The 286,840-nt window shown below is 43.8% G+C and overlaps 8 protein-coding genes, 1 long non-coding RNA gene, 1 other non-coding gene and 3 pseudogenes across 20 annotated transcripts in view; 6 read left to right on the top strand and 7 right to left on the bottom strand.

Moving 5' to 3' along the window:
- Positions 1-7,684, bottom strand: part of COPA (COPI coat complex subunit alpha) — a 49,177-nt gene extending 41,493 nt beyond the window's left edge. The window contains exons 1-4 of the mRNA XM_003937945.4: positions 7,530-7,684; positions 4,537-4,650; positions 4,265-4,338; positions 138-218 (exon numbers count right to left, since the gene is read on the bottom strand). Coding sequence (XP_003937994.2) covers positions 138-218; positions 4,265-4,338; positions 4,537-4,650; positions 7,530-7,569 — 309 coding nt within the window. The 5' untranslated portion in view covers positions 7,570-7,684. The remainder of the gene's footprint in view (positions 1-137; positions 219-4,264; positions 4,339-4,536; positions 4,651-7,529) is intronic.
- Positions 7,685-7,725: 41 nt separating this feature from the next.
- On the top strand, positions 7,726-23,750 carry NCSTN (nicastrin). The gene is made up of 17 exons (XM_003937928.4): positions 7,726-7,880; positions 9,109-9,213; positions 13,630-13,753; positions 14,177-14,298; positions 14,735-14,880; positions 15,990-16,140; positions 16,467-16,576; positions 16,825-16,977; positions 17,657-17,761; positions 17,930-18,007; positions 18,912-19,084; positions 20,469-20,571; positions 20,677-20,772; positions 21,080-21,167; positions 21,402-21,556; positions 21,843-22,055; positions 22,946-23,750. The coding sequence occupies exons 1-17, from the start codon at positions 7,796-7,798 to the stop codon at positions 23,066-23,068; spliced, it is 2,130 nt and encodes a 709-aa protein (XP_003937977.1). The 5' UTR covers positions 7,726-7,795; the 3' UTR covers positions 23,069-23,750.
- An 8,648-nt stretch (positions 23,751-32,398) lies between these two features.
- NHLH1 (nescient helix-loop-helix 1) lies at positions 32,399-38,123 on the top strand. Its single transcript, XM_003937940.3, has 2 exons — positions 32,399-32,666; positions 35,837-38,123. Exon 2 carries the CDS (start codon positions 36,009-36,011, stop codon positions 36,408-36,410), a length of 402 nt encoding a protein of 133 aa, XP_003937989.3. The 5' UTR covers positions 32,399-32,666; positions 35,837-36,008; the 3' UTR covers positions 36,411-38,123.
- A 13,304-nt stretch (positions 38,124-51,427) lies between these two features.
- LOC120360304 (U4 spliceosomal RNA) lies at positions 51,428-51,569 on the bottom strand. Its single transcript, XR_005576859.1, has one exon. It is a non-coding gene; the product is annotated as a U4 spliceosomal RNA (small nuclear RNA).
- An 8,574-nt stretch (positions 51,570-60,143) lies between these two features.
- On the top strand, positions 60,144-90,702 carry VANGL2 (VANGL planar cell polarity protein 2). Its single transcript, XM_039459810.2, has 8 exons — positions 60,144-60,446; positions 78,206-78,466; positions 78,629-78,749; positions 81,148-81,755; positions 82,550-82,686; positions 83,184-83,319; positions 86,152-86,383; positions 87,209-90,702. Exons 2-8 carry the CDS (start codon positions 78,396-78,398, stop codon positions 87,467-87,469), a joined length of 1,566 nt encoding a protein of 521 aa, XP_039315744.1. The 5' UTR covers positions 60,144-60,446; positions 78,206-78,395; the 3' UTR covers positions 87,470-90,702.
- LOC141582172 (uncharacterized) lies at positions 67,599-75,709 on the bottom strand (annotated as a pseudogene).
- Positions 90,703-103,799: 13,097 nt separating the features above from the next.
- On the top strand, positions 103,800-104,464 carry LOC101039422 (myosin light polypeptide 6-like). The gene has a single exon (XM_003937951.4). The coding sequence runs from the start codon at positions 103,837-103,839 to the stop codon at positions 104,290-104,292; it is 456 nt and encodes a 151-aa protein (XP_003938000.2). The 5' UTR covers positions 103,800-103,836; the 3' UTR covers positions 104,293-104,464.
- Positions 104,465-137,863: 33,399 nt separating this feature from the next.
- On the bottom strand, positions 137,864-163,383 carry SLAMF6 (SLAM family member 6). Of its 7 annotated transcripts, none has more exons than XM_074390233.1 (8): positions 163,002-163,363; positions 149,392-149,724; positions 144,209-144,472; positions 143,626-143,772; positions 143,286-143,324; positions 142,184-142,266; positions 139,942-140,010; positions 137,864-139,587 (listed from the first exon to the last, which is right to left on the bottom strand). In XM_074390233.1, exons 1-8 carry the CDS (start codon positions 163,105-163,107, stop codon positions 139,540-139,542), a joined length of 1,089 nt encoding a protein of 362 aa, XP_074246334.1. In that variant the 5' UTR covers positions 163,108-163,363; the 3' UTR covers positions 137,864-139,539. The 7 variants fall into 7 exon arrangements, with proteins under 7 accessions (XP_074246334.1, XP_074246338.1, XP_074246337.1 ...); XM_074390237.1 differs by having other exon boundaries at positions 142,184-142,263; positions 143,659-143,772; positions 163,002-163,361; XM_074390236.1 differs by having other exon boundaries at positions 143,659-143,772; positions 163,002-163,358.
- Positions 163,384-171,108: 7,725 nt separating this feature from the next.
- Positions 171,109-209,314, bottom strand: LOC120360166 (SLAM family member 5). Of its 3 annotated transcripts, XM_074390225.1 has the most exons (7): positions 209,185-209,314; positions 195,396-195,737; positions 184,269-184,520; positions 183,753-183,872; positions 181,486-181,583; positions 180,492-180,554; positions 171,109-178,823 (listed from the first exon to the last, which is right to left on the bottom strand). In XM_074390225.1, the coding sequence occupies exons 1-7, from the start codon at positions 209,228-209,230 to the stop codon at positions 178,758-178,760; spliced, it is 987 nt and encodes a 328-aa protein (XP_074246326.1). In that variant the 5' UTR covers positions 209,231-209,314; the 3' UTR covers positions 171,109-178,757. The 3 variants fall into 3 exon arrangements, with proteins under 3 accessions (XP_074246326.1, XP_074246327.1, XP_074246325.1); XM_074390226.1 differs by lacking the exon at positions 181,486-181,583 and having other exon boundaries at positions 178,736-178,823; XM_074390224.1 differs by lacking the exon at positions 171,109-178,823 and having other exon boundaries at positions 179,676-180,554.
- Positions 209,315-214,317: 5,003 nt separating this feature from the next.
- Positions 214,318-214,966, bottom strand: LOC101040722 (ras-related protein Rap-1A pseudogene; annotated as a pseudogene).
- A 9,688-nt stretch (positions 214,967-224,654) lies between these two features.
- On the bottom strand, positions 224,655-262,755 carry SLAMF1 (signaling lymphocytic activation molecule family member 1). Of its 3 annotated transcripts, none has more exons than XM_074390230.1 (7): positions 262,511-262,755; positions 252,529-252,867; positions 250,264-250,548; positions 240,303-240,395; positions 236,833-236,906; positions 229,791-229,883; positions 224,655-228,079 (listed from the first exon to the last, which is right to left on the bottom strand). In XM_074390230.1, the coding sequence occupies exons 2-7, from the start codon at positions 252,857-252,859 to the stop codon at positions 228,029-228,031; spliced, it is 927 nt and encodes a 308-aa protein (XP_074246331.1). In that variant the 5' UTR covers positions 252,860-252,867; positions 262,511-262,755; the 3' UTR covers positions 224,655-228,028. The 3 variants fall into 3 exon arrangements, 2 of the variants coding, with proteins under 2 accessions (XP_074246331.1, XP_003938005.1); XM_003937956.3 differs by having other exon boundaries at positions 224,658-228,079; positions 262,105-262,755; XR_012515184.1 differs by lacking the exon at positions 224,655-228,079 and having other exon boundaries at positions 229,790-229,883; positions 236,685-236,906; positions 262,105-262,755.
- LOC141582316 (uncharacterized) lies at positions 262,300-265,653 on the top strand. The gene is made up of 3 exons (XR_012515185.1): positions 262,300-262,571; positions 262,709-262,803; positions 265,149-265,653. It is a non-coding gene; the product is annotated as an uncharacterized LOC141582316 (long non-coding RNA).
- Positions 265,654-284,368: 18,715 nt separating this feature from the next.
- LOC120360190 (protein SET-like) lies at positions 284,369-285,883 on the top strand (annotated as a pseudogene).
- The last annotated feature ends 957 nt before the right edge of the window (positions 285,884-286,840 follow it).

Below are 286,840 nucleotides of genomic sequence, written 5' to 3'. Positions count from 1 at the left end.
CAATACTACACATACCCTAGAAGAGCCACTCCAAAAACATAACTCTGTTATCAAAACATGGGTTCTCAAGGATCAAATAAAGATTACTATGGGGAAATTAAGAATACTCCAAAACTAGCACCAATGTGGCTACTTACATGATGAAAAAATGTGGTGCGAATATAATCTAAGTGCCCAAGCAATGTGAAAAGGCAGCGCCGAAGCTTGTAATTCCAAACCTGCAATGACAGAAATCAAACTGAGAAACAGATATATAAAGTTACTGAGCCTCCGAAAGGCTGATTTTTCTGAGCCTTTCAGAGGCTTAGTACCTTTACAGAAATATAAATATGGATTTATATATATATTTGTATTTTGGCATTTCTAAATAGGCAGGAACCTTGGTGGGAAGCCTTGTTTAAGATTTGAGGAAAAAAGAACAAGAATGAAAATACAGATCAAATAAACAACGTGGGGTTGGGGTAGGATTAGGGAAAAGCTAGAGATAATATTGAAAAGTTTTCCTTTATTTGGGAAGAAACCATCTGTATTTAGTAACAGGAGATATTTATCCAGGTTTTGATTTGAAACTCTTTTTTCTACCGCCTAATTGTGCTCTCAGCTTCAGTACAGACCCCTTAAGTGCTTTACCCATCACTTTTAAAAAGTAGGGCAGGCTGGTCATGATGGCTCATGCCTGTAATCCCAGCATTTTCAGAGGCTGAGGTGGGTGGATCACAAGGTCAGGAGTTCAAGACCAGCCTGACCAACATAGTGAAACCCCCTATCTACTAAAAATAAAAAAAATTAGCTGGGTATGGTGGTGTGTATCTGTAGTCCCAGCTATTCAGGAGGCTGAGGCAGGAGAATTTGCTTGAACCCAGGAGGTGGAGGTTGCAATGAGCCGAGATAGTGCCATTGCACTCAAGCTTGGGCAACAGAGCGAGACTTCAACTCAAAAAAAAAAAAAAAACAAAAAACAAAATTAGCCAGGCATGATCCCAGCTACTTGGGAAGCTGAGGCAGCAGGATCACTTGAACCTGGGAGGCAGAGGTTGCAGTGAGCTGGGATCACAACACTGGCAACACTCCAGCTTGGGCGACAAAGCAAGACTCAGTAACTCCCGCAAACCCCTCAAAAAAGTAAGACAGATAGAAACCATGACTCTAAGGGAAACAGTAATAGTAGGGCATCAGCATCTTAGACTCCTAACTTGACAGCAAATGATGCCCATACATTTGTGGTCTGTATTTATCTGTCAAGCAAACAGACTTTAACTTATTACATGGAAAATACTACATTGCTCAGTAAGGCTGAGCTAAGCAGACAGACAATATCATATTCAGATGTGAAGCTGAGTCAACTACCAAAGTGCTAGGCATCAACTGACACAACTGAAGACAAGAAAACCAGCATCATAAATATAAAATAGCTTATCTTCCTCATTCAGAAAATACCCTAGAAAGTACAAAAATAAGAGACCAGATACATTTTTAATTTTAATTTTTTAAAATTTCTTTTTAATATTTGTTTATAGTCAATCTGGGCCAGCTTGTTACCATTCTAATTTTTAACTTTTCTTTAGTAAATCATAAAAATATTATTTCCTGTAACAAATTCAGAAAATCCAAAAGTATGATCTTTCAAACAAGAAAGCTGAGTTCCTTAAAGGCAGGGTTCTTGTCTATCATGCTCAACACTATACCCTTACCACCCAATACAGGGCCTGATACGAGTTAAGTGCTCAGCAAGCATTATGCAAGGAAACAAGAACATGGAGAGCCGAATTCTTCCCATAACTTACCTCTATTCAATCAGCTATATATAAATATACATGTACACAGTAGAGTTTTACACAAAAATTAGACCATACCATAAACACTATTCTTTAACTGACTTCTTTCCCCTTATGGAATTCAGTATTTTAAACTTTGATATTTCTGGCTTCAAAATGTCTTCACTCCTTTAATGGCCTATGTCAAACTCCAAAACTGTAAATCCTTAAAGACTTACAGGAGTTTTAGACCAATACTCTGACCATTTGCTGGGCTCCCTGTCTTACCCTTTGTAAATGAGGATTATATTAATACTGCATTTATCTGGATATAGCAAGCAATATGATGGTCCACAGATGATTACTTTTCTAGATAATCCCCCCTTTTATGAAAAAATGTTCAAGTTTATTAGTCATCAGAGAAACGTAAATTAAAACCACTGAATGGTAGCACTACACACCTACCAGCTAATAAAGAAGTCCTTTATTTTAGTAACAGCTTTATTGAGATACAGCTCAAATACCATACAATTTACTTATCTAAAGTATAAAATTCAACAGATTTTTCTATATTCACAGTTGTGCAATCATCAATTTTGGAACATTTTTATTCATTCCCTTAAGAAACTCATACCCAATAGCCATCACTCTTCATTTCCTCCCAACCCCTCCAACCCTAGACAATCACTAATCTACTTCTGTCTCTATAGATTTGCCTATTCTGGACATTTCATAAGTGGAAGATAATTTCTTTTCCAAAATGTTAGTTATTTTGGGAAAACTTTTTTTTAAATAACACCCCATTTTCCCTTTTTAAACAGATTATAAGAAACCCAAGTTAACTACTCTTGATACTCAATGTTCATCACTATAAATAACAAATACTAAAATATTACAACGAGGTGATATCCTTATGGGCTTTTGAGATCTATCGGGTGGTTTGAGTTCTGACTGCCCCAGAATGCAGTGCCTAAAAACTAGAAAACAGAAAGAAATGTCCTTCCTATAATTCTAATAGCTCTTTTCTCTGCAGGCAGCTGTCACACTCTTCACTCCTGTCACCTAAGTTCTGCAGTATAATCACAGTATATAACTTCTTGAAGTAGCTTATTAAAAAGACTTTCCCTTTTTATGAAGTAAATTTCACTGGTTTGGTTTGATACGTAGACTTAATGAAAACAGCTAAAGGAAGTAAATAGAGGAAATTTTGATTTATTTTTACAGTTTGCTAGTCTCTAGCACTAACCTTTGCCATTATCGCAGGCAGTCGTCTTCAAAGAATTGCCTACATTCTGTCTGCTTTCACACTAATGCCTTCCAAATCAAGCAATTCAAAGGTTATTTCTCAGTCTTGATCTTATTCTAAATGCTTTCTCTTTCCCAAAATTCTCTTCTTCTTTGACATCCAAGAGGCTTCTTCTCCCTCTTGGTTCATCTCCAACCCCTCGAATCACTGTTTCCCATACTAACTGTACTTCCTCTCTCTCTTAAATGATGATTTGTCTCCTTATTCAACCTACTCCTGGAGCAGTATCTTCCACCGCTTCTCCTTTGGCTCTTCCCTTCATCATGCCAACTCCCAAACATATTTCTAGCACAGACACCTCAACTACACTGTCCCCTGGGTCCCTCCCACTCATCAGAGATGAGATGGAATTCATTACCCATTCTCTTTCATTCCAGAAAACTATCTCCTCTTGGTTTTCCTTTCCTAGTTAATGACACCCCTTTACCCAGTGACCTAAACTAGAAGCCTGACAGTCATCTCATTTATTTCTCCTTATTCGCCCTCCAACATCGTCCAACAGACTTACTGATTCATTTCCTTAAATTCTCATATCCATCTCCTTCTCTCCATTTCAAACGCGACTATCTAAGCCCAGGTTTTCTAACTGGTATCTTTTCCTCCAGTCTTGCCCAAATCATCCTATCTTTTCTTTATTTACCACCAAGTAATCATTTTAAAAACATATACATCTGATATCACTCCTGTATTTAAGTTCCTTAAATGGCTCCTTCTTATCTGCATGAGTACTGCAAACAGGTACTCCATGATCTGGCCACTCTCATCTTCTGCCCCTTCTCGTATCATTTCTCCAGGTCTTCTCCATATAAAACTAGTAAGAGTTGCCCTGTATCTAGCTGTGCCATGCCTTTTGTCTTTGCACCTGGACTGTTCTTTCCTATTTCACTTTGAATATCTCCCTATTCTATCACTCACCAAACTATACAGGCTATTACTTGGATATATGTTTATCTCCTCTATTAGAAGAAAAGGTCCTTGAAAACAGACACCATTTCTTATTTATTTTTTGAATTCCAAAAAAAGAAAACAGTGTCTAGTACACAGTAACCATTCAATATGTTTGCTGGGTAAGTTCTCTGGATAATGTTGTCAAAAGCCTGAGCTCTGTATGAATGAACTTTCCTGTCTTTCAGTCCCTTCCATAATTCCCAAACCTTCCCACATGCTCTGTCCTTTATTCTCAGTCATGACAGACCCTCTGTACCTTAATCTTATAGTCATCTCCTCCGGAGACAAACAGTGGCTGCTGCTTATGGAAGTCAATGCCTCGCACTGGACCTGGTGGAAAAGGAAGGCAATGTGTGTTAGAGAAAGCTACCCTTTCTAATCTCTAAGGTGATTCCTATACAGGATTTTTCAGTTCTATCACTTCCACATTCTTTAAGCATAGAGGAATACATGCTAAACAAGGCTTAAAATACCCCCGGATATGATAAATATTTATACTCTTTTAACTTCCTCCTAGAAATATCTTACCATCATGTTCATCAAACTTGTCAATGAGAGTACACATCCGATAGTCCCATAATTGGATGACCCCATTATGTAAACTAGTCAAGATCCAAGGTCTTTTGGGGTGAAAGCTGAGCCCTGAAAAAAAACAGAAAATAATATAATAAGCTAACTAAGCCCATGATGTCATCTTCTGTCAATTCTGATAAGAAAAAGAGCAAGGTTAATCCTAGGTTCATTCATTCATTCAACATGCCTGATGATTTTTTATTGGATGCCAGATACCATGCATTTTATGTTTGGTGCTAGGTTTTTGTTACGTTCCTTTAAATATTGCTGGGCTTTGCTCTAGGATGCAATTAAGTTAACTGGAATCAGTTGATCCTTTCAAGGCTGCTTTTAGGTTTTATTACAGGAGGGCTACAGCAGCCTTTATTCTAGGCCTAATCTAGAACCAATATTAAAGCAATACCCATCTGAGGTATCTATTCGAAGCACTGTAATTTTAGGAAGTCTTTCCATTCTGGTCAGTAGGAACAAAAACTAGTCCCAGACCTGTGTGAGCTCTGGGGATTGCTTTGCCTTTTTCTTACCAGTGGTTCTTTTTCAGGTTTTGAATAGTTTTCTCACATGCAGATCAGTACTCAGACAAAGCCTGAGAGGATATTCTGCAGATCTCCAGTGCTCTCTCTGTGCAGAACCCTCTTCTCCAGTATTTTGCCCAGCAAAATCTAGCCATCTTTGCTTCCCCACACTCTAAACTTTTGTCTCCTCAAAAGACCTAGTGTACCTATCTATCATTAAAAAAAAAAAAAAAAAAAAAAAAAGACCAGGGGATTCCCCTCTTCATTGAAGCCTGAAAACTTTCTAGGCAGTAATAGGACTCCCCTTGTTTATTTCCCTTCTCTCAAGAATCATTTTCCTGCACTGACTGTTGCCCGATGTCTGTGGGGAATGTATGAACCTTTCTTTCATATATTTTGTTCAGTTATATAGTTAAGGTGGGAAGGTAAATCTGGTCCTTGTTATTCTATCATGAGTGGAAATGGAAGTCCCCAGGGGTAACAACTACTAACGGGTTGGAGTGTATCCTTTCTGATTTTTAATGCAGTTACTCATAAACATAGGCCTTAGCATTTTATGAAAGTGGGGATCACATCATGATGTTGTTCTGCAAACTTCTTTCTCACTTAACTATATAACGTGGATCTCTTTAAAGTACATATAAACACAACCTCACTCTTTTTAACTACAATGGACAAAACTACTACATTTATTCTAAAACAATTTAACTTTTTTCTCCCAATTTTTGACTATCAAAAGAGCCTACTGAAGATAATTCTACACATAATCTAGCCTGTTTGCATTATTATTGCTCTAGGCTGAAGACCAGTGAGATTGCTCAGGAATAGAACATGTGCACTTAACATTTTAGTACATGTAAATGTACTAAATGTAAAAACACTGTAGCAATATGCAGTCTCATTAAGTTTATGGAGGTGCCCATTTTGCACACAGGCTATTATCAGTTATTTGTTGTTTTGTTTGCTTTATAAATCTAAGACCCTCCCCCCAAAAACATAACCTCACTTTTTTTTTGCATTTCTTTCATTACTAGTGAGGTGGGACTATTTTCATTATTTATTGAACATTTACACTTTCTTTTCTGCATAGTCTATTTTTCCATTAGGTTGTTCTTTTTCTTTTTTTTTTTCCATTATGATATATAAGTACACTCAACAATGGATGTTTGCCTTCAAATATAACATCTTTGTTTTTTCTTCTCTCCTGCCCAGCAAGAAATTAGGAGCAAGAAAGAAAACTGAAAGATTACGAAGACCAATTTCAACTCTCCAGGTCTCAGAAATTCTTAGTGGTACCCACCTTTCAAGATCAAGTTTCTCAAGAGACTCAAGAAACTGCTCAGAATCTATTCACACATTCATAACAGCCTCCAGTTTTTAAGCTACTGAGTCTACACCAGGCACTGTAATAAACACACTCCATACTTTCTCATTTTAATTCTCTCTATAAAAGACTATTTTACAGATGAGGAAATAGAGACTTAGAGACCTTAAATAAATCACTCAAGTCATACAGCTTGTTAGTGGATGTCTCAGGATTCCAAAGCAAGCCCATCTGACTTCAAAGACCAAGTTCCCAACCACTTTGTTATGCTGCATCTTACTAAATATTCTAACCTATTTTTTCTAGGTATCAGGAGACCTTACTTGTCTGCTTTTCCCATTCTAACATTCTGAGGCTAATACTGCTATCTCGAAGTCATTTGCCCTCCACCCCCAACGACCCATGCTCGAGCTCTAGAGTTGCCATACTTAGCAAATAAAAATACGAGATGCCCAGATAAATTTGAACTTCTGGTAGACAACGACAGGCTAAAAAAAACTATTCACTGTTTCCCTGAAATTCAAATTTAACTTGGCATCCTGCATTGTATCTGGCAACCCTATTAAGCTGGGACTTTATTGGGTTTATAAGCCTTAAGGTACTATTTCCGGGTGGGAAATAAAGGCGAATGGAGGCACTGATGTTGAGATGGTGCAGCCAAGGCCTCCTTGAGTGAGGGAGCCACTACTCGTCTCCAGAAAAGCTACTGACTGATTCGGGTGTGAGTAACAGAGATCGAGACTCAATCCCCAGGGCCACTCCATGTAACACAGCCATCAAAAAGCCAACAGGTCACAGAGCCTTTGGAGCAGAACAATGCAAGTCGGGAGCACAGCCAAGACAGAGAGAAGAAAGAAGAGGGAGGGGGCCTAAGGAATCCCCTGCACTGTGGGAGCCAAGTTTTAGGTAAATCGAGGCCCAAGGACACACCGAAGAAGAGAGGACTGGAGAACCGCCCGCCAGGCCCAACCTCTCTCCCACCCTCCGTCTTCCTCCAGGTCCGTCTGATGGGCCCAATTCAGGCAGCACGTCTACCCGTTTTCTCTTTCCCTGTGTCAGCGCCGCCCCTGACATCCAGCCTCCATGTTCCCCCTTTTCTTCTCCGCTACCTTTGACCCGCGCGCTCTTGGTCTCGAATTTGGTTAGCATCTCTCAGGTCTCCGACTCCGACGTCTTAATCCGAGGCCGGACACACCCGGCTGCCCTTCGGACGCCTCCACGTCAGCGACCCTCTGCTGCGGTTTCCGGAAGCTCTTGGAAACGCGAATATCCGGTCTCTGGGGCTCCGGGCCACAGAGACGGTGTCAGTGGTAGCCTAGAGAGGCCGCTACCCTACAGGAGCCGAACGGGGGCTTCCGCTCAGCTGAGAGGCAAGATGGCCACGGCAGGGGGTGTCTCTGGGGCTGACCCGGGAAGTCGGAGTCTCCTTCGCCTTCTGTCTTTCTGCGTCCTACTAGCAGGTGAGGCCTCCCCGCCCGTGAGCTCCGTTCTCTAAGGGGAACTCTCCGGATCGGCCCTGCCGCGAGCACCACTGTCTCCCTTCTGGTTCCCGCTGCCCCTCTGTCCCCCGACCCTGTAAATTCTCTTTCTCTTTCGTTCCCACGACAGAAGTTCCCCCTTTGCCTGGACCTGAAGGTCCCTTCTTCCCCACAGCACGTCAAGTCGCTTCACTCCCTTTTCCAGGCCTCTTCCCGGACTCCCAGCCCGACCCTCTCCCACTTTATCCAGATGCCTCGTTTTCCCCCAGCCACCCAACCCACAGTCGAAAGGAACAGGTGTGAAAGTTAGCTTTCTTCCCCGCGTTTAGACTTTTTGAGATGAAAGCAGTCTTGTTCTGTGGGTGCTGTGCGGCGCTTAAAAGGTAGATTCCTTATTTCTTCCTCTACTGATGACACCATAAATCTGTGTCCCTCTGCCTTGCCTGTTTGTTATTGTTGTTTTTTAAATCAGTAAAGTAAAAGTAAGGTAGACTATGGCTACTCTTAACTGTCAAGACCGAGAAGTAAAGATTCAAGGAACTTTTGGCATTTATAATGTTCTTAAATGTTTGCTTATATGCGTTTATTTACTAATATATGGCTTTCTAGTGGGTCACGCCCTAAAAATGCAAAATGTCTGTATAAAACTATGACTATGCTTCCCAAATTCACATTGTTTTTAAAGACCCTCAAAGGAGAAACTATAGCTGCCACACACTGTGGGCACACAAATGACCTACTGATGTTAAATTAACTGACAGGTGTATGTCATAAGGTTTCTCCCAATTCTGGTCACACTCTTGGAAAAATGTCTCAGAAAGTTTTCATAGCCCAGCACCTTTGTATTAACCGATTAGTAATGCACATACAGGATACACAAGCAGCAGTGTTATCAACCATGCAACCAGAATCTGGCAAATAATGTAAGGTCAAACATCTTTCCTTTGACCAAGTTTTCTCTCTTTTAGTGTCACTGTCAATGGCACTACATGGACTTTGTAATAACCCTTGAGACACATATCTGGGTGTCATGTCTAGCATATATCTGTTACAATAATTTGCCCAAGAAGTAAGAAGAATAGACATTAATCTCATTTTAGGAAGTATGATATTGAATGGTTTACTCATGACATACATCTGGCTAATGACGTGATAGAAGCCAGTACTTGTGTCTCTCAATTTTTTCTAACACTTTTTATCTTCCAATCAGGTTTGTGCAGGGGAAACTCAGTGGAGAGGAAGATATATATCCCCTTAAATAAAACAGCTCCCTGTGTTCGCCTGCTTAACGCCACTCATCAGATTGGCTGCCAGTGTGAGTTGAGACTGGGACTCATGTTTGTGGACATTAATATTTGTCTGTGCCCTAGATACTAAGTAACATCCATGTCCTGCTTAGGAGTTTTGACACTCAAATTGGACTGTGTGAGTAGGCAGTGATAGAGAACCATCTGTCAAGCTAGGCAAGGTAATTAATAAGAACTAACATGTAGTAAATGCTGCATACCAAACTTTTTACATGTGTATCTCATATAACCCCCACCACAACCCCATAAAGTAGGTCTGACTGTTATTGTCACTTTACAAATGATGAAAGACTTAAGTCGAGTAACTTTTCCAAGATCATACTGGTAATAAGTGATGAAGCCAGGACCTGGTGGCCCAAGCACTAAGCTGGGATGCTTTTTTTTTTTTTGAGATAGAGTTTCGCTTTTGTCTTCCATGCTGGAGTGCAATGGTGCAATCTCGGTTCACTGCGACCTCTGCCTTCCAGATTCAAATGATTCTCCTGCCTCAGCCTCCCAAGTAGCTGGGATTACATGCACCTACCATCACGCCCAGCTAATTTTTGTATTTTTAGTGGAGATTGGGTTTTACCATGTTGGCCAGGATGGTCTCGAATTCCTGGCCTCAAGTGATCTACCCATCTCGGCCACCCAAAGTGCTGGGATTACAGGCATGAGCCACCATGCTTGGCCAAGCCCGGACTCTTAACTACCCTATTATGCTGTTTTTTAAGGTGAAAAAAGTCTCATATTCTATGGTGTCCAGTGATTACTTGCACTCTGAACTTTTTGGAACCAAAATGGGCTTCTTAAAGGCAATGAACTGGTTGAAGAGAAAGTACTGAAAATGCAAGATAAGCTGGGTGCAATGGCTCATGCCTATAATCCTAGCACTTTGGGAGGCCAAGGCGATGGATCACTCGAGGTCAGGAGTTCAAGACCAGCCTGCCCAGCATGTTGAAACCCCCTTGTTTCCACTAAAAATACAACAAGTAGCCGGCTGAAGTAGAGTGCCTGTATAGTCCCAGCTTCTCGGGAGGCAGAGGCAGGAGAATCGCTTGAGCCCAGGAGGCAGTGGTTGCAATGAGCCAAGATTGTGCCACTGCACTCCAGCCTGGGTGACAGAGTGAGACACTGTCTCAAAAAAAAAAAAAAACCGAAAAAAAAAACAAAGAAAAAGAAAATGCCAAATAATTGCAAGAGGAATTAGTGAAGCATTCTATTTATCTTTTTTTAAAACTTTTTTTTCCTTAAATTCAGCTGACAGTGAGACCATTTATTTTTATGCTTTGTAAGTGTGTTCCAAAAGAGGGTGCCATGACACTATGGCTCTAAAAACTATAAGAACCATAGGGCAGGAAAAGTAGTCATCTAAAGGCTAACCTGCTATCTTCAGATTTTGTTTTCCATGAACAGTAGCTCTGTCAGAATGTAGTTTTGCAGATAAGCAGGAAACGGGGCCTGATATTGGCTTCTTCATCTTCAAATTAATCACCTCTGAATTTCAGTTTACCCCTGGAATAGTGGTTGGAATACTTGCATAAGGCTGAAAGTAAAATACTTCTTAATGGATGTTTATTGATGATGCTAAGTAAATAGTGTGGTCTCAGAAGTGCTGTATAATTTCCTGAAACCTTCCACTTTGGTAAGGGAAAACTGAGACACTGAGAAGTGAAGGACTGGCTCATAGTAGCAGTTACTACTTTTCCTGAGCTATAGTATAATTATTCCATGTCCCTGCTATACAAAGCACTGGGAGTAGGTTAAATGGTTCCAAACAGCCCCAAATAAACTTTCTGTTGGAGTTAGTTTCTTTCTTTCTTTCTTTCTTTCTCTCTCTCTTTTTTTTTTTTTTTTTTTTTTTTTTTGAGATGGAGTCTTGCCCTGTTTCCTAGACTGGAGTACAGTGGTGCAATATCAGCTCACTGCAACCTGTGGCTGCTGGGTTCGAGCGACTCTCCTGACAGCCTCCTGAGTAGTTGGGGTTACAGGTGTGCACCACCACACCTGGCTAAATTTTTGTATCTTTGGTAGAGATGGGGTTTCACCATGTTGGCCAGGCCGGTCTCAAACTCCTGACCTTGTGACCCACCTGCTTTGGCCTCCCAAAGTGCCAGGATTATAGGTGTGAGCCACCATGTCTGGCCCCTGGACTTAGTTTCTGAACTGGTTTGAGGGTGGAAGAGAGCTAGGTCCAGGGTGGGCTGAGATCAGACTGCTGGTCTTGCTGGAACCTCACTATAAGTACAGAAGGCCAGGACCCCATCCTCTTGTAACTGGGCTCTAAGAAAACTCCTTTGGGAATGACTCATTCTGCTTTATGTTCTTAAAACAGCTCTGTGGGAAGCAAAGCCTCTACAGGTAAAGCCAAGTGCCAGTACTTGGAAACAAGAGGGGAGGGGCTGGACTCTGGCCACTTCCTCATTAAGATCTTGTTTTCTTTTCAACCTACTTATTTCTAAGTTTTACTTCATTATATCTGTCTTTCCTGAGCAGGCTACGCCCTTTTTAATTAGGGTAGCGAACAGGATAAAACTAAGGAGAAAGAGTGATACCCAGATTTGTTTTCTGGTTATAATGCTCTGCTTCTCTTGGACCCTTTAAAGCTCTCAAAGGGAGTTATAAATAGGTTTCTTTTCCCTCCCTCCCTCCTTCTTTCCTTTCTTCCTTCTTTCATCTATCCCCCCAGTATGAGATGAATAGAGGTAGAAAACCTCCTCATTGAAGGCCCAGAGAAAATAAGCAAGTTATTTAAGACTACACTGTTAGGCCGGACATGGTGGCTCACGCCTGTAATCCAAGCACTTTGATGGCCAAGGTGGGCGGATCACCTGAGGTTGGGAGTTCAAGACCAGCCTGACCAACATCAGCCTGACCAACATGGTGAAACCCTGTCTTAAAAAAAAAAAAAAAAAAAAAAAAAAAAAAAAAGACTACACTGCCACTAGTTAGAACCCAGATTTGAATCCAGGTTTTTTTCAGTCCAGTATCATAATTTGTTTTCTTCCTGTCCTCCCTGGAGTTGAAGTTCTTTGTTTTGTTTTGTTTTGTTTTTTTTGTGACAGAGTCTCACTGTGTCACCCAGGTTGGAGTGCAGTGGCACAATCTCAGCTCACTGCAGCCTCTACCTCCCAGGTTCAAGCAATTCTCCTGCCTCAGCCTCCCAAGTACCTGGCATTACAGGCCCATGCCATCACACCTGGCTAATTTTTGTATTTTTAGTAGAGACGGGATTTCACTATGTTGGTCAGGCTGATCTCAAACTCCTGACCTCAAGTGATCCACCCACTTCAGCCTCCCAAAGTACTGGGATTGTAGGCATGAGCCACCGCACCTGGCCAAGGTTATATGTTTTTTAGTTGCCACACTACCTGTTCCTTTTCCCATATTTTAAATGCTATGGCAAGGGCCAGGCGTAGTGGCTCACTTCTGTAATCCCAGCACTTTGGGAGGCCGAGGCGGGCATTTAAAACTCTAAAGTGATTCTGATACACAGCCAGAGCTGAGAACTACTGGTCTAAAATAATTTATGAATTAACACATCCAGTTTTCTGTCGGGAGAAGACTCACAGGGAGACCCTAGGATATCCCTATACAGATCACTAGGGACTTAAGGGGTATTACCTAATGCCTTGAATTACATAGAATTCAAAGTATTCTGGACTCTGGGTCATCTACCTCTAATACAGTGCTTCCCAATCTTTATCATGTATGAGACACATAGAAAATGTTATTTGTATGGCATCCTGGCACTTAGAGAAATGGGTGATACTTTCAGGGCATCCTGGGGTAAATGATACGTATGCCTCTGGCCGCAGGTGACTTTGGAAACCCTGGGTTTCCAAGAATGAGGAGAACCAATGTCAGAACATCTCTAATCCATTCAAGGCCTATCAGTTGGGAAGCTCTGTTTTAGAGACCTCAGAGTTCTTGCTTAACCTCATCTAAAACCCGGCCAGAAGCAAGTCAGTCATTCTCAAAAAGGGCAAAAGGATTAACAATTGAAGAAGGGTCCTGAGGCCAAGGGCATCTACGCATGCGTTTTTCAAAGGAGGATTCAAAGCTAAAACCCTGAGCTATAGATTTAGAGTATCTCTGAGCTAGGGATTGGGTAGCATTTTCTGGGGAAAATAGAGGTTTGAAAACTTTGGTGTCTATCTTATGTATACAGCTAAATAAGGTTGAGGGCAGAGAGCAAGAAAATGAAGCTCACAGAACCTTTCTGGCATATAATGAGTCCTCTTGTGCTCTTTTATATTCCATTTCCTCCTGATAACCTTCAGATGGAGCTGGGGCAACAGCTTTTCAGTTCAAATCTAGAGGTGCCTGTGTTCCCCCTAAATATGTCGTGACATCTTTAAAGAGAAAATATATGCAGAATCAGTGAGGCAAAGTCAGAATTGTCAACCATGGGAGCTTTAATTTGACTCATTCTGTCCTGGCAGCTTCAATTAGTGGAGACACAGGGGTTATCCACGTCGTAGAGAAAGAAGAGGACCTGCAGTGGGTATTGACTGATGGCCCTAACCCCCCTTACATGGTTCTGCTGGAGAGCAAGCTTTTTACCAGGTAAGAACTAGACGTATCTGCTGGGAAAACATCCACAGAGGGCAAAGTTCAGTGAACAGTCCTCCCACTTATTAGTGAAAACATCCCTTGGCTGCCCTGGTCTGGTCAGGGGCGAGGGTGGGATAGTCTTCAGAAGGAAGGTTGTACTGTCAAAAATAATCTTGAGCTCAGGGCTTAATTTCATCTACCTTGTTTCTGAGTAATTCTGGGCACCCCTCTCCTTCCTCCCTGGGGTCCTTACTCACTAGAGCTCTACTTTTAGAGCAGACCATAGTCCAGAGTCAGAAGTTAGTGACTGAAAGGAAGTACTAGGGAAACAGTCTAGTGCCCCTAGTTCCCCATTTGTTTCCATCCTGGAGGGCAGGATGTCAGGCTGTCTGATACCTTCCTGAGTTCCTGCATGGAATTCCTTTCGTATTCCAGGAATTTAATGGAGAAGCTGAAGGGAAGAACCAGTCGAATTGCTGGTCTTGCAGTGTCCTTGACCAAGCCCAGTCCAGCTTCAGGCTTCTCTCCTAGTGTGCAGTGCCCAAATGACGGGTTTGGTAAGTGTCCCAAAGGGTCAGGAGAGCCTGCTGTCACCTAGGGCTCATTGTTGCTTTGGTTTTATGTCTTTGTGAGGGATGTGTGTGTGTCTGTGTCTGTGTGTAGTGTCAGTAACTGACTTGCAAACAGGAGGTAGTGTTTGTCTTGCTGCTCATCGCCTCCCTCTCCTGCTTTCCCTTCCTTTGCCTTACCTGGCATCATCCCTTTTTGTCACATGTTCACATCCCTAATCTGACAGCCTAAGACTCCCTGTTACCATTGCCTCTCTATTTTAGTGTGGATGGTGATAGACTTCATGCCTGCTTCTTTATGTCACCACCTCCTTTTGAACCTTTAGTCCCAACTCTAAGATATCCTAACCTTCCTCGCACACCTGGTTCCTGAGTACTTGGTGTCCCCGTAACCAGTCTCCCAATCCCCCATCCTTCCCTTCAGGTGTTTACTCCAACTCCTATGGGCCAGAGTTTGCTCACTGTGGAGAAATACAGTGGAACTCACTGGGCAATGGTTTGGCTTATGAAGACTTTAGTTTCCCCATCTTTCTTCTTGAAGATGAAAATGAAACCAAGGTCATCAAGCAGGTAATGACTATGCCAGCTCCTAGTAATTCCAGTTAGAAAGAAGATTATTTTTCTAGCCAGGCGTGGTGGTGTGCTCATGTAGTTCCGGCTACTCAGGAGGCTGAGAAAGGAGGATCGCTTGAGCCCAGGAGGCAGAGATTTCAGTGAGCTGAGGTGGCACCACTGCACTCCAGCCTGGGTGACAGAGCGAGACCCTGTCTCAAAAGAAAGAGAGAGAGAGAGAGAAAGAAGAGAGAGGGAGGGAGGGAGGGAGGGAAGGGAAGGCAGGTGGGCAGGCAGGTGGGTGGAGGGGAGGGGAGGGAAGGGAGAAAGGAAGGAAAGAGAAGGGAGGGAGGGAAGGAAAAGAAAAGAAAAGGAAGAAAGGGGATGATTTTCTAGGCTCTCCTGTTCAGAGGGAGGCTCATTCTGCTAGTGCACCTGCTGAAAGACGGTTACTCCAAAGAGAACCCAGACATTGATTTTTCTCACGTTCTTTTCCCACGTTTCGCTCTGGCCTGATAGCACAGCATTAAAGCCTTTTAGACTAGAAGAAAACATAAAGAATATCTGAAAGAATCATATGAAACAAGGTACACAGCCCAGGTTAAGAGCCACTCAGTATCATAAAAAGAGCATTGGACTAGCGATTTATTCAATTTGGTGATTTCGGATGTTCTTTTTAGCTCTGATGTGCCCTAATTCTGGTCTAGTATTTCCACTTTGATTCACAGAGTAGTTAAGAGATTTGTCCAAAGGTGCATGGTGAGCTGATGTCCAAGCTGTGTCGTATCTGATTTTCTGTCTCTAGTTTGGTGCTCTCTGTATCAGATCACATTGAATCTTTTCAGTGGCTGAAGCTTCACACTGGGCCAGGCCATCTGAAGTGGGATAATTTCATCTGCTCCAACTAAACCAGAGAGTCTGCAACCCTTTGTACCTCTTGATAAGTTTTTCCTCTTTGACCTTATAGATCCTATGGTTGTACCAGGGTAACCATAGCTCAGGGACAAATGTCTCCGAAAAGGGTGTGGCTCCATCCTAAAAGGATGGAACTGGACCCTCCTGTTTCTGGGATGTAAGGGAGGGCCTCCACAGCTAGCTGTCTCCGTGAGGTCCATCTCTCCTTTCAGTGCTACCAAGATCACAACCTGAGTCAGAATGGCTCAGCACCAACCTTCCCGCTGTGTGCCATGCAGCTCTTCTCACACATGCACGCTGTCATCAGCACTGCCACCTGCATGCGGCGCAGCTCCATCCAAAGCACCTTCAGCATCAACCCAGGTAGGGCAGATCCAAACCGTGAGGGTATTGGAATGAGGGGCAGAGGGAAAGTGGAACCAGGCCAGGGAATGTTGTAGAGACTATAACAGGAAAGGAGTAGACACCATGAAGGAGCTGTGCGTGGGAGAACTAGAAACAATTCTGGAAAACGTAGGCAGCTTGTTTCTAAAGTGGATGGTGGCAGAAAAGCCAACCTGGGACTGTTGTAAGTGGAGAAAATGACTTAGAGTTGATGGGGCACTGGTCAGAGACATTTTCCGGTGTTGCCTTTATAGCTACCCTCTCCTTTAGCCTTGTTGATCTCTCATTGTTTGTGCCCTGCTTAGAAATCGTCTGTGACCCCCTGTCTGATTACAATGTGTGGAGCATGCTAAAGCCTATCAATACAACTGGGACATTAAAGCCGGATGACAGGGTTGTGGTCGCTGCCACCCGGGTGAGTACTGGTTTCTGATCAGGATGGGCAGGGCTGGCACAAAAAGAACTGGCAGGCCCCTCTCTGGCATATCAGATTTCAAAGTTGCTAAATTGGGAAGCGTCAAATGGGGAGGAATCTGGGCTGTGGGACTCCTGGGTTGTCTGCATTGCCGCAGGACAGGTAAATTCTCTTGACTGGAGCAGGAAAAGAGGTTTGGGGCCAGTTTTAAAGTACATATCCCCTGACTTTTCTTCTTTGGTACCTAGCTGGATAGTCGTTCCTTCTTCTGGAATGTGGCCCCAGGGGCCGAAAGCGCGGTGGCTTCCTTCGTCACGCAGCTGGCTGCTGCTGAAGCTTTGCAAAAGGCACCTGATGTGACCACCCTGCCCCGCAATGTCATGTTTGTCTTCTTTCAAGGGGTAAGGGCTTTTTGGCTGGCGTGCAATGGCAGGGAAGAAAGAGGATGGTAAAGATGGGGGCAGCTACTGGCTGGAGAAGACCTCAGCACTTGACCTAGGTTGTTAATCAGCACAGAGCTTCTGGATGTGTCTACGTGTGTCTCCCCTTTAGATTCCTCCATTTTAGGAAGCTTAGATTCCTTCTTTTTAGGAAGCTTTTACATCCTGAATTGGTGTATAACCAGTCCCCTGTTTCCCCCACTGATAAGATCTATTGAGTGGCCTTTTACTTTTATTCTCTGGACTCCTTTACTGCTGTCTCCATCCAGGAGCCCTGAGGCTACTGACTCTCCTCACTAGGACCCCTAAAATTAGGGAACAGCATCTGTGGCAGAGTCACTGGAGGTGGGGGACTCTTAAGAAGCAGACACAGTAGCTGATGTTTGTCTTAGGCCTTTACTAAGACTACTTTCCCCATTTCTGGGCTTGAGAAGTCTTGTGATATGTACATATGAGGGATCACCCCAGCTGGGAGGCGGGGCCAAGAGGAACAGAAAGTCGTATGACTGTAAGCTGACTAGCAGTTGAGGTGAACTGAGACAGTAGTCGTCTTGCCTATAGCTTTGATGATCTAGCCTTCTTCAAGGCTTTCTTAAACCTTGGAATCTGTATTCCCCTCCCACCTACCTCCATCTCTCAGGAAACTTTTGACTACATTGGCAGCTCAAGGATGGTCTACGATATGGAGAAGGGCAAGTTTCCTGTGCAGTTAGAGAACGTTGACTCATTTGTGGAGCTGGGACAGGTATGCAGCATATCCCCCTGGCCCTTCCTTTTTACTTACAGCTTCCTCCTTTGTTGTTCTGTGGTCTCAACTGCAGAAACCACCACCTCTTCCCTTGACTTCTATCTCCTAGGTATGGGCCAGAACAGGAAACTGATTCTAAGTGTTGTTTCTTCATCCTCCTCGCAGGTGGCCTTAAGAACTTCACTAGAGCTTTGGATGCACACAGATCCCATGTCTCAGAAAAATGAGTCTGTTCGGAGCCAGGTAACCTGAGCATCTCTCCTCATTTCCTGTTCCTACAGCTCAGAATCCAGACCCCAACCCCTGCCCTGTTTCCACCAACCCCTGCCCTGTTTCCACTAACCCCCAGGGCCTGTGAGACAGGGTAAGAGACAGGATTGGATTGGGTGTTGGCCAAAGGATGAACACCACAGCTGTTGTTGCTGCTGGGAAGAATCAGGAGCTCAGTGGCATCCCATTGGTTCCCTGGACTGGGTAGTTCTCTGATCATTTGTTGCCTAGCAGACTACCACTGCCCATTAAGGATAGGTGAGTGACTAGCTCCCTTCTTGCCTTGCTGCCCCATGGATCCAGTTGTCAAGGCTGCTCTGCCCAAGTCCTGGCTGTGTCACAGTCCCTACCCAAGTTTGCCCTCCACTTTCCTCACTGCTTGTTCAAAATGTTCCCTTCCCTCTAGGTCCACCGTTAGGTCTGCTTTTCTCCAGGTGGTCCTCTTTCTGCAATTCCAGCCTTCAGTGTCATCCCTGCTCTGGATTCCTGTAGCATTTAAATAATTGGTTATCTGTTTGGCATTCAGCACACAGTTTTCTATTATTATTTGCCCCCTCCAGTTCTGCACAATAAATAATAAGTGAAGCATCCACCAAAGATAAAGCAGAGTCTTGAATACAGTACAATTTTCCTATAAATATGAAAAAGAAGTCCTCTTCTTTATGCCTCAGTTTTCTAACTCTAAAAAGAATGGCGGAAGCTACAGGAAATTCAGAGAACCTTGGTCCCAGAAGGCTGGAGGGATAAAAGTCTATTAGAGATAGGGTAGCTCCCCCAAGCTGGGGACCCGAAGTATAGAGCATTTCAGGCCTAAAAGAGACCTCTCGCTTCCCATCCCCCAGCCTCCCATCAGTCAGTCTGCCTCGTTCCCCCGCAGGTGGAGGATCTCCTGAACACATTGGAGAAGAGTGGTGCTGGCGTCCCTGCTGTCATCCTCAGGAGGCCAAATCAGTCCCAGCCTCTCCCACCATCTTCCCTGCAGCGATTTCTTCGAGCTCGAAACATCTCTGGTGTTGTTCTGGCTGACCACTCTCGTGCCTTCAATAACAAGTAAGAATCGCTTGGCCCTGCCCCCTCTTCATTCTGGAAGAGTCTGTTCTGCAGTCTGGGAGGAAGGTCACTGTCCTCCACATTCCCACCCTACCTCCTCCAAAACCTCAAGTCCATCTGTAGTCTTTGCTCAGTGGCCTTTTCACATCCGGCCCAAAACCCTTATTTGTTTGACTGGAAATTCATCTTAGAAACTCTTCCTCACCCTTAATCCTTTCCTATCACAATACTCAGTTATGGGTTCCACTGCTCCCAAGCTCTCCAGGGTCCTGAGTTCCTCAGGGCTGCCAGCAGAGGGCATCATCTCAAACCAAGCATGGGAAGGGTGGTGGGGGCTCTTTGGCTGGAGTAGAGAAAGCAGTCCTCTTAAACCCACCCAGAGGTGCCAGAAACAGTATTCATACTCCGTGAAATGTACCATGTTCTTGCCATGTGATAGGTATCCATGGTTCAGTGTGACAGTAAAAGAGTCTCCCATAGCTGATGGGGCTCCAGATACACAAAGTAAGGCCCTGTTAGTCACCTCTTTCTTGGTCCAGTTTATCCTTAAACTGCTCCTAACCTGAAGCCTTAGGTAACAGGGGACTTCTTACTCAGGCTGGATTGCCAAGCTTCCCTGGGGTAAAATGAGTTTCAGAGTGAAAATGCTTGAGCTCTGTTTCTGACCCCAGCCAAGTAGTACTTTCCCCTTCATTTAGGGGAGTGACAGCCCGAGCACTTAGGGTCAGCCGTCTTCTCCAAAGCTTTCTTTGTATCACTTCGGGGGTGAGTGAGGATTCATCATTTGAACACATTTTGGATTTGATTATATGGCTGACTTGACTTCGTGTGGGACAGGGATTTATCAATGGTAAAGACTGTGGAGCTCTGTTATTCCCTCTTTTAAGATCTATCTCCTTGGGGCTCCATAAGGATCATCGTGGTGATTTTATCAATGTATTCATATATATCTATGAGCAGACCTGATGCTAAGACCTGCTAATCACCCCCTGCTCCCAGCCACCCTAAATAGAAGTGTTCATTGGAACAGTTATGTAATTGATCTGATGATATATGGCAGAGTTCTCTGAAAGTCATCTTAACCATCCCCCACGTCTCCAGCCCCAGTGATATAGAAGAGTCTCTCCTGTTCTTAAAGATCCGAGCTCATTTACCTTTTCTACTTGTCTGTTAGGAAAGTCTTTAATTTTCACTAGCCACTTCACCCTCACTCCTATCTCCCTGTTCTCCACACCTTCAATATGGGATCCTGATTTTCTCTCATCCCTTTTTTCTGGATGATGAAAAATGAGATACCAAGTTCCTGCATAAGAGGTATTTGAGGGAGGAAAAGGGCAGAGCCCTGGCTAAATGTAGCCAAGGCTCATGCCAGCTTTCCTGGCAGATACTACCAGAGTATTTACGACACTGCTGAGAACATTAATGTGAGCTATCCCGAATGGCTGAGCCCTGAAGAGGACCTGAACTTTGTAACAGACACTGCCAAGGTAGCACTGAACCAGGCTGGGTGGGAGCCTGGGGCACACAGTGAAGGTGCTAGCGTTTGAGGATAGGAGAGGTGGGCCATTCAGCCCCCTCCTCACCTACCACAGGCCCTGGCAGATGTGGCCACAGTGCTGGGACGTGCTCTGTATGAGCTTGCAGGAGGAACCAACTTCAGCGACACAGTTCAGGCTGATCCCCAAACGGTAAGCAGATGGGCCCCGGCTCCTCCTGTCTGTTTACACAGCAAGATGCCCCTATCCTTTATGTCCCTTGTCTAATGTCCCAAACCTTGGAATTCCACATGCCTGTTGATGCCAGTGAGAATGCCTGATGCCCCAGAGAGCTCTTGGGTGGGGCTCATCTGCATCTTGTGAGCCAGCCACTGTCTCCCAACTCCAGTCTATCTAGCCAGTCTGGTTCCTGCCCCATGACTGGGTCTCCACTGATAATTTCTTTCTGTGGGCTCACTTCAGGTCACAGAGTTTTCTCTTTGCACTGTTCTGATCCTAGGTTACTCGCCTGCTCTATGGGTTTCTGATTAGAGCCAACAACTCATGGTTCCAGTCTATCCTCAGGCAGGACCTAAGGTCCTACTTGGGTAAGCATCTGGTGTGGGAATGGGACTCTTAGCTGAGGGAAACGATAGAGAAAAAGTCATTTTGGTTTAACTCTTCCTTTTTTTCTTTTTTTTCTCTCTGTTTTCCTTTCTCTCTTCTCATATTTGATGGATCCTTTTCCCTTGCCCTCCTTTCTGGCTGCTGCCAATCTTGGGCTTTTCCTGTTTCACCCACCGTCCACACCAAATCTTCCCTTCCCTTTGGTCTGCGATCAGGTGACGGGCCTCTTCAACATTACATCGCTGTCTCTAGCCCCACCAACACCACTTACATCGTACAGTATGCCTTGGCAAATTTGACTGGCACAGTGGTCAACCTCACCCGAGAGCAGTGCCAGGATCCAAGTAAAGTCCCAAGTGAAAACAAGGATGTGAGTGGTGGTGGGTGTCGGAGGTACCCTGGGGCCCCTTTCTCTTGGGAAAGTTGGACGTTCTTCTCGGCCCAGTTAGACCCAGGGGATTGGGATGGAGAGGTGGAGAGATGCAGTCCTGAGAAATGGAGTGTTGAAGAGCTTGGTGAAAATGGACCATCTAATGGGTACAGGGACAGCAGCCAGTTAGCTCACTTGGTTAGAGCATGGCACTGATAGAGAGTAAAGGGAACGAGGGAGAAGGGGATCACCCTAGCCCTGTGTTGTGGCCCATCTTCCTGTGCAGCTGTATGAGTACTCATGGGTCCAGGGCCCTTTGAATTCCAATGAGACGGACCGACTCCCCCGGTGCGTGCGTTCCACTGCACGATTAGCCAGGGCCTTGTCTCCTGCCTTCGAACTGAGTCAGTGGAGCTCTACTGAATACTCTACATGGACTGAGAGCCGCTGGAAAGATATCCGTGCCCGAATATTTCTCATTGCCAGCAAAGAGCTTGAGGTGAGATGGGGCAGGAGGGGAGGTCGCAGGGATCTGTCTGACTTCTTTATCTGGTTTCTTGTCTCATGTGCCCCCTTCCAATTCCCATTTGCCCTAGATTTGTAGCAAAAGCCTACTGCAAATCTGTCCCTGGTCAGCCAGCATGTTCCCTTAGGAGGCCTTTTTGTGTGTGTGAGATGGAGTTTTACTCTTGTTGCCCAAGCTGGAGTGCAGTGGCGCAATCTTGGCTCACTGCAACCTCCGCCTCCCCAGTTCAAGCAATTCTCTTGCCTCAGTCTCCGAGTAGCTGGGATTACAGACATGTGTCACTGTGCCCGGCTAATTTTTTTTTATTTTTAGTAGAGATGGGTTTCACCGTGTTGGTCAGGCTAGTCTCAAACTCCTGACCTCAGGTGATCCACCCGCCGTGGCCTCCCACAGTGCTGGGATTACAGGTATGAGCCGCCGCACCTGACAGGAGGCCTTTCTTCACAGAGAGTTTGAAGATGTGTTTATTCTGGAGAGTCCCTGTGGATCCCAGAACTCCTCCACAGTTTCCACTCCCATCTGATATTCCCCATCTGGCACAGCTGGGATGAGTCAGTCTGATGTACTGAGCTCTTGTCATAAGTCAGTAATGTAAATGCCGCAAGAGAACCAAAGCCATGGGCCCTGCTTTAAAAATGCCCATAATCTAAGTAATACAAGACAGAAGCAAGAACTTTACTTCTCTTCTCAAATGCGGAGACAAAGTCTGTAGGCTGGAGAGATATTGCCCATGATTGGTCCATACTTGGTGCTTAGGGCCAGCATCTGAATTCCCATGGCTCCCGACCCCAAACAGTTACCCGGAAAACTGCACTGAGTTCTGAAAATGCCTTCCTCCTTTCTTGCCCTCCCTCCCCCTACAGTTCATCACCCTGATAGTGGGCTTCGGCATCCTCACCTTCTCTCTCATCGTCACCTACTGCATCAATGCCAAAGCTGATGTCCTTTTCATTGCTCCCCGGGAGCCAGGAGCCGTGTCATACTGAGAGGACCCCAGCTTTTCCTGCCAGCTCAGCAGTTCACTTCCTCGAGCATCTGTCCCACTGGGACACAACCACTAGTTTTGTCACTGGAGCCTCCCTGGGCCTGTCTCAGACTGGGATTAACATAAAAGAATGGAACTATCCAAAAGACACAGGGAGAGAGAAATAAGTTGCCTCCCTTCCTCCACTCCCCTTTCCCTTCTCCCCCTCTCCATTTCCTCCTCTTCCCTACTCGTGCCAGATTTTGGGGATTACAAATAGAAGCTTCTTGCTCCTGTTTAACTCCCTAGTTACCCACCCTAAGTTGCCCTTCAGGATCCTTCTACTTTTCCTATCCTGCCCTGTGCCTCTTTCTGCTCCTCACCCCCACCCCTGTACCCAGCCACCTTCGTGACCAGGAAGGACGTAAAAGGTTGAATGTCAGGATCAAGCTACATGGAACCCTTGAGGAGGATGACAGGGGCATCTCTGGGCTGAGCCTGCTGTCTGCTTCCCACCGTCTTTCTCTGGGCCCTCAGATGGCACATTAGGGTGGGCCTGCTGCGGGTGGGTATCCCACCTCCAGCCCACAGTGCTCAGTTGTACTTTTTATTAAGCTGTAATATCTATTTTTGTTTTTGTCTTTTTCTTTTATTCTTTTTTGTAAATATATATATAATGAGTTTCATTAAAATAGATGATCCCACATGACTTGTACTGCTGCCTTTATTCTTCCCAGGCCACCTTGTTCAGTGAGCCTGGACTGGAAGTCATGAAGTTATCTTTGATGCTGTCGTCTTATATCATCTTGGGCTCCAGAGGACCCAAGGAATAAGGCTCTGTCAAAAACAGTTGGAAGTCCTTTCAAATTGGAGAGCCCTGGTTCCCCTCTTGTAAGAACAATGTTAACATAGTTTCTTCTCACTTTGTAATGAACAGGTATTTCTTTATTCACTCTGAGACACTGGCTGGGGTACAGAGATGAAGACAATATAACCCTAACCCTTGAGTAGCTCACAGTTGGGGTGACAGAAGAGACGGACATTCTCACAACTACATTCTCACAAATACAGAGACATTTCCTCCCTCTGTAAAATGTAATCCAGTGTCATAAGTGGAATAATCACAATATATCCCAAATGCTCTGGTAGCAATTCAGGACCATATCAGGGGGTGACATTCAAGTGATGCTGTAAAGCGTTCACCAGGTGTGGAAGCACAGAAGCAAGAATAGGTGTGAGTCACGTTTGGGAGACGGTAAGTTCAGCATGCCTGAGCCACAAGGATCAGCAGGAGGCGAGGCTGGGCTAAATCCCGAAGTTCTTGGCTGGCATGCTAAGGGGTTTGGGCTTTCTGTTAATGGCGGGCCCTTTGGAGACCAAAACAAGTTTGGACTGCTTTACAAAACGAACCTCACCTCTGTAGAGATGCTCAAATTCCTTGAGTCTTCACAGAGGCAAAATTCTGGAGTATAACAGCACTGCTGAATGATCGTGGGCAGTGGCTGAGTCAGCCGGCGGGGAAAGAGAACCTGCAGGAGTAGAAGCCTAAACCCAGCCTTCACTCCACTGCTGGCCAGGAGGCTGCCTCGGACATGTGCCTGAATACCAGCAGTGATGGAAAGGGACTGGCTGGCCATATTCACAGGGTCTCAGGCACCCCTCTTCGTTCCCTGATTAGACCATTTACCTTTTCAAATCATGCTGAGAAGAGGTGATTTTTCTCCAGGTTTCTCTCCAAGTTCCCCAGGGGAAAGGGAGGGATGTTTGGGCTTCTGAGAGATGAAATATACCCTGCTACTTCTCCCCCACCCCAACCCTCCCAGTTTGAGCTGGAGAGGCTGTGTGGTGCTGGCGGGAGTCTAGCACAGCTGCCACCATCGACTGGGCTGGGCTCCACACCTCCCTCGGCCAACAGGTCTCCCAGCGGACAGAGCAGTAAACTCTCTCATCCTGCTGGCAGCTTCAGGAAGCAGAGAAGTGGCTGGGTACCAATGACGGGGCTGAACAGGGAAATAGGGTTGTGCAGAATCCAGAGATCAAGGGGTAAGTAAGAAGTTAAAAGATGCAGGACCGTCACTATTTCAATCTCGGCCTAAGGAAGCATCCTGAGCACAAGCTTGTCTGCCACCTTCCAAGCTCCCTTACTTCCAGCCTCCTAAAAAACCAACTTGGTTTTTTCCATGGCTCATGGAGAGGCCAGGCTCCACAGAAGGCGCATAGCCACCCAAAGCACTGGGCTTTCGAACACCCTCCCTTTCTGAGACCGTGGTTCTGGCTTCTTCCCGGGTATCTCCTATGCCCTGAAGACCATGTGTGACTGGCTGGCAGCATCTAATGGGCCATGTAGTTCTCAGTGCCTTAGCCTCTGCCTCTCCCTTCATCTGGGCCTTGCCTACCCTGTGCCTTCTGAAATGTATCATTTTCCAGCGCCTTTCCTTTCCCTGAGGGATTTCCTCCCTCCCTACTCTTGCCAGTTGCTAGCTGACACTGCACCTTCTCTTCCTTCCAGCGCATGCCAGCAGTTGAGTAGCTGACCACTCCTGCCCCAGGACCCAGCCTGCCTCTGCCTATTGTGATACCTTGTCCCTCAAAATGAAGACTTTCCTACCAGCTGGTGTTTCTTGCCCAGCTTATTTGAGTGAAGGGGTTTTCTGTCTTTGTCTTTCCTGCCTCTGGGTCACTGCTCTCAAAGGCACATCCTGGGATGTGTGGTGTTCTGTACTGTGTCACCCTTTTTCAGTAGGACTTCTGTATCTTCAAGGGACCTTAGAAATCATCTGTATAGTCTTAACTCATTTGATTGAAGAGGGACCAAGCCCAGAGGAGTGATGTGGTTTGCCCAAGGTCACATAGCAAATGAGAGACAGAACTGGGATTAGAACCTTCTGTACATCTGCAGGAGCAGCCACAGCAGTAATAAGCATTTATTGAGTATGGTCTGGGCAGGGCACCGTGCCCCAGCATGGATAAAGGGGAAGAGACAGAGCACCTTCCCTTGGAGACTTAGGACCCAGAGTCTAGATGGCAGGACGAGACATAAGATAAATAACAGGCAAGGCGGTATAGGCCCCATGCAAAATCAATGCTATAAACAGGTTCTACCGAGAAGTTCAGAGGAGGAAGGGTTTGTTTCAGCCACGCGAGGCCAATGTGGAGGAACTTGACGTCGTGGGAAGAGCTCAGGACCAGGGTTCTGGTCTGCCACTAATGGTCTTTGTGACCTTGGGAGGGGCATTTCCTCCCTCTGTAAAATGTGAAGTTAGACAAGGGGCTGCTCTCAGGCACCGCCTGGATCTGTCAGTTTCTTTCTTTGAAGAGAGAGCCGGAGTGGAAGCCTCTTCCTTCTTCCCTTCGTCTGAAAACTCGGAGCAGGGAACATTTGAGAGGCTGATCAATTCCTGAACTCTCAAATGTAGCAGGAGAATCAACTCTAGGAAGAAAGGACCGAGGGGCACTATCGCCCTCTAACCCAGGGACAGCAAGAATATGGGGAGATTGTGGCATAACACCATAGAAAAGACCCTGTCACTCACCATCCCATTCCCCGTAAAAGCTTGGCAGGAATTGAAGTTAAATTGGGGAAGCAGAGACCCCTGGAAGATTGGGGTCCCAATGGGCGTCAGGTAGGATTTTTATTCCTTCCTGAATTCAAACTTCAAAGCTAGAAGACCTCTCCCACGCCTGTTACGGAGAAGGGCAGCTGTTGCCCCTGTCCCCAACCAGGGGAAACTTGGAGCAGGAGTGGAGGGGTCATCTCAGGAGGCCTAAGGAGAAGCCATTAGTCTGAGATGATGCAATTGTGAGTAAATGTTACAGCCTCTGGCTCAGGCTGGTTGGATGCTCAGGGGCTGGGGGCTAGGACCCTAGAGTCCCTACTATCTCCCGAGCTCACAACTGAGAAGGAGTTAGAGAAACTGAAAAAAGAAAGAAAAAAATGAAATAAGAGAGGGCATCCAGAAAAGGATAAGCTAGCGAAAGGAAGCGAAGGAAGCAGGGGGTTCCTGGAAGGGCTGAAGGTGGAAAGGGAGGCTCAAAGCTGTGCTGAGAGGGAACAGAGCCTAAGGGGAGAAAGGCCAGGCGGGCGTGGCCAGGAGGGGAGTAAGCCCAGAGCTGGTGGTGACAGATGGGTGGACACAAAGAAGAGAGCTTCAGGGAAGACAGATGGATGGGGGAGGGAAGAGAAGGTTGGGGGGTTGGGGGGAGCCCAGTGGTTGGAGGCCGTAATGAGATTGGAGATGGGCTCTGAGCTGAGGAGAGGTGAGTGGAGAGGAAAGAAGAAAGGAGAGGCCGCCTTAGGAGACAAAGGCAGTGCGGCCTAGAGGGCCTGGGACGAGAGGCCTCGGCTGGGCGCTGAGAAGGGGGGCTTCCAGCCGGGCTGGCAGCAGAGAGAGTGACAGATTGTGTAGTGAGCCAGAGTGGAGACCCGCTGTCACCTTCCAGAGGCACAGAGAGGTGGAGACAGAGAAAGACAGACTGACAGTGACCATGTGGAAAACACAGGGAGAGAAGCTAAGACGGAGGAAGACATCCAAGACCAAGACCTGCGGCCCCTTCCCAGAAATGACAGCTTTGCCCGGGAGGGGCACGCTCTGCTCCCGTGACCCAAAACACTGCCACTGTTACAGAATAACACCCTAGCCACAGGCCACTCCCGGGAAGGGTCAGGCAGTGTGGCACAGTGAGGGTTAATGCCGTCTGCTCTCCCTGCCAGCCGCTTGCCTGGTTGGGTCCCCAGGGCTCCCCACATATGTCACCCCCTCTCCTGCCAAACCCACTGCTTCCCAGCTCCTCCAGGCCCTCCCCCCCACCCTCAAGGACAAGGCCCAGGCCCCTGTGTCTTCTTACACACCAACCTCCCTCCCCTCCACCAACGATCTACCTCTCAGGATATGGGGAGAGATTTGTGAATCACGATCTGAAAAAGTGAATGCCTATAAAATGTAAAATAGCAGAACCCTCATTCTATTGTATCAGGTGTTGCCTCATTCTTGGATTATCTCAGATAAAAGCCAGTGGAGATTTTTAAACAACAAAAATAAAGTAAAATCACAACAAACTATAAAGCCATAATCATCCTCCTCATACCCGGGCCTTGCTCCTTTTGCCCTCCTTGTGGCAAAGTCCCCCACAAAACTCTGAGAGTTCTCCCTTCCCCTGGGGCCTGAGGCCAGACAACCTGGGTTGGCCTCAAAACTCTCCCCAGCCTCCATAATCATAATGCCTCAGATATATGTGTGTATGGAGCTTCTTGCCACCTTTAAACCACCATAGGAAGTTGGGATGAGCACTTTACAGTTTACCCAGCCCTTTCCCATGCGTGAGTTCACCTGGGTGTCACCACTGCTCTGACAAAATAAGACTCGGTCAAGGTTACATGACTTATCCAAGGTCACCAGGACTTAGACCCACATCTAACGGCTCCCAAATTTAGTAGAGGTAGTTCTTCCCACCATTTCAGGCCTTCATATCCTCTCTGTCACAATTGTGTTCTTTTTTAGCTACTCCCCTAAGGAGCAAAAGCTGAAATCCTAAGTGAAAACTGGGTCAGGGGGCCCCAGAGTCCAGGATCCTGGGATGCCAGATGCAGAGGAGGAGGAGGAGAGGTCCCCAGAGCACTCTCTTACCCTCCTCTCCCATGGAACCTCAGCTTGAGCTGGGACAGGTTCAGTGGGGGTGCTTCAGGGATGGAGGCTGCAGATCTTAAGTGAGCAAAAGGGCCTGAAAGGAGAGAGCCCCGCAACAGGGGTCTGGCACCTTCCTGCATTCTCTGTGCCACCTCCAAGGTTCCTTTCTGCTTCAAGGGTCTCTCCAAGTTCTGCTTTTGTTTTCCTCAATGTCTTACTTTTTGGGGTTCTGGCCTCCCTGTTTCAGTACAGTCCTTTATTTCCTTCCTTCAGTTTATCACCTTTCCCACCTTGTCTCTTTGTCTCTGGTATTTTTTGTTTCCTTCCAACTGTCTGTTCTCTGCTTCCCTCATGCCCATGTGGACCCACCCTGCCTTGGGACCTTCCTCAGGACTGTGTCTCATGGTGTCAGTATTTCTCTGTCTCTAAATAGTTGTGTTTCCTCCATATCTGTGTTCATCAGTCTGTGTCTCCCTAGCAGCCTCCCCTATTTTTTTTTTTTTAAGATGGAGTCTTGCCATTGTCACTCAGGCTGGAGTGCAATGGTGTGATTTCGGCTCATTGCAACCTCTGCCTCCTGGGTTCAAGCAATTCTCCTGCCTCGGCCTCCTAAGAAGCTGGGATTACAGGCACATGCCACCACTCCCAGCTAATTTTTTTTTTTTTTTTTTTGAGTCAGAGTTTCGCTCTTGTTACCCAGGCTGGAGTGCAATGGCGCGATCTCGGCTCACCGCAACCTCCGCCTCCTGGGTTCAGGCGATTCTCCTGCCTCAGCCTCCTGAGTAGCTGGGATTACAGGCACGCGCTACCATGCCCAGCTAATTTTTTGTATTTTCAGTAGAGACGGGGTTTCACCATGTTGACCAGGATGGTCTCGATCTCTTGACCTCATGATCCACCTGCCTCGGCTTCCCAAAGTGCTGGCATTACAGGTGTGAGCCACCACGCCCGGCCTAATTTTTATATTTTTAGTAGAGATGGAGTTTCACCATGTTGGCCAGGCTGGTCTTGAACTCCTGACCTCAGGTGATTCACCTGCCTTGGCCTCCCAAAGTGCTGAGATAACAGGCGTGAGCCACTGCAGCTGGCTGCAGTGTCCTCTTTTTAAACCTCTCCTCGTGCCGGGCGCGGTGGCTCAAGCCTGTAATCCCAGCACTTTGGGAGGCAGAGGCGGGCGGATCACGAGGTCAAGAGATCGAGACCATCCTGGTCAACATGGTGAAACCCCGTCTCTACTAAAAATACAAAAAATTAGCTGGGCATGGTGGCGCGTGCCTGTCATCCCAGCTACTCAGGAGGCTGAGGCAGGAGAATCGCCTGAACCCGGGAGGCGGAGGTTGCGGTGAGCCGAGATGGTGCCATTGCACTCCAGCCTGGGTAACAAGAGCGAAACTCCGTCTCAAAAAAAAAAATAAAAAAAAATAAAAAAATAAAATAAACCTCTCCTCAAGTCTCTATCTCTCCCATAGCTTGGGTCTCCAAGTCTTCCACAAAGCCTTGATACCCTGGCAACCTTTTCTATTCTCCCGTTTTTTAAAAAATTATTTCTGCCTCCTCTGTCTCGATCTCCCCATGAGACTTTGTCTTCCGATTTCCCTATGTCTTCCCTATGTCTGTCACCCAATGACTCTGGTTTCTCATTTGTTTCTCTCTGAGTCTCAGTATCTTCCCGTGTCTTTCTCGTCGTTCCCCTCTGCTTCCCCTCTGTTCATCTCCCCTTCTTTCTGTATCTCTCATCTCTCCCATGGCATTCTCTCCTGAGTCTCTTGGTCTCCCAGTTTCTTGGATGGGGTGGAGGGCAGGAGAGTGGAGGAGGTAGAATTGTTGTTGCTGGGGGCTCATTAGGCGGAGATTGGTTTTTAATCAGCACCATGGCAATGATGATGCAAGAACTGAGATGCCACCTGATCCCCTGCCCCCGCCACAGCCCCCCTCCTCAAGCCTCCTTTCCCCTCCAGCTCAGCCCATCTGCTGGCGCCTGGGCACCTGTCTGGGCCTGCCCAGGTGGGAGTTGGCACCTCCCAGACTCAGGGATGGGGGCAGGTGGGGGAGCTTGGGGAGGAATTATGGGACTTCCCTTGGGGAATGCTTCCCCCTGGAGAAAGCCCAGAAAAGGTTGACCAGCAACAGGGAAATGGCAAATCCCTCCAGCCTGAAGGTGGGATGGGCTCCTACTATAAGCTCTAGGCCTGAGATACATATATATATATGTATATATGTATGTATTATCCCTTATTTCCATGGCAACCTAAGAAGCAGGTATAATCACCCCCATTTTACAGAAAAAGAGGCCAAGGCTCAAGAGGATGTTTCTTGTCCAAGGTCACACAGCTGACGGAGCCTTTTTCACCGTATGGCACTGCCTCTAGAGTCCTCTCTAGCTGTGGTTCATATGGATACTCACAAAGGCTCAACGACGACATCCAACAGCTGAGAAGGGAGAGAACTTCAGATCCCGAAACCCTCCGTGCACTTCCTCTCTACGCACCCTGGTCCCTGCGTGGCCCCTCCTCATTCCTGCCACTCGGCAACACGCACGCAGACGCACACGCACGCAGACGCACACGCGCACGCGCACACACGCACGCACGCAGACGCACACGCACAGACGCGCATACACGCACACACACGCATGCAGACGCACATGCACAGACGCACACACACGCGCACACACGCAGATGCACACGCACGCAGACGCACACGCGCACACGCACACATGCACGCACAGACGCACACGCACAGACGCACGCACACACGCACATACACGGGAGGCTGCTGAGCGATTGATGGGAACTTAATCAGTGTCCATTCGCATATGATTTTGTATCTGAGTGTCTTATTGCTGATTTGATGCCCTCTACACTCAGAGCTGCCTAGGCTGCCCAGCCCTCCTCTCCCCGTGTCCTTCCAATCCTGGTTCTTCCTGTCTTGGCCCTCCTCCGAGACTCCTCTCCTTTTAGCCTTTACCTCTTTTTTCCTAGGAGCCCGCTAATTCCCGGTGGGGCCAGCCTAGAAAAACTCCCTGTGGGGTCTGTGTCCCAAATCTGATCCTGCTCCTCCCCTTGGTGATGGGTTAGGTAGGAAGATAGATAGGGGAGAGGGTGTGGGGTGATTGAGTCCCAGTGTGATGAGGGTAGGGGCCTGAACAGTTGCTATGGACAGACTGGCAAGCAGTGGGTACCAGCTTTATGAAGGGTAAGAGCTTGAGGGCCAGGGCCCTAGGGTCCTCGTCTGCATTTTAGTGCTGTCCTCTTGCTCTTGTCTTGGTTTCCCTGTTAATATCTTGAAGAGTCTTCCTCCCAGAAAAACAGGAGACACAGGGAAGGGGCTGTTCAAATCACACTGGGACTCAGCATGGGGCCATGGCACTTAACCATGGCTCGCTGGGAGCCTCTGCCCTGCTGCCTCTGGTGTGGGAGACTGAGGGGGTTCATCTGTGGTCCTACCCTGGCTCTCGCCCCAGCCCCACCCCTTCCCCAGCTCTCCATTTCTTGCTTATGAAATATGCATGGAGAACAGATGTCCCTGCTCCCCCCACTCCCCGCCCCCCCCAGGGCCAGCCCCCGCCCCCAGTTCCCGGGGGGGTTCCCAGATCCCTCTGCCAATGGCTGCCTGGCCTGGCTGTTTAATATTGATGAGGGGGGGTGGGCCTGGGCCAGCCAATGGAGAGCTGGGGGTGTGTGTGCGTATCTCCATATATATACATAGGGCTGGGCCAGCTCAGGTGTGTATGTGTCTGTGGGTGTGTGTGTGAGTGTGGCTGGCCCCAGTACCTGGCCAAGCCCACCGCCTCCACCTGGGCCCTACACGCCCACCATGTGTGCCCCTCTTATCTACCCTGGAGCCTGTACAGCTATGCCACACTGCTCCTGAGAGCTCTAGAAAGCTGGTCACTAACTTTGCAGACGGATGAGCCCTGAGCACCCAGAGGAGACTGGGGCTGTCAATGCTGCCCCTTGTCCTGCCGGCTTGGATGCCCTGACAGGGTCCTTCTAGGTAAAGGGGAAAGCACGGGTGGGGAGGGATGGGCGCGTCCCTCCCATTCTCTGGCTCAAGCCCCTTCCTAGAGCCTCCCTCTAGTTCTCTGTCTCTCGTGTGCTGTGTCTCTCTCCGTCTCCGCATGCCCCTCTTCTCCACTCCTTCCCTTCCACTCTTTGTGCCTATCTATCCTCAGTCGGGTTAGGGCGGGCAGAAGTGGGGTGGGAAGTTCTGTCTTGGATGCTTGGAACTGCCACTCCCCTGATCCTTGGACCCTAGAACTTTGAGACCCGAAGTGGATTTGGGGGTGAGGACTTGATGGATAAATAGAAGCTGCTGCCGGGACTGGAACTGGGGAGGACAGTGGCGCCAGGTGGAGATGAAACAGGGTCCAGCTGGGGAGCACAGAGAGGGGAAAGGAAGGGCATGGCAAAGTGAGCAAGGATGAAGGAACACAGGGGCCAGGCAGAGAGGATTAGCCTGTGATAGATGTGATAAATGTGCTGAGAACCCGGCAGCTGAACTCCTGCTTCCAATCCCAGAATTGGGGTGGGGAGTTGGGGGCACTAAACGTGTACTGGGAGGTGCTGACTTTGGGGCCTCCCACACTGTTGCCATCCCCCCCATAGTTCCTTTGAACCCCAGAATATGGAATGTGTTCTCAATTTCAGCACTCACCACCTTCTGTTTCGTGTTAAGATTATGTCTGTACCTGTCATCAGATGTGGATGACTTTGCATCCCTCCAGAGCTTCAGAGCTGTTCATTGGCTTGACTTGAACCTGCCTTCTGTGTGGTGGGGTGGGGCAAAGCCGGGGAGGATCCTGACCCCTCTAAGAGGATCTATCAGTCAGGAAAGCCAGGGCTGGGGAGAAAGGGGGGATAGTGACTGTGCAGTGCTTCTGTTTCTAATCATTAGTAAGTTGCGCTGATGGTGAGTGGCCCACTCTGCCCCTTTAACACTCCACACAAGCAAATCCCTTTCCCCAGCTTTTCCCAGGCCATGTTTGTGCTGCCTTGCCCTGATCTCCCCTGGTCATAGGACAAGCAAACCTTAGCTAAGTCCCATAAGGGTAGCCCCAGAAATCTGTCTGTGTCCTCCTCTGCAGGCCATGTCTGAACCTACCTTGGGCTATAGGAGAGTATGGGGAAGAAAGTTATGTTTCCTTTCCCCAGTCTTCCTTGCAGAGCCTCCGAAAGGGCCAGGGAATGGCAAGGGCTGGAAATTTTGAGGACAGAGGTGGAGGAAGGGGCTGGTTGTGCACAGGGCGTCGGTGGGGGGAAGAAATATCTTCCTCTGGTTCTAGTGGACAGGATCTGATATCTACAATCGTTCTGCTGGGGAGGTTTGGGGGACCGGGAGGGCAGCTGTGCAGAGCTCCATATGTCCTAGTCTACTCTACAATGGGCAATCTGTGTGTTTATCCACTCCTCCACCCCAGGCGGCAAGGGTGGAGAGGGGCCCTGAGAGGGAGGGTACCACATGCAAGGCTTGTTATTTTCCTCTCACAATTGGGAAGTGAAAGAGTCATAGCTAACTTCTCTTGGAGCCGTGGTTGCTGTCTTGTCAGCTTTTTCCTCCTTTTATTTATTTATTTAGGTAAAAAAAAAAAACATGAAATTTATAATCTTAACCATTTTTAAGTGTACACTTAAGTAGTGTTCGGTATATTCACATTGCTGTGAAACAGATATCCAGAACTTTTTCATCTTGTGAATGTATAATTCTATACCCGCTAAACAACTCTGTTTACCCCCTTTCTCCAGCCCTCGGCAACCACCATTCTACTTTCCATTTCTATGAATTAGATGACTTTAAATACCTCATATAAGTGAAGCTATACAGTATTTGTGTTATTGTTACTGGTTTACTTCACTTGTCATCATATCCTCAAGGTTCATTCATGCCGTAGCATGTGACAGAACTTTATTTTTAGGGCTGAATAATATTCCCCGGTATGTATATACTACATTTTGTTTATCTGTGGTCCATTGATGGACATTTGGGTTACCTCTACCTCTTGGCTATTGTGGATAGTGCCGCTATGAACATGAGTGTGCAAATATCTCTTTGACACCCTACTTTTTTTGTATATATACCTACAGGTAGGATTCCTGGAGCATATAGTAGTTCAATTTTTTTATTTTTTGAGAAGCATTTATACTGTTTTCCATAGTGGCTGCATCACTTTGCAATCCCAGTAAGGCATAAGGGTTCCAGTTTCTCCACATCCTCGCCAAGATTTATTTATTTTTTGGTTTGGTTTTGTTTGTTTTTATAATAGCCATCCTAATGGATATGAAGTGATATTTCATAATGGTTTTGATTTGCATGTTAATGTTCAACATTTTTTCATATGCTTGTTGATTATTTGCATATCATTTTGGAGAAATGTGTATTCTGGTCCTTCCCCCATTTTTTTCCTTTAAAACATTGTTATTTATATAAATGTATGGGGTACAACTGCAATTTTGTTACACGCATAGATTGCATAATGGTCAAGTCAGGGCTCTCAGGATGTCCATCACCTGAATACCACACATCGTACCCATTCTGTAATTTCTCATCTTTCACCTGCCTCCCAAAACCTTCTTTGCCCATTTTTAAATTGGGTTATTTGATTTTTGTTGTTGTTGTGTTATAGGATTTATTTATATGTTCTGAATATCAACCCCTTATCCGGTGTATAATTTGCAAATATTTTCTTCCATTCCGTAGATTGCCTTTTCACTCTATTGATTATGTTCTGTAATAAATTCATGTCTGATGTGGTCTCATTTTTTCTGCTTTTGCTTTTTGTTGCCTGTGCTTTTGATGTCATATCCAAGACATCACTGCTGAGTCCAATGTCATGAAGCTTTCCCTTTGTGTTTTCTTCTAGGAGTTTTATGGTTTAGGTCTTCAATCCTTTGCTCAGTTTTAACCTGCCCGGCGTGTCCTTCTCATCACTTTTGTTACTCATTTTCTCTTCGCTTCTTGCTACCTTTGCTCCTCCCCTTCTTTCACCCTGTCCACCTGCCTCTCTGTCTCTCAGCCTCTCCCCACCCCTGGCCCCCAGCCGTGTCTGCGGTTCTTCCCCACACTCACAGTTCCTTACCCTCCCAGCCCATCTGAAACCCCTTTCCTATCTCTGAGCTGTGCACTCCCTCCTGCCTCTGCTGCTACCAGTTCTGTCTTTGCTTTTTCAGGCTTCAGACTGGAACCCTGACCATGGAACCCTGAAGCGGCAGTGACTTCTAAAGCTCAGTGGCAGACCCCACGACCCCAGGCCCTTCCTCCCCCTCCCGTAACCAGCTTTCAAGCTCCCAGAGGGAGGGGTGGGGAGGGGATCCTGATCTCGCCGGGCAGGAGGCTTCCATCATGATGCTCAACTCAGATACCATGGAGCTGGACCTGCCGCCCACCCACTCGGAGACTGAGTCGGGCTTCAGCGACTGTGGGGGCGGGGCGGGCCCTGACGGGGCCGGGCCTGGGGGTCCGGGAGGGGGCCAGGCCCGAGGCCCAGAGCCGGGAGAGCCTGGCCGGAAAGACCTACAGCACCTGAGCCGGGAGGAGCGCCGGCGCCGGCGCCGCGCCACAGCCAAGTACCGCACGGCCCACGCCACGCGGGAGCGCATCCGCGTGGAAGCCTTCAACCTGGCCTTTGCCGAGCTGCGCAAGCTGCTGCCCACGCTGCCCCCCGACAAGAAGCTCTCCAAGATTGAGATCCTGCGCCTTGCCATCTGCTACATCTCCTACCTGAACCACGTGCTGGATGTCTGAACTCGGCCTGTCTCCCACCTTCCCAGGCCTCTCTGGAGCCTCTTTTCACCGCTAACCGCTTAGAATGGCCGCCTCCTCCCCGAGCCCTCGTACCTTGGCATGGAGTCCCAAAGGCCCTGGGCCCAGGCAGAGAGCCCAGCGGCTGGTCGAGAGGGCATCTTTCTTTCACTGACCCAGGCACCTCGAGGGCTGTTCTCCTGGGTTCCTTCCCGGGTTTATTGCTGGGGCCCAGCTGTGCAGAATTGTTCGCTAGTGTGGTTGGTATGGAATCCTTGCTGGCTTTACTAAGCCGGCCGCCCTTGGAGTCTACCCCCAAGCTCTCTCACGGAATGCTGCCCCTTCTACCCCTATGTCCAGATTTCCAGCGACCGCAGACCCCAGCTGTGTATCCCATCGGTTCTACCTTCTCCTGTCCCTGGTGGGGATGGGCTGTCAGAACTGCAAGGGAGGAAGGTTGGGGTTAGAGTGGGGAGTGGGCTTCTTCCTCCAAGATCTCAGTCTCTCAGTGATTGGCAGAGGGGTGGGGCCCTGGGGAGGCAGAGTTGGTGCCCGGACTCCTATGAGAGGCATCTCAGTCGCTGGGAATTACGGCAAAGCTCTTCTTGTGGCTGTCGGTCGTGTTCCTGTGGCTTAGCACATACAGACCTCAGATCTTCCTTGGTAGTGAGTGCCTTGCCCTCTCTGAGCTATTTGGCCACTTCCCTGCCCGCTGACTCCTACTATCCCAATTTTCTCCTTTCCTGTGTGTCACTAGAGAACGGAAAACTTAGATCCTGGATTAGGGGATGACATCCCACACAGCCCAGAGTACTTGCAGAGGGCTGAGGCAACGAGTGGGCCACGTCTCATTTCTGCTTCCTCCATCTCAGCCCACCCTGAAAATGTGCAGCAGGCTCACTGTTCCTCCCCCAGATACAAGGAGCGCCCAGTTGTTGCCCTCTGGGAATGTTCAGTTCTCCTGGCCCTAGGACCTACTTATTACATTTTTTTTCCTCTTTCCTTGAGCTGCCTTTGGCAAGGGAAGAGACCCCCCAACTCTGTGCTCCCACTCCATATTGCTGATCCCCGACCTGCACACCATAGCCCAGGGTCAGCAGTAGCATGAAGGGCCTTAGAACCTGCATAAAAGAAATGAACTCACTGAATTTCTGTGCACCTCCTCCCTCGAACCAAACTCTTAGTTCTACAAGTATATTTATTTATGTATGTATTTATTTATTTATTCATCTATTTATTTACTTATTTATTTATTTATAAATATTGCTATTTATTGCTGAGTTGTGCACTTTGGGGTAGAGTGAGGGGCTCCCAGCAGCTCTAGCCGGGCCTCTCTTGCTTCCTCCCTGCTTCCTTCTCCCCTTTTCTTCCTCCTCCTTCAACTCCTGGTATGTGTGAGCGTGCCCTTTGCTTGCCATACCCTATCTTTTCCCCAGATCCACCTGTCCTGACACTCTAGCCCTCTGGAATAGTGCTCCTCCCCCAGCTCTGGGGCTCCTGGATGTCCTTCCTCAACTCCCTCCACCCCTAGACAATCCCACCCGGTCCCATCTGCCTCTTTTCTCTCCCCGGCCTGCCCTGTGACCCTTGCTTCTTCCTGATGCTCCCAAGAGCAGGCCCCAGGAGTCTGTGTCCTGTGTCCATGTGTGGTTCCTTCCAGTTTCATTCCCAATTTCATACAGAAAGAAAAATTAAAGTGACCTCGTTCTAGCACCAGGTATGGTTGTGGTTCATTCAGCTGGGTTAGGAAGTGGCCTGCAGGTTATGGTAGGGTGGGCTTTGAGGGTCCTACGCTTTCTAGACTCTTCTGAAGGGGTCATGAGAACTCTGGGGAACAAATGAAGACAGAGAGAAGAAGAGGTGACAGGGAAGAGAGGCGCAGGGGAGAGCATAACATCCAGGTCCAAGATGTCCCCACCAAAATCTGGGTGCCAGATACCCCCATCTTGGCACTCCTTTAGTGAGACCGACTTCTCTGATGTGGTGCTTCGGCTCCTGCTCCCTGTGGCCTGAGAAGGAGCTGAATATGCCAGTAGAACCCAAGTTAAACATGTGTCTGTGGGTTCACGCTGCTGGGAAGAGCTATGGTATGAAACTGAGATATTGCCTTCCCCTTTATTGTCTCCAGGCTGGGACAAAATTCCTTGCAATCTCAGTTCTTGGCCTGTTTTGTGTTCCACAGACTCAGGATACTGGGGAAAACAGAAGGCAGGCCTGAGACGGAAAGAATATGGACAGGGATAAGAGTGCTGAAGGGTCCCTCAAAAGAATTTATAGATGGGGACACTAAAGCTCAGAGAAGGTCAGGGTCTTACCGAAGGTCACACAGTTAATTGGGGGCACAACTAAGGTCCAAATTCAGGTTCTTTGTACCATTTTCTGCCAACTCCCCTCTGCCTCCTAAAATGACCCAGCCTGATAGTCTTCTTTTGGAACCCGTATTTTCACAGGTGCATTGATAAACAAGAGAGGATTTAAGGTTGTATGGCAAAGAAACCAGAAGGTCTGGAGACCAGTTTTTAGAAGGAATAGTTGAAAAACGGAGGATATGTGCCTTGATAAGAGTTGACTTATGGGGTAATATGATACCCATCTTTAAATATTGAAAGAAGAATAAAAAATGGATATTCTGTGGGGCGATAGGAGGCAGAACAAAACCAGTGAGTAGAACTTACAGGAAAGCAAATTTTAATCGCAAGAAAAGTTTTACAGCACCTGGAGCTGTCCAGTAATGGCACTGACTGCCTCAAGAGGAGAACTCCAAATAGAGAAGCTGGAGAATCAACCACATGCAGAGAAATCACAGAGCACATTCCTGCCTCAGATGGAACACTGGCTAGGTTCACTGGAAGATCCTTTCCAAACTTAAGGTCATACGAGAAGGCTAAAGGCAAACAGCAGGAGGCAAACGCAGAGGCACCTTTCAGTCTCTGAGGGGTTTCTTTTTTCTTTGTATTTTTTTGAGACAGAGTCTTGCTCTGTTGCCCAGGCTGGAGTGCAGTGGCGGGATCTTGGTTCACCGCAGCCTCTACCTCCCGATACAAGCCATTCTCGTGGCTCAGCCCCCCGAGTAGCTGGAACTATGGGTGCCTGCCACCAAGCCCGGCTAATTTTTGTATTTTTAGTAGAGATGGGGTTTCACCATGCTGGTCAGACTGGTCTTGAACTCCTGGCCTGAAGTGATCCTCCCGCCTTGGCCCCCCAAAATGCTGGGATTACAGGCATTAGCCACCATGCCCAGCTATGGGTTTTCATCTTCGATGAACAAAGAATGATATAAGCAGCAAGAGGGGCTTGAGTCAGACTTAGGGATGGGCTTCCATACAGGTCGGTCTTCACATCTTCCCCTCCCCATGTGAGTTAAATTAAATGTGCTCTGCCCAGAGCCTGGCAAAAAGGAGGGCTGAACTGAGATCAGGGAGAATTTCCAGATTCCAAAGGGCGAGAGTTGGACGGGAACACAAAAATCGCGGAATCCAACAGCTTTTCTTCAAGGGCAGGTAAACTACTGTCCAGACAGGTGATGTGACTCACCCATGACGATAGCCTGGGTTTCGAAGCCAAGTCTTCCATTCCTGGCGCCGAGAGCTTTGCGCCTGTCTGTGCTCAGCAGCTGCAGTCCTCTGGTGCCCTGCCTCCCTCTCTTGTCTCTTTGCCTAGGCTGGAGAGCAGAGGTGGTTAGGGGGCCCTTCCCCTCAGGGATCCCTGAGGGCCTGGGGGTGGTGAGAGGGGGAAGCTGCAGCTGTTCTACTGCTAGCTCCGAATTTCTTCAGATAATCAATTGGCCTCGCTGCCGCTCTTAGCTCTTGGAGCTCTTCTCCTCTGGGCAGGACAGGAGGAGGTGGAGAGTGGGAGGAGGAGGGAGCAGGGGAGCGGGCACTGGGGGAGGAGGGAGAGGACAGGGAGATGGAAGTCCTTGGGCTGAGGGGAACGTGAAAGCTTTGGGGCTAGCAGATAGGGAGGATGGCGAAAAGGGATTGTTAGAAGAGGATCTGCTCTGTGTCCCTAATTCCACATCCCTCTAAACCCAAGTAGCAGGTGGTGGGGTAGGAGAGGTGCAGTTTGGGGAACCCCAGGAGAACGGGACTCTTGCACCTCACCCCTGCTTTCCTCCTGTAGCCCCTTGCCAAGTATCCTATGCATGGCCATAGCTCCCCCAGCTGTCCATGTCCTCTTCCAGCCCTAGTGACCACAGGTGCCTGACCTTCCGGTCCTGTCTTCCTCAATGCCCCCATCTGCCTTGTAACTCAGCAAACCCTACCACCAGTGACAGCAGAAGGCAAGGCCCAGGGGCTGGCGGAGGGCGCCTAAAACATCTCACACACACACACACACACGCAAATACCTCCCCCCCCACACACACACACTTTGTCATTGGCTGCCAGGCATATGGCTCCTTTGTGCCCCACACAATGGCAGCCCTGTCTGTGCCCCTTCCCAAGTCCGGGCACAGTGTAGGGAGCGCTCTGCTCCCTCCCTCCACCCGCCTCCCTTCCCTCCACCCCAGCGCAGGGCCTGCCTTCTCTGCCTTTGCTGCTGCTTACTCTGGAAAGCCCTTTTCACCACCCACTTCCTTTATCTTTCTGCTTTATCCTTGTGTTCTTTCCTGAGCTTTTGACCTCTCACTGGGTGAGGATTATGGGCAGAAGAAGGAGGCTCAGCACTGGGAAGTCAGCGCAGGGAGAAGGGAGGAAGCAGAGATGCGCCTGTACGGCTGACAGGGGAGGGGAAGAAGGGAGGCCGTGGTGGCAGCGCAGCTACACCAGGCTAGAGGGGAGGAAGCCCGCTCCCGGCAGCCAGAGGGTCCGCCCCCCTGCTCTGTCTCTCCCTTTCCCCTTTGTGCCACAGGGAGCGAACTGCACGCAAGCCCTCCCTGAGTGACAGCTTTTTCACAGGAAAGCAGGAAAGTCTACAAGCCCCACGGGGTGTGATGAGGATCAAATGAGATCCTCGCGAAGGTGTTCAGCACCATAAATGCTCATTAGATGCAATCTCAGGGGCAGTAAGTAGCAGGGGCAACTGTGCTGTTGTACAGTTTGTGCATGGTACAAGGTGCCAGGCTAAAGGCAGTGTAGGGGACTGAGAGCCAACTCCACTTCTATCAGCCGAGCCGCGCAGCAGGACGCACGCAGCCCCTGAGAGCTGGCCCTGGAATCGAGCCCCTCGTGTGGGCTCCTGAGCATTGGTCAGGGGTCCAGATGAAAACTCCAGAATCCTGACCCCCTTGGGAACCAGGACAGAATGGAAAGGGACAAGAGGCTATGGGGGATGCCTCTCCCTGAGGGGGAAATCCTGAGCTCCGTCTTCTCTGAGCAAATAGATAGTCTATGAAATCTACTAAATGAAGGATGGAGAAACTGCAGCTGAGGAGAAGGGGGCTGAAGAAGCAGAAACAAAATGGAGACATGGGTCAGGGGTGTGATCAGAGCAATGTGTTGGTCTGAGGACCCTTCTCTGGGTCCCCCCTCCATCCCCTCCCTGCAGCAAGTTGAAGTTCGATTTGGTTATTGCTTGTTGAACACTGCCCCCTAGTGGCTACTAGCAGAAACGTTTTCCCTCTTCCTGTCCCCGGCTAGGAGCTACTACTGAGAACCCGAAAAGAGAAGAAATGGCGTGACTGGGGACAAAGGACTAAGGAATTACAATTCTGCAATCTGGAATTCTCTACTTGAGATTTCTGGAAGGTGAAGGAGGCTTGAGGGTTGACCACAGATAAACAGAGTTTAGAATTCATAGGTGGTTCATTTACATATATGTATACACACATACCCCTCCCGGGTTCAAGTGGTTCCCCTACCTCAGCCTCCTGAGTAGCTGGGATTGCAGGCATGCACCACCATGCTAGCTAATTTTGTATTTTTAGTAGAGACGGGGTTTCTCCCATGTTGGTCAGGTTGGTCTCGAACTCTCAACCTCAGGTGATCAGCCCACCTCCACCTCCCAAAGTGCTGGGATTACAGGCGTGAGCCACCTCGCCCAGCCTCATTTACATATATTATGGTCTACCATTTGCAGATTGATTTTTTTCTGGTTTGTGCCTGTCTCATTTATTGTGTGTCTGTGCTGTGTGCATGTTCTGTATCCGGGGATGCTTACCTAATTCTGTAGTTTTTGAACACGTCTATATCTGTTTGCTTGTTTTTTTGCTCTCTTTTTAATGTAGGAGTCTGAGTGACAGCTGTCAGGTACAGAGCAAGGATAGGAAGCCGTCTAATTTCCTCTCTCCTAGAAGCCCTTTCTCCCCTTGAAGTTTTACCTTTTGTCTCCCAGCTCCATGAGCCATAATCTATGGCTATTTATAGGTTCCAGGTTTTTTTCTGGCTCCTGCCCCTCTTTGGACACCACAAGCTCAGAGCCTTGATCTGCTCTAACCTGGGACTCTCAGGCCTTCCAAGCAGGGCCTCCGGTGTGGTTCCCAGGTGAGAATCTCTGCTGTCTACCTCCCTTTTATCCTTTCTGGCATTAAACTCTCCAGCCTCCCTGGTTTATAAGCTTGCAGCTGCCTCTTTCATTGGTTGATTCCGATTCATTCAGTGCAACATGCATTGATGAAGCAGCCAAAGTGTGCCAGGCACTGTTCTGATTCTGAAGTAGGCTCAGGCCTCCCCCACCATCTACTTGGAAGAGAGTGTGGGAGACAGACATGTAAACATATCAATTTCCCAACGAATAGTAGTGCAAGGAAGTGAGTGATGACCTCAAAGAGGGTGCTGGTGAGGAAGGCAGCCGATAAAATCCTAGCTGGATTTTGAAGACTATGAGATGTGTACAGTGAATTCTGTGGTGTGCCGCCAAGACCCCCCTTACAGATTTCCTCTTTCACTGGACAAGCCACTCACTTCTCTAGCTGTGGAAGTGTTGACTCACAGCTGAGTCCCTCTTCAGGAATTGCCTTTGAAGGAGGAAAGCCACCTTGCTTGAGGGGCTGCTCTCTCTCTAGGGCAGGCAATGCCTGGTTGATGTGGGGTTACAAAGCTATCCCAACTTGAGAGCCCTCATGGGTTGGACAGACACCTCTGCTGCCATTGCATTGCTGTTCAGTTTCTCTCTCTGCTTAATGCAGCGTCCCTCACACCTCACAGGTGTTCCCAAGAACACTCCTGTTGACATGCTCCTGTATACAGTCTCAGAGTTCAGGAATCTGCTTCCCAGGGAACCCCACCTAAGATGTAAAGGTATTGTAGGTATGAAGGCATGGAGCCCTGAGAGGCCCTGGTGAGCAAGGGCACACTATAAGCAGTGTGGTATTGTTGGGACATAAAGTTCGAAGGGCTGGTGGGACAGGGGAGTGACAGAGAATGGTCTGGATCTGGAGAGGCAAGCAGGGCCAGGTCAAGAGAAGCCATGTCTGTTATGCTAGGGAGAGTGTGCTTTTCCACACAGCGATGGGAAACCAATGAACGTTCTCTAGTGGGGTAAACACCATTATCAGATGTACCTTTTCGAAATATCACTTTTAGAACATTTTTTCTTTCTAAAGACAGAGTCTCACTCTGTTACCCAGGCTAGAGTGCAGTGACATGATCTCAGCTCACTGCAACCTCCACCTCTGGGTTCAAGTGATTCTCCTGCCTCAGCCTCCAGAGTAACTGAGATTATAGGTGTGTACCACCATGCCCAGTTAATTTTTTTTGGGTGGGGGAGGGATGGAGGACAGAGTCTCGCTCTGTCGCCAGACTGGAGTGCAGTGGTGAGATCTCGGCTCACTGCAATCTCTGCCTGTAGGCACTGTTCTGGATTCTGAAATACAGGCTCAGGCAATTGATTTCCCTGCCTCAGACTCCTGAGAAGTTAGAGCTAATTTTTAATATTTTAGTAGAGGCAGGATTCACCGTGTTGGCCAGGATGGTCTTGATCTCCTGACCTTGTGATCCACCTGCCTCAGCCTCCCAAAGTGCTGGGATTACAGGCGTGAGCCACAACATCTGGCTACTTTTAGGACATTTCTGAAGATAGCTGAGTGAACGTAAGCTCTGTGCAGGGAGCAGTTTTAAAAGGCTATTGCCAAGTCAGCTGCATGAAGATGAGGGTCTGTATTTAGGTAGTGGCAATGGGAATGGGGAAGGGAAGACAGATTTAAGAAAGCTATTTCAATGGTAAGTTCAACAGGATGTCGTGATTTATTAAATGTGGCAGGCTGCAGGAGAACTCCGGGGTTTCTGGCCTGGGAGCCTGGGTGCACCGTGGTGACACTTTCCAAAGTAGAGCACATCAGAGGAGGAACTTTGTGGAGAATTGTGGTGGAGATGGTGGCAGTAAAGGTGGTACAATACGGACAAACTGAATGAGAGCCACCTCAGAGCCTTCCCATGGCGCTCCCAGAAGGAAGTTGGCTTTCTGAGTTTGTAAAGTTGTACTTCTTACTAGGACGTCTCCCAGAATCTCCAGCTCCACATATCACAAAGCGGCCACCTTATCTTCTCCCTTCCTCAACCCCCCTCCTCTCCTGGCATCCTCCCGGCAAAACATGGCACCATCAGCATTCAGCTGCCCTGACTGCGGCTACACGTGGTTCCCTCTAGTCTCGCCTCGAATCCATCATCAGTGGCTATTCCTTTTACCTCCTAAACGTGACTTCTGCTTTTCTATCAGTTCTACCAGTGCTTTCCTTCACCTGGACTACTGTGGTGGCCTAGCTGGTCTCCCTGCCTTTCAGCTTCCTCCCCTTAGCTCCACCCTCAGGTTGCCCTCGGATTTAGCCACCCAAAATGCAAACTGAACCAGGATGCTTTTTTTTTTTTTTTTGAGATGGAGTCTTACTCTTTTGCCCAGGCTGGAGTGCAGGGGCATGATCTCGGCTCACTGCAACTTCTGCCTCCCGGGTTCAAGAGATTTTCCTGCCTCAGCCTCCTGACTAGCTGGGATTGCAGGTGCCTGCCACCATGCCCGGCTAATTTTTGTATTTTTAATAGAGACGGGGTTTCACCGTTTTGGCCAGGCTGGTGTTGAACTCCTGACCTCATGATCCACCCGTCTCGGCCTCCCAAAGTGCTGGGATTATAGTCGTGAGCCACTGCACCTGGCCACCAGGACACTTCTATACCATCCTTTTAATGATTCCCCATTATTTCCAGGATAAAACTCAAGGTCTTCAACATGGTGTGAAAGTCCCTTGACAGTGCAGCACCTGCCAGTCTGCCCGGCCCCACTGGTCATTCTGTCCTTTGTATTTTTTGCTCTAGCGATTCGAAGGCACTGAAAGCTCTCTGGCACAGTCCTTCTTACTCCCTACTGCTGTGCCTTTGCTCCCGGGGTTCCTCTTCCTGTACTTCACCTAAGGGTGAATATACTTCCTATTCATCCTTAAAGACAATGCAGGTGTCCTCACCTTCAGAAAAGTGCCCCAACTTGGTATGTCTCTCCTATAGCCCCAGCCTGGCTCCTTGAGTGCCATCTGGTCTTTCTATTCATATCTCTATTATGGCACTCACCACATTGAATTTTACTGAAATCATCTATCTGCTAGTACGTGAGTTTCAGTGTGACCTGGAGTGAGTTACTTCAAATCTCTGAACATGTTTTCTTGGTTTGTTTTTTGTTTTGAGACAGAGTCTCCTTCTATCACCCAGGCTGAAGCGCAGTGGCCCAATCCCAGCTTACTTCAACCTTTGCCTCCCCGGTTTAAGCAATTCTTGTGCCTCAACCTCCCAAGTAGCTGGGATTACAGGCGCGCGCCATGACACTGGCTAATTTTTGTATTTTTAGTAGAGGTGGGGTTTTGCCATGTTGGCCAGGCTGGTCTCAAATGCCTGACCTCGAGTGATCCACCCACCTTGGCCTCCCAAAGTGCTGGGATTACAGGCGTGAGTCACTGAGCTAGGCTCCTCTCAACATGTTTTCTTGTTAGAGGTATCATTAAAGCTCTTAGCCAAGTGTGAGTGCATGGCAGAGCTCAGTAAGCGGTGGCTACATTAAGCAATGCTTTAGCTCCCACTGCAAGTTGCTGAGTTATCTCAACATCTGCTTGTTACCATTCGCCTTGAGGATACGGGTCTATTCCACTCCATTTGACATTTCAGATGAAGTTCCTATACGTTACTTCTCTCCAGAAGCTGTCCCTTTTCACTTCACTGGAAGCCATAGGACTACTCATTTTTAAACATGTTTTAAAAATTACCAAGGTAATATATGTCTATTGTGACAAATTCAAGTGTCACGGTATGTAGCGTTCAAAAACTGTATGACTGCTACTTGGCAATCAAACAGCCCTCGCTCAAAGTCATCCCTATTCACTCCATTAACTAGTTTGTATCTTTCCAGACTTTTCAGCTTACAAATATATATAAACACATAGATGCATGAATTTGAAATTACATTGTACGTTTACTGTTAGGTTTCTTTTTAGCTGAATATGTGCTGCTACTTATTTTTCCTTTAACGATACATTATAAACATCTTTCTATATCTACACCTATAGACTATTTCACTTTTTTTGTTGTTTTGTTTTGAGACAGTCTCCCTCTGTCACCCAGGCTGGAGTGCAGTGCCCAAATCTCAGCTTACTGCAATCTTTGCCTCCTGGGTTCAAGCAATTCTCGTGCCTCAGCCTCCTGAGTAGCTGGGAGTACAGGTGGGTACCATCATGTCTGGACTTGATGTGCATCTAGACGCCTGCCCTCTGTCACCCTGGCTGGAGTGCAATGGCACGATCTCGGCTCACTGCAACCTCTGCCTCCTGGGCTCAAGCGATTCTCCTGCCTCAGCTTCCTGAGTAGCTGCGATTACAGGCACTCGCCACCACACCTGGCTAATTTTAGTATTTTTAGTAGAGATGGGGTTTCACCATCTTGGCCAGGCTGGTCTTGAACTCCTGACCTTGTGATACACCCGTCTCAGCCTCCCAAAGTGCTGGGATTATAGCTGTGAGCCGCCACCATGCCCAGCCCTAACTTCACTTTTTAAACTTCTGCATAGGATATATGTGTATAACTCATCGAGCTTTTCTCCTGCTGATGGCTTCAATCTTTCATTATTAGCAGTGCTGCAGTGCACATCATGCTTATATTTGTGCATTTATGTGAGCATTTTTTTTTTTTTTTGAGAACAAGTTTCACTCTGTCACCCAGGCTGGAGTGCGGTGCTGTGATCTCGGCTCACTGAAACCTCCACCTCCCAGGTTCAAGTGATTCTCCTGCCTCAGTCTCCCAAGAAGCTGGGATTCCAGGAGCATACCAAAACGCCCAGCTAATTTTTGTATTTTTAGCAGAGGTATGGTTTCACCATGTTGGGTAGGCTGGTCTCGAATTCCTAACTTTAGCCTCCCAAAGTGCTGGGATTACAGGTGTGAGCCACCGCCCCCGGCCTATATGCACATTTTTTGAAGGTAGATTCCTAGAAATAAAACTACTGGATTAAAGAGAATGTACAGTTTGCATTTTGATAGATACTTCCAATTGCCCTTCAGTAAGGCTTTATCAATCCACACTATTTCTGATCACATGTAAGAGTCTACATTTCTCCCTGCCTGTTATTTATTTATTTATTTACTTTTGAGATGGAGTCTCGCTCTGTTGCCCAGTACAATGGTGCAATCTCCGCTCATGGCAACCCTCCACCTCCTGGGTTCAAGCCATTTTCCTGCCTCAGCCACCCGAGTAGCTGGGATTACAGGCATGCGCCACCATGCCCAGCTAATTTTTGTATTTTTAGTAGAGACAGAATTTCACCATATTGGTCAGGCTGGTCTCGAAGTCCTGACCTCGTGATCTGTCCACCTTGGCCTCCCACAGTGCTGGGATTACAGGCGTGAGCCACTGCACCCGGCCTCTCCCTATCCTTTATAACAATGAACATCATCTTTTTTTTTTTTTTTTTTTTTTTTTTTTGCCAGTTTGATGGGCAAAAAGAAATACCAAATTTTTCTTTAGTTAGAATTTTCCTGTTATTTTAGGTTGACAATAATTTCACGTACTTATTAGATATTTGTATTTCTTCTGTGAATTTTCTGTTTATATCCTGGGCCTATTTAAAATTTGCTTTCATCCTTTTAAACATTTAAGCAATATATATATTTTTAAAACTACAATTTATTTTAGGTAAAATAAAAGTGTTTTTTTCCCCATTTGTTTTCAGAGGTGGGATCTCACTCTGTTGTCCAGGCTGGGGTGCAGTGGTGCTCTCCTAGCTCACTGCAGCCCAAACTCCTGGGCTCAAGTGATCTTCCTGCTACAGCCTCCTGAGTAGCTGGAGCTACAGATGAGAGCCACCACGCCCAGCTAAGTGTGTGTGTGTGTGTGTGTGTGTGTGTGTCTGTGTGTCTGTGTGTCTGTGTGTGTGTATGTAGATGAGGTCTCCTTTGTTGCCTAGGCTGGTCTTGAACTTCTGGCCTCAAGCAATCCTTCCACCTCAGCCTTTCAAAGGGATGGGATGGATGGCAGGCATGAGCCACTGCATCTGGCCAAAAATGCCTTTACTCTTTACAAGACTGAACTACTACAAGCAATTACATTCTTCCATTTTATTATTTATTTATTAGATGAAGTCTCACTCTGTCACCCAGGCTGGAGTGCAGTGGCGCCGTCTCAGCTCACTGCAAGCTCTGCCTTCCAGGTTCAAGTGATTCTTCTGCCTCAGCCTCTTTGGTAGCTGAGATTATAGGTACGTGCCACCATGCCTGGGTAATTTTTGTATTTTTAGTAGAGATATGGTTTTACTTGATATTATCCAAATTGTAAATCTTGCTGCTTGGGTAAAGTGATGTAAAGTGATAGCTATTATTTTTCCATTTTCTGTTGGATTATTTGGAATTTTAATTGATTCTAGGATCTCTAGAATCACAAAACCGCAGGATCCGTAGGTTTATATACATGCAGAAAATTTTTATTTAGTCTAATATATAATCTTGTCTTCCATGACTTCTGTATTTTGGGCTTTGTCTTTCCCTGCTCCAAAATTTTTATTTGTTCTCTTTTCATATTTATATTATTGTTCTTTTTTCATATTGATATTATTAGTTTTTTGTGGGTAGTATTTTACCTTTAACACTTTAATGTATCTGCATGTTATTAGATTAAGAAATGAGGTAAGAATTCAACTTTTCTTTTTCCAAATAACTATTCAATTGTCCCAATACCATTTATTGAACAATCCATCTTTTCTTGACTAAAAGAATAGTTTTATTTTTCCCTTTGCAATAGTTTTATGCATTATTTTTTTCTTTCTTTGATTTTCAGAGTTACTTATGTAATCTGAATACAAGTTTTTAGAAAATCAATATGTGATTTGCAAATGTTTTCCTCTAATCTGTAACTCGTCTTTTCACCTCCTTTTTTTTTTTTTTTGAGACGGAGTTTTGCTCTTGTTACCCAGGCTGGAGTGCAATGGCGCGATCTCGGCTCACCGCAACCTCCGCCTCCTGGGTTCAGGCAATTCTCCTGCCTCAGCCTCCTGAGTAGCTGGGATTACAGGCACGTGCCACCATGCCCAGCTAATTTTTTGCACCTTTAGTAGAGACGGGGTTTCACCACATTGATCAGGATGGTCTTGGTCTCTTGACCTCGTGATCCACCCGCCTCGGCCTCTCAAAGTGCTGGGATTACAGGCTTGAGCCACCACGCCCGGCCTCTCACCTCTTAAAAGTGTCTTTTGAAAGAGGAAGTTCTTAATTTTGGGGGAAGTCCCGTTTATCATTTTACTTCTTTTATGGATAATGTTCTTGGTGTTAGAAATCTTTGTCTCACCCAAGGTCACAAGGATTTTCTCCCTGTTTTTGTCAGAAGTTTTATAGTTTTAGGTTTTATATTTCATTTTATGATCAATTTTGAGTTAAGTTTTGTGTATAATGCGAAGTATGAATTGAAGTTCTTTTTTTTAATTTGCATGTAGGTATTCAACCGTTCTTTATTGAAAGGTCTATTGCATTGTTCTTGTACCTTTGTGAAAAATCAATTGACCATATGTATGTGAGTCCATTGATGAATTTCTCAGTCTGTTCAACGGATTTATTTCTCTGTCTTGATGCCTGTACTACACTGCCTTGCTTACTGTAGCTTTATAAAAAATTTTGACCTTCTATAACAAGTTTTTTGAATGTATTCTTTTTTTCAAAGTTGTTTTGGCTATTCCAGGTCTTTGGCATTTCCATATGATGCTTAGACTCAAATTGTCAATTTTTTTTCTGAGATGGAGTCTCTCACTGTCACCAGGCTGAAGTGCAATGGCACAATCTCGGCTCACTGCAACCTCTGCCTCCCGGGTTCAAGCAATTCTCCCTCAGCCTCCCGAAAAAAATTCTGCTGTTGGAGGGAATGTTCTATAGTCAATTGAGTCAAATTAGTTGATACCTAGTTGGTCAAATCTTTTATATCTTTACTGATTTTCTATTTGTTCTATCTATTATTAAGGTTGAGTATTGATATTACTGATTATCATTGTCGGTTTGCCAATTTCTCCTTCTAGTTCTGTTGGTTTTGGCTTCATGTTATACACACACACACACACACACACACACTTATATACACACACATACACACACACAGAGAAAGAGAGAGAGAGCTAGAGACAGAGACAGAGATAAAGAGAGAGTCTTACTCTGTTATCCAGGCCAGAGTGCAGTGGCACAATCATGGTTTACTGCAGCCTCTACCTCCCCAGGCTCAGGTGATCCATCTCAGCCTCCCAGGTAGCTGGGACTACAGGACTGAGCCGCCATGCCCTGCTAATGTTTTGTATTTGTATTTGTATTTATTACGATTATTTTTTCTTTTGAGACTGAGTCTCACTCTGTCACCCGTGCTGGAGCGCAGTCGCATGATCTCAGCTCACTGAAACCTCCGCTTCCCAGGTTCAAGTGATTTTTATGTCTCACCCTCCACCTCCCGAGTAGCTGGGACTACAGGTGTGTGCCACCACAACCGGCTAATTTTTGTATTTTCAGTAGAGACGGGGTTCCACCATGTGGCCCAGGCTGCTCTCAAACTCCTGGGCTCAGGTGATCCACCCACCTTGGCCTCCCAAAAGTGCTGGGATTATAGGTGTAAGCTACTGTGACTGACCCAGAGTTTTCTGTTTTTAAAATTCAGTCTCCGTAGAGACTGTCAAAAATTGTCAATGCTGACTATGTTGCAAGTCATCATGGTAGGGTGTTGGAAAAAGTTTTCAATTAGAAATAGTTGTGCCTCAGATAAACCTCATTGGCTGTGGTACTTGCCACTGTGCAAAGCTGCTTCATGTACTTCGAATCTCTGTTATTAGGTACATAAATGTTTAGAATTATTATGTCTTCTTGATGAATTGACCTCTTTATCATTATGAAATGATTCTTTTTATCCCTGGCAATATTCTTTGCTTTGAAATCTATGTTATTAGTGTAGCCATTCCAACTTTATTTTGATTAGTATTAGCATGGTACATTTTTCCATCCCTTTACCTTTAACCTATTTGTGTCTATATTTAAAAGGTTTTCTTTTAGGCAGTATACAGTTAGATATTACTTTTATAATGGAATCTGACAAATTATGCTTTTTAATTGGAGTATATATATTTATTCTGAGACTGAGTCACCCAGGCTGGAGTGCAGTGGTGCAATCTTGGCTTACTGCAACCTCCGCCTCCCAGGTTCAAGTGAGTCTCCTGCCTCAGTGTTCTGAGTAGCTGGGATTACAGGTACACCCCACCATGCCTGATTAATTTTTGTATTTTTAGTAGAGACAGGGTTTCACCATGTTGGCCAGGCTGGTCTTGAATTCCCGATCTCAACTGATCTGCCCTCCTTGGCTTCCCAAAGTGCTGGGATTACAGGCATGAGCCACAGTGCCTGGCTTTTAATTGGAGTATTTAGACCATTTATGTTTTTTTTTTTTTTTTTTTTTTTTTTTGAGACAGAGTGTCGCTCTTGTTACCCAGGCTGGAGTGCAATGGCACGATCTCGGCTCACCGCAACCTCCGCCTCCTGGGTTCAGGCAATTCTCCTGCCTCAGCCTCCTGAGTAGCTGGGATTACAGGCATGTGCCACCATGCCCAGCTAATTTTTTGTATTTTTAGTAGAGACGGGGTTTCACCACGTTGACCAGGATGGTCTCGATCTCTCGACCTCGTGATCCACCCGCCTCGGCCTCCCAAAGTGCTGGGATTACAGGCTTGAGCCACCGCGCCCGGCTAGACCATTTATGTTTAATGGAATTATTGATATAGCCTGGTTTAAATTTTTTCGTGTTATTTGTTATCTATTTGTACCATCTATCTTTTGTTTCTTCTTGCCTCTTTTTCTTAGGAGCATAAGTAACTGAAATTCAAAATAGTGAATATGGCCAGGCATGGTGGTTCATACCTGTAATACTAACACTTTGGGAGGCTAAGGCAGGTGAATCAGTTGAGGTCAGGAGTTGGAGATCAGCCTGGGCAACATGGCAAAACCCTGTCTCTCCAAAAAATACAAAAGTTAGCTGGGCATGGTGGCAGGTCCCAATTACTCGGGAGGCTGTGGTGGGAGGACCACCTGAGCCTGGGGAGGTTGAGGCTGCAGTGAGCTGAGATCATTCTACTGCACTCCAGCCTGGGCAACAGAGCAAGACCCTGTCTCAAAAAAAAAAAAAAAAGAAAGAAAGAAAAAAAAAAAAAAAAGACAAAATAGCGAATATGGTGGGAGAGATTTGGAGAAATATTTGGGATTTTATAGAAAAGAGATTAAGTCAAACTGATGATGTCAGGAATGACTTAAGAAAATATTTGAATTGAACCTTGAAATATTTTAGATATGAGTGATAGGGCAAGGAAGGTGCTCCATATAGAGGGAATAGGATGAAGAACGGGATTCGGGGCAGGAAATCATGTGTTTGGGCTACGGAATAATAGATTGTCCAGATGGCCTGAGAAAGAGTGACAGGAGAGATGCAGGAAGTACTTATGTTATTAACAGCTTCCTACGGATGTCCCTACCCTGATAGCCCACAGACACCTGAGATAGCTCTCAACCCAACACTTTATCTTCCCTTTACACCTGCTCTCTCAGCAGCCCCTAATTTTATGTGTGGCATCACCATCTTCCTTAATATCCATACCAGAAGCCTCTGAGTCATTTTAAATGCCTCTTTGTTCCTCAACCCTATTCATCCCACCTGCAGGTCATCTTTCAAATTTGAGCTTTCTTTCTTTCTTTCTTTCTTTTCAAGATAGAGTTTTGCTCTTGTTGCCCAGGCTGGAGTGCAATGGCGCAATCTTGGCTCACTGCAACCTCCGCCTCCCAGGTTTAAGCGATTCTCCTGCCTCAGCCTCCCAAGTAGCCGGGATTATAGGCATGCACCACCATGTCTGGCTAATTTTGTATTTTTAGTAGAGACAGGGTTTTACTATGTTGGCCAGGCTGGCTGGTCTCGAACTTCTGACCTTGGGTGATCCACCCACCTCGGCCTCCCAAAGTGCTGGAATTACAGGCATCAGCCACCATGCCTGGCAACGAGCTTTCTTTTCTATCCTTATCTATCCCCATAGTCTTGGAGCCAGGCTCAACTCCCCTCCCCTCCTCTGCCCTCTAAACTATTTCGTTAGCCTTCTTACTGATTTTGCTACTTCTAGATTCTTTTCTTTTTAAACCATGCCACACATAGCCCTCTGTATGCCCTCAGAATGGATGCGAAGCTCTGTGTGTGTACATATGTACATTTTCCTGGGGAGAGCTTGTCGCTTTCATTGAAGTCTCAAAAGTCCACAAAAGGCTAGGAGTCACTACCCTGTAACTTTATTTCAGATGAAAGCACGCTCAGTTAATGTGGTGCAGTTGACAGCCTACTGAACAGTAAGTCGGGAGACCTGTGTTATAGTTCTTGGTGCTGCCACTAATTAGCCGTCTGATTTGGGGCAAAGAGGCAACTACTTTGCACCTGTTTCCTCATCTGTAAAATTCAGAGTCTCTTCCAACCTCAAAATGCTGTTATTGAGAAATCACCGTACAATCGTTATTAAGAAATTACCATATAAAGTCATAGATGCTAAAACAAAGGTATGCAGAGCTTTGAGGGCACAAAGGAGGTTCTCTGGGTGTGGCGTCATCCAGCTTTGCTTGGGAAAGTTGGTAAGGAGTTGCAGAGGAGGCCACACTTGAGTCTTGAAGGATGAACAGAACTTTCCAGGCAGGAAGAAGGAGGAAGACATTTTAGGAAAAGGAAACTGTGAGAAGGCAGAGAAGTAATACAGCCGCAAGTTGGCAGAACGATGAGTAGATGGGTATAGTTTGGATGTATGTGTGCTGAAAGTGTGGGCTTTAAATGCACAGGGAGCGCTAGGAGATAAGCCTGGAGAAGGGGAGTAAGCTGGAGTCTGAAGGTTCTTATATATGGTGCCAAAAAGTTTTGACTTCATCTTGCAGACAGTGGGAAGCCGTGGATTGTTTTAGATAAGAGAGTGACAGGCTGATTTCCCTTTCATAAAAATCACATTGGCGGCTGGGAGCGGTGGCTCACACCTGTAATCCCAGCACTTTGGGAGGCCGAGGCAGGTAGATCACCTGAGGTCAGGAGTTTGAGACCAATCTGACCAATATGGTGAAACTCCATCTTTACTAAAAATATGAAAATTAGCCAGGCATGATGGCGTGCACCTCCCTACCACTACTCCGGAGACTGAGACAGGAGAATTGTTTGAACCAGGAGGCGGAGGTTGCAGTGAGCTGAGATTGCGCCACTGCACTCCAGCCTGGGTGACAAAGCAATACTCCATCTCAAAACAAAAAAATCACATTGGCTGAGGGAGGAAGATGGATTGGAAGCGAATGAGACATGTTTGGAAATGATAAAGGTCTGAATAAGCCAAGGGGATAGCAGTGGAAGGAAGATAATGTTATTCCTTTTAAACCTATTACGTTTAAGATACCCAAGGAATATCCAAGTTAAAATGTATGGTAGGAAGTTAGAAATTTGAGTCTGATGCTCACAAGATAGACCTGGATTTAGCAGCATTCATAAGTGAGCACTGACCGAAGCCGCAGGAGTGAATGACATTGCTTTGGAAAAGCATGTGGAGTGGGGAGTAAGGGGGCCAAAGGCTGAATTCTGGGAAATAACAGTATTTGAAGTCAGGAGGAGAAAACACACTGGAAGGGCTGGGTGCGGTGGCTTATGCCTGTAATTCCAACACTTTGGGAGGCCGAGGCAGGCGGATCACTTGAAGTCAGGAGTTCAAGACTAGCCTGGCAAACACGGTGAAATCCTATCTCTACTAAAAAAAAAATACAAAAAATTAGCTGGGCATGGTGGTGGGCACCTGTAATCCCAACTACATGGGAGGCTGAGGCAGGAAAATCTCTTGAACCTGGGCAGCGGAGGTTGCAGTGAGCTGAGATCACGCCATTGCACCCTCTAGCATCAGCGACAGAGCAAGACACCGTCTCAAAAGCAAAACAAACAAGAAAACCCACACACATTGAAAGGACGGCTGGGGTGCAAGGAGCTGAGGAGTGAAGAGAGATATTGGTGAAGAATCTAGTCTTTTAAGAAGGTTGAATGAGAAAGAAAAAGAAGCGAAGGGTAAAGAAAGAGGAGGCTGCTGAGTGGAGGAAGAGATTTCATTTTATTATGTCTGCTGGGCAAAGTTCAGGGAAGAGGTCGAAGTTAGTTACAGGAGAGACTGGGAATAATGGGTGGAGGTGGGAAAGGACAGGATACAGTGCACACCGGCAGGGACTAGTCCTAGGCAAGGGAGGTAGACAGCATTTGCTCTTCCAAAAAGGAAGAAGGAAATCAGAAAGAGTTTACTTCAGTGCTTCTCACATTAGAATCACTGAGGTAACTTAAAAAAAAAAAAATGCCAATAGCTGGGTCACACCTCAGATGTTTCTGGATTAATTAGTCTGGGATGGTCCTGGGCACTGATGTGTTTTCAAAGCTTCCCAGGTGATTAAAATCTGCAGTCAAAGTTCACAACCACGGGTTTAATTGTAGGTAACATTTTAGATTCATGATAATGGGATTGGATTTGAGGAAACTCACACTTAATAAAGGTTGGATGAATAGGGAGTGGTCAAGGTTTCACAGATGAGGAAGGGAGGAAAAGGAGGAAGCTAGAAGGGAAGGCAGCTAGAGCTAACTTAGTGAATTTCATGTACCAGAGATATAGAAATGAATGAGGCATGGTCCTTGTTCTTAGAGATCAGGGTCTTACATGAGAGACACCTCACCACAAGCCTATGACATAGTAAAGTGCGTTTGTGAGCTATTATTATTATTATTATTATTATTATTATTATTTTTATTTTTACTAAAAGTGATGGGGGTAACCCTCCACCCCCAAAACCCAGGTATTTCACAATATAGACTGGGTCCGGAAATCCTTTTGTAAGCATCAAGAGTAGCCTTTCTGGGAAGGTGGAGGCTGGAGAAAGATCTCTGACTATTCTGGGAGATGAACTTGTACCCAGGCTCACAGCAGGGCTGGAAGAAGATGGTGATTGTGACCCTGCATGTGGGTTCATTACTGCAGTCGCGTGTACCTGGGAGGGAGGTGGCTGAAATTGCTAACTGCTCACCTGGAAACACTTTGACAGCCATCCTGCTAGTGTGTTAAGCTTCTGTGAGTAAGGTACCAAGGATTTCCTTCTTTGTGCAGCGTTATAAAAAGGCCCTACTTGGCCAGGCACAGTGGCTCGCACCTGTAATCCCAGCACTTTGGGAGGCCGAGGCGGGAGGATCACCTGAAGTTGGGAGTTTGAGACCAGCCTGACCAACCTCGAGAAATCCCGTCTCTACTATAAATACAAAAGGTAGCCAGGCATGGTGGCACATGCCTTGCAATCCCAGCTACTCAGGAGGCTGAGGCAGGAGAATCACCGGAACCCGGGAGGCGGAGGTTGCAGTGAGCCAAGTTCACACCATTGCATTCCAGCCTGGGCAACAAGAGCGAAATTCCGCCTCAAGAAAAAAGAAAAAGAAAAGAAAAGGCCCTATTTTTCATCAGAACAGAAAACCTAACTTTTGCTACTGTGGTCTGGGCCTGACCTCCCGGGACAGCTTCATCCACACGGGAAGTACGTAGGTGCTTCTCTATAGCCTGGACCTTCCCTCAGGGAGAGTCTACTGTCACTTCTTGAGCTCCTGGAATCTTCCCCAGGAGAGCCCAACTCCCAGGGCTCCTGGGAAACCTCCGATCTGACCCTCCCACCCCCACCTCCACCTAGTGAGCTGGTGAGGAGTTCAAAGGCTTTAACAGAGGGCTCTGGCCTTTAGCTACAGACCTCGTTCCCCAAGCAAGGGCCCTGAAAGAATGAGAAGTGTCGTAGGCACAGAACAGAGACGAGAAGCTCGGCTGGGGATTGACTGTGGCACTGTGGGTGTGTGGAGGGTTTTCCTTCTGTTACCTCATTAGACACTTTTTATATAAACAGGAATTGAGGCTTGAAGAAATTAAGAAACTCGACTATGTCCTCAAGGACAGGAGCTGTACAAAGTCCAATCTGTTCCATTCTTCTGTCCCTCAGGCTCCTGGCTCCCTCTGTTATTATAGGTTGGCCCCTTTGGAAAAATCACAGTTGAATGTCATTTCAGTGCTCTCCTTCCTTCTAAAGAATTAAGCTAGGTCTCTTAGACCATAGGGCACATGAGCCTCGTAGCTGGGTCTCTGTTTCTTCACTCAGTGCCTTGACATGTGAAATCCTGATGAGATTCTATCCTGGGGTGAAGGTAGAAGGTAGTAAAGAGAATTACCGAATGGGACAGACCACACCAATAAAATTTATTGTTGAACTCAGTAATCCAGTGTTTTCATTGCAGAGATGTAACTGACAGCCCCCAACCTCACCCTCAGAGAGGAGAAAGGAGGGACCAAGCATATTCCAGCCTGATGCCTGTTAATCCAGAATTCTCGTCTGCTAACATCCTGACTTAGGTTTCAGGCTTTCAGTGGGGCCAGTTTACGGAATTACCTGTAATTCTGGCATCTGGCTTTCAGCGGGGCCAGTTTATGTAATTATCCGTAAACTGGCCCCCCTTTTTCCAGTTCTTTGGAGCCCTTTGAGGTCTGTGAAACAGGCTAGCAGCATGTGAACATAACTCACACTAAATCTGCCTGGGAGTCAGATGGTGCCATGGCAGCCCCGACACTGTGTCAAATTACACACTAGCTGCCCAGCACTGGGCTGTGCTTTCGGGCAGGGCTGGGGACACCCATGTCCTCTCTGATTAACCTTCTGCCAGCTCTCCTGCCACTTTCTCATACACCTGACAGTGATCACTGCCAGGAGCCCCAGTGCAGCCCAGGGCCTGCACGTGACAGGCACAAGGTGAATGAGTGCCTGGACGCATGCAGGGACTTGGGTACCTGAAATGATGATTCTGCATTTTTCATGTTGTCTTCGTGCTGAGTCACTTGCTTACCTATACTACTGGAGGAGGAGATGAGAAAAGGCCGAGTTTGGGCAGAGGAGAAAGTGTGTTTTACTGTTCTGCGTCTTTGAACAACGCAGCAAAGGTGGCTCTCTCCTCATCTTTGGACAGTTTGGAATGAACCATCAAAAGGGGTGAGATTAGGTCTCAGGAAAAAAATTTTCATCAGGGAGGAGCAAAAATTCCAACAAGTGAGGAACAGAGGCTGGGAGTCTCCTTCTCTGGGATTCCTAAATCACCGGGTGAGAGCAGGTGCCAGGACTGGAAACTGATGGAGGCTGAGATGTTGAAAAGGCCTTGGCCTGCTTAGGAAGAAGTATGTGAAGATGCTTTTGAAGTGATACTACTCTAAGTGGCGGGTTGCACGGCAGTAACACTAATGATAATTGAATGCTGCTTTCATTTACTTCAGGAAGAACATGGACTTCCCACAGCCCAGGCTTTTACAGCGGGAGGTCGCTCTTGTGGGGTCAGATATACTACAACTCTAACTGGTTTCTTGGCATACTGGGAGGCAGAAATGCCCCAAACCTGCCGGGTATTTTGTGAGACCCTACAATCTGTGTGACCTTCAGCTCGAAAGTATCTGAAACTCCTGGGATGGACAGCCTGCCTGCTTGGGGTTGGGGATGCAACCGGCCAAGGCATTTTTCCTCTTGAAGGTTTTCTGGGAGAAGGTCCCCTCTCCTCCGCCATCCAAACTCCCAGGAGCCCTCGCCGTCTCCTCCTCCCCTTCTCCCCCAGGGCAGGGTTCCCTTTGTAATTAATCCCAACACTCAAACCAGAGGGGAGGAAAAACGTGTTAATGAGGGAGCGTCCCAGACTGGGGCGGTCGCTGCTCGCAGCTAGAACTTCAAGTAATTAAATTATTTTTGGAAGGAGGGGATATGGTGGGGACGGTGTCAGGGAAATCCCCGTATGCATGGGAAGAAGCGTGCGTCCCTCGCCACTAATTAAAATCAGGAATGACCCTCCCTTCTCGCACCCCTAGGGGGGGAAAAAAATCAATCTTCCCACATTCCAGATTCCTCTGGATTTCGGGTAGCCGGGTCTGTGGCCCTAAAGAAGAGAACATGGCCAGCCCCGGGGGTCTGCGGGGCTTCGTCTCCGACAGGAGGGGTCGAAAGACAGCCCCAGGAGGCACTGCGGGCTGGGCCAAGGCCAAGAATCGAGGCGTTCCCCGGCCACCGTTCGGGACCCGGGTGGCAGCCCCGCCGCGGATTCCCAGGACCGGGGAGGGCCGCCGGGCATCTGGAGGCGCAGGGCCGGGGGAGCGGCGACTCCGGGAAGAGCGGGGCCGCAGACAATGGACGCGGCGGTAGGAGGGGCGGCGGCTGCGGGAACAGCCGGGAGGCGGCACCCGGGAGCTCGCGCTCCCCCGCCCCCTGCACCCCCCACCCTCGTCCCCTCCCCCTCCGCCCCCTCCCCCCTCCGCCGCCGGCTCCCGATCTGATTCCTGATCCCTGATTCCTTGATCCTTGGTCCCGCCATGGGAGCCTGAGCGCCCCCTATTCCCCCCTGGCCCCCAGCCCCCGGGGCCTTGAGGGGGAAGAGGCAGCGGTCTGGGACGGAGCCGGGGGTGACCAGACTCAAGAGCCCCCCCAACACCTCTCATCGCCCGCGCCGCCTGTCCGGGAGCGCCGAGTTCGGAGCGACCCGGAGCGCTGCGGATACAAAGGCGACGGGCCGAGCGGGGCGCCCGCGGAGCCCACCCGGCAGCTCGCAGCGGCGGGTGAGTGCCGGGCCGCGGGGGCGCGGGCAAAGTTTGGAAAAAAAAAAAAAAAAAAGAAGGAAAGGAAGAGAGAGAAAAAAGAAACGGAAAAGGAGGAAAATCATGCAAAGGGCCAGGGGGTGCCCGACCCCAGAGCGAGCAGGGTGGCTTATGGGGGAGGGGGGCTGGGCTCCGGGCAACCCCCTTCCGGTCCGCTTCCCCACGGCGCAGCGGAGTGTACCCCCAACTTTGGGGAGGGGAAGGGGCTCGTGGAGAGGGGGCGGAGCCCAGGCCTGGAGAGCCGGGGACTTTCCTGGGCCCGGGTGGGGGCCTTAATGATCCCCAGGGGAGCGGGTTGAAGCCTGAGACTGGGAGCTTGTGTTGGAGGTGGGGGGGAGAGGCGTGGAAGGATCGGAGTCTGGAGGTATTGGAAGCCAAGGGTGTTTTGGCGTGCATACACCCCTCAGGACCGTGGGGAGGGACGGAGGCAGGTATGAGTTTAGGGTGTAGAGTGGAGTCAGCGGGGCGGGCTGCGCAGAGTAGACAGGGTGTGTTGTACAGCTCGAGGATGGGGCTGGCGGTGGCAGACTGCGTGTGTATAGGGGTCGAGGCGACAGGCGGTGGCATCCCTCTCCCCACTCATATTTACCCATTTAGGGGACTGTGGGCTCTGCGTTAGTGAGTTTTGAAGCGTTGGTGGAGGATCCGTGTGGATGATTCTTTGTTTTGGTGTGTGTGCGCGCCTTGACGTGCTGCAGGTTCCTGCAGGTGGGCCCCTGGCTTAGATGTGTAGGTGTGTTTCTGTGCTTGAGTGTGTGTGCAGCCAGGAAGCGGCTGGCCATGCATCTGCGGTGTGTTTGGATATGTGTTTGTATGTACACTTAGGGGAAGGCGTGTATGTCTATGTGTGTGTACTGGGAGAGGGGTTTATGGGAAAGAGGTGTGTAGGTACCGAGGAAGGTGGATGTGTAAGAGCAGAATGGAGTGTATGTGGATAGGTGTGTGTGCACCTGTGTACTGGGAAGGGGTGTGAGTGAATCTGTGTTCTCTTGTGTGTAAACTCGTGTTGTTGGGTAGGTGTCAGTGTGTGTCTACCTGCCTTAGCTGATATGTGTGTTTCTGAGTGTGTGTCGGGGTACCCCTTGTCTCTGCAGGCAGATCTTCCTGGCAAAAATCCCAAAAGGAAGGCTGTCTGCAGGATTTTGAGACTTCTTGGATGGCCTGGCCTGGGTTCAGGGGTAGTGCCTTAAATATCTCAGACCTACGGGTGGGAGGGAATGGGTTGTCTTACGAAGTGCCTGTTTTGGGGGGATGGGGTTTTCAGGAAGAGGGCGTGTGTTGTGGGGAATAGGGAACAAGGGATCTACTTGTAGTCCTAGAGGAATTTGGAAGATTGGCGGGGTCGGGGAGAAGAATAAGAGGAACTTCCTCCCCCATCATCATAGGCTGGGTTCCAGCACTTGGAGAAGCTACGTTCTTGGATTCCCAGCCTTAGTTAAAAGCCTCAGGCCACTGTTCTCTTGGAAAGCTGGCTCAGAGTTTGGTGCTTCGGTGCCTTCTAACTCAGCCCTGACTCCAGATCCTAAAGTTCCTGAGGAGTCTTGGGATTTTGGTGAGGGATGGAAACAAGAGGAGGAAGCGTGTCTGGAAGGGAGAGACCTGGTGGGGAACAGCTTGGGTTCCCTGTCCATAGGGTTGAGAAGGTGGCATAGGGTGTTTTTTCAGGAGTTTCTGCAAGTGAGGCTGGGTGGTTTATCACATAGTTTCCCTCTTCCCTGGTGAGAAGCATGACTGAGATGGAGCTGTGGGTGTGGCGCCAGGGCTGAGTGTCTGTGTGTGGGGAGAAAGGCAGGTCCCCATCGCCGGCTATACTCCTCATCTCAGGCTATACTCATCATCACCATAGTGTGGTGGGAAGTCAGTGTCTATCCAGAAAGCGAATGTCTCTTTCCACAGCTCTCTTCTTTCCCTGTCTTCTCTCTTCCTTTCCCTTCTGGGGTGTAGGGAAGGGGTTGCTCACCTCCTTCTTTAGGATGCTAGCCTTCCCCCATTGCACACTCCTGCAGTTGTCTTTTTGCTGCCAGTGGCTGGGTTGAGGCACCCAGTTTTAAGAACTGAGGTGAGATTGTACATGCCCATTAGGGTCCCTGGGCAATTGCAGTTGGAATGTTAGAGTCTCTAATGGGCATGTGCAGTTGAAATGTTCCTCTTTGGTCCCCAGGGCTCCCTGCCTTCCCTAAGGCCTAGAGATAAGAGTAGTGGGAGGTTAGAGAATGTTTGGACCAGGAAGGGGGCACAGTAGGAAAAGACCCTTCTTTTTTTTTAATGGATCATTCCCCCAAACCCCACACCTGTCTGATCAGGCTCCCAGAGCTAGCAAGGCTCTTGCATCCAAGATGGTGTGCCCTGGCCCTCTGGGGTACCTTGTTTGCTCTGTATACACTCATCACATGCATGATATATTATACTGGTGGGGACTGTCTTCCAAAGAGGAGGAATTGCGGTCAGATAATAGGAAATGCCATTTCTAAAAGTACTTCCGGATTGGGAGTCAGTGGCCACCTTGGCCCCTCCTCGCCCATTGTCTTGCTCTTGGCTTCTATTTCCTTTAGTTCTTCCGGGGCAGGCCTCTCTGGTGTATTTGCCTCTTCCCCTGATCCTTGTAGGTCTGATCCCCCTTCCCTGGGCCTAGAGCAGGACAGTCTTATCTGCTCATCTGGTTTCTAGGTCCTTCCAGTTAGCAGGGAGGGAACGTGGCTAATAGAAGCTTTGGTGGGGAAAAGGAAGAGATCTTCTGATTCCCTCTGAGTTTTAGGGACTCCAGTCTTATTCTTTCCCTTGAATGTTCCTCACACTGTGAGGCCAGAGAAAGGAGTCAGAGTTGGTTGGAATTAGTACTTAACAGTGGTGTGATCTCGGCAAGTAATAAGCCCCATTCCCTAGCCTTTTAGGCACCTCTTAGCAGACACATCCTCCAAGCCTAGACTGAACCCTTCCACAAGGAATCCCTGGTTTCCCCCCAAGTAGACTTCTTCCCTCGTTTGCTTTTAAATTCTGGCTTTGCCACTTTCTAATTCTGTGACATCAGACAAAACTGGTAGCTTTTTGAAGCCTCACCTGTAAAATGGAATTAGTAATAGGCCCTATCTCTTGAGTTTATGTGGATTAAATGAAATAATAGAGCATGTTGCACAGTGGCTGGCACATAGTAAATGTTAGCTGTAGGGTTCGGATTCTGAGGGATGATTGTCGTTTGTTTTTTTGTTTTAAGACGGAGTCTCGCTTTGTTGCCCAGGCTGGAGTGCAGTGACGCGATCTTGGCTCACTGCAACCTCCACCTCCTGGGTTCAAGCAATTATCCTGCCTCAGCCTCCTGAGTAGCTGGGATTACATGTGCCTGCCACCATGCCCAGTTAATTTTTGTATTTTTAGTAGAGACGGGGTTTCACCACATTGGCCAGGCAGTTCTCAAACTCCTGACCTTGTGATCCACCTGCCTCTGCCTCCCAAAGTGTTATGATTACAGGCGTAAGCCACTGCATCCGGTCAGGGTCGGACAGGAGAACTAGGCTTTGGTTCTGTTCTTCCTCTGGCCGACCACATTAGGCACTCTCTCCTGTCTGTCAGGCGCTGTGTGAAGTGCAGGGAATGGAGGGGGGAATAAGATGTTTTTCCAGGGGAGACATGCGGAAACGTGTTGATTCACTGCAGCCCAGTGAGTGCTGTCTGGAGGCGTGTTCAGGAGGCCACTGGAGCATAGAGGAAGGGTGCTTGGCCCTGGCCTGAGGTGCCAGGGAAGGTTCCTGGAGGAGATGCCCCCTTAGCTGGATTTTTAAAAAATTGACGTGAAATTCACATAATAGGAAATAAACCATTTTAAAGTGAACAGTGGATTTAGTACGTTCACAGTGCTGTGCAACAACCATCTCTGTCTAGTCCCAAAACATCTGCACCGTCCCGAAAGAAAACCCGTACGCATGAAGACAGTTGCTCCCCATTTCCCCTAATCCCAGCCCCTGGCAACCACCAGGCTGCATCTGTCTCTATGGAGGTGCCTATTCTAGGTATTTCGTACAAATGGAATCATAGAGGGTGTGACCTTTTGAATCTGGCTTTCTTCACTTAGCATAACGTGTTCCGGGTTAATTCACATGGTAGCATGTAGCATGTATTAGTACTTCATTCCCTTTTATATTCTTCTCTGTGTGGATAGACTTTAGCTGGTTAAAGGATGAGCGAGGCCAGCCGTGAGGGTCTGGGGAGAGCACTGCTGGTGGAGGCTGAGTGTGAGCAAAAGGTGCACAGGGTGTTTGGTGTTCCTGCACCTTGAAGTGTGAAGTGGGGATTCGGCTTCAGTGTCTCTGTCTGTAAAACAAAGTTTATCATCCCTTTTCTGCTTTTCCTCTGGGGTTGGTAGGGTTGGAGGTATCAGGGGAGAAGAGAGGCTAGGGTATTGCTGCCTCTTCTCAGGGTCTGGGCTGGGGATAGGGCTTTTAAAACTTGCTCTTTCCTGGGCAGCTGCCCCCTATATGCATCAACTCTCATCCCCAGGGGAAGCCATTTCCCTGTTCACTTGGCATCAGCTTCCCCTCTCTCTGAATTGACCTGAAATTGCCCCTTTTAACCTCCACAGGTGGGCAACCCTGTGCATGATGAGATTTTGGCAGCAGAAGTGAAGGAAAGGCCTGGGAGTGAGTCCTACTCTGTACCCTGCGGCGACCCGCCCCTTCTTTATTTTGTCTCTTGGTGATATGGCTGGGGCAGCCTTCTCTCACCTTCTCTGTCGAGATCTGGATAAAACTGCGGTGGGCCAGGGAGAGCTTTTGCATTCCGTACTCTACCCTGCTTGGTACAGAGCAGGAGGCAGGGGCCCTCTATGGTAGGGCCCTTTGGAAATGAGGTTTTGCTGTGCTTTGTCGGATGCCCCTGGCAAGGTTGGTAATTGCAGACATGACAGCTGGGAACTGGTTTGGGAGAAGCAGACTTGGAATCAGCAGAGCTGAGGATATCCTGGCAATCAGGGTAGGGCAGAGAAAGGGGAGAGTGGGAAGAATCTGGGGGCTGGGTAGGGTAGGAGGCTTGGGGGCCCCTTCCCCTGCCACTCCACACACAGCTGGGCCTAGAGCCTAGAGGAGAGTGGGAGGTGACTGGAAGCCAGATCTGCCTCACTGTAAGGGAGGAAGGAGGAAGGAGAGGAGGAAAGGTGGGGATCCATGGGCCTCTGAAGAATGCAGGGAGAGGAGGAAGAGGCGTTTTGGTTGCTCTCTCAGGCAATACCTGGATTACCTGGATGTGGTCTAATTGCCAGCAGGGCCAACCCTGCGCCTAAAGGTGCTTCCGTCTTATTCTGCAGTCTTTCTCCTTACAGTGAGGCTATGGGAGCAGGAAGTGGAGGGGATTGGCTGTGCACCCAGTAAAGAAGAAAAGGTGGCACTTTTTTTGAGCATCTATTCTAATGTGCCAGTCTGTAATATTCTGTATACATTATTTTGCTGAAAACTCTTAACCTTCTGAAGCAGGCACTATTATCTCCATTTTATAGTTAAGAAAACTGAGGTTTGGAAAAGGGGAGCGACTCACCTGAGATTACACAGCTCGTGAAAGGCTCTGCCAGGTCTCTCTGACTTACGCGCTCTTCCTTTTCCCAAAATCTCTTCACCTTCCTCTACTCTCATTTCAGTTAGGTCTGATTGCTCATTATTGCCTTTACTCTTGAGCTTGAGTCATTCCCTCCTGTTTTCTGAAAAGCAGACATGAGTCCAATGTCAGCCTGAGGAGTAGAGAAGCCTACCCTCGAGGTGGGAGTCAGAGAACGATCCCATCTCCAGGAGGAGCACCTTGGTGTCATGAGCCTCGGGCGGGGCTGGCATCTGAGCAGAAACCTCTCCTGGGGGGGCTCTCTTTCTCCTGCTGGACCAAGATTTTGGGTGGGGGGTGGCGGAAGGGAGTGACTGTAGGCTTTGGCCACCATGGCCTGTGGGGTCTTGGGAGGAGCCTGGTCCTTATTGTCTGTAGGGTTTTCTCACAGCCCCTAACAATGTCTTTCAGACCCCTGTTTTCACCAGAGCGTTCTTGGCTCCTTTTGCCTTGTCAGAGAGAGAGAGGGTGTGTTTATGTGTGGGTCTAGCAAGGGGGTCTTTGTTTTTTTTTTGCTTGTTGCCCAGGCTGGATGCAATGGCACGATCTTGGCTCACTACAACCTCTACTTCCCTGCCCCAGCTTCCCAAGTAGCTGGGATTACAGACATGTGCCACCATGCCTGGCTAAGTTTGTATTTTTAGCAGAGGTGGGGTTTCACCATGTTGGTCAGGCTGGTCTTGAACTCCTGACCTCAGGTGATCCACCTGCCTGGGCCTCCCAAAGTGCTGGGATTACAGGTATAAGCCATCATGCCTGGTCCAGGGGCTATGGTTTCTTAGGGTAAGTAGGGTTTAGATAGGAACAGGTGCTGAGCCCGGGCTGTGAATGCAGTCACTTAAAAAACAACAGAGTGTGAACAAAAACATGCATTTTTGTCTCCTGCTTTACTTCAGGGAGGAGGTGGCAGATATAGGGGATGGGGGAGTTGAGAATTCTCAGAAAAGAGTGAGACTCTGGTGGGGCGGTGGTCAAAATGGTGGAGGCTGTCGGGTACTTGGGCCTTTCAGCTGGCTCTGCTTTTCTAGATAAGAACCGGCCAAGTTGCCAGGTCCAAGGCCCTGGGCTGAGGCAAGAGGAGGCTCTCAGGATGGGGATACCCAGCCCTGCCACCCTCACCCCCAGTCTCATTGCATCTCACACCCTGAAGCCCACTCTGCTGCTTTCCCACAATCCAGCCTTCGCTGACGGTGTCCCCATATGTTCTTCCTCCACACTCTGTCCTCACAGCTCAGCGCTCCCCATCCACAGCAAGCCCAAGGTTGGCTAACTTTCCCTTCCCAACTAGCTGCTTTCGACTTCTTTACATCCCAGGGCAGGGGCTGGGTGAGCAGGCTTGGAAGGTCTTTTAGGGCCAGGGGCAGTTGGGGCCTACCTCTGGCAGCAGGCTGTGAAGAGGGGGGCATTTGCTTTTTTGTTTTGTTTTGTTTTTGTTTTTTTAAATAAATTCTTTTAATTGCACATTTGTGCCTTAGGTTAACTGTGGGGTGAGAAACCTCCTCTTCACTTGCGGTCCCAGCTATCTGCATACAATCTGGTGTTGTGGTCTAGCTGTTGACGAGGGGCAGAGGTGGGTGCGGAGCTGGCCCCTGAGTGCACCGACATCTTCAGGGCAGGGAGCTCAGACCTTGGTTGTACTTGAACTGCTTCAGGACCTCACTGAAGCCCTCACACAGGGACAGGCCACTCTGAGTGGTGGAACAGTCCAGGAACTGCCTGATCTCATAGGCTCAGGGCCCCATCTGCAGGGTTTGGGAGGCAGCATGGGTGGGGGCCTGCTGGGCAGCAGGCTGGGCTGGCTCCGAGCTCCCCCCGCTGAAGGCTCTGGTCAGGGCGCTGCCCATGACATGTCCCACAGCTGAGCCCACGGCTACCCCTGCGGCCATGGATGCCATCTGAGCCATGAGGCCTGGCTGGCCCGAAGGGGCGGGAGCCGGGGCTGCTGCCGGGGGTGGTGGGTGCATGGGCGGGTTGGCAGAGGGCACGGCGGGGCGGCTGACTGGTCGGGCGTCCGCGTTGCGGCTTCCCTGAGGCGTGTGGGACCCAGGCGATCTAGAGACGGTGGCTGTGGCAGCGGTTCTCTTTTGTTTTGTTTTGTTTTTTGAGAAGGAGTCTTGCTCTGTCGCCAGGCTGGAGTGCAGTGGCGAGATCTCAGCTCACTGCAACCTCCGATCTCCTAGGTTCAAGCTATTCCCCTGCCTCAGCCTCCTGAGTAGCTGGGGCTACAGGCACGTGCCACCACTCTCAGCTAATATTTTATGTTTTAGTAGAGACGGGGTTTCACCATGTTGGCCAGGATGGTCTCGATCTCCTGACCTCATGATCCACCTGCCTCTGCCTCCCAAAGTGCTGATTTCAGGCATGAGCCACTATGCCTGGCCTAAGGGGGGCCTTTGTTTTTGGAGTGCACAGGACGCTGGCTTATGGGTCAGCACAGCTCACCCACCTCCCATGGTCCACCCTCTCTCTGAAGACGCCTCAAGCTGCCTGCTTTCCTTCCTGCTTCTTCCACAGCTCATCTGGTGGGCAGTAAGGGCCAGTTCTCTGCCTAGGCCAAGGGAGGAAGCAGCTAAAAGCCTGGTGGTGGAAATTATGGGGCCCACCCGTTGGTAAAAATTAAATGGAGCATCCAGAAGCCCCGGTTACTTTCCCACCAGCTGAGTGTCCCGTCTCCCCTCTGGGCCCTACCTGGGACAGATGCCAGGGGGATTAGTCACCCTGCCTCCTGCAGCCTTTCCACCTCCAGTGTTCTCTTCAAGACTGACTAGGAATGGGTGTGGGGAAGGCTACGGAATGGGGTGCTATGGGACATGTATGTGCACACGGGTGTGCTGTGTTGGGGGGCAGGGACCTTCTGGGAGCTGGGATGGGGGTGGGGGTGCTGGACAGACAGCAGAGCAGGTCTCTACAGAACCTGCCTAGCCAGGGTGGGTGGAGCTGGGTGGGGCTGGCAGGAGCAATTCCAGGTTTCAGAGGGGGAATGGAGTGTGTGTGTGTGTGTGTGTGTGTGTGTGTGTGTGTGTGTGTGTCTGTCGGTATTTCCATGTATCTGTGGATTTAGAGGTCCCCAGCCTCACCCCCGTCCTTAGACTGAAGGAAATTAAGGAAGTAGGTGGAGAGGGGCTTGGCTCTGGCCTCCCCAACTGCTTTTGAATTAGAATGCAAGCTCAGGTATCCGGGCCAGGAGCCCAGTCTGTGGGCTTTTCCCCTGCGGTGCACCTTGCACTGGGGTCTGGGGGTGAGAAGCTGCTCTGGAAGCCTAGATGCCTGCATGACCCAAGCATGGCCGGGGTCCCGCCCCTCCTCTGCCTCTCAGCCCAGGGAGGAGAAGAATCCTGCTCCCACCCTGGGGCTATGAGATGGTGAGCTCATGTCTGGGGCTGTCCTGGGAGAACGCCTGCTTAACAGGGCGGGGGTGGGGCACCTGGTGCCAGCTCCTGGGCTCCCTGGTCTGCCCCTCCCACCCCTTGGCCCACTGAGATCCAGCTGTTCTCTCTGGCCTCCTGAGCAGCACTGTCACCCAAGGACACCCTTCTTCACGTTATAGGAATGAGGGGCCGGATAAAATCTCTATCCCATTTCTGGTCCAGGGCTGGAGCTGGTCGTTGCCCACTCTGGACCTTAGTCCTTTTGGTGAGAGTGAAAGCCCAGCCTCTCCGACGGATGGCTCGCCCACAGCCCAAGGCCGTATGGAGATGAAGGAACACCAAGGTTCTTAGGAGCGGCAGATGAGTGGGTGCACGAACCACCACTTTGGGAGGTAGAGGTTCTTTGGTCCTGGCTGTGTTAGCTGAAGCCTGTCTAGTCTCTGTCTCTGGTGAGAAGAGGGGACTGGGCGGAGTCAGCACATCTCTCCTGTCATGGTCCTCCTGCAGTTGTGGCTACTCAAAGAACCAGCATCTAGAGCAGTCTCCTGGTGATTTTGGAGGAGCACCCCTCAAAATCAGTGTTAGTACGATTTTCCAACAAGGAGAGGAGGCCGGAAATGGGCTGCTGTAGAAGTACCTGCCATGGGCTAGTCACCGTTTTTCTCTGGGTCCCGTTTTTTTTTTTTTTGAGATGGAGTTTCACTCGTTACCCAGGCTGGAGTGCAATGGCCAGATCTCGGCTCAACGCAACCTCCGCCTCCTGGGTTCAGGCAATTCTGCTGCCTCAGCCTCCTGAGTAGCTGGGATTACAGGCACGTGCCACCATGCCCAGCTAGTTTTTTGTATTTTTAGTAGAGACAGGGTATCACCATGTTGACCAGGATGGTCTTGATCTCTTGACCTTGTGATCCACCCGCCTCGGCCTCCCAAAGTGCTGGGATTACAGGCTTGAGCCACCGCACCCGGCCCATGGGTCCCGCTTTTTTATCTGTAAAATTTGGGGTTGCCCCTCTAAGGCCCCTTTCAGCTTGGTGCTGGAACCTGCCGAGAAGAGTGTGGTTTGGTCAGCTGTGTCCCCCTGACGGGGAAAGGGGCAGGGACGTCAGGGGAATGACATGGGCATAGTCAGAGGTTTGGGACCTTCCTCTCCTCTGTGGAAGCCGTGTTGGGCGTCTGCATTTTCAACCCACACTCATCAATTTCAGCCCTGCACCAGGGCCTGACAGCGATGCCTGGGTTAAGCACATCTGTGAAACTCAGGAGAGGAGCATGACAAGGAGGAAAACCGAGCAAGGCTCTGAAGTGGGACAGCTGTCTCCAGCCCCTGCTCTGCCCTGCACTGGCTGTAGGCCTTGGCGAGATGCTCTGGCTGCACAGCCAGCCAGCCCCTGGGATCCTGAGCTGGGAGGTTGGACCCTGGGCTTAGTTCTTGCCACCTCCATGGCCAAAGGTGGCCGTCCGGCACTTTGAGTGGAACCTATCTTGATATCCTTGGATCTTGGGACTATGGTTGGCAATGATTAGGGAGCCAGGCAGCTGGGGGTGCCCACATGTACACCCCAGCCCACGGGCTACGGTGGAAAAGGGTTGTAGAGCATATGCAGTAAGACCCAGGCTCCCGTGTAGGAATCAGAGACCTTTAGTGGGTGGGGGCCCACAGAGGACTCTTCAGGCAGGGTCTGATGCGGTACTCAGGCCCTTCCCTAGTCCCTGACTGTGGAGAGGAAAATGGCCCTGTCAGAGATCTCTGCTCCTGTGAGGAGAACCTGAGGTTCCTTGTCCTCTTTCCCATCATCTTCCCATCTGGGTGGAAGTCTTTTAAAAAACAAACCCAAGTGCCCTCCGCAGCTCGGCTGGCCGGGTGCTTCCAGCCCTGTCCTCAGTGGAGTGGAGGAACAAAAGGTGCCCTTTTTAGGTGAGTGTTTGTGCTCTGTCCCCGGCCCCCTTTTCTCCTGTGGCTGAGTCCCAGCCCCATCTTCATCTGTGCTCTGTCTCATTACCCCACCCCAGGTGTAAAGTAGCTGGGACTGGGCTGCGGAGTGGGCCCGGGCCAGAGCAGTGGCAGAAGGTGGCACCCACAGCCGCCTGCATCTGGTCATCGGTCCTCAGCACGCGCCACACATGGGGGTGCTGGCGTCTGTGTTCAACACCTTGTCCACTTGAGCTGCCTCCTTTGAGTGAGAAATGGGAAAGGGTTAGTCCTTCTTGGTCTGTGTTTTGGCCAACACCTACTCCCCTTAAACACACACACACACACACACACACACACTCTCTCTCTCTCTCTCTCTCTCTCTCTCTTGCACACTACTCTAGGGCCCTGCTCCCTCTGCCTGTTGCCAGGTTCTGAGTGTATTTTTTCCAGAGGCCTCCAATTGTTTCCTGGAGAAACCTGATCCTGGAGCTCAGACAAAAGCTGGGGCCGCCAGAGGAGAAACCTCATTCTCTCCCTCTCTGTCCCTATCGCCCCCACCTCCATAACCCCCTCCCTTTGGATGCTGGGTATGGGTTCCAGGACCCGGCTGCCATCACCTAGGCAACAGGGGGCTTTTGTTGCCATGGTGATCAATGTGGGAGAAGCTGGGCAGCCAGGACAAAAGCCCCCACATTGCACCTCCCCCCCCACACCCAACTCCCCCCAATCCCCTTGGGATGATACTGAGACACATTCCATTAATTTTATTTCTGAAAGGCCTCTGGAGGGGAAAAGGGTCTCCTTTTTGTGACGGGCTCTGTCTTCTCTCCCTCTCTCCTCCCTGGCCTCCTTTTAACCCCAGATAATCCATGGTTAGTTTGAGCAGGGGACTGAGTGCATGTATTTGTGTCTTGGGAAGTGAGGGGCAAGGTGAAAGGCAGTGGGGCACGTTCCTTTAAAACAGCCTCCCCTTTCCCCAGACTGGGGCAGCTGCCTGTCCTGCACGGAGTCCGGACTTCCCTCCCCGCCTCATCATCCCTCTTGACGTTTCCACTTGTTGATCTCATCCAGCGATCCCCTCCCCCCATCTCTTCCCTGGGAACGCTGCCCACCCGGGAGACCCTCCAAACCCCTGATTCCTGAGACTGATTAAATGAGGGGAACTTCTTCCCTTCTCTTTACTCCCCTCCCCTTTCTCCTCCCAGGCCCCCCCCCAGCAGTGCTTGGATTAGTTCCCTGGGGTACTTGAAGACACAGCAGGCAAAGGTCTCAGAAATTGGGTTCATTTTTGGCCCCTGTGTTTGGTAGGGAGGAGAGAAGTGTGTTTTGGTGCTTTTTGGGCACTCTGACTTGGGTTGGCAGGCCAGGGGAGCAGGGTTTGTGTTGAGTCTTTAGTAAGTAGCAGGGGAGGAAGATGGGAGCACTACGCTGGGCAGCTGAGAACTAAAGGATGGGAGGGGACTGGTACCCTTGACTGGTTTGAAATTTATCTATAGGGGAAAGGCAATGGCATCAGTTTACCTCCTGGGTGTGTTTGAAGTGGTGCTTCTGGTTGGGGTGTGTGTGTGTGTGTGTGCGCGCGCGCGCGCGTGCGCGAATGTGTGTGAGACTTCTTTATTTAGTCGTACTAACAGCAGGGTTTATTTATACCACCTCCTCCCTAGTCTCAGAGGAAGTGTCTGGGGATTGGAGTATGAGTGATCCTGGAGCTAAAACTTATTAATCGCTTAACTAATTACTAGCTAAACCATTTATAAAAGCAATTCTCTCACCCTCGTGATCCTTACAACTACCCCACAAAAAAGACATCGGCTTCCCTGTTTTACTAATGAGCTTACCAGGCTGTAAGCACAGATGCGTTAGTAACTTGCACATGGTCACACAGCTAGTCTGTGAAGAGTTAGGTTTCGAACCCAGATCGTGGTTCTTCTGGCCGCTGGCTTTGGCAGATGGTGGGTATGCAGGAGGATGAGGAGAGGGACAGCCTGGGATTCAGTGTGTGGGTCTAGATGCTGGGCTGTGGCGGCTGTTTACTTCCCCATCCCCTTCTCTACCGCCATCTCACTCTGTGACCCATTTGTTGTCTTTGAGCCTCCTGACAAAATTTGGTTTTTAAGAGGAGGACTAGAAAGAATGGGCTGGCTTTGGGAGGCTGGGGCGGGTGGATCACGAGGTCAAGAGATTGAGACCATCCTGTCCAACATGGTAAAACCCCGTCTCTACTAAAAATACAAAAAATTAGCTGGGCGTGGTGGCGTGCACCTGTAGTCCCAGCTACTTGGGAGGCTGAGGCCGGAGAATTGCTTGAACCTGGGAGGCGGAGGTTGCAGTGAGCCAAGGTCGTGCCACTGCACTCCAGCCTGACACCTGGTGACGGAGTAAGACTCTGTCTCAAAAAAAAAAAAAAAAGAAAGAATAGGCTGGAACCACATCAAGAGAAATGCAGGTGAGATGTCTAACTATATGGAGGAATAGGCCAGTAGAATAGGCCCTCAGGGGAGCGGGTAGATGAACCCAACATGTGTTTTTCAGACAGGGGGATAAATAAGGGTCGTTTTTCTTGCAAAGGTTTGTGGAAAGGCTTATGGTTGGGTTAAGGTATTATGTCTCTGTCATCTAAGTGTGTCCTTATCACACATGTGCTTTGACATGGGGATACTGACAAATATAACTAATCCTATGGAGGATTGCCTCTATAGAACTCTGTTAAGAGGATGAATGAATAGATTTCACGTTGATTTCATCTCCCTACAGTTGTTATAGTTTCCCTGAGAGCCAGAGAGGCATATAGTCATGGTTGTTTTGGTCAGTGATGGGCTGCATATATGATGGTGGTCCCATAAAATTATACTATTGTATCTTTACTGTACGTGTTCTATGTTTAGATACACAAGTACTTACCGGTGTGTTACAGTTGGCTACAGTGCTCAGTACAGTAACATGCTGCACAGATTTGTAGCCTGGGAGCAATAGGCTATACCATATAGGATATGTATGTAGTAGGCAATACCGTCAAGGCTTGTGCAGGTGTTCGCAGGTTGCAGTTGCCTAATGACACAGTTCTCAGAGAGTATTCCTGTGGCTAAGCGAGGCATGGCTGTCTTCATTTACTAGGTTGCTATCAGTTCCTTGCTCTGCGCCCATGGGAGGGGAGATGGGTATAAATATGTATCAATCATATTGCTTATTCTCAAATTACGAATGGTTTAGAGTAGTTGGAATAGAGGTAACTATACAAAGCAAAATCCATTTTAGTTCTTTTTTTTTTTTTTTTTTTTTAGACGAAGTCTTGCTCTGTTGCCCAGGCTGGAGTACAGTGGCGTGACCTCGGCTCACTCCAAACTCTGCCTCCCAGGTTCAAGCAATTCTCTGCTTCAGCCTCCCAAGTAGCAGGGATTACAGATGCCTGAAACCACACCTGGCTAATTTTTGTATTTTTAGTAGAGACAGGGTTTCACCATCTTGGCCAGGCTGATCTTGAACTCCTGATCTCGTGATCCACCCACCTCGGCCTCCCAAAGTGAAAGTGCTGGGATTACAGGCATGAGCTACCATGTCCAACCCCGTTTTTTTTTTTTTTTTTTTTTTTTTTTGAGACGGAGTTTCGCTCTTGTTACCCAGGCTGGAGTGCAATGGCGCGATCTCGGCTCACCGCAACCTCCGTCTCCTGGGTTCAAGCAATTCTCCTGCCTCAGCCTCCTGAGTAGCTGGGACTACAGGCACGCGCCACCATACCCAGCTAATTTTTTTTGTATTTTTAGTAGAGACGGGGTTTCACCATGTTGACCGGGATGGTCTCGATCTCTTGACCTTGTGATCCACCCGCCTCGGCCTCCCAAAGTGCTGGGATTACAGGCTTGAGCCACCGCGCCCGGCCCCCATTTTAGTTTTTAACGTAATCAGCCTCTCAGCAGCATTGGACTTGGTTGACTTAATTCTGACCTCAAAACACTCTTTTTTTTTTTTTTTTTTGAGACGGAGTTTCACTCTTGTTACCCAGGCTGGAGTGCAATGGCCAGACCTCGGCTCACTGCAACCTCCGCCTCCTGGGTTCAAGCAATTCTCCTGCCCCAGCCTTCTGAGTAGCTGGGACGACAGGCACGCACCACCATGCCCAGCTAATGTTTTGTATTTTTAGCAGAGATGGGGTTTCACCGTGTTGACCAGGATGGTCTTGATCTCTTGACCTCGTGATCCACCCGCCTCGGCCTCCTAAAGTGCTGGGATTACAGGCGTGAGCCACCGTGCCCAGCCTCAAAACACTCTTAAATTCCTGGCTGCCTTGAGACCCCACTGTTCTGGCTGCCCTCCTCCTCTGGCCTTCTCATCCCCTTTGCCTGCTCCTTTTCCTCCGGACATGTGTGCATATCGGGTCCTTTATGTCCTATGTAGTCCTCTCCCTAGGTGATCCCATCCATCCCCATGGCTTTTCACACCCCCAGTACCTACAGCTCAGACTCTCCTCCGAGTCTGGCTCCTCTGACACCCGGCTGCCTGCTATCGCATGGCCATGAACTTAGCAGGCTGGAAACTGAACTAATTGTCTTCCCTCACAAGGCTGCTACTTCCCCAGTCTTCCCTACCCTATTGACGGCGCTACCATCTGCTGCCTCGCTCAGGCCAGGGATTCTTGACACTCCCTTCCCACTCATTAGGTCCTATTGATTTGACCACCACGTAAGTCTCAGACGTGACTATTACTCACTCTTCTGTGGCTCTACCCTTAGTCAAGCCTGTACCGCTGCAGTCACCTCCTGACTGTTCTCCCTGTTTCTGCTTTTCCCTCTTTTCAATCCACATCTGCATAGCTAAAATGCTTCCAAGTTTTCCTGTGGCCTTAGAATAAAATAAAGCTCAGGCTCTTCACCTGGCTCCTGGCTGTCTCTGTAGAGCCACCTTCTGGTGCCCACACTCTTCCTCAACTCTGGGCCCGCTGGCCTTTTTTGGTTCTTTAAATACAACAAGCTGTTTCCTGCCTTCGGCCTTCATGCATGTGATTCTTGTGCTCCATGGGCTTTTTCCTGCACTCTTTGCGTGGTTAATTCCTGTTTCTTCAGGCCCCTGCTGAGGTGTCATTTCCCAGAGACTTTCTAGAACCGCTCAATTTAAAGTAGCTCTTATTCCACATGGTGTCTCTGAGTTTCCTGTTCACCCTTCCATCATGTCTGCAACTGGTCGTTTATATTTATCTGCTTGCTTGTTTGGTGTGGCCCTTCCCTGCTAGACTGTGAACTCAGGGTCTGTCACACCACTTTACACCTAGTGGAATGCACGGTTCATAGAAGGTGCGCAAACGGGATTTGGTAAGATAATGACTGACGGTAGCAAGTGAGTGCTCAGTGCCTGGCGAGGACTGCTGGTGGCTCAGTGCCTGGTGAGGACTGCTGGTGGCTCAGTGCCTGGTGAGGACTGCTGGTGGCTCAGTGCCTGGTGAGGACTGCTGGTGGCTCAGTGCGTGGTGAGGACTGCTGGTGGCTCAGTGCGTGGTGAGGACTGCTGGTGGCTCAGTGCGTGGTGAGGACTGCTGGTGGCTCAGTGCCTGGTGAGGACTGCTGGTGGCTCAGTGCGTGGTGAGGACTGCTGGTGGCTCAGTGCGTGGTGAGGACTGCTGGTGGCTCAGTGCGTGGTGAGGACTGCTGGTGGCTCAGTGCCTGGTGAGGACTGCTGGTGGCTCAGTGCTTGGTGAGAACTGCTGGTGGCTCAGTGCCTGGTGAGGACTGCTGGTGGCTCAGTGCCTGGTGAGGACTGCTGGTGGCTCAGTGCGTGGTGAGGACTGCTGGTGGCTCAGTGCGTGGTGAGGACTGCTGGTGGCTCAGTGCGTGGTGAGGACTGTTGGTGGCTCAGTGCGTGGTGAGGACTGTTGGTGGCTCAGTGCGTGGTGAGGACTGTTGGTGGCTCAGTGCGTGGTGAGGATTGCTGGTGAAGTCTGGCTCAGAGGGGAAGATAACATTGGGTTCTAGAGCAGGTGGGGGCTCCTGTGAGGGGTGGAACTGGGCTCTGAAGAATGAGCAGGATTTGGGTGGGAGTTAGAGAGGGGAGAGGTCATTCTCTTCTGCAGAATCAGAAGGTATGGTAGAAAGCTAAGCCTACAAGTAGGCAGATAAACTTGTGCCTTGCCTATTTCAGAACTTAGGCAAGTGGAAACTTGTCTTCTCCTCCCACCTCCCACCATATTATCCATAGTTTTCACCCCTCTCCGCCACCCGGGGGTATGCATATGTGTGGGTGCTTGCACACACACACACACACACACACACACACACACACACAGACACACAGCCTCAAGGAAGCTGCCAACCTGATCTTACCTGTAATCCTGGGTGTGTTTGAAGTAGATGCTGGGGAGATGGTGCCAAGGGAAGCAGCCGGCTGTGGCACACTCAGAAAGTGTGAGTGAGGGGAGGCGCTGTGGCGCGTGGAGGAGAGGCCTTGGATAGCCTCCGGACAGAAGCCAGCTCCCTTCTGCTCTCTGAGGTCTCCACTGTTGTAGCCTGTTGGCCTGGCCAGAGCCTGCCCTCTTCACGCCTCGGTTTTCCTGGCTGCGAATAGGGAAGCACTGCCCTGCCCCTCCCTTCCAGAGGGCTCGGGTTTGGGTGGTTCTGGGTGGGCCTTACTGCCCTGGGAGCCTTTGCTGGCCGTCTTCCTCCCGCGCCTGTGTCCTTGGCACAGCCCGGTAGGGCTCTTTCTAGAGCAGGGCAGGAGGAAGTGGGCCCAGTGGACAGCAGGAGCCTGGGCGGAGATATTCTTAGGCCACGGCGGGGCTCATCTGAGCCTCCTGTGGCTGTCGTGAGGGGACTGTCTTCCTCTGCCCTGATCCCATCGGGAGCTCGAGCCACCTCTAACCAGCTACTTCCTCCCACCAGGAGCGTCGCTGGATTTTCTCTGAGACAAGCCCACCCGTCCAGCAAAATAGAGTCCCTCAGGGTGACAGTTGACTTCCTGAAGGTGCCTCTTGGCCTGAAGAAGCCGGTGCTGAAGGAGGCGGCTGTGGGGCCCCCCAAGAGGCCCCAGCCTGCGGCCCTGGAGCGCTACAAGGCGCGGCGTTCAGACGCCATGGACACCGAGTCCCAGTACTCGGGATACTCCTACAAGTCGGGCCACTCCCGCAGCTCCCGCAAGCACAGGTGGGCAGGCATGCAGGGTGACGTGGGTGGCAGAGGGAGGGTCGGGGGGCCATTAAGAGGTGGGCAAGTGCAGGGGTGGCGGGGTGGCGGGGTGGGGTGGCTGCCCAGAAGACCCTGGTCCAGCACTGGACTTTCTGTGCCTCTTCTGGCTTCTCGCCTCAGGGACCGCCGGGACCGACACCGCTCTAAGAGTCGAGATGGGAGTCGAGGGGACAAGTCGGTGACAATCCAGGCTCCCGGCGAGCCCCTGCTGGACAATGAATCCACACGAGGCGATGAGCGGGTGAGCACTGGGGATGCGCTGGTCCAGGCCAGGCATGTTCAGGGTGTTCCTGAGGAGCCGGAGGCTCCATGGAGCAGGGAAGGGCTTGGAAACCTGGTCTCAGCCGCCAGATCGGGGAGTGTGGCTTGTGTTCTACTTAGCTTGGCTTAGTGTCTTAAGGTAGGACCTTCAGGAATTTCAGTATCGAGATCCCTCTGGAAAGAGCAGCCTCTCCTTATCTCCGGAGGGTCGGGGGTGACTGGGCTGCCTCTGGAGCTGCGGCCAGCCAGTCAGGCCCGCCGGGAGTCTGGAGCAGGAGAGCGGTGGCGGTGGCTAGGCCTGAGGTGTATTGTGGGCAAAGTGGAGCTTTCCTGGAGCCTCGAGGTGTGGGCAGTCTGTGCCCTCTGGTGTCAGCCTGTAGAATGGCATTACCTGGGTCTTGGGGAAGGAGGATGGGAAGAGTAAATGGAGAAAGCCGGAGGGAGAAGAGGTGAGGCTGAGGGATGGCGCAGGGACCCCGGGAAAGAGTTCTCCAGGACAGGGGTGAGAAGGTTTTCTGTTCTAATCTGTCACCTGCTGTGCTCACCTGGTAGGGAGGACAGTGGGCGGAGCACAGTCCTGGAACAGGGCAGAGGCAGGATTGAGGTGATGACAGTGGGGTTGCCCAGGTCTCATTCCTCTTGGGGGCATCTTTGGGGCTGGAGACTCCCAGATCCTTTTTCCTCGGAAGAAAGCTCTGTGGCTGACACTGGCGGTTCCTGGGCCTTGGGAGCAGGTCCATACCTGAAGGAAACGTCCTCTTTCCCTCTCTCCCGATCCCTTCTCCCTGGGGCCGGGCCTGGCCTCCTGAGTTCTTGAAGTGACCTCGAGACGTGACCCTGAGACATGACCAGCTCGCCTGCTATCGGGGAGGAGATCCAAGCCCTTGGTCCTTGGAGCGGTGGGCAGTATGCCTGGGGGTCAGAGGGTGGGGAACAGACCCAGGGCCTTGAGCTGAAAGGAGTCAGTTTGTCCACATTCTATCTTCACGTCAGACCTGTTACCCAGCCTATGGAGAGGAGCTTCCCCAATATCCCTGATCACCGGTGCTCCCGGGCTGCCTCAGTCCTGTAGCCTGAACGTCCTGGGTGTCAGGATGTGTCTCCGTATCCCCAGGCTGTCCCAGGAGTGAAGGGTGTGGGCGCTGAAGGCCACTGGTGGTCTTGTGACTCCTCTGTGGGATGGCCTCCAGCCACTGCAGAGAAATGGCTTGAGCAGAACACTTAGACCGCACTTACAGGGGCACCTGGAGACCTCAGCCTGGCCACCTTCTTGCCTCCAGGGACAGGCAGCCTCTGTGCTGTGGACATTTAGATGGCTCAGCAGAGATGGCCTTGCAGACCAGAGACCCAGGGTGGCCCTGAGTCTGCACGGTGTCCTTCACGTTCACCTCTTTACCCCTGGGGTCCTCTCTGTGCTACCTTGGTCAGGTGACTCCCTTAGTTGGAAACGCGGTGACTCTCCGTGCCTGGAGAACAGGTGCTTATTGCTTAGCCCTGCACTGCAGCACGACCCGCACAAGCCCCGCCTGGCTCCTCTCTGCCACACCTTCCTGTGCTGCAGCTAGTGGATCCTCTGCTCTCATAGCGCTTGGCTGCCTCAGTTCATGCCATTCCCGCCCCAAAGGTTCCTCCTCTAGCTTCTGCTGAAATCATGGCATGCTGGAAGGAACTTAGATAGGATTCTAGAATTAATGTTAACGTGTGAGTGATTCATGTGGAACTTGTTAAAATGCAGACTCTGGTTCAGTAAATGTCCGGTGGGACTGAGGTTCCGCCTTTCTAACGAGCTTCTGGGTGATTGATGGCCACACCGTTGGTCCATAGATCACATTTTGAGTAGCCAGTCCTTAAGGAGAATTAGGTTCAGCAGTTCTCAATCTTGGATGACCACTAGAATCATCTGGGGAGCTTTTTTTTTTTTTTTTTTAAACAGATCACACTCTCCAACAATTAACATTATTTTCCAACCTCCCTAAGTGATTCTAATGAGGATCACCTCAGGTCCCCCCATTTCTGGAAGCCTGCCTGCTTTGCTTGGCGAGGTTGCCCCTGGATCCTAGTCACTGCCTGAGCAGCTCCCCCAGATGTCCTGTGCCGTCTGCTCTGAGGGTCGTGGCTGCACGTGTGGTTTTTTCTCTCTCACTGACCGGTGTCCAGCTCCCCGAGGGCTCGGGTCTTGGACTCGGCTATCTGCAGAAGCCAGACTGCTCAGCACATACTTCGATGGTTGCCTATTTGTTGATGACTCTCTTCTTTCTGCCTTCTCCTTCCCCATGCGTTCCTCTCTGTCTCCGTTCCCCTCACCCTCTCTCCTGTTCCCCGCCTCTTCCTCTTATCCTTTCCTCCTTATTGTGTGGCCGGCCCCCTTCTGCCTGTAGGATGACAACTGGGGGGAAACGACCACAGTGGTGACAGGCACCTCAGAGCACAGCATCTCCCATGATGACCTCACGCGCATCGCCAAGGACATGGAGGACAGCGTCCCGCTGGACTGCTCCCGTCACCTGGGCGTGGCGGTGGGGGCCACCCTGGCGCTGCTTTCTTTCCTCACACCGCTGGCCTTCCTGCTGCTGCCCCCACTGCTGTGGCGGGAGGAGCTGGAGCCCTGCGGGACGGCCTGCGAGGGCCTCTTCATCTCCGTGGCCTTCAAGCTGCTCATCCTGCTGCTGGGCAGCTGGGCTCTGTTCTTCCGCCGGCCCAAGGCCTCGCTGCCCCGCGTCTTTGTGCTGCGTGCGCTGCTCATGGTGCTGGTCTTCCTGCTCGTGGTCTCCTACTGGCTCTTCTACGGTGTGCGCATCCTGGATGCCAGGGAGCGCAGCTACCAGGGCGTGGTGCAGTTCGCCGTGTCGCTGGTGGACGCCCTCCTTTTCGTGCACTACCTGGCCGTGGTCCTGCTGGAGCTGCGCCAGCTCCAGCCTCAGTTCACGCTTAAGGTCGTGCGCTCCACCGATGGCGCCAGCCGCTTCTACAACGTTGGCCACCTCAGGTACTAGCCCACGGCGGGAGAAGGGTTGGGGGGGAAAGGGAGGAGAGGATGTGGAGTGACTGCCAGGGTGGGAGGGCGTGATGCTGGGCTGGCGGTGATGGGCTTGGAGGGCTGTGGGGGAGGAAGTTGCGTACTTTGCACCAGGTAGGTTTTCACCGATGTTTGCTGCTTCATGGCAGGTTCACAGTGGTGCGGCAAGATCAGTTGGGAGTTATGAGTTGGGAATGAGCAGGCATTTAGAGGTAGGGAATATTAGAAGGGGATGGACCAAAGGGGAGAGATATTGGGGGGTGGGGGTCACAAACAGGGGCTTTTTGGAATCCCTTTTCTAGTCCTTTCCGGGAGGTACAGCTTCTTGTGAGCACTTAGAGAGTGGCCTGTGAAGTGACCTGGCCAGAGGAGGGACCCCCAGAGAAAGAGATAAGGAGAATTCTTCAGCTCCCAGTACACAAGCTACCCCTTGAGGCCGCACAGAGTATCAGCGGCGCGTCCTGGGTCCTGTAGAGACTCTTGGGGGAATGCTGGATGGGAATGAGGTGACCTTTGGCTGGGGACCCAGACCCAATGCCCTTTCTCTGCTGGGCTTCGGCACAGCAGGGAGGGACTAGCAGGCCCAGCCCTGGGAAAGGCTTGGGAGCCTGGTAAGCAGACCTCAGGCCCGGAGCCAGCCTGCTTGGAAGCAGCTTGTCCCGTCCTGCGTCCTCTCCTGCCCCGCCAACCTGCCCTAATGTGTCCCTTCCCCTGTGCCCCTTGTCTGTCCCTTCTCCCGCCCCCTCCTGCCGTCTCCCCCACAGCATCCAGCGCGTGGCCGTGTGGATCCTGGAGAAGTATTACCATGACTTCCCTGTCTACAACCCTGCCCTCCTCAACCCGCCCAAGTCCGTCTTGGCCAAGAAAGTGTCTGGCTTCAAGGTGTATTCCCTCGGAGAGGGTGAGCAGCCCTGCTCCTCTGCCCTTCCCTGTTTCTTCCCAAGCAGGACTCCAAGTTACCACCTCTCTCTTTGTCCCTTGCTTTTTCCTTTCCTTAGCCTATGTTCCAGCCGCTTCTGTTCAGTCACTTCCCTTGACTCCGGGTGGCTGATCTTAGCTGCTCATCCTACTTGCTGTTGCTTTATGCTATGGCGTGTCCCTGATCTGGCTCCTCTGTGTCTCTCATCAGCCCTGGTCTGAGCCTTTTGGCTCTCGGAGCTGCAGAACCTCCCGCACTGGGAAGGAACACCCGCAGGACTCCTGCGCTCCCAGTGCCTTCACTGTTGCTTTCCTGTGTCCTCTCCCAGAGGTGGCCAGGAGGGTTGGGATTGGGAGGTGTTGCTGGGTGGTGGGAACAGCTTCTTCTGGACATGCCAGGCTGCTGTCTCCAGAGCTCCTGGAGTGGGAAGAAAGGCCACCCTCTGATGTGACCATCCCCTCTATCCTGTTCCTGTGCAGAAAACAGCACCAACAACTCCACTGGCCAGTCTCGGGCTGTGATCGCAGCGGCAGCTCGGAGGCGGGACAACAGTCACAATGAGTACTACTACGAGGAGGCTGAGCACGAGCGAAGGGTGCGCAAGAGGAGGGCCAGGTGGGTCCCTGGGGGAGAGAGGAGGAGGAGGAGAGGTGCTTGTGGGGTGAACTGGGAGAGGAAGACCACGGAACTTCTGTAACTGTTGGAAATATAGAGCAATCATGACATGAGTGGGGTGTGTGTATCTGTTTTCCATTGCTGCCCTAACAGGTGACCATAAACGTAGCAGCTGTGAAATAGCACACATTTATGATCTCCCAGTTCCATGGTCAGGTGCAGGCTGGCCGAGGCTGAAATCAAGAGGACTCTCATCTGAGCCTATGCTTTCTCTTTCAAGCTCATTATTGTGGGGAAAATTCAGTTCCTTGTCACATGGCCTCATAGGCAGTTTACACGATGGCAGTGGCGCTTTTCTTCCCAGCAGAAACAGGTCTCTGACTTCTGCCACCAGCTGGAGATAACTCTGATTTTAAAGAGCTCCTGTTAGATCAGGCCCAACAGGACAGACTTGTTTGGAGGCCACTGACTTGGCACATTAATTACATTTGCAAAACGTACTAAGATGGTTGTCTAATGAGGGGATGGGAGTCTGGTAGAAGTGGGGGGTATCTTTGAATTCTGCCTACTATCGTGGGGTAGGGACCCAATAAAAGGAAGCGAGCTTTACCTGCAACAGCGGAGACTCAGGCTGGACTAGCCTTCCTGCCAGTAGATCTTGAGGGCACTCACCAGATGGTGCTTTTGTTGCCTTCAAAACATGAGGATCTAGTGCCTACATTTTGGTAAATTCTTAAATGCCCTCTTCGCTTCTTCCTTTCCCTGTTCATATTATTACATGGATGTAGTCAACCCTGAAGAATCTTACCTGATGCCTACTCTGCCGGGTCTGGTCTTGGTCTGTCGGGAGTTCCCTGAGGGAGGAGCAGAGGGCCTCGGGACTTGACCATGCACCTGCCCTCTGCCCCATCTTCCACATGATCTCCAGGCTTCAAGGGCAAGAGGTAGCCCTTACCCTGTTCCCATAGGAGGCTGGCATCCCCTGTAGTAGAACAAAGATCACCAATTCCATTTCTGCGGCATTCCAGCCTATCTCTAATTGTCTTGGAAATGGCCCTCATGAGAAGGAAACCAGCGATGTCCCGACCCCTTTACCTTCTGCCCTGACCAGGGTCATTGAATTTCGTGTGCTGCCACCGCTACTTTTGGCGCATAGACTCTTTCCTTTCCCCATTAGCTTGCTTGTAACCAGGAGCGAGCTTTCTCCTTTGTTTACCTGAGATAAAAGGATCTTTTCAAAAGGAATTTACTGAGAAATGCAGGGGAAACAAGAGAATAAAGAAGTGATAGACGTACACAGATCCACAGCTGCGTGCCCAGACTCCCGTTTGAAGTGACTGAAGTTCCTGGTCTCCTGGGTTCCTGTGTATTAGGCTGCAGGCCTCACCTTCTTCCTCCGTCACTTCAGGCTGGTCCTGCTTTTAGGCCGGCGGGGGGGTTTTGGTTTGGTTTTTGGACTCGAAGTGCAGAGAATTGCATTAATTGCTCTTTTCAGCTTCTAACATATTGTCATTATAGGGTTCCTCATGGTTCTTTATTCTGTTTTCTCTTTTCTTCCAGTTTCTTCTTTCATTCCAGCCCCACATTTTAGGCATCCAGTTGAGTGTGTTTGATTTCCTTAAAACCTACACGTATCCTTATGCAAAGTTAATGTTAGTATAGTCATTTTTGTTGGTGTTGGTGTGTGTGTCGGCATGCTTTTGTTTTTTTGGTATGGAGCCTGGCTCTGTTGCCCAGGCTGGAGTGAAGTGGCGCGATCTCAGCTCACTGCAACCTCCGCCTTCTGGGTTCAAGTGATTCTCCTGCCTCAGCCTCCCCAGTAGCTGGGATTACAGATGGGTACCACCATGCCCAGCTAATTTTTGCATTTTTAGTAGAAGTGGAGTTTCACCATGTTGGCCAGGCTGGTCTCGAACTCTTAACCTCAGGTGATCTGCCCATCTCGCCCTCCCAAAGTGCTGGAATTACAGGCATGAGCCACCACGCCTGGCCATCTGTATGCTTTTAATGTAAACAGACCTCTTTTTCCTGCTTCCTCCTTAACGCCATGTTTTTGAGATTCATCCATATTGTCTGTACATTGAGTTTGTTGCACCTTTTTGCTGCACAGTAGTTCATGGAATACTCCCAACATTCTATCCAATATTTGGATTATAGTTATCTTCTTTTTTCCATTTTGATGGATAAATAGGATCTTATTAACATTTTCATTTGCAGCTCTCTAATTGCTAGCCAGTAACTACTTTGTATATTTTTTAGCCTTTCAGTCCTCTTGTGAATTTTCTGTTCCCCTCCCTTGCCCTATTTTCTCTCGGTTTCCTACCTTTTTCTTCTTGACAGAAATTGTAGCAAATTCTTTGCGTGTTCTAGCTATGAATCCCTTGTGGGTTCTAGATATGTCTATTTTCTCCAACTTCATCAGATGTCAGTTAATGTTGTCCATGCTATCATGGTTGAATAGAAATCTGTCATTTTGATGTAATCACGTCTATGAATTATTGACCCAATGAAGTATGATTTGGGGGTCTTATTAAAGGAGGTTTTCCTTACAGTTTGATGGAATGCTTGGTCTTTCCCATAGCACAGTTCCTAGTTGTCTCTCTGGGTTTGACACTAAATTTGCCCTCAGTCCCTGGGCTGGGCCCACTGAGCTCTGTGGCTGTTTCCTGTTCCCAATGGGAGAAAGATACTATTGCCCCTGGCTCTGCATTGCTTTGGGTGAGCACAAAGGCCTGACTTCGTTCAGGCTGCTGGAGTGTTGGAGCTAGGGGAGAGGGGTGGGTGAGGGAAAAGAGAGGCGGGCATCTGGCCCAGACCCCTCCTGTCCCCTAGGCTCGTAGTGGCAGTGGAGGAGGCCTTTACTCACATTAAGCGGCTGCAAGAAGAGGAGCAGAAGAACCCCAGGGAGGTGATGGACCCCCGGGAGGCAGCCCAAGCCATCTTTGCATCCATGGCCCGTGCCATGCAGAAGTACCTTCGGACCACCAAGCAGCAGCCCTACCACACCATGGAGAGCATCCTGCAGCACCTTGAATTCTGCATCACACACGACATGACGCCCAAGGTGGGCCTGGCCTGCTGCCAGCATCCTTCCTCCCTCCCCAGCTCTTCCCTCCCACCTTTGATTTCCCTTATTCTCTCACTTGTTTCCTCACTGTCCACCCCATTTCTCTCCCCTCTCCACTTCCTTTTTATAATCCTCTCCCGCATTCCTATTCTATCTGCCGCATCTGCGTGGGGTGAAGTCCTTAGGTGGATGAGGAGAAGGGGGGTCTTCAGGACCATTTTGGGGATGGCTGAGACTTAGTTCTCATCTCTATGAGGGTCTGGAATTACCAGAGCCGAAAGCCCATCTTTACCCCCGTGACGCTCTTCACCTCCGCTAGCTGATCTTGGCTTTGTGCTCATTTTGAGCCATTGCCCACCCCCAGCTCTGTTGCCAGCTTCCTAGAATTGCTTTCCCTGAGCTACCCTTGGTGAACAGGTAACTAAAGATGTTGCACTTTAACACCTCTGGCTCCCTCCTGGTGCACACCTGCTTGGCACAAATCATACAAGCTGTGTGGGAAGGAAGGAAGAATGAGGGAGGGCTTGCCCAGGTCATGGCCTGGTGCAGGGAGAAGAGCAGAAGGTGGGGGTCCTGGGAGCCGCGTTGAGTCCTGCCTGATGAACACACCCCGCTGTGCACTCCAGCTTCCTCGTTTATAAAATGAGGGTCTGAAGCAGATGATCTCAGGCCCCTTCCTACTGTAACATTGTGACGTTCTAGGTCATCTGCATAGAGTGAGCTCAGGGATGTCCCTGTTGCTTTTGGAGACTATGCGCCACAGGATGACGGATAGTGGGTGGGTGACGGAGATTCTTACGTAGCCTGTTCTTTCCTCTTCAGGCCTTCTTGGAGCGATACTTGGCGGCCGGGCCTACCATCCAGTACCACAAGGAACGCTGGCTGGCCAAACAGTGGACACTGGTGAGCGAGGAGCCGGTGACCAACGGGCTCAAGGATGGCATCGTTTTCCTCTTAAAACGCCAGGACTTTAGCCTGGTGGTCAGCACCAAGAAGGTCCCATTCTTCAAACTCTCTGAGGAATTTGTGGATCCCAAGTCGCACAAGTTTGTCATGAGGCTGCAGTCTGAGACCTCAGTGTGACTGTGCAACAGCAGGGGGAGTGGGAGGCTCTAGGGGGGCTCCTGAGGGGGTGGGAGGGGGCTTGGTTCTCAGGCCCAGCCACATTCCTGCCACCCTTCTTTTTGCTCTTGTTTTTTTTTTTTTTTTTTTTTTTACTTGAATTGACTTACCCCCACCTTCTCTCCTCGCCTCTTCCTTATTTTACCCCACGTGAACCTGGAGAGACCATCCTGCTGTCCACAGTGCCTGGGAAGGACCACCCCAACAACTTTTGTATTACTCCAGGCCTGCAGGAATCAGTGCCTCTCCCCGTCTTCTTTCCCTAGTCTTTCCCCAGACTACACTCTCTCCTGAAAGGGCACAGGGCCCTGTGAGTGGACCTTCCCTTCCCCGAGCCCCGACTCACAAACCCAAGTTCTGGTAGCATTTCTCTCCAGTGACCCTAACGGGGTTTCTCTGGGCACATGGACGTGACTCCAGAGAGCCATAGTGCCAAACTCCTCCACGGCCGCAGCTGGCCCTCCTGTCCCTCACCGCAGCCACAACAAACCCTGGGTTGTGAGCCAGGGATACTCCTGTCACACAGCTCCGGTTAGGAATCTCCTTGCCGGGAACATTTGCTTTCACACATATTGAAAGCAAAGAAGGATCCCCTCCTTTTCCTAGAACTCTCCGCCTCATGGTTTTGATTTTGTTATGGTCACGTGACCATAGGCAAACGGGTGGAAACCCCCTGTGATCACTTTTACCAGGGAAGGTACCTTTCTTCCAGTGTGTCTTTCCTAGGCAGCTCCTGAGGAGGGGGGCTGAACAGATCCCTGAGGTTTTGGAGGGACTCCGTCACTGACCTGCTCCCTGACCCTACCCTCACCTTCGTCCCCACTCTTCCCAGTGAAGGATGGTATGTAGACTCCTGTACAGACTTAGCGGCTTGCAGACCCTGACCCAGCCCCTGTGGTCTTAGACAAATGTTTTTATTTTTGTCACCAGCCACCCCCGTCCTGCTGTCTTCTCTCGACTCCAGAGACCTGTTGCCTCATCTCTTTTGGGGAAGAGCCGGCAGCTCCTCCTCGACCCCTGCCTTAAGTCCAGTTCTTTGCCTCAGGGGTCTCCTTTCCTTGGCCTTCCAGGGTCCCTGCCCCCTCTCTCCCTGCCTGATTCTCTGGGCTCTGGGCGCTCGGCTCCCTCTGTATTGCGGTGAGGGACCAGGATTACTGCCTTTTGTAGGTACTTCACCCCTTACCCCATTTTAGCTTCCATAGTCTTTGCACCAAATCTAAATTCTTGATATTTTAGATCTCAGTTTGAGCAAAATTTGCTGGCCCTCTAATAAATATTTTCCATATAAATTGGAGCCTTTGACTCAAACATTTTCGCCAAGGAGAATAGAATTAGGGAGTACCCATACACATCCAGCCAGGATCCACATGGAGGAGCGTTCTGATGGCTGGAATGACTGGGCCAGTCCTCTGAGTGACTCAGTGTCCCTTTACAGGCCCTTCTTTCCCCTGCAAGACTCACTGTTACTTACCTTGCAGAGCACATCCTGGCATAAGATCCTCGGGGACTCTGTGTAGTGGCAGCCCTGGGAATGATGGAGCTTTCTCGTGCTGTCCTTTCTGCAAAAGTTTACCTGTTCACCCACCACATGCTAGAGAGGGGCTCATCGGCCAATGCTACCTTGTTCCCAAAGGGGTGGGTTGTGGAGCTCATTTAGGCAGGGCCTCTGGCTGGGGCCTGTGTGAAATATGTCCTGTTCTGGCGGTCTGTCTCTTTTCTTCTCTTCAAAAACCTGGTGTCAGAGGAGTCCCTCCTGAGTCACATAAATACCTCACTATCCCGAAAAACAGGGCCTGGATAGTGACTGGGGTCATTGCCTTTGTGGGCAGGATGGAGTGTGGTGTGTTCTGAGGAGTAGGTCGGTTCTGGGGCGAGGGAAAGGATTTGGGATCATAGCTGCTGCCCTAGGTTAGGGGCTGGGGAGTGTTTATTTTAAGATCCTGCCACGTTTTTAATCACTGTGATTTTTTTCATTCCCGTTTTCTAAATAATAATTTTTTTCCTCCAACGCTCTCTCTAAGCACTAAGGGCTGTGACTGAGAATGGTAGCATTTGGGTCCTTTGCATCAGAACTGTGGTATCTTTGTCTCCTTCGATGATGATTATTGTTGTGGTTTTTTTAAAATGTCAGGATGAATTGTCACATGTATGGCTGTTCGTCCTTTGCTTCCCCTCGGTGGGAAGTTGTCTCCATGCTGTGAACTGCCGTGGGGTGTGTGGCTGACTCAGTCCGCCTGAGCCGTCTCCCCACTATGTCTGTCCCACCATGTGCTGGATCTGCTCCTTCTCCTGCTGTGCGGGTGTGCCCACCTCTTGCCCCCTTGGCACCGTAGGGCTGCTGTGGCTGGGCCTCTCCAGCACTCTCTGTTGTGTGACTCATGGCATCCTCGCTCATCCCCACCGTGCCTAGCAGGCCTTCCTCTTCCCCACCTCGGAATGCTTGCCCTCCCTCGCTCCACACCAGGTCACTGTGCCTCAGTCCTCCACCTACCTCGCCACTCTGCCACTGTCCCCATTCATCCCTTTCTCCTAAACGAGTCTTCGTGCTTTTTTTTTTTTCCTCATTCATTTCCCTCTTGTCTCTCATCTTTTCATCCCATTCCCCTTCCATGTCAGCCCTTAACTTTTTCTCTTCCCCATCTCCACTCAGCATTCCAATGGCAAACCCTGATACAACACCTGTGTTGAGACATCGGGCTCTCCGGAACTTTCTCAGCTGACAGTCTTTTTCCCAGGGTTCGTGCTTCGCTTCTCCTCCATTGGTCCCAGGTGAACTCCCCTGCGCCTCTATGGTGTCTGTCAGTCTGTCTGTCTTCTCCCTCCTCTGCCCTTCCCACGGGGCAGTATCTGCTGATGGATTCAGTCCTGGTGTGTGATTGTTGTGATTTGTTCTTCTGTGCGCAAAAGGAAGGGGGCTTTTTGAGTCTCTTCCAAGTGAGATTGTAAATGTAGAATTTTCCACTGTTGGATCTAGATATTTTTTTTCTTTTTTGGGGGGTTACAGAGCTGAGACCTTGTGCATGCATGTAGAAAATTGTAAAATGTAAATTTTTTTTTAATATATAAAAAGCTTGTTTCTACAGTTTGCAGTGGATCTAAACATTATGGCAATTTTAGGGCTTTTTTTCTTAAACATAGGAACTAAAACTGTACAAATTTTTTTTTATATAAAATAAAGACATTTGACTTTTGTGGGGGCATTCTGTTGCTTTTCTTTTCTTTTCTTTCTTTTTTTTTTTTTTTACAGGAAGGGGAGCAAAAGAGGGCAAGGGAAGAATGAATATATACTTCTTGCTAGGGAGTAAATGGGCAGGAGGGGGCAGTGTGAGCTCGTCATTGCTCTGTAGGCCTTCGGGGTATGTTGGAGAGAAACTGGAACATGAAAAAGGAAATTGCTTATTCCGAATCCTGATTCTAAAGAGAGAGAAACAAGGATGTGGGGACTCAGCAACTTCCCAGTGTAGTTGTCAGGATAAAAAAAGAAAGATTACTTCCTAGGTCCATCCTCCCGAGTAAGCTTGTGCTGGATGGCCTCTAGGGCAGGAGTGGGTTTCTAAACCGTCTTTCTAAAACAGAAAGTGCCGTAAGAATTTCAGGGGATAGGTGAGATTTCAGTCCATGGTGACAGCTCATCACATTTCATTAAAACAAGTTTCTGAAGTGTGTGTCTTAGTTCTAGATACGTAGAGAGTTCATTGCTCTGTTGTCACTGTAATGCATGTAATCAGGCTCTAGAATCATCCTCAAGAGATTGGGGCCCTTCTCCCAGCCTTACCCCGACCTGACCTTCTCTGTGACTTTTCGCAATGCTTAGCATGTAAGCAGCCTTCTAAGGTTAAAAGCAAACAAGCATTCCTGTATGGAGGTGGCCTATTCACTAGATTTCCTCCTGCTCTCCTCTGCATTATACTCTGCCAGGCTCTGGAGATGCAAAGGCAAGAGAGGCCCCATCCTGGAGGACGACCCAGTTTACAGGGGTGACAGGCCGGGTGACCCAGTGCAAGGCTTCGTGGCACGTTTTCAGGCAGAGCGCAGACGCACCCTCGGGGAATTTCCTTCTTCAGGAAATCTAAGGAGTTTGTTTAAGACTCAAGATGGGGGAACACACTCACCTTGAGATTAGGTTTTGTTCATCTAAGTTATTTCTAGAATCAAAACCAATTCCTCGCATGTAGTTGGTGCTCAATGAAAACGTATTGAATGAATAATGAATTTAATAAATAACAATACAATAGGGGCTCATGAACGGGATCATATTCTTGCTTCTCCCTTTAAAATTGCACTCAAGTCTTTCTCATGGGAAAACAAACAAAAATACTTCCCTTGAAACCGCATCTCCCATTTTTACGACTTTGTTCTTTTTGTAACCAGGCTTGCAGACTAGTTTTACTTGCTGTTTTCAGTTCATCTTAGAGTCAACTTGTGACTTATTCTATAACCAGATTTCTACCTTAGCCTGCCTCTGAAATTATTCTTGTTCTGAATAGACAAGTACAGTAAACACCTTTTAAGTTTAGTCTTTATTTAGTGGTTATGATGCTCCCAGCCTGATACTAAAGTGCTTTGACTGGTAAAGATACTGGATATGGTCCTGCCCTTGTTGAGCTTAGCTTGGTGGACCCTTGAGGAGCCTAGTTAACCTCAGGGACCTCCTCCTCTAACACCAGCTCAGGAGTTCATAGATTTAAAGTCAGACCTCAATGTTGGACTGATAAGATCATATTTTCTCTAGAGGTTTGCCGCAAGCAAAAGTGATAATCCTGACCACTTGTCATGTAGCAAAGGGTATTTGCAACTTTTGTCTGAAAGGACGTGTTTTCCATGGAAGGAATTCACATAGCCCTGAAGATAGAGACTCAGCTTGGTGGATTATCAGGATCATTCCTGGGACTTCATGACGTTACATGTGATTATATGGGATCACATATGCTGCCCATGTGTGACTTTTTTTCTTTTTAGCCTTTGCCTTTGAAATGCAGCCGAGAAGGGGAGCTGGGGGCTCGGGCTCTGGAAGAGGAGACAAAGATCTTTAGACCCAGGTCTTAGTGATTTGTTATTAATTTTTTATTTTTAATTTTTTTGGTTACTCTTTTTTTTTGTTGTTTTGTTTGGGATAGTTTAATGGCTTCTACAGACTGAAAGTCAGCTTGCTTAAAGTAACCATTGGCTTTTTTTGTTACTTTAAGCATATGATAGAAATTCTCTTCCAATTGCCAGGAAGGCTGGGGTAGAGGCAGGTTAGCCTTTGGAAAACCACTGCATTAGTATACACACTGGTCATGGAAGATGCCAGAGAGATAATAAAGGACCACCTACATGGTGAATCCTGGAGAACAGTCATCCCTGTCCAGCGCCCCGGTTTCTTTTTAGACTGAGAATGGGGTCCATTTCCCTTGTTATAAAGGGCAGGGCAAACATGATATCCTAGCTGCTCATAACAGTGAATGCCAGATTTAAATACGTGGAATAGTGGGAGAAGGTACTGGTTTAGAGCTGGGAAACCTGGACAAGGCATTGGCTTCTCTCTTCTCGGCAAGTTTTGGGGGCACACTTACTGTGCGATAGGCATTGTGATACAAAGATAAATAGAACATTGCCCCCCTTTCCTTGGAGCTCATGGGACTTTTGCTAGATAAGTTGGGAGTTTTATTTTGTGCATTTTGTAGGCAATCTGAGGAAATACACTATTTCTTCTGGAGGTGGTAAATACCATCTGCAAAAGGCACACTGAAGCCAACACTGTGTGAGTGTATTATTGAGCCTGATATGTAAACTATCTTGATGTCACTTCTCAGAAATAGCCATCTGTACTCTGGTATTCTGTAAGGGGAATGACTGGTTATAAAAATTAGAAGTTGGAGCCGGGCGCGGTGGCTCAAGCCTGTAATCCCAGCACTTTGGGAGGCCGAGGCGGGCGGATCATGAGGTCGAGAGATCGAGACCATCCTGGTCAACATGGTGAAACCCCGTCTCTACTAAAAATACAAAAAAATTAGCTGGGCATGGTGGTGCATGCCTGTAATCCCAGCTACTCAGGAGGCTGAGGCAGGAGAATTGCCTGAACCCAGGAGGCGGAGGTTGCGGTGAGCCGAGATCGCGCCATTGCACTCCAGCCTGGGCAACAAGAGCGAAACTCCCTCTTAAAAAAAAAAAAAAAAAAAAAAAATTAGAAGTTGGAGATCTTCGGTTTAGTCTTGTCCCTTCTTGCTTTTGGGCAGAATTAGGTCATGCTGCTGCTTCACTTAGGGTAAGTATGTGGTTAAAAGCAAAACTGTGGATTTTTAGGATTTTTAGGGCAGTGGAACTACTGTGTACGGTGCTATAAATGCTATAAATGTGGATACTTGCCATTATAAATTTTTCCAAACCCATAGGATGTACAGTACCAGGGTGAAGCCTGATGTAAATTATGAGCTTTGGGTGATTAATTGTAACAAATGTACCACTCTGGTGTGGAATGTTGATCATGGGAGTGCCCATGCAACTGTGGGGGCAGGGAATTTATTAAATTCCAGTCAGTTTTTCTGTGAAACTAAAACTACATTAAAAAGTCTATTTACACTTGACATCAGGAGTTTGAGACCAGGCTGGCCAACATGGTGAAACCCTATCTCTACTAAAAATATGAAAATTATTTTGGTAGCACATGCCTGTAATTCCAGCAACTTGGGAGGTTGAGGCATGAGAATTGCTTGAACCTGGGAGGTGGAGGCTGCAGTGAGCTGAGATCGTGCCACTGCACTCCAGCCCAGGTGACAGAGCAAGACTCTATCTCAATAAATAAATAAATAAATAAATAAATAAAAAGTCTATTTTAAAAACCTGAGTAAGATGACACCACACACAACCTTACCTCGTTCTAGACACCACTCTAGTAATAAGAATGATAGTATTACCAGGACTTGTGTTTCGGGGGCGGCGGGTGCTCTTTCCCTTCAATCCCCTAACAGTGTCACTATGGAGCTTGAAAATCTGATGAAGACCACTGAAGAGGAAGTGGAAGCTCTCGTGGTCCCCCCATACTGTGACAACCAGAAATTTGCATGCGGGGACTTAAATGAGTCAGGAAACATGTGATTTAACTTAGTGAAGATTTTCTCTCCTTTTAAGTTCATGTTCATGTTAGTTCTCTTTGACATACAAACGTGTGACCTGAGGGTGGGGTTGGCTGGGACAGTTTTTACTGTAATAAAGAACACTTGTTGAAGGACTTCTCTTCTGTCCGTTTGCTTATATCTTAACACAGCACCTCTGGCCTCAAAGATGGAATCCAGTTAAAAATCAGACAGAGCCAAACCATATCAGCAGGGAAAGCAGACCTTGTAGACTGCATTTTCAGCGACTGGTACGAGATTGTGTACTTCTGGTTGGAGCATATTGAAGAATTTGACGCTGGGCAAACTTTTTTCCTGGAACTGAAGTGTTTAGGGGGTTTTACTCTGTCTTGAAATAGGTCCCCAAAATAGAGTTTCTCAGACTTTAGTGGTGTGTATAGCAAGTGTACAAATCATTTGAGGATCTTGTGAAATACAGATCCTGATTCAACAGGTCTGGGATAAGGTATGAGATTCCTTACTTCGAACAGGTGCCCAGGTGTCTTAGTCAGCTCAGGCTGCCATAACACAATACAGCAGACTGACTGGGTGGCTTGAAATCCAGAAATGTATTCCTCGTAGTTCTGGAGGGTGGAAGTCTGAGATCAGGGTGCCGGCATGGTTGGGGTCTGATGAGGGGTCTCTTCCTGGTTTATAGGATGCTGTCTTCTTGCTGTGCTCTCACATGGCAGAGAAAAAGAGAGAGAGAGAGAGAGAGAGAGAGAGAGAGAGAGCACCAGGTTTCTCATGTCTCTTCTTATAAGGGCATTAATTCCATCATGAGGGCCCTATTCTCATAACCTCATCTAATTACCTTCCAAAGGCCCCATCTCCAAATAACATCAAATTAGGAGTTAGGCTTCAACATATGCATTCTGGGGGAACACAATACAGTCTAAAGCACCAGGTGCTGCTGCTGCTGCTGTTCTACAGATCTTATTTTGAGTAGCAAGGCCCAAAAGAAGCCCAATATACCCCTGACAATTCCAGGGTTCTAAACATGCCTTACTCAACTCTAAGATAATTGATGCAAGAGATCAAAATTGTCTTCTGCTAGCTTTTGAATTTGATCTTGCTCCTCTAATTCTTTTAATTGTGACCATAGAGTGTTGATTTTAGATCTTTCCTCACTTCTCATGTGGGTATTTAGTGCTATAAATTTCCCTCTAGACACTGCTTTAAATATGTCCCAGAGATTCTGGTATGTTGTGTGTTCATTTTCATTGGTTTCAAAGAACATCTTTATTTCTGCCTTCATTTCATTATTTATTCAGTAGTCATTCAGTAAACTATAAATGCAATTCAACACATAAGCAGAACCAAAGACAAAAAACACATGGTTATCTCAATAGATGCAGAGAAGGCCTTTGACAGAATTTAACAGCCCTTTATGCTAAAAACTCTGAATGAACTAGGTATTGATGGAACGTATCTCAAAATAATAAAAGCTATTTATAACAAATCCACAGCCAATATCATACTGAATGGGCAAAAACTGGAAGCATTCTCTTTGAAAACTGGCACTAGACAAGGGTGCCCTCTCCCACCATTCCTATTCAGCATGGTATTGGAAGTTCTAGCCAGAGCAATCAGGCAAGAAAAAGAAATAAGGGGTATTTTGATTAGGAAAAGAGGAAGTCAAATTGTCTCTATTTGCAGATTACATGATTGTATACTTAGAAGACCCCATTGTCTCAGCCCCAAATCTCCTTAAGATGATAAGCAACTTCAGCAAAGTCTCAGGATACAAAATCAATGTGTGAAAATCACAAGTATTCCTATACACCAATAACAAACAGAGAGCCAAATCATGAGCAAACACCCATTCACAATTGCTACAAAGAGAGTAAAACACCTAGGAATACAACTAACAAAGGACGTGAAGGACCTCTTCAAGGAGAACCACAAACCACTGCTCAGGAAAATAAGAGAGGACACAAACAGATGGAAAAAATTCCATGCTCATGATTAGGAAGAATCAGTATAATGAAAATAGCCATACTGCCCAAAGTAATTTATAGATTCAATGTTATTCCCATCAAGCTACCATTGACCTTCTTCATAGAACTGGAAAAAATCACCTTAAACTTCATATGGAACCAAAAAAGAGCCAAGTCAATCCTAAGCAAAAACAAACAAACAAAACAAAACAAAACAAAAAAACAACAACAACAAAAAAAAACAAAGCTGGAGGCATCATGCTACCTGACTTCAAATTATACTACAAGGCTACAGTTATCAAAACAGCATGGTACTGGTACCAAAACAAAGATATAGACCAATGGAACAGAACAGAGACCTCGGAAATAACGTTGCACATCTACAACCATCTGATTTTAGACAAACCTGAAAAAAAAACAAGCAGTGGGGAAAGGATTTCCTGTTTAATAAATGGTGGTGAGAAAACTGGGTAGCCATGTGCAGAAAGGTGAAACTGGACCCCTTCCTTACACCTTATACAAAAGTTAACTCCAGCTGGATTAAAGATTTAAACATAAGACCTAACACTATAAAAACCCTAGAAGAAATCCTAGGCAAAACCATTCAGGGAATAGGCATAGGCAAAGACTTCATAATTAAAACACCAAAAGCAATGGCAACAAAGCCAAAATAGACAAATGGGATCAAATTAAACTTAAGAGATTCTGCACAGCAAAAGAAACAATCATTAGAGTGAACTGCCAACCAAGAGAATGGGAAAAAGTTTCTGCAAGCTACCCATCTGACAAAGGGCTAATATCCAGAATCTATAAAGAACTAAAACAAATTTAAAAGAAAAAAACAAACAACCCCATCAAAAAGTGGGCAAAGGATATGGACAGACACTTTTCAAAAGAAGAAATTTATGCGGCCAAACGAACATATGAAAAAAATGCTCATCATCACTGGTCATTAGAGAAATGCAAATCAAACCACATTGAGATACCATCTCACACCTGTTAGAATGGCAATCATTAAAAAATCTGGAGACAATAGTTGCTAGAGAGGATGTGGAGAAATAGAAATGCTTTTACACTTTTGGTGGGAGTATAAATTAGTTCAACCACTGTGGAAAACAGTGTGGCAATTCCTCAAGGATCTAGAACTGGAAATACCATTTGACCCAGCAATCCAATTACTGGGTATATATCCAAAGGATTATAAATCATTCTATTATAAAGACACATGCACACATATGTTCACTGCAGCACTGTTTACAATAGCAAAGACTTGGAACCAACTGAAATGCTCATCAATAATAGACTAGATAAAGAAAATGTGGCACAGATACACCATGGAATACTATGCAGACATGAAAAAGGATGAGTTCATGTTCTTTGCAGGGACATGGATGAATCTGGAAACCATCATTCTCAGCAAACTGACACAGAAACAGAAAACCAAACACTGCATGTTCTCACTCAATGAGAACATGTAGACACAGGGAGGGGATCATCACACACTGGGATCTGGTGGGGGCTGGGAAGCTAGCGGAGGGATAGCAGGGGATGGGGATATTGGGGAGGGATAACATTAGGAGAAATACCTAATGTCGGTGATGGGTGGATGGAGGCAGCAAAGCAGCATGGAATGTGTATACCTATGTAACAATCCTGCAAGATCTGCACATGTATCCCAGAACTTAAGGTATATATAAAAAAAGAGATCAAAATTGTCCAGAGGTCTAAATTTTATGAATGTAATAAATAGTTTGGTAAAGTCATTGTTGCTCATGTTATAAAATTGCACCACCTGTATCAAGTTGTGATTTTATGAGTATCTTAAATGATATGTTGTGATATGGCCTTATGTGTGGAGTTTATATAAAAGCAGTTCAGTAGGCAATGTAACTGACCACTGAGATGTTTATAATGACACAAAAAAGAGCCAAGATGAGCTCTTATCACTAAAGGCCACAGGAGCAGTTCACAACATAAATTATCTTTGGCTAGAAATTTTATGCCGACATGACTGTATTAGTCCATTCTCATACTGCTTTGAAGAAATACCCTGAAACTAGCTTTAGTTGACTCACAGTTTCTCATGGATGGGGAGGCCTCAGGAAACTTACAATTCTAGTGGAAGGGGAAGCAAACATCCTTCTTCCCATGGGAGCAGGAGAGAGAATGAGAGCCAAAATGCTGCCAGTCTCTTTGCATAGCAAGAGTGACATTCAAGTTCCTCATCTTCATTTGAGATCACCTCAGCCTTGACTTCATTGTCCATATCACTATTAGCATTTTGGTCAAAGCCATTCAAGTCTCTAGGAAGTTCCAACCTTTCCCACATTTTCCTGTCTTCTGAGCCCTCCAAGTCTCTAGGAAGTTCCAAACTTTCCTACATTTTCCTATTTTCTTCTGAGCCACCCAAACTGTTTTAACTTCTGCCTGTCACCCAGTTCCAAAGTCATTTCCACGTTATTGGGTAACCTTATAGCAGCACCCCAATCTCTGTGGTATCAATTTACTGTATTACTCTGTTTTCATGCTGCTATGAAGATATACTCAAGACTGGATAATTTATAAATAAAAAATGTTTAATTGACTCACAATTCCTTACGACTAGGGAAGCCTCAGGAAAATTACAATCATGGCAGAAGGCAAAATAGGCATGTCTTATATGGTGGCAAATGAGAGAAGTGAGTGCCAAGTGAAGGAGGAGGCCCCTTATCAAACCATCACATCTTGTGAGAACTCACTATCATGAGAACAGCATGAGGGTAACCACCCCCATGATTCAATAATCTCCATCTGGTCCCTCCTATGACATGCAGGGATTATGGGAACTACAATTTAAGATGAGATTTGTGTGGGGACACAGCCAAACCATGTCAATGACCAGTATAACAGAGGAAATTCATGAGTTTTACCATGTTTAGAGAGTTTCTGATAAGGTGACTTAATGTACTTCTATATTCGCATTAATCGTTATGGGTATGGAATGAAAATGTGAACCCTGAATATCTAAGACAGGTCTTAGTTAATTTAGAAAGTTTATTTTGCCAAGGTTGAGGATGCACGCCCACGACATAGCCTCAGGAGGTCCTGAAGACATGTGCCCAAGGTGGTGAGAACACAGTTTGGTTATACACATTTTAGGGAGACATGAGACATCAATCAACATATGTAAGATGAACATTGGTTTGGTCTGGAAAACGCAGGACAACTTGAAGCAAAGACAGTACAACTCGAAGCAAGTGGGGGGCTTCCGGGTCACAGGTAGATAAGAGACAAATGGTTGCATTCTTTTGAATTTTTGATTAGCCTCTCCAAAGGAGGCAATCATATATGCATTTATCTCAGTGAGAAGAGGGGTGACTTTGAATAGAATGGGAGGCAGGTTTGCCCTAAGAAGTTTTCAGCTTGACTTTTCCCTTTGGCTTAGTAATTTTGGAGCCCCAAGATTATTTTCCATTTACAAAACGAACATCATATTCCAATAATTGTAGGTAGCATCGTATATCAATAATTTAGAAACATCTCGAGTTTCTTTGGCCAAGTAGTTACTGTACAAACTTGAAGATCTTAATGATCTTGTAGTTAAATGTTGCTGGAAGCTGTCTTATCTGTGTTCAGTGTTTCTCACTCATTCTGTCCTTTAATCAATATTTGTTGAGCACCATCTATGTACCAGGAGCTGTGCTTCGTATTGGTGGCATGGCAATGAATGATACATATGTAGTCTTTGTTCTCAGATAGTGATCACCTAATTTCAAAGGTGATGAATGTAATGATGGAGTATAGCGGACTATGGGATCTTACAGTAGGAACCTGACCAAGTAGGGGCTGTCAGGAAAGGTTTACTTGAAATAAAGGATGAGGTGCAAAATCTTTTTGACTAGGAATAGCTTCCTCCTTCTCTTCAATAAGCAAACTCTCTTCAAGTACTTGCTGTCTAAAAATTGAGTGTCAAAATAACCAGACCTTGGAAGTTGTCAAAAGATTTCCTGAGAAAGCTGGCAAGGATGTGGAGCAGGGGGAATGCTTGTACACTGTTGGTGGGAATGTCAATAGTACAGCCACTATGGAGAACAGTGTGGAGGTTCCCCAAATAACTAAAAAAAAAAAAAAAAACAGAACTACCGTATGATCCAACAATCCCACTGCTGGGTACATGTGCACGAGAAAGGAAATCAGTATATTGAAGAGATATCTGCACTCCCATGTTTACAGCATTTATGATAGCCAAGATATCAAAGCAACCTAAATGTCCATCAATAGAGGACTGCCTTTCCTCCCGTAAAGAAAATGTGATACATACATGCAAGAGAATTCTGTTATTTTCAACAACATAGATGGAACTGGAGGACACTATTTTAAGTAAAATATATAATTACTGACTTTGAAGCCTCCACTGAGTGAGGTTCACTGTAGTGGAGAGACCATTCTCATTCATCGGCTGACAGCATGCAAATTCAGGCCCATGCTTTTTCTTCCTCCATTAACCGTTCATAGGGTATTCCCCATGAGGCCATCAGTGTAGGGCAAGGGAGAAGTAGAAGGGTAGTTAGAATTACAAAGTTACTTGCTTATGGAGCATACTTGTATATTCTGGACCTGTTCAGACCCAGTTTTGTATATTCTATTTCTGTTTTATAATGAATTCCTGTGAGGCAATTCAGTTTTATATTTGGTGGTTCAGATAACATCCAGTTCATGATGGACAGTTTGTGTTGCATGATAATTTGGTGTCCCGAGGCAGACATTCAATTTCTACCAGTTCTCAGAAGCAAGCCAGGAATTGCTTTTCAAATGGGGAAAGGCTGTCAGCACAAGCGAAACTCAGCTTACTGCAAACCTCTGGGGGGATCTCAAAGACTTTCAAGGAGGAAAAAAAAAATCAATCTAAGTTTGATTACAAAGAAATACAAGAGACTCCAGGCCTAAATTTCTTTGTTTTGTATAAAGGTAGAAATGATAGATTTATTATAATTTGAGTTATAAATTTAATTTTACAGTTTAATGATAATTTTAAAAGGCTGAAAGAAGCTCTTTTGTACCAAGTTTTAGAATAATTTGGATAATAAGAGAACCAAATGTGAATTAAATTTTACCTACACTCCTAATAAAAACAAACCATGTAATAAATTATTTTGCGAATTTGGGGTCAAATTACGTCTACCTTTTTTGCTGTTTTTTCTACAGCATGAAATAAAAAAGCACGAACGGCATATTAATTAATTCAAGAGTTTGTATTTTTTACAAAAACGAAATTATATGAAACTATCTGAATTTTAGTTGAATTAAGATAATTAGAACTACCTAATTAACAATTGTCCTATAAGTGAAATAAATAATGATCACCTATCCATTATTTAAAAATATGTAAATCTAAACAGATACATGCAACTATATTGAGTTACAATTTAAATAAGTGGTATATCTGTATAATTCGTTCTTTTATAGAAACCTTAGGCATTTTTGCACATTATATAGACCTACAGAGCTTATCCGTTTATACTATATGTGTACAGTTTGAAGGTGTTGCTGTTTTCTGAGCCTTTCTTTTCCTACCTTCCTTCATTCCTTTCTTTCTTTCTTCTTTTCTTTTCTTTTTCCTTTTCCCTCCTTCCCTCTCTCCCTCCCTTCCTTCCTTCCTTCTTTTCTTTCTTTTTTTTTTTCAAGGTCTCGCTGTGTTGCCCAAACTGGAGTACAGTGGTAGGATTTTGATTCACTGCAATCTCAACTCCTGGGCTTAAGCAAGAGTACAGTTAATTTTTCTTTTTCTTTTTTTGTAGAGACAAGGTCTTGTTATATTGCCCAGACTAGTCTTGAACTCCTGGTCTCAAGCAATCCTCCCACCTCAGTCTCCCAAAGTACTGGGATTATAGACGTAAGCCACTGCACCCAATCCCATTTCTTAATAGTTAGTGTATTGCATCTGAATATTGACTTAAATATATTTTAGAAGTTTCTTAATGAACTTTGAATGTAATCAAATATTAAATTAATACTCAATAAATGTCTATCATAATATTGAATTAATAAATCTTTGGCAACTTCTTAAAAACTTAAAATCAAGACATAAAATGTAGAGCACACAGCGACTGCATAGTGCTTATGTGTTTTTAACCTCTATATTTTTCTATTTCTTCTGCAATTAATCACATTAAGATAATAAAATCAATACATTATAGATATTTAAAATAAAATACTTGATAATAATATTATTTATTTATTTATTTTTTTGAGACAGTGTCTTGCTCTGTCACCAGGCCCCAGGCTGGAGTGCAGTGGTGCGATTTCAGCTCACTGCAACTTCCACCTCCTGGGTTCAAGCAATTCTGCCTCAGCCTCCCGAGTAGCTGAGACTACAGGTGTGTGCCACCACACTCAGCTAATTTTTGTATTTTTTGGTAGAGATGGGTTTCACCATGTTGGCCAGGATGGTCTTGATCTCTTAACCTCGTGACCCTCCTGCCTCGGCCTCCCAAAGTGCTGGGATTACAGGTATGAGCTACCATGCTTGGCCAATATTATGTTTTATAAATAAGAATTTTAAAGATTTAAATAAATACTGTCATTTAAAATATTGTTTTGACTATTGAACAACGTGAAAGTCATATTAGGACTAGTAGCTGAAAAGAAGTGAAAATTTGCCTTTGGTTATAAGACTATGCCTCTTGTGAGCTACTAAAAAGCTTTTTTTTGTTTGTTTGTTTCCATGTATTCTGTTCAGTTAGCAAAACATTGCTCTGTCAGAGTGGGTCGTCTTCTCAAAATTAACATTTAAGGCTAGGCGTGGTGGCTTATGCCTGTAATCCCACCATTTTGGGAGGCTGAGGCAGGCAGATTAATTGAGCCCAGAAGTTTGAGACCATCCTGAGCAATGTGATGAAACCATGTCTCTACAAAAAACAGTGCAAAAATTAGCCAGACATGGTGGCAAGTGCCTGTAACTCCAGCTACTTGGGAGACTGAGGTGGGAGGATCACCTGAGCCTGGGGCGAGGGTCAAGGCTGCAGCTGGCTGAGATCACACCACTGCACTCCAGCCTGGGTGACAGAGGGAGACGCTGTCTCATTTAAAAAAAAGAAATTAACATTAAAGTTGACTCTGGTTTTATGCTTTTGGATATTTCATTGATGGTAAAAACAAGGATTTCTTATTTCTGAAAGAACAAACATTTCTCAAGGCTATTTTCTTACCTTGTGGTTATAATAAAATGGTTGTTTTGGTTAACAACACTGTTTTGGTTAATAACTGGACATGGCCATTACTGCAGGAAAAGGTCCCGCAGAGCTGAGCAGTCAAGATGTGTGACTTCACCGAAGACCAGACCGCAGAGTTCAAGGAGGCCTTCCAGCTGTTTGACCCAACAGGTGATGGCAAGATCCTATACAGCCAGTGTGGGGACGTGATGAGAGCCCTGGGCCAGAACCCCACCAATGCTGAGGTGCTCAAGGTCCTGGGGAACCCCAAGAGTGATGAGATGAATGTGAAGGTACTGGACTTTGTGCACTTTCTGCCCATGCTGCAGACAGTGGCCAAGAACAAGGACCAGGGCACCTATGAGGATTATGCAGAAGGACTTCGGGTTTTTGACAAGGAAGGAAATGGCACTATCATGGGTGCTGAAATCCGGTATGTTCTTGTCACACTGGGTGAGAAGATGACAGAGGAAGAAGTAGAGACGCTGGTGGCAGGGCATGAGGGCAGCAATGGTTGTATCAACTACGAAGAGCTCGTCCGCATGGTGCTGAACGGCTGAGGACCTTCCCAGTCTCCCCAGAGTGCGTGCCTTTCCCTGTGTGAATTTTGTATCTAGCCTGAAGGCTCCCTAGGCTATCTTATCTCAGCCCCTTTCCCATCTTGTCTCTCTTGGATGATGTTTGCTGTCAGCATTCACCAAATAAAACTTGCTCTCTGAGGGAAAAAAAAAACTCTGGACATTTTCTGCTCACCAGTATCTTTGTTATGACCATTATCAATGGACTATATTCCCCTGGTAATTCTATCAAATGTTTCTCTTCTCCAGAATTAGATCTCATATTCAGAACTTTTGGGGACTATCAGAATGTTGGTTTTTTGTTTTTTTTTTTTTGCCTTTTTTTGCGCCTATAGACTTTAGGGCTCATTAGATAGATGCTTGGTAGCACCAAACTTGTGTAGTCTATCATATGGCACACGTGAACAAAGAAAGGCTAACAGGAATTATTAGGCATGGCTGGTTTGCTCCATGTGCCCAGAGTTACTCAACGGTATTGTACGGGTTATCCTCTATCAGGCCTTAGGGGAAAGGAGCAGCTCAGCTCCCCTTGTGGAAGGCATTGGTAAATACTTGAATTACGCAAGCCAAGCATTGCTCACCTACACATCCTTTAGTCAAATGAGTGTGTATACCTTTATACCTTTATAGGATGTTCATCTAGCGGGTTCATGAGTAAGGGCTTATTTGATTGATGGTCTGAAAGTGATTTCTAAAAGATGCTATCTCTCAGTTTGCAATCTCCTTGTCTATTAATAGTAATCAGGGACCACACTTTATGGAACAGACTATAAAATTTGAAAACCTTAAGATTTATCAATGTTTTCACTGCCTTTAATTTCTTACAAAATTAAAGGAGAGCAATAAAACACTAATGGAACTTTAAAACTAGCCAAGAGTTATGCCAGTTTATTCATTCAAAGTACAGTGACCAGATGTTCTGTCCATAAGTATAATGAGCCTGACTGTTATAACAAATGCAAGGCTAGTACTATTCCCAAATGAAATATGAATGAATAGGTTCATGAGATATCTGGTCACTAATGGCCATGCATTGGTGAGACATCCATGTGATGGATAATGTATTAAATTATTACAAAGCATTAAGGGCAATTCATTCAGAGGTTCAAGAAGCTCTTACTTAATGGATTCAAATTAAGTTTCATTCCAAAAAGACTTTGACCTTTACTGGCAGGGTCTAATCCTGGTAAGCTATTAATAAGGCCTCTGTTTAAGATATATGTCTCTTATAATAAGGAAATATTGCCCCCACCCATTTAAGCATCCATTTGCTATTGATCTCTGTTTTTCCTTAGACATTGGGATGAACAACAAATTCACCTTTTTAAATTTCTTTCAAAATTAATATATATTTTTAATTTCAATACCTTTTGGGGTACAAGTGGTTTTTAGTTACATAGATGAATTGTGTAGTGCAGAAGTCTGAGAATTTAATGCACCTGTCACCTGAGTAGTATACATCATACCTAATATGTGGCTTTTTACTCCTCACCCCCTTCTACCCTGCTTCTGAGTCTCCAGTGTCCATTAGCTACTCTGTATGCCTTTGCATACTCACAGCTTAGCTCTCACTTACAAGTGAGGACATGTGGTACTCGGTTTTCCATTCCTAAGTTACTTCACTTAGAATAATGGCCTCCAGCTCCAAGTTGCTGCAAAAGACATTATTTCATTCTTTTTTATGGCTGAGTAGTATTCCATATGTATATTCCATATATAGTATTCCATATCTATACATATGTGAGATATGTGTGTGTGTGTATATATATATAATTTAAAAAGTCCTCTCATTGCTTGATGGGCACCTGGGTTGGTTCCATATCTTTGCAGTTGTGAATTGTGCTGCCATAAACATACATGTCCACAAGTCTTTTTGATATATTGACTTCTTTTCCTTTCCCTTTGGGTAGGTAACCAGTAGTGAGATTGCCAAAGTGAATGGTAGATCTCCTTTCAGTTCTTTGATAAATCTTCATAGTTTTCCATAGTGGTTGAACTCATTTACATTCCCACCAGGAGTGAATAAGCATTCCCTTTTCACCACATCCGCATCAACATCTAGTCTTGCCAAAACAGATAAGATATGATCCCAGTCTTCAAGGATCTCACAGTCCAGAACTTCTTTAGAGACCACATGATACCATGGCAAGAACACAGGAGTGGGTGCAAGAAGCCTTGTTTCCTGAGAGTGTACTTGTGTGTGACCTTGGCCAAGTCTTCTAACTTCCCTGAACCTGAGCTTTTTAATTTGTACAATGAGGAATAGGAAAGATGAACTGGACAACTGATAACATCTGTTTTAAAATTCTGATTCTGTGGCCCTGGACAAACCCAATGATTCCTTGTCATTTTTGCCTCCTTAGTAGACAGGTTGTAAGAGTTAAGTAAGATGTGTGTGAAAGGACTTTGAAACCTTAAGAAGCTATGCAAATGAATCGTAGTTATTACTGTCACCCCCACACTCTTCCTGCAGGTTTGAATGGATTGCAAAACAGGCTACCTAATTTGTGCAGCCTACTGCAAGATGAAAACCAGATCTGCTGCCTATTGCAAGATGAAGAGAGCCCTCTGTTTAAAAAGTTTTAGAATTTCGAAACAACAACAGCAGAGCATTAACTCAAATGTGGGACCTCGAGTGGTGATGCAGTTCACAAGCCCATGAATCCAGCCTTGGTAATTTTGTTTCTGGATTGTAATTTTCCAGGCACCTAGCATGTTTGCTATCCTTGCGTTTCTTTCTTTCTTTCTTTCTTTCTTTCTTTCTTTCTTTCTTTCTTTCTTTCTTTCTTTCTTTCTTTCTTTCTTTTCTTTTTCTTTCTCTCTTTCTCTCTTTCATCTTTCTTTCTTTCTTTTTTGACAGATCTTGCTCTGTTGCCCAGGCTGGAGTTCCATGGCCCGATCTCAGCTCACTGCAATTTCTGCCTCCCGGGTTCAAGCGATTTTCCTGCCTTGGCCTCTCAAGGAGCTGGGATTACAGGCACGTGCCACCATACCCAGCTAATTTTTGTATTTGTAGTAGAGACAGGGTTTCACTATGTTGGCTAGGCTGGTCTCGAACTCCTGACTTCAGATGACTCACCTATCTCAGCCTCCCAAAGTGCTGGGATTTTAAGCATGAGCCACTGAGCCCGGCTTATCCTTCCATTTCTTGGTGGTTTACAGGATTATGATTATTACTTCTCCTTCTGTCTTTTCAGTCACCCAATGCAATACACAAGGATCAATCATGCAAGTTATTACCAACTTAGTAAAAAGTGACAAAATTCATTTAATAAGATACGTTTTTGAAACAGCCTCTCACTCTGTCACCCAGGCTGGAGTGCAATGGCGCGATCTTGGCTCACTTCAACCTCTGACTCCGAGCTTCAAGCAATTCTCATACCTTGGCTTCTCGAGTAGCTGGGACTACAGGCACATGCCACCACGCACAGCTAATTTTTGTATTTTTAGTAGAAATGGGGTTTCACCATGTTGGCTAGGCTGGTCTTCAACTCCTGACCACAAGTGATCCACCCATCTTAGCCTCCCAAAGTACTGAGATTACAGGCATGAGCCACCCTGCCCGGCCAGAATAAGATATTATATACCAAAATGTAAGTAATCTTCGTTTTAGTGATTTTGGTCTACTTTACTATTAGGGCCTTTTGACATGGTTTCAAACTGCTGCCTTGAATGGTTTCAAGCAGTCCCTTGGACTCTCCCATTAGGGTCTGCTAACTTTTTACTCTGTTGTTCTTTGCCCTTACTCAGAACATGCTCCATAGCTATCCATCAGTGCCAGCCCATCTTTGAACGTTGTACTCAATTCCCTTGGCCTTTGCTTCTGCTTTAAGGCTGGCAGGCTTCCTTTACTTATATCAGCTTTCTATTTGAACCTCACCCTTTAAGCATCTCCTGTCACCTTTCTTGGATATTAATGTAGTTCTCAGTTAGTATGGGGGATTATCCATAGAAAGCTTCAGTGCTTCAAAATGAGGAATAACTGTGTAATAAATAGATGCGGCTAAGGATGAAATGACTGTTAAACAAGACAATCACTTATCACTGAAAGTTGTCTAGCTAGGCTGGGTAACTACCCATCAGCCGTGTTATAGATGCGTTTAAACAGGGGAAGGGAGTTTAAGGTGGTCTTAAGAGCTTTCCAACGCTAAAAATGTCGTCATTCTGTGTTAGCAAATTTACTAGCAGATTGACTGCTCTTCTACGTTTATGAGTCTCTTAAACTAAAAATGGGCATGAGGGATCTTTTTGGAATGGTGGAATGTTCTAATATTACATTGTGGTGATAGTTGCCCAACTCTGTAATATCGTTGAACTGAACACTTCACACCCTTAATTTCATGATATCTAAATTATGCCTCAATAAATCTGTTTTTAGAAACTCTCTTAAGACTATAACTGCCATATTTTGAAAAGAATGCATTTATTTTAAAGCATACATTATATATGTTTAAAGTGTATGCTAATAATTTAGACACTTTTAAGAGGCTAGATATTCAAATAAGAAGTTAAATTTAATACCTGGAAAATTATCTAGAATATATTAAAATGATGCAAACTTAAACATGGATGTAAATCACTACCAAAGCTGTTGCCCCATTTTTAAAATTTATTTATTTATTTAGTTTAAAATTTACATACAGTAAAATGCATTCTTTGTGGTATATAGTTTCATGGATTTTTGCAAATGCATCTAGTCATGTAACCACCCTCACAATCAAGATACAGAACAGTTTCATCACCCTCAAAAACTCCCTTGTGCTACTAATTTGTAGTCAGCCTCTCTCCCCACCTGCAACTCTGGCAACCTCTGATGAGTCCTCTGTCATTATAGTTTTGCCTTTTTGATGATATTTTATAACATATACATTTTTAAGAAACGTACAACTTAAAACTTATTCATTTTAATAGTTGAATTATGAAAGTAATGGTTATTTTGGGGTTGGAGGAATTTCCCTGCTGGTAACTAGTCAGATGAAGAAGAGGCAGGATAAGACTAGCTTGAAGTCAGTCACACTTGTAGAATCACAGGTGGTTACACCCGGAAGAGTTTTTGGAGTCACTTAGCTAACATCCTGATACGAAGAAACTGAGGTCCAGAGGAAAGAGAGGGTCTCAGACATGCACAACTAGTTGCAGCGCTGGCTTAGCCCTCAATTTCCTGATAGTCAACTTCAGTATGCTTTCAGCTATGTGCCCTGATTCGTCCTCAGTTTTGCCTGACTCTGATTTCTGGCACAAATTCTTCCCCTTTGTAATTCCTCTGCCACATCCCTGATTGCAATGATAAAAACAATACTTGATATATATCACTAGCACTGGAAAAAAGGACACTTTCTGAACTATCATCTCGGTAAGTTATTATTACTGACTCTTCGCATCACGAAACCATAACTCATTCACGCTAGTTATTGGATGGGTGTGCATTCTGCTTGTAGGCAAAATGTCCAAGAGAAAATACACAATCCAGAATTAAGTCAGCTTAAAAGGCAAGAACCGGAAAAACCGTTAGAGATAACTTGAGGTGGTTTTTAGGCATCCTTGGACATCTCAAAGTCCCCATTGGGAGCACCTGAGGAGACGCTTAAGGAAAAGGCTCAGGGGTAGCTGTGCCACCTCCTCTGATAAAATCATTTGTGATCACTTTCATTCTTCCTGAAGGGCTTCCTCTAACATTTCTTATAGTGCTGATATACTGTGGTGAATTCTTTCAGTTTCTGTATATCTGTAAAAGTCTTTATTTTACCTTTGTCTTTTAAGGCTGTTTTCACTGAGCATAGGATTTTATGTTGACAGGTGTGTGTGTGTGTGTGTGTGTGTGTTTTCCCTCCTTGCTTTCAAGATGTTGATCCAGCATTTTCTCACTTGCATTGAGACATCTGTTTCTGTCTTTTGTTTTGTTTTGTTTTATTTTCCCCAGAGACAGAGTTTTGCTCTTGTTGTCCAGGCTGGAGTGCAATGGCATGATCTCAGCTCACTGCAACCTCTATCTCCTTGGTTCAAATGATTCTCCTGCCTAAGCCTCCTGAGTAGCTGGGATTACTAGTGCCCGCCACCATGACTGGCTAATTTTTGTATTTTAGTAGAGACTGGGTTTTGTCATGTTGTCCAAACTGGGCTCGAACTCCTGACCTCAGGTGATCCACCCACTTCAGCCTCCCAAAGTGCTGGGATTACAGGTAGGAGCCACTGCACCCGGCCAAGAAGTCTGCTTTCATTTTTACCTTTCTTCCTAATGTACATATTGTATCTTTTTTCTCTGTCTGCTTTTAAGTTTTTGTTTTTATTACCGGTTTTAAGAAATTTGATTATGAAGTATCTTGACATATTTTTCTTAAATTTCTTGTAGTCGGGATTTAGTGAGCTTCTTGAATATAAGAATTTATAATTTCATCAAATTTGGAATATTTGGTTATTATTTCAATTTTTTGCCTCCCCTCTTTCTACTTAAAAAAATTAAAAGAAGTTTTAAGTGGAAGTAGCCATGAAAGTACATGTCAGAACTTTTGTTGTAGAAAGCTCGATTTATTGATGGCTCCAGCAGCTGTTCTCTGACTCTACCATTGTATTTCCACTGAAGCCAGACTTTTAATGGGCTGCTCCTAACCAATGATTGAATGTGGTACAGATGCAAATGCAGGCTTTTCCTGCAGGACGTGGACTCTTTTGATGGGTGCCTTTGGCTTGAGGACTCCCCATCAGCCTGGCTGACACTTCTTTTCTCTTTTTTATTTCCTGAGACGGAGTCTTGTTCTGTCACCCAGGATGGAGTGCAATGGCACGATATCAGCTCACTGCAACCTCCACCTTATGTGTTCAAGTAAGTCTCCTGTCTCAGCCTTCTGAGTTGCTGGGATTACAGGCATGCACCACCGCGCCCAGCTAATTTTTGTATTTTTAGTAGAGACGGGATTTTACCAAGTTGGCCAGTCCGATCTCAAGCTCCTGACCGCTTGATCCCCTCTACCTCGGCTTCCCAAAGTATTGGGATTACAGGCGTGAGCCACTGCATCTGGTATTCTTTTTCTTTTATTTGTTTAAGTCAGGGTCTCTGTCACCCATGCTGGAGTGCAGTGGCAGGATCAGGGCTTACTACAGCCTTGACCTTCCAGGCTCAAGCAATCCTCTCACCTCAGCACTGGCACCCCTGCCCCCCTCACCCTGCCCAGGCACCCCTTGAATAGCTGGCACTATAGGCAAGTGCCACCATGCCCTGCTAATTTTTTTTTGAATTTTAGTAGAAACGAGGTCTCACTATGTAACCCAGGCTGGTCTGGAACTCCTGGGCTCAAGTGATCCTCCTGTCTTGGCCTCCCAAAGTGCTGTGATTACTTACAGGCGTGTGCCACTGCGCCTGGCCTGAAACTATCTTAGAACAGTGCAGAAGTCTGAGACTATTCTTACTTAATCCTTCTTCCTTTCTTCCCTTTTCCCCAGGGATCACATCTAATCACCATCTAAGGAGTCTCCCTGCCTTCTGCGTCTCCATCCTCTTTTTCCTTCATAGCCGTCTCTCCCAATAAGTTCTTGGCATTTGCTTCCTGAAGGATCTGGGCTACCACATTTATTATTACCATTATTTTATTTTTATTTCCCATCAATATAAGATTTCACTTGAATAAAAGCTTCCATATCTAAAAGCGTTTGAGAACTGGCAATCTATTTTTTACCATGTTATAGTTGAGGGACTGAAGCTTGGAGGTCTGTTTTTAATACTGAGTTTATAAACTGAAATCAACCTAAATTATGGCAATATCAAGTCATAAAGGCTTGTTCTTTTTCCTGGGGTCTTGAGACCCTGGAGCAAAATTCAGGACCAATATTCTAATCACGACATTACTACTAACTTCTTTTTAGTACATGACAAACTAATTAACTTCTCTAAGCTTATTAAAGGGCTTGGGTTAACTCATCTGTATAGACTTTTTAACTCTAAAATGTAACTTTTTAGGTGAGAAAACTTAAGTAATTTACCTGACCCACTATCCAAGAACTTGTTAGAAAAAGACTATACGGACTGGATTTTTTTCTCTCATAACCAACGAAATGCTCAAAACTTTTTCTTGTATTGAACAGTCTTTGGGAAAATACCCTGAAAAACCAATCATGGCAGAAGATGTGGCCATGGATTTCAGGAACCAATCGAGTTTTTAAAAAGTGGCTGAATTATTCTGCATAAGCAAAGGAAGGAAGGAATTTGGTTTTGATCCTAAGAGGGAACAGGAAAGGGAAGAAGGAAGGGGAAGAGAAACGTCAAGGAGCAAAGCCTTAAGAGGGTATACAACTAGAGAGCTACATGGAGTGAAAATCCCTGGGAATAGAACGGAAAAGGGTTTTTGTTTGTTTGTTTGTTGTTTTACACCAAGTCTTGCTGTATTGCCCAGGCTGGAGTGCAATCGCACCATCTCAGCTCACTGCAACCTCTGCCTCCTGGGTTCAAGCGATTCTCCTGCCTCAGCTTCCTGAGTAGCTGGAATTACAGGTGCCTGCCACCACGCCTGGCTAATTTTTGTAATTTTTTTTTAGTAAAGATGGAGTTTCACCATGCCAGGCTGGTTTTGAACTCCCAATCTCAGGTGATCCACCTGCCTCGGCCTCCCAAAGTGCTGGGATTACAGGCGTGAGCCACTGCACCCAGTGGAAAACGGGCTTTTTTTTTTTTTTTTTTTTTTTGAGACGGAGTTTCGCTCTTGTTACCCAGGCTGGAGTGCAATGGCGCGATCTCGGCTCACCGCAACCTCCGCCTCCTGGGCTCAGGCAATTCTCCTGCCTCAGCCTCCCGAGTAGCTGGGATTACAGGCACGTGCCACCATGCCCAGCTAATTTTTTGTATTTTTAGTAGAGACGGGGTTTCACCATGTTGACCAGGATGGTCTCGATCTCTTGACCTCGTGATCCACCCGCCTCGGCCTCCCAAAGTGCTGGGATTACAGGCTTGAGCCACCGCGCCCGGCCCGAAAACGGGCTTTTAAAGGTTAGAGATACCCAACATTTAACTGGAAACTTTCTGCTGTATTATTGACATTTCTGGTGTTTGAAAGTAACACAAACCCAGTTCCAAGAAGCTTATACAAAAAAGGGGTCTTAGTGGCTCACAGCGTTTGGAAAGATTCCAGGATCGTCTGCTGCATCCAAGGAAGAATTATAGAAACTAGAGCTGCAGAAACTGTACAGAAACTTGAATTAACGCTGCCAAATTGCTCTTTATTTCCCTTCCTCCCTCCCTCCTTTCTTTTCCTATTTTTCTCATCTCTGCTTGACTCTGTCTCTCTATGTTGACCTCACGTTTTCCTATGGCAGAAAGGACTGTGCCACGTGGGAGGAGACATGGTTGCAGCCAGACTCAGATCAGCAACCATAGAGAGCTTTTTTCTCTAATTATCCATATCACAATTTCAAGGATGTGCTATAATTGTCCCTGCTTGGATTACATGTCCATCCCTTGTCAATGCTGGGGAGAGAGGGCACCATGATTATCCCACACAGGTCATGTGCCTCTGTTTTTGCATGGGGGTAAGGGTCTTTTATAAGAAGAAAAGAGGTGGAAATTCTTGATGGGAAGACAAAATAATAGTTGCCACCTTGTGTTGCTTCAGTGTAAACCAATGCCTCTTTCAGAAACATTCAGTGTAACCAGAATGTTCTATCCACGCAACAGCCTTGTGTAAATGGGGCTGTTTAGGTGAAAATTATGGCAAGAAACCTGGGCCTTGCCTAGATTTAAGGTGGTAACAAAATAAGGAAACACACACAGGGGCCAAATGACCTGTAATCTGAACTAATTGAACAGAATCAGGAATTTGGAGCCAGGAATGACCATGGGAGCCATGGAATAGAGGAAAGGATGTGGAATAGAGGAAAGGATGCGGAATAGAGGGAAGGATGCGGAATAGAGGGAAGGATGCGGAATAGAGGGAAGGATGCGGAATAGAGGGAAGGATGCGGAATAGAGGGAAGGATGCGGAATAGAGGCTTCAGTGCACTTTATGTGCCTCTGTGACCCGGTATGGAGCAGATGTACAATTGCTGGCTAGTTTTCCCATGGGGTATGTTTTAGGTTCTTCAAAGGTTCCTCTGCTGGGAACTTTTAACTGTAATTCCTGTGAGGTAGGTGGTGCTTCTTACGTGACTGGCTGGTTTTCACTTCAACTTCTGGGGCTGAGCTTCCCAGAGTTGGTTATGGTATCACTCTACAGTGAGCTTTCAAACACGCTCCTGGCCAACTCCAACGTGGAAAGTCTATGTGTGGTCTTGGGAAACGCTTCAGAGTTCCTGTCCTACCATCTGTAGACAGTCAGTCCTCATTCTTTCTCTGCTGTGTGGCCCCAGACACATCTATCCACAGCCTCTCTTCACGTTCCTTCCATATGCTAAACTCCAGAGGACACGTGTGACTCTGAGTGATCTTCCACATATGGTCCTATTGAAGCTCATTCAGCTGGCTTGAGGTGCAGGGCAAGTCCTGCTTTCCCATGGACAAAGAGGAGTAGCACAGCATTCCAATGACTCTTTATCGAGAAATCCTCTTCCCTCCTTCTTTCCAACCTCAACTCCCGATATGGGTGACGTGCCGAGAGCCACAAAGCCAGCATTTGGTCGTCTCCTTTGTCAGTCCCTGAAAAAGCGGGCAAGCTTTGTAACGTGGGAATAGCTTAGCATCTACTGCTTTGTTTTGGTTTGAAAGCAACCACACCAAGACTAACTGTGATTTTTGGAGCTTGGGCTCAGATGAAACAAGAATCTCATTTTAAACTCCTTTTACGCATGGACTATCTCACTTAATCTTTTAGGTATATTGGGCCTCTCTTACACATGGGAAAACAGGCTTAGAGACGTCAAGTGATTTGATCAAGGTCTGATAGTAAGTGGCAGAAAAATCTAAACCTAGATTTTTCTGACTTCAAAGTTTGTGCTCGTTCCACTTTGAAACTGTTAATTGATTACTGGAGAGTCCTGAGTCTTGTGATTAATGCTCCAAGTTGGCACGGGGAGTCCTGTTCAGGCGCTGGTACCTCTGACTCACGACTGTGTTCTTAGTCCATTTACCTCTGCACCTCAAGTTTCCTTTATGTAAGCTGTGTCACATAAGAAGAAGAAGAAGAAGACTTTTTTTCCCTAACTGCTTCCCAACAGAACTGTGTTGATAATGAGGTTTGGCGGTGGGTGGGTAGGAAAAATTTGTTAGAACTAAAAACGTTTAAACACCCACTATTATTTGCCAGGCAGCCTCTGACAGGCTTTTTTACAGACACTATTTAATTTAACCAAAGTTGACTAAATTTAGCAACTGGTCCAGCACAGTTGCTGACCAATCACAGTGATGCTGGCTACTGACCATCAAACTGTGCCAGGGAGATTGCTGGAGAAGCGGGGAGCAAGGCACACAGGGCCAGCCAGCCAGCAAGAAGCGGCCAGGGTGACTCTCAGAGCTGCCCCATGGCAAAGTTCCTGCTCTTCTGAGTTATTTGAACACTTCAGAAGAAAGCAGCCACATCAAGGCTAGCTACTATTATTCTCAGAGGTCGTTACTCCGAAGTTATTTGGCAAGAGTAAACAAGGCTAAGAAGTTTCATTTTTAGGGTTCTGCTTTCACAGGAACACCGTTTTGCTCCTTTCTCTTATCTGTCTCTTTCTCATGCCGCTGATGGACCCATGTCAAAATCTTGTGCTCAAAACCTGACTTCCTGTCATCGTGGTCGCACTTCCCGATCAAGAAACATTTAAAGGACTGAAAGTAACACTAAAAAGAGAGAAAGAAAGGATAGAAAGGGAGGGGGAAGATCATGAGGAAAGAAAGGAAAAAGAAGGAAAGAAAGAAATAAAATCAAAGAAGGAAGAAACAGTTCCGATCAGTTGGTAGGTTTAGAAGTAATTTCTGGCTTCCTAACAGTTTTCGTCCTCAAAGCGCTTTCAGGCCACCAACGTGGTCACCCAGTGGTCACCAGGCTGTGCTCATCATGGCCCAGGAGGGGAGGTAGGAGTAAAAGGTGGAGTTGACAGTTACTAGCGGAAAAACCAAGGACAAACAGGAAGAATTAAAACAGGAAATGACTCATGAACAATGGAAGGGGTGCTCCTCTCACTTTTATTATTCCCCCCACTGAGAGACAGAGTTTCCACTAGCTTTGTTTTTGGAGTTTTCCTTCAACAACAACTCTAACTCTAACCCTTCTAACCCCCTTCTTTGAGGGAGACTCAGTTTTTCCAAAGTTGTAACACACTTTCTCTGCCCTCTTCATTCACCCCGACTTCTCATGAGGCATCTTAATTCTGAGTGTTGTGTTCAATATTTGCTTTTGAAGAAAACAGAGAAAAACTCAAAGACTTGTAAATGGATTATTTGAAAAAAACCATGGCAGCAGTTTCCAATTTTAGGGTTGTTGAAAATTCGTCTAAGAAGTAGAAGCGTCTTGGGTTTAGACAAACTCAGCAGGCCACTTTGGTTCAACTCTAGGCCCCATAGCATGTGCTGAAAAGGGAGATACTGTGACTACAAAGAGTTTAAACTGGTCTGTATAATAGAGTTACAGGTGTGTTCCAGTTTTTTCCTCAGGGAGTGGGGGAATATTGTGCTGGTAAACATTGAACGATCACCTCTCCAATAAAAACTATAACAACAAACAAAACCAAACGCCCTAAAACTCTGATTTGTAGCACTTGTCCATTTCTGTGGTAGCATTTCCATCAAGTCGCTGCGTAAGGAAAAGATGTACACCATTATACAGTGCTTCCTATATGTAGATACAGTAGACTTAAATCCTCCTAAGAGCACAGAATAGCAAAATATAGGCAAATAATTAAGAAGTGATGCATTTGGGTACTTACTACCTTTTAAAATGTATATAATTTATTTAAATATCAACATTTAGTTTTCTTGTTTTTTTTTTTTTTTTTTAAAGAATAATAAGAAAAAGAATAAAGAAGAGGAAGAAAGAGAAAGAGGAAGAGGGAGAGAGAATGGGGGTATTGCTTTGCTGCCCGGGCTAGAATGCAGTCTAAATATGGGCATGCCCACAATTGACCTTAACAATGGAGACATGAAAGAAAATGAGGGAAGAGAGTAACAAACAAGGAGACAACCAACATTTCGTTTAAACTTCTAAGTTGATATGATGTGGTACTGATAAGAGTGTATATTTTGTGTAAAGTGGAGAGTTCTATAAATGTTAATTACGTTTACTTGTTCCAGATCTGAGTTCAAGTCCTGGATATCATTGTTAATTTTCTGTCTCATTGATCTGTCTAATATTAATGTTGAAGTCTCCCACTATTATTGTGTGGGAGTCTAAGTCTCTTTATAAGTCTTGTATGTCTGGGTATTCCTGCATTGGGTGCGTGTATATTTAGGACCTTTAACTCTTCTTGTTGTTGCATTGATTCTTTTATCATTATATAATGTCCTTCTTTGCTTCTTTTGATCTTTGTTGCTTTAAATACTATTTTATCAGAGGCAAAATTTGTAACTTCTGCTTTTTATTTATTTATTTTTGCTCTCTGGTTGGCTGGTAAGTCTCTCTCCATCCTTTGTTTTGAGTCTTCGTGTATCCTTGAATGTGAGATGGGTCTGGATGCAGCATACAGTTTTAGTTTTTTGTCCAAATTGCCTGTCTTTGAATTGAGGAATTTAGTCAATTTAAATTTAGAATTAATAATGATATATGTGAGTTTAATACTGTCATTTAATATTAGCTGGCTATTTTGCCCATTAGCTGATGTAAATTCTTCATTAGATTGATGTTCTTTACTTTTTGGTATTTTTTAGAAAGGCTGATACTGTTTGTTCCTTTCTATGTGTAGTGGTTCTTTCAGAAGCTCTTGTAAAGCAGGCCTGGTGGTGATGAATTCTCTGAGTGCTTGCTTGTTCACAAAAAACTTTATTTTTCCTTCACTTATGAAGCTTAGTTTGGCTGGATGTGAAATTCTTGGTTGAAAGTTCTTTTCTTTAAGGATGTTGAATATTGGTCCCCACTCTCTTCTGGCTTGTAGGGTTTCTGCTGAGAGATCTTCTGTAAGTCTGATAGGCTTCCCTTTGTGGGTAACCTGACCTTTCTCTCTGGCTGCCCTTAGTATTTTCTCCTTCATTTCAACCCTGGTGAATCTGACGATTATGTGCCTTGGAGTTGCTCTTCTTGAGGAATATCTTTGTAGTGTTCTCTGTATTACCTGGAGTTGAATATTATCCTGCCTTACTAAGTTGGGAAAATTTTCCTGAATAATATCCTGAAGCATATTTTCCAGCTTGGATTCATTCTCTTCGTCACATTGAGGTACACCTATCAAGCGTAGATTAGGTCTTTTCACATAGTTCCATATTTCTTGGAGACTTTGCTCATTCCTTTTTATCCTTTTTTCTCTAGTCTTGTCTTCTTGTTTTATTTCATTGAGTTGGTCTTCGACCTCTGATATCCTTTCTTCTGCTTGATCAATTCGGCTGTTAAAACTTGTGCATACTTCACGTAGTTCTCGTATTGTGTTTTTCAGTTCCATCAATTCACTTATTTTCCTCTCTAAATTTTGTATTCTTGTTGAGATTTCATCAAACCTTTTTTCAAAGTTCTTAGTTTCTTTAGATTGTGTTAGAACAAGTTCTTTTAATTCACAGAAGTTTCTCATTATCCACATTTTGAAGCCTGCTTCTGTAATTGGAACACACTCGTTCTCCATCAAGCCTTGTTTCGTTGCTGATGAGGAACTGGGATCCCCTGCTGAGGAAGAGGCGTTTTGATCTTCGGTATTCTCAGCCTTTTTTGACTGCTTTCTTCCCTTCGTTGTAGATTTATCCATCTGTGGTCTTTACAATTACCGTCTTTGTAATTGGGTTTCTGAGTGGACGTCCAGCTTATTGATTCTCAGCGCCGAAATCTGAGCAACCCACTGCGCCGACCAAATCAGCGGCGTTAAGATTGATGGTGCTTTTCTGACTCTGCACCAAGAACCGACGCTCTGAGGCGCCGGCAAAACCGCCTCGCCGGTCACAAGAGTCGCGCTGGCGACCCGTGGGGCTCCTCCACTGGGAATCTCCTGGTGCGTGAGTAACAAGAATTCATGTGAAGGTGTGGCGTCCTCTCTTTCTTTGCGTTTTCAGTGGGAGCTACAATCCCGAGCTGCTAGTGATCAGCCATCTTGGATCTCTCTCTCAACATTTAGTTTTTAGTGATGGGATGCTTAACAACTAACTTGCAGAAATCCTGAAATTTTAGTGACTGACTCATGTGACTAGATGTGGGGGTCTGGAACCTGGAGAGGAGAAGAGTGAAGCACTGTAGGCTCCCAGGAAGGATACATGCTAGGACCTGAGGAAAGGGTAACCAAAGAGAAAGTTCCTATGCAGGGATGACCAAGGGAGGACAGTGATTTAAAGAACTTTTGTTTTGTATCTGTTTGTTTATTTTTGAGATGGAGTCTCACTCCATTACCCAGGCTGGAGTGCAATGGCACTATCTTGGATCACTGCCGACTCTCCCTCCTGGATTCAGGCAATTCTCCTTCCTCAGCCTCCCCAGTAGCTGGGATTACAGGCACCTGCTACCACGCCCAGCTAATTTTTGTGTTTTAGTAGAGACAGGGTTTCACCATGTTGGCCAGGCTGGTCTTGAACACCTGACCTCAGGTGATCCACCTGCCTCGGCCTCCTAAAGTGCTGGGTTTATAGGCATTTTTAATCTGTCTCCTAGTCTGTGCTCTGCTGTAGTCTCCTGCCCTGATCCTTAAATTGTCAGGTGAAAGTAGGAGAGACACATAGGCTTGTGTTGGTGTTCCTTTGACGGCTGGGTCCATTCTTCTTGTTATATGCAAATTTTCGGTGCTGCAAAAGCAATTGCACTTGAATATAAATTTCCTCAGTAAGGTAATTTACTTCTACAGAAGGGTGCAGCTCACAGAGGGAACAACGGTGAGCACACACCTGGACAAGGGAGGGGAAGGGGTACTTATTCCTGACGGAGGTTGCACCTACTGCTGTGTCATCCTCCTGTTGGCTAGGGTTAGACTGCACAGTCTAGACTAATTCCAATTAGCCATTTTAAAGAGAGCAGAGATACAAGCCAGAGTGGTGGGGTGGGTAGTTTGGTGGGAAGGGCAGTTACAGACAGGTTGGAGCAGGTAACCAGGAGTGACCTAGGTCAAAGCAGGTGACCAGAGCAGGTGACTGAAATGAGTCAGGACAGAGCAGGGGACCGGGGGAGCAGATGTGAACTACTGATTAGAACTGGTGGAGAAGGTTGTTTACTGAAACTACAAGGAAATTAAACTTTAAAATGGAGGACCAAAAAACCTGAACATACTGACATTGATTTTTTGAAGAGAAATTTAGAACTCATTGTATCCAACACTTCTGATGAAGCAGCATGGAGAGAAACACAGTTCTAGAAGGTGAGGTGACAACAGAAACTGGAAATTCTATGGGAGCAGGAATGTGGATGAGAGGCTACCAGCAGAATATAAGCACTGCCCCCTTCCCAGCCACCCTGCAATCCTCACAGATGGAGGTCTCCAACTGGGTATGGGAAGGTGCGGGAGGTATTTTATTTAAATGTTGAAGGAAAGGGTGATCTCAGAAGGTTAGAAGACTTAGAAACATTTGGTTTAAATATTTAATATTAAAAATGGTTTAAATGACTAAGAATGGCCCTAAGAGATAAGGTTTGAATATTTGATTTGGATATTGGACAAATGAAGAGTGGTTCTAGTCAATTTTCCATCCCCATTCCTCCCTTGGTAACAGGGCTGGCATGGCAATATGTCCAAAAAGCCAGTCCCAAACATTGTGTCTGTAAAATTATTGCAGAAATTGCCCCAGACTTCCAGAAATTTTAGACATTCAAATTCCTTGACCAGGAGGAACAGTAAGTAAATAAGAGCTAATCTGTTCAGGTGGCTACCACCCTTCCTTTGTCCTAAAACTCTGCAGGAGAGGTCTTTGGGTAGTCTTTCAGAATACACCAACTCTTATTCATGTAGAATCCAGGTTTTATTGTATTCTCAGACCACAGAAAAAAGGAAAGAGCAGGCCACAAAGTACTGAGATGAAAAGAGACTCTGTGACAAAAGAAATAGCTATTGTTGTCCTGATAGGGACAACCAAATAAAATGCAAACACAATTCATCAAGAAATGGTGAAATAATAGTTATTGTCATCTATTTAAGAAGGGAGATGTTGATAGTCTAGACATAGTTTTATAAAAACTGTTTACAACAAAAAGATGTTACTTGAAGAAGTAAACTTTGGTTATCTTAAAAAATGCATTAAAGCAAATCATTTTGTTCCCTAAGGATACTGGATACATGCAGATTTGCTATCTAATTTTTACATTTGAGTTTTAGAAAGCCATCTGTAACCGCTTTCCTAAATTATCAGAGTTGTCTGAATATTAACAGGAAGCTTAAATTATACCTCTGGCTACACTTTTTCACTTACTGTTCTGTTTTCATCTCATTCTCAACTTATTTATAACCAAACTCATAAATTCACTTCCTATCCAGACTACCAAGTTTCTACTTTTGCACCACAGTCACCAAGCCTGAAGTTTTGGATTCATCTTTGAACAACCTTCTTATTTCCCATGTGCAATCAGTTTCAGCGTTTTGTCAATGCTTCTTTGCTTGTTCTGTCCCTCCGTTTTTATTCTCCGATTAACCTCTTGTTACCTTACCCCAAAGGTTATCCCATAGCTCTCTAATTGTAATGGTCTCCAGCTTCCTGGGCTCTTTCTCTAAACTATCTTATAAATACACTTCCATTACATTAGCTTTGGAAACCTAATTCTTTCTATGGTGTATGTGCTGACTGAAAGAGTGAAATTTGCTTTTAGACCTGGATTTTATTCCAGCTCTACCTCTTTCTCTTTTGGAAACTTGTAGAAGTAACTTGGCATCTAAGCCTCAATTTCTTCAGCTGTAAAATGGAAATAATAATAGCATCTAAACCACAAAGTAGTTGCGAGGATAAAATGAAGTGATTTTTTTGGTATATGATATGATTTAGTTTCTTCTTATATTCTATATTTCCCAAATTCCTTTTCATAATGATATATTACTTTAAAAACATAAATACAAATATTTACAGGGTACATAGTGATGCATAATGAACAGATCAGGATAATTAGAATATCCATCCCCTTAGACATTTATAATTTCTTTGTTTTGGGAACATTCAATGTCCTCATTCTAGTTATTTGAATCTATATAATATATAATTGTTAACTGTAGTCATCCTACAGTGGTATAAAACACTAGAATTTAGTCTAGCTGTAACTGTGCATTCTCTAACAAATCTCTTCTATTCTCTCCTTGCCTTACCCTTCCTAGCCTCTAGTATCCTCTGTTCTACTTTTTACTTCTATGAAATCAACTTTTTTAGCTTCCTCATTTGAATGAGAGCATGTAGTGTTAACTTTCTGTTCCTGGCTTACTTCACTTAAAATAATGATCTCCAGTTCTATCTATTTTGCATGAATGACAAGACTTTATTCTTTTTTATGACTGAATAATGTTCCATTGTGTATATATATCACATTTTCTCTATTCACTTATCTGTTATTGAATACCTAGTTTGATTTCATGTCTTGGCTATTGTGAATAGTGCTGCAGTAAACGTGGGCCACAGATGTCTCTTTGATGTACTGATTTACTTTCTTTTGGATAAATGCCTGGTAGTAGGATTGCAGGATCATAAGGCAGTTCTATTTGTAGCTTTTATTTGTTTTATTTATTTATTTTTTAGGGATGGTATCTCACTCTTACCCAAGCTGGAGTGCAGTGGTGTGATCATAGCTCACTACAGCCTTGAACACCTGGGCTCAAGCAATCCTTCCATCTCAGCCTCCCAAGTAGCGAGGGATACAGTGCACCAGCATTTCCAGCTAATTTTTAAAAGCTTTTTGTAGAGAAGGTCTTGCTATGTTGCCCAGGTTGGTCTTAAACTCCTGTCCTCAAGCAATCCTCCTGCCTTTGCCTTCCAAATTGCTAGGATTTCAGGCATGAGTCACAGTGCCTAGGCTTGTTCTATTTGTATTTTCTTTAGGAACCTCCCTACTGCTATCCACAGTGGTTGTAGTAATTTGCATCCCCACCAACAGTATATAAGAGTTGCTTTTTCTCTGTATCCTCACCAGCATTTATTTTTTGTCTTTTTGGTAATAGCTATGCTAAGTGGAGTGAGATGATATCTCACTGTGGTTTTTATTTGCATTTCCCTGATGGTTAGTGATGGTGAGCATTTAAACACATATTTGGGCCAGGTGCAGTGGCTCACGCCTGTAATCCCAGCACTTTGGGAGGCTGAGAAGGGCAGATCACGAGGTCAGAAGATGAAGACGATGCTGGCCGACATGGTGAAACCGGTCTCTACTAAAAATACAAAAATTAGCCTGGTGTGGTGACGCACGCCTGTAGTCTCAGCTACTTGGGAGGCTGAGGCAGGAGAATCGCTTGAACCCAGGAGGCGGAGGTTGCAGTGAGCCAAGATGGCACCATTGCACTCCAGCCTGGTGACAGGGCAAGACTCCATTTCAAACATATACACACATACCCACTATTTGTTGGTCACATGTGTGCCTTCTTTGAAGAAATGACTGTTTGAATCATTTGCCCATTTTAATCAAATTGTTCATTTTAGGGATTTTCCTGTTGAGATGTTTGAGTGCCTTATAAATTCTGGATATTAATCCCCTGTCAGATGAACAGTTTACAAATATTTTTTTCCATTCTATATAGTCTTTTCACTCTGTTGATTGTTTCCTTTGCTGTGAAGAAACTTTTTAGTTTGATATCATCCCATTTTAAAATTTTTGCTTTTGTTGCCTGTGCTTTTGAGGTCTTATTCATACAATCTTTTCTCAAACCAACGTCTGGAAGTATTTCCTCTATTTTTTTTTCTAGTAGTTTTATGGTTTCAGGTATTGCATTTAGGTCTTTGATTCATTTTGAGTTAATTTTTTATAGGTTGAAAGATGGGGTTCTAATTTTATTCTTTTGCATAAGGATATCCAGTCTTTCTAGCACCATGTATTGAAGAGACTGTATTTCCTCATTGAGTATTCTTGGGGGCTTTGTAAAAACTCAGTTAACTATAGGTATGCAGATTAATTTCTGGGCTCTTTATCTTGTTCCATTGATCCATGTGTCTTTTTTTTTTTATGAAAGCACCATGCTATTTTGGTTTCTACAGCTTTGTAGTATATTTTGAAGTCTGGTAGTATGATAACTATAGCTTTGTATTTCTCCCCCTTCCTCAGGATTGCTTCGGCTATTCAGGATTTTTGTGCTTCCATATAAACTTTAAGAGATTTTTAAATTTCTGTGAAGAATGTCCTTGGTATTTTATTAGGAATTGCGCTGAATCTGTAGATTGCTTTGGGTAGTCTAGTTGTTTTAACAATATTAATTCTTCTGATTCATGAGCATAGGATGTCTTTCCATTTATTAGTATTTGCTTCACTTTTTTTTTTTTTTTTTTTTTTTTTTTTTTTTTTTTGGACAGGGTTTTGCTTTGTTGCTCAGGTTGGAGTACAGTGGTGCAATCACAGCTCACTGCAGCCTTGACCTCTCAGGCTCAGTCAATCCTCCAACCACAGCCTCCTGAGTAGCTGGGACTACAAGCATGCACCAACACATTTAGCTAATTTTTGTACTTTTTTGGTAGAGACGGGGTTTTGCCATATTGCCCAGGCTGGTCTTAAACACCTGGGTTCAACTGATCTTCCCATCCCTGCCACCCAAAGTGCTGTAATTACAGGTGTGAGCCATGGCCCCGGGCAGTCATCAGTGTTTTGCAGTTTTCTTTGTAGAGGCCTTTTACCTCCTTGGTTAAATTTATTCCTAGTTTTTTAAAATTTTGGTAGCTATTTTAAATAAAATCATGTCATCTGCAAAGAGGAACAATTTGACTTCTTTCCCATTTGGATGCTCTTTATTTTCTTCTTAAATGCTCTGGCCATGACTTCTGACATGAGGTGATGTATATGCAGTCTCAACATGCGGCTCAGCACATAGTGGCTTCCCCCATCCCATCACCACTCCTGGTCAGACTCCTTTTTCATATCCTATTTGGGGGCAGCAGTCTGCATTAGCTCTTCCCTTTTCAGTCTTTGCTCACATGTAGACGGTCTCATTTAGTCTTGTGCCTTTAAATATCACGTGTATGCAGGTAATTTTAAGGTGTAAGTTATCTATTTCCACTGGCATTTTTGGTTTGCTGGCTTCTTCAGCTTCAAGTTTGGGGTACACAAAGCAAGAAGAAAATCAGGAAACTTACCACCTAGTCATTCCTTGGGTCCTCAGGTCCCTAGCCTGTCTGTCTTCTTATGCCCACCTTTCTTCTTTTGTGTATATATAAATTATATATAATTATTCATATTATATATATATAGTGATATATAATGTCTAGAGATTTTTTTGTTTTGTTTTAGTTAGTGGGAAGACTAGAAAAAATATGTCAACTCTATCTTGGTGGCAGTGCCTACTGAGGTTTTTTTTTTTTTTAATTAAAAAACACGTAATATTAAGTTACCCTCTTAGCCATGAAGTGCACAGTTCAGTAGTGTTAGCTATAATCATATCCTTGTGTAACAGATCACCACACTGTTTCATCTTGCAAAAACTGAAACTCTAAATCTATCAAATAACTTCCCAGTTCTCCCTTTCCCAGTTCCTGTGATTTTAACTACTGTAGATATTTCATTTAAGTGGAATCATACAGTATTTGTCCTTTTGTGATCTGCTTATTTCACTCAGCATGATGGTATCAAGGTTCATCCATTTTGTAGTATGTGACAGAATTTCCTCTATTAGGGCAAAGTATTTATTGAGTTTCTAATTTTACTGATTATATGCTTAACACACAAAAAATCAGTTTTTAAAATCTTGCTTTTTGTTTTCTTTATGTTTTTAGTAATTTTAAATATAAATATTTTATATTCTAGTTCATATTGTCAGACTACTATTTTAAGTGCTTGAGAGTTTTAGTTTTCCTTTTTAAATTTGCTTTCTCTCATAATGAATTGTTTTCTTGTGTGCTTTGGATTTTTTAATGTGTGCTCGTATTTCACAAGTTGTTGTTTTTTCTTTTCCTGTGAGAATCCCTAGTAGTCTAGGTTTTGGACCTATCCCTTCTGAGTAAGACCTAGAGGGATATCACAGATTAGGACCAAGTTTGATGTTAATTCTTGACTTGAGGATTCCAAGGCTATGTGGGTAGCATAAATTTGAACCCTAAACCCAGGAGAAGATGGAGAGCCATGGTTTTGAATTCTCAGGTTCTTAGAGGAGACTTTTGCTCCTTCCACTCAGAGCTCAGACAGACAGACAAGTGTCTTAGTCAACTCCCAATTCAGATGGATAACTGTTTCCCCTAATCTATCAGATAGTGCAGCTATTATATTGTCTTAACTTTATGTGGGCTGGTTTTCTGTTTCGTATTGCCACCTCGACAGGTCTCAAGGCCTCATTTCTTGTTCCTATTGAGATTCAAGACCATGGGTTAACTTTAGCATTGTCTTTATTTTGAATTCTATATGGGTGAAGTACTGAGCAGCTAGCTTTCAAGATGAACTCCCTTTTTCCTGGTATTCCCATCTTTGTGTAATCCCCTTCTACATCATGCCACAGTTGCTCTGTATGACCAATAGCATATGGCAGAAGGGATGATGTGTCACTTTCAAGGTTTAGTTTAAAAGAATCAGGGGTTTGATTACTTTCTTTATGACCATTTGCTCTGTGGGAAGCCAGCTGCCATGTCATGGGAACACTCAGGGAGCTAATGGAGAGGCCCATGTCACCAGAAAATGATGTCTCTGATCCATAGTGTATGGTGGATGCATCTGACAGCAATAACTTACGCATACCCTGAGGATGACCTTTTGGTCTAAGAAGAATGTTGATTCAAAGTTCCAAACTAAGGAATCCAGTGGTGGACAACCCAGAAGTTTACCCGTTATTAGGCTGGTGCAATTACATCTGAGCCCTTGGCCCCTTACTTGGAGTGTAGATTGTACAAGGAACTGAGATTCTTTGTTTTGAGCTAGCTGGAGGTTGCTAGGTGAAGAATGCTAAGTGAAAATTCCTATATAAACTGCGTGCATTTTATATATAGTAGCAATTTTTCCTGTGCAGGCTGTCGTTCCTGGGGCACTCCGTATGTAAGTCTTCAATACACCCTACATCTGATTTGCCGGTTCTGGGTCTCTTCTTTGGCCTCCTGGACATGATGCTATCCCTGTTGGACTTAATAGGGGTTCGGCATGACAAATAGCCAATGAGGCCCTGAGGCTTGCTAACAGCCATGTGACTGAGCTTGGAAGTAGATCCTCCAGCCTTCAGAAGGATTCAGTGCTGGCCAGCATCTTGACTGCAACCTCGTGAGAAACCCTGAACCAGAACCACCCAGCTAAGCCATTCCTGAATTTCTGAAGCTTGGCAACTAAGACAGCTAATAAATGTCTCTTTTTTCAAGCTGTTTAATTTTGGGGTCATTTGTTACATAGCGATAGATAACTAATACAGGCACCATAACTGACTGGCTTAAGACCGTAAAGATATAAATCTAGCATTGATACTTTTGATCTAGTACCTTTACCTTTTTGACCGATTTTTAAAAACCATCCTTTTCTATACATCCATAAACTAGACCTTGCCAGTTGTCTAAAACTGCTCCATTCTTCTGAAATATTAGCTTCTGCATCCTACCTTTGACTACAGCTTTATATCCTTCTATATCTTGTGTCTTTTCTCCACGTGAATGATAAGGCTTATCAATGACCCACTCATTTATTCCCAGTTTATTTGCCTCCTTTCTGGCCTTACTTATTTCTTATACTGTGGTCAACCTATTGCTTTTCTACATGTTAAATATCTATGTCTTTTGGGAACTGCTTTTCTCCCACTCCATGTGGTGTTGGTGAAGCTGTTCCTTATATGACCTAACCATTCTTAACACAGCTGTGGGCTCCTGACCTAAGCTGACCAAGCAATCCCTAGTGGGGATTGATATGTACATTGTGAAAGAAAGGGTTGGATTCTGCCTAAGGGATTATGTTTTCTAAGGAATGTGTAAGACTAGAACTGCTGGAGGTTGTCCTGTTGTGCTTGGAGATATTTTAAAGAGAATGAAGTCAAGCAAAGGCAAGCAGAGCTGAGAGATGAAAAGAGACAACATTCTTATAATGTTATTTGAACCACAGATCCTGCTGGGCTTGAAGCCAGTTCTATCCTTTAGACTTTCCAGCTATATAAGCCAATACATTCTTTCTCTGCTTTTTTTCTTATCCTACTTTATAACATTTTTGTTTTTTAACAACCAAAAGCATTGTGACTAACACTCTTAGCCTGGACCTCCATTTCAGTTATGAATGCATTTGGTCACAAATCACCAGAAAACACAAAAACCATGTCTTATGTAAATAAGAGTTTATTTGCTCCACGTGGTAAAGTCTGAAGTAAGGCAGTCCAGAGCGAATGCAGCCGCTCAGCAGTACTGTCAGGAATCCAAGTGCTTTCTGTGTTTCTGCTCTGCCACTTCATATGTGGATTTTGTCCTACTCATTGCCAAGTGGCTGCTGCTTCTCTAGGTGCCCTAGGCAGAAGGAAAGAAGAAGCAAAGAGGCCATATTTGCAGACTTCTCTTTATGTTTCGCTGGCCAGAAGGGTGTCCCATGGCTTACTGAACTACAGGGGAGCTAGGAAATTAAGTGTTTAGCCTTTATTGTCTCTGTACTAGAAGTAGGCAAAGGAAAGAAGGGTTGGAAATGGACAAACTCAAGTTGAAAACTTGGATTTTTCTCTGGATTCCAGTAGTATATTTTACTTTTTCACTTGCCCTGCTAGCTTTACAAATCATTCTGTATTTGAATTCTGAGTGTTATTGGATGGAACCCGCAAAATCGTAAATAATGGAACTTTTATAAATTAATGGCACTAAGGCAGTCAGAACTGTTAGTTCTTTATATTTTGTTTTCATGAGCCGCCTCTCTATTCCCTTTGCTGTTGCAAACCTTTAACACATCGTACCTCTCTTAAGTCCCCTTCTCATATCCTCTTTATGCTCAACAGATTGCAGTCCCGTGCTTTTCCAAGAAAATTGAGGCAATCACATACAAAGTTTCTCAATTTCCTATAAGCAACCTTTCTCTTTTCTTTGTTTCCTTTCAGTTTTTAGACTAGAATCTACAGTCGTGGTCTTAACCTCACCCACATTCATTGTGCTACAAATTACCTGATGTTTATTCACTCATTATTGTATGCTGACACTTGGCATCGTGTGGTAGCAGGCACACCATAAATATTTGTTGAATGCTTATTGAAGCCTCCTTGCAGAACCTTGCTGCCTCAATTATTCCTTTCCTCTCCTGAATCTTTTGCTTCTCCCTCTTGTACTTACTATCTTTCAGTCTATAAATACATTCAAACTGTTTTATTTTTTTACCCTGAAAGTCAAAAAGAATCCCAAAAGAACAAAAATCTTCCTTCTCATGTACTTATATTCACCTCCTAGCTAACAGCTGATTTTTCTCTTTCTGTACCAAACCAAATTCTCAAAATAATAATTTTCATTTTCAGTCTCTACTTCCATTTCTTCTAGTCATTTCTCAACTCATTGTTTACTGGCTTCAACTCTGCCATGTGAATAGAAGGTCCCTGATGATTTCCTACTCACAAAACTCATATGTTATTTGAGTTTTCTGTAGAATTAGTTACACATTTCCTATTTCTTGTAACTCTCTTCTTCCTTAAATTTTGTGATACTAGGAATTTTTTGTTCCCCTCTCTATCATTTTTTTTTAACTTCTGTTTCGATTCTTATCATCAGTAATGTTGCCCAGGGCTCTGTATGTGATCATCTTTTCTTTTCATTAAACATATACTCCTTGGAAGATCTTACCAATACCAGGGCTTCAGCTGCCACCCAAACAAAAATTGTTCCCAAGTCTATATCTCTAGCTTCAACCATATCTTCCACAAAGACCTAAAAGAGGTAGAGGGATGAATCACATAAATATTTGGAAGAACAACGTTTCAGGGAACGGAAATAGCATGTGCAAAGTCCCTGAGGTAGGAGTGTCTTCATCAAGTTCAAAGAACAGCAAGGAAGCCAGTGTGGCTGGAGCTGAGAGGATACAAGAAAAATTATTAGAAAATGAAGTCAGAGAAGCAATGGGAGAGTGAAAGTCAAATCATGTAAGGCCTTATATGCCTTATACAATCATAACTTTGACTGGGCGTGAGATGAAAAGCCACTGTGGGGTTTCAGCAAAGAAGTAATATACTCTGAAGTTTTGAAAGGATCGCTCTGTGCTGAATATAGATTGAAATGAGCAAAATAGAAATCAGGGCAACCAGCTTAGGAGTCTATTGCAATAATTTAGGTGAGAGATGATGGTGGCGATCTGGACAAGGGTAGCGACAGTCACGCAGCTGGTCATGAGTACATGTTACTGGAGAACCAGCAGCATATGATGACAGATTGGATGTGGGGTTCTGAGAAAAAAGGAGAACTCAGAGAGTTTTGGCCCGAGTCACTGGAATGATAGAGTTGAAATTTACTGAGCTGAGGACTACTGTGGGAAAAACAGATTTAGGGGAAGATGAGGAGGTCAGGTTTGGACCAATTAAATATGAGCTATTGATTAGACCATCAAATGTGAAAGTCTTGAGGCAGCTGGATAAAAAATGGAGTTTAGTGGTTAAGTGGGACTAGAGATATAAATTTGAAAATCATAGTCCTGTAGATGGTATTTAAATTCATGAGGCTAGATGAGTTCATCACTGGAATGAAAATAAAGAGAAAAGAGAAACGCTTTAAGAACTGAGCCCTGGAGCCATCTGGCGTTAAAAGGTAGGGATGATGAGAATGAACCAGCAAAGGAATTAAGGAATGGCCACTCTGTGGGATGAAAATTAGGAATGTGCTGCCTGAGAAGATGACTGAAGACATGTTTCTAAAAGGAAGGGATCGATCATATCAAATGTTGCTGATAGGTCAGTTAAGCTGAAGATTGAGTGTTTCAATTGGTCAAAATAGTCGGAGGAAAGAAATACGAATTTTTCTGTAAACGGCAGAGGAAAATGGGGCAGTAGCTAGAGAGAGAAGTGGGCTCAAGAAAATTTCGTTTTGTTTATTAGATGACAGAAATAAAAACATGTTTGTAACTTGAAGGGAAAGATCCAGTAAAGAGTGAATTTTGTTAAAGCAGGGAGGGAAAGGGAAGAATTGCTGGAGTGATATCCTTAAGTAGGTGAGAAGAGATGGGTTCTAGTAGAGGAACTGTCCTTTGCTAGAAGCACAGTGAATTCATCCATAGCAATAGAAGAGAAGACAGAGTAGGATATAGATGTAGGCAGGTAGTAAATGTCATTGTGGAAGTGCATAGAAATATTCTTCAGATGCCTTCTATTTTATCAATAAGGAAACTGGGAGTGAGGATGGGGGTAAAAGTATTAGAAGGTTCATGCTCTCATTACTTCTCTGCCCTCATCTCCTAGTTGTCTTGGGGAGGGAGAGAATGAACTAAGGAAATAAAGTATAATTGTCTGTCAGCATTGAGGTTATGGCTCATAACTAAGTAAGACTAGTCAATGTGGTTGTACACTTTTCTCTAGCTATCTTTAGTTGTGCAAATTCAGGTATGATTGAGCCAACCAGTTGGATTTAAGTAGTATTAACTATTATTATTATTATTTGGCCTGGAAGTTACAACATAAAGTTGAGGGACAACGGAGTCAACTGCTTTGTATGAAGTAAAGTGGTGAGAACAACTATTATTTAAGCTGAGTAAGAAGGAAAGTTATGACACAAGGGCTGTGAGGGATAGTAAAAAGCGATTGCATCAGTGGACTGTAGGCCAGGGGATAGAAGTTGAAGGACTGTTGGAGTTGAGGCACAAGAGGGAATGAAATGGAAAGATATAAGGTAGTGATTAGAGACAGTGGGGTGCTTGAAATTAAGACTATAGAAGGCTTATAGTTTTGGGGACCAGCATATGACTATGCAAGCAAAAGGCTGAAAGGCTAAAAGAATAAAACAGGTGGAGGACAGCATCATTGGAAGACAGGAGGTCACAAACCTGAAAAGCTGGGCTAATGGAAGGATCATCTACATGGAAAGAATTACCAAGTAGTGGTGTTGAAGAATGTAAGAGGAAGCCAACCTCTTCAAGGAAGGAAGCAGTGACCTGAGAAGAGCAGATGACTGCGACAGGAAGAGCAGTGGTGGTACAATCTTGCAGCATGAAATTCAAGGTTAAAATTGCTCATCTTATGGTCATGCACGACCTTCTAGCTACCAAAAATTGATCTTAAGTTTTACACAGGATTTGTCATCACTTCCACTTTTATGAACTGGGTGGGTTTTTTTTGTTGTTGTTGTTTGTTTTTGTTTTGTTTTTTGTTTTTGTTTTTTTTTTTGAGATTTTATGACTCTGGGATCTGTTGGTCCTTTTAATTCTCTGTCAATTTCCAACCCCAACCCACCCCCTCTTTTTTTGTTATCTCTTGAATTCTGCTTCTCTGTGGCAATTACCTAGGGGGTCCCTACATGTCCTCTCTTTTCACACACTTCCTGGGTGATCTCAGCAATCTCCTGGCTTCAGCTTCCACTCAAACGCATGTGGCTTCCCAATCTGTATCTCCAATCCCAACTGTGCTCCGCTGCTTCAGTCTTGTATTTCTGACTGCCTACCAAATAGCCCTTGGATGACCTTCAGGCAGCTTAAATTCATTCAAGACTGAATTAGTTATCTTCCTCCCCAAACTTCCGTCTTCATTTTTGAATTTCAGTCTATCACTAAGACACGTTTAACTCATCATAGTCCCTCTTCCTCATCTCCCACACGCAGTCAAGTCACCAATGCCATGGATTCTATTTCTGAAAAATGAATTCTATTTTCTGAAATGCCAACACTGATTAAATCCAACTCTTTGCCTCTTTCAAAGCTATGTCTGCACTACAAAAAGCTGAGGAAGAAAAACAGAGGCATTGTCCTAGCTTTATAAAAGCCTAGGAAATACAGTTTTTAGATGTTCTGTTTCTACAACACAGGAAGGCACATCTAAGGAAGACGGATTGGATGTTGAGTGTCAATCCACTTTATTGACATATCCTGACACTCAGTTACATGGCTCTCTAGAAGAGCACATTATAGGTTGAGAATCACTCTATTCTCGCATACCCACACCAGGTAAGAAGTTATTGTTGCAGTTTATTATTATTTGTAAATTTAAAAAATGAAAGCAAAAGAAAAAGGAGAGAAAAATTTACTACCTAAGAGTAGCCTTCCTTGTCACCCTATGTAGATAGGTTTCTCCTTGCTGTTCTCTGCTTCTTCATTGGTCAAATAGTCACAGTATTTTGTATTAGGCATTATTTTGAGTGATAGGAATACAGCAGTGATGAAAAGGTACACAATCCATGCTTTCACTAAACTTAGAGTCTAGGGAGGGAGCTGCACAAAACAAAAACAAAACCTGTATAGAAATAATGTATTTTCCAATAGAGATCAGAATGGGGTGGGGAGACAGGGAACAATTTTAGGTAGGAAAATCAGGGAAAGCCTCTTTGAAGAGATGAAATTATAGTGTAGATACAAATGGTGAGAGGAAGCTAGTTAGATTAGGACTTGGAAGAAGAGAATTCTGCAGAGAGAGAAGAGCAAGCATTAAGACCCTGAGTTGGTAAAAGCTTGACATCTTCAAAGATATGACCAAGATCTCTGAAGCCCTCTTTCATAACACATGTTATTATATCTTGTGATATGTGTTATATGTGTTGTAATAGATCCAAATAGGTACACACAAATATATGATATCACATATTTATTTGGATTTATTATATATTTGTAAACTGTCTGTTATCCTTATGATCTGTTATCCCCTTGAGGATGGAGGCCATTTTTATCTTGTTCAAAGTCCCATACCCAGTGTTTGTTTAGTAACTGGCACACGTTGGCAGTTAAATGCTTACTAAGTGAGTGACTAAATAATAACTATTTATTAAACAAATGATGCGTAGGATGCATTGTTTAGTAGGTACTTTTTGCTTTCTAAATGTAATATTACAATATTGACTACGCCCTTTTAAATGACACATTCTGCCCTCTATCACAGGCAGGCTCCTTTCCTGAACCCTTTTTCCCTTGAAAATCTCTGTGCTAAGAAGTTAGATATTTGAATTAATTCCCTCTTGTGTCTTAAATTACCATGAATTCACCCTGTGTTTTGGTTTGTTGTCGGATCCTGAGAGGGTCTTTGAAAGGGATGTTCTACTTTCCTTGGGTTATTAGAAGTCAAAGGGAGAATGAAAAACAGAATTTAAGGTGATTATGAGGCATCCAGGAAAATATCCAGTCAGTAGAACCTAGGGAAACAAATCTAACTATGGGACATAAGTAATAAGAGAAACCAAGCTAGGGAGAGGTAAGGAGGAGCCAGAAAGACAAAACTAGGATGATGTGACTGGCATTAAAAGGAGGGAAACCTCAAGGGTAGTGGGGAATTACATAATGTCAAACGCTGCAGAGAGCACCAGAATGCAGAGAAACGATCCCTGCCTCTAGAGATTGGTATCCTTCAAGAGAGCAGTTTCGAATGAGTGGGCTAGGAGTGAGGAAGTGAAAGCTCTGGACATGGCCATTCATTCTAGAGGTCTGCTAGTAAAAGGTCAGGTTAGATCGCCTCTGGGAAGGGGAAAGTCAGGGAGTCAGACTTGCTCCCTCTTCATTTGAGAAGTCACTTATCAGCCCATTCTTTGAAACCTGGGATGAAATGTCTATTCAGTGACTGTGGACAGGGTAACCTTCTCTCTTTTCTGCATCCAGCTGTGGCCAGTTTCTTCATATCAACATATACAGTGGACCCTGAGAGAGGCTAAACACTAAATGCTTCAGGTGAGTGTCCTACAGCCACATGGGGTTCAGGTGTTGGTGGGAGTGGGAGGGGGTGTGGACGAGGGAGATCAGACACTTATTTTGGGAGTAGTTAATGTGCTCCTTTGACCAACGTGAAGTGGGGCAAAGCTTCATGGTGTAGGTAAGAGGTTGGAAACTTAACTATTTTCAGTACTAGGCAGGTATCATAAGTGAATGAAGTAGGCAGGGCAGGCCAGGGGTGAAAGGTGAAGGGCAAGCCCCATTTATAATAGGACAGAGGCTATGTGGCACCTGCTAACTGTTGCCTCGTAGGAATGTGGTTCCAGTATGCATAAGGCACAGAAGCAGAAAGGAGAGTCTGGATTATTCTAGGAACCAGATAAAGAACAGTGTGGCTGGAATGCTGTGAAAGAAAGAGTACAGACGTGAGTAGGAGTCTTGTAGACCCTTTCAAGGCTTTGTGGCCACCCAAAGGGTATGACTGGGGGCTGGCAGAGAGGGAAGAGTATTTTTATTCCCTTTTATTACCTTCCCAGGACAGCCAATAATAATAGCCTTCTGACCTTAATCAAAGTAGTTTAATGGGGCTACCATTTCCTCAATTGTACAATAAAAATATTAAAGAACAAGCTTACCTCCTGGGCAAAGAAAGTTTGGTTTTTTTTGGTAGGAATTTTGTAAGCATTGCATGATTTTTTTCCCTGCTTGCAAAAGACATAATTTATCTTTTGGGAATGGGACATCCAAGTCTTAACGTATTTACCTTCAGAACAATAGATTAGGTTATTGTTGGTTAAATCCATTTGTTTCCCACAAGAAAACAAAAACAATTCATTACATGGTGAGTATTGGGTAGTTTTCAGTTTTGTAAAGAAGATCTGATCCGTGTCCCACAACAATGGTACCATTTACTGAAATGAAAAAGCATAGTAGAATAAAAGGCTTGATGAAAGAAATCAAGAATTTTGATTTTTTTTTTTAAGACAGAATTTCACTCTGTCACCCAGGCTGGAGTGCAGTGGCACGATCTTGGCTTACTGCAATCTCTGCCTCCTGGGTTCAAGTGATTCTCTGCCTCAACCTTCTGAGTAGTTGGGATTACATGCACCCGCCATCATGCCCAGCTAATTTTTGTATTTTTAGTAGAGACAGGGTTCCACCATGTTGACCAGGCTGGTCTCAAACTCTTGACCTAAAGTGATCCACCTGCCTTGAGCTTCTAAAGTGCTGGGATTACAGGTGTGAGACACCACACCTGCCCAAGGGTTTTGATTTTTTTAAAAACTGTGATATGTCTACCAGATACACAAATGGAGATGCCAACTAGGCAGTTAGTGAGGTAAACCAGGAGGTCAGGACTAAAGATGCGTTTGGGAACCTTTAGCTTATAAATGGTATTAAGGCAATAGGAATGGCTGGCATCAGATAAGAAGAGCACACAGATGTAGAAGTGAAAGGGACCCACATGTGAGCCTTAGCTCTAGTCGTCCTGCAGAGGAAGTGGATCTTCAAAGAGCCCGAGAAGCAGCTGGGAAGGAAGGAGTAAAACTGGGGAAATGTAGTGCCACAGAAGCCAAGAGAATAGACTGTCATATTTACAGTGAAAAGGGAGAAGGTTGAAAAGATTGAAGGAAATATGAGTCAGGAAGTCTATGCTTTAGTAGTTGGCCTGTAATGGCACATGAGCTTAGTTTTTCTTATGTGTTATTTTCTTACTCACCTCTTAGAAATCCATAGATATGCTCTTAGTTTTTGTTTTGTCTGTGATCCTCCCCAGTGCAGTCCAGACCCAGTGTAGATTCTGGTAGATTTCCTGCTCTAGATGAATTAGTAGTGCATTCCATGACATATTCCCTAATTTTCTTGCTGGTTTTGGGCACCCTAGATGTTGCAAGTATTTTTCTACTTGCATTGACTTTACAGATTATTCCTTCCCCTCTGAAGAACCCTGGAAGTCTTCAAAATTTGATCCCCTTGAAAGAAAAGCATTCTCTTACCTGCCCAGTGAGATCTCCCCTGAGCTTCAGGTCATCTTGCACGGACATGGCAGTAACCCTTTTTTTTCTCTTTTCTTTGAAGTCTCCATGAATCTATTCCTTGGAAACTCATCCTTCTTCCTGATTAAGCTTCTCTATCTTGCCCTACTCCACTGACTAATAATGTAATTGAGAGCCGGTATTTGAGATTAATTAACTTTGACGAGCTTTGTTTTTCTTTTTTACTGTTTTCAGCCATTATTTCAGTTCTTCCCCACTCCAGCTCCCCAACCCTTCCCTTTGAACCTTGTGGTCTTGAGAGCTGATCTCCGTCACATGTCTTGTTGTGCTGAAGGTTTGTGAGATGATTCTGTATAACTTAGTAATAATAATTAATTTATGCTATTATTAATTTGTACTAATTATATCATAATACCAACAATGCTGACTGACATTTATTGAACTCCTTTATGTGGCTGAGAGCTGTGCTAAGGGCTCCAGGTGTATTGTCTTATTTCATTTTAACAAAAACCCATTACATATTCATTTATTTATTTAACAAATTTATTGAACACTTGCCATATGCTAGATATGCTAGGGTTACAGTGATAAACAAAACAGTCATTGTCTTTGTTCTTAAAGAGCTTAGGGTGTAGTAGGAGAAGTAGACGTTAAAAAAATAAAAATAAATATTTAATGATGTGATAAATGACACAGAAGGTGTAACAGAATAATAGAATCTATTTATTTTATTTATTTATGTTTTTTGAGACAGTGTCTTGCTGTCACCCAGACTGGAGTGCAGTGGCACAATTTTGGCTCACTGCAACCTCTGCCTCTTAGGTTCAAGCGATTCTCCTGGCTCAGCCTCTCCAGTAGCTGAGATTTTAAGCATGCACTACTATGCCAGGCTAATTTTTTTGTATTTTTAGTAAAGATGAGGTTTCAACAAGTTGGCCTGGCTGGTCTTGAACTCCTGACCTCAAGTGACCTGCCGGTCTCGGCCTCCCAAAGTGCTGGGATTATAGGCATGAGCCACAGCTGCCAGCCTAGATGATTCATTTTAGATAGAGTGGTCTGAGAAGGTCTGTCTCTCTTAGGAGGTAACATTTAAGTTAAGAGCTAAACAATAGGAGGACCCCAGCATGCCGATGAAGGGCTTGCAGACAGATGTAAATAGCTAACATAAAGAACTTTTCCTATAATAGAGGAGCTGAGAAGATCAGGGAGGCTACATAGAGGGTGTTGGAAAGGGAATGCTAGCTGAGGCTGAAGTTGGGCCAGAATAACTAGGGCCATGGAAACTGGATTTCATTCTGAGGGCATTGGGAAGCCTACAGGGTTTTAAACAGGCAACCGAAGGATCCAATTTATATTAAAAACATTAGTCTGGCTGTCTTGTGGAGAGTGGGTTGGAGACAGACAAAAAGCAAAAGTGAGAGGAATTGTTCTGAGTTTAAGGTAGGATTCCAGGTTAGAGGTGGTGATACGGGATGGTGGTCAAGGAGTTGGGGGAGAAGTGGAAGGTCCAAGAAATATTTTTGAGGTAGAGTCCAAAGGGCCTGGTGACAAAGACGCTGGAGTTAGGGATGACTTAGATTATTGGCTCAAACAATGGAGCTGATATGATACCATCCTCTTCCTTTTTCTGTCTGTGAGACTAAGGCTCCACGAGGTTAGGCAATATGTCCCAGAAGATACGTCTAATAAGTATTCTACAAGTTGAGCAACCCAAATCCAAAAATCCAATATCTGAAATGCTCCAAAATCTGAGACTTTTTGAGCACCCACACGAATGAAACTCAAGGGAAATGCTTATTGGAGGATTTTGAATTTCAGATTTTTGGATTTGGGATACTCAACCAGTAAATATAATGCAAATATTTCAAAATCTGAAAAAAATGGAAATCTGAGACAGTTCTAGTCCCAAGCATTTCCGACAAGGGATGCTCAACTTGTATCAGGATATGAGCATGGGCCTATCCAACTCCAGAGACTGCACATGTAACAAATACACTATATTATTTCTCAGTAAGTCACAATCCTGCTGCTTTCTAACAGGAGAGAAGTGGTTGTCTTCTGGATTATAAACTCTCTGTCAACCATAATTCCATTTGCTTATTTATCAAAGAGAGAGTCAGTCTGCTGGTGTGTTATCTTTAGCATGTTTTGGTCTGAAGTGAATTGGAAAATATCTGAGCCACATGGTGGAAGTGATGTTGTCCTTAGGTGTTTGACCTGGGTAAGCAGGTTTAAATCCGAAGGAGTGGAGGTGATAATCCTTTCTCAGATATTCAAATTCTGTTGGCAGGCACAAAACCAAGCTTCCTGCTCTTTGTTCTCTTCCATGGGATCAGAAGATGTGTCATTCCTGAGTTCCTTTGAGGCCTTTCAGCAACTTACATGACATTGTCAAGGGCAGTTGCCCTGGAAGAAGTGGGTTTACTCTGTGGGAAAAAGAGGAAGATGAAGTAGGTTAATAGGAACTGGAACCTCAGCCCACCCCTCATGGCTACAAGAGAGGATTGGAGACTAGTGACAGGCAGATAGTAGAGATATTGATAGCATAGGGCAGAATTCAATTAAAAAAAAAAAACATGTAGGTTGAAAATTCAGTTAGGCATGGTGATCCTAGTACAAAATAACTTCTTGGATATGTTTTGGTGATGTCCCAAGACTTCTGTATGCTGTTGGTATTTGTGCATCTGTAAAATGATCCTTTTATTTTTACTTTATTTGCAAAATCATAGGTCTGTGGAGAGAGGTGAGAATATAAAAACCTGGAGCAATCATGGGCTTACCTCTTTGGAATGATTAATCGTGGAGTAAATTGTGAGATCATTTGCTATAGGTGTTGAGGTTTCCATTTCCTGTAAAAATAGTCATGGTAATTTGGCTTACACAGAGACAGAGAGACTAATGCATAGATATATTCTTAGGAAAGGCTGTGTGACCGGAAAGAGAACATGTCAAAGTTCTCCCAGAGGAAGGCCAGAGAATGTTTAGTGGAAGACCAAACACCGCTACCTTTCAGACCTGTGAAGGTTCACTGGCATTTCCTGAGCCCCAAACAGATGAGCAACAAGATAGCAAACCAGTGGGTCAAGAGACAGAGAAAGGCAACCTTGCTGTATGGAGGGCAGGAAACATTCTTGTCCTTTGTCCAACTCTACTTTCCTTCCTCCATTTTTAAGAACAGACTTATATACCGCATAGTTATATTTTACGTTTTGTCTCAAATTTTTGCTAGCTATAACTGGAACTGCCCATTTTGCCTGCTCCATCTTCTGCTATAATTCTAACTGCCTTATCATTATGTCATTGGGGTCTCCTCAAGCATGGGGAGTTGGTAGAATAAGAACATTTGGCCTTAGGAATGGCTTTGCCTGGAATGCACATTCCAGAAATAATAGCAGAAGTCCCTACGCCCCTCCAAGAACCTGTTCAAAGATTTTGACACTTTAAATTAATTAAAAAGTATTTAGAGAATTATCAAGATCTGGGCTGGGCACAGTGGCTCATGCCTGTAATCCCACCATTTTGGGAGGCTGAGGCAGGCAGATCCCTTGAGCTCAGAAGTTTGAGACCAGCCTGGCAACATGGTGAAACCCTGTCTCCACAAAAGGTAGAAAAGTTATCCTGATGCCTGTAGTCTCAGCTACTTGGAAAGCTGAAGTAAAAGGATCACATTAGTCTGGTTGAGGCTGCAGTGAGCTGTGATTGTGCCATTGCACTCCAGCCTGGGTGACAGAGTGAGACTCTGTCTCAAAAAAATAAATGTCAGCCAGGTGCGGTGGCTCATGCCTATAATCGCACCACTTTGGGAGGCCAAGGTAGGAGGATCACAAGGTCAGGAGATTGAGACCATTCTGGCCAACATGGTGAAACCCCGTCTCTGCTAAAATACAAAAAATTAGCCAGGTGTGGTGGTGGATGCCTGTAGTCCCAGCTACTCAGGAGGCTGAGGCGGGAGAATAGCTTGAACCTGGGCAGCGGAGGTTGCAGTGAGCTGAGATCGTGCCACTGCACTCCAGCTGGGCAACAGAGCAAGACTCCGTCAAAAAACAACAACAACAACAGCAACAACAACAACTCAGAAACTCTCCAAAGTACATTTTGTTTTCCTTTTTGTTAAAGAGAAAGCTAATAAATTTGTGGGAAATTAGCTTTTTGGTTTGTTGAAGAGTTAATTGACTTGTCTTCAAGAGGAATTTGGAAAGGCAGTAGAAATGTCTAAGCAACTGAGAGTACCCCTTCTTGCTCCCTGTCATCAAGGAACCTGCTTTGCAAATAATCGAAGGGAATCCAAGACTTCCAGCTAGATCATTGCTTATGTCATTTGGAAAATGCTGAGCTTTCCTGCCTTAGTTTTCAGAAGACATGAAAACTAGCCTCTCAAAATATATAGTATTATTTAGAGACATGCCACCTGCAGGTCCTTTATTTAGGGGTGGTGGGAAGTTGCTGATGCATGACAGATGAGTTGCTGATGCTTGATCAAAGCATCCTGTTATGTTGCTAGATGGGTGGAGAGGAGTGAACCATTGCTTATGGTTTAGTGACCTCTACCGTGCCCCCTTCCCCTCTTGAGAGACTACTTCTGAGCTCCCCCTAAGACCCCTACAACCACAGTGAGAAGTCAGGCCCCTGCTGTGGAACTGCATCCATAGGAAACTTTCAAATTTAGTGGAACTCTGACCCATTCAGCAAGTATTTACTGATCAGTATGCTAGGATATAGGGGAAGAGAGAGGAAGACATAATTTGTACTTTCAGGCAGCTTGTAATTAAGCTGAAGGGACAAGACTTACTGACGCATCAAGCAGTTGGAGAACAGTGTAAAGCAGGGTATGAATAAGCATTCTCTTAAGGGCGAGAGCGGCAGACACCAGAATGGTCTAGCACATAACTGCAGCCCCCGTCACTGTCGCTGTCTTCTCCTCCCCTCAGTGGTCATTTGATCAGTCAGACGGTTATGGTGGCAAGTTTGTGAACAACGGCTGTAAAACTTGCAACAGTGGGGTGTAAAGCTGAAAGGACTCACCCTTGCTGAATGAGTGACTGAAGCATACACAGTGTTGTTCCCTGGAGAGACTGAAGCATTGTCTGTGTTCCCCGCAGACTCTGCTGTTAACACAGGAAGGCACAGTCAGTGGCAGAAGGACTTTGGGACTTCTATTCCAGGACCTCGCCCTCCCCAGAGCACACTGCGTCCCCAGATAGGCAGGTGTTTGAGGCGTCTCCTTTCCTGAGAGATCATTCATTCTTGATAGTCTTTGGAGTTCTGGATTGGCCTTCTCAATCATGTGGTCAATATCTAACCACATCTCTTAGGGTAGGAGGTGATGTTGTGGTCCCCTAAAGCTTCAGAGTCTCCCTCAGGCTGCACATGTGGGTCAGGAAGCTCCTGGGACCACATGGTACTGCCTATAGAAGGGCTAGAGGCAACTTGTTGGCAAACATAATGGAGCCAGTTATTTCACGTATGGGCTATTATCGAGCTTTTCAGAGTCCCCTGTAGTGGATTTGATTATTCTGGAGATGAGAAACTGGAGGCTCAGAGGGCTTAACTGAATTGGGCAAAGTGACACAGAAAGTGATGAAACAGGAACTCAATGTATGTCTTCTGACTTCAAACCTTTTCCTCTACAAGTGATGTCATGCATCGCTCGTGCATGAAATGAGACCCAAAGCCATTCTGAGTCCAGAGCCTGTGTTTGTGTTTCTATATCATGCATTCTCTTTCCACTATGTCTCTCCATTGCCCAAACTCTGGCTGAACAGCAGTGATGCGGTCAGGCAGTTTGGTTTCATGTCTCGGATGCTGTAATCCTGCCTGTGCCCTGGACTTGCTGGGTGACAAGGGAGGATCCCTTTCACTGGCACTTAGTTTCTCCATCAGCAGGGTGGTGAATAAACCTGATATCACCAAGAGAAACTGTGTGAGTGACTGGCTCACATGCCTGTGCCTGTGAACCCTGTAGGACCCATGATTACAGGTCATCTTCCCTCACACCTTGTGGTCTGAGTAATGGCATTCTGACTCTCTCCTCTCTCATTATCCAGCCCTCTGCCATCCCCCTTTCTCTTCCATTTGGTTCTTCCCACCTGCTTTATGACAGAGAGTTAAGAGTCTGAATGCTCACCAGGACCCTGTGTTTGCTGAATAGACAAAAGAAGGGAACCTGAAAAATAAAACAAAAAAATTGAAATATGTGACAGCAGTGGGAGAGGCATTTCACCCCCAACCCCATGGGTATTGGGATATGGTGGGAGGGGACCCAAAAGGGAGGGCAGGCAGCCCTGAGGCAGGGTCCTGCTTTTCCCAATAGGTCACTTCCCTTAGGATATTAGCAGGTGCATGATCACACCCAGGGATCATCTCAGTGGACCAGCTGAGCCAGGGTTTGCAGCCTCCTTCCCTCCTCCTGTCCTCCACAAAAGATCCTGGGGAATCAGAGGTTCCGAACTCTCAAACCCTGGAACCTTGGAGAAGAGACAAGCGGGAAGAAAGGAAACCTGCTCTTCTTTTCTTCAAAACAAGTAACAGCACGATGATGAATATGATGACTATGCATGTCCCAAGAGCCACAAACAGAATCACATTGGTATCTGTATATTGATTTTCAACATCTGAAAAGAGAAAAAAGAAATACGTTGAGAGGCGTCAAGTGAGGCCAACTGTTCTTGGAGCCTCCATGGAGCCTCTTCTAGTCCATCTTTGGGGACTGGGTAGGTTTGTCTATACCCAGAAGCTCTGGGTCGGAGTCCTGTGGGGCAGGCACAGGAGGGTGGAGCCCAGTGGAGTCATGGAGGGAAAGCAACCCTGCCTTCCCAGGCCTTTGGTCTTGGGTTCTGAGTGGGTTGGAGGAGGGATTGGGGAATGAGGAGGAACGAAGGAGAGTCCTCTGGGAGTACCGAGAGATGCAGAGCTCCAGAGGGCGTCTGTCCTCTCCCAGCAGCATTTTCTGCCTCCCACTGGGTCACTGTTTTGGAAATTATGTAGGGCGTGAGGATGCACTAAATCCCACAGCTGCTCAAGGCTCTCAGACCTGAGGCAGGCTGTTACCTCCACAAAGCTTCTGGGCAGAGACAGAGAAGGATAAATTGCTGACAGCATTCTCTGCTATGCAGGTGTAGTCCTGCTCACTGGAATTCCTGGGGTCCCAGGAGATAGTGAGGTTTGGCTCACGTAGAAGCGTCTTTCCCAAGGCCTCCCATTTGAATGAGATGTTGTCATTTGGATCCTCCACAGAACAAGTCAGATGGATCTCACAGATCCTATTCTGAGACAGTTGACTGTAATTGGTCACTTGTATGTTCTTCAGTTTTCCTGTTTGCCAAGAAAAAAAAAAAGACCCAGATTAAAGGCAAATGTCTTGGCTCAGCCCCCTGTGAAAAATATCCTTCACCTCAAGGTTGTGTATTTCACCTTTGTTGTATGTTACGGCCTGTAAACTCTGTAAATGACTCTGCTTATATTGCCAATTGATGTTAGCAAGGTCTGGGGTGACCAAATGATGCGGGACATCAGTATGGGTCAGGATAGCCAGTGGGAGAGGTGGGAAGGGAGAGAATGGGGTTTCCAACAACTAGTCGTGCAATTTTGGGGTGGTCACTTTGTATTCCTTGGCTCCGGTTTATCCCTGGAGTCCCTTTGAGTGCTTGCACTCTGTGAGAGAACTCCGAGGGCATCTCCGTGAAGTCAGAAGCCAAAAGACCAGGTGCAAGAGCCCTGTTTCCTCTCTTATCAGAATTCCCTTACTGGGGTGGAAGATGGAAGTGTCACTTCCTTGGGGAATTACAGCTCCCATCAATCTGTGGGGATCCTGGTTCCCACTGTATCTAAAGATGGTTCCAGCAGTGAGAAAGAGACGCAGATGCAGAGGTCAGAAAGACAGAAAGGAAAGTGCTGAGAACCAAAGAACTGGGGAAGGAAGAAGTGAAGAAGCTGAGAAAGCAAACAGGCATTTCTGGGGGCAAAGAAGGGCAGCATATCCAGGTCTGTGAGAGGAAACCTGATGCAGATATTTCTGAGAGCGAAGACCAGGAAATATTGCCTAGTAAGCTGTTAGTAGCTGTAAACCAATGGGAACATGGGAGCAAGACAGAAAAGGCCACTGACTTAGCCTTGGCCTGAGGGTTGAAGTAAAGATGACACAACCAGGAATGGAATGACTCAAATTCTCTGATTAGAAGAGACAGAGTAGGCCGGGCGCAGTGGCTCACACCTGTAATCCCAGCACTTTGGAAGGCCGAGGCGGGTGGATCACTTGGTCAAGAGATTGAGACCATCCTGGCCAACGTGGTGAAACCCCGTCTCTACTAAAAATACAAAAAAATTAGCTGGGCATGGTGGCGCGTGCCTGTGGTCCCAGCTACTCGGGAGACTGAGGAGGAAGAATCGCTTGAACCCAGCAGGAGGCGGGGGTTGCAGTGAGCCAAGATTTCGCCACTGCACTCCAGCCTGGCAAGACTCCGTCTCAAAAAAAAAAAAAAAAAAAAAAAAAAAGAAGAGACAGAGTAGTGCTTTAAGCTGAGTAGGGGGTTGTGGAGTATCTGTACTGAAATCTTGCCAGAACAGAGTTTTCATGCGTGCGAAGAGTCTTGGATTTGGAGTCAGGAAGACCTGAATTAAGATCACGGTTTTGTCATTTCCTGGCTACATGACCATGGACAAATTATTGCTATCTCTAAGCCACAGTTTCCTTATATGTGAGACTAGGTAATAATATCCACTTCTCAGGTAAACCTGAGGAATAGCTGAGACAGTGCCTAGCGCAGGGACGGCAAGTATTTGGCATGAAAATGACCTCTCCCTCATCTCATGTCGATGGCTGAACAAAGAAATCCATCTTGCTACCTTTTTCCAGTTAAGGAATATATGAGGAATTTCCACATGTATGTAAGCATGCAAGTATATCTCAAACTCAGCATGTTCAAGAGGGCTCCTGTTTTTCTCTCCCAAACCTTCTCAACCTGCAGTTTTACCCATCCGACTTGATGACAACTGCGTCCTTGTAATCACTGAGGCGCAAACCCCTGGAGTTATCACTGACTCGTATCTTCATCTCATACTCCCACGTCAGGAAATCCTGCTGGCTCTACCTTCAAAATATGTCCAGAATGCAACCACTTCTCACCATCTCCACTGCTACCACCGTGATCCAAGCTAGCATTAACCCTTGCCTGAGTTATTGCAATGGCCTCCTAATTGGTCCATTGTACCCTTCTCCCTTAAAGTCTATTCTCAACAGAGCAGCAGAAGGAATCCTTTAGACAAGTAAGCCACATCATATTACTTGTTTGCAAAACCTTCTGATGGCTCTCAGTGTCACTGAGAGTAGAAGCCAAAGTCTTTGTGATGGTTCTGAGTCCTTATGCAGTGTGGCCCCTGTTTCCTTTCTGGCCTCGTTTTCTATTGTCCTCCCCCTTTCTCTGCTCCTGGATGTTTGGCCTCCGTGGTGTTTCTTGAGTAGGCCAGGCACAGGGGATGTTGCTACTTATGTTGGATGGCTTGTCTTCCATGTACCTGCATGGCACACTCCCTCACTTCCAACAAATCTTTGCTTGAATGTCATCTTTTCAGTGAAGCCTGTTCTGATCACTCCCTTTAAAATTGTCCTCTCCTCCCTGGCAAGCCTGATGCTTCTCATGCTGTTCTAATTTCTCCTTTATTCATACCACTCAGGGCTTGCTTACATGCTATCTCATTTGTTTATGTGTTTTGTGAATTGTTTGTTACCTGCCTCTACTTCCCTTCCAGAATGTAAGCTCCATGAGGACAGTGACCTGTTTTGCTCACTGATGTATTCAGGTGCCCACAACAGAACCTGGAATATTACTTGAATCTATCAAATATTGTTGACTCAATTAATAAATGTAACATGGCTTCAACATTTTCTTAACCCTGAACTCTAGGCCGTTGTATTATTTTGTTTTCACACACCTGAGACTGGGTAATTTATAAACAGAAGAGTTTCAATTGACTCACAGTTCTGCATGGCTAGGGAAGCCTCAGGAAACTTACAATCATGACAGAAGGGCAAGGGGAAGCAAGGCACATCTTGCATGGCAGCAGGAGAGAGAAAGAAAACAAGGAAGTGCCACACTAAAAACTATCAGCTCTCATGAGAACTCGCTGTCATGAGACCAGCATGGGAGAAATCTCCCACATGATCCAGTCACCTCCCACCAGGTGCCTCCTTTGACATGTGGGGATTCCAATTCGAGATGAGATTTGGGTGGGGACACAGAGCCAAGCCATGTTATCAGTCACTCCTAATTAACTGGTATTGGCCCATAAAATCAAACCTTTGCCGTCCATATCCTGGCACATGCCAAGAGATTGATCAATGTTAAAAATAAAACTTACATAGCTTCTACTTTGAAATTCCTTTGCACTATTGTAAAACTAGCTGGTGTACTGACATAGCTTACACAATTCTTTGTGTATGTGCCTTTCAAGGAAATGGCACTCCAAAAAGCCCTGAAAGAGATTAGCATTGAGCCTCAGGAGTGTGGTTGTTTCAAGAAAAGTCATACCTGATCTTCTCAATAATGTTAGAGGAACATTATCTCAGTAAATGTGATGGAGCCTGGTACCCATTTCAGGCTTTCCATTGGATGAATTGTTCTTCTCTCCAGTGTCCTACACTGCCTTGACAATCACTGGTCACCCAGGGTGATTCTGCCTGTAGTAGGTTGAATAATGACCTTACAAAAGATCTATGTCCTAATTCCCAGAATCTGCATGTTACCTTATTGGAAAAAAGGGTCTTTGCACATGGAATTAAGTTATATGAGATTATCCAGTATAATCTGGATAGGCCCCAAACCCAATGACAAGTGTTTCCATAAGAGAAAAGCATAGATGTTTGAGACAGACAGAAGAGAAGGAGGCAGTGTGACCATGCAGCCACAAGCAAAAGAAAACCAAGGAGTGTTGATAGCTACCAGACGCTGAGAGAGGCAAAGAGCGGATTGACCCCTACGGCCTCCAGAGGGAGCACAGCTCTGCCTACACTGTGATTTTGGACTTCTGGTCTTCAGAACTGTGAGAGAATATGAATTTCTGTTACGCCACCTACTTTATGGTATCTCTGTTCCAGCAACCTCAGGAAATTAATACATTGCCCCAGGGCGATTTTTCCCCTTTTAGTTACAATCCCTTATTTGGTTTTCCAGACATCATCCCTTTCCCATTACATTTATCTGTTTTGTGTTCTATTCTTCAAGGACATGACTTTGATTAATCTAACACAATATACCTGTCAGATTTTCAGGGAATACTAAAAGTTAACATGTAATCTGTCTATGGAGACATTTCATTTAACAGTCCTTTTTTGAGAACCATGTCTTAACCCCAAGGACTCTGAGTGAATTTGAGACACAACAGGCCCTCAAGTGGGTAAGAATTATAGAATTTCAGTGGCCTTTAGTGTTGTCTGGTCTGATTGCCAATTTAATGCTCGAATCTCCTGCTAAGTGATTATAAAGCCATTAATGGCATCTCTGAATATTACTGATTGCTAGAAAGTTTTTTTCTGATATTGACTCATAAGCAATCTCATTGTAGTTTACATAATTTTATGACGATAACATTTTCACTCTTTTTCATCTTGGGAAGGCGGAGGGTTGACTGGTGATTAATATGAGCCATCTGGGGAAAATAGTGTTAAAAATTAAATAACCTTGGCAGAAAGGATGTTTCTCATTATCAGTTTATCTTTGCAGAGCACTTTCTAGGTAGACCACTGTTTTGTACACAGACCACTCTACTGGGTCAGACTAGCCTTTGTGAAAAGGGAGGTGTCGTGGCAGGGCAGTTATGTGGGAAGCGCTGCCACCACTATCTCTGTGACTTGTAGACAAGTCACTGTGACTGAGGCTGTACCTCAAGGGTAAGGTCTGTATCTACCTCATGGAGCCTTTGTGAGAATTACATGGCAAATACATGTAATGCACAAGGCAACACTATCATAAATATTTCATTTCCATTACTTCTACTACTCTTCTGGTTGAAAAAGATTGTTTTATTGGAGTGAAATAATTCTGGGCTGGAACACAAGACTTAGGTCTGTCCTCAGCTCTGTCACTAACTGACTCTATAATGTTGAGTTGACACTGACTCAATGACTCCAAATGCCATACTCTATACTACTAGGCTATAGTGCACATTTGAAGTCACATAGGATTGAAATACATGTATATTTCAGTCCGTATGGAATTAAACCCCATATTTTGACTTACTGAATATCCTCAGAGTGTAACTGGACACTTTTACAGTGGTCTCTGAGGACATCAGGGCACTGTAGGAACCTGTGTCTTCCATCTCCAGGTTGCTGAGTTGCAGGGAGTAGGACTGGGTGAAGTTCAGTCGCTTTCCCAGTTTCGGATTAGTCAGGTGGATTTGTGGACTTTTGGCTTCAGAGGGTGCTATGAAGGCAATAGATGTTCCATTGTAATGCCAAGTAATGAACTTGATCTTCTCTCCTGCAGGAAACTCCAGGGGAAGAGTTACTGACTCCCCCAGAACCCCATTTACGATCAGTGGGGTTGAGCTGGTTTGTGAAACTGGATTCCCTGTAAACACAGAATGAAAAGGTTTTTAAAATGTTCCTGACAAAATCCCTGCCAAGTCCTTCACCCTTTCGCCTAACTCTGCCAGTCTGTTAGAGTTCTCTGATACCAAAACTCGGAGATATGACAGAGTAGGAAAGTTTAAGGAGATGCTTCTAAATGGATAATCAGAGTCCCAGAGCTCCACCTCCAGCAAAATGTCAGGCATTCTTGGTTAGTAGGCAGCTGGTCTGGATGAAACTGGCCCAGTCCACACTGGGTCCTACACTGGCTGGTCACTCCCAGGTCATGACTATACTTTGTGACCCCAGACTCTGAATTCCTTGGGCATTAGGTTGAGGGGGACAGGAAACTATTATAGTCTCCACAAACTCTAAGTCTTTGCTGATAAAGTATAATTAAAGCCTGATATTCACTGATTACCTATTGTGTGTCCAATATAGTAGGCTTGTGCAATTTAGAAGGTAACAGGGACTCCTATCAGGGATTTATAGCATAGTCAGTTGTTCTTTTTTTTTTTTTTTCTAATTGGACTGTCAGCAAGACTACAACCACTGTACATCATTTGAACTATTAATCTTTTAACCTACACTTATATACTCATGAGAAAATATATATTACATCCCCCATACTTTTTAAGTGTAAAAAGATCCCATTATACCCAAAAGATAAAGTAACTGTAAACTAAGTTTGGGGTTGTCTAGGAAAAATAACTCATGGAACTCTCCCATATATATCTATTTTCTTGTGTTAAATTTACTTTAGCCTCAAGTTGCCTCCTTACATATTTTAAGTTAGGCCTAAAAGTTTCTTCATACATAGTGAACTGCAACCTAACTGCATACGTATACTGAACGTAACCTACTTTTGTACCAATCACAGAGATTCAGCCAAAGGCAGCTGAATATTCAAACTGTGTTCAAATAAGGTGAAGGGTGAGCTGTAATCAATCAAGCTCTTTCTGTACCTTACTTTTGTCTTCTGTACATCACTTTCCCTTTTCTATCCATAATTGTTATCTGAGCATGTGGCTGAAGGCTGCTTGATTCATGCATCATTCTTTGCTCAATTAAACTGTTAAATTTGTCTAAGGTTTTTCTTTTAATCCCTGACATAAAGGATATCAGAGAAGCTGAGTTGGGAAAGATAAAAAGGCACCTGGTTACAAATGTGATGTGTTTATCATTACTTTAAAAACATTAGGAAAAACCAGAATCTAAAATATCAGAATGGCTTGCTATATATATATAAAATATAACTATACATATTTCTTTCCTTAAGTATTTTCAATCCACTTCTATCCAAAATAAAAAGTAAAACAAAAACTGTTTTTTGTTTTTTTTTTTTTGAGATGGAGTCTTGTTGTTCTTATACATTGTTCTTATACAACTAGTCAGTTGTTCTTATACATTATTTCATTGATGCTGATAATTCTGTGATGCAGGCAGGAGGGATATTACTACTTCCATTTATAGATAAAGGAACTGAGCCACAGAAAGGTTAACTAATTTTCCCAGTGTTGCACAGCTAAAGAATAGCAGAGTCAGGATTCAGACTCAGGTCTTCTGACACCAATGACTTTGTGCTCTTTTCATGATGCCAGAAGATACTTTTTATTCTCTCAGAAAAATTATAATGTAGTTGTTGAGGAGATAAAATGGATACATACAATAAATATAAATTATATTTATTGTATGTATCCATTTATGAACTAATAATTTCAGAGTAACACATGATAGCCACATTATTGTGAGCTTATTCAGAACCATCAATGTTTAAGCAAAAAAGGTGAAATGATCGCAATGATTCTTAAAGAAGATGCTTCCTTAGCATCTTTTCCCAAATTCTTAGTAATTATCACACTATTTTGTAGTCTTGTTCACCTGTTTGCCTAACTGGCCATGCCTTAATTATCCTTGCCTGTCAGTATTCAGCACCATGTCTGACACGTAGTAGAGTCTGTGGAAATGTTCAAGTAGGTCAATGAATAAATAACCATAACCATTACCTCAACCTTCTCAGGATCTCTTGCTTTTTTTTTTCCTTAAAAATTTCAACTTTTATTTTAGATATGGGGGTACATGTGCAGGTTTGTTCCATGGGTATGTTGCACCCAGATAGTGAGCATAACAACAAATAGGTAGTTTTTCAACGCATTACCCACTCCCCTCCTTCCCCTCTAGTAGTACACAGCATCTGTTAATCCCATGTTTACGTCCATGTGTGCTCAATGTTCAGCTCTGACTTGTAAGTGAGAACATATAGTATTTGGTTTTCTGTTCCTGTGTTAGCTTGCTTAGGATTATGGCCTCTGGCTCCACCCATGTTGCTGTAAAAACATGATTTTATTCTTTTATATGGCTGCTTAGTATTTCATGGTGTATATGTACCATATTTTCTTTATCTAATCCATCACTGATGGGAACCTAAGTTGACTCCTCATCTTTGCTATTATGAATAGTATAGGGATGAACATACAAGTGTATGTGTCTTTTTGGTATAATGATCTATTTTCCTCTGGCTATATACTCAGTAATGGGATTGTTGGGTTGAATGGTAGCTGTGGTTTAAGTTCTTTGAGTAATCTCCAAACTGCTTTCCACAGTGCAAATTTACATTTTCCACTAACAGTATATGACTGTTTCCTTTTCTCTGAAGCCTCACCAAGTGAGACCTAACACCTACTTTTTAATTTTGACTTTTTAATAACAGTCATTCTGACAAAAAACTGTATTAGTCCATTTTCACACTGCTAATAAAGACATACCCGAGGCTGGTCATTTATAAAGGAAAGGGATTTGACTCAGAGCTCCACATGGCTGGGAGGCCTCACAATCATGGTGGAAGGTGAAGGAAGAGTAAAGTCATGTCTTACATGGCAGCAGGCAAAGAGAGCATGTGCAGGGGAACTCCCTTTTATAAAACCATCAGCTCATGAGACTTATTCACTATCATGAGACTAGCATGGGAAAGATCACCCTCATTATTCAATTACCTCCTACTGGGTCCCTCCCATGACATGTGGGAATTATGGGAGCTCTACAGGTCAGGATGAGGTTTGGGTGAAGACACAGTCAAACCATATCAAAAACAAAACCAGCATTTATTGTTTTTTGACTTTATATTAATAGATCTTCTGACTGGTGTGAGACAGTATTTCATTGTGGTTTTGATTTGCATTTCTCTGATGATTAGTGATGCTGGGCATTTTTTCATGTTTGTTGGCCACTTGTATGTCTTCTTTTTTTTGAGATGGAGTCCTGATCTGTTGTCCAGGCTGGAGTGGAATGGTGTGGTCTCGGCTCACTGCAATCTCCGCCCCACCAGGTTCAAGCAATTCTACTGCCTCAGCCTCCCAAGTGGCTGGGATTACAGGAGCCTGTCACCACACCCAGCTAATTTTTGTATTTTTAGTAGAGGTGGGGTTTCACCATGTTGGCCAAACTAGTCTTGAACTCCTGACCTCGTGATCCACCCATCCTGGCCTCCCAAAGTGCTGGGATTACAGTGTGAGCCACTGTGCCCAGCCTGCATGTCTTCTTTTAAGAAGTGTCTGTTCATGTTCTTTGCCCATTTTTTAATGGGGTTATTCATCTTTTTGCTTGTTGATTTAAGCTCCTTATAGATTCGGGGTATTAGATCTTTGTTGCATACATAGTTTGCAAATATTTTCTTCCATTCTGTAAGTTGTCTGTTTACTATAATGATAGCTTCTGTTCCTATGCAGAAGCTCTATAGTTTACTTAGATTCCACTTGTCAGTTTTTGTTTTTGTTGCAATTGCTTTTGGGGACTTAGGCAAAACTTCTTTGCCAAAGCCAGTGTCAAGAAGGGTATTTCCTATTTTTTTTCCCAGGATTTTTATAGCTTGAGGTTTAATATTTGATTCATCTTGAGTTAATTTTTGTATATGGTCAAAGGTAAGGGTCCAGTTTCAATCTTCTACATATGGCTAGCCAGTTATCCCAGCACCATTTATTGAATAGGGAGTCCTTTCTTCATTGCTTGTTTTTGTTGGCCTTGTCAAAAATCAGATAGTTGTTAGGGTGGGGCTTTATTTCTGAGTTTTCTGTTCTATTCCATTCATCTATGTGTCTGTTTTTGTACTGGTACCATGCTGTTTTGGTTACTATAGCCTTATGGTATAGTTTGAAGTCAAATAGTGTGATGTCTCTGGATTTGTCGCTTTTGTTTAGAATTGCTTTGACTGTTTGGGCTCCTTTTTCTTTGTTTGTTTGATATGAATTTTAGAATAATTTTTCTAATACTATGAAGAATGACATTGGTAGTTTGATAGAAATAGCATTGAATCTATAAATTGCTTTGGGTGGTTATAGACACTTTAACGATGTTGATTCCTCCAATCCCTGAGCATGAAATGTTTTTCCTCTTATTTTTGTCATTTCTGAGGGTTTCTTACTTCTTAGGAGAGGAGCTGAATAGGGAAGGAAATGTCTCTTGGTATCCTGGTGCTCTGCTCCTGGGTGAGTTTGCACACCCTCTCTCTTTCATGAATTGTCATATGAATTCCAGGCACATGAACTTGCTGTAATCAACATCTTTCCCATCAGCATTTTAACACATTGTGATTTGTCATCTTGACTCCTCTTTCCTCTGAATCACATGGGTGAATATCACAAGCAAAATTTTGAGCAGAAAGTCCAGATACCAGAGAATATAATGATACGATTCTATTTATTTAAAGTTGATAAACAGACAAAACAAATCTATGCTGTCAGAAGTCAAGAGAGTGGTTACATTTGAGGAGGAGGGAGAGGTGGTGAATAGGAGGAAGTATAAAGGAAGGATCCTAGAATGCTGATAATGCCCTATTTCTAGATCTGTATTTGGCTACACAGATTTATTCATTTTTAGGATAATTCATTGAGCTGATACTTAAGATCTGAACAGTTTTTATCTTTGTATTTCAGTTTAAAAAATTAAAACAGTAACAAAATCACAACAAAGTAAAATCATGACAATGACCTATAGGGACTAAAATGATCTGGCCATTTCTCTCTCTTTGACCTAATTCCTATATTTTCCCCCTTGTTCACTTTGCTCCAACCCCCTTGAACAAGCCTGGGCTTTTGCATTTGCAATCCTTTCTTTCTGGAATGCACTTCCTCCAAGTATCCATGCAGCTCACTCTTTTGCCTCTGTAAAGCCATTAATGCCAACATTCCTGCTCAGAGAGTTTAAAGAAGTATGACCACTCTTTCCTCACCACCAGCTCCTATCCACCCTTGCACGTCCTGCTGCCTTGGATTTACCATCTAGTACTTACTATGTAGTATACTTTATAATTTACATATTTGTTTTTATTTATTTTCTCACCTCTCCACTAGAATGTAAGCTCCATAAGGCAAAGATTTTTGTCTGTTTTGTTTACTCTTGTGAATATTCTTGAACAGTGCCTGGGACATAGTAAGCATCCCATGGATATTTATTGAGTGAATGGACATATCTCCATTCCATCTCTGGGAGGTTTTCTGTCCAGAATGTTAAAGCTCATTTCCTTTTGGTAGCAAGTCTTGGGTTACTCAGAGGCCCAAGGACTCACCAGGAGCTGCTCTTCCCTTACCTAGAACACTCCTTTTAGTTCCCTTGATTTTTATAGATTTCAATTGTTAGTTTATTTAACAAGTCATTTATTCTACTATTTGCTAACTCCTATGCTAATTCAATTAGTAAAACCTTAGGAACCATGGCATCCAGATCATATTTATTAGATCTGTTTTATGTGCCAGTTTCTGGACTGGAAACTGGGAATATAAATATCAATAAGATACTGTCAGTCTTCTGGGTCCACCATTTGATAGAGGAGCCTGACAGGTAAATGAGTAGTTGGTTCTGATGTGGTGGATTGGGCACTGAGCTAGTGTAGGGCTTGCCTCTGCACTGCCCTTGTATCACTACTGCACCTGCACATGCAATAGCAAACACTTCTTTCATAGTTACAAGACTATTTTCCTTTCTTTTCCATAATCTTGAGGTCAGGGATTCTGATGATTATTTCTGTATCTCTAGAACTTAGCACACAACTTCTAGCTCAATAAATGTTGAATTGTTAGAGATATGTACTCCACGGGAGCAAAAATCGAGAGAATCATAAACTGGGGACAGTTGGCAGTTGTCAGGGAACATTTCAGAGTAGATGCCATTGTAGCAAAATCTTGAATAAAAATTATGAGTTCTCCATTACTTAATTATTTATAATTCTTCCAAGAATACTTTACTTTTTTTTTTTTTTTAACTGCTGTTCCCTCTGCTTAAAATGCCCTTGTTCACCTTTCCTGCATGGTAAGCTCCTGTTTATCCTTCAAGGATGAGCTTAAGTATCTGTTTGACTCTGCTTATTTTTCGGGGGTTTTTGCATTGGTACAGTGGGGAGAGAGAAAGGAGTTCGTGGTGAAGGAAAGGGAGAAGGAGCACGGGATGGGTGGGATGATAGGAATAGTTTCCCATAGACCCAAAACCAAACTAAAGCAAAACTAGATTTGAGCCAATATGCTTAGGGACAGTGAAGGTCAGATGCTACTAAAAATGTTCAAAAGACCCTATGTGAGTCTTTGGACAGGAGCAGAGCTGCTTCAGGGCCAAGGTGTTGTGGTGTGGCACAGAGGGCACACAAAGGTCCTTTGCTCTGCTCTGCCTGGAATCAACACTGATGCTTTGGGAGCATACGGGGCCAGAACCCTTGGCATGGATATTGAATTTCTTGGAATAGTCAGGGCATCCAAATAACTCTGCTGGCATCCTGTGTAGAAGACTACAATCAGAAAAAGAGATTAAGAATGGGAAAGATGCCTCATGTTAGCTGTAGCTGGTAGGCTGCTTTGGGGGCTCATGAGAAGCTTTCCTTTGGGGACTCTCATAAGTCACTGGGGAACCCCTTGCAACATGGAGGTGGCCCATCCTCTGGTGAGGATGTTAAAACAGCAGACACTTGGGGCACGTTTGTTTACAAGTTTTATCTACTGTATGATGTGTTTTGGGGAACTCAAATAATGTCTTAGCATTGTATTTCCCCAGAACCTGGTCCAGGGAACTCAGTGAATATTAAGTCAATTGGGATTAGAATACAGAAGTTTTGAAGGGTTATCCAATTACTGGAGGGTTCGTTTGGAAGGTATTAAGAAACATGGAGTATTTTTGAAAATTGGTGAATTATACAGAGAGCAGTGTCTTAGGAAAGGAGAGGAGAGAGGTAGATCTAAGCAGATTCTGAAAAAGACAGAAAAGTCAGAAGAAACTTTGGGGTTTCTAACCTGGGAGAGTAGCTTAGGACCATCTATAGCAAAGAGTGCTAAGACTGTTCAATAGGGAGAGAATGCTCTCTTTAACAAATGGTTCTGGGACAACTGGGTATCCACACACAGAAGAATGCAGTTGGACCCCTTCCTCTCATTATATGCAAAAATTAACTCAAAATGTATCGATCACCTAAATATAAGAGCTAAAACTATTAGAAGAAAACATAATAAGTATTCATGATTGGATTTGGAAATGGATTCTGACATATGACACCAACAGCATGAGTAAGAAAAGATTGAAAAGCGGGGAGGGGCCAAGACGGCCAATTAGAAACAGCTGTGGTCGAAGGATCCCACTGAGAAGAATGAAAACAGGGAGTGAATACTGCACCAGCAGCTAAGCTATCCAGGTTCACTCACTGAGACTGACTAGGTGGTTGGCATGACCCACAGGGAATGAGGAAAAGCAGGGTGGAGCGACAGCCCACCTGGAAGCTGCATGCACCAAGTGGTGCTTCCACCCCCAGCCAAGGAAGGTGGTGAGTGATTGTGCTACCCCACCCAGGAAACCATGTGTTTTCCATGGATCTCTGCAACCCATGGACCAGGAGATCCCCTTGTGAGCCAACACCACAAGGGCCTTGAGTCCCAAGCACAGAGCTGTGCAGCTTCTCAGCCGCCACTTGGCTGGAGACTGTCTAAGACTACTGAGTTCTTGGGGGAAGGGGCAACAGCCATCCCTGCAGCTTCAGTCTGTTTTCCCCCACCAGTACCAGAGGGACTGGGTGGTTTGGGCCCAGGAGGAATTCCCCATGGTGCAGCACAGTGGCTGTGGCAGACTGTGGCCAGACTGGTTCTTTAGGCTGGACCCAGACTCATCCCTTCTCGCTGGGTATGGCCTCCCTGTGCGAATTTCAGCAATTCCACTCAGGGGTTTATGAACAGAACTCGGATCTCCCTGGGATGGAGCCCCTGCGGGTAAGGTGGGCTGCTGGCTTTGTGGATCAACGGACTTAGTCTTTTCCCATGCTGGCTCTGAGGAATCTGGGCAGTCTAGATAAATGGGATTCCCCCCATCTCACCACATCCTTTCTGCCAAGGGACAGACAGAGTGCTTCATTAAGTGAGTCCCTTATCCTGTGCCTCCTGACTGGGTGAGACTCCCCAACAGGGACTACCAGACATGTTATACAGGAGCGTTCCCACTGTCATCAATTTGGTGCCCCTCTGGGACAGTGCTCCCAGAAGAAGCAGCAGGCAGCTGTCTTTGCTGTTTTGCAGCCTCTATTGGTGACACCTCCAGGGTGGGAGGGACCCAGGTAAATAGGGACGGGAGTGGAGCCCCAGCAAACTGCAGCAGGCCTGCAGAAGAGGGGCCTGACTGCTAAAATAAAAATGAACAGAAAGCAACAACAACAGTATCAACTAAAAAGCCCCCATAAAAAAAACCCATCTAAAGGTCAGCAGCCTCAAAGATCAAAGCTAGACAAACTCAGGAAGATGAGAAAGAATCAATAAAGAATGCTGAAAACCCAACAAGCCAGCGTGCCTCTTCTCCAAATGACTGTAACACCTCTCCAGCAGGGCACAGAACTGGGCTCAGGCTGAGATAGATGAACTGACAGAAGTGGGCTTCAGAAGGTGGGTAATAATGAACTTTGAGGAGCAAAAGGAGCATATTCTAACTCATTGCAAAGAACCTAAGAACCAGGATAAAACATTACAGGAGCTGTTAACCAGAATAACCAGTTTAGAGAGGAACATAAATGACCTTATGGAGCTGAAAAACACAACGTGAAAACATCACAATGCCATCACAAGTATCAAGAGCCAAATAGAACAAGTGGAGAAAGGAATTTCAGAGATTGAAGACTATCTGGCTGAAATAAAACAGGCAGACAAGATCAGAGAAAAATGAATAAAAAGAAACAGACAAAACCTCTGAGAACTATGGGATTATGTAAAGAGACCAAATCTGCAGCTGATTATGGTACCTAGAAGAGACAGGGAGAATGAAACCAAGTTGGAAAACGTACTTCAGGATATCATCCAGGAGAACTTACCCAATCTAGCAAAGCAGGGCAACATTCAAACTCAAGAAATACAGAGAACCCCAGTAAGATACTCCAGGAGAAGGTCAACCACAAGACACATAATTATTAGATTCTCTAAGGTCAAAATAAAGGAAAAAATGTTAAGGGTAGCCAGAGAGAAAGGCCAAATTGCCTACAAAGGGAAGCCCATCAGAATAACACTAGAATGGTGATAATAATTTTTTTAAAGCGGGGAAAGAAACAAGTGTTGATGAGGATGTGGAGAAATTATAACTTTTGTACCTAGCTAGTGGAAATATAAAATGGCACAACCATTGTGGAAAACAGTTTGACAATCCCCCAAAAAGTTAAGCTTAGAGTGATATGATCCAACAATTCCATTCCTAGGTATATACCAAGATAAATTAAAAACAGGTAGTCAAATACTTGTACACATAGTAGCACTATTCACAAGAGCCAAAAAGGCAAACACAATCCAGATGTCCATTGATAGATGAATGGATAAATAAAATGTAGTATATACAGATTATAAAATATTCGGCCAAAAAGGAGTGAAGTACTTATACATGGTACAACATGGACGAACCTGGAAAACATGATGCTAAGTGAAAGAAGTCAGACACAAAAAGTTATATATATATTGTAAGATTTAGTTTATATGAAATTACCCAGAATAGGTAAACCCACAGAGACAGAAAGCAGATCAGTATTTGCCAGGGGCTGGGGGGAGGAGAGAATGGGAAATGACTGCTTAGTGGGTACAGGGTGCTCTTTAGCGTGTTGAAAATGTTTTAGAACAATAGAAGTGGTGGTTTCACAACATTGCGAATGTACAAAATACCACTGAATTTCATACTTTAAAATTATTACATTGTGTTACAAGAATTTCACCTTAATAAAAAATGTCTGAGTGTTGACAGAGAAGCAACTAAAGCTGAATCTGGGTTAAGGGACCAAAAACAGAGGTATGAATGACTGGAGGTGCATTGGAGATTGTACATTCTGAGAGGTAGAAAAACACACATCTTTGAGGATAATGAAAAAAATATAAAACAGCTCTCTACCTGTTGAGCAATAGTAAACGTTTCAAGATGTGTACGGTTGGCAAAAAGTAGATAATGCTGCTCAGGGAGCCATTAGATCACAATCTCTTCACAGAAGAGCATTGCACATTTTGACTCAACCTCAGAATCAGCTCTCACGGATTGGCTTTACTTATATTTCCAACCACTGACTGCTCTCTCCTGGACCTCAGAATACCTGTATCTGCTTCCTGCAAACACACTCAAAAACTGGTTCATATTTCTCCCTCCCTAAAATCTCAGTGTGAGTGAAGTCCAGTGGAATTTAGAACCTTGCTGTTCAGTGTGGTCCATGGACAGGGAGCATTGGTATCACCTGGGAGCCTGTTAGAAATGCAGAATCTCAGTCCCTATTCCAGAATCAGTATTTTAATAGGATTCCCCCAAGTAATTTATATGACCATGGAAGTCTGACAGGTTTCTATCTATAGAAATTAAAGTGAAGAAACAAGATTCACTTTCTCTAGGATGTCATGATGCTTGATTTCAGTTATAATTGTTGTTTTGTTCTGTTAGTTTTGCCACCCAGGGCTTCAGTTAAAGGAAATAGGATTATTTTTCAACAAGGTTTGTCTTTTCAGCTAAATTTTCTTAAAGGAGGTGAGTTGGATAGTGCCCATTCTTTGGAAAGAATGGAAGATTCTTTCCCATTCATTGGAAAGAATGCAGGCTGGCATGAGTCACTGTTTTTCATGGTTGTTTCCATGATTGATTTCATTTGCCCCGCACTTTTGCAACAGGGATCTCTCTCCCTTCCTAAATCGCTCCAAGCTCTTCCCTGCCTCAGGGTCTTTACTCACATGATTCCTTCTGCCTTAAAAGCTTCTTCATTTTACGTTTCCTGTTTAACTTTACACACCCTTTAAATACGAGATGAATGTTGTTTTTCCAGAAAGTCCTTTCTTCATCACTCAGTTTAAAGCAAGTCCCTGTGTTTTTCTCTGTCGAGGTGCCCTGCTTATTTTCTTGCTGGCCTCACATTTTCTAATGATATATGCATTTGTGTGAATATGTGACTGTGTGTAAGCTAAATAGTATGATGAAGTGGTCATGAGCACTCACTCCAGAGCCAGGAACTTCCTGATTTCCAGTTCTAGCAGCCGCTTCTCCCCTCCTGGGCCTCAGAACACCTGCATCTGCCTCCTGCAAACACATTCAAATGTGTTTCTCTTTCTATACCCACTTCCCCCATAACTGTGGGACAGTAAGCAAGTTACTTAAGTGCTCTGCGCCTTCTTTCCCCATCTGTGAAATGGAGATGGGAGCACGGTATATTTCATAGAGTCCTAAGAAGTATTCATGGAAATAGGGAGAAGAAGAGGAGTTTTAGCATGAGGACATTCAGAATATTTTTATTCTAGAGGTGGATTTAATTTTTCAGGGAGGTAAAAATGAAACACAAACTCAAGATTCTGCTCCCAGGTCAGGAAGTGGCTCTTGAATGAAAGCAGTAATTCTCTTTCTTCATTCTACATATATTTCCCAAAGTTCTGTTCTCATTCCAGTTTTCTCCTTAGCTTAACTTACCGCTATGCTATTGATCTTTAAGTGTCCAGACTCAGCCCTACTCCTAGTCCTGAATTCCCAGGAACTTTCATGTAACTTCCTCATGGATAGTACACCGACATCCTAAAATCAGCAGGTCCAAAACTGAACTCACCTTCCTCCTGTGGCTGCTCTCCACCTTCCAATTTTATCTCTTTCTTTGGCTATCCTGTCAGAAATTTCACTGCCCTCTTTACCGTATTTCATCTCTCCCTTTTCTACTTGAATTTCTTCTTTCTACATTTATTTCTTCCTCATCACTATTCAATACACTATTTTACTTGTTTTTTTTTTTTCTTTTTTGTTTTTATGGTTTGTCTTCTGCTAAAATGTTAACTTCATGAGAGCAGGAATCTTTTTGCTTGCTTTGTTCATGATGTATTCATGCAAACCAGAACAGTGCCAGACATTCAATAGGTGCTTGATGAATATTTATTAAATGACTTAAGGAATCCTCCTTTCCCCTCATTCCAATTGCCAATTAATCTGCTTAACTCCGTATCGACGGGATCTCTTGCTTCCATCCCGTCTTTCTTTTATGCTGCTGCCACACACTCATTCAGTTGTTGTTTCTCAGAACTGTTACAGGAGCTTGCTCCATGCTGGCTAATGAAATTTGGGCCAGTTATTTAAATTAACTTCACCGGAGTTCTTTATTTTAAAACGGAGTTAATAATAGCACAAATTCATAGAGTTCTCGTGAGACTCATAGTGTGTGTACAGCACCTGAAACAATACTTGAAATATAATAAGCACTCCGTCCCAATTTGCACTAAAGGTTTTTTTTTTGTTTTTTTTTTTTTTTGGTTTTTTTTTTTTTTTTGCGACTAGAGAGGATTATTTTTAGTGTGTTTGGTTGGGCCCAGAAATATTGGCTCAACTGAATAATAGGTTTTTCATATTTAAGATGAGGATAGTGAGGTTCAGAGAGAATAAGTAACCTTCTTGAGGTTACAGTAAGGTAGTAGCTAAATTGGTATGAGGGCTCATTTTCTTGATCTTGGTACTCTTTACAGTATGCTGGCCATATACCACAGTCTTATCTTGCAAAAGCTTATTTGCTCCGCCCCAGCATATAACTTTCTTACATACAGACACAGTTGAAATTGTCCACTGACAACCGTCTCAGGCTTATAGCATTCAAAGTTGAGAGGAGGTATAGGAGTGGTACTTATATCAGGTACCACTATGAGCATCCCCTTCCCCACCCCAATAGCTTGACAGGGAGCCAGACAGACAACCGTATACAGACGACTTAGATTGAGCAGTGCAGACCCGTGTAGTCACTAGTGACATAAAACCAGGGAGTCATTAGTGACCACATGGGTCTGTATTGACATTTACCTGGGCCAAAGCAGAAGACAAGCAGGAGCAATTGGAACAGCCACAACATGCTCTCCGCGGTGAAGACCGGTGCTTGAGACCTTGAGGCAGTCAACGCTGTTGCCATTCTGTCAGTAAACTGAAAATACTTTTTACTGAGACTTCCCCTTCCTTCAGAGGCGTGGTGAGAACTTCTTCCTCTGCCACTGTTTTGCTTGCTTTTCAATTTACTTTTTTCTGAGCTAAACACACAAATCTTTTTTGTGTTTGTTTTTGGAAAAAAAGATAAAGTCCTTTATTGCATCTTTCATAAACTTGTATGTAAAAGTCTGTAAGGAATTTCCTAAAATCTACTAGAACAAATAAATGAATTCAGCAAGGTGAAAAGACAAAACCAACATATATAATTCAATTGCAATTGTATATACTAGCTGTGATTAATCTGAAAATAAAATTAGAAAAACAATTCCACTCAAATTATATCAGAAAGAAATTTTTAAGTATAAAGCTGAGAAAAAGCAAAACAAAACCCTGAATTTCTAATTTTCTTCTTTCTTTCTTTCTCTCTCTCTCTTTCTTTCTTTCTTTCTTTCTTTCTGCTGTTTGGGGATGCTTTTATTTATTTATTTATTTATTTATTTATTTATTATGATTATACTTTAAGTTCTGAGATACATGTGCAGAATGTGCAGGTTTGTTACATTGGTATAACAAGTGCCATGATGATTTGCTGCACCCATCAACCCGTCATCTACATTAGGTATTTCTCCTAATGCTATCCCTCCCCTACTGCCCTACCTGCCAACATACTCCAGTGTGTGATGTTCCCCTCCCTGTGTCCATGTGTTCTCATTGGTCAATTTCCACTTATGAGTGAGAACATGTGGTATTTGGTTTTCTGTTCTTGTGTTTAGTTTGCTGAGAATGATGGTTTCCAGCTTCATCCATGTCCCTGATAAGGACATGATCTCATTCTTTTTTATGTCTGCATAGTATTCCGTGATGTATATGTGCCACATTTTCTTTATCCAGTCTATCATTGATGGGCATTTGGGTTGGTTCCAAGTCTTTGCTATTGTGAACAGTGCTGCAATAAGCATGTGTGGATGTTTCTTCATAGTAGAATGATTTATAATCCTTTGGGTATATACCCAGTAATGGGATTGCTGGGTCAAATGGTATTCCTGGTTCTAGATCCTTGAGGAATCACCACACTGTCTTCCACAATGGTTGAACTATTTGCATTTGCACCAACAGTGTAAAAGCATTCCTATTTCTCCACATCCTCTTCAGCATCTGCTGTTTCCTGACTATTTAATGATCACCATTCTAACTGGCATGAAATGGTATCTCATTGTGGTTTTGATTTGCATTTCTCTAATGACCAATGATAATGAGGTTTTTTTTCATATGTTTGTTGGGTTCATAAATGTCTTCTTTTGAGAAGTGTCTGTTCATATCCTTCACTCACTTTTTGATAGAGTTGTTTTTTTCTTGTAAATTTGTTTGAGTTCCTTGTAGATTCTGGATATTAGCCCTTTGTCAGATGGATAGATTGCAAAATTTTTCTCCCATTCTGTAGGTTACCTGTTCACTCTGATGATAGTTTTGCTGTGCAGAAGCTTTTTGTCAGATGGATAGATTGCAAAAATTTTCTCCCTTTCTGTAGGTTGCCTGTTCACTCTGATGATAGTTTCTTTTGCTGTGCAGAAGCTCTTTAGTTTAATTAGATCTCATTTGTCAATTTTGACTTTTGTTTTCATTGCTTTTGGTGTTTTAGTCATGAAGAATTTGCCCATGCCTATGTACTGTGGCATTACCTAGGTTTTCTTCTAGGGTTTTTATGTTTTTATGGTTTTTAGGTCTTATGTTTAAGTCTTTACTCCATCTTGAGTTAATTTTTTTTTAAATAAAGTGTAAGGAAGGGATCCAGTTTTGGTTTTCTGCATACAGCTAGCTTATGAGGCTTAGTTTACGTGGTTATAAAATTCTGGGTTGAAAATTCTTTTTTTTAAAGAATGTTGAATATTGGCCCCCACTCTCTTCTGGCTTGTAAGGTTTCTGCAGAGAGATCTGCTTTCAGTCTGATGGGTTTCCCTTTGTGGGTAACTTGACCTTTCTCTCCGGCTGGCCTTAACATTTTTTTCTTCATTTCAAACTTGATGAATCTGACAATTAGTGTCTTGGGATTGCTCTTCTTGAGGAGTATCTTTGTGGAGTTCTCTGTATTTCCTGAATTTGAATATTGGCCCATCTTGCTAGGTTGGGGGAAGTTCTCCTGGATAATAAAGTGTGTTTTCCAACTTGGTTCCATGCTTCCCATCACTTTCAGGTACACCAATCAAACGTAGGTTTGGTCTTTTCACATAGTCCCATATTCCTCAGAGGCTTTGTTCGTCCCTTTTCTTTTTTTCCCTCTAATCTTGCCTTCATGCTTTATTTCATTAAGTTAATCTTCAATCACTGATATTCTTTTTTCTACTTGATCAGTTTAGCTATTGATACTTCTGTATGCTTCACAAAATTCTTGTGCTGTGCTTTTCAGCTCCATCAGGTCATTTATGCTCTTCTCTAAACTGATTATTCTAGTTAGCAATTTCTCTAACCTTTTCTCAAGGTTCTTGGCTTCCTTGCATTGGGTTAGAACATGCTCCTTTAGCTCAAAGGAGTTAATTATTACCCACCTCTGTAGCCTACTTCTGTCAATTTGTCAAACTCATTCTCCATCCAGTTTTGTTCCCTTGCTGGTGAGCAGTTGTGATCCTTTGGAGGAGAAGAGAAGAGGCATTCTGGTTTTGAAATTTTCAGACTTTTTGCACTGGTTTGTCCTAATCTTCATGGATTTATCTACCTTTGGTCTTTGATATTGGTGACCTTTGGATGGGGTTTCCATGTGGACACTCTTTTTGTTGATGTTGATATTGATGTTGATGCTATTCCTTTCTGTTTGTTAGTTTTTCTTCTAACCATCAAGTCCCTTTGCTGCAGGTCTGATGAAGTTTGCTGGAGGTCCATTCCAGACCCCACTTGCCTGGGTATCACCAGTGGAGGCTGCAGAACAGCAAAGATTGCTGCCTGTTCCTTCCTCTGAAAGCTTCATCCCAGAGGGGTACCTGCCAGATGCCAGCCAGAGCTCTCTTGTGTGAGGTGTCTGTTGACCCCTGCTGGGAGGTGTCTCCCAGTCAGGAGGCACAGTTGTCAGGGACCCACTTGAGGAGGCAGTCTACCCCTTAGCAGAGTTAGAGCGCTGTGCTGGGAGAACCACTGCTCTCTTCAGAGCCAGCAGGCAGGAATGCTTAAGTCTGATGAAGCTGCACCCGCAGCCATTTGTTCCTCCACGTGCTCTGTCCCAGGGAGATGGGAGTTTGATCTGTAAGCCCCTGACTGGGGTTGCTGCCTTTCTTTTAGTGATGCCCTGCCCAGAGAGGAAGAATCTAGAGAGGTAGTCTGGCTACAACAGCTTTGTTGAGCTGTGCTGGGCTCCAGCAGTTCAAAATTCCTGGCAGCTTTATTTACAGTGTGAAGGGAAAACTGCCTACTCAAGCCTCAGTAATGGCAGATGCCCCTCCACCCACCAAGCTTGAGCATCTCAGGTTGGCTTCAGACAGCTGTGCTGGAAGCAAGATTTCAAGCCAGTGGATCTTAGCTTGTTGGGCTCCATGGGAGAGGGATCTGCTGAGCTAGACCACTTGGATTACCTGGCTTCAGCTGCCTTTTCGGGGGAGTGAATGGTTCTGTCTCACTGGCATTTCAGGTGCCACTGGGGTATGAAAAAAACCTACCCCTCCAGCAGCCAGCTTGGTGTCTGCCCAAATGGCTGCCCAGTTTTGTGCTTGGAACCCAGGGCCCTGGTGGAGCAGGCAAGTTGCAAAGACCATGGGAAAGGCACAGGATCTGGGCTGGAGGGCACTGTTCCTCACAGGACGGTCCCTCCCGGCTTCCCTTGGCTAGGGGAGAGCTCCCTGACCCCTTGCACTTCCCAGGTGAGGGGACATTCTGCTCTGCTTTGGCTTGCCCTCTGTGAGCTGCACCCACTGTCTAACCAGTCTGAGTGAGGTGAGCTGGGTACCTCAGTTGGAAATGCAGAAATCACCCAGTTCCTATTTGGTCATCTTGCCCGGAAGTCAAGTGCACAAATCTTAATTGTGCAATGTGAATTGGAAATTTCACTTTCCATCAAAATACTTTTTCCATTTGTGGGGGGGATTATTTTATTATGGTAAAATAACCTAAATTATATGTTGTGATTATGTAACCTAAAATGTATCATTTTAACCATTTTAAGTGTACAATTTAGTGGCATTAATTATATGCACAATATTGTATAGTCATCAACACTATTTACAAAGCCTTTTTGTTACCCTAAACAGAAACGGTGACCATTAAGCAATGGTTCTCCATTCCCTTTCCCTCCAGTCCTTGGCAACCTCTAATCTACTTACTGTTTCTATTAATTTGTTTCTTGTAGGTACCTTATGTAAGTGGAGTCATACAATAGGTTTCCTTTTGTGTCTGGCTCATTTCACTTAGCATAATTATTCAAGGTTTATTCATCTGGTAGCATGTATCAGCATTGTATCCTTTTTATGACTAAATAATATTCCATTACATGTATGTACCACATTTGTTTATCTATTCATCTATTGATGGACACTTGGGTTGTTGGTATCTTTTGTCTATTGTGAACAATGCTGCTATGAACCTTGCTGTACAGGTATCTGTTTGAATTCCTGTTCTCCATTTCTTCGGGTTCAGCTAGGAGTAAAATTGCTGGATCATACAGTAATTCTGTTTACCTTCTGAGGAGCTGCCAAACTGCCTTTCCCAGTGGCAACACTATTTTACCTTCCTACCTGGAATTGGAAAAAGGGTTCTAATTTTTCTATATCTTTGCCGATATTTTCTATTTTTCATTTTTTGATAATGATTACCCTAATGACTGTGAAGTGACATCTCATTGTGGTTTTGAGTGGTATTTCCTTAATTACTAATAATGTTGAGTGTCTTTTAATGTGCTTATCGGCCTTATTGGCCATTTGTATATCTTCTTTGGAATAATGTCTATTTAAGTCCTTTGCCCAATTTGAAATTGGATTATTATTATTTTTTGAGTTGTAGAGTTTTTTAATGTATTCTCATCAGGTATTTGATTTGTTAATATTCTCTCCAATTCTGTGTGTTTTCACTCTCTTCACAGTGTCTTTTGATCCACTATAATTTTTTATTTTAGTGAAATCCATTTTTTTTTCTTTTTTTTGAGATGGAGTTTTACTCTTGCTGCCCAGGCTGTAGTACAGTCACGTGATCTCAGCTCATGGCAACCTCCGCCTCCTGGGTTCAAGCGATTCTCCCGTCTCAGCCTCCCAATTAGCTGGGATTACAGGCATGTGCCACCACACCTGGCTAATTTTGTATTTTTAGTAGAGATGGGGTTTCTCCATGTTGGTTATCCTGGTCTTGAAATCCTGACCTCGGGTGATCTGCCCACCTCAGCCTCCCAAAGTGTTGAGATTACAGGCATGAGCCACTGTATCCGGCCAGTGAAGTCTAATTTATCTATATTTCTTTTGGTGCCTGTGCCTTTAGTGTCATATTCAAGAAATCATTGCCAAATCCAATGTCATTAAGGTTTTCCATATGTTTTCTTATAAGATTTTTATAGTTTCAGCTCTTACAGCTAAGTCTTTGATATGTTTTCAGTTAATTTTTGTGTATAGTATGTGGTAGGGGTCCAAATTCATTCTTTTGCATGTAGATGTCCAGTTGTCCCAGAACCAATTGTTGAAATGACTGGCCTTTCCCTCACTGAGTGCTTTCAGAACCCTTACCAAAGATCATTTGACAACATATTAAAGAGTTTAATTCTGGGCTCTCTACTCTATTTCATTGGTCTGTATTTGATTACTGTACCTTTGTAGTAAGTTTTGAAATCTGGAAGGATGAGGCCTCCAATTTTCTTCTTTTCTGAGACTGTTTTGGCTATTTGGTGTCCCTTCAGATTCAATATGGATTTTAGTATGAGTTTTTCTATTTCTGCAAACACCTTTGGGATGGGATAGGGATTGCATTTAATCTGTAGATTGTATTGCCATCTTAATAATTTTAAATCTGTGAACACAGGATGTCTGTCTGTTAATGTATATCTTCTATAATTTCTTTCAACAATGCCTTAGAGCTTTCAGTGTACAAGTATTCCTCTCCTTGGTTAAGTTTATTCTACTAAGTATTTTATTCTTTTTGATGTTATTGTAAATTAAATTGTTTTTCTTATTTTTTTGGATTGTTTATTAGTTTATAAAATGAAACTGATTTTCACAAGTTGATTTTGCATCCTGCAACTTTGCTGAATTTTTTATTAGTCCTTTGTGTGTGTGTGTGTGTGTGTGTGTGTGTGTGTTTGTGTAGTCTTTAGGATTTTATACATATGAGATTATATTATCTGTGAACAGAGATCATTTTGCTTCTTCCTTTCTAATTAAGATGTCTTTTATTTCTTGTTCTTGTCTAATTTCTCTAGCTAGAGCTTCTAATGCTACACTCAACACAAGTGGTAAAAGTGAGCATCTTGTTTTGTTCCTAATCGTAGGAGAAAAGCTTTCAGTCTTTCACCATTGTATACGATGTTATCTGTGAATTTTTAATAGATGGTCTTTATTAAGAAAGTTCCCTTCTATTTCTAGTTTGCAGGATAGTTTTTGTCATGAAAAGATGTTGAATTTTGTCAAATGCCTTTTCTGTGTCAATTAAAATGACCAGTTTTTAAAATATTCTGTTTACGCAGTATATCGCATTGATTGATTTTTGTCTGCTGAACTATCCTTGCATTAAACAGGAATATATTCCACTAAGTCATGTTGTATAATCCTTTTAATATGCTGCTGAATTTTGTTTGTTACTTATTTTATAAGCATTTTAACATAAATATGTATAAGGAATATTGGTTTGTAGTTTTTTTTTTTTTAAGTGTCTTTGTCCGGCTTTGGTATCAGGATAGTGCTGGCCTCACAAAGTGAATTTGGAAGTGGTCTCTTCTTGTTAAGGAGCAAGTGTTTATGCCTCTACAAAATGTATATATTGAAGCTCTAAGCCCCAGTGTGATGATATTTGGAGATGGGGCCTTTGAGACGTAATTAGGTTTGGATGAGGTCGTGTGAGTGGGACTTATAAGAAAGGAGAAACTCAAGTTCTTGCTTTCTCTCTACCACACGAGGGCATACTGAGAAGTTGGCCACCTATAAGCCAGCGAGAGTTTCACCAGCAATTGAATCAGCTAGCACCTTGATCTCAGACATTGAAGCCTTCAGAACTGTGAGAAATAAATTTCATTTGTTTAAGCTACCAAGTCTGTGGTATTTTGTCAAGGAGGACGGAGTGGATTAATATATTTCTCTTCAATTTTTGGAAAAGTTTGAGAAGGATTCATGTAAAATTTTTTAAAACTCTTTGGTGACCAGTGAAGCCTTCTGATCCAGAACTTCTCTTTGTTGAGAAGTTGTTTTAAAATTATTTACTTAATATTCTTAGTAGTTATAGGTCTAATCAGATTTTCTGTTTCTTCATAAGTCAGTCTTCATAAAAATTGTGTGCTTCTAAGAATTCGTCTGCTTCATCTATGTTATCCAATTGTTGGTACAATTTTACTCTCTTTTATTCTTTTCATTTCTGTAAAACTGGTTGTACTGTCCCCATTTCCATTTCCAATTTTAGGAATTTGAGTACTCTGTCTTTTTTCTGCAACTCCTCTGGCTGAATTTGTCAATATTGTTGGTCTTTTTAAGTAACCAACTTTCGGGTCCATCAATTTTCTGTATTAATCTTTGGGTCTAATCTTTGGGTTTGTAGTAGCGGCACTTTCCCACTGGTGATCTGAATTAGGTGAAATAGACACCAGTTCTTCATGAACTCCCAAGAAGGATTAGAATATTGCAAATAAGATTTGTTGTGTTTCTTCTTGTTCAAGGGTGAGCACCGAGAAGTAAACTTTGTTTATCTTTTCAAATGGTTACTGTGTCTGCTTACACCCTTTCTACACAGGGACTCTGAAATTCTTCATGGGTAGCAGTCAATTTCAACATCCCCCCCCACCCCGCCCCAGCCACCCTGCAAGAGGATGTCGCTGCGGAGCTAGAAAACCAGGCTCATCTGCAAAGACTGGCTCAGAACAGAGCAGCTGGGCCTCTTTGATAAGGGAATAGGGGAAGTGGTTTTGTCTCCGACCTAAAAGCCATTTGCTATCTCACACAGAACCTCTTAGTAAGTGGCTTCCCCTTCAGTGTTTACCAAACATTCTGAGGCCCTGAACCTACAGTTTTGTGGGAACCACAACCTCATTCTCCTCAGTTAAAAGCCCCTTCCTTTTATCCCTGTCCTCCAAGCGGCACTCTGGTGACACAGAGAATTTCTACTCTTTAATTCAGGACTCCCTTTCCTCTCCTGATATGTGGGTACCAATCCAAATTCCATTCAACAAATATTTATTAAGCTCTACTAGGCACTGGCTCCTGTGATGAGGCACTGTGAGTGAAAAACGAATAAGACAAAGCTCCTGCCCTGGAGAGATATGGCCCCCAAAACGTGATTTAAGTCCTCAGTTTCCTCTCTCTAGGTTGATCAAGAGAGAACTCTCTTCTCTACCTGTGGCCCAGCACCTCTGCTTACTCTGGGTTCTGTCTGTTTCTGATAGTTGTCCTTCCTTCCTCTAGCTTTTCAGTCTCCTCCCAGGGTCCCTCATCTCTCCACATCAGCCTTTCTTTTTTTCATTGTCTGTCTTATACTCTCAATCCTTTGGTCTCTTGTGCCTCCTCAGGGCCTGGGTTTTCAGACAGCACAGGGCTTTTATCATGTGGACTAGCTCCTTTGCTGTTTCATCTGCTTACTTCGTTTTTGTGGCTCTCAAAACCAAAACAAAGTAAAACGCAAAAAAGAATAGATGCATTATAAAATGATATTTATTGTGTTTATCTGCTGAAATGGAGCCTGTAGTCTCATATCTTAGGCACTTACAAGGTAAAATGTATGAACAATACTTTATTAATAGACATTTACAAATGCCTAAAATAAAAGGCGACATGTGGAGAGGATAAGATATCTTGCTGCAAACATGATGCATAGCTTCTGGAATAGGGTGAGTGGCATTTGCCACTAGTGAACATAATTTTCATGTTCAAATTAGTAATGAACTAATCAATAAACTTTTTTTGAGGAACTGAGGTTCATTAAGTACTCAGAGACAAAACAACTTATTAACCAGTTGGAGAGAGAGCTAAGAAAATACCATAGCTATATAATTATCATAGAATATGATAAAAGCTACTACTCTGTGCTTGTGTACCAAATGCTGTAAAAGTATAAATAGAGAGCTATATACACAGCTTTGGATGGGAAGTTTTGGAAACTCACACAAAGGGAATACTCAGTCTGATCCTTGAAGTATGAAAAAGCCAGAGACAGAAGGGAGAGAAGGGCATTCCAGACAGAAGACACAACACGCGCAAAGGTGTGGGAGAGTTTGGTGGGTGCGTGGACCCATGATAATTCTGTGTGGCTGGAGCCTAGAGAGTAGGCAGGGGACAGCCTGGAAGGTCTGATGGGTCAGACTGCTAAGGAGTATGGTCCCCCAGGAAAAATATTTAGTATGGAAGTGAAGTGATAAGAACTTTTGTTTTAGAAAGATTGCTCTTTACCTAATAGCAACCGAGGTGTTACATGATAAAGCAATGATCTGAGGGAGTGAGCATGTAGAGGGAAGGTGTGTTAGAGAATTAGGCCGATTACAGGGACATGGCTAAGAGAAGCCATATAGGGAAGTTGAAATTGACAGGACCTATTCTCTGACTAGACGTAGAGGAGATCTGGGGTGACAGGGAGAATGAAGGAGTCAAGGATGAAAACGTTTTCTTCTTTGGGTAGCTGCTGACTGGTGAAGCAGTGAAGAATGGCAGTCCTGTACCCAGCTCCTGGAGTTGAATCCGGCTTTTCTATTTAGTTGGATGAGCTACTGTGACTCAACCTTAAAGACTTCACCTTTCTGTGACTCAGCTTCTTACTTTGTAAAACAGAGGATGGCTGTATCTTCTTGAGAAGGCAGATGAGTTTTAATGTTTCTTATGGTCTTGAAATGAGTAAATGTAAGACAGGACAGGGAATAGCATACAATAGGCACTGGATAAATGTTAATTATTCTGATCATGGTGAATCATTAGCACAGGAAAAACAGAAGGAAAGCAAGTTGGGAGGTCAGAGACAGACCTGTCAGTTCAATTTGGGACACTAAATTTGAGGTGACATCTGACATCTATGCAGAGATGACCCATAAACTATTGGAAATACGAGTTTTAAATGAAAGAGTTGAGATAATGTGCATTTTAAAATTGTCTGACAAATAAAGTATGTGATTATTTGCCTACAATAAGAACTTATAAGAAAAATCTTTCTCATTTGCAAAGATTTGGCCATTTTCCAGTTACAGAGTTGATCCATCCCAAACCCAGAGACTTATACAGGGCTGCTCCGGACTGTCTGGGCGATCAGCCAGCACAGTTAATAATTCTCACCCGTTCCTTTCTGAATTCCCAAAGTCTGCAAGTCTCTGCAGAATGTATTAGTCATTGCTTTGCTTCTTTAAGTCAGAATTCAGGACTTTTTAAATGGTCCTTTGTCAAAATATATTAACACTTTCATATATTTTGAAAAATTACAAGGGCTTCTCACACTTGGATGGGGGTTATTTAAGTCTAAACATTCATAGCTGTTTTTTTTTTAATCAGTAAATTGTTCAGCACAATAGTTTCTGTTATACTTGTGATTTTTAGTCATGGAAATTTACAGTTTCTCTCATTTTATATTAACTCATCAGAGTATTTATGACCTGAAACCCCTGTCTGTACAAAATCCATATAGAGAGCTCTATCCAACCTTCTTTAATTAAATGGTCATTTTCAACAGAAAAGTTGAGTGGTTATCCAGATAGCAATGGAATTAACATATTAATATATTTACTTTGAGCTGTTTTTAGTACCATAAAATATTGGTATATGCAAGTATTCATTCAGTATCTATTTGTGGTCCACCTGTTACGTGTTAAGCAAAGTGCAGGTGTATGTACGCCTAAGGCCAAGGGCCAGGTATGAGGAATCCACAGGAGGTAAGAAGAAACTGCGTGGCAGGGTACAAGTGCATGGCCCTTGGTGACAAGAAGGCTTGAGTTCAATTCCTGTCTTCCCAGCTTTCCAACTTTGCCAGGGTATTCGTTATATCAGCCTTAGCGTTAACTGGAAGAATTAATTTCTACTTTACAGGGCTGTCGTGAGTACTGAGAACAATGTATGAAGCATCTAGTTTAGCAGTTGGTATACAAAATAAACCCTCAATGATTGTTACAGGCTCTCTGCCTTCAAGGAGCTCTTCGTTATTATTATTATTATTATTATTTATTATTATTATTTAGATATATCCTCTGTTTTCTCAGTCTAACTGGTGAGACAGGGATAGCATCAGGTAAATAGATTGTGGTATAATAACGGGGAGGCAAACATTGCATATAGCAAAATATATCTGCATAAGGAGGGATGAGAGTTAAAAGTTTGATATACAACATTAATTTTGTATAGTGCTAGCTGCATTTCTGTTGTAAGAAGCTTATTTCATAAATATGGATTAGCATCTTCTGAAGGTTTCGTGCCTATAAGAACAGCTTATTAAAAAAAAATCCAGAGCTTTGCCTTGCAGAGGCACATTCTTGTGTGAGCAACACCTCATTTAATCCCCATAACAACCCTACAAGGTAGAAACTATTGTTATCCCCATTTTACAGATGGACAAACTGAGGTACAGTGGAGTTAAAGTAACTTGACTAAGGTCACATGACTAAGAAACCGGGATTCAGACCCAGGCACTCTACTGTCAGAGCCCACGTTTAAGACCACTTATTATAGTTCCTCATGTTGCCTTTGTTCTTCAAGCTTCATTTTTTCTTTCTTTCTTTCTTTTTTTTTTTTTTTTTTTTTGAGACGAAGTCTTGGTCTGTCGCCCAGGCTGGAGTGCGGTGGCACGATCTCGGTTCACTGCAACCTCTGTCACCCGGGTTCAAGGGATTCTCTTGCTTCAGTCTCCTGAGTAGCTGGGACTACAGGCACGTGCCACCAGGCCTGGCTAATTTTTTTGTATTTTTAGCGGAGGTGGGGTTTCACAGTGTGGGCCAGGCCAGTCTTGAACTCCTGACCCTGTGATCAGGCTACCCACCTCGGTCTCCCAAAGTGCTGGGCTTATAGGCGTGGGCCACTGTGCCAGGCCTTCAAGCTTCATTTTACAACTGGTGGAGACTGTCACTATTCTTGAGAAAATTTATACAAATCAAGAGTAATTCAGAGAAAAGTCAAACAGAAGAAAAATAATGAGTCTGGAAGAAAATATAGCCCAGCATTCCTTCTCTCCAGGCGGGACCTAAGAAGCGCTCTCTGTGGACACAGCACAAACCAGACAGGCTCCTTCCTGCCTGTGCCTGGTTTCCGAGCTGGCCCAACCAGGCTATTTTCTCATAGTCTGTGCAGTTTGGAGTGTTCTATAGATTTTTTTTAAATCATATTTTAAACCAGCTTCACTTTCTTCTTCTGAGGAACATGAGCTGCCGTGTTCCTCATTTTCTCAGTTGAGTCCCTCAGTAAAGTGCGAGGTGTCTGCAGGCAGAGACTGTCCTGACCTACTAGAACTTTCCACCAGAGGGCTCTCTGTCTCCGATATTTCCATTTTGATGCACGTTTTTTAAAACTGGCCCACTTTGGCTGGATACAAGATCCTGTTCCGTGGTGCTTTGATTTTATACACCTGTTGGTCACAATCTAGTTCATCTGGAAAGTTGTGGAGAGGAAAATAAGATCGCATATATTTTACGGAGGAAAATCTAAGAACTGAGCCCTAGAGAGAAGGGTGACTATTTAACGTGTTCATGAATCAGGAGATTCGTAGGAGACAAACAGTGAAAGGAGAGACAAGAGCAGGGTGTACTGAGCACAAAGACCACCTTCAGAATTCCTGGGCTCTGGCTTCATCCTTCTGGAAGACCTAAGAGATCTAATCGGCTTCTGATTTTTATTTTTATTTTCGACAATATGCACAGGGGCATTAGGACACTAGGAAATTTACACGAGTGAGCATATTAGGAAGAGGAAGAGGGCAAGTTAGAGAATAAAGATGTTCAGGAGTGAGTGTTCAACGCATCCACGGAGTGAGGACTGGTTTTATTTTAGGAGAAACGCAGCCTGTTCAGTGTCACTTTGGAACGCCTCCATCCTTTACGACCAAGCCTCTTTACTTCTTCCTGCATCTGTCTTTCTAGGGCGCTGCCTTTCACCTCCTTACAACTGGTTTGGTGCTTCAGTTGACCTCTTAGTTGGTCTGCCTAACTCTGAAAGTCTTTTCCCTCCAAAATGTCCTTATACCATGAACAGCCTCTGATGTATGCATCCTGGTATTTATTTTATTTTATTTTAACTTTTTTTGAGACAGGGTCTCACTCTGTTGCCCAGGCTGGAGTGCAGTGGCAGGATCTCAGCTCACTGCAACCTCCACCCCCCCAGGTTCAAGCGATTCTCCCACCTCAGCCTTCTGAGTAGGTGGGATTACAGGTGTGCGCCACCACGTTCAGCTAATTTTTTGTATTTTAAGTAGAGACAGGGTTTCACCTTGTTAACCTGGCTCCTCTTGAATTACTGAATTCAAGTGATCCACCGGCCTTGGCCTCCTAAAGTACTGGAATTACAGGCCTGAGCTACCGCATCCTGATATTTAGTGCTTATCAGAATTTGATTGTACCATGATTATTGACTGCTAGCTCTCTTTCTCTCTCTCTTTTTTTTTTTTTTTTTTTTTTTTTTTTGCAGGGGGTGGGGATGGAGTCTCGCTCTCTCTCTCCCAGGCTGGAGTACAGTGGTGTCATCTCGGCTCACTGCAGCCTCCACTTTCCAGGTTCAAGCGATTTTCCTGTCTCAGCCTTCAGAGTAGCTGAGACTACACATGTGTGCCACCCCACTGGGCTAATTTTGTGTTTTTAGTAGAGACCAGGTTTTGCCATGTTGGCCAAGCTGGTCTTGAACTCCTGACCTTAGGTGATCGGCCCACCTTGGCCTCCCAAAGTGCTGGGATTACAGGTGTGGGCCACCACACCCAGCCGGCTTCTGTCTATCGCCAATTCCAACATGTACAATGTAGTGAGGAAAACAAATAATTATTGATGCTGTAAGGTAGAATGAGATGAGTTCTAGTGATAGAAGGATCAAAGGGGACAAAACAGCCATGTGAAAAGATCCCTGATTAATTTTGACTCCTGATACCAGGGAAGGCTTTATAGAAGAGGTATAACGCCCATTTGAGGCGGTTATTGAAGGGCATGTAAATGGACACGGGGTGAAGGGCACTTGTCTGGCTGGGCCACCCTGTTATGCATAGGCAAGGGACTGTGAGCATGCATGGTGCATCTGGAGAGGTGCTCTGAATACACCCCACTGATCCAGGCCCCTGCTCATTTTTCATGCTTCTTTCACTTGGAGAGTCCCCGTCTTCCTCATTCTCTATCCAAATTTCATCCATCCTTCAAGGCCCAGCTTCAGCCCTGCCCCCTCATAAGGTCTTTTTTTGACGGTTCTAGTTCATACCAGATGCCGGGGTCGGGGCACTCTGCCTCCGCCTCAACTCTGTAGTTCTCTGGGCCTTTGGAACTGGGATGAACCCAGATTCATAATCTGCACCATCATCTCCCAAGTTCCTTCTGGAGGATGACTCTGCTTCTTGCAAGGTCTTCTGTTTTGATGGTTGGATTACACCCAGTTCCCCAGAAGTGTGAGAAATATAAGCTGGTCAATTCCTTTCAGAAAGCGAGAAAACCGGGCATGACTGCTTCTTCCGCTGAGGCTGCTTGGAGTGATACAGAAGGAAAGCTTAGCCAGAAAGAAAATCCTACGAGGCTTCTGAAGTAGCACGCCACGAAAAATGCCCAGCAGTCTCCAGACCCTACAGAAAGAACATTTTCCAACACTCCATTTGGAGAGCGTGTTGACATGGCTGAGAGCCACCACTCTGACAGAGACCCACACAGCATCGTCATTTGTGTTTGGAGTTACTGAGCACGTTGTGCCCGGGCACAAAGATTTCCAGAGAAAGCGATGAGTGTGCTTATATGCAGCCCACGTTCTGCCCTCCAAGCCATGCACCCGGGGAAAGGGCTGCATCTGCCTCAAGTGAAGGGTACCTTTTCCAGATTTGTGAGGTAGGGACTGGGGGAGGCCATGCACCGGGGATCTTCACACATATTGATGGTGAGGTGAGCACAGCATCTTGGCTGCTGTGCCGTGGCCTGTTACAGGTGTGCAAAACATTGATCCCCTTCTCCCACAGTTGCTGGGCAGTTTGTTACCTTCAGTCACGAGAGGCCTCTGGTCATATGCGGCTTCCAGATGTGAGCGATCTTGATTGTTTACCCCAGTGTGCCATAAAAATATTATTTTCTACATATACTACGATGGGAAGAAGTTTGGGAAACACCATATTAGGTAGCCTGCTTCGTCATTCATCCAGAAGGGAGCCATTTCAGGAAGGGTATGCATCCATTTGTCCACTTAGGCATAAGCTATGCCCAGTAACAGAAGGTTTCCGGCTTTGCTTCCATGTTGAAATATGGCAATTTTCATTCTCCTACTAAGAGCTGGGTGGAGATCTGGGTTCAGGGAACCTGCCAGTATTGGTGGCTGCAATTCAGTTTCCAGAGGGAAAACTCAGCCCGGCAGCCTAGATCACAATTTCGTAACTTGAAGTACCAGGAGGTTTACTGTCCTGTGTGCTGGCTTTCCCCATCTGTGCAGGAGACGAAGATGTGAGCACATGTTAACCGAAAAGTACTGCAGGGGAGCTCCAGTCCTGAGAGTTCCCATGGGAGTTGAGCAAATGGGACAGGGGGATGCTTTAGATTTGCCTGGTGCTGGGGAAATCTGGGGTAGCAGGGCCCTGTTCCTTGCTGAGTCCCTGTGTCTGCTCCAGCCAGCCCCCATCTGGGAGGCCCTGGGCAATTAACTTCTTAGTCCAGAAAAGAGGAGTGGGTGGGAATGGTGGCATGGAGTTGGGGGAGGGGGGCGTGTATTTGGCATGGATTTTGATTACAGGCTTGAGGCAACATTCAGGTTCAAGCTACCTGCATTCCTTGTTCCTAGTTGGGCCCTAGTTTGTCTTTTTGTTCTTGTTGCTGGTTTTTTTTTTTTTTTTTTTTTTTTTTTTTTTTTTGGTATCCCAATAACTCTACTTTAACCTGTACATAGTGGGGACTCACTGCTAGCATCCCCTGTGCTCTAGCATTTAGAGGGCTACAAACAACCTTCTTATTGGCTTGAGGAGTCTTAGGTTTTAAATTAAATACTGACCGAATAACTGTCATCTAACTTGTCTATAAGGATTTATCTTGAGATGTCACAATCCAGGACTCCCTGATTAATCCCTCAATTTTTATCTCCTCTTTACACCTGCTAGAAAGTTAGGTTACTCTTCTTCCTCTAACTCTCCTTGGGATCCCAGTGCAAATATGCTGGGTGCCCCAAGCCTCACTTCTTCCCTGCTCTTCTCTTCTTTCCTCATTCCTCCCCTTCTTTTTCCTTCCTCCTTCCCTCTCCTGATCACTGAGGAAGTAAAGGTCCCTCTCTCTGGTTGTCCAGTCCATTTGGCTTATCTCTACAAGCAAACTGCCCTGTGCTTCAAGTCCCCCTTAAATGGAAGTACACTGCCCTGCTTGTTGAGTTCATAGATGTCCTTCCTATTGCCTCATAGGATCCGCTCTTAATCCTTACTCATTTTAGCTTCCTGCTTGGTAACTCAGCTATTAAACAGGAATATGTAGAAAACATTTGATTCTTTAAGCAACCCGAAAGCTGACCTGACTGTAGCAGCAGTGAGGAGCTTCAGATATGACAATCCCTCCTTAGATGCCCGAGAGTTCAAGTCCTGTCACAGGGCTATGCATATGGCGGAGAAGGACATAAGGCACAAGACAGTTGACACTACAAATGGTTGTGGAGGCTGCGTGTGGTGAAAGGGCCGCTGAGGGAACAAATGAGCTGAAATTCAGCTTCTGCTCCATTGTGCCCATCTGGGCATCTGTATAGGTCTGTGTCTGCTCAGAGGGAAGTACCTGTTTTCTCATTTTCACACCGTGAGCTGGCAGTGGCCCGCGGTATCATAGGGGCTGGAGTTCCTGGGCTAGAGTTCCCGTGCCATAGTTCAGAGGCCTAGGGACCTCTGCATTTGAATGGTGCGACCAGCATCCCAAGTAGGACAACTTGTGGGTGGCCATTGGCCTGGGGAGTGGGGCTCTGTGCATGGGTGGAAGTACACATAGATCAAAACCCTAGGGAGTAAGTCCTGAGAACTACAAGGAGTCCCAAGGCAACCAGCTGGCCCCTGGTAGGATGGACTGAGTACACCGGCATGGCTGGAAGGGATGGGAAAACAGGGATTAAAAAGCCAGAAAGGGGTTACCTTATCAGATAACTGCACTTCGGAATAAACTGTGTTCACCAGCTCTTCCCTGGAGGGGAGCACCTGTAAAACACGCATCTTCCCCTCAGCGAGGGAGCCCAGGCCGCCTGCCAAGTCCCTCTTCCTAATTCTGCCTCTACCCACTGTCCTTCCCTGGTCTCACATTTACCAGGTGGCCTCCCCCTTGGCCTCAGTGCTGGTTCCATTCAACTCTGGAGAGGATTCGGATCAGGAAGGGATGAGGTGGGGGCACATGGGTAGCAGTCGGGCAGGGTCTCGGTGGTGAGAAACCTCAGAGGCCAAGAGGGGGATCCACAGTTCAGGCTGAATCCTGCTCAGTCAGGATTTTATCTTTCCATGGGCTCTATGGATCCAGCGACCCTATCAGTCCAAACACAGCGCTAGACTGACCAGGCAGACCTCAGTTTCCCCCTTGATCCCTTGCAGACTTCAAGGAAGCAGGCCGGTGGGGACACAAGAGAAGGTGATCCAGGGTGGAGGGGGTGGGCGGAGAGGAGTGTGGGGCAGTGATTCTGAGTCTGAGGAAAGCAAGCCGCTGCTGCTAGGCCAGGAGGGGCACTCGAGGGAACTTCTCTGCCAGTTCTGCAGCCTCGGAGCTCCCTTAGCAACCTGCGCACCTCGTTGGTAGTCACATGGCAGCCCTCACCTCATGTCAGGAGCTCCTCTGTTGCGTGGCCCCTCTAGGGGGCGCCTTACTCCTAGTCATGGCTCGTCTAACCGGGAGCCAGGCCCCCTGTGGGGAGCTCAGGGCCTCAGCCCTTGGAGGCTGCCACGGGGTGACAATGGGTCATGTTCCTGTCCTCATAGAAAGATCCGTGGCTTCACTTCCCTGACATGGCATTCCTGGTTGGACCCTCCAGACTGTTGGCCGTGACTACTTTCTAGACAACAACAAGCAGAGGGCAATGGCTGCCCGTGACTCCCCGTCATGGAGATGGTGGCACAGGGGTGTCCATGAATAGCATCAGCTCACCTTGGACTGGAGAATTTCATCATAAATTCTGGACTCTGCTGGCTGGGTGTACCTTGAAGCCGTGACGTATGTGTATGTGGTTTTCTTTGAAGCAGCATCTGTCTCACAAATACATATAGATCCACAGTCTGTGAAAGGTGGGTTTTTTTTTTTTTTAAAGAGATGATCTATTCCAATGTGCTCTTTTTAAGATGAAAAAAGGAAGCCGCCAGGGGTTAAATGGCTCCCATCCTTTGAGATGGATGCTTGGATCCTCAGAATGTCTCAGGAGGCACCTGGCTGAGGCCTCAAGCACAGCTCAGTGGGAATTCTCTTCTACTCTAGAGTCCAGATTAGGCTAAAGAGAATTTCCCTACCCCTCCCTGTGTAGGTAGTCAAAGGAAGCTCTTCCACCCACGATCTCGCTTTATCTCTCTGACATTTACCACTGACTGTCTGTCTTGCATGGCATGACTTGACTTTCCATGTCACCGTCTTAGTTTTTTTAACTTGATTGATTCCCTCTACGTATACACAGTTTTGCATTCTTTTGGTGCAGACCTTGCTGTAACCATCTCAATGTTAAGCACACAGTGGATGTTCCATGAGCATTTATTGCTTGTGTGATTGATTCACAGTTTGTCTTTGTTTTTGAGACAGGATCTCTCACTCTGTTACCCACGTTGGAGTGCAGTGGTGCACTCATGACTCCCTGCAACCTCTGCCTTCCAGCCTCAAGCGATCCTCCCACCTCAGCCTCCTGAGTAGCTGGGGCTACAAGTATGTGCCACCACACCCAGCAAATTTTTGTATTTTTGGTAGATACAGGGCTTCACCATGTTGCCCAGGTTGGTCTCGAACTCTTGAGCTCAGCCCATCCACCTGCCTTGATCTCCCAAAGTGCTGAGATTACAGGCATGAGCCATGGCACCCAACCAATCCACACAGTTAATAAACATTTATTAAGCTCCTTCTATGTGCCAGGCTCTGTGTGAGGCCCCAAAGAAGAAAAGACAGTAGGTAAGTCTTTCCTTTTAAAAATGTACGGACTAGAAGAGACATTCATGTCAGTGTTCTCCTTTGCTTTGGTACTAACACAGAACATTTTAGGGTCAAGGTGAAAAAAGACGACCAGAATTTTGGACCTTCATAATCCAGGGCACCAACATATCTGCAAATAGCAGGTCTAAGCTGAGCAGTATTACAGAGCTCCAACATTCAGAGCTTAGTCCTGTCCCAGTCCCTGCCTCATATTTGGTGAGTATGAGACAAACTGAATGCTCTCTCTTATCTCATTTATAGATGCAGAGAATAGCCCTTTTCTCTTTCCAAAAGGCAGTGAGAGATGGAAGATCGATACCTCTTTGCAGGACCTTCCAGATCACCTGTGGCTCAAGCAGGCTGTGAATTCTCCCCATGGTGAGGCCATTTGAGAATGACAGATGTCACAATTCCCCTTCCCCCTAGAACGCCTCCTCCGTACCATGCCTCAGGCCCATCAGTTCTCAGTATACTGGCTAACATTTACCAAGTACTTACTATATACTGGGAATTGGGCAAAGTATTTTATATTTCTAATTCTGTTTCATTCACTTAATAAGTATATGCAGCACACCTTTACTGTGAATAGTTTACAACTGAGTAAATGGAAGCTTACCATGATAAAATAACTGGTAGCTGATAAATGGTCCAAGCTGAGACTTCCACCCCCAGACTGATTGGGAGTGAAACATGTCTTGGGAGGACATGGGATGTGGGTGAATAGGAGGGTGTAACGATCCCTTGGGGTTCTAAGATTAGGTTTTCTGAATTGGGAATGGCACAACTACAGAATGATCAGAGGGATTCAGAGGGATCTAGTGACAACCATGGAATACAGAATTAGAACATGTTTCTCAGTGACTCTCCAATGGTCATTATCAAAATACAATGAAATTGGAAGTGACCCTGGAGATCCTCTAGTCCAGACATTTCACGTGTGAGGACACGGAGCTGGAGAGGTGATCATATTTGTCCAAGGAAGCACAGCTTGCTCATGTAGGTACTAAACTAGAACCCATGTTCTGGGCCCACCAGATACTGGTGTACACAGGAATGGATTCTGGAGGCCATTCGGGGTAATGTCACACCATCCTCAGAGCCTTCATTTGGGAGGTGGTGGGGTGGGGATTGGAGGAAGACTGATTGCCTGGAACAACGGACCTCTCTGCAGCACCTTGGATAAATGGCTTCAGTTCTGGGAAGAAAGAAGGTGAGTTTCCAGATTTTACCTTCTGGGAAAATCCTACCTTGTCTCCTCTTGTACAAACGGAATGAAAACACTGAAGATAGAATGAGAACAAGCAGAAAGAATATAGCCAGCACGCTCAGCAAACTGGTGTGGTGAGTACGGAAGCTCATTGGGATATCTGAAAATAGAAGATGCAATGAGTCTTGATTCTCAGGAACGAGGCCCAAGAGGCTGGACAGGTTTGTCCACAGGGAGGGGAATTACGAAAACTGGGTGCACTTGAAAGGGGTGCCAAAGCTCCCAGGGAAACTAAACTTTCTGCTATTAAAAGCCAGGATGAGAAACTGGATCAGAGAGTTGAGCAGGGGTTGCCATAGAACACCCAGACACGTCTAGCATCTCTCAAAAGGCTTTGGCCCGTTTCCCGGTGGGCTACTTGAGAGGTTATGCCCCCAGAACTAGGCCAGACATAAAGGAAACACATTTCTCTAGAGAACGTGGCCCACATTCAGACCTTGCAGCTCCTCAGAGTGATCGCTGGGACTCACCAGGAGAGAAGAACAGAGCTGGTTACCTGCACAGAGCTCCTGCGCAGAGATGGAGTCAGAATTGTTGCTGACAGGGTTCTGGGCTGTACATGTGTAAGTCAGCTCTTGGTCCTGAGGAGTCTGGGAGATTTGAAGGACATTACCCTCTTTTCCCAGGGGGCTCCATCTATATGTCACATTCTTTTCTTCTTTCTCCACAGAGCATGTCAGTGTGACATTACAGGTGCTGTTCACAGATGTCATTAAACTCTGTGTAATTTTTGGTTTCCCAAGCCGACCTAGGAGGGGCAGACACATGAGCCAGTGGTGAGCTGGAGCTGGCTTGTACTAGTTTGTGGGAGCCAATTGTTAAATTCTCAGAAAAAATTTGCAAGCTATCATTAAAAATTAAATTATAAAAACTTAAATACATTATGTTAAAAATAAGGGTAGTAAATACTCAAAACTGATCATTTTCTAAGCATTTTTTGACTTTTTCTTACTGTCTATGCTCTTGAAGTTATTTCTGTTATATCTGCCCTTTGTCAGTGGAGAACCTGTGGGCATGTCTTTCCAACTCTGCATGTCTTAAAATCAGCCACGGTAGGAGTATTTCCCCCATAGAAATTGGCAATTGTTATAAACTAGGTCTTGATTTGCTGTTTTGATGATTGTTGCTGTATACTTAAAATAACAATGAAGAAATGCAGATTAAACTTCAAAGTATGTAATATCTGTAGCCATTACATTGTGAATAGCACAAAAAATAGGAAGTATTCTTTTGGCATTTGGAAACCATTATTCAATTCAGCAAAGAAGTTGCTCATGTCATTGATAAATGAATGAAGCTCCAATACGTACGTCTTTGTTGAATAACTTTTTTCTTATCATTTAACTTAAATGAAAATATCAACCAATGTTTGTATTGGAACTATACTCATGCATTAATTACAACTATAGGCTGCTTAGGGATATAAGTGCTTAGCAAAATCAGTGAAAGCATTCTGTAAGAATAATTGGAATTTATCTTCTAGTGCCCTCTCAGCAAAATAAATTCTTTATGGAATTTAAAATAAAGACTATTATATATTTTATTATCATTAATGAAACTGTGCTACACATTTTTCAAGTCAATAAAATTTATACTAAGTATAAATTGTATCTATATATGAATACACACACCCAATCAAGAACTAATTGAACACTTATCAGCATACAACTGCATGAAATTATCTTTAAACATGTTTTTCTTTCTGTTTTCTGGTGTATGCATATTTTCTTAATTTTTTTTCAAACTATCCATGGTGGAAAGCTATAACTTCTTTAAAAGTCCATTAAAACAAATTGCCCATGGTCATATAGTTAGCAAAGTATGTCTAATTCCAACACTAATGTTATTTCCACTATGCTGTCCATCTGGATAAGATCCGATTCAATCATCTTACATTAATTGAACATTCACAATTGCTAAGCACTGAGAAACCTGGGGATAGTACTATTCATTCATTCTTTTTCAACAAATATTTCTGGAGCATCCACTAAGTACCTGATGATGTAGGTGCTGGGAATACAGTGATAAAAAATAGTCCCTGCCTTTATGGAACCTGCAATTTAGTTGGTGACCTGTATACCTGCATTGCATCTGTCACAACATGGATAAGCCACATTTCTGTGTTTTTCTGCTATGAGGCACATGAACAGTGCAATCTTTGAGAAATAGCCAAGATGTTCTCTATGCTAGAAACTAGTGTTGCCCAACAGAAATGTAATGTGAGTCACTCATTTAATTTTAAATTTTCTAATAATCACATTTGAAAAGTAGAAACAAGCAGGTAATATTAATTTACATTATACATTGTATTTAACCCAATATAACAAAAATTTTATTTCCCTAATATGAAAATTATTGGGGGGAGGTGTGGCTGCCATCTCTGCCATTCACCGGCTTCAGCCATTCCAGCCTGCCAGCTTTGGAGGGTTCAAATGATCCAGAGGTGGAAGAGTCCCCTACAACATGGCACAGCTGCTTTGCCAGATCATGGCCAGACTGCTTCTTTAAGTGGGACCCCCATCCATTACTTCTTACTGGGTGGGACCTCCCTGCAGGGACTTCAGCCACTCCAACCAAGGTTATACAGACAGAGCTTCGAACTCTTCCTAAGACAGAGCTGTGGGAAGAGGTGGCCACCATCTCTTCCATTCAGTCAACTCAGCCGTTCCAGCTTGCCAGCTTTGGAGAGTCCAGAGAGTCTGGAGAAGGAAGGGACCCTCCAGTGTAGCACACCTGCTCAACCAAAAAGCAGCCAGACTTCTTCTTTAAGCAGGTCCCTGATCCCATTCCTTCTGACTGGGTAAGACCTCCCAACAGGGGTCCCTAGCCACCTCCTACAGGTGTATTTGGGCTGGCAACATGTCAGTACACCCCTGAGACAGAGCTTCTAGAAAAAGGAGCAAGCTGCTGTCTTTGCTGTTTTGAAGGCTTCACTGGTGATACCTCCAGGTACAGGAAAAACTGAGGCAATTAGGGTCTGGAGTGGACCCTCAGCAAACTGCAACAGCCCCACAGAAATGTGGCTTGACTATTGAAAGAAAAACAAACAGAAGACCACAGCATCAACAAAAAAGATCTCACAAAAACCCCATTTGAAAGTCAGTGACCTCAAAGATCAAAAGTAGATAAGCATACAAAGATAATAAAGAGTTAATGCAAAAATGCTGAAAACTCAAAAAGCCAGGGTGCCTCTTCTTCTCTAAGTGACTATAATACTTCTCCAGCAAAAGCACAGAATTAGGCTGAAGTTGAGATGGATTAACTGACAGAAGTAGGCTTCAGAAGTTGGGTAATAAAAAACTTTGCTGAGCTAAAGGAGCATGTTCTAATGCAATACAAAGAAGCTAAGAATTATAATAAGACAATACAGGAGCTGATAGGCGGAATGGCCAGTTAAGAGAGGAACATAGCCAGGCGCGGTGGCTCAAGCCTGTAATCCCAGCACTTTGGGAGGCCGAGGCGGGTGGATCACAAGGTCGAGAGATCGAGACCAACCTGGTCAACATGGTGAAACCTCGTCTCTACTAAAAATACAAAAAATTAGCTGGGCATGGTGGCGCGTGCCTATAATCCCAGCTACTCAGGAGGCTGAGGCAGGAGAATTGCCTGAACCCAGGAGGCGGAGGTTGCGGTGAGCCGAGATCGCGCCATTGCACTCCAGCCTGGGTAACAAGAGCGACACTCCGTCTCAAAAAAAAAAAAAAAAAAAGAGAGGAACATAACCAATCTGATGGAGCTGAAAACCACCACACAAGATATTGATCACAAATATCAATAGCAGAATAGACCAAGTGGAGGATAGAATTATAGAGCCTGAAGACTATCTTTCTGTAATAAGACAGGCAGATAAGAAGAGAGAAAAAAGAATGAAAAGGAATGAACAAAACCTCCAAGAAATATGGAGTTATATTGTTGGGATCCACTCAGGTGGCTGGCAAAATATTAAGGGAAATATCAGGGAAGTTATAGATTATAGTCTCAAACCTTCTGGAAGGAAAAGTTTTAATGAGACTGGCTGAAGGCAACCAGTTCTTACCTTAGAGCAGGCGTCCCCAAACTTTTTACACAGGGGGCCAGTTCACTGTCCCTCAGACCGTTGGAGGGCCGCCACATACTGTGCTCCTCTCACTGATCACCAATGAAAGAGGTGACCCTTCCTGAAGTGAAGTGGGGGACTGGATAAATGGCCTCAGGGGGCCACATGTGGCCCACGGGCCGTAGTTTGTGGATGCCTGCCTTAGAGCATTAAGTCATAGGGTAAAGATTAGGATAATAGAAGCTTTCCCAGGTAAGTCTGTTTACCCCACATTCCTTTGTCCCTACTCTAATTTGTTTACTCATGTAAACTTTGTGCTGGATGGTCCTCTCAGGGGGTGGTCAAAGGGGAATTACCCATTAATGGTGTTTATTCTGGGCCCCAGAACCAAGACCTTTTATTATTCATAAAACCACTCTTTTAACCATATTAATTATACACAAGCATGTTGACTTAAAACCTCTGTTGTTAAATTTATACTGAATAAATGTGAGGAGGAACAGGGAGTGGGGGTTTGTTAGCTGTAATCACCCTCTGAGATCAGCTGATGACCATCCCTAGCCGAAATTTTACACTGTACTGTGGTGTGTGAGAGTGTATTTATTCATCTGTCACTGAGTCAGGGTCTGCAAGACAGACCTCCACAGGTGGTGATCAACGTCTCATGTGGTGACCCCAACATGATACTTGTCACAGCTGGCACCTGAACAGGGACCCACTGACGTGACCAATGCCAGCTGCTGCCCCAGTGTGAAGAGAACTGATGTGATCAATGCCACAGCTGGTGTCCCTGTTTTGGCACCAGCTGTGATGAGTATCACATTGGGGTCACCACCTGAGACATTGAACACCACCTGTGGAGGTCTATCCTGCAGACCCTGACTCAGTGATGGATGAATAAATACACTTTCATACACCAGAGTGTAGTGTAAGAGTCGGGTTAGGGATGGTCATCAGCTGCTTTAGGTAAAGAGACCAAACCTACAACCGATTGGGGTACCTGAAAAAGATGGGGAGAATGGAGCCAAGCTGGAACACATACTTCAAGATATTATCCAAGAGAACTTCCCCAGCCTAGCAAGACAGGTCAACATTCAGACTCAGGAAATGAAGAGAATACAAGTGAGATACTCCAGGAGAAGATCAACTCTAGGACATGTAAACATTAGATTCTCCAAAGTCGAAATGAAAGAAAAAATGTTAAGGGCAATGAGAGAGAAAGGCCATGTCACTTACAAAGGGAAGCACATCAGGCTAAAAGAGGACCTCTCAGTAAAAACTCTATAGGCCAGAAGCAATTAGAGGCCAATACTCAACATTATTAAAGAAAAACATTTTCAACCCAGAATTTCATATCTGGCCAAACTAAGCTTCATAAGTGAAGAAGAAATAAAATCCTTTACAGACAAGCAAATGCTGCAGGAATTTGCTACCAGCAGGCCTGCCTTGCAAGAATTTCTGAAGGAAGCACCAAATATGGAAAGGGAAAATAGGTAGCAGCCACTACAAAAATGCACTGAAGTATGCAGACCAGTGACACTATAAAGCAACGACACGAACAAGCCTGCAAAATAACCAGCTAGTATCATGATGACAGGATCAAATTCACACATAACAATACTAAACTCAAGTGAAAATGGGCTAAATGCCCCCAATTAAAAAACACAGAATGGCAAACTGGTATGCTGAGATCCATCAGTACACTGTCGTCAAGAGATCCATCTCACATGCAAAGACACACACAGTCTCAAAATAAAGGAATAGGAAAAAATTTACCAAGCAAATGGAAAACAGAAAAAAGCAGGGGCTGCAATCCTAATTTCTAACAAAATAGACTTTAGAACAACAAAGATTTAAAAAAAAAAAGACAAAGAAGGGCATTATAAAATGATAAAGGGTTCATTCAACTCAACAAAAAGAGCTAACTATCCTAAATATATATGCACGCAATACAGAAGCACCCAAATCCATAAAGCGAGTTCTTAGAGATATACAAAAAGACTTAGACTCCTACACAATAGTGGTGGGAGAGTTAAACACTCTACTGACCATATTAGACCACTGAGACAGAAAATTGACCAAGATATTCAGAACCTAAACTCAGCTCTGGATCTAGTGGACCTGTTAGATATCTGCAGAACTCTCCACCCAAATTCAACAGAATATATATTCTTTTCAACACCACATGCACTTACCCTAAAGTGGATCACATAATTGGAAACAAAACACTCTTCAACAAATGCAAAAGACCTGAAATTATTCAGAAAAACAGTTTCTCAGATCATAGTACAATCAAATTATAACTAAAAATTAAGAAATTCACTCATAACCACACAACTGTAAGGAAATTGAACAACCTGGTCCTGAATGACTCTTGGGTAAACAATGAAATTAGGAGAGAAATCAAGTTCTTTGAAACTAATGAGAACAAAGAGACAAGGTATCAGAATCTCTGCAAGGCAGCTAAAGGAGTGTTAAGAGGGAAACTTACAGCACTAAATGCCCACATCAAAAAGCTAGAAACATCTCAGGTTGACGACCTAACATCACAACTAAAAACACCATAGAACCAAGGGCAAACAAACCCCAAAGCTAGCAGAAGACAAGAAATAACCAAGATCAGGGGTGAACTGAAGGAGATAAAGACACAAAAAGTCCTTCCAAAAATCAACAAATCCAGAAGTTGTTTTTTGAAAAAATTAAACAAATAGACTGCTAGCTAGACTAATAAAGGAGAAAAGAGACAAGAATCAAATAAACACAATAAAAATGACAAAGGGAATATCACCACTGACCCTAAAGAAATATAAACAACTGTCAGAAAATACTATAAATATCTCTATGCACATACAATAGAAAATCTAGAAGAAATGGAGAAATTCCTGGACACATACATCCTCTCAAGACTGAAACAGGAAGAAGTTGAATTTTTGAACAAACCAATAACAAGTTCTGAAATTGAGGCAGTACTAAAAAGCCTACCAACTAAAAAAAACCAGGATCAGAGAGATTCACAGCTGAGTTCTACCAGAGGTACAAGGAAGAGCTGGCATCATTTCTACTGAAACTATTGAAAAGGAGGGATTCCTCTCTAACTCATTCTGAGGCCAGCATCATTCTGATACCAAAACCTGGTAGAAATAAAACAACAAAAAAAGAGAAACTTCAGGCCAATATCCTTGATCAAAATTGATGCAAAAATCCTCAATAAAATGCTGGCAAACCGAAACCAGCAGTACATCAAAAAGCTTATATACCACCATCAAGTTGGCTTTATCCCCAGGATGCGAGGTTGGTTCAACATATGCCAGCCATAATAAGTGTGATTCATCACATAAATACCACTAAAGACAAAAACCACAGAATATCTCAACAGAGGCAGAAAAGGCCTTCAATAAAATTCAACATCCCTTCATGTTAAACACTCTCAATAAATAGATATTGAAAGAACATACCTCAAAATATTAAAAACCTTATATGACAAACCCACACCCAATATCATATTGAATGGGCAAAAGCAGGAAGCAGTCCCTGTGAAAACCAGCACAAGACAATGCCCTCTTTCACCACTCCTGTTCAACATAGTATTGGAAGTTCTGGCAAGAGCAATCAGGCAAGAGAAAGAAATAAAGGGTATTCAAATAGGGAGAGAGGAAGTCAAAATGTCTCTGTCTGTAGAAAACATGATCCTGTATTTAGAACACCCCATTGTCTCAGGCCAAAAGCTTCTGAAGCTAATAAGCAATTTCAGTAATCCTCAGGATACAAAATCAATGTGCAAAAATCACTAGCATTCCTATACACCAACAACAGATAAGCAGAGAGCCAAATCATGAATGAACTCCCATTCACAACTGCTACAAAAAAGATTGGTATACCTAGGAATACAGTTAACAAGGGAAGCAAAGGATCTTTTCGAGGGCAACTACAAACAACTGCTCAAAGAAATCAGAGAGGACACAAATAAGTGAAAAAATATTCCATGCTCATGGATAGGAAGAATCAATATTGTGAAAATGGCCATACTGCCCAAACTAATTTATAAATTCAATGCTATTCCTATTAGACTGCCACTGACATTCTTCATAGAATTAGAAAAAACCACTTAAAAATTCATATGGAATGAAAAAAGAGCCTGAAGAGCCAAGACAGTTCTAAGCAAAAAGAATAAAGCTGGAGGCATCACACTATCCAACTTCAAACTATGCTACAAGACTACAGTAACAAAAACAGCAGGGTACTGGTACAAAAACAGACACATCGACCAGTGGAACAGAATAAAGAATTCAAAAGTAAGGCCACACACCTGCAATTATCTGATCTTTAACAACTCTGACAAAAACAGTGGGAAAAGGATTCCCTATTTAATAAACTGTGCAGGGAGAACTGGCTAGCCATATGCAGAAAATTTAAACTAGACCACTTCCTTACACCTTATACAAAATTTAATTCAAGGTGGATTAAAGACTTAAATGTGAAGCCCCAAACTATAAAACTCTTATAAGAAAATCTGGGCAATACCATTCAAGAAATAGGCAGGGGCAAAGATTTCATGATGAAAATGTCAAAAGCAATTGCAACAAAAGCAACAGTTGACAAATGGGATCTGACTAAACTAAAGAGCTTCTGCACAGCAAAAGAAACTATCATCTGAGTGAACAGACGACCTACAGAATGGGAGAAAATGTTTGCAATCTATCAATCTGACAAAGGTCTGGTATCTAGAGTCCACAAGGAACTTAAATAAATATTTAAGGAAAAAACAAACAAAGAAAAAAAAAACAAACAGCCCCATTAAGAAGTGGCCAAAAAACATGAACAGACACTTCTCAAAAGAAGACATTCATGCAGCCAACGAACAAGTGAAAAAAAGCTCAACATCACTGATGATTAGAGAAATGCAAATCAAAACCACTATGAGATACTATCTCAGGCCAGTCAGAATGGCAATTATTAATAAAGTCAAGAAATAACTGATGCTGGCAAGGTTGCAGAGAAAAAGACATGCTTTTACAGTGTTGGTGGGAGCGTAAATTAGTTCAATCATTATGGAAGACAGTGTGGTCATTCCTTAGAAACCTAGAGGCAGAAATACCATTTGTTACAGCAAACCCATTATTGGATGTACACCCAAAAGAATACAAATCATTGTATTATAAAGATACATGCACATATATGTTCACTGCAGCACTATTCACAATAGCTAAGACATGGAATCAACCCAAATGCCCATCAATGATAGACTGGGTAAAGAAAATGTGGTATATACACACCATGGAATACTATGCAGCCATAAAAAGCAACAAGATCATGTCCTTTTCAGGGACATGGATGGAGTTGGAAGCCATCATCCTCAGCAGACTCATGCAGGAACAGAAAACCAAATACTGCATGTTCTCATTTATAAGTGGGAGACGAATGATGAGAACACATGGACACATGGAGGGGCACAGTACACACTGGGGCCTGTTGTAGAGGGGGCTGGGAGAGAGAGAGGATCAGGAAGGTTAGCTAATGGATGTTGGTCTTAATACCTAGGTGATGGGATGATCCGTGCAGCAAACCACCATGGCACATGTTTACCAATGTAACAAACCTTCACATCCTGCACATGTATCCCTGAACTTAAAGTAAAAATTAAAGAAAAAAAAAAAAAGAAACCAATTGAGATATTTTATATTCTTTTTTGGGTGCTAAGATTTCAAGATCTGGTATGAATTTTACACCCACAGCACATCGCAATTTGGACTCATCACATTTCAGATGCTCAAGAGTTGCATGTGGCTAGAGGCTACCATACTGAACAGGATAGCTCTACATCTGTGCTTCTTTTTTTTTTTTTTTTTTTTTTAAGACGGAGTTTCGCTCTTGTTACCCAGGCTGGAGTGCAATGGCGCGATCTCGGCTCACTGTAACCTCCGCCTCCTGGGTTCAAGCAATTCTCCTGCCTCAGCCTCCTGAGTAGCTGGGATTACAGGCACGTGCCACCATGCCCAGCTAATTTTTTGTATCTTTAGTAGAGACGGGGTTTCACCATGTTGACCAGGATGGTCTCGATCTCTTGACCTTGTGATCCACCCGCCTCGGCCTCCCAAAGTGCTGGGATTACAGGCTTGAGCCACCGTACCCGGCACATCTGTGCTTCTTAAACTTTGGCACAGATGGGAATAATCCAGAGAGAATACTAAACACAGATTCCTGGACTTCATTCATTCACAAAGGTCAGGGGCAGGACCTGAACATCTGCATTTCCAAAAAGCTCCCAGTCGACGCTGACACTGCCAGTCCACGGACCACACTTGGGATAGCTTGCACACCAAAGCACACGTATCTCCCAGTGAACCGTGGCAATTATAATGATGATAACAAATAGTTCTCATATTTTACCTTTCAAAAGCACTTTGCATAGCAACTAGAGAAATTCAAATTAAAACTAAACTGAGTTACCACCGCACACCCATCAGAATGGCCAAAATGAGAAGTAATAACACCAAATGCTGGTGAGGATGTAAAGAAACTGGATCACTCATACATTCCTGGGAGAATGGCAAATTGAAAATAGTTTGCCCATTTCTTTTAAAACTGTAAATGGATTTATCATACAATTATATTCTTGAGCATTTATCCCAGAGAAATAAAAACTTATTTCATGCAGAAATGTGTACACATATAGTCACAGCATTTTTTATTTGTAATAGCCCCAAACGGGAAATGTTCCTCGAGAGGTGAATGGTTAAACAAACTAGTTCATCCATACCATGGAATACTATCTCACAGTAAAAAGGTATAAACTATTAATACACACAAGAGTTTGGATGAATCTCCAGCTAAATGAAAAATACCCAACCTCAGAAAGGTAAATCCTCATTCCATCTACATAACATTTGTGAAATAGCATAGTTGTAGATATGAACAAAGTAGTGTTTTTCAGGGATTGAGGAAGTGAACGATGGAGGTGTGGCTATAAAGGGAGAGCAGGAGGGAATCTTGTGATGGTTAATCTTGGTTATGGTAGTGGTTACACAAAACTGCCCATGTGATTAAATCATACAGAGCTACACACATGCTCACACATAAATGAATGCATGCATAGATGGTGAAACCAAAATAGCTGTATAAATTGTGCTAATGTCAATTTCCTGTTTTTGATATTGTGCTATAGTTATGCAAGGTGTTAACACAGGGTGAAGGGTACACAGAACCTCCCTGTATATTTATTTGTACCTTCTTTGCATCTATCGTTATCTCCAAATAAAAAGTTTTTTTTAAAGCACTTTGCATATGCTATCTCACTTGATTCTCATGATAACTCTGGGAAGTGGGCAGTATGATCACTAACATTATGCAAAAAAGAAAATCAAGCCCCAGGGGACCAACCGCTGATGGAAGATTACATAGGTAAAAACTGACAAAGCCAGAACTGAAGTTAGACTACATCCTTTCATAAGTATTGATATATTAATGTATCAGTATTAATAGATATAAAAAAATTTAGGGGACCCAATTATCAGAAATGTAGATGTGCTTCAGAGAGTAAATTTGCAAAGTATAAATAAAACACAAGCCCTCCATCTTCCCATGACTTACGATAGACTTGCAGGTTGTAGCGCTTGGTGATGGTGAAGGGAGCAGTCTCTGTATTTATATCTGCTTTGTAGTCTCCTGTATCTTCCATCCTCAGATTGCTAATGATCAGGTTGCAGCTTGGATCTGAGACATGTATCCGATCATAATAATTTCTATGGGTCACAGTAACTGTGGGTGCTGTTTCTGAGTCTCCTGGGTTTACAACAGCAACAGATGTTTCAGAAGTCCAGGCAATGATTTTCACTTGCTGTGGTTCTTGGATATTTACAGGGAAAGTGACTGATTCTCCCAGAATCCCAAACACCGTGAAGATTTCTGAGTCTTCTCCAGCTGCTTCTGGCCCTGAGAAAGCAAAAAGTAAACTGTAGCCATCTGACCATTGTCCCTTTTACAGTTACCAATCTTTCTAGCCTTGGAGCTCCCTGAGGAGTTGCCACAAATGCAGTTCACCCAGTTTCTTGAGGATGCCCCCCGCCCCGCTTTTTTGGCATTCTACTCTAGGTGTATTTACTATGTTATAACAACTAATTTTTCTAAAGCATTCTCATTCAAAAACTAAGTTTCTCATTAGAGATCCATTTTATTAAAAATATTTTTACCAAGACTTACAGACCGCAAACTAGAAGGCATTTAAGAGGTGAAGGCCATAAGCCTCCATGAAGTCTAAGATATCAGGTGCATTTCTTTCCCAAGATCATATTGCCAAGTGCTGGAAGAGCTGGAACAAGAACCTGGAATATCGTGTCTTGGGTCATTGCTTTTTATTTTCCTGTAATCTCTGCAAAAAGCAAGTAACAGCTTTGTCCCTTTTCCTGGAAGATACAGGCAGAGTACTTTGGAGGCTCTGGAGAAAATATTCCCCAAGTTGGTGATTTTTGGGGATCTTTTTCTGTTTACTTCTATATTCCTAGTCTCTAGAAGAGTGCCTGACACACAGAAGGTGCTTAGTAAATATCTGCGGAATTAATTGATAGAATTTACTCTTGTGTTTTCTAGACTCTCTTGGAACAACTTCTGAAGTAAGCAAAGTTCGTTTATTCATTCATACATTTGTGAATGAATGCGTGTATTTATTCAGGATCAGTTTTGTTCCAGATACTATTGTGGGTATTTATTAATTTAATTTATAATATAAGTGTTTGTTGGACATCTGCTCTTAAACAAGATACAAGGGACTGGGGATACAACGGTAAGAAGAAACAGATGCAATTCTTGCTCTTTGGAACTTACAATCAGAGGAAGATACCAATGTTGATCAGATAATCATACAAACAAATGGATAGACAAAAAATATCTAAGTATTATGGTAATTTCAGAGAGACCAGCAAGAGGACTTGATCTGTTCTGGGAATCCAGGGAACATTTCCTAGTGAAGGCTGAAGGATCAATACTTTTAAAACGTAACATGGGAAGATGAAAAGCTTATTTTCTCTTCCCTTTTTTCTCCACTATCACTTTTGAAAATAAACTCATTTAATACATAGTTTGTAAAACGAGAGACAATATAATTACAAGACATTGTTTTTCTGCTCTTCCTCGTCCTCTTCATTATCATGTAATTCTCAATGAGTGCTCTTCAGTGAGAAACAGTGTTTGGGGCAAGCATGGATGATATTCAACGTATTTAATAACCGGTATGACATGGACCCTGATCAATTGGAAATGGCGTTAGCCATAAACAAATTAGTTGGGCGGTTCTGGTGTGTACTGGCTACATGTAGGCTCTGATGACCATGACATCAGTTTTCCACCTAAGTGGGTTCAGGTTGATCCTAAAGTTTATCCAAGTCTTGATATATGGACGAATAAAGATCATGAAGTATACAAGTCACTTTGAATTGGCACAAAAATAAAGGGATTTCTTAAGCTGATGGGGCTGACTCATTAAGGTCACCTCTGCTTTTCAGCTCAGCAACCACTGAAAGAGCCCCAGAGACAGCTGATGTAAACCTCTTTCCTTTCTGACCAACAGAGATTTTTCCCCCTAGGAGTAATAACCAGGACAAGGCCTTAGGACTTAGCTGGGGCTGGCTAAGAACAAGACATGTAACAGGGAAGGGCAGGGAGTATGTGGGGTGGGAGTAGTTAGGGGGTAATTGGGAACCCTCATCTGCAAACATTTTTAAGTACCAATTGTGTGTCAGATGCCGTGTTAGGGACACACGGATAAACAGGATATCCTTGCAGCCATGAGGAGCTCACAGCCCAGAAAATAAGACAGATGTGGACACAAATGAAAGATAATACGACACTATGAGTGCAAAATGGTAAGACCACTAGAAATAAACCATTGTGGGGGGCGGTGGGTCAGAAAGAGGCTAATGCTGCCTTTGGTGGTAGGAGTCACGGTTTGCCAAAATTCAAGAACATTAATTCTCCCCAGACAAACTGTTTTACTGGGCTGATGGGTTCTAGGAGAGACGTGTTTGGAGTGTCCCAGCCTGAATCCCCGGATGTTCCAGGCAGGAGCATTCGATCTATTCAGTTGCACCGAACCCTGAGCTCAAAAGGACGCTGAACTGGACTTAATGCTGCATTGCCACCTCGAAATTCTACATGCTATTTAAACAAGGGGCCATCCATTTTCATTTTGCACTGGGCCTTGCACATTATCTAGCCAGCCCTGTACCAGATTTCCCATGTCTCAATTCTTTTTTGAAGTCAGGCCCTTGTGCTTAATTGCCTGCCACTTCAGAGATTAGGTGTGAGGAGACAGACAGAACATAGATTCCACAGACTCATAATCTGGGTGGGTTCTCTCACCAAACCCCAGGAAGTGTGTAGGTAGATTGCTTAGGATGACACATTAGGGCAGTCGAGCAGCCACGGTGGTTGGTGTGTGGTGCAGTTTTAAAAGTACGTCTCGTCTCCTGTAGCAAGTCATTCAGGAAGTGATGCTGGAGTATTTAAGGGCAATCAGGCGGTGGAAGTGGTGGGTAGGCAAAGCTGGGGGAAGCCGTTATAGGTGCTGCTGGTGTAATTGGCAAGAAAACTTTGCTTGCTGAAAAAGGCAAAGGGGTTGCACATGTTTAATATGAAGATTCTGCCACCTTCAGACACTCCAACTGTGCTCTGAGAGAAGCAGCTGCAAAACCATTGCCTGCTGTGGAAAGATAGGGAGGCAGAAGGCGTAGGTAAAAGTACTTCTACTTATGAGCTGGACAATCTTAACATGGTCACAAAACCTTCCTTTTTTTTTTCTTGACGAAGTCTCACTCTCTCACTGTCGTCCAGGCTGGAGTGCAGTGGAGTGGTCTCAGCTCACTGCAACCTCTGCGCCCGTGTTCAGGCGATTCTCCTGCCTCAGCCTCCCAAGTATCTGGAATTACACGTGCATGCCATCACGCCCAGCTAATTTTTGTACTTTTAGTAGAGATGGAGTTTCACTATGTTGGCCAGGCTTGTCTCGAACTCCTGACCTCAAATGATCTGCCTGCCTCAGCCTCCCAAAATGCTGGGATTACAGGCATGAGCCACCTTACCTGGCCAGGTCACAAAACCTTTCTGACTATGCAGGAAATGACATAATATGAGCCTCAGTTTCTTCATCCATAGAATGAAAATAGTAACTAAGGTATTTGCCCTATTTGGTGAGCAGCAAATGATGTAATAGGAATAGAAGTATTTTGTTGATCATCAAGGCAAAATAAAAGTTATTTCTGGAGTTTATAATGGTAACAGTCATCATACCTTCATCATCACCTTGACGTTTGGTACAAGCCCTTTGGGGCTACCCTAAGCCATCCTTATGACGGCCTTGGCGATGCCAGGGCCATACTGGAGCATGTATCAAGAGCCATTTTTTTAGAGCTAATTCAAGTAAAGCCTGCAGCACAGTTTTAGGTACCCTGGATAAACTTTATTCTGCTCTTAAAAGACTTTAAGATTTAAAAGAAATAACCTCCATATCAATCAATTCCAATATTCATGTTTCTAGATGCCAAAGGGACTCTAATATATTACCACTGGAAGTGACCTTAGTAAAATCTAATTTCAGAGATAACTTGCGGCACAAAAACATCTTAAGGACTTAACATGAAATGCACTATGCCAGTCTATGACGAAGACAGATTCTCTGCCTTTTTGGGGGAATTTGATACCCAGTTAGGGAAATTAAGACAGACAGACAGACAGACAGACAGACAGACAGACAGACACACACACACACACACACACACACACACACACAAACACACACACACTTGAAATTGTCCTTTGCAATATGAGGTAGTGAATAATAAATTCAAATGAATGGTAGAAACAGTGATTACAGTAGAAATTCTAAGAAGGGAAGGATCACTGAGCTGTAGTGGTTAGGAAAACTATCTCAAAGAAAGTAGAATTTGAGGAGGATTTTGAAAGGTGAATAGAATTCTACTGGATGGAAAGGGAAAAGAAGGGTGTCTCAGGTCCTCAGATCCTGAATAAAAGTTTAGAAGCAGAACCTATGATGTTAGCTGGATGAATATAGATTTCCATAACAGAGTGGGGGTAGATACGGCTGAAGATAACAATCTAGGTTTAGATTTGTGACAGCCTTGAGTTTGAGGTCTCCGTCATAGGCAGAGGGGAGCTATTAAGGTTTTTTGATGGTGAAGACTAAAATAATGTTTTAGTCGTTGTAATGTAGTAATGATGTGTGGGGAGAAAAACAGGAAATAGAGGCTGGATCAGAGAGGCTATTTAGGGGCTACCGTAGTCTTCTGGACACGACCCAGGAAACAATAATGGGTATGAAAAGGAAGGGCTGGATTTGACAGATAGCACAAAGAAAGGCAAGAAATAAAGAGGCATCTACTAGAACTCAATTGTTCAACAATGTATTTTGAGTTTCTACTTTATGGCGTTGGACAACTCATAAAGTTTATGATGGAAAGAAATCAAAGGGGAAGACAAGTTTAGTCTTAAAAATATTAAATCTGAGGTGATGGTGGACCACATAAGTAAGTTGTTGGAAAGATGGAAGATAAGGAGAGAGGATGGACTTGAAGTATTATTTGGGGCACTGTGACAGAATCTGCTAGCTGTTTTCCAACATTTGTTCCCACCTTCATTCTTCGTAATAGAATCACTAATTTTTACCTAGGCATATAGCCACCCAAAATAGACTATATTGTCCTGCTTTTTTCTAGCTAATGTTAGTCATATGACTAAGTTCAGCCCAACAGAATGAAAGTGGAAGGGCTGTATATGACTTCTCTGACTGTAAGAAGAGTGAGGAGCCTGGTGCGGTGGCTCATGCCTGTGATCCCAACACTTTGGGAGGCCGAGGTGGGTGGATTGCTTGAGCCCAGGAGTACGAGACCAGCCTGGGCTGGTATGAGACCAACATGGCAAAACCCTGTATCTACAAAAAAAAATACAAAAATTACCCGGGCAATGATGGTGCACACCTGTAGTACCAGATGTCTAGAAGTCTGAGGTAGGAGGGTCACCTGAACCCGAGGGGGTCAAGGTAGCAGTGAGCCAAGATCACACCAGTGCACTCCAGCCTGGGCAACAGAGTGAGACTCTGTCTCAAAAAAAACAAACAAAAAAAAAAAAAAAAAAAAGAGGGAAATTTGCCCTTTTCATCTCTTCCTGGCTTTCGTAGGCCAGAAGGCCATGACAGCTGGATCTCAGACAGACATTCTGAGTCACGAGGAGGACATCAAGTTCTAAGGATGGTGGAGTAGGAAGAGAGAAGTCAGAGACCCCAGTGACCTTGTGAACTATTCTACCAACTGTGAACTGCCAACTCTGGACTTTTTTTTACATGAGCAAGCAATAAACTTCTTTCTTGCTTAAGCCATTCTTACTTTAGTGTCTCTGGTACTTACTGTAACACTGAAATCCAAGGGGTTCAGAGATCATCCACAGAAATGGGGTGGGTGAAAGAGGAGGGTCATTCAGGAAGAATCAGCCTGAAGTCCACGACTGAGCCTTGTGAGAGTGCTCACATTTATAGACTAGGCATCATCAAAAGAAACCGAATAGACAAAGCAGTAAGAGTGCAGGAGGGGCACCAATAGTGGACAATGTCACAGAAAGGTGAAAGAGTCTCGAGGAGGAGATTGCCACTGATGTCTAATGATTCAGTGTTCAATGGAAATGAAGACTGAAAATGGCCCTGGGTTTGCGTGTTACGAGGTTATTGATGGCCTTTGAGAATGTAGTACAAGTAAGACAACTCAGTGGGAGGCCAGAGTCTAGGGGACTGACAGAGTAGGTGGTAAAGCGAAGGAAAAGCTTGACAGTGAAAGAAGGGAGATAAGAGAGAACAACAGCTAGAGGGTCAGGTAAAACTAATTTATTTGATTTTGTTTTAAAATAGAAGAGACTAGGGGGGTTGGGGGGCAGGTGCTAGGGAGAGTGAGCAGAGAGAGATGTCTCCAGTGGGCCTGCTCTAGGTCAGACGCTCCTGCTCATGGGCTTTCTGGAACTCCAGGTTTCCCTCTCATAGCAGTTGCCACATTGTGTGGTGGTCATCAGTCTGCATGTCTGTGTTCTGGACACCGTGAATGACTTGAGTCCAGGGGTCTTGCCTTAAACCTCTGGTATGAAGCACAGCACAAGACACACAGGCCACTAATGCTTGTCACGGAACAAAAGGTGGAAAGGAAAATGCAAGCGGTGGAAGCCAGGAATTTCCAATCAGAGGATGGTCACACCCTCACCTGAAGTGGAAAGGGAAAAGGAAAAGATGAGTGAAAGAGTGAAGGTATTCTGAGATACTATTAAACGTGGGGCTTTAGTAACAGAAAGAGGCTGCTTGGTGAAGTAGAGTGACTGCAGACTTGAGCCAGGTGGGCTTGTGCTCAGGTTCAATCCCTGACATTTGCTGAGGTCCTGATGTAATTTGACCACAAGATAGGCTATAAGAATGCCTGCCTCACAGAACTGTTGTGAGGGCACATAGAAGGTGCTTAATACACAGTGGACATTTTGGAATAGATAGGATAAAATGCAAGACAATCATTTGGTGGCCTTCACCTCTTCAGTAATGTAGAAGGGGAGACTAGCTGCTAAGAGTGAGGAGGCAAGAGTGGGACCAGCTAGGAGGTATACAGACTAAGGGTGCAGGTTTTGAATCCAGCTTTGTTATCTTGAGAAAATCATTGAAATTCACTGTTCCTCGGGTGCCTCATCTGTAAAGTGTGGACAATTATTTATTTATTTATTTATTCATTCATTCATTCATTTATTTTGGGATGGAGGCTCTCTCTGTCACTAGGCTGGAGTGCAATGGGGTGATCTCGGCTCACTGCAACCTCTACCTCCCGGGTTCAAGCAATTCTTCTGCCTCAGGCTCCCGAGTAGCTGGGACTACAGGCACCCACCACCATGCCAGGCTAATTTTTGTATTTTTAGTAGAGATGGGGTTTCACCATGTTGGCCAGAACAGTACTGAACTCCTGACCTCGTGATCTGTCTGCCGTGCCCTCCCAAAGTTCTGGGATTACAGGTGTGAGCCACTATGCCCGGTGGGACAATTATTAAATGTAATTGTGAAGATAAAGCACTTAGCACACTGCCTAGCACATATAAATGGTAGCTGCTATTATTTTGGTGAATGTGAACATTTTGAGGAAACGGTACTATAAGGAATATCATAGGGAGTTGACAAGAGATTGATGAAGGGGATCAAGTGTTCGCTAAGTAGCCTTGGGAGCTCAGTGAAGAAGTGGTAACCCACATTTTCAACCTTTCCCAAAGAGTGTGATTTACTGACCTTCTTATGCCAGAACTCAAATAGGAAGAGTAGGACAAAGGAGAAGCAAGGGCAAGAAAAGGCTGAAACCCTGGGGTGGAGGCTTAGATGGAAGAATCTGTCCACTGTGACTCTTAGGTAGCTATGGCAAAGAGGGAGCCCAGGACCCGGAGGGCAGGATGACCAGTGTTGAAAGAGAGCACTGAGGACTAGCTGCTCTCTGGAGGTGGCCTGCCCCTCCTGGCTCGGGCTGAGGCAGCCTTTCCCATGCAATACACCTTTCTGTGTATAAGATGATAATCCTGTTTCCCCGGATAATCCCAGGTATATGGGTGGACTTTACAAATGTACATTTCATGGTTAGGTAGCTGCCAAAGCCACTGACTAAAAGAAGACAATAGGGATTGTGAGAAAAAGAAGAATATTTGAACAAACAAACAAATAGAAAAGAATCAGAAACCTCATACATAGTATAAAGATTGATGGGGTATGACGCTTTTAACTGGTGAGAAGAAAGTTCTTCAAGGCTGGGCAAGTGAAATTTACTGACGTTTTGGGTGGAATTCAAAGTGATTTTGAAATGTCAAATATTGATGATAATGGAGAGGGCATTTAGGCCTAAAATCCCGTAGTTCTCCTTAAAGTCTATTAAAAGTGAATATGGTGTACCCTTGGAGTTTGGGGAGCTCTCCAGTCTCCTTTCACAACCTCTACCGTCACTGCTAGGCTCTGCCGGATCTGCCCCTATTTCTCCCCCACTCCATCAATACCAGCTCCCTCTGTTCTGTAAACAGGCCAGGGGCACTTTGCCTTAGAGCTTTTGCACCTGCTGTTCTCTTCTTTTCCTACTACACCCTTCAGCAGCCCCGTACTTTGTTCAGGTTTCTGTCCCAACATCATCTCATCACGAAGAGCGTTCCCGGTCACTGTGCCTAAAATAGCAATCCCCACCCCATCGTTGTCTGTTGCCTTGCCTTGCTACCCTTCTGTTCATCGCACCACTAAAGTATTGCCTGTGCATATTTATTGATTGTCTCCCAACCTATCCCCTCAATACACTGCTACTATGATGCAATTATCAAGAATGCAGAGTCTTTGTTTCAATCACTACTGTTCCTCCAACAACTAATGAATGATTATTAAATGTTTGTTGAAAAAAGGAACACCAGCCTGGGCAACATAATGAGATGTCATCTCTACAGAAAAGAGAATTAAAAAAAAAATTAGTCAGGCGTGGTGATATGTGCCTGTAGTTCCAGCTACTTGGGAGGCTGAGACAGGAGGATCACTTAAGCCTGGGAGGTCAAGGCTGCAGTGAACCGTGATTGTGCTACTGCACAAGAATTTTTTTTTTTTTTTTTGCAACTGACTCAATCATTCTTTTCCAACAACAGAAAACAAGGCAGAAAATCACAGCGAGAAAAAGAGTAAGGGCAAGAGAGGACTCTTTACTGGTCTCTGAGTCTTGATATGAAAGATGAAGGATCTAAACTGGTTATTAAGAAGAGGCAGATGGCTAACTGTAACTTCTTTCTACTCCAAAATTCTATACTGTTTGTGAAGAAATTTTTTTAGATTCACAGAATGGGGACCCACAGCATAGTTAGTAAAAGTGTCATTAACTAGGGATTAGGAAACACATTTGAGTCAAGGGTCTGCTGTCTACTAGCTAAATGACCATGAACATCACTTACTTGCTAAGTCTCAGGGTTCTAGTTGGTAAAAGAAATAAAACAGAGCCATCCTGCCGCTTTGAGGAATTATGAGGATTAGACGACATGAGAGTGCTCTCAAGTGTGTGTACTAATGGGGAAGAGCCTAGTGGTCCCAAGGGGAGCCTTGCCTTGTGGAGTTGCCTGTGTGGCACCGTGAGTTAGTGATTGAGAACTAGCCTGCCTGGGCTAGAATCCTGCCATAAACCCTAGGGAAAGTCAAGAAAGACAAGAGGCCTTGTCTTCATCTTGAAGACCCCTCGATGTAAGAACTTCAGATCAATGGCAGAGAAAGTCAGTAACCTCTCTGTGCCTCAGTTTCCTCAACTTTAAAATGAAGGTAACATTAGCACATTAGCGAAGGTAATAGTAGCACAATATTTGACCACATAAAAACATTATGAGGGTTAAATGAGTTAATATTTGTAGACATCTTAAAAATAGTGCCTGGCGTATACTAGGCACCATATGTATTTGCTATTTAAAACAAATTAACATCTTCAAAGAGACTAAACTAACACCTCAGACAACTGCGAAGGGAAAAATAAGAGTTGGGGTATTGGGAAGATGTTAAAGTCAGCAAATAGCTATTAATAAGAGTGGAAATGGGGAAGAGTGTACTGTTGCTTAACAGATACCTCCACCCCCTTACTTTCTTAGCATCCTCCAAATAAGCATTTCGGGTGTGTGTGTGTGTGTGTGTGTGAGCGTGTGTGTGTTTGGTGTGTGTGGGACTAGCTAAACTTCCCCTCCTCTTGTCTACCCACTGCCTCCTAGAATCAAAAAGTGGGGGTGGAACATCGCTGAGTATTGCAGGTCCGGGAGAGTGACCAGATGTAGCTTTAGCATGTGGCACCCAAAAGAGAGTTCATTATAACTGCTCACACAGAGTGAAGGGACATAGAGGGAAAGGGGAAGCACAGGGTTGGACAGCCAGGAGTTTTGTGTCATTCTTCAAAGTGACGGAAAGTCCTTGATCATGAGATTTTAAGAAAAAGGAACCTACCACCCCACGCAATAGTACCTTATTTTCCCCTGGAATTTTTACTTTAAATCATCTTTATTGGGATTTAGGTTAGCTTGAATCAGTTCCTTGAACACACACACACACACACACACATACACACAAACACACACTCTCTCTCTCAAAGCAAACGGGATCATCACCAACCACCATTTTATCATTGCTGCCGTCTATTAGCATGTACTTGAACATTGACTACAACAAAGGGGTCCAGTTATTCACAGTGGGCCCACTCACCTCTCGGACTTTTAAGTCTTCACTGCCAAAATGCCCACGACTATGTTCAACATCCAATAGGCCATCGAGATTATGTTGATACTGGACTTTTATTTGTTTAAAGAAACTAATTCAACTCACATTTGAATAATATTAAAATGAATGGTCTTTGAAACATGTCTGGAGATGGTTATTTGCTTGGGTATTCTGCCTCACTGGCCTGCCTAAATTTCTGTTATTGGCAAGGACCTGCCGGCAGCTCCTTCTTCCTCTGTGGGCGGGTATAGAGACAGGTGCAGCTTCTATCCCAACAATCCTGTCTTGCCGGAAATAAATAAATCATCACTTTTCACTGACAAATTCCCAAATGTGATCAACATTAATAGTAGGGAGAGTAATTTACTCCACTTCAGCATCAAAGTGGATGGATGCAGCATGATTCAGAGGTTAAATCTAAGGACACTGAAGTTTAAATTCTATTCCCTTCGCTTTTTGTTAAATGACCTTTGACTCTGTGCATCAATGCTTTTATCTGTATATTTCACCTTTGACTCTCTGTGTATGAATGCCTCCTTTCTGTGAAGGAAGTTTAAATTCTACTTGCCTCACTTTTTGTTAAATGACCTTTGACTCTCTGTGTACCAATGCTTTTATCTGTATATTTCACCTTTGACTCTCTGGGTATGAATGCTTCCTTTCTGTGAAGGAAGTTTAAATTCTACTTCCTTCACTTTTTGTTAAATGACCTTTGAGACTCTGTGTATCAACGCTTTCGTCTGTATATGCACATATTAATAGTATGTATCTCATGGTGTTGTAAAGATTAAACAAAATAATAACTGTAGACTACTTAGAGTAATGCCGAATATGCAGTGATTGCTGCATAAATGATTATTTATTAGTATTATTGATGGGAGATAAGATAGGAAATTGAAGAAATAGAAATAAGAACAGGGCAGAGAAAAGGAAGAATTAAGAGTGTGAGACAGAATATGCAGAGGGGATGGGCAAGGATTAAAACTTGTAGACTGCTCCATCTCCTACCCCCAGAGTGGGAGTGTCTCCTACGGTATGTGGAGAGACAGTCAGAGTCATGGTGTTTCCAAAATCATGATTAGAAAGTTGAGATCAGAGCATAAGACTGTGAATTTTGACTCAGAAAACTTTTCCAACATGGAACAGTCATGAGTTTGCACACTCAGACTTCCCTTATGTTGGTGATTTCTGGGGGGAAACGGGGATTTCTCCCTGCATCTCTCCACTGCTTCTCAGCCTCTTCAACGGCTCTGAATTCCAGGAAAATGCATAAAATGTAGACTCCGAAGCCTAATACTGAATATAAAGGACTCCCTCTAACAGAAACAGCAGCAGGAGGAATTCAGGGTTATTTTTGTGCTCAGAAAAGGTTTGCAGAATAATCCTTAACAGGCAAACAGATAATTCGGTAAAAGTGGACAGTATGTAAAAAGTATTCCTGGCTTTACTTTCATTAAAAAACAAAAACAAACAAAGAAAACTCCCATTCCCTCTTTCATGGATCCTTGATTAAATGGCTATCTCATTACTAGTCTCCTTTTCCAGAATTCCAACAACCAACACGTAAACTCAAACTCCCACCACCTTTTCTCCTGTTTATGTTCCTTGGACCATTCCCAGACAGAGGAGTCCTGCCCAGGATCTCCGTGCAGTAAAGCCACGGCTCTTCCTCAGAATGCGTGGAAAGTGAGGGTGAAAAACAGCAGCCTTAGCTAACGTCTGTTAAACGATATATTCAGCTACTATGCCAAGTGTTGTATGTGTATTATCATTATCATCATTTTGATTCTCAAAACAATTCTACTACATTAATACCTTCCCCATTTTGAAGCTGAAACAAAAGTCAGAGGAGGAATATAACTTACTCAGGGTCACAAAACTCATAAACAAAATAATTCACTACTAGCCGATTTGACAATTTATTTCAGTTTTAGTAGATAAAAGAAGTGTATCCTAGAGCTACCTTTTATCTTAGCAGGTATTAACCTTTTGCATCAAGAATTTGAAAACAATGAGTGAGGAGGTCAGGTGGAAGAAAGAAGAACCAATGAGATTGGGATTCACCTTAAGATTAGAAAAACCAACGTCTATTTCCACCTCTACCAATTTAGATATTGAAATTTCACGTGAATTTTTTAACCTCTAAATCTTGCTTTATTTTTCTTGCATAATGTAATGAATAATATCTATCTTTCCCATCTCAATGGTTTTCATATGGGTAACATAAGAATGTAGGCATAAAATATTGTAAAATGTTTTGAAAATTGAGTGGTATCAAATGCCACCTTGTCTAGTCTCTCTCTGGAAGATTAAGGACATTCCCAGTACCAACTTTTCCTCACCTAGTTGCATTTTCTGTTTGCCATTCTAGAGCAGCCCACAGAGGCTCCAAAAATTTGATTTGACCTGTGTTAATGTTACACAGTTTTCTTTGTACTAATAACAATCAATATTCAGGTTGTTCTTTTAGTTTACTGTTATGCCGTAAGTAAGAAAAATAGGGTTTTTAATTCAAGTTTTCCAACTATTCTTTTGAGACTGTGTAAAATGGGATAGTAATCTCTTCCTCATTTGTTTTAGAGTTTCGGAAGGATAAAAGCAGCGTCATGTCTCCAACTGTATTTTGAAAATAAAGGGAGTTTATAGAGATGAGACCTACCCAAGGATAACAATGAGTCAAGCATCACTCTAACCTGATGGAGCAATCAACTATAATTAAGAAAGACATCTCTGTCTCAAAAACCACCACAATTGAATGCCAAGAAGAAACTGCTTTTAAGTCATTCAAGCTTTTCGATGATCTTTCCTTTGCCAGGCTTTGTGGGTGAGTTTACCACGTTCTGGCTCCTCTGAGAAGGATTTGCTTCAAACCTTTGGAAACTGAGCTCTCCAAAACCAGATAAAATTCAGAAATCTAGACTTTAAAGCTGAAAACCACTTAGGTTTGGATTTTAAGTCTTTCCCCAGCCAGTTGGATCCTGCTGAGTACAGTAAATACTGAGACTCAGCAGTTCTATTACAAACATCAAAAGAACAGTTCAGTCTTTCTTAAGGGCAAGTTTTAAAACTTTACGGAAAACTAGGAGGGGATCAGCAAGGGTTGGAACTCACAGGTTTGCAGGCAAAGGAGCAAGATCCATACGTGGTGTTGAGCCATCTCTCTTGGGGTCTAATCTGTGGAAAAGCACAGCACTGTTCCAGCACAGTCAGTTTCACTCGAGTTTTTGTCCTCCTTTTTATAGCTAAGTTGAAGAAAGGAAGTGCAACTAACTTCCTTGAGTTAACATTGGTGTTGTATTACTGTGCTAGTTTTTTTTTTAATTTAAAGGGCCTAGCATTAATTATTTAATCTATTGTGTGCCTACTATGTGCCAGACACTCTTCTGGGTGCTGGCAATATACAGAGCAACAAAGCAACTGATCACCCTCTTTTCATGGAGTTTTTACTCTTTTTTGGAGTAATCAACAACTAAACAAGCAATTCCAATGTAACGTAATAAGTGTTGTAACAGGGAAAATACAGGGAACTCTGAGAGAACAGTAGGGGCATCTATCTCAGGCTAAGAAAAGTTGGAGTAGGCTTTCTGAAGAAATTGACGACCAACCTCAGACAAGCTTGAAGAATGAATTACTATTATTAGGCAAATGGTGGTGGGGGATGTGAAAGAGAAAAAATGTTTTGACATATGGAAGGAGGCTAAAAAATTGTAGCAATTAAATTTATATAATTATAGTTATATAAAATAATCACAATATATAATTATGTATTATATATAATCATATTTTAACATAAATTTTATATTAATTATAGCATACTTAGTTAATTATATATTATTTAATATTTAATATAATCAATTATATATTAATTATATATTATTAATTATATCAAGTCAAAGGTTGAAGGGAAGGTGGAAGAGATATAATACTGAGTTATATTAAATATTATGTTAATGTATAATTATATTTATATATGATACAATAATATATAATTATATAATATATGAATACATAAAATAGTATAACTTTATAAATATAATTATGTATGATTCCATGATATCATCATGAAACATGATTATGATCACACCTTATTAGGGACACAAAAAGCATTTGATAAAAATTAAAGCTGAAAGAGATTTTTAGACTATCAAATCTATTCTGCAGAAGGAGAAACTGGCTCAGAAGGAGAGGAAGTGATTTTTCCCTATTTCACTCAGTGAATTAGTAAACTGAGGTAAAAGCCAGCAAGTGTCACTTGGAAAAGACAGTGACTCCTGCACATGAGGGACGGCAGGTGCAGAGGCATGCTTAGGTGGAGCTGAGCTAGATTTAACAGGACTTTTTCTTGTGGAGGGTCCTCATCCTGGTTAATAAGGAGAAGAGTGATTGCGTAATGTGTGTATGGGAGAGGTTGTCTGGGAATGGTGATGGAAATGGATATTTGGGCCCAGAAGCTAAGCAGTTTGACCCAGCTGTTTTGGGGAGTGCTGGGAATGCTGGGGACGCTAGCCCTGAGACCTGGAGAATGTGTAAAGCTTTTCCAACTGAGAGGAGTCTTCATGCCAGCTAGCTTATTCCTAGGAAATCTGGGCCTCTAGAATCACTCATTAAACAATCCTCCTGATCATTTCCCATATATACTTACGTAATACTGAATATAGTTGACCCTTGAGCAATGTAGGGGTTTGGGGTGCTGTCCCCTCAAATGGTCAAAAGTCCATGCATAACTTTTCACACCCCTAAACTCAACTACTAATAGCCTGCTGTTGACTGGAAGCCTTACCAACAACACAGTTGATTAACACGTATTCTATGTTGGAGGAAGCAGCAATGGAGAAAGGGTTTACAGTGTGCCTATATAAACTGGTTATAAGTAATGTATAAAAGAAATCAGGAACACCTTAAATCACTTCCACTTTAAACTGTAGAAGACCATGGAGGCCTCTGGGGAGGAAGGCCCCTCTACTATCAGCATGTTCCCAGAAACAGAGTGACCTAAGCTCTGATATTCTAAACATAGTGCCTAAGGACATAATACTCCCCTGAAGCACTGGAATGTAACCAGACTTGCAGGCTCCTTGCTAAGCCCACTCCCGCCAGCTGCACGGTCTATTGATAAGCATACGCTTTTAGCTCTTGAAAAATTCTCATAAACCACCACTGCTAACAACTTTATGTTTGATGCACAGCTTCTTTTCACGAAGAAGAGATACAAGAGGTCGAAGGGAAGGTGGAAGAGACAGGCAGTCAGTGTAACTTTTCAGAAACATATTTAATTTTTGTCTGACTTTTTTCTTGTTTCTCTATGGTACCCCTTCTTACTTCTACCATTTGTTTTAGTTTTAGTGCCTGTATCATACTACAGAAGGGTCCATGTCATAAAAGAAGTCAACACTAGTCCTGAATAGTCAGAATTCTTCTGCCAGACTGTCTAATGTCGGCTTGTTTGCTGGCACTGCTGCTTCTGCGTCCTCTTCCTCATTGTTTGATCCTGGCTTAGAAGTATTCTTCTCCATTGGGTCATCTGTTAATTCCTCTAGCGTGGTGTCTACTCTTGAATTTTGGTGAGATCTATTGCTTGAAATCCTTTATCCCACACCTTTTTTTCTTTTGGCCATATCCACAATATCTTTCATAATTTCCTTGATTAGCTCTGTCAGAAATCCCGTGAAGTCACACACAACCTTTGAACACAGTTTTCTCAAGCAGAATTTATTGTCTCAGGCTTAATGGCTTTCGCCACTTTTTCTGCAACAATGATGGCATCTTTAATGGTGTAATCCTTCGAGACTTTCATGATGGCCCTCTCTTGGAGTTCTCTTCCATAGCATTGAGAATCCTTTCCATACAGTACGTGTATAATGAGCCTTAAAGGTCCTTATGAGCCCCTGATCTATAGGCTGAATTAGAAACATGTTTGGGGGACAAGTATACCATTTTAGTGCTTTTGATGGTTAACTCATGGGGCTCTGGGTGGCCAGGGGCACTGTCCAATATGAAAAGAACTTTAAAAGGCAGTCCCTTACTGGCAAGGTATTTTCTGACTTAATGACAGAGTATTGATTAAACTAATCCAGGAAAACTGTTCTTGCCCAGACCTTCTTGTTGTACAATCAGAAGACTGGCTGCTGGTGTTTATCTTTTCCCTTCAAGGCTCAAGAGTTAGCAGATTTATAGATAAGGGCAGTTGTGATCACAAACTCAACTGGAGTTCCACAAAATGGTAGAGTTATTTATCCCTTTCAGCCTTAAATCCTGGTGCTAGCTTCTCTTCCTTACTAATATATGTCTTTTGTGGCATTCCCCCCCTCAACACACACTATACCACTCCCCACAGAATAGAGCACATTCATCTGCATTAAAAACCTGCTCTCCTTACTTGGTATATTCTCAGAAAAAAAAGAAAAGGAAAGAAAAGAAACAACCACAGACCTGCTCTCCAGTAACAGTTTGAATGTAAAGAAAAAATAAAAAACTGCTCAGATAGGTACCTAAGTGAGAACCTGGCCAGAAAGGGAGAATTTTTTTAAACAAAATTATGAGGGGCCATTATTTTGGACTGAGCTTATGCACTAGGTCCCAACAAACCAAACCAAACTAAAATGGAGGCACTCATGCTAAATGTGACATAATCAAACTAAGGCTTCAGGAAAACACATAAATCCTAGAACAGACCAGATTTTGTTTTTTCTCCTGAAAACAGGATGTTCCGGCTTAAGGAGGGACCCTCTCTCTGCTGAGTCCTTATTCCCTCCTTGAAAAACCCACTGTTCTACTGTTTTCCAGTGGGTTTCAAAACCATATAAGTCCATTTACAATAGTGATAGCCACATCAGTGACTAAGATTTTGGTCAATCTCTCAAAATCGAGAAAATGCTCAAAAGGGAAAAATCGCTGAAGCAAATTAAATACTGCCTGAGAAGGACTCCAAACTTCTATATTTGAGTCCTTCTGGATGAACTGTATCCTAGCTTAGTAGTCAGACAAAATTGAACACCTAACTTAATAGTATGCACCCATAACAATAGCTCAATGTTGGCCAATCCTAGTGGCCATACTTCATACACTCATAGACTGCTGAGTGTTCAAACTATTCAAATAAGTCAAACGCTGAGCTGTAACCAATGTTGCTGTTTCTGTATCTCAATTTTGATTCCTGAATGTCACTTTAACTTTTTTGTCTATAAATTTGTTCTGCCCACGAGGCATCCCTGGAGTCTCTGTGAATCTGCTGTAATTCAGGGGGCTGCATGATTCGCAAATCCTTCATTGCTCAATTAAACTCCTTTAAATTTAATTTGGCTGAAGTTTTTCTTTCATCAACTGCAAATGCTACCATGTATAATCCGTGTTTGTGTACGTTTTGATAAGTCTTAACTTTTTAGAATAGATTTGTGTATATTTTATGGTAGTAAATGATAAAATAGACTAGTATCTACATATATTTATGCATTCGTGACATACCTAACTTTTTCATAGTTTTAAAAATATTTCTAGGCTATGCAGTTCATCTGCTGGTTTTTTCAAATTGTCAAAAATCTCCAAAAGTTTTCAGTGCATTTATTCTCAGAAATCTACATATAAGTGGGCATGCACAGTTTGAACCCATATTGTTCAAGAGTAATTGTAGTTGAGTGTCTTTGTGTAGATACAGTGAACTGGACAGTTATTTGGGACCAAAGAAGTATCAAAAATAATGAAATTTCCAAAATTATTTTTTGTTGGTTTAGTATATTATATATTACAGCTTTGAAAACCATAGAAATCAGTTATCCCAGTTTTTTTCCATAAAAGACCCATTTTTCCAAAGCATTATGCACAGTTTTAATTAGAATATAACAACAGATGATATTCCATAATTTTTTAAATATAAAATGAAGTCAATGACTCAAAAAATTATCAGCTGGAATGTTTGAGGGGACATTTCATAATATCATTACAGATATAAAGTATAATGGTTCAACTTTTTAGTGCTTGATAGGGAGGAATCATGATAAAAAGGTCAATATAAAATCATTTGATTATAGCAGCAATATCTAACATTCGAAATGCATCCATGATTTCTTGTATAATCCTATTAAAGTATATTTTCACATCTGTTATAACTGCTATTGCAAAGGAGAAATACTATTGTCTTATTTTCCAAGAAATATACACAGAGCAATTTTTTTCTCCAGGATACTTGTGCAAACCAATATGAGTTCTAAATTCTTCGCATAATATATAAAACAGGAGAAGCCTCTTCAGGTTTATTTTCCGAAGTCTGGAATGCCGGCACTTTCCAATTAGGCAACAGTTCTTCATTCCTGTAATCTGGCTCAAAGCTGCTGCTACTGTGGGCTTAGAGCAGCAGACATGATTTCTTTTTAGGATTCTTCTTTTCCACTGGTGTTTTTCTATTTATCTGTCTGACCAGGTCGTAAAATATCTCATTAATATTGATCTTTGACTTTGCAGAAGATTCTGAAAAGGCACAGTTACACCACTGTCTTGCTAAATTCTGGCCCTGTTCTTTGCAACTACTCACTCATCTTCCAGGTCACATTTATTGCCAACCAAAATCATTAGAACATCTTCTGTGTCCTTAACCCGTACAATCTATTCCCTCAGGTCCTGTAAGTTGTTAAACGTGGACTGAGCTGTAATAGAATATGCTAGTGCAAAACCCTGGCCATTTTTTAAATACAAATCCCTCATTGCTGCAAATTGCTCTGTTTCTGCAGTATCCAGGATTTCGAGCATACACTGTTGGCAATCGACTTCAACTTAACTTTCTGTAGGAGTCTTCTATGGTTAGGTCATAATTTCCAACAAAAATTCCCTGAACAAACTGAACCATCAGAGCAGACTTCCCACCACCTCCTGAACCAAGGATCACTAGCTTGTACTCATGCATGATGTGGTCTGTTTAAATACTGACGATCTCACCGGTTTGGAATCTTCTCCACCTCCTCCTCCTCCTTCACCTCCTCCTCCTCCCTTCTCTCCGCCATGTCTCCTGTTCCAGCTCTGTGCGACCACCTCCAAAATTAATTATATTTTATTTCTCTCTCTTTTTTTTTTTTTTTTTTTTTTTGAGACGGAGTTTCGCTCTTGTTACCCAGGCTGGAGTGCAATGGCGCGATCTCGGCTCACCACAACCTCTGCCTCCTGGGTTCAGGCAATTCTCCTGCCTCAGCGTCCTGAGTAGCTGGAATTACAGGCACGCGCCACCATGCCCAGCTAATTTTTTGTATTTTTAGTAGAGACGGGGGTTTCACCATGTTGACCAGGATGGTCTCGATCTCTTGACCTCGTGATCCACCCGCCTCGGCCTCCCAAAGTGCTGGGATTTACAGGCTTGAGCCACCGCGCCCGGCCTATATTTTATTTCTCAAGATTAAACCATAGTACTTTCAATTTTTTAGTGAGTAAATCTTCCTGCAATATGTACTTACTACACGTTCAAAACTATACACCTGTCACATATTAGTTGCACATAGAAGGAAGAAAGGAGACAGAACATGAGGTTGCCAAGAGCTAAAAACTTGATTTTGTATCCTCTTTCTTTTCTTTCTTTCCTGCTCCTTCTCTGTAGAAACGTTTCTCCTTCTTTTGAGATGTCACGCTTGATTGGTCTTATGTCTACGTCTTTAGAAATCCTACATTGGTGTCTTGTTCATGGTCTTATCTCCCGTTAAGTCTGAATCAGTGTCTTTGTGTTTTAACCTTAGGCTACCTGATAACAAATGAGTATCAAGACCATGTTGGCTTTTGAGACTTCCTTCTATTGATGATGATGTGAAAGTATACAAAGGCCCTCTCATTCCATGGAAACAATAGGAAAACCATGGACAAAATAAAAATTCTACCTTTTTATAGTGCATGTAAGAAACGTTTGGTGGACTGAATTCAATCTAGAAATGAGCTCTTTGTAGGTAAGCAGAGTGCCTACTCCCAGACCTTGAGCAGGAAGCTAGTCTATGGTACAGCTCAAGAGAAGGGACGGCCTGCCATTAACAAAGATTTTGTAGAAAAAGGACAAATTGAATAAAATTTGCATGAAAGATGGGCTGGCTGGACAGACTGGAATTTAGAAGAGCCCCCAATGCAAGAACAAATTGCTTTGTACGATTCCTATCCCTTTCTAGAATTTTGCTGAGAAAGTGGCACAAAGAAGGGATTTCAAAGCAGAGACAAATTGTATGGTACCACGTAGTTCATAAGAGTTGGATTCTGAGATTTTAATTTAAAAGTAAACCAAAAACACTAAAACTGCAGCCCCACCCCTTCCTACATCAAACATTGATAAGATTTAAAAGGCGGTTGTGTTTGACATGATTTGTGGAAGGAAAATAAAAAGTAAAAAATAAAAATAAAAATACATAAATTATAAATTTTAAAAAGGTAGTTGTGGTGAGGGAAGTTGAGGGTTGGGTTAATTACAAGTGAACTCGATCTAATTAAAACTGTGGCCTTGCCTAGATCAATTTAATTCCATGGCAACAATTAATGATAAGCTGCTCACTCAAACTGCCAGACAGAGGAAAGGGCTTACCTTCCAGGGATATAAACAAGGCAAAGCAAATTAAAAAAAAAAAAAAAAATTCCACTTGAATATTTACTATCCTTTTATACTTAATAATTGAGAATTGTTAAGAAGCAAGAAATTTTGATTCATAATGAGGAAAAAAATCAATAGAAGCAGGTTACAGATGACCCACTTGTTGCAAATAGCAAAGTCTTTAAAACAACTGTTATAAACATGAAGTGGGTCTTCAAAAAGTTCACGGAAAATGCATATAGTGAAAAAACTATGCATGGATTTAAAAAGTTTTTTCGGTTGTTTTGCACCAAAATAAGCTCGTACTAACTTGTTATAATATGTCTGAATGGAATTTAGTTTGAGGTACTAAGGATAAGAAATCTATTAGCTTGAAGAGAGCCCCTATTACAGCAACATGAATTCCGCTAAAATTGAAGTAACAAACATCAAATTTGTTGTGAAGCTTGGGTAGAAGAATGGTGAAATCACTGATGCTTTATGAAAAGTTCATGAGGACAATGCCCCAAAGAAATCAGCAGTTTACAAATGGGTAACTCATTTTAAGAAGGGACAGCACAATGTTGAAGATGAAGCCAGCAGCTGACCATCCACATCAGTTTGTGAGGGAAAACTTCATCTTGTTCATGCCCTCATTGTAGAGGACTAATGATTAAGCCGCAGAAACAATGACCAACACTGTAGACATCTCAATTGGTTAAGCTTACACAATTACACTGAAAAATTAAAGTTAGGCAAACTTACCACTCAGTGATAGCCAAAGTGATTGCTCCCAGATCAGCTGAAGACAAGAGTAAAGCTTTCATTGGAAATTTGAAACAAGCAGGATGATCCCACTTTGAAAATGCTTTGTCGAAGCATTTCTTTAAAGATTTGTAACAGGAGGTGTAACATGGCTTTATCAATATGACCCTGAAGAAAAAGCACAATGAAAGCAATGGCCGCCAAGAGGTGGAAGTGGTCCAGTCAAAGTGAAAGTGAAGCAGTCAAGAGCAAAAGTCACTGCAACAGTTTTATCGGATGCTCAAGGCATTTTGTTTGTTGACTTTCTAAAGCCCTAAAGAACAATAGCATTTGCTTATTATGAAAGTATTTTGGAAAAGTTAGATAAAGCTTTAGCAGAAAAATGCCCAGAAAAGCTTCGCTAGAGTCTTTCTCTGCAACAATGCTCCTGCTCATTTTTCAATGGGAAATCGTTAGGATCCACTTTACAGTTCTGATTTGGCTTCTTCTGACTTTTTTCTGTCTCCTGATGTTAAAAAAATCTTTAAAGGACACGCATTTTTGTTTAGTTGATAATGTAATAAATACTATGTTAACATAGTTAAGTACTCAGGAGACTCAGTTCTTTAGGGATGTTCTAAATGGCTAGTATCATCATTTACCGAAGTGTCTTGAACTTGATGGAGCTTCTATTAAAAAATAAAGTTTACATTTTTAATTTTCCTTTTTAAATTTTATTTTTTCATAAACTTTGATGTCCGAGACTGGAGAGATTTATATTTCTGGACAGAAATAAAAACCCATAAAGGAACCCAATGGAAGTTCTAAATTGGTTTCAGCATTTAAGAACAAGAAAACAAATACCAGTTTAATTCTTGTTCTTTAACTTTTCCATCTGGAAACATTTAAGATTTTCCCTTTATCATAGAAGTTTAAGATTTTTCCAGGACGTGTCCTGGTGTGTTTGCATGTGTATTTTTGCCTGGAATCTGTTGTATTTTCAGTCTGATGGTTCAAATGTTTCTTTAGCAAAGGAAATTTTTCTTTTGTTTCTTTGATTGTGGATTCCTTTTTGGCCTTTCTACTTCCTCTTCCTAAAAGTCCTCCTAACTATTTAAAGCTATCCTCCATATTGCTGAATTAATATTTTCTAATTTTCTCTTTGTCGTCTTGCTTTACATTATGATAGAGTTCCCTATAGACACCCTACAGAATGGGTTCTCAGCTATGTCTATAACTTTCAGCTATTTGCTTGAGTTTTAAATTTTGGTAATATGCTTTTATTTCCAAGTCTCTTCATAGCATCCAGTTATACCTGATTAATAATTATCTGTAATCCCATGTTGGAAAATTCTCTATACTATAGAAAGTGTAGATTAAAAAATAAAACATAAGGATAAAACTCTATGGAAAACAACTATAACTGAAAGAAAAGAGAAGAAAGAAAGAATTGTTAAAGCAATAGGAAAAACACCAGGAGAGGTGATATCATGAAAGCCAAACAAGGAAGAATTTCAATAAGAGAGAAGTGTGAAAACATTTTGAATTACGCAAATAATTAAAAGGGAAATGAAAAAGTACATGCAACTTTTTATTCTGCTTTTTTTTTTTATTATACTTTAAGTTCTGGGATACATGTGCAGAATGTGCAGGTTTGTTTCATAGATATACACATGCCATGGTGGTTTGCTGCACCCACCAACCCATCATCTACATTAGGAATTTCTCCTAATGCTATCCCTCCCCTAGGTGCCAACCCCCTGACAGGTCCCAGTGTGTGATGTTCCCCTCCCTGTGTTCATGTGTTCTCATTGTTCAACTTCCACTTATAAGTGAGAACATGCAGTATTTGGATTTCTGTTCTTGTGTCAGTTTGCTGAGAACGATGGTTTCCAGCTTCATCCATGTTCCTGCAAAGGACATAAACTCATCCTTTTTAATGGCTGCATAGTATTCCATGGTATATTATGTGCCACATTTTCTTTATCTAGTCTATCATTGATGGACATTTGGGCTGGTTCCAAGTCTTTGCTCTTGTGAACAGTACTGCAATAAACATACGTGTGCAAGTACATGCAATTTTTATAATGTCAAGCAAAGGTTAGGCTCTGAGTAAGCAATGCAAAACAATCAAATAGCATAAGAAGACTCCAAAAACATGTATCTCTGTGACCATAGCTTTGAGCTTTACAATAAAACCATCGGGATACATAAGCTAACTACTCTGATCTGATCACTATACATTATATATATCAAGACATCACTATGTACCCCATGAATATGTATAATTATTATTTGTCAATTAAAAAATTAACTAAATCTTTTAAAAAAGAAAACGAGTTTCAGTTTCAGTTTTGCTACTTACTGAGTAGAATACTTGTATTAATGTCAGGTGGTCAAGTTGAATAATCTCTGATTTCTTTTTCTCTTCTTTTTCTTTTTTCTTTTTTTTTTTTTTTTGAGATGCAGTTTCAGTCTTGTCGCCCAGGCTGGAGTGCAATGGTGTGACCTTGGCTCAGTGCAACCTCTGCCTCCTGGGTTCAAGCAATTCTCCTGCCTCAGCCTCCTGAGTAGCTGAGATTCCAAGTGTCCACCCACCATGCCCAATGAACGTTTGTATTTTTAGTAGAAATGGAGTTTCCCCATGTTGGCCAGGCTAGTCTTGAACTCCTGACCTCAGGTGATCTGCCCGCCTCAGACTCCTAAAGTGCGGGGATCACAGACGTGAGCCACCACGCCCAGCCCATGAATGTAAAGTTTTATTAGAACATTAAAAAACAAAACAAAGAAAAACCTGTCACAAGGAAAGTGAAAGGAGGAAACTACAATTTACATGAGAACCACAATAAAGTTCTAAGATGGCACTGTGATGCAAGTAAATGAAGGCTTGGGAGAAAAGGTAAAGAATCACTGCCCCTACTCCTCAGCTATGCCACCCTAATCAGGTTTCTTACCCGTTCTAAGTCCTGTTTTTCTCATCCATAAAACAAGAATTGCCATAGTAGCGCCTTAAGTTTGTTTAGGGGATTAAATAAGAGTGTCTGAAAACACTTAGCAAAGTGCTTGGCACGTTATACACTTTTCATAAATGTTACTTCTTAATAGTATTATCATTAATAGATGAATAATACACAGTTTGAACATTAATGATCTGGAAAACTGTCCACCAGAGGGCAACGGATGGTAAAAGATCAGGCACCAAACAATAAGACAGACAAAATGATCATTTATTGAGTGCTAGGTTTGTTCCCAGAGCTATGTTCAACACCTCCACATGAGAAACAGTGAAAGAAGTGGGATTGATTGGCCCGGAAAAGAGGAAACCTAGTGAGGGGGCTGTGATTAAGTGATCAGGTGGATTCATGTGACAATTATGGCCAGGTATCTGAAATGCTTGTGTTTGGCGTCAAAATGTCTCCAAGGACATGATCATGAAAAACGAAGAGGCTTGTGTTGAAACCATAGTAAACCACAAGTGTTGCTCCAGGAAAGTACAGTGGTTCAACATAAATATATTCCCCCTAACAATTGTAGTCATCCCAGAACAAACAGTTCAAACCAAGACTAGATAGACTTTTGACATAAATGTTATTGTAGGAATTTCTCATTGTGTAGTTGAATCTTGAATGTCCCCAAACAAGCACAGTCTTGCTCTGTTGTCCGGGCTGGAGTGCACTGGTGTGATCTGGGCTCACTGCAACCTCTGCCTCCTGGTTCAAGTGATTCTCCTGCCTCAGCCTCCTGAGTAACTGGGATTACAGGTGCACACCTCCATGTTCGGCTAATTTTTGCACTGTTAATAGAGATGGGGTTTCACCATGTTGGACAGGCTAGTCTTGAACTCTTGACCTCAGGTGATCTGCCTGCCTCAGCCTCCTAAAATTGTTGGGATTACAGGCATGAGCTACTGTGCTTGGCCAAAAGGGTTTCATTCTTATACAGTCTTCTCAGCTAGCTAGTGTACAGGGTCATGAACTTCGAGCTGTCTGTCTAATAAATTGTGCTTTTCTAGCTGACTCAAAAACCCTATAGCAGCAGCATGTGTGTAACCTAACATGATAAATATCAGAAAGAGAAGGGCTAAATTTTGCGACAAGTTTGGTATTTTCAACATGCAAGCTGAATTGAAGTACCTAATCACTTTCTCTTTATCAGCCTAGGAAAATCTATTCTGGGATAATGAAAAGCAAAGAAGCCTGTGTTTAACTGTTGGTCAGAAAGATCATAAAATGTCAGCCAATGCTTGTTAGCATTTTCTCAAGTTAATTAGGGGAAACAATGAAAAGAACAGCAAGTCACACACACACACACACACACACACACATATGTGCACACACATTTCTTAGGTTATTTGCTCAGAGACAATTATTAGCATCCAATCCACTCTTCAAAGCATAGAGAAAGGTTCTGCTTTTAAATAAAAACTTTTTTCCCTTCCTTCTTCCTCCTCTCAGTTCCTCTTTCTCTTTCCTATTTTTTCAAAACTGATTTGAAGAGAAGATAAGCAAGTTGATAAGATTCATGTTAGTTTAAAAAGACATTCCCAATAATCCCAGTGGTCTTGTATATAGAGAGATATAGCTGGAAAATGAATACTGCTATGTACCAGAATTAATTATTCTATTGTAGTTATTGTACTTATGTTACTATTTATGCTTACAAAAAAGACAAATAAAGATCAAATAATATGGGAATTAAGCAGAATAAGGAAGAGAAAAACTAACGTGTCTTCCAGAAGGATGCTATGGTTGCTTTGAATGAAAAGTCAATGGTTATTTGGGCTCTGTCCCTTTCCCTCCACCCTGTGTCACCAATTTCTGCCTCATTACTGGGCAGTAATGCAAACACACATAGATACTTTATAACCTAGTTGCAGAAATAATATCTCCTGACCTCACTTCTTCCACTATATACCATCTCATTTTCTTTGCTCTTATTAAAAGCGAAACGTATTTAAAAATAAATGTATTGTCATCTCTCTTCTTCCTTGCTTTATTTTCAGCCTTCTCCAATACAGCTCCTGAGTCCACTAACGCTCCTCCTGCCAAGTTTATCAGTGATCTCTATAGAACTCTACTGGTTATTTCTTTATTCTCCTCTTTCTAGAGGAAATATACAAGTTTTTTTCTTTTTTCGAGACAGAGTCTTGCTCTGTCACGCAGCTTAGAGTGCAATGGTGAGATCTTGGCTCACTGCAACCTCCACCTCCTGGGTTCATGTGATTCTCCTGCCTCAGCCTCCTCAGTAGCTGGGACTACAGGCGTGTGCCATGACACCCAGCCGATTTTTGTATTTTTGGTAGAGATGGGGTTTCACCATGTTGGCCAGGCTGGTCTCAAACTCCTGACCTCAGGTATCCACCTACCTTGGCCTCCCAAAGTGCTGGGAGTACAGGCGTGAGGCACTGCACCTGGCCTAGAGTAAGCATATAATTTATTATCCAAACCAGGAGATGTTTGGGATAAAGAAGCACTTAACTGATTAATGTTATTTGATTTTTTTGGAATATTAATATATGGCATGAAAAATCTATTTTTATTATATTGGTAAAATAGTAAAACAGTTTTGCTAAAAACATTTTGAAAATAAAACTATTTCTAAAATATATTTATGTTTATTGAGGTAAAAATCAAAATTTTATGTATTACTACTTACATATTAAACCATATTTATGTTATTGGTCATCTGGCCATCATCAATAACATAAATAGAATAATCATTTCTGGGACACAGGCACAGAGCTGCAGGTTTTTAGCTGTATCTATCTCTCATACCAGGTCACTGGACTATTTTTCTAAAAATGTCCTTTTTAGCTAACTTTGATCTTATTACTTTAATTGTCTTCTAAAATTGCCTTGTGAGCATCTTCAAATTTGCATTTTCTACCTTGAGGGAGAGTTGGAGGGAAATTCGCTGAGTCTAGGCCTGAGCTAAATGTTGAGCTTAGTCTAGGCTGAGGAAGAAAGAACAGTAAACATTTTCTTGAATGTGTAAGTGTAGAGGGAAAATTTGGAAGCTGCTATGGTTTGAACATGTCCCTTAAGATTTGTATGGTGAAAATGTAATCTCCAATCCAACAGTGTTGAAAAATGGATCCTAATGGGAAGCGTTTCAGTCATGAGGGCTCTACACTCATGAATGGATAATTGGCATTATAAAGAGGGTTTGTGGGAATAGGTTCACTCTTCTCTGCTTTTCTGCCATGTGAAGACACTTTACGGCCCTCCTATCTTCTGCTATGTGAGGATGCAGCAAGTAGGCCCTCAAAAGATGCCAGCGCCTGAGTTTTAATTTCCCAGGCTCCAGAACTGTGAGAAAATAAGTTTCTATTCTTTATAAATTACCCAGTCTCAAGTCTTCTGTTATAGCAGCACAAATGGACTAAGAAACCTGAGGTCATCCCTAACACATGTCTGATTTTCCCACGGGACATATGCTAGGTTCTAGGAGTGCGTCAGAGTCTGGTGATCTAGACAGACGTCTTCTAAAAGCAGCATTAAATCTTTCACAGTCCTGCATACCGTGAAAGAGACGTCCTGTGTTCTTTGTATCTCCTGCTAGATGACAAGCTCAAACACTTAGTGGGAACTTAGTAACTATTTGTTGAATGAGTGAAGCATTGAGTAGAACTAGAAGCCTTCTGTGAAATAAACTTAGTACAGTTAACCTTGCAGAGCCTGTCATCAATTCACATTGGCCTCCCTATCTCCTTTCAGCATGTAAGAGCTGAAAACCAGCCACGGTTTCAGCCAGTCTGTGATGGTCCACATCCTGTAGATACAAGGGAGTGGCAGGGACGCTAGGCTTGGTGGCTTGTGTTGCTATATCACCCTCTCGTGGCTGGTGTGTGGAACTCATTACAAAATCCTTCGTGTGGTATAATCTCTAAGGTGGTAAGCTCTCAACCCAGATCCCATTTTGGTTTCAGGTTAGATTTGGGCATCAGTATTTTTTAAAGTTACCCAGGTAATTCTAACATTTAGGTAACCTTGGGTGTTACTGGCAGATTTGGGCCATGCTTAAATGACCAGGTGGCCACCTTTGGTAGATCGACTTCTTGGTATATAGAAACGTATTTAGTCCTCTCAAAGCTCACCAGGGGGCCAGCATATCTCCAGATCAGTGGTTCTCAACTGGGGGAGATTTCGCCAAGCAGGGGACATTTGGCGTTTGGAGATACTTGATTGTCACAATCAAGGACAGGGCACGTGCTATGGCATCCAGTGGGCAGAGGCCAGGGGTGCTGTTAAACACCCTACAGTGCACAAGACAGCCCCGCAAGAAAAATTTATCCAACTCCAAATGTCAATAGTGCCGCAGTTGAGAATCCCTGCTCTAGATTTTGTCCACAGGGGGAATCTGGTGGACTTCGCGGAAGGGAATTACTCTGGAAGTGACAAAAATTAAACAATCCTTTCAACACAGGTCTCCATGTGGAGGGTGCTTCCTGATCTTTTGCGAAGGGGATGCCAAGCTAACCCTTGTCCACCCCCAGGAAAGGGACAACCTCACATCCTATCTGATCAAATCTGCCTCCTTCAGCATTTCATAACCGTAACATGGAGACGCAAGGCCAACAAACATGTCATGCCATACTACTGCGTTATAAATCCTTTAGGAGACACAAGACGAAAGTGCCATTTCCTTGATGGACTGGCTGTAATTTATTTATTTTCAAAAAGTAGAACAATAAACTTCAAAAGAAGAATCAATTCACAGTAGCTTCTCAGCCAGCACACACCACCCCCTGTAACAATCACATCCCCGCTGTGTGACTGGAGGAAGCGTCCTGAAGAGCCTGGGGCTGTGCCCAGTTGTATTTCAGAACATCAGTCCCTTCAAACCGAGAATGGGTGTGTTCCTCCTGACTTCTCTAGAATTCAGACGTGCTTGGTCAAAAGAAAACAACATTAGAGGGGAAACACGGGGAAAACAGACTGAAATTTCAATTTTATTATTTTAAGCCTGAAGAAAAGGCGAGCTCCCGCTTGCCACTCACCACTCCCACAGTGCCATTTGGGGCAACGAGAGAGTGGTGAGTGTATCACCAAAACGGGTTGTTTTCCCACTTTGTAACCATGGTCCAGGGGTGAGAGGCATAATGCCACTGCTGACAGGTGCCCCAAAGACTCCTTTCCCAGTGAGGTCTTGATGGACTGGCTGTAATTTATTCATTTTCAAAAATTAGAAATATAAACTTCAGAAGAAGAATCAATTTGCAGTAGCTTCTCAGCCAGCACACACCACCCCCCGTGAAGGGCGGTTCTCGAGGTTTTGAGCCCAGGGGTTCAGGAAACTTAGAAGTGATAGCCTCTTGTTTACCCTTTGTTTCTGCCTTTCCGTCAGGTAGAATTCAGCTGCTGGAAAAACCCAAATGTCGGGAGCTGAGCTTCTAGAGCAATCTGAGTTGTAGTAGAGGAATTAGCGCTCATAACCCCGGGGTTTACAAATCTTCATTAGCAGCACCACAGTCTTGAGCGTAGACAGCGAATGAGGCTAAGGTTATACAAGGGTGGCGTAGTGGCTAATTGTGAACCTTTTTTGTCTGCCTACCACCTGAATCCCACTTCTATTATTTCTAAATTCCCTAATTCATAAGAAGTCAAAGTGGAAAATGCCAGATATTCAATTCCCAACCTCCCTTGGAGATAGGACATGGACGTGTGACCTAGGATTGGCCAATCAATCCCAGGCTTTGAATTATAAGCTAGAGATGAAAAGATAAAGAAGGGACCCTGGAGAATTCATTTTCATGGCAGACAGTGCAGCAGTAACAGTACTATCCAGTTTCCAAGTCCAGCAGAGATAGTGAGGCAGTGGTAGAGTCTGTGCCTAGTGCTGGGGACGGTGGCTGTCCAAGGACAGGATCGCCATCCCTGGGCTCGTTTTGTAATTTTGGCTGTGGACCCAGCCATAGCCTCGTCTCCTCTTTTCCTCCTCACTTTCAAAGCATGGTTTTACAGAACCTTCTAGCAGTTACTGGACACAGTATCTTTTCAATACAGCTAGTGCTCGACTTAACGACCACGGTCGGGACCGTGGAACCGTCGTAACACTATTTGGCCGTAAGTTGAGTAGGCTATATGTACAGTTGAAATTGTGCACGTGGAGACGGTAGTGCTGCCGGAAGCTGGTCCGCACTGTCGTATGCCCAGCTGGGCAACGTTTGCGCTGCCAGACGCAGAGAAGTCGTGGCTAGCGACTGTGATCATAAAGTCGAATGGTCGTTAAGTTGCATAGGTTGTAAGTCGATCAACACGTGTAGGTTCCTTTTCTACATAAAAAAGCCAAAGCCAGTTTCTGTTGATTGCAACTAAGAACTCTATTACAGAAGCTGGTACCAGAAAATGAGTTAGGCTAAGCAACAGGTTTACAATGTGAATGGACCACATAGAGGAGATGCGATATAAGGAATAAGGACCTGAGTTTTGAGCTGGGAAGTTGGTGCCCCTTATTATGCAATGGTACAATAGTGGCTATTTCTTACAGTACTCGCCAAGTTTATATAAGAACCAATAAGAAAAGGAAGGGCTTAAATTGAAGACAGCCTGTCTGAAAACAGAGAGTAGGAAGAATATAGGACTTTACTAAAAGAGGCTCTTTCTGCTTGTAGCCTGCAAAATAAGTTATTGAGCATTCAGTGATTGGAAGCTCTTAGACCAAAATAATTTAATTTTCTACTAGAAGATACATTTCATGAGAGGAGACGTATGCAGGGAGTAGAAAGTGCCTAAGAAAGACCTTGACCTCCAGTACCCCTTGAAGCCCTGGATATAAAATATGTTCAGAACCTGGTCATAGAGAGTCTTAGCTGAGGCTCCAGGTTTGCGGTTCAAGGGAATAAACAGAGAACTGGGATTTAAACGTCATTTTGAGAAGTGACAAATCACCCTGAAACAAGTTCCTCTGAGTGTTCCAAGTTCCTTTGTAACAGCACCACCAAACGTGTTACTTTTTCCCTAAAAACTGATTACCATTTGCACAGAACTGTACTTTTAAGGCTCTTACATGGCTTCCAGTCCACTGTTCAAAACTCAGAGATCTCAAAAATCATTCTTTCTGTTTATTGACCCTTTAGCTTCTGGATTTTGCAAATAAAATAATGATATTCTTAGCTTCTTTTATACAATAATATCAGAGTGTTTATACACATAATAAGAAATTCACCCTTCATCCTCTATTCACTCTTTATCCTGAGAGAGAAACTGAGGCACAGAGGCTTGATCAGGTCTGCAAGTGATCATGACCAGCTCCCAGAACAAAGTAAAGACAGCCAAAATGTAAACTTTTCCAGACTTCGTGCCTGGTGGTCCGCTGTCTGAGATAGGTACTCAGATGGCTTTCAGTCTTTGGTTATTATTATCCAATTCCAGCCAAGAGCAAGATGCCCAAAGTCTGAACTCACATCACTACCCATTTCATCTGCCACAACACAAGGATGCAGAGCTGTTATCAAGTACTTCTCTGTTCTGCGCCTGCAGCCACTGCAGAGCAAGCTGAATTCTTGGGCAGCCTCACTTCCTTGTTCATTTCACAGATGCATGTGGAAGAAACATCACCAGGGTATTGATCCAAGAAGGGTACAGAGGTATAGCATGTCTGTCAGAGGAAACTCCGGCCCGGGGCCAAGTTCAGTGTTCGTTTTGGTTTTTCCATTTTCCTTCAGAAAGTCCCTTTGTTGGGTCGTGGATGTCAGCTCTCTGGAAGTGTCACACTAGCATAGACTGTGATGGAATTTGTTTCCTGGGGACAAAACAAAAGTCTGTGAGTGGAGGGACTGGATACTCACTTCACAGGATGCAAATGAAGACGGTGCCGCTGAGGAAAAGGAAAGGGTCTAAGCGATCACGTTGCATGTTGACGTGTGCAGGGTCTGTCACAGACAGGGCCTTGCTGGGGCAGCACCTGGGTTCCCACACTGCTTCCCCACCTGCAACAAGGGCCACAGCTCCCTTCCAAGCACAAGCAGGCCATCACGGGGAGCACAATATGAGGATCGGCACTCAGGGCTCTGTCTCCCTCTTTGCCCTCTCCCCTTCCATTCTCTTGTAAGGAAAACCATTTCTTTTGCTGTTGGGCAGCGTCACAATCTGGGGAAGCCAAGAGAGTTGTAAATTATTGAGTTTTTAAAAAGCCTAGTGGGACTCAAAGGGAGAGGAGAAAAGAGATATTGGCAGGAGAGAGGAAGGGAGGGGAGAAGAGGATTATGTGCAAAGATTTCTCACAGGGTAAGGAAAGTCCAAGAAACAAAGAGAAGAGAATGGGGAATTTAAGAGGTTTTGCCATAACATGTTAAGTATAGCATACTGCTTGTGTCCTTAAGTAGACCTCAGTAAAAAATCTATATTATTTTGAAGATTTTGAAGTCCAGTTTATAGTTTTACTTCCCTCTTGGCTATGACAATGTACTGAGAATGGACCTCAAGTTGAAGATCTATTTTATCTTGAAATAGGACAACTGCCCAGGCATTTCTGGGTGTGTGTGCAGTAGGAGCACTGAAGAAGGTGGCTGCAGGCATTTGTGTGATCTTTGTGCCTCTATAATCCTGGGCTCTCTTCTGAAAAGCCCAAGTGGAGCAAAGATTTCAGCCCAAAATGTATTTCTGCTCATTCAATAAAGGAAAGATTTCTGTCCGAAGTAAACTTAGTCCCTGCTGATCTTGCCATAGGGTAGAACAGGCAAGTCTCATTTTCAGCTGCACCTCATATTCTCTTCTAGGCTTTACACCTATGCAGAGATCCAACCCTAAATATTCTGATTAAATGGGGCCGGGCAGAGTCTAGGCATGAGAATTTTTACAAAGCTTCCCTGGTGATTCTGTTTTGTAGCTGGAGTTGAGATCTCCTGGACTTTAACTGCTGTTCTTAAACTTGAGGGTGTCTCAGAATTACCTGAGGTGTGGGTTTTTTTTTTAAATATGTAGGTCTCTGTCTACTCTCCATAGACATTTTCATTTAACAGAATTCTAGGTGGAAGGCCCCAGGAATCTTTATTTTTAACAAGCATGCTGGCTGGTTCTGATGTGGTCCTTGGACAACTCTCGGAGAAACACTGGCCAGTAGGGAGTCAGCGGTGGCCCCGTGTGCGCGGGTGTTGGGGGTTTCATGGAAACTGGAAAGCCAAGGCCACGGCGACTCCTTGCTGCCTGCATGCTGCGGCCTACCTTCCCCAGTCCAGCAGTCATCATTCTGTTTCATTTAATTTGTTTTTAAAGTTTTCTCTTTTTTTTAACTTTTATTTTAAGTTCAGGTGTACACGTACAGGTTGGTTACATAGGTAAACCTGTGTCATGGGAATTTGTTGTACACATTATTTTGTCACCCAGATATTAAGCCTAGTACCATTAGCCATTTTTCCTAATCCTCTCCCTCCTCCCACCTAAACAAATCCCCCTTCCTTTCCCCTCCTCCATGTATTCCCTCTCTACAGAGAGTAGGCAGAGAAATGCCTCACCTGGACAGACTCTGGGACAGGTTCTGTGGCAGCAACGTAAATGGTGGTGCAAGGGTCCTGAGCTGGGAAGGAGTCAAGTTTCTTCTGAAGAGGCTACAAGAGAAGCGAATAATGCAGATTAGCTAAATAGAGAGAGCTGGTTCTCACCCAACTCTCCGATGGAGAAGCACAGACTCAAGAAGCCTTGAGGCCGGGCACGATGGCTCACGCCTGTAATCCCAGCACTTTGGGAGGCCGAGACGGGTGGATCATGAGGTCAACAGATCGAGACCATCCTGGTCAACATGGTGAAACCCCATCTCTACTAAAAATACAAAAAGTTATCTGGGCATGGTGGCGCGCGCCTGTAATCCCAGCTACTCAGGAGGCTGAGGCAGGAGAATTGCCTGAACCCAGGAGGCGGAGGTTGCGGTGAGCCGAGATCGCGCCATTGCACTCCAGCCTGGGTAACAAGAGTGAAACTCCGTCTCAAAAAAAAAAAAAGAAGAAGAAGAAGAAGAAGCCTTGAAGCAGAAAGTTCCTTCAAGTCATTTGGCCCAACCTCCTTCCCACATGTGAATTCTCCCCCAGATTCCCTAGAACTCAATTTCCCAGGCTTTGCTTGGACTCCCCAAGTGGCGTCTTGGAGCACGCAACTTCCCAAGGCAGCCTCATCCATTGTTAATGCTTCCCAGATGTTTTAAATGTCTTCCTCACAAGAAACTGAAATTGATGTGGCTCTTACAGAGGCAGCTGGAGGGGACAGAATAGTTACAGAATTTAGTCTGCCTCACTCATGTCACTGGCTACATAGAGAGTTCTTGCATCCCACCCTGCCATTCCTGTTCTTCCTCCTCCTCACATATGTCTTCTCATTTGCCTCAGAACCAGTCTGTGTGCTAAATACTGTTGTTACTCACACTTCACCGATGACAAAGCTACAGCTTGGGAAGATCGAGTGTTTTCTTAACGTGCACATGCAAGAAGTGTCAAAGCCAGGAGCCCCCCGCCTTAAGCTCTTTTAACTTAAAGTGCATGTCCTTTCTATCACTATTCTTCTTTGGTCACCTCAACTTATAGTGACCTAGCCCATACCTAAATTCGTCAGGAATTTAAGTTCTGATTTACACATTATGGCATTCTAATTCATCATATAAACAGAATCAAGGACCAAAAAAAAAAACAAATCCAAGGACAAAAACTACATGATTATCTCAATAGATGCAGAAAAGGCCTTTGATAAAATTCAACACCCCTTCATGGAAGAACTCTCAGTAAACTAGGTATTGATGGAATGTACCTCAAAATTATAAGCGCTGTTTATGACAAACCCACAGCTAATATCATACTGAATGGGCAAAAGCCCTCACAAGACAAGGATGCCCTCTCATCACTCCTATTCAACACAGTATTGGAAGTTCTAGCCAGGGCAATCAGGCAAGAGAAAGAAATAAAGGATATTCAAATAGGAAGAGAGGAAGTCAAATTCGCTGCAGATAACATGATTGTATATTTAGAAAACCCTGTTGTCTCAACCTAAAATCTCCTTATGCTGATAAGCAACTTTAGCAAAGTTTCAAGACACAAAATCAATGTGCAAAAATCACAAGCATTCCTATACACCAATAATAGACAAATAGAGAGCCAAATCATGAGTGAACTCCCATTCACAATTGCTACAAAGAGAATAAAATATCCAGGAATATAACTTACGAGGGATGTGAAGGACCTCGTCACGGACAACTACAAACCACTGCTCAAGGAAATAAGAGAGGACACAAACAAATGGAAAAACATTCCATGCTCATGGATAGGAAGAATCAACATTGTGACAATGGCCATACTGCCCAAAGTAATTTATAGATTCAGTGCTGTCCCCATCAAGCTGCCATTGACTTTCTTCAAAGAATTAGATAAAACTACTTTTAACTTCATATGGAACCAAAAATGGGCCCATATAGCCAGGACAATTCTAAGCAAAAAGAACAAAGCTGGAGGCATCATGCTCCCTGACTTCAAACTATACTACACGCCTACAGCATGGTACTGGTACCAAAACAAATACATAGACCAATGGAACAGAACAGAGGCCTCATAAATAATGACATACATCTACAACCATCTGATCTTTGGCAAACCTGACAAAAACAAGCAATGGGGAAAGGATTCCCTATTTAATGAACGATGTTGGGAAAACTGGCTAGCCATATGCAGGAAACAGAAACTGGACCCCTTCCTCATCTTATACAAAAATTAACTCAAGATGGATTAAAGACTTGAACGTTTGTAAGAACTAAAACCGTAACAACCCTAGAAGAAAACCTAGGCAATACTATTCAGGACATAGGCATGGGTGAAGATTTCATGACTAAAACACTAAAAGCAATGGCAACAAATGCCAAAATTGACAAATGAGATCTCATTAAACTAAAGAGCTTCTGCATAGCAAAAGAAACTATCATTAGAGTGAACAGGCAGCCTACAGAATGGGAGAAAAATTTTGCAATCTATCCATCTGACAAAGGACTAATATCTAGAATCTACAAAGAACTTAAATTTACAAGAAAAAAAACAACCCCATCAAAAAGTGGGCAAAGGATATGAACAGAAACTTCTCAAAAGAAGACATTTATGTGGCCAAAAAACATGAAAAAAAAAGTTCATCATCATCAGTTATTAGAGAAATGCAAATAAAACCACAGTTAGATACCATCTCATGCTAATTAGAATGGCGATTATTAAAAAGTCAGGAAACAACAGATGCTGAAGAGGATGTGGAGAAATAGGAACACTTTTACACTGTTGGTGGGAGTGTAAATTAGCTCAACCATTGTGGAAGACAGTGTGGCAATTCCTCAAGGATCTAGAACTAGAAATACCATTTGACCCAGCAAGTCCATTACTGGGTATATACCCAAAGGATTATAAATTATTCTACTATAAGGACACCTGAACACGTATGTTTATTGCAACACTATTCACAATAGCAAAGACTTGGAATCAACTCAAATGCCCATCAATGATAGGCTGGATAAAGAAAATGTGGCACATATACACCATGGAATACTATGCAGCCATTAAAAAAGATGAGTTCATGTCCTTTGCAGGGACATGGATGAACCTGGAAACCATCGTTCTCGGGAAACTAACACAAGAGCAGAAAATTGAACACCACCTGTTCTTACTCATAAATGGGAGTTGAACAAGGGAACACATGAACACAGGGAAGGGAAGCATCACACACTGGGGCCTATCGGGGGTGGGGAGCTAGAGAGAAACAGCATTAGGAGAAATACTTAATGTAGATGATGGCTTGATGGGTGCAGGAAACCACCATGGCATGTGTATACTTATGTAACAAATCTGCACATTCTGCATGTGTATCTCAGAACTTAAAATACAATAAAATCTTTGTTTTAAAGGCATTACAAAAAAAAAGAATTACAGGCAAATTTCATTCAGAAACATAAGTGGAAAACAAAACTCTTAACAAAGTGTTAGCAAATAAAATCCGGTAACACTTACAAAGGATTACTAAACTGGTCTACAACAAAATTAAGACCTTCTCTTTATCAATAGGTATCTCTAAGAAATTCAAAGGCAAGCCATGGGTGAAGGTATTTGCTAACATACCCCCGAAAGGGCACATATCCAAAATATATGAAAAGCATATACTAGCCCATAAAAGAAAGACTTAAACCTCAAAGGAAAATGAGCAAAAAATCAAATGGGCACTTTAAGAAAGATAATTTTAATATGGCGAATAAACATATGAAAAGTTATTCAACTTCCTTAATAATTAGAGAGATATAGCAAAAGCATAATAAGGCACATCCAAGAGTAGGACTAAAATTAGACTGCTAGTAGCAAGTTTTCATTAGAATGCAGAGCAGTTGAGGCCAGGCACAGTGGCTCACACCTGTAATCCCAGCACTTTGGGAGGCTGAGACAGGCAGATCACCTGAGATCAGAAGTTTGAGACCAGCCTAGCCAACATGGTGAAACTCTGTCTCTACTAAAAATACGAAAATAAGCCAGGTGTGGTGGTGTGCATCTGTAATCCCAGCTACTTGGGAGGCTGAGACAGGAGAATGGCTTAAACCAGGAGGCAGGGGTTACAGTGAGCTGAGATCACTCCACTGCACTCCAACCTAGGCAACAGAGGGAGATTCTGTCTCAAAGAAAAAAAAAAAAAAGAATGCATAGCAATTGAGATGCTCATATGTAGCTGATAGAAAAGCAAATGGAAAAACAGTTTGACCTTATCTAGTCAATTTGAAGATATGCATACCCTATGATTCAGTAATTCTACTCCTAGGTATATACCCAGCAAAAATATGTGTACATGTCCAATTAACAGCTTGCATATGAATTTCACAGCAGCAACTTTCATAATAGCCTCAAACTGGAAATAACCCACATGTCCATCAATAGTCAACTGGATAAATAAACTCTAGTATATTCACACGTTTATGTTTTATGAAGCAATGAAAAAGAATGCATTATATCTAAATTCAAAGACATGTATGAATCTCATGAAGATAATATTGAGCAAAATAAATCAGACACCAGAGAGAAAAGAATAAAAAATTCTATTTTTATAAAGGTCAAAACATAAGAAAAGGAAAACTAAACTGTATTTCTAGAAGTCAGGATAGTAGTTATGTTCTGGGAAGAGAGAGGAAGTAATGATTGGGAAGTGGCACAAGAGGCCTTCAGGAAGTATGAGCAATGTTCTATTCTTTGATCTGTATGGTGGTTTTGTGGTATTAGAAGACTCAATACTGAGGCCGGGCACAGTGGCTCATATAATCCCAGCACTTTGAGAGGCTGAGGTGGCCCGATCACTTGAGGTCAGGAGTTTGAGATCAACTAGGCCCACATGGTGAAACTAAAGATACAAAAATTAGCCAGGCATGGTGGCAGATGCCTGTAATATCAGCTATTGGGAGGCTGAGGCAGGAGAATCACTTGAACCCAGGAGGCAGAGGAGGTCACAGTGTGCAGTGAGCTGAGATCACACCACTGCACTCTAGCTTGGGTGACAGAGCAAGACTCTGTCTCAAAAAAAAAAAAAAAAAAAAGGCTCAATACTGAAAGACACAATTTCTCCTCATATAGATCTGTAGATTCAATGCAATCCTAATAAATTTTTTTCTTTTCATGGTACTTGATAAGTTGATTCTAAAATACATGTGAAAGTACAAAGGAACAAGAATAGCCAAAAACTCTTACAGAAAAACAAATTAGGGCCGGACGCGGTGTCTCACGCCTGTAATCCCAGCACTTTGGAAGGCCGAGGCGGGTGGATCATGAGGTCAAGAGATGGAGACCATCCTGGTCAACATGGTGAAACCCCGTCTCTACTAAAAATACAAAACATTAGCTGGGTGTGGTGGCGCGTGCCTGTAATCCCAGCTACTCAGGAGGCTGAGGCAGGAGAATTGCCTGAACCCAGGAGGCAGAGGTTGCGGTGAGCCGAGATCGTGCCATTGCATTCCAGCCTGGGTAACAAGAGCGAAACTCCGTCTCAAAAAAGAAAAGAAAAGAAAAGAAAAACAAATTAGGAAGACTTGCTTTACCAAATATCAAGACAGGCCCTTATTGGTATTCATTGAGCTGACATTTATGTCTTGTGTACTGTTTTGGTCAGAGTTGATCCTGACTCAGGAGTGGGCATGCATGAGAAAGAGAGAGAGAGAGAGAGAGAGAGAGAGAGTGTGTGTGTGTGTAAAATGGAGGGGAGAACTCAAAGTGTGATCAGAAGCAGCTGGAGGTAGCAGAGGAGGTGCAAGTTAGTCCCCACAAGTGTCTGCAAAGTTAGACGTGCCTGCCCAGCACTCTCCTAAGTGCTATAGTAGCTACAAATAGAGCAGAGAACAGACTCGGGTCCTCAAAGACTTTCAGTCTTGCAGGTCAGCTCAGACTCAAATGTTGAACTGGGAGGACAGTCCTGAACTGACAAATGCCACTGGATTTTAAATTTCATTTCATTCAAATTAATTTAAATTTAAAAAGCTACCATGTGGGTAGTGACTACCATGTGTCATTCTTCACAGTAAAAAACAGGGATGCTAGCAGCATAGAATAGAGTAGTGAGGGAAGACACCACGGTAAAGATGAACCTGGTTACCTAAATATGCAGATGAGAGCATGGATGAAAAGGGTTACTCTTGGGATTCTCATCTATTTAAATGGAGTTTGGTCGAGAGGGAAGGATGAAGCAGGGTTCTGTAATAAACCCTCCAGGCCACTAGGGGACAGCAGAAATAAGAACTTTGTCCAAGATCCACCTCTTGGTTCTCAGAAGTGCATTTGCTGTCATTTGATGCAATTTTCTAAGATACTAATAAAAACTGTCTTTACCTTCACATCTTTTACTCAAGAATGTGCCTCTCCCTACACCTTAAATGGCCAGATTCTGGCCTAAGCATTACCAAGAATTGCCTTCATGTTGAAAAACTACGGTGTCTCTACATCTAACCACAATTGTTTAGCATCTCTAGCTCTTCCTTCTAGCATATCTGCTCTCAACTTCACCAGGGGCCCAGTTTTTCTATTCTTCACTTCTGAGTCTGATGATCGCTCTATCACAGTTTTGCTTTCTTCCATCTCCAGCCTATGTATCATCTTTCATCTCTTTAACCACACTCTAGCCAAAATTTTGAAGACCCTACCTCCCTTGTCACTTCCAACATGTCACACAATAGCTTTTCCAAACCTTCTCCTCTCTCCTCAAGCCTGCACTCTTTTCCCTAGAGGGAATAATTGAGTAACATGGAACCCTGGACTCCTGGAATACCAGAGCTGGAAAGAGTCATACAGCATGTATTTCCAGCTTCGTCATTTTTTTTTGCTATGAAGAAACATAATCAGAAAATTATCGCATTATTTCAAAAACTGAGGTTTAGTAACCTTTAGGAGAGCTCTTGTTCTTGAATCCTGTTCCCTACTTTCCTCTGTTCTGGACGGAAAACTGTGAATGTCAAACAGGCAAGGTAGACTGGCCAGGAATCCCATGGGAAACATGACAGGTTCATCTCAAACAACGTGTAGAACTTACACCTGGTTTCTGGACTTGGGCATAGATCGTAAGGTTTTTTTTTTCTGTTGTTGTCTGGTAACGGTCCGTTTTACCTAGTGAAAAGAAACCATAATGGTTATCTTCCTCTGGTCCCCAGCAGGAGCTTCCTACTCAGACCTGTCTGGTCTTTACTCTCCTTTGCACACTCACTTTCCCCAAGAGTGCCATAGAAACAAAGCCCTGAGTCCCAAACCCCCTGCACATGTGGTCTTAGGTTAGTTACTTGATCTCTCTAGGCCTATCTGTGAAATGGGATTTGAAATACCTGCCTCATGGGGCTGTTGTGATAATTAAATGAGATACCACTTGTGAAGTGTTTAGAGCATTGCCTGGCACATAACAAATGCCCAATATGCATTAGGTGTTATTCTCATTGGTGTACCATTCAATTATTTTAATCTCTGTTGCTCAATGAGCATATCTGGTTTTCCAATAGGCTTCTAAGTTCTTTGAGGGCAGGGCTAATTATTTATACTTCTTTTGTATTTTCCAGCTGGTAGTATGTTGCTTCACTCGCAGCTTTCTCGCCTCCCTATTTCTGGGGGAATCGATGTGTGGGGGATGCGGATGGGGGGACATATAGCAAGGATGTTCCACCTGGGACTATTTGGAAAATAAAGCAACAATGTCATTCTGTTGCCCACCATCTGGATATTTTGCTCAGGGCCTAGGGTCTCTGGAAATTAATAAGTTACAGAACATTTTAATTTTTAGCCAATTTTTAAAAGTTTCTTTTTAAATAGTAGGAGTAATTTATTCTCACCATAAAATAAAAATTGTGAAGAAAAGTATAAAGTAAAAAGTATTAAGTCCCCATTCCCCATTAACCAACTCAATTTTATTCCCAAAAGAAACCTTTTTTTTTTTTCAATACCTGTGAAAAGAAGGGGTGGAGGGAGAGGAAAAGAAGAAACCACTTTTTAAAGTTTGATGTATATCCCTGTAGATCAGCTCTGTGCAACAAGCATGTTGGCCAGGCTGATCTCTATTCCCATAAGAGAGGAAGGGAAGGGCCCGGTCTGTATGTGGTAAGCATGGTACAATGTGCTGTGTGATGGTGCAAGTCTTGGGGAGGAAATGTTGGCCAGCCACTGATAAAGTTCCAAGAATTCAAGGAAAGTCAACAGGGGGTTTTTTGTGTGTGTGGGTATGAGCATGGTGTGCCTAGTGGTTTCAACTTCACTTTTTTGGTCAGAGTTGATCCTGAGGCATGTGTGTGTGTGTGTGTGTGTGTGTGTGTGTGTGTGTGTGTGTGTAAAATGGAGGCAAGGACTCAAGAAGCAGTCGGAGGTAGCAAAGGGGGTGCATGTTAGTCCCCATGAGTGTTTGCAAAGTTAGACATGCCTGCCCAGTATTCTCTCAGGTGCTGTGGTGGCTACAAACAGAGTAGAGAACAGACTCCAGTCCTCAAAGACTTTCAGTCTTGCAGTCAGCTCAGACTCAAATGTCAAATTGGGAGGACAGACCTAAATGGTTAGACAGATGGAAAAGGTGAGGTTGATTGTTGTTACTTAAAAGTACATTGGACCAAGATAATTTCGTCTCAGATTATTTTCCCCATTGCAAGAACAGGTTTTCAGGAGCAAGCTCAACTCAGCTCCAAGTCAGCAAGGTCTTAGGCTCTAATGAAAAAGTCTTGGCCTTAGAATTAGGACATTTACATTCTAGCCATCATTAGCTGTGTGGCATAAATCAGGTCATTTCAATGGATCTCTTCTCTTACCATAACAGTAAAATGAGAGTATAGAGTATCTAATATCCTTTTCAGCTCTTACCTGAAGCATAAAGTCTTACGTTACCATGATTTCAAATACTTTAAACCTGTTCTAGGTATTGTTTACAGATGCTTCCAGTGCAGCCCTCTCCTGGGCATAACACTTAAACATTGGTGTTTTAACTCACCTACACTAAGAGATTTGTCTGTCTATGTATGTATCTATCTATCTAACACTCATCCATGGGAACCACTGTGTGTAGTGTTTTCTGTGCCTTGATGCTAGTCTCCATAACAATACCATGAAGTACATAAATTTTCCCTGTTTTGCAGATGAGAAGTTAAGTCATTTGACTACACAGCTTGTCAGTAGCAAAACTTGCATTTGAATGTAAGTTTGTCTAATGCCCATACCCACATTCTTAATCAGTGTATTCTCCTGGACATCAAACTGCCCAAGAGTCCATTGAAAAGCTTTCAGAGTCAGTCTGCATTCTGAAGATTGTATCATTAAAAGCTGCCAACAGAAGTTCTTGTGCAAGGTTTTGTGGAAACTATGGCAACTAAATATACATTTTACCACAAGTGTGAGGCAGAGTTTTTTGTGTTGCTAACTTACAAGGGACAAACGCTGACTAGAGATGAGGTGAGGATGGGTATATGTGTCGGGGAAGGTAGTGGGGAATTGTGGGGTGGGGCACACTATTCCCTTAGAGCACAACCATGTGATGAGCCAAGTGTAGTTGAAGAAAGTGTATGGGATAGGATCCCAGCAACTTTGCTAGGTAGGTTAATGCGGATAAGTTCAGTTCAGTTTTCTCATCCAGGGTATCTCACTGTTCCCTTATCACAAGCTAAATGTGATTGCCCCACCTGCAGCCCCATAGGCTGTCAACATAATTTCTATCTGAATCACCCATCCCTCCTCCCTGGCTAACTCTTAGATGGAGGAAATGAGACATAAGTAGTTTGCTGTGCTATGATCTAGATTTTTTTAAATATAAGCAAAACCAACATCAGAGTGCCGAGGTAAGGGCTTTTCTAAGAAGGTTACTTGTAGATGATATTGATCTACTTGAGAATGAAATCAGTCATCAAGTTGGTGGTATGAGGATCAAGTTCTATCCTTACCATGGGAAGGCAGCCGGGGCATCTGTCCTGGTCTGGGTCAGGACATTTTGATTCCAGTGTGGATTGGTAGTAGTCAGGGTGGTTGAAGAGAGCACAAAGCCCTGAGATATTGAGTCACAGGGAAATTTGGAGGAGAGGACAGGGGATGGGACCTCTAGGTGCTTAAACTGCAGGGGAATGATTGTGCCTTACTGGTTTCGTTTTAATCTGGGTGACTTTGTGGATGAGATCCAAGAATTTTCTGAATTTTGTTCTCAGTGAATACTCTTAAACCTCTTGTACACTTCTTCAGCATCCTGTATTTACCTTGTCGGCTGTGCTAGTCACACTGAACTGAAATTATCTGAATAATGTCACTCACATTAGAAACCTGTGGCTCTTCTATTTCTCTCCATAGCCTAGTAGAGGGGATCAAGACATGTTGAATTAGACTGAATTCTAATTCGATTAGAATTAGGAGCCAGGATATGTTTATCTAGTATTTTTGCAAAGGTGGCCCCATGCAGAAAGCCGAAGTGATGACAGCAAGTCCGAGCCTGTGGCAAGAGGTTCCCCGCTTATCACAAAGAGTGTGATCAGAATGTCTTTATTGCCAGACACCTACCTCTTCTTCTCAGCAGCATTATTGCAATCATGATGAGAATAATGATGACACCCGCTAATAACAGCCAAGCATACACTGGCCATATATTTGTCTCTGAAACAACAAAAAAAAAAAGTCAAAGAGCAATCTCAAAAGTATTCTGAGTTTTAAAACATCCTACATGAAGTCAGATAAAGGAGCCTCCTGTTCTATTTCTGCATTCTCTCCCAAGGGAGACGTTTGTTTTCATGATTTTAGAGATCAGCTTTAGACCACTGAAGATTCTTATGTCTGTTTTCGTATTCTTATTTCTCTCTATATACTTTCACATTCTTAGTTTCATCAAGATTTTTCTATCCAAATGCTTTATTTTTAACTCAACTACCACATGTCTAAAATTAAATTTATCTTCATCTCTCCTAAGTCAATCTCTCTGCCCAGTTTCTCTATCTTAAGATTTCTAATGTGTCCTGTATCCATTCTGAGTAAAGAGAACATAATGGTTCCATGTGCCATCCCTGTGAATTCACATTACTTTCTTGAGACACTGGCAGAAAGAAAGATCTACTTTTCTTTTTAAGCGATAAACATAATAATGCTATTGTTGTCCTTTTATGCAAATAACTGTGTTAAACCCAGCAGACCTGAACTGAAAGGAAAGTATTTAGTCTTTCCTCTAAATCATCTTCATGTTTAAAATTAGCCTGAGAACTATTCGCCAAGGCTTGAAATCAGACAGACAACTTTCATTGCTTTCTCTCCTTTACCCACTTTACCAAATCCTTTTGGACCAGGAGCAACACTTGGAAAAACAGTGAATGAGAACTATTGCCCCAAGATATGTAGCTCAGTAAGATAGTAATAAACAATTATTCAGCACTGCAATGGGGCATATATTGTTAGTGCACCGTGTGTACTAACATTTAATCCTCACAGTAATCTTACAAGGTGGGTACACTCACTACTCCCATTTTGCAGAGAAGGAAAACAGTCTGGAGAACCTCAATAACTAGAGCTTGGTTTAGGAGTAGAAATGTGGCTGAATACTAAAGACAGACTTCTTGTAGAGCCAAAAAGACTTACGGGCTTGGGAAAAGTTATACCAGCGTATGAACAGCGGGGACCAACCTGAAGCACTAGGGTTCTAAGTGGAGCATTCACACTAAGGTTCTAAACAGAGGAACACCAGATAACATTAACGTGTAAGGGACACTTATAAGAATGATTGTGGAATAAGCCTGCTTGTTGTTGAACCTATGATGAATTTGTGGGGCAGAAACTGAAAAAGAAAAAAGTGGGTTCCAAAGGAACAGAATCATGGTGGACACAACCAGGTATTTACAGAGTTGACCAAAGATACAGACAATCTCAATGAATTCGTAAAAGGCATCGTACCAAGATCCAAGGGGGCCTTCACCATGATAGCTGACCACAAGTTTCCTTCTGAGTTTGAAAAGAGCCTCTCTTTTTCTCCTTAGGCCTTTCATACATCAAATCAGCCCTAGGAATCTTACTGAACTGACTTTGCAAACACCTTGGTTATGAATTCTATTCCCTAAAGTAAATATTTTAATTCTGGTACCAGCTTCAACAGCCATATGCTCTGATTGAAAAAAAAAAAAGTTAGGGAGCAGGCAGAGAGTTCTGAATTTGTATAAAGCATGACATTTCTAATCATTGCTGATGCTAGAGAGGGAGCAGTCCTACTCTGAGTGACTTATGGTCACTGAGAACCCTGTGCAGGAGTGTGTGTGTGTTTGTGTGTGTGTGTGTGTGTGTGTGTGTGTGTATGATTGATCCATTCAAGGTTTATGATATCAACATCAGGAACCACTGGAGAAATTACTCAAACACCAGGATAAGAAGCAAAGCCAGTAGCCTGAACTTTGTGTTTCATCAGCCTGTGGAACTGATCCAGCAAACTATTATAGCAGCACTTACTATTCTGAGACTAGTTCCTCTTTCTTCTTCTATCATAGATATTTTGAGAACTTCTAATGTAACAGTCGATTTGAGAAGAAATACCCCTGCCATTTATATTATTTTAAAAGATATTATTTCTCTCCAATTTCATTTGAGATTAGAAAAAATAAAACCAACAGAAAAGTACTACCTTGGAAGTGGAAAATAACACGATGAAAGTGCGTCAGTAACGCCTGGCGAGTCAGCCTCCTCTCCCTCACACCCGGTGCTGGTTGCTCTGCTGCCCACCAACTCACAGAAACTAATGATGACTGGACGCAGCACCAAGGCTTCAGGACATGATGATGCCAGCCCTCTCTATCTTTCTAGGGTCTCAGGAGGATGAAAGATATCTGCCACCTTTGTCCTAAGACAAGCTTCTGCCAGTCCATCTAGATCTGAGACACAAGTTGGCCACGGTCCTGGAAGATATTTTATAAGCCCTAATTTTTTTCCTAAATCTTTGAATACAAATATGAACCATAGACTTTTTTTTTAACCTCAAGGGGACTATAGTATAGTGCTTATTTCATCCAACCCACTACTTTTATTTTGAGGACACTTAGACTCAGACAGGAGTATCTAGAGCCACAGAAAAAGTCGGTGACAGCTGGATGAGATGAGAACTGTAGATTTTTTGGTTTGTGTTTTAGCCTCTAGAGATGGGGTCCCCATAAAGAAGGCACTGGTAATGTCAAAGCCCTTTTGACTCAAATCTTTTGAGTCAAAAGCCCTCTGAGCAGCCAACCCATCCTTCACCATCCTCTACCCAACACATGCTCATCCCTGGCCCCAGGCTCCACCCCACACTCTCCTTCCAGCCTTGATGCCCAGGCCAATCTTACTTTCTCTGTGTTACCTTTCCTGGCCATCCCAGCTCTTGTTCTTCCCTCTCCCTTGAACTCCTGCAGCACCAGCACCTGTGGTTTATGTCAGGTATCTTAGAACCTGAACTTTGGCAACATCGTCTTTACCATGGAGACCATTTTCAGTGATAGTATTTGGAGCCAGATAGATAGGTTCAAATTCTGGGTCTACCACTTGATAGCTCTGTGACTATAGATACACTACTCACATCCTCTGTGGCTTCCATTTTCTCATCTGTCAAACGAGCATAATAAGTTCACAGCGTTGTTCTGAGAAACCCACGCAGTAATGTTCGGAAAGTGCCCAGAGCAATGTCTGGAATCCTTCCTGTGGTCAATAAACATCAATTACGTCCTTAGCCTCAAGTCTCCAACTAATTGTTAGGTTCTAGGAGACCAGAGACCATCTCTTACACTTCTTTTGCAGCTGTCTTAGTACTCAGTTCATAGTAGAGTCTCAGTAAATTCTTGCTGATGGATTGGAAAGACAAGAAAATGAGTTTGATCTCAAGTCCAAAGGAGTCTCTTCACTGGTGTCTGGAGATGCTTCGGCCCCATCTCTTCTTACTTATGGCTTAGTTTCCCCATCTGTATAGTAGGCTGAAGTATTTGTACACTTGGTGCTCATGCATTTGTTGCTATTCCCTAATTATGATATTTACATGGAAATCAAATATCAGAGACCACATGCTCTTAGGAATTTGAATAAATATGAAAAAGGTGCTACTATTACAGCTTGCTGGGGTCAAGCTGCACATGATTTCTGTAATTTCTGGGAGTAATTTTCTCGTGGTTCTCTAAGTTTTTGCTCCTATAGCTCCTCTTGCTCTATTCTGTGCTGTCTTGGGTGCAAGGTTCAGTCCCTTCACCAGGGATATGGTTTGGCTGCACCCCCACCCAAATCTCAGCTTGAATTGTGATAATCCCCATGTGTCAAGGGTGGGGTCAGGTGGAGATAACTGGATCATGAGGTGGTTTCCCCCATGCTGTTTGTTCTTTTGGTAGCAAATAAGTCTCAGATCTGATGGTTTCATACGTGGGAGTTTCCCTGCACAAGCTCTCTTGCCTGCTGCCATGCAAGATGTGATTGTCTTCCTCATTCACCGTCAGCCACGATTGAGAGGCCTCCCCAGCCATGTGGAACCAAGAGCCAATTAAGCCTCTTTCTTTATAAATCACCCAGTCTCAGGTATGTCTTTATTGGCAGCGTGAGAACAGACTAATACAACCAGTTTCCACAAACAAACAAACAAAAATTTTTAAACCTACACCAAGAATCTTGTGGGTTTAAGTCCTCTACTGAAGATTGGAGGGTCCCAGGGAGCAAATTCCACTGTGAACCAGGCAGATTCATCACCTAGCAGGCCCAGACCCTCTCTTTCTCTTCCCATTTCTGCACAAGCATCATCTTCCTTCTTTCTCATACCGAACCATCCAACCCACACGCAGATTCCCCGGGGGTCTCCACCTGCCTTCCGGCATTCATTAAGGTACTATCCTAAATAAACACGGTTCCTTTTCAAAGAGGAATTCTAGTAGCAGTGCCTTGATTATAATACGTCTTTAAATATTATCTTTTTCTACCTAGTAAGATACAGAAGTCCCACTTCCATTGCAAGTTCCGTGAAGGTAGGCCCTGCACATTATTCTTTAGTTGTGTCCTCCATTCTGCCCGAAACAATACAGGGCAGCAGGTCACTCAATATGCACTTGATGAACTAAGTTAAATTAGAATCCACAAAAATGGATCTGGAAAAAGACTGCTATGTACTTTTTTGTTTAAAAATTACCAGAAGGAATGCAGGATGGCCTGCTGAATGGCCCAAGGCAGGAATCAAAGCAAAGGAGCAGTAACCCACTTGGCTTATACGCTACAATAACAAGATGGAGCCAGGAGGCAAGTGTGTGTGTGTGCCATCAGCGCGACACCTGTGCTCCCATTTTCAAACCACCATTTCCTGTGGCAGAAGCTCCAGCTCTTCCTCTCTTTGCTCAGTCATGTGGTGAGGCCTCTCTGGATGGTGATGCTGAGAAATCAGAATTGTCCTGGGGTCCACAAGCTCCTGTCTCCTTCGTTCACAAAGAGATGCTACCTGAGCATTTTTGAACCAGAGGTTTGGAATTCCCCCCACTCCCAAAGCTCTTAGAGGCGGCTGAGCACGCTGGTCAAGAACTCACATGCCATTTGAGAAGAATACTTAGCTCGAGTCTCCACCTGGGGCCCTTCCACTATTGGCTGTGGTTTAAACATGATAACTTAGCACTCAGTCATACCTCCAAGCAAAAAGCTAGAGAGCTTTTTTTTTTTGTCTCTGAATGTCTGTTGTCACAGAAACACAAAAGCGTGTCTCTCTCTCAAGTCCCCAAATCTTATTTTTTTTTTTTTAAGGAAGATGAAGAAGAAAATGAAAAAGAATCTGAGAAACAAATGTAGTTTACCCAGGAGATACTGCGACGTTAGCGTAACGGTGGGAGCGTGCCGGAGCTCCTTCCTGCCTTTCATGTGGTTCTGTCAGCAAGGTTCCATCTTCAAGATACACATTCTTGTTGGTGGCAGTTTCCATTCAGAATTGGGGGTGGGGAAGGATGCTCATGAACCATTTGCTAATTTAAGGTCTGGGACCATACAAGTAAACATTTTTCCAGAGCTCACAGCTTCCAGAAAAAATCACTTTCAACCTGCCTATCCCACCCGGCATCGCAGAAGCTACCGGTTGTGCTCGAATGTGATTTCTCTCATGCTTTCATGGTAACACGAGTCTTGTCTGGGTATAGGCTGCCTAGCTAGGAAAGACGTGTCTCAGCTTCCCTTGTGGTGGGTGTGGCAACACGACCAGGCTCTGAGCCGTGGGAAGTTTCCAGGCTTCTTCTTTCCACCACTGTTAGGCTCGCTAAATTTCGAAGACCCTGGAAAGAGACCTGTCTTTGTGCTTGGAACATCTAAGTGACTCTGAAACAATGGGAACTCCCTATTTGAAGAAATGACCTTGTTAGAGAGGGGAAGCCTCCGGAGCTCACTGGGAGGTGCCAGCCTTTTCTTTCACTGAGTTAACTCAGACATGCTGAGCCAGCGTTGTGCTCATCTACTGAAAAAGATTCTCTTCAAGATGAGCTTCTAGGGGCATTGCTTTTTAGATTCCTTCATTCTGGCACAACCATATCTATTTCAGAATACAGTCATTGAGGATGGCAGCAAGTCACACACTGTCCAGAGCTGACCCCCATCCACTGGCTTCACATGACCTAGCCAGAGTACTACACGGCTCCCTAGGTTTTGGACTTTGCTATAAAGATGCTTCATTGTGATAGACATTAAAACACTGAAATGGGGATTGGAACAAAGACGAATATATGACCTGGACAAATGTCACTTGAAGAAAAAGCTTTCAAGGAACATAGACATTTTTGCACTGTTTAACAGTCCTGTCAGGAGACAGTGCTGACATCACATTGCATTCCGTCTCATCACATCATTAACCACAGGGAGGTTTTCATTAATGAAAATGAAAAATGTCTTAAAATCACTGTCCTGATGACAGATGGTGAAGCAACTTCTAATAAACCCTCAGACCCCCACCCTCTCATCCCAAGGCTGGAATTTCCCTTTGTGTGCGCTGGAAAAAAAGTTTTTAACTGACAGTTGCTGCTTCAGCTCAGGTCTCATCAGTTCTGATGGATGACTGCAATCATGGCCCCCAGAAGGCAGTTCCCCTTTCTTCCCCTTCTTCTCTGCCCCAGTCTGTTCTCTACACCACTGGATTTTCTCTTTGAAAAGCAAGATTGGCTGGGCGCGGTGGCTCAAGCCTGTAATCCCAGCACTCTGGGAGGCCGAGGCGGGTGGATCACAAGGTCGAGAGATCGAGACCAACCTGGTCAACATGGTGAAACCCCGTCTCTACTAAAAATACAAAAAATTAGCTGGGCATGGTGGCGCGTGCCTGTAATCCCAGCTATTCAGGAGGCTGAGGCAGGAGAGTTGCCTGAACCCAGGAGGCGGAGGTTGCGGTGAGCCGAGATGGCGCCATTGCACTCCAGCCTGGGTAACAAGAGTGAAACTCCGTCTCAAAAAAAAAGAAGAGGAAATGTGGACACACAAAGAGACACCGGGAAAAAGAGAGAGGAGAGAGAGAGACCGGGGTGTGAGCACACGAAGGAGAGACCAGGTGTGGACACAGTGAGAAGGTGGCCATATGTACGCTGAGGAGAGAGGCATCAGAAGAAACCAAACCTGCCAACACCTCAAACTTCCAGCCTCCCAAACTGGGAGAAAATTTAATTTTTGTTATTTAAACCACCCAATCCGTTGTACTTTATTATAGCAGCCCTAGCAAACTAAGAGAGGTGGCCCTAATCCAATGTGACTGGTGTCCTTAGAAGAAGGCGAAATACACAGAAACACACACAGTGGGAAGATGATGTGAAGAGACAAGCAGAAGACAGCCATTTGCAAGCCAGGGAGAGGGACCTAGGAGAGATCCTTCTCTCACAGCCCTCGGAGAAAAACAATCCTGCGGGCACCTTGACTTTAGACTTCTGGCCTCTAGGGCCGAGAGCCAATACGTTTTGAAGGTTGAAGCCACTCGGTCCTTTGTGCGAGTAACTAGTCAGTGTGTGGCCCTTTGTTACAGCAGCCTTAGCAAACCCGTACACAGTGGCAAGCCTCTATTTGCGTTCTTATTCACACACACACACACACACACACACCAAACACACAGACACACAGACACACACACACACACACCAAACACACAGACACACAGACACACACACACACAGACACACACACACACACACAGACACACTGAATCAAGGACTGTCGACTCTGGGAGGGACTTCGCTTGTTCGCCCTTTTCATTTTACAGAGGACGAAACAGAGAACCAAGAGAGAGAAACGGCTGGACAGTTCTCTTAATTGACAGGGCCCCTCCTGTGGTACCAGGTTTCTGCTGCTTCCTGTCCCACCGCTCCTCGCAAGACCCTGCTTCCTACTCAGTAAATCTGGTTCCCACTGGTGTATATTTGGTCCTCAGAGTGGCTGGATGGGTAAGCGCATCTTCACGTGTTTTCTCAGAACGTCCTGAGCCAAGTGTCCTTCGTGTAAGCTTCATGGCCCACCAACACTTTGGTATGCACTGACTAAATTCTTTTTAAACTACATCGAAGAGTATGAAGAAAGTTCTGCCCGTTTTTTGGGATAGGCCAGGGTAAAATCTTCAGTGTCCTGTCTTTGCACTCTTATAGTGCAGCTATACCCAGAGAGGGCTGTGCTGAGGTAAGGGCTACTGCTTCCTCATTTAAATTTTAAAAATACATTGTAGTTGTGTAGTCTTTATAATAAAAATTACACTTTCATTATGGTTTATAAGGCATTTGAGGTGCATTATCAATACCTATAAGGCTTCCAGAATCGGACAGCCTAGCTCCATCACTTGCTCTGTGTGTGACCTTACATAACCTTTCTATAGCTTTGTTTCCTCATCTGTGAAGTGGGATATTAATACTGTTCATATTATTTTGTTTCTGTGAGGATTGACTGAGATACCACATAACTGGCACTTAGTAAACCATAATGACTCACCAGCTGTTATTTACAGATGAAGAATCTAAATTTCAGAGGAGTTGAGGGACTTACCCTTGTAAGCAGAGAGGGCAGCACTGGCTCTAGAACTTCCGGAGCCACATTCTGTAAGCCACCCCCTATGCTGCACTGCGTGCTTGTCCTGCCAGCACCTTCTAAATGGCTGTGGGTGGGGAGAGCACTCTGAACTGGGGATTAGCCTCTGAATGTGGTTTGTATGCAAGGTGGGCAAGCAGCCAGACACAGCCAGTAAGTGAACAGATTGGGGACTCTGGCTATGAAATGGCTGGGGAAGAAACATAAGCAGTGGGTTAGACTCACTAAAGCACTCCCAGGTGCACACAGGAGGCCAGGTGGGATTTCCCAGCAGTCTATCTGGAAATACTCCAGGAGAGTCTCTGTGACAGGCAGTGCTATCTATGTGGAAGGGCATTACTTGGCTGAATTCCCCGGTCCCTTCTTCATCCATGACCAACTGGGAAAGCCCTCCACATGGGCACCATGGCTACTGTGGGCAGAAGACCCATTGTATGTACCCCCAGTGGATGCAGAGAGGAGAATGTCCGGGTGTAAGCAATGCCTTGCAGAGCAAGCACCCTGGTCCTATTGTCCCTGAGCCTGCCTGAGGCAGGGACACAAGATCTGTCGGTGAAAAGGGCCTGTGTTCTAGCCTGTATCCAAGCGGTTAGATAGGCTTACTTAATAAGTTCTCTCTTCCTTTTGCTGACAGAATAATGACGCTTTTCTTTCTAGAGAAAGAACAGTCAGAAGATTTAGGTTTAGGGGCTAACTCCGCTATTTACAATTTTAAAAAGCTTGAGGAGGATACTTAAATGCTATGAACGTCAATTTCCTCATCTGTAAAATGAAAGTATAATAACACCTATCTGGCAAGGTTATTGTGAGGATCAAAAGAGATTATACAGTCGAGAGTGCTTTGCTAATGATAAAGCGCTATGCAATTTATCATTATTCCTCAAACTTCACAGTCCAACTCTTAGTCTCTCTTTCTGACTCCTCTGATCCTGCTATGGGATTCACAGTCCATTCCATGAAACAAGGCCCTTCATTATATCTTGTACTTCACTATTGAGCAAATGTTTTATATCTTATCTTTACAATGAATTGTTAGAGATCACGTATCATATTTATTCACCGTTTCGTATCAGGCATGTGATCAATAAATACTTATTGATGGGGTCGAACTGCCCCAGCATTAGTAGGACATAGACTTGGGAGCCAGACCCCCCACCTACACCACCTCACCCAGCCAACCTTGCAGGTTGGAGCCCAGAAAAGAGGCAGAGAAGAAGGCTATGTTGTGGAGTCTTAGGCTCTTGGTCTGGCTCTATCATTTCCTGTCAGTTTCCTCAACTGTGAACTGAGCATAATAATGCCACCCTGGTCAACGTGAGAGCGAGCTCACTAAATGCACGTAGACAACGTTTGCAAACTATAAAGAATATGTGAAGTATTGTTACTAAGGTGAATTCCATGGCTGGAGAGCAACTGGGCCAGGTGAAGACTGAGCCCATGCTCATTAAGGTGGCACACAGGCTGCCACCAGCACACTCACCTGAGGGGTCTTTCCTGCATCTGAGCCATGGGACGATGTCCTGGGAGCTGTTGCTGATGGGGTTGCTCACAGTGCAGACGTAGATATTTTTAGCATGCTGGGGTCCGAGGGTGAGGGACAGGAGGTGGGAGCTGTTGGCTGGGCTCAGTGGATGGGTGCCCGCCTTCTCACTCCAGCTGTAAGCCACATGGTCCCCCTTCTTCACTGTGCAGCCCAGTATCAAGGTGCAGGTCCCGTTCTCCTGGGTCTTGTTTAACACTTTAATTTCTGGAGTGGAGACCTGCTCTGTCAGGAGTAGGAGGAAGGGAGCCATCACTGAAATGAACCCCTGGGAATTCTCACTTGACCTTTTTGTTAGGACAAAGTACAGACTAATGGCATTCTCCCGCCCCCTCAGTGTGAATTATTTCTAGCGGGGACGCTATTGCTTCACACTGTTTCTCATGGCCCGCTACACCCTTTCTAAGACCACCTTGGGATAAAATAGAAAAGAAGAATTTGCTTTTTAGGCCCCTTCTACCAATATTGTTAGGGCCTCATTCGCCCTTACTGATGTTCTTGACCTGGGTTGCTATTCTCCTGTCTCCTGTCAGTGGAGTTTGCTGTCAACTAATCCACTATGGTTTTTAATTGGCTTATGTTGTTACTTCCCAGAACTAAAAGAATGACTTTTTGGTGGTGGGATTTCATCTATAGTGATGTGTGTGGGCGGGTGTGTATGTGTATGCATGTGTGTGTGCATGGGCATGTGCAAGCACATACCTGTGCATGGGTGAGTGGGTGGGTGTGTAGCAAGTGCTTTTGTGTGTCTGAGATAGAGTTAGGTCCTCAATGATAACCATAGGCCCCATCAGTCTATCCCACTCTAAGGCCATGAAATAGGCCGGCTAAAAAGTAAAATCTTGCTTATTTAGCAACTATTATAGGACAAGCACAGTGCTCATTTATCATCTTTTAAAACCTTCTCAACAATTATAACTGTAGTTGTAATTATTCCCATTTTATAGATGAGAAAGCGAAGTCCCAGGGAGGTGGAATGTCTTACATCTCCCAGCTTCTAAGTGGCCAGGTGAAGATCTGAACCTAGAACTGTCTTACTGCGAAATCTAAACTCTTCCCTTGGCTTGATGCCAGGTTTGCAGAGGCCACATTTTCCAAAGTAAGAATTTGATCACAGATGTGACAAAAACAGGAAACTAGGAACAAAAGGATGGAATGCATGGCATCCACACTGTTTTGGAAAATGTCTCCTGTGCAGCCTCCAGGCTCATGGCAATCCTGCCCCGGAGTCACTGTTGGAGCGACTCTCAAGTGCCTAGGGGAGCGCCATGGGAATTCTGCAGGGACTGTTTGAAGGAAGGAAATGCCGGGGCGAGGGAGGGCGTGTGAAAGTATTGCTGCCTTCCCTCTAGATACTTGAGAATTTCAAACAAATGCTAGTTAGGTGGGAATTCCTGTCCTAGCCCCAGAGATAAGGATGTCATTTTGAAGAAGCAGAAAAGCCCCACATGGCTATCAGGACCCCTGGAAATTCAGATGAGCCTCTGGGTCTAAGAGACACAATCCCTGAGTGCACTCAAGAGGGACTGGCAGTTAAAGAGGCTCAGAAAACCACTGGCCTTGGATTCAGGTGGACCTGGTTCCTAGTTTAAGTACAGCAACTAAGAGACTTCATAACCAAAGCCTTTGTTTAAATGTGAAAAGGCACTTCTTCCACCAGGTAGGTGTGATCTGGTACGGGAATGCAGGGCTTAACAGGTGGCATGTGGGCTGGATTTCAGCCTTCTTTATCCAGAACCCCAGTGCAGTGAAACACCTACACAAATGTGTGTAAATGTGCTAACCGCTTCTCACTAGCTTTCAGTGTCTTTGTGTATGAGAGAGGCTGAGTTTCATCTGTGGTATTCAATTTTTTTAATCAGAAAAAAAATCCTATTTTCAAATAAAATCTTATTTGCAAACCAAGATTCTTGAAGATATAGGCCCTCCAGTCCACAGGGAGCTGGCCCCCTTTTCTTTGGGAAATTGGAGTAGGAGTAACTAATGCTTAATCAGATACCATCAATGTTCAATTTGGAAAAAAAAAAAAAAAATCAACCTTAATGTCAACGTCTTCCAAGCAACAAGTTTAAATACCCTTGAATTAGAAGATCATTCAAGTCACTTCCAATTCTGAATACCCTTTGCTTTTGAGAGAGACCTAAATCCTTGGTCAAAGGAGCACTTTGCCCCTCTAGTGTGGACTGGGGAAGCCGCCATTATTACCATAAAGCTTCAAATGCAGGCAGAAGCGCTGAACTGAAATATTTTTCTCCAGGGTCATAAAATACCACCCCTCATCCTTCTTCGTGCTTTCCCGGATAGCCAGGCTCAGGTTCTCCAGGTAAAACCTGTAACGGTCTTTTAGGTAACGCGGAGGGCCTGCTTCGGATGGATCAAGAGACACTATTTTGTTCTCGACACTGTTCTCCAGTGATTTTGCCATTGTGACGATAATGTGGATGCTTTTGTTCATGCTTGTATTTATCCTTTCATGCGTCAGGGGCAGCAGCACATCACTTCCCAATTGCTGGACAATCTTTGGGCAGTTCATCATGCGCCCACCTGTGGGAGGGAGAGGAGAGTCCCTTATTATTAAGGCCTTTCATAAACATCGTGTCTGTGGATCAGGAAGGACAGACTGGAGGCTCTTCCTCGTCCTCTTGAGCTATCCCTGGGGTTGCCAAGTCCTTTGTGGTCTGTAAGGACTGCCACGAGGTTCCCCACTGTATTCTCAATATTTCAAAACTCTCCATAGAAATCTTAAAATTACTTAGGATGGAGTTGTATAGAGTAACTAGAGCACTGGGTCTTTATCAACTCAGATTTATGGTTCTGGCATCTAAAAAGCACAGAGAAGTTAAATGGCTTCCCTAACTAGCAAGTGGCAGAGACAGGACTAGAATCCAGGTCTGTTAATTCCTCTCCCAGGGTTTTTTCCACCATTGAATATATAGGAGGAAGGATGGAGAGCAAACGAAAGTGATTCTGAGTTCATGAGCCCAGGAATCATTTCAGATCATGAGAAAAACAGAAAAATCCAAGGAATGTGGAGTCAGGAAGGGGAAAGCCCATGTTCAAACTGTGGGATGCTGTCTCTACAAAACACCCTGAGATAGTTAATAATGTCGATAGTGAGATATTACTGTATGTCTCTTTTTCAAAAAAGCTGAGCCAACAACAAGGTTAAAAAAAAAAAAAAAAAAACCCAAAAAACCAAAAGCCTTTCAAACCACTGTAAGGGATCCTGCTGCTGATTATTTAACACCTCCTCTCTCCTCAAACCCACAACCTGCCTTCCCTCTCATCTCTTAGGTGACAACTTTGCTTTTTGTTTCACTGAAAAATAAAACAGAAGAAACAAAAAGAGAACTTCCATTTATTACCAGCGCTGAATAAACCTACGTACTTGGATGGATGGTCTACATTCCCACTTAAGGCCAGCCTCTTCCTCCACGGAGCACTCACCTACTTCAAGGCTTTGTTTGAGCAGTTGCCTGCGTCCTCCGTGTTGTCAGTTCTTTTACTAAGTTATTTCCATCAATACACAAAATGTTAACTTGTAGTTTCCTTTATATTAAACATCTCTCCCCTGATCCTAGGTCCATCCCCAGCTACCTCTCCATTACTCTGTTTTCCTTTACAGCAAATGCTTTAATGTGTGTTTATGATTTCTTTCCCCATGTCCAGACTCATTTTCTGTTGGACCCACTATAAACAGGTGTTCTTCCCTACTGCTCACTGGAACCACCTTTGTCAGGGTCACTGTCTACTCCACAAAGCCAAGTCAAAGTTCTTATCTTACTTGCTTTCTCAGGGGTACTTGACATAGTTCACTCATTTCTTCCTGAAATGCTGTCTTCATTTGGCTCAGTAAACACCATACTATCCCAGTTTTTCTCCTATCCCACAGGCTGCCTCTGCTCAGTCTTCTTGGCAGGAACCTTCTGCTCTTCCAGACCTCTGAACACTGGAGCATCCCATTCCTCAGAGTTCTCTTCCTCATCCACACTCATCCGGTTTCTCAGCCAGTTTCACAGTCTGACATATTTCCGGAATGCTACTGCGTTATATCTCCCAACCAAACCCATCACTGTACTCCCAACTGCCTACACAAGACAGGACTTGGAGGTCCAAAGGGCATTTCCAACTTAGCAAACAAAGTCTTGATTCCAAAACACCTTCTGCAAACATTGTAATTCAGCCAGTTTCTCAGGACAAAACACTGGAAACATCCTTGACTCCCTTCTTTCTCGCATGCTCCACACTCATTTTAACAGCAAATCCTCCTGGCTCTGACTTCAAAGTATGTCTGGTATCTGAGCCCTTCACACCTCCTGCATTTTGACCACCATCATACCAGGCCCTGGGTACTGCTGTCTTCTTCCAGCTGATCTCCCTGCATTCATACGATGAATAGAGTAATCTTTTAAAACCTAAAAGAAAAGATTGTCCTATTCTGTCTCTCTCCTGCTTTTATATTTCTATGGCTTTCTGGCACTGATAGAATAAAACCATAGTATATTATTGATATGGCTTCAAAGGCCCTGCAGACCCAGTCCCTAGCACTGTTCCAACTCCACTCCTGCCCCATGGCACATGGGATCCTGGCTGTTTCTTAAGCCCACCAAGCACATTCCTATCTCAGAGCTTTTGGTTTGGTGTTCCTCTCTCTGGATAATCTCTTCTTTCTCTCTCTGTTTTTTTTTTTTTTTTTTTTTTTTTTTTTTTTTTTTTTTTTTTTTTTTTTGAGACAGAGTCTCACTCTGTTGCCCAGGCTGGAGTGTAGTGGCACAATCTCGGCTCACTGCAACCTCCGCCTCCTGGGTTCAAGCAATTCTCCTGCCTCAACCTCTCCCATAGCTGGATTACAGGCACCTGCCATCACGCCCTGATAATTTTTGTATTTTTCGTAGAGATGGGGTTTCATCATCTTGGCCAGGCTGGTCTTCAACTCCTGACCTCGTGATCCACCTGCCTTGGCCTCCTAAAGTGCTGGGATTACAGGTGTGAGCCACCGCACCAGGCCAATAGCTCATTCTTTCACTTTATTTTAGGTATCTGCTCAAAACAGTATCTCCTCTGAGAGGTCTCCTCTGACCGTCTTTCTAAAATAGCTTTCTGTTTATTTCAGCACTATCACTGCCTTATATTATATATTTGTTAGTTTTATTTTTGTCTCTCCCAATAGAATTGCAAATGCCTCAAGAGGAAGAACTTCATTTTGTTCACTATTTTGACCCCAGGACCTACCACGTGCTTGTCACATAGGAGGCGTTTAATAAACATCTGTTCAATTTATGAAAACCATATTACCTGACCAAAGCCTCTTATTTAGCTTTGTCTAACATATATATATATATATATATATATATATATATATATATATATATATGTGTGTGTGTGTGTGTGTGTGTGTGTATGTGTGTATATATATATATATATATATATATATATATATATATATATAACTGAACGTAACCGTAAGCTAGTGTTCATAAAAGAAGGAGCCCATGACTCAAAGAGAGCATAGATTGTACTAGTTGATAAGAAAGTCAGAAGAGTAAAATAGAACCATCAGCTTAAGTAATGCAGCTACCTAGAAGAGACTCTTTGACAACTAACTTGTGGCTAAGATGAGCAGTTGGAAAATTGGACGCATTGGCCAATTCTCATTACCAAAATACCCTGAAATCCCAACATTGTTCAGTAAAGAGCTCAGCTAACAGTAGATTGAAGATTCAGTGATTGAGGAAGAAGAAAAACAGTCTACCTGGGCTAAAATCAGGATTCGAGTGGTTGAAATTCATAAATTGTTAAGGAAAAGTGAGAAAGGCAATTAGGCACTTGTTTTTTAAAATATTGCTAATATATTAACCTTAAAACAGAGTGCTCTCCCCTGCTGCTTGATGAGATGAGGAGCATTATAGTTATTGTGGTGGCGGTTGTTTTTACATTAATAAATTGGGAAACATGTTGGATTTTCTTCCAGCCTCACTTACAGATGCCTGAAGGTCTAGATAATGTGACCCCTTTGGTGGCCATGTACCTGAAGTGTAGGCATAGTACCTAAGAGAGTAACCTCTTGAATCCTGAACCTAAACTTCTATGTATAAAGAAATGAGAAAAAATTTAGAGCCGTATGTGCAAGTATGAATTTCCAAACTTCTGTATAAAAAGTTGTGTAGATGAGCATATGTATATTTTTCTGGGAGGACATCCATAAATGCCATCTCTTAAAGAGATCTGAGATTCAAAACAAGATTAAGAATTGCTAGCATAGTGTTGATTTTTAAGGCCGACTTTGATAGGGAGAAAAAAAAGAATAAAGATTTCCATTTTCAGACCATAACCCAACACCACCACTCCCTACAACGGGTCCCATGCACCCTTTCCCACCTAACCCTGCAGACTCTTTGCACCCTGTTTGCTTTCAGAGCTTGGAGTTGGTGGCAGGAGGAGAAAGGGGGATATAAGAGAGGTAGGGGATGGCCAAAAAAATCAAAGAAAAAATAAAAGAAAGAAAACAGAAGGAGAAAGAGGAAAAGGGAGGGACAGATGAGAGAGGCTGAGTGGTTTATGCATACTCAGTCATGAGGAGTGAAACCAAAAATTCATCAGGAAGAGACCCTTACACCCCACAACCCACATCAAGAATGATGACGCAATGCCTGAGTATGTGAGTGTCGGGGTCTGGAGGGGGTACTTGAGATTACCCTCACCTAAGCATACGTGGAAAAATAAGTGGGGGCTTTAAAGTGGTTCATAAAACCCTTCAAGTGGCGTCCCTGCTCCTGAAACATCCTACTACCTGATGAGTGTTTTCCAGTGTGTCTGTGATTCAGTCAGCCCTTGTTTACTAAGAGAGTCTGGGAGGAAACATGTGTAGCTGTTAACACCAACTCACTTTCCTTCATGGGTAATTCTACTTCGAAAAGTGAGTGATTCACATGGGCCTATGGAATTTGACCAAAAATTATTAACAGTAGGATTTAGCCAACCCTTTCACAAGATGGGCTTCTACCTAATGGTAACCCTTTTTATTTTATTGTATTATATTTTTTGCCGAGCCCTGATACTTCCATATGGGCTTTTAGCACCTTGCTACAGCATTCTTTCAGTAGAGAAGGAACAGAACTCGTGGGCCCCACAGTTCTTTTGGTAAATTTAGGCTCAGAAAGAAAAGACAACTTGTCTGGGTTTGCTTTTTAAACTGTATCCCCATCAGTCAAAGTCCTATTTTTGGTTTTTTGACACTGCTGGGTCTATCTTAGACTATTAGCATGTACCTTCCCTAGACTTAGACTCTATTCTCACCCTTTACTTGCCTAGCTAACACTTTCCATCCTGCTCGTCTCCATTTTGACATCTCTTTCATAGGGAAGACTTTTCTGACTCCTGGCTTAGGTTGGGTTTTCCTGCCACAGGCTTCCGATGGACAACGAATGCACTCCTTCATATCGCTCATCACATGTTCGACTCTGGTTCAATGCCTGTAATCTCGTACTCTTATAAGCTTCCAGCAGTAGGGATTGTGTCTGTTTTATTCACTGCAGTATCCCTAACGCCCACCTGGGACATAGTTGGAGCTCAGTAAATTCTTGTTGCCCAAGTGAATTAATAAAACAGAATGGGATGAATGAATGAATGAATGAGCAAATGACAACACAGAGTCCAAGTTCTTCTCCCTCCAAAATCAGAATGTACTCTGATTTGCCTTTAGAACATCCCTAAGAGGTATGTTATGGAGGAAAGTGGTGGGGACCCTTTTCCCCACTTGCCAGCTGAGGACATGGAAGTGCCTTAAATATGAATTCTAGGTTTCAGGTACAGTGGACCACTTGTTATTCCTCCTGAACACTTGAAACACTTTACCTCTGCATGTGCAGATTTGAGATAAAATCAATAAAAAATGAATATTAAAAACTTAGCCCCAAATAAATAGGTTGGATAGGTTGGATTTTTATGGAATACTCCTTCTCAATCTGCACATGAGATATTCTGGATTAGAGTCCATTTTCTTATTAAATGACTCACAGTAAATAGTAAATGCTTTGGCCTCCCTTGCCCCTAGGATGATGTGATAAAAAGCAAGGTCAATTGTTCTATGTGAGTAACCAGACACTCCATAGGTAAGAAACAAGCACAAATTATTTTCCCTACCTGTAAAGGGGAAGGACGCAGCTATCCCCACTCTCCTTCCTAAAGGTATTCTCCTTGCTCCAACACTTTAGTGGGTAAAGAAATCTCCCCAGGAGCCAGACAGTCCCTTACATGTCTTGGCTTTTACGGCAAGTCCCGGGACTCGTCTCCTGGTTCTGGGGCACATTCCTTCTTGCCTGTTGCGTAATGATGGCACAAGTTTATGCTGTCCTGCTTAGGAAGATAGTGACACCTTGGGCACTTAGCCTAGGGACCTTGTTCAGGATGTAACCATTTGGTCCTCTTGGGAAAAGTTTTGTTATTCGTTTGGATCAGAGCAATTACCTATACAAATGTCTACAGATTTAATTATCATGGCATGAAAAAAGCGTCAGGAAGCTAGTATTCTTCACCAGGACACTGAAAGATCCAGATAAGTTTTATTTCCTCACTCTCTTTATCTTTAAGTCTTGATTTCTTCTCTGCCATGTTAAAAATTAACACATAATAGATGTACGTATTTTCAGGGTACACGTGCTGTGATACACCCATATGAAGTGTAAACATCAAATCAGGGTAATTAGGATACATATCACATTGAGTATTTCTCTTTTCTTTATGCTAAGCACATGTGAATTATTCTCTTTCAGCTATTTTGGTATGTACGATAGATGATTGTTAACTATAGTCCCCCTACCCATCTATCAAACACAAAGACCTATACATTTGGAAAGCCACACAAAAAAACAGCCACAGTGGTTGCCTCCAGTATGAGGTATGGAAGGGAGATTAGTCTTCACTAAATACCTGTTTGTACTGTTGAAGTTTCATAGACATGACATGTTTTATGGATGTGATCATCAATAAACAAGCTAGTTAACAAAATTTAAATGAACATTGACGTGATGAGAAAAAGTATTCATTTTCCAAATTCCAGCTCAAATACTTCTTATATGCCCTCTACATGCTTCTTTGATTTTTATCAGTCTCTCACTTTTTGAAATTTTCTATACTTCAATTTATTTCAATTCAATTCCATTCAACTCATATGCTTCAATCATAGATCGCACATGCTAATCTTTACCACGGGACCTGGATACAAATTTTAGCATTCCCCCTACCCCTGCTTCCCAAACATAGTCTTGTCCAGTTTCACTCATTGAAGTCTCTGGAGTCAGACAACTATGTGAGCACAAAGAAATTGCTACACTACTCTGTGCCCCTGTCCTCATTTATAAAGTTGTCATGGTATCAATAATACACACATATCATGTAGGGTTGGTGTGAAAATGAAATGACTGACACACAGAAAGCATTTAGAACAGTGCCTGCTACAGAACAAGTATGCAGTGTATACTAATATTATTCGTGCACCAAACATCTGTGGACAGGCTCTTGGTACAGACGCAGTGTCAGATGCTGGCCAGTGGCTGTTGCTCATTTTGTTTTCCTCACACCTTGCACCCTTGCACATCATGTGCCCTTAACAGTTGCTGAAAGGGATCATTGAAAATCTATCGATGGATAAAACCAATTAGCCCTGATTGATTTCCAGTCCAGTGCTGGAGACAGTGAAGGTGACAGCATCACATCACAATATCAACGTTTTTGAGAAATAGATGTGCCTAGATTGACATCTGGGGATAGAATGGGCCCCCAAACACACAAGGTTAGCCCAAGTCTAGAACCCACGCACTTGTCCCTCACCTTCCCCTAGAGCGTGTGAGGGAGGCGCAGAGGCCCTGCATGGAGGAATAAAAAGACTCACGGAGGTAAGACCATCAGTGATAACAAATGGACCACCCTGATGGGGGACATTGATAAAATCCCCCCACAGGCTATGCATGCATGGGGCAGAGGGTACATGGGAAATCTCTGTTCTTTCTGCCCAATTTTTCTGTGAACCTAAAACTGCTCTAAAAAACAAAGTCTAAAAAAATCTCATTGGGGAAAATGAAAAATTCACTTTACTTAGGAAATGAACATGTGGACTTTGTGATTTTTACAGTTCTGACTGGGAATTAGAAGTCGAGCTGAGTGGAAATGAGAATGGAAGTGGGTGCCGGTTTTACAAGAATCAAGCTTCTTGCCTGGGCAAATCTGTCATGACTAACCTGCCCCACTTGCCAAGCATTTCTGTCTGGGTTTTATTGGGGTTTCACAAAAGGGTGGGCATTTAAAAATAAAAACACTGAACAAAATGTGTGACTATTTCAGAGAAGAAAACGTGCCACCTCTGATTGATAGACTTGCCTTGTGGGGCTAGGCTGCTTCTCACTGACCTCCAGAGCTTCAACAGGAGTAGCTATCGGTCAGCAGTGCCTAAGATGCTGTGGGCAAGGTGTTCCAAGAGGCTAGCAAGCACAGAGATGGAAACGTCCAGCTCACAGTTCAGCACCATCACTCCTTACAGTCACCAAGAGGTGCCCAAAAATGGTGCAGTCACAAATTGGGTGCAACAAGGGAGACTTGGCTTTCCCTGTGACCACTTAAAGTGGTTGGATTTGGTTTCTGAGCCCTGAGCCCGGTTCCTCCTCTCCTAGACCTTGGAAGGTACGAGTCATAGGTCTGCAGATTCCAGAAGAAAGTGGGCTGAGCAAGTCCTGTTCATTTGGCTGTCTGGTAAAAGACACATCCCTGGCATATCTCAGGGCTTTTCCTGGAAAAGTCTATATTGGATTTGTGGTCGCGAAAATCCCAAACTTAAAACACCCTAGACCTCAGGATTTCCCCCCTGTCCGTAATGCTGTCTCTTCTACTCCAGGCTACCTCCCACTGTCTAAACAAACAAACAGAAGGAGATTCTCACCCCACTCACACAGGCAGCCCGAAGTCTACTTCTCGCTTGGCTTTTTCCTTCTCAAATACCTTTTGTCATATCCCTGATACTTCTAAACAGAAAGCAATAGTCTGCCTTGGGAAGAAGACAGCCAGAAAGATAGGAGCAGAGCCCAGATCCAAAAATAGCTCTTGCCCGGCCTTCTGGCTGGAACTACTCTCTGAGGGTTCCCAATTTGCATTTCCCACATACCGTAACCAGCCCTAGGCTCCAGAAATCCCAACTTCTCCCCACTTGCTGTCTTGGACCTTCTCTTCCAAGAAAGCAGTCATGAGTATGACCACACTGTGGCCACTGCCTGTTCTCAGCCAAAGACTTGGAGTTTTCACTTCTACTGTCTCTTCCCACTCTAGCCAAAGCTTTCTGTTGACCCATGCTGCTGCTTTGTCTGCCTGCGTGTGCACAAATTTCCTCCTAGGTCAGGGATGTAGGGCAAATAATCTCCCAGAGCTCAGTGCATCCAGCTCAGTCTCTCCAGGCTGGGTCTTTGCCTGAAGGATGTCCATGCAAAACCAACCACTCAACCAGGACTTCTACCAGAGCCTGTCACCGTGAAACTGCTCAGAAAAGTGACCGGAGCCTTTGGCATAGAGCTCCTCATTTCTTTGGAAACTGGTGAGGCTGAGGGTTGGAAACCCAAGGGCCCAGGAACTTATAATGTTCCTTCCTCTTTGAAAGAGGCAGTTGAAACTCAGAGCCAGTCCCTAAGGTAAGGCGAGGAAGCACAATCCCCAGCCCTGCACCTTCTCTTCATCTGCAAGGATACGCTGATTCCAGGCAGCTAACACGGGACTCAAAACCTCAGGCAGATGAACACTCACCTGTTCCGTAGCTTGGCTCAAAAGCCAGGGAGAGAAATAGCTGGAAGGTCAAGGAGAAGAGTCCCTTGGGATCCATCAGCCAGTGAGGAGAAAAAAGGGGTCCTGGCCAGAGCCTGACAGCTGCTGACAGACGCCAGGCAGAAGTGAGCTTGTGTCATGCAGTGCGCCTCTGCTGTCTAATTTATGTATCAGGAACCAGCAGGTTCCTGAACGGCTTCCTGTGTCACTGGGACTTTTTCTGTGTGTCTTGAGGATTGCTCATCTCCCATGAGGCTTTAAATCACTTTTTTTGTTCTCAAGAAGCATGCTTCTCAAGAAGCCAAGCACTTAGCCTACGGGAGCCAGGAAAGGAGCTGTATAGTCACCGCGGCCATACCCCGGCTTTGAGCAGAAACAGGCACCCCACCTTCTTTCCTTAGCTGTCTCCAGGAACCGGATGTCACAGATTCTCTGAGCAGTTCTCTACTGTAAGTCTTCTTGGACTGCAAAGAAAAGATGTTTCGCTGGACCACTCCTCAAATTTGGCAGTTCACAGCTGAACTTAGATGACTGCATTGTGATGAGCTCACAGACCTCTTACTTCTGTTTTGTTTCGTAATTTCAGATAACACCTCAACGTGCAGTCTGGTGCTGGTGTCACTGTCACAGAGAGATGGGATGGGCAAGTGCAAGTCACGTGGAAGAAACCCTGTGACCCCGGTGAGTGCAATGTGGCATAATTTAGTGGCGCATGCTCCTGGTTTGTCTTCTTCCGTGTGTGTGGATTCCCTCCTAGGGCTGGAATGTAGGACAAATCTTCTCCCAGAGCTCCATCCCTCCAGTTCAGTGTCCTTGTTGCTTTTTGTTTGTTTGTTTGTTTTTGGGTTTTTTTCTAATTTTTAACTTTTGTGGGCACATAGTAGGTATACATATGTATGGGGTATATAAGATATGTTGATAGAGGCATGCAATGTATAATAATCACACAGGGTAAACAGGGTATCCATCACCTCAAACATTTATCCTTTGTGTTACAAATAATGCAATTATATTTTTAGTTATTTTTAAATGTGCAATTATTATTGACTATAGTCACACTGTTGTGTTATCAAATACTAGTTCTTATGTATTCTTTCTGTTTTTTGTACCCATTAACCATCCCTACTTCTTCCTCAACCCCCACTACCCTTCAGCCTCTGATAACCATCCCTCTACTCTCTATGCTCGTGAGTTCAATCGTTTTAATTTTTAGCTAAATGCGAACATGTAAAGTTAGTCTGTCTGTGCCTGGTCCATTTCACTTACCATAATGATCTTCAGTTCCATCCACGTTGTTGCAGATGACAGGATCTCATTCTTTTGTAGCTGAATAGTACTCCATTGTGTATATGTACCCACATTTTCTTTATCCATTCACCTGTGATAGACGCTGAGGTCGCTTCCAATCTTGGCTGTGGTGAATAGCACAGTCATAAACATGGGAATGCAGACATCTCTTCTCTATACTGATTTCTTCTCTTTTAGGTATATACCTAGCAGTGAGATTGTGAGTCATATGGTAGCTCTATTTTTAGAGTTTTGAGGCACCTCCAAACCATTCTCCACAGTGGCTACACTAACTTATATTCCCACCAACAGTGTTTGGGGGTTCCCTTTACTCCACACCCTTGTCAACATTTGTTATTGCCTGTCTTTTAGATAAAAGCCATTTTAATTTAACTGGGGCTGTGTTGTGTTCTGGGAGTTGCCTTTATTTTGGAGTTTGTGTCTAACTTTTCATGAGGAGAAGGAACTAGTACTGGCAGAAGGAAGAGCCTGGCCTCTTCCATGAGTTAAGCTATACGAATGGGACACTGGAAGTGTAACCAGTGCTCACAGGGAGAATTGAAGGGATAGGGAAGTTTTTAGAGTCCATTGTAACAGGTTACAGGCACTCTGTGATGGGCCTCCCCAGGGATTCAGGTAATGAAAGTAGGTGAGATATGTGAACTTGCTCTTTATCCTCACTGTTTTCTTCCTTCCTTTCCCCAGAACTCAACTGTCCTCTTCACAACTCTTCCCAGTGGTGGTGTGTGCTCAAGCTAGCACGCACAAACTCATAAAATTGTTAAACTTTCAAGAATCTGGATGGGCACAGTGGCACGCCTGTAACCCCACCCCTTTTGGAGGCCTAGGTGGGAGGTACCCTTGAGGCCAAGAGTTTGAAAATAGGCTGGGCAATATAGCAAGACAACATGCCTACAAAAAAAAATTTTTAATAAAAATTAAAAAATAGATTTTCAGGAATCTTATGAGGTGCTTGATGAACATGGCCATTATTAAACATATAAAATTAAGTTATATAAACTTACAATTAAGCTAGACATGGTGGTACATGCCTGTAGTCGCATCTGCTTGGGAAGCTGAAGCATGAGGAACCCTTGAACCCAAGAGTTTGAGGCTGTTGTATCTTTATAGCAGTGTGAGAACAGAATCATGATCATGCATATTGTTGTGGCTTGGCCTTATGTCCCCACCCAAATCTTATCTCAAATTGTAATCCCCATAATCTCCAGCTGTCGAGAAAGGGACCAAGTGGCAGGTGATTAGATCATGGGGACAGCTTCCCCTCCATGCTGTTCTTGTGATAGTGAGTGAGTTCTCACAAGATCTGATGGTTTTATAAGGCAGTATTTTCTGCTCTTGCCTGCACTTCTCTCTCCTACTGTGATGTGAAGGAGATCCTTGCTTCCCCTTTGCCTTCCACCATGATTGTAAGTTTCCTGAGGCCTCCTTGGCAGTGGGAAACTGTGAGTCTATTTAACATTTTCCTCTATAAATTACCCAGTCTTGGGTAGTATTTTTATAGCAGTGTGAGAATGGACTAAAACGCCTGTGAATAGCCACTGTATTCCAGCCTGGGCAACAGAGCAAAACCCTGCCTTTAAAAAAAAAACTTTTTAATTAAATAAATTATATTAAAAACAGAAGGAATAAAATCTCAAAGCTCATTGCTTCCTAATTATTTTATGACATTACTGATATCTACGTTCTTGAGGTAATCAACATCTTTTATATTTCTACAGTGGAAAAAAAATGCTGGATTATGGGTGCTTCTGGACCTCTCTTCCTCACTCTGCATTCAATGGTATGATGTTGGGAGCTTGAAACTGGTCATTACACCGTGGAAATCAGCAAGCAGTGTGAATCAGAACTTGATTGTTTTGTTGACTGTAGATGTAAGAAAGTAATAGAGAAAACATAATGATGCAGAGTAAACTTAGATGTGTGCCATGACTGTGGCCCTTACATAGAAAATAGCATTAAAAACTGAGGGAACATTTTTCCAATATTCAAAAACTATCATCTGATTCAGCAAAAAGTCACTAGTGTCACTGATGAGCAAGTGATGTTCCAACATATGTTTTGTTGTTTCACAGTTCTTTAACTTGAAAAAAGACACTAACCAACATTCACGTTGGAACTACATCCTTTCGTCAGTTGTAACCATAATTTGGCTGTGGATATGAATTAGGCCAATATGAAAGCAAGCAGCCTGTGAGAATCTGTGACTATATGGAATTTACAATAAAAGGCATTGTACATTTTATTTAAATATACGTTGTATTTTATAAATTGTGTGTTATACATTATCATATAAGCAACATTTATAACCCACTCATTTACATATATGCATACATTCTTTTTCAGACATCTGGTTGTTAATCATTTACCAATACACCACTGTTACAATAACTGAGAATCCAAATGGTGGAGTGAATGGCATACTGTCCACATATTTATAAAATATCAGTCAAAATAACTAAACGATGTGAGGATATTGGGATCGTTGGGATATTGGGAAACCAGTGATCCAGGTCTGATTTCAAGACTGGTGTTCTCTCCTCAAGCCACACAGCTCCTGAAATGCCTGCTTTATCTATTCATGTCAAACTGTTCTCTCTCAAAGACAGCCACTTATTCTCTTGTTTACTTTGCCCTTCCTCTCATTTCCAGAAGTAGGCCTTCTCCAGCCTCACCATGAGGCATCTCCACTCTGATCTCCTGGAGCCCCTCTGTACAGATACACTGAGCTAATGTTAGGCACTATCTGAAGAGTTTTCCTGTTTGGTGCTATCTAGAACCCAATAAAAACATACATTGAATGAGGGTCAGAAATGGTTTAGATGAAGGTTCTCAGGCTCTAGAGTGGATTCTATAGAGTCCTCCCTGCCCCCAAATTCTTCTTCGCCTGGAATGTCAGAATGTGGCCTTATTTGGAATAGGGCTCTTTCACATATAATTAAGGTAAGGATTGAGATGAGATTATATTGGGTGAATTAGGGTGATCCCCAAATCCAGTGAGAGTAGTACATGTTTATAAGGAATAGAAAAAGGACACACAGAGACACAAAGAAAATGGCTATGTGAAAAGACAGAGCAGAGACGAGAGCTGTGCAGCCACAATCCAAGGAACACCAGAGACCACCAGATGCTGGCAGAGGCACAGAAAGATTCTCCCCTAGAGGTTTCAGAAGGAGCCTGGCCCTGCCGGTATCTTAATTTCAGACCTTGGGCCTCCAGAATGGTGGGAGAATGAATTTCTGTTGTTTTAAGTCAACAAGTTTGTGGTAATTTATTGCAATAGCCACAGGAAACTAATACAGGACCTGAGAGGCAATATAACTAACCAGAGATCTGCAGTTAGTACATCTGATATACCAAGCTGCTTCCTTCAGCTATCAAGAGCAGATGTCAACAGACCACAGATGATAGTGCCTTGTTATAAAGCCATTTTCAAAAGCCTTCACCTTCATGACCTTATTTGATCCTCCTGACAGGCCTACGGAGGAGCTGGTGGCATTGTAAGGCAGAGTCTGGACCAAGCTTGGAAATCCTGACTCTGGTCAAGAGCTCTTTCCTTTTTCCTGGTATTTATCATCATGAATACTCAAGAGGGTAAGGAGGAAGGAAATCTTGCCAGTTGAACTACCTGGATGCCTGATGTTTCCACATGTGTTATTTATTTAGTCTTTGTAGCAGTAAGAAGCAGGAATAATTATCCCCATTTTACACATTGAAGTACAGTGCTGCTAAATAACTTGCTCAATGGCTCAGAGCCCAATTAAAAAAAAAAAAATGCAAGAGTTGGAGTCAAACCCTGAATTATCCAACTCCAGAGTCTGTCCTCTGTCCATTCACCATACCACTTGGATTATACTAAGCAAGAACCTTAACCAGCCAGTCTTCAGGCTCATGTTGCCCAATAGTTCATTATCCATGAAACACTCCTTCTGGCACAGGCCACAGTGTGGGCAGTAGGAGAATCCTGGGGAGCGCTATTTCCCATCCCAACCTCCTGTGTCTGTGGCTCAGCATCACTTCCTTCCCATTGGCAATGCAGAGCCCCAACCTGAGAGTGAGGAGGACTATATTTCTGTGGAAAATAGCCTGCCCCAAACACCCTCATGTGGGTTATGCAACAAAGCCATCTCCTACCTCTTAAACTGTTAAATGTGTCCCTAAGACTCGCCACTCTCTCTCGACACTATGGCTAGGGGTGCCAAAGTCACCTGCCCGACAGTGTCTGGGCTGGACTGCACCTGAGCATCTTGGCTTCCCAGCCAATGCTCATCATCATCACAGCCTCTGACTGGAGTTCCCCTATAGCATGAGCTGACCCCACAGAGAAGCGCCACTAAGGCCAGATCACCTGGCCACATGGAGCTCATGATGAGCACATTGATCTGGATAAGCTGAAACAAACAAACAAACAAAAAACAAAAAACCCCTGCAAGACCAAAATGAAAATACAGAATTCCCCCAAACTCTGAAACCTCTCCTAAGAGACCTGATTGAAGAATCTAAAACCGACCTGGGGAAAGCACTGGGAAAAAACACCCTGGGGTCCACCCTGCTGGGTGAGATGAGGAAGCTTACAGGGCAGATGGCTGATATGGAGGCTGAGCAGACTAGTCAACCAGACAGCCCTGTTGTGGGGCTATGGCTGCCAGGGTTGAGGGGAGAGTGGAGAGAAAATTGGGCTTTGAAGTGGCTCTAGCCCAGATCCAAGCCCAGGTCCTACCCAGCTCCTTCATGCTCAGTGTTCATGCCTGCCATTAGCTCCCTGGACAGATGGATGGGCTGAGTGACCAGGCCAGGGAGGGGAGCTGAAGATCTCACTGACAGTGCCTGCTGCCCTTTATCCTGAGTGTGGTGCTCGGATTGCCCACTGCAAGGCCCTCACCAGCTTTCTCGCACCGGCACCTCCTCCAGGATTTCAGACCTGCTTCAGAAAGTGGAGAGACATCTGAGGGTCTTTGCCATCTGAGGACTTCCTCTCCAAACTGCTGTCAATTCCACTGGTGCTCCTCCATCCTTCCAGACCCCAGACACGATATGTGGGAACCCCTCCCTTCCTCGGGCCTGCGCTGAACTGACTCTGAATTCTTCATGTCCCTTAAAGGGTGACTGACCGAGAGAGTCACTGCTTCATAGGCTCTCTCCACAGCACTTTTAGAAGCATTCTTGGTAGGACTGGGGTACTTCCTGCTACCCTTCAAATGACCTCATGCTACCTCCATGTAATTTGCTAGTCTGCTTTTTACTGGCATAAGTTGTTAAAGAAAGGGAAATGCCCATGCCACACTCTACACCTTCTAGGAAGGAATAGGGTTCAGGAACTGGTGACAGTGACTACTGAGTCACCACCCTCAGATTTTTTTCTGTGCTCCAAAAACTGCATCCCATAAACCTTCTCAGACAAAGTGGTAGATATGAGAATAATTTGCAAAGTACTCTGGAAGCCCTGCATAACCACTTATCAGAAGTGGAATTCATTCCCGTCTCTCTGAATAGTCCTGGTCCTTAAATAACCAGTCACTTCCCTGAGAAACAGAGACAGCTGGGGAAATGGGGGCTGTGTGCTCCATGAAGTCATTTAATGACCATCTGAGATATTCATGGGCCATTTATGCAGTCCAGAGCAGGGATTCCTGCACTGTCACACCAATGAGGTGAGCTGGTCTGAAGTGAATCCAGGAAAGAGGGTAGAGCTAGGACACTTGAGCTGCTTGGAAAAGCTAGCTGTAGGGTAGAAATCTTCAGTGAAGAAATCTAGCTGGGACCACTGGAGAGAGAGATGAATTTTGGAGAGTAACTCCAGATGAAACCCAGTGGTGGGAAGCCCAATGCACCTGCCTCTCCATCCACCTGCCTCTTCTCCATATACCTGTCTGCCCCAGCACTGACCACAAGAAAACCATTCCATTGGTTTAAAATATCCTTTAATGATATATTAAAACATCCTTTAATGATATATTCATACCTACAAGGAGTAACAAATCTAATTGTCAACCACTTTATGACTTTATCAGCTAACACTGCTAGTTAAGAGAAAAATATTTAGGAATTGTGGCCTTTTTAAACATTCCTCCAGTGGTTAATTTTTACGTGTCAACTAGATGGGCATTATGCAGTGCCCAGATAAAATGTGATTTCTGAATGTGTCTGTGAGGGTTTTCTGGATGAGACTAGCATTTGAATCGTGGACTCAGGAAAGTAGATTGCCCTCCTCAATGTGGTGGGCATCATCCAATTCATTGAGGGCCTGACTAGAACACAAAGGAAGAAGGACGGGTTTGTCCCATTCGCTTCCCGCCTGCCCATTGATCCTTGTAGTGGGATTCACACCGTCAGGTCCCCCAGTTGTCAGGCCTTCAGACCCCAACTGGAATTACACTACTGGCTTTCCTGGATCTCCAGCTTGCAGACGGCAGGTCGTGAAACTTCTCAGTCTCCATAATCACATGAGCCAATTCCTCATAATAAATATATATATATATATGAATATATATATGTACACATATATACATATATTTAAAACTCTTTTATATGTTTATTATAATTTATAGATTATAAAAAATCTTTATATATATACACAATACTAAAATCACACAGTACAGGAAATGCAGATATATATATAAATCTTGTTGATTCTGTTTCTCTGAAGATCCCTAATATTCATCCCCTCTTTTAAAAATCACGAATGTAAAATAACACTAAAAAAAGTTTATAAAAGAAAGAAAATTAAATGTGATCCAGGTACAGTGTCTTACACCTGTAATCCTAATGCTTTGGGAGGCCAAGGCAGGAGGATCACTTGAGGCCAAGAGTTTAAGTCCAGCCTGGGCAATATAATGAGATCCCAGCTCTACAAAAAAATATTTTTTTAATTGGTCAAGCATGGTGGCCTATGCCTATAGTCCCAGCTACTTAGGATGCTAAGTAGAGAGGATTGCTTCAGCCCAGAAGTTCAAGATTGCAGTGATCTGTGTTTGAACCACGCACTCCAGCCTGGGTGACATAGTGAGACCCTGTCTCTTAAAAAAAAAAAAAAAGAAAGAAAGAAAAAAAAAAAAGAAGAAAGAAAGGAAAATCTGTCATCGTTTTCTAACCCTGTCACGACTGCTTTCAAGTTTGCAATTTTCCAGATGTTTCTTTATAAGGCAGTAGACTGATTCAGAACTCTGGCTCCATGGTCAGTCCTGGGCCCATGTCCTCATTCTGTTATTTATAAATCATGCCACCTTAGGCAAGTTATTTAATCTCTCTAAGCCACGCTTTCCTCAACAGTAACAGAGTTAAGATGAGGAACAATCTCATAGGGTTGTAGGGAAAGGTAAATGGCGTAAATGCAAGTAAGACGTTCACTGCAGTGCCTGGCATGTGAAGACCATTTTGCATTTGGTGTCTATAACTTTTTATTGTTTCTTGAAGGCGGTCATGATTAATTAAATGACAAACCTCATAAAGCTGCAGCCTGGGATGTACAGGAAGTTCTGCTGTGTGGTCAAGATCCACAGCACTCCTCAGAGACATGGAACAGAATGCTTCGGGCACCCCACAAATGGATGACATTCCTGGGTATCTCTATTGGAAGCAACAATAACTTTGCAACATAAATTAGGGAGAAAAGCATATATGGACCATTCAGACCTTTTGGCAATTGAAGACAGAGAGATGGATTTGATGTAATAAGTGTTTTAAAGCCCTGTCATAAAAGAATTGAAATTTCTCAGCATAGACTATCACATTTCATAAAGAAAATATCAGTGTACACTATTTAACAAGAAGAGTTATATATGTAAACTATGAATCAGAACAGAAAATGTGAAACAGAATGAAAATGTGAACTGAACCCTTAGCCACACCTGATGCAGTTTCACAAAACCCACGTCTGGAGCGATTGGAAGACAATACCAAAATCACATAGTACAGTAAATGCAGTTAGTGTTTATTTATTTTTGTGTTATTTTATTTTTTGAGACAGAGTCTCGCTCTGTCACCCAGGCTGGAGTACAGTGGTGTGATTTTGGCTCACTGCAACCTCTGCCTCCCGGGTTCAGTCGATTCTCCTGCCTCAGCCTCCTGAGTAGCCAGGACTACAGGTGCACATCACCATGCCCAGCTGATTTTTTGTATTTTTAGTAGAGATGGGGGTTTCACCATGTTAGCCAGGATGGTCTCGATCTCCTGACCTCATGATCTGCCCTCCTTGGCCTCCCAAAGTGCTGCAATTACAGGAGTGAGCCACAATGCCTGGCCTATTATTTATTTTCATTGTATAAAAAACCTCCAAAGTTCTCATTCTGTATGGTGGGTTTGGTCACTTCAAATTATCTTTTTGCTGTATTATAAAATGTCAAGTAAAAAATGCCTCTGGGTATCATCATAAGTAAACATCGGATAGGCTAATCTTAAATGCTACAGTCAAGATGCTGGTGCCTGGGATAGAGACCACGGAAGCAGTGCCCCTTACTAAGCAGTAGCTTAAGGGAAGTTTTTTTCTTGCCTCAGTGGGCTACTCATTCCAGAGGCACATTTGTAACTATAGTCACTGGGTTGCACAAACTTTTGTAATTTTTTTAATTTAACATAATACATTAAAATGACTCATGTTGCCTAGTTTATGAATAATTTCTTAAAGAACATTGTGTTCATTATCTCACTTTGAAAAAAGAACTGAAGATCATGAGATTGTTTAAAATGTCAAATTTTAAAAAGCGTTCTATGGATTAAAAGAAGTAAAGATCATACTCAGAGATAGATACTTCCTTCTTTAGTGTTATTGTTTCTACACTTTGCTTTGTTGAGCAAGATAATAGAATTAAAATAACAAAGAGTATGTTTTATCTTATGAAATTTTCCTAGGTGTGAATAAGTCAGTGAAGAGGAAGCCTCGTTTTCTGTTGTATTGTCTTTAAGAAGGATGGCTCATGGTGCCAGTTCTGATGGCAGAACCTGGATAAAGACTATTTTTAAATGAGCTCTGGTCTTGTCTAGGCCTCAACTGACCGCAATATTGTCCTGCATGCTCAGATAGCATTCTGAGACCCAGCTGCCCTTCCTGGATTTTCCTCCAGCAGAAGTTTCTGTAGAGACATTGACCCTGCAGCTCAGAACATCTGCTATTTCTCCTGGGGGAAGACTCCCACTCCACAGGAAAACTCTTCTCCGGAACAGAGGGCTTGGAGAAACAGAAACAATTGCCATTCGTTTCCTATATTGTTTACTGAACTCCTTAAAATACAAGAATCTAACCGGGCGCGGTGGCTCAAGCCTGTAATCCCAGCACTTTGGGAGGCCAAGGCGGATGGATCACGAGGTCGAGAGATCGAGACCATCCTGGTCAACATGGTGAAACCCCGTCTCTACTAAAAATACAAAAAATTAGCTGGGCATGGTGGCTCGTGCCTGTAATCCCAGCTACTCAGGAGGCTGAGGCAGGAGAATTGCCTGAACCCAGGAAGCGGAGGTTGCGGTGAGCCGAGATCGCGCCATTGCACTCCAGCCTGGGTAACAAGAGCGAAACTCCGTCTCAAAAAAAAAAAAAAAAATACAAGAATCTATTTTAAGAACATGAGTCCTTAATTAGGCTTGCCAACAGGGGCTTGGTATGTCATGGGACTATAAGAATATGAGAATTCTACAGCAGTATAGCCAAACATTCCCATGAGCTCAGCAGCAAGCTTAACCTTACTATTGTTCACAGGTAATTCACAGATGAGGAAACTGAAGCTTAGAGAGTTAAATAACTTGCTTGAGGTCATCCAGTAAATAAACAGCAGATGCAGCACTTGGATATAATCTCTACTGCCTCTTACCACACTGGCCCAAGATACATGCTATTTAGTAAAGCCGTTATCAACCCTTTATATCTAGGGGCAAGAAGGCCAGATAAGGAGAGACCAGGGAAAGGGAATAGTGGTGATTCTATATCCTCCTTTTATGACATTCTTTCTAAGCTCTTGCCCCATATCCTAATCTACTTATCATTAAGGATTTTTGACTCTTGAGTTCCTTTAGTCTTTCCCATCTTCTCAGGAACTGCCCCAGTTTTGCCCTGGGGCTCTCTCTTTCTCCTCTTCCCTTTTTCCCACTCCTTTCCACCCTTTGAGCTGTCTAACTCTTGGGCGATTTCTTGCCAGTGGCCCAAGTCAACAGACAGACTCATCTGGGGTCTACCATAAGCATGATTCTGCTCTCCTTATCCTGAGTTATACATTGAGGCTCCACGGGCCCTGATATTTCTGAGGCAGGACGAGTGAGATTCAAAACTGGGGCTTAGCCCAGGAGGGCTCTTGGCTTTGCCCAGGAAAGAATTCAAGGGTGAGCCGATGGTGTTAAACAGCAACTTTTATGAAGTGACAGTGTACGGCAGCAGCACATACACTGTCCCCTGCAGAGCAAGGCTACCCCATAGGTTGTGTGCTCAGAGTAGCAGGTCAGAGGCAGTTATGCACTCACATTTGTACCCACTTTTAATTATATGCAATTAAGGGGCAGTTTATGCAGAAATTTCTAGAAACAGGGTGATAACTTCCTGGTTGTCGGGTTATTGTCATGGAAAGGAGCAGTAATTTCTGGGTGTTGCCATGGCAGTGGCAAACTGACATGGCACACTGGTGGGTGTGTCTTATGGAAAACTGCTTCCACCCCAGCCCTGTTTTAGCTAGTCCTCAACTTGGTCCTGTGTCTGAGCCCTGCTTCCAGAGTCAAGTCCCACCTCCTACTTTACTTCCACCGTCTGACAGACTCATGGCTTTTTTATTTGAGATCTTAGATATTTGGCTCCACTATTGCCCAGCTCTGTTCTTCCTTGAATGATTAATGTTTGGACAATTTATACTGCCACCCAAAGAATCTGAGGGTTCAAGTTTGACCTTATGCTAATAAAATTTTTATGCCAAGTAAGTTTCTTTTTCTTAAATTTTGGATTCAAGGGTACAAGTGTAGATTTGTTATATGAGTATATTGTGTAATGCTGGAGTTTGAACTTCTATTAAACCCATCACTCAAATAGTGAATAGAATACCCAGTAGGTAGTTTCCAACCCTTGCCCCCATCCCTTGCTCCCCATTCTCAGAGTCCCCAGTGTCTGTCTAATGTTTCCATCTTTATGTCTGTGTGTACCCATTATTTAGCTCCCACTTGCAAGTGAGAACCTGTGATAATTGATTTTCTGTTTTTGTGTTAGTTTATTTAGAATAAGGACCTCCAACTGCATTCATATTGCTTCAGAGGACATTATTTCATTCTTTTTATGGCTGTATAATATTCCATGGTGTACATATGCCACATTTTCTTTATCCAACCACTGCCGATGGGCACCTAAGTTGATTCCATGACTTTGCTATTGTAAATAGTGCTGCAATAAACATACGAGTACAATCGTATGGAAGGTGATAGGGAGCAGGCATGTCACACGGCAAGAGAGGGAGTGAGAGAGATGCCATATCGTTTTACACAACCAGCTCTCTCATGAATTCATTATTGTGGGGAGGACACCAAGCCATTCATGAGCTATCTGCCTCCATGATAAAATGTCTTTTTGATAAAACTATTTTTTTTTCCTTTCGGTAGATGCCCAGTAGTGGGACTGCTAGATCAAATGGTAATTCTAAAATAACTAAAAGTTCTTTGAGAAATTTCCATACTGTTTTCTATAGGGGTTAAACAAGTTTACATTCCCACCAACCGTATATAAGTGTCCCCTCTTCTCCACATCCTTGCTAACATCTGTTATTTTTTCACTTTTTAAGAATAGCCATTCTAGCTGTTGTGAGATGGTATTTCATTGTGATTTTAATTTACATTTCTCTGATAATTAGTGATACTGAGCCTTTTTCATACTTTTTTTAGCCAACTTGTTGTCTTCTTTTGAGAAGTGTCTTTTCATGTCCTTTGCCCACTTCTTAATGGTTGATATAAATGCATGCTTGTCCCTTCTAAATATCATGTTGAAATGTGATTCCCAGTGATGGAGGTGGAGCCTAGTGGGAGGTGTTTGGGTCATAGAGGCAGATCACTCATGAATGGCTTGGTGTCCTCCCCATGGTAATGAGTTCATGAGAGAGCTGGTTGTGTAAAATAACATGATATCTCTCTCACTCCCTCTCTTGCCATGTGACATGACTGCTCCTCATCACCTTGCACTATGATTGTAAGCTTCCTGAGGCCTCACCAGATGCTGGTGCCATGTTTGTACAGCCTGCAGAACTATGAGCCGAAAAACTCCTTTTCTTTAGGAATTACCCAGTCTCAGTCATTCTTTTATAGCAATGCAAAATAGACTGACACAATGGGGTTGTTTCTTTCTTGTTGATTTGCTTAAGTGCCTTATAGATTCTGGATATTAGTCCTTTGTTGAATGCATAGTTTGCAAATATTTTCTCCCATTCTGTAGGTTGTATTTACTCCAATGATTTTTTTTTTCTTTTGCTGTGCAGGAGCTTTTTGGTTTAATTAAGTCCCATTTGTCAATTTTTGTTTTTGCTGTATTTATGTTTGAGATCTTAGTCATAAATTCTTTGCCTAGACCAATTTCCAGAAGAGTTTTCCCTAAGTTTTCTTTTAGGATTTCTATAGTTTGAAGTCTTACATTTAAGTCTTTAATTCATCTTGAGTTAATTTTTGTATATGAGGAAGGATAGGGGTCCACTTTCATTCTTCTGCACATGACTAGACTATTTTCCCAGCACCATTTATTGAATAGAGTGTCTTTGGCCCATTGTTCACTTTTGTCAGTGTTGTCAAAGATCAGTTGGTTGTAGGTTTTTGGCTTTATTTCTGGATTCCATGTTCTGTTCTATTGATCTATGTGTTCATTTTTGTGCCAGTACCATGCTGTTTGAATTACTATGGACTTGTAGTATAGTTCGAAGTTGGGTGATGTGGTACCTCTGCCTTTGATCTTTTGCTTAGGATTGCTTCAGCTAGCCAGGCTCTTTTTGGTTCCATCTGAATTTTAGAATTCTTTCTTTTTAATCCTGTAAAAAAAAATGATGTTAATATAATGGGAATTCTGTTAATTCATAGATGGATTTGGAAAGTATGGTCATTTAAATGATACTGACTCTTCCAGTCCATGAGAATGGAATGTTTTTCCATTTGCTGTCTCATCTATTTCTGTCATCCATGTATTGTAGCTCTCCTCATAGAGATCTTTCACCTCATTAGTCAAATGTATTCTTCGGTATTTTATTTTTTGTGGCTATCGTAAATGGGATTGAGTTATTGATTTGGTTCTCAGCTTGTATGTGATTGGTGTATAGAAATGCTACTGATTTTTGTGTATTGATTTTGTATCCTGAAGCTTTACTGAGGTTCTTTATCAGGTCTAGGAGTCTTTTGGAGAAATCTTTAGGGCTTTCTATTTACAGGATCATGTTGTCAGTGAACAGAGATAATTTGACTTTCTTTTTTCTTATTTGAATGTGTTTTATTTCTTTTTCTTACCTGATGCCTCTGACTAGGGTTTCCAATACTATATTGAATACGGGTGGTGGGAGTGGACATCCGTGTCTTGTTCCAATTCTTATGGGAATGCTTCCAACTTTTGCCTGTTCCATAAGATGTTAGCTGTGGGTTTGTCATAGATCATTCTTATTTTGATCTATGTTGCTTTATTCTTATTTTGAGGTATGTTGCTTTAGTGCCTAGTTTGTTGAGGGTTTTCATAATGAGGAGATGTTGAATTTTATTGCTGCGTTTATTGAGATGATTGTATGGTTTTTGTTTTTAATTCTATTTATGTGGTGAATCACATTTACTGATTTGTGCTTGCTGAATCATGTCTGCATCCCAGGAGTAAAGCCCATTTAATCCTAAGAAATTGTCTTTTTGATGTGCTACTAAATTCAGTTTGCTATTCTTTTGTTGAGGATTTTTACACCTATGTTCATCAGGGATACTGACATGTAGTTTTCTTTTTTTGTCATGCCCTTGCCATATTTTGATATCAGGATGATACTGGCTTTATAGAATGAATCGAGGAAGAATCCCTCCTCCTCAATTTTTTGAAATAGCTTTAGTAAGATTGGTGCCAGTTGTTCTTTGTATATCTAGTAGATTTTCACTGTGAGTCTGTCTGGTTCTGGGCATTTTTTGGTTGGCAGATTTTTTTTAAAATTACTTATTCAGTTTTGCAACTCATTGTTGGTCTGTTTATAATTTCAATTTCTTCCTGGATCAATCTTAGGAGATTATGGGTTTCCAGGAATTTATCCATTTCCTCTAGATTGTCTAGTTTGTGTGTATAGAGATGTTCACAAGAATTAAAACCACAGGGATTTCACTCATTACTTGTATGACCTAGGATAAGTCATGTGTTGGTGAAAATCAGTTTCTTTTCTATAAAATAATGTACTACAAGTTATCTCACATAGTGGATGCTGTGATGTGTGCTGCTCAGCTCTCCCCCTCAAGATCAAAGCAGTCATTCCCCATGTGAGAATTATAGGTGGCTGACAGCTCTCTGCTGAGTTCCTCCCCAGAAACTGCCCTCATCCAGTTCCTTCCCTGAGGAACCCATATCAAACACCTGGGTCAACTGGTTAGTGAAAGGATTAAAAAAGTCCAGTCTCCTTTGGCCTCAATATGCAACAGCCCTGAGGGTTATTCCAGCTCCAGGGCTCCTCACCGAGTCTGTTGAGGACTTTGTTGCAACCGCATCCACAGCTCAACTTCTCCCTCTGCTCACTCCTATTTCCCTCACTCCCTCAGATATTGATTATTTCATGGGCACTCCCCAGTACACTTTTCATACAAAAATCTCCACCTCAGAGTCTGATTTTTTGAAAACGTGACCAAAGATAGCTGATAGCTTTTTAAGTGTTAAAACAGCAATGTGTATGAAGTACGGTATTTGCTATATTGTGAACACTCAGTATTTGCTCTTCTCTTCTCTTCCTCATTGTTTTGACCTGTTTTTCTATCATTCCTGGAAGGATACACAACCCAGGACTTTCCATAGGAGGCAGTGTCTCCCTTTTCACCTGATCAAAACTCCTTTTTGCACACAAATAATTAAACACATTCTTGGAAAGCCATTCATCCTTTTCTGGGAGCCACCAAAAGTTTTAAGCAGCTGAGTCACCTGTTTATATTTCTGCCTTAGAAAGATTACTTTGGCCTTAGTGTGAGGTGAAAGATCTCAATTTAAGACCTACAGGCTAGGAACAGATTTGAAAAAACCGTGGGTCTTAACTGAAGAAGTGGTGATGAGGTGGGAGAGAAGGAGGTCCATGGGAGGGTTATCTCACAGGTGGATTTTTCAGGGTTTGGTGACTAAGTTGAATGGCGGCTGTGAAAAAGAGTGGCCTATATACTATGGCCTTTAAAATTCCAGTTTAGTTTGCTGGTAGATGACAGTGCTATTCTCTAAGAAAAGAAATATAAGCGGTGGCATTGACTTTGGGGCAAAATTGCGAGCAAGGGGTATAAGATTATTAATTGGCTTGGGATATGGTCAGTTGAAGTATTTATGGTTCATGCACATGGAGATTTTCAGGGGCTATTTGAAAACCCAGGGCTGACTTTGAGAGAGGTATAACCTGAAGGAAAGCAAACAAATTTAGAAGTCATATTTTCAACTCCTTCATTTCACCACCAAAAAGCTAAGATTTAGAGGCTAAAACTTTTAAGGGACTTACCATATGGCTAGTTTTTGGAAAGCCGTGACCAGAAACTATATCTCTTGGGTTTCAGGCAATGCACCTATATCCTGATTGAGTTTCATTATGCTCTATTTACTTTCATGTTTCCCCAGTCTAACAATGCCTGACATACAAGTGTTAAAAATGTTTGCGGAATGAATATACTGATTGTGGCCTTCTTTGGTGGGGGTAGGACTGGCTCCACATCTTCACATCATCTCTGAAATTTATCTCAGAAGCATCTTGGAAGTCAGCAGACCCAGGGAAGTCCTGTTTAGTCATGAAATTTGCATTTCCCCCAGGTACCTCCCAACCCCTCTCCACTTCCTCTGAGAGCAAAACCTCTGTGGTTCATGTCACACCCAGGGGCAGCCTTTGTGCTCATGCACAGACCTGATTGGGAAGATTGATAAAAGCAAACAGAAAGAAGGCATCATCTGGGTCATATGAATTATATAATCAATTCCTCTTATTTTACACTTGGGGAAACTTAGGCTAAGAGATCTTGTCTTAATTCACTCAAATTAGAGTTATGAGCTCAGAAGAGAGGAAGGAGCAGTTTGGAAAAGAGCAAGGCAACTAATATTTATTGAGCACTTACTGTATGACAGACTTTATGTGGAATGATTTATTAAGGTTATCTCATTTAATCCTGATTTTTAAAATCATCCAGTGTTTTTCACACGCAGAAACTGAGGTTTAGAAAGTTTACTTTTCCTGAGGTTCTAAAGCTCATAAATGATGGTTATGGAACTCAAACTCAAGGCTGTCTGGCTTCAAAGGTCATGCTCCTTCCCTTACACCGTGCAGCCTCCCGGAAGCTTGAAATGTTGTTTTGGGTATTTTAGATATAAGCTTGGAGACCAACCAAACATGGTCATTCCAGTGCTGTTTCTAGGAGCCAACAGGCACTCCAACATTGCCACCCTAGAAGGTCCTGCAAAATTGAGTGGTCTAGGGTTTGACAGAGTCGAGAAGGCCATTATGAACATAAGATGGACAATGGGTCAAACGCCAGGGAATAACCAGAGTATCTGAAAGGCCGGCTGCCTCGCAGAGGGTTAAACGGACACATCCATCTCTCTCCATGCCTGATAACTGCATCATCACCCAAGCTCTTTATCGGGCCTTGCCGCAGGGCTTCCCAGCACCTGCCTCCGCATACCAGACCCAAGCCCACATTCAGCACTAAATTATGCATTCAACTCCCAGCCCGCTGTTGATCAACCCTGCAGAAAAATTTTTTAAAGAAGCCCCATCAGACCCTGCCCAGGAGCAGGCTGCTCTGTATGCCCCCGGAAGGCCCGTCTACTCATAACCAACAGCTCCAGGCATTTCCTGCTTCTTAATATCCAATAAGATTGCCTTCGCTTTGTTTCCTCAACAGCCAATCAAGGCCTACTTACCCAAAGTCCTGCCTGCCTACCAATGGCAACTAGTTTCAGGTAATTCCTGCTTCCTGACAGCCAATAAAATTGCCTTTGCTTTGTTTCCCCAATACCCAATCAATCGCTTTCTCTCCCCATAAAACCCCATGACCTAAACAGCTGGGCGCAACTTCTCTGGCCCCTTCCTGGACCACAGAACCTTGCCCGGGAGCTGAATAAATTAGCTTCTCATTTTCTCAGACTTGCCTCAGTTTCCTTATTCTACATCAGCAATAAATCTTACAGTATCAACAAAAAAAGAAGAATGTGTATTTGACTTCCAGCCTTAGCCCTGCTGGTCACTTGCCAGAAGGCCTTGGGCTGGCCACTTCCTTCCTGTGCTCCTCCAAGATTAAAAAAAAAAAAAAGGAAATGCAAATGTTTTGGGCTTCCCTGCTGACAATTTCCACGTCTTCTTTGTAGTAATCATTTCTATCACAAAGAAGGTGGGAAAAGATGATGTATCCACCAGGGAGATAATCCTATTCCTAAGAAGTGGTTCTTGAACTCTGGAGAGGCAACAATTGGTTTGAGTCCTCAAAATGAGTGGGAGTTTGTTAGGCCAATGAGGAGGGGGAGGGGATTCCAGGAAGTGAAGTGTAAAAGCTTTACAGAGAAGTCATTGAGTAAATTCGGGGAATTGCTAGCAGATCAGAAAAGTTGTGGCATTCAGTGCAAAGGAGGGGCCAAACTAGAAATAAGACAGGAGAAATCCACAGAAACCAAGCCACATAAGGACCAGTAGAACCCTGTAGGCTCTCCAAAGAACCTATCCTTAAAGGTTGTAAGCATGGAAATGTTATCATTGTTAAACTTGTGCTTTAAAGAGACCTTTCTGCTCTGCGTTCCTGCTCTCTCCCAGACACAGTGAGGGAAGGTGTTCTCTTTCTGGGTCCACAAGGGGGCATAGTTTTAAGACCAAGAATTTCCCAGCGCCATGCCCCACTCCCATCTCTATCCGGGAGATTTAACAGTTTATGTCTGAATTTCACAGACACGGGAAGAAACTAAGAGTCAATCACTCCAGGGGAAGTTCTAAGGAACTCTTTTAATTTGCCAGGGGTCTTAGAGAAGGTGGGGTTCCTCCCAGGTTAAAAGTCCCCTTCTTCCACAGCCCTTCGGACTCCATGTTTGGGTCCCCTTCCACGAACACTCCCTTCATGGAAGCCGTCTCTCTCTCTCCTGGATTTCCCCTCTGGAGTCCCCTTCCACACTCTCTCGTGGAAGCCTGTCTTCCCCTCCTAAACTCCATCTCTGTCTCTATTCCCTTCCACTCAGTGTGGAAGCTGCTTTCCTCTCCTGGATTCCATCTTTCTGGATTCTCTCACTCTGTGAGAGTGAGCTGTTTCTCTCTCCTCCTGTTTCTCTCTCTCTCTCTAAATAAATCACTTTCTACAAACACTTTTGAGTCTGGCATTTACTGTGCACTGTGCCATGGTCCCCTCTCTCATTCTTGTGAGGACGGGAGACCAAGAACCTGGAGACATGTCATCTCAGGGGAGCTGAGGGTACTCTGAACCCCTGAACCCCAATATTACAATAGCACGACTGACAGAGACTCTGCTCCTGTAGCCTGGAAGCCAGAATGGAGAGACACATTGGGCAGAACCCGGCAGAGCCACAGGAACTTATAGTCCTCACCTATTTGTTATTCATGGAAGCATTCTCCTCTTCTGGATTGGATCAACAGAAAAATAAACTGTCATCTTTTGGCAGATGATTCAATGGGAATTCAAGCGATTCAATAGGCATTCAAGATTGAAAATGATTATGTACTCTGAGAACTCTCAGATCTATAAAAGGGGTGGCCTATACAAGGAAAGACGAGGACATGGTAAATGCAGAACAGACCCTCAGCATCTTGAAGGACCATCAAGGGGAAACAAGTATTGCAAACCTTTCATTATTCTAACGTTTTATTTGAAAATAATGTCAAACTTAAAAGAGCTGCAAGAAAAAAATATTATGAATAATAGTACAAAGAACACCCTTATAAATATCCTGCAGGGAGGGGTTACAAGTTCACTGTGGCTGTGAATACCTCTCTGTAATGTTTGCCCATTTTGCTTTATTATTAGCTACTAGCTCTCTTTCCCTTTCTCTGTCTCTATTTGAACTATTATAGGGTAGGTTGCATGTATCATGGCTCTTTATCCTAAATACTTCAGTGTGAAGAATTAAGATAGTTTCTTACACAACTACAGTATGGTTAGTTATCACTTAAGTAAATTTTACATTGATAAAAATATTTTTGACTAATCTACTGTTTGTACTTAAATTTTGTCAGTTGACCCAATAATGTCCTTCAATATTTTCCCTCCAGGTCAGGATCCAGTCTAGTATCAGACATTGCATTTAATTGTTGTATCTCTTTAGTATCCTTCAACTGGAACATTTCCACAGCCATATTTTCTCCTTTATGACATGAATAATATATTTGAAGAATGCAGTCTTCCACCCTCTCTTTTTTAATAGCAAACTCCTCACTAGGGGTTTTTCGGTATTTCCTTACTATTAGATTCACATTGTCCATTTCCAGTCTAGGTACTACACAAATGATGTTGTACCCTCAGGGTGTCACATCTAGAGACCCTTAACATCTTCTCATTGATGACGTTGATTTTGATCACCTGGCCAACACATTGCCAGATTTCTCTAGTGTGTAGTTCTTTTTCCTCTCCTTTTTTTTTTTTTTTTTTTTTTAAACTAATAGCTATATGTTGGCATACAGTGTAAGGCCATGCAAACATCTTACTCCTTGTCAAAATTTCCTCTGAGATTTAGCATCTATTGATAATTTTTGCCGGAGCCTGTCTTAACTGTGATACTTGCAAAATAATAGCTTTCTTCACTTCAGCACTTTTCTCCCTATTTGGCATTCTATTGCAGGCAAGAGCCCTCCCTTTATCTATCTATCTAATCTATCACATCTGTCTTGAGTCAGTTTTGGTAGTTTGTGTGATTCTTGAAATTCTTTCATTTTGTCTAATTTATCGCTGTACCATTGTTGATAGTATCACTCTTATAATCGTTTTTATTTCTTTAAGGTCAGAAGTATCCCCTCTTTAATTCCTGATTTTGGTCATTTGAGTCTTCTCCATTTTTCACGTATCAGTCCAGCTAAACGTTTGTCAGTTTTGTTGATCTTTTCAAATAACCGACCTTCAAATTTGTTTTTCTCTTATTTTTCTACTCTCACTTTCATTTCTTTCCACTTTTATCTTTATTATTTTCTTCCTCTTAATGAACTTGGTTTGTTCTTCTTTTTATAGTTTCTTTTATTTTCTTCCTTCCTTCCTCTTTCTTTCTTTCTTCTTTCTTTCCTTCCTTCAACAGGTCTCACTCTTGTCACTCAGGCTGGACTACAGTGGCACAGTCTCAGCTCACTGCAGCCTTGATCGCTTAGGTTCAAGCAATCCTCCCACCTCAGCCACTCAAGTAGCTGGGACTACAGGCATAAGCCACCACACCTGGTTAATTAAAAAAAATGTTTTTTGTAGAAACAAGGTTTCACTATGTTGCTGGTCTTGAACTCCTGAGCTTAAGTGATACTCCTGCCTCAGCCTCTCAAAGATTTGGGGTTACAGGAATGAGCCACTGACACCAGCCTGTAGTTTCTTAAGGTAGAAGGTTAGATTATTGACTTGAAATCTTTCTTTTGAAATTTAGGCATTTACAGCTATAAAAGTTTCTCTAAGCATTGATTTCCTGCATCTCCTAAGTTTTTGATATGTAACATCTTCAGTTTTATTCATCTCAAAGTATTTTTCTGATTTCCCTTATGATCTATTCTTTGATTTCTGAGGCCCATGGTTATATTGCATTACATTAATTATTCCCTATCTTTAAAAATTATAAAATAAACCCAAATTAATATCTGGTATGTTTCAACGAGATACTGCAAATGTCACAATTTACAAACTCCTGGGCCCTCGCGGTGAGGAGGAGGTGGAGGAGGAGGCGGCTCGGGGAGAGCGAGCAGGGAGCAGGAAGCGCAGAGCGCGGGTGAAGGAGCCCAGCCGCCCGCCGCCGCCTCCCACACCGAGAGCGGGAGCCTGGCCGGAGCCCCCCACGCCGCCCCAGCCTCTCCCTCATTGTCAGGGCTCGAGGGCAGCCCGCGCGAGCGAGCAAGTCGGGGGAGAGCCAGCGAACGAGGAGGGGAGGCGGCCGGACCGAGCGAGCGCCCGAACGTGTGGCGCGAGGGGAAGCCGCCTTCCCACGCCCCGCCTTCGCCTTCCCTTCGCTCAGGTCCGGTCCCCGCACCCACCGCCCGACTCCGAGAAGCACCAAGTCCGCGCCTGCGGCCACAGTGGAGCTCAACGCCAACCGCAACCAGGCCGAACAGATCAGCAAGAAGCAATTGCATTGATGAAGCACGAAATGAAACCGACTTCATGAACAAGCTGGTGAGGAGATTTTGAAAGTAAAACAGAAATATGACGAACTCTGCCAACCATTTTTTTTCAGAAGAGGTCAGAATTGATCACTGATGGCCCGAATTCCACATTTTTGGGTCACATTTGTCAACTACTCGCAAGTGTCTGCACTGCCTGTGGAGGAGGACGAAGACGCACTGCATTATTTGACCAGAGTTGAAGTGACAAAATTTGAAGATACTGAATCAGGTGAAGGGATAGATTTTTATTTTGATGAAAATCCCTACTTTGAAGATAAAGTTCCCTCCAAAGAATTTCATCTAAATGAGAGTGGTGACCCATCTTCAAAGTCCACTGAAACCAAATGGAAATCTGGAAAGGATGTCACCAAGCATTCAAGTCCAAGGCAGAATAAAGCCAGTTGCAGGTGCTTGTGAATTAGGAGAGGTCATCACAGATGGTACTTGGCCAAACCCGCAACAGTGCTGCTTGGTTCCCGATGTGATGATGAAGAAGAAGAATAGGATGAGGATGATAATGATGATGACGGCGATGAAGAGGAGGAAGGATTAGAAGATATTGATGAAAAAGGGGATGAGGATGAAGGTGAAAAAAAGGAAGATGATGATGAAGGGGAGGAAGGAGAGGAAGATGAAGGAGAAAGTGATTAGCAGAACACTGATGGATTCCAACCTTTTTAAAAGTTTTTCTCCAGTCCCTGGGAGCAAGTTGCAGTGCTTTTTCTTTTTTTCCCCTCTTGTGCTCAGTCGCCCTGTACTTGAGGTCTCTTTTTCTCTCTACACCATGGTTCCCAACTTATTTGGGAGGAAATACCTTGAGCATAATATAAAGGGAAGAGTCTCTACCCTTTTCTGTTTGGAATTCGTTTTTACCCCTTCCTGTCTGAACAAAAACTGTATGGAATCATCAACCACAGAGCTCTCCTGGAAGCTGGAGAGTGCCGGGCCCCTTTGTAGCAGTGCATAGAATTCTAGCTTCTTTCCTCCTTTCTCTGCATATTGGGCTCGGAGAGTACAGTGTGTCACTAAGTGAATATGGACAGTCAGTTACCAACATGTATCTGTCTACTTTCTCTTATTTAAAAAAAGAAAAAAAAAAACCTTTAAAAATGGGGTTATAGAAAGTCATCAAAGAGTAGGTATAAGATGTTTGGGTGGGTTAAGTGGCCATTTTGACAACATGGCTTCTCCTTTGGCATGTTTAATTGTGATGTTTGACAGACATCCTTGCAATTTAAGATGACACTTTTGAAATAAAATCTCTCCTAATGATAATTTGAGCCCTGCCACTCAATCAGCAGAACCTGTAGGATCTTATTTGGAATTTACTTTCTCTGTTGTAATTTTGTTTCTGTTTATTTTTAAATTTTTTTTTGTTTTGTTTCACTGGAAAGAAGATGCTCACTTTTAAACAAAAGTATACAAATTGCTTTGTTACAATAAAACTAAACGTATATACCACAATAATAATAATAATGAAGTGGCAACGTTGTCCAGAGTATATCTGGTTTAAGGATCTGGCCAGTGCTACCAGTAACTACCTTTGACTGTACCTGGAAATTCACAAAAGAATAGAGCTGATTATTCTCCAGCCTCACCTCTTCAAAGCCCTTGCAAGAGACTGGGGAGAGATCACTGACCCTTTTCAGTGTCTCTTGCCTTACTAGTTGTTTCTTAGAAAAAAATACACCCCATTTTACCATGAAAATTTTATATATATTTTTTTCATACATATATAATATATATAGTTCTTTACTGAATTGTTCAGTAGATCTCGAAAGAACAGGGAACTTGAGAAAGAACAGAGGTTATAGAAATTTGCATAATGAAGCATAGGGTCACAAGCCTGGAAAACAATTGAGGCTGATTCATCTTGATGAAGAAGTCTAAAATTTTGCACATTGCATCTTGCTCTCTAGATGCTAATATTTAGCTTTTCTCTTGATTCTTCAAGTTAC

This window comes from Saimiri boliviensis, chromosome 19 (genome assembly GCF_048565385.1).
Source record: "Saimiri boliviensis isolate mSaiBol1 chromosome 19, mSaiBol1.pri, whole genome shotgun sequence".
Taxonomy (NCBI): domain Eukaryota; kingdom Metazoa; phylum Chordata; class Mammalia; order Primates; family Cebidae; genus Saimiri; species Saimiri boliviensis.
This window is presented reverse-complemented; position numbering and strand designations above follow the sequence as displayed.

Excerpts from the sequence above, each read along its gene's own strand:
- NCSTN (XM_003937928.4), top strand. The coding sequence starts at position 7,796 with ATGGCCACGGCAGGGGGTGTCTCTGGGGCTGACCCGGGAAGTCGGAGT. Across the intron at positions 13,754-14,176 it reads GAGAGCAAGCTTTTTACCAG|GAATTTAATGGAGAAGCTGA; the intron begins GTAAGAACTAGA and ends TTCGTATTCCAG. Across the intron at positions 21,557-21,842 it reads TCCCAAGTGAAAACAAGGAT|CTGTATGAGTACTCATGGGT; the intron begins GTGAGTGGTGGT and ends CTTCCTGTGCAG.
- NHLH1 (XM_003937940.3), top strand. The coding sequence starts at position 36,009 with ATGATGCTCAACTCAGATACCATGGAGCTGGACCTGCCGCCCACCCAC.
- VANGL2 (XM_039459810.2), top strand. The coding sequence starts at position 78,396 with ATGGACACCGAGTCCCAGTACTCGGGATACTCCTACAAGTCGGGCCAC. Across the intron at positions 81,756-82,549 it reads TACAACGTTGGCCACCTCAG|CATCCAGCGCGTGGCCGTGT; the intron begins GTACTAGCCCAC and ends TCTCCCCCACAG. Across the intron at positions 83,320-86,151 it reads GTGCGCAAGAGGAGGGCCAG|GCTCGTAGTGGCAGTGGAGG; the intron begins GTGGGTCCCTGG and ends CCTGTCCCCTAG.
- LOC101039422 (XM_003937951.4), top strand. The coding sequence starts at position 103,837 with ATGTGTGACTTCACCGAAGACCAGACCGCAGAGTTCAAGGAGGCCTTC.
- SLAMF6 (XM_074390231.1), bottom strand. The coding sequence starts at position 163,107 with ATGGCAACAGCGTTGACTGCCTCAAGGTCTCAAGCACCGGTCTTCACC. Across the intron at positions 149,725-163,001 it reads TGTCTTCTGCTTTGGCCCAG|GGAATCCAGTTTCACAAACC; the intron begins GTAAATGTCAAT and ends CTGTGTTTACAG. Across the intron at positions 143,325-143,625 it reads CCGCTTGTCTCTTCTCCAAG|GTTCCCTTCTTTTGTCTATT; the intron begins GTTCCAGGGTTT and ends TTTATTTTTCAG.
- LOC120360166 (XM_074390224.1), bottom strand. The coding sequence starts at position 209,230 with ATGGCTCAACACCACGTATGGATCTTGCTCCTTTGCCTGCAAACCT. Across the intron at positions 195,738-209,184 it reads GCTCCTTTGCCTGCAAACCT|GGCCAGAAGCAGCTGGAGAA; the intron begins GTGAGTTCCAAC and ends TTGCTTTCTCAG. Across the intron at positions 180,555-181,485 it reads ATGAAATTCTCCAGTCCAAG|GTGCTCCCCTCCAGGGAAGA; the intron begins GTGAGCTGATGC and ends CGTGTTTTACAG.
- SLAMF1 (XM_003937956.3), bottom strand. The coding sequence starts at position 262,180 with ATGGATCCCAAGGGACTCTTCTCCTTGACCTTCCAGCTATTTCTCTCC. Across the intron at positions 240,396-250,263 it reads ATGCAGGAAAGACCCCTCAG|AGACAAATATATGGCCAGTG; the intron begins GTGAGTGTGCTG and ends TTGTTGTTTCAG. Across the intron at positions 236,907-240,302 it reads AATGCTGCTGAGAAGAAGAG|GTAAAACGGACCGTTACCAG; the intron begins GTAGGTGTCTGG and ends TCTTTTCACTAG.